The 282,326-nt window shown below is 54.1% G+C and overlaps 2 protein-coding genes across 13 annotated transcripts; one reads left to right on the plus strand and one right to left on the minus strand.

Moving 5' to 3' along the window:
• Window positions 1-7,830: 7,830 nt before the first annotated feature.
• SEPTIN9 (septin 9) lies at window positions 7,831-204,407 on the plus strand. 10 transcript variants are annotated; one of them, XM_082442691.1, is made up of 12 exons: window positions 7,831-7,924; window positions 55,611-55,667; window positions 123,883-124,524; window positions 190,427-190,618; window positions 193,123-193,251; window positions 193,632-193,713; window positions 193,987-194,124; window positions 196,060-196,177; window positions 197,169-197,264; window positions 197,561-197,657; window positions 201,459-201,510; window positions 202,600-204,407. In XM_082442691.1, exons 1-12 carry the CDS (start codon window positions 7,846-7,848, stop codon window positions 202,733-202,735), a joined length of 1,818 nt encoding a protein of 605 aa, XP_082298817.1. In that variant the 5' UTR covers window positions 7,831-7,845; the 3' UTR covers window positions 202,736-204,407. The 10 variants fall into 10 exon arrangements, with proteins under 10 accessions (XP_082298817.1, XP_082298821.1, XP_082298818.1 ...); XM_082442692.1 differs by lacking the exon at window positions 7,831-7,924 and adding an exon at window positions 39,781-39,890; XM_082442689.1 differs by lacking the exon at window positions 7,831-7,924 and adding an exon at window positions 54,425-54,551.
• LOC309650850 (uncharacterized protein) lies at window positions 93,081-98,903 on the minus strand (the record flags this gene model as incomplete). Of its 3 annotated transcripts, XM_082442728.1 has the most annotated exons (3): window positions 93,088-96,563; window positions 96,702-96,902; window positions 98,111-98,903. In XM_082442728.1, 2 exons carry the CDS (start codon window positions 98,901-98,903, stop codon window positions 96,733-96,735), a joined length of 963 nt encoding a protein of 320 aa, XP_082298854.1. In that variant the 3' UTR covers window positions 93,088-96,563; window positions 96,702-96,732. The 3 variants fall into 3 exon arrangements, 2 of the variants coding, with proteins under 2 accessions (XP_082298854.1, XP_082298853.1); XR_014257781.1 differs by lacking the exon at window positions 96,702-96,902 and having other exon boundaries at window positions 93,081-96,563; window positions 98,111-98,574; XM_082442727.1 differs by having other exon boundaries at window positions 93,088-96,902.
• Window positions 204,408-282,326: the final 77,919 nt, after the last annotated feature.

The following is a 282,326-nucleotide window of genomic DNA, read 5'->3' on the forward strand; positions in this document are numbered from 1 at the left end:
CGGCCACCCCTCCCCCAGTCTGAAGAGCGGCTCTTTTTGAGTTGACTCAGAAGTGGCACTGTTTTATCCCCAAAGAGTTGAATGCATCCTTAAGCGTTCACAGCACATCACTGCACAAATACTTACAGGGTTACTCCTGAGTACCCATCGCCCTATCCTCCGTGGAAGGGGGCTGTGAGGCAGGTAGACTTCGATCACGCAGTTTATCGTGACTCTACTTCAGTGCCCTGCACTCTTTTTAAAATGCTGCTGTCATTTCACCTGTTTTCAGCACTAACGATCCTTTTGGTTTCCCCTCTATTACTAGTGTCTTAATTCACTTTCTTTCCTAATTTCATTATTTACATATCAAATTCTGTAAATGTTTTGTAAACATATTACCTCACTCTTGGTAATACAATACTGATAGTCTTTAAAAGATTTTTTTATTGTTATCAATAATAAATGTGAACTGTTTAAAAAAAAGAGCGTCTTTTTCTTACTGTGAATCGGCAGTCTCCCTTGAAGAGTGTGATGTCCTTAGGAGACTCTAGAGATTGAAGGAAGGGGGGATGCTGGAGCCACAGGACTGGTGTTCCAGAAGCTCGGGAACAGTGGCTAGCTTGTGAGGGGCCGTTGTACATTGTCCTGCACACAGATCGCAGCTGTGGGCTGCCGATTCCTCAGGCGTGCGGAGCCCGGTACTTACAGCTCCCTCGCTCCCGGAAGAGAACAGGCTGTAGTTTTCCTTAAACTCCATGCGGTCAAGCAGGACTCAGCCACGATGCGATGTTTCTTTAGTAACAAAATGGGTCCTTCCATCCGGTGGCCGGGGTGGACCTTCAGAAACCTGGGCCGCCTTTGTCCCCGGCTCCTGCAGGGGCGGCGCAGATGCAGGAGCAGGGCCTCCCCCCTCAGGAGCCTTGAGGGCCCGTCCTTGGTGGCAGCGGCCACGGGGCGGGAGCGGGTGACGCCTGCATGTGCCCCCATGCCCGCGGCCCGGCCTGGGTTGTGACCCCGCCCCCCCCCCCCCCCCCCCCGGCAGTCGAGACAGGAGGCGGGCTTCAGTCCTCCCTCAGCAGCACCTGCAGGACGTGCAGCTGATGACTCCGCCAGCCTGTCCCCGAGGGAAGGGAAAGGCTTTTTCCACGAATTCCTTCGAGCTCTGCCATCTCCTGGGCCCACTTTACCAAGCCTTTGGTTTAGCGTCAGGTTCTCACAGTGGTGGCCAGAGCAACGTGAAAAGCAGGTGAGGCTGTGAGCACCTGTCCCCCGCTGCCCGTCTCTGACTGTCTCAGGGCCACAGTGAAACGGGGCATCCTGACAGCGGGCGTCCGGTTTTTGTACCGGGCCACCAAGCCGTAACATGTTTTGATCCGTAAGTGTGTCGTTCCCTTTAACGCCAGGTCTCATCAGACGTCGACGGAGCCTAACCACAGGCTGCGTTGCAGGCCTGAGTCGTGGCAGGGCTGTTCTCGGTCAGGTGTTGGTGTGAAGCAAACCAGTGAATCAGTTTTGTTTGAAAAGTTAGGGCTTTGGAAAGCAGGGGATTCTGGGAAGATTGTAGTGTCGTCCCCACATGAAAACAGAAAGACTGGATGTGGAACCTGAAACCTACGTACAACTGACTTGTACCCTAGAAAATGGTTAAATGGCAAAGCTTAGGATATATATTCTCCACAGTTAAAAAAGAAGAAACTATGGACATAATTTACAACAAAGCTAGGAGATAAGGTATCCTCATCAGCCCCAAATAGAGGCACAAACCAGCTATAGTCACAAGACTCATGTTAAACAATGGAGTGTCGGGGAATTCCCTGGCAGTCCAGTGGTTAGGACTCCATGCTTCCACTGCAGGGGGCACGGGTTCTACCCCTGGTCGGGGAACTAAGATCCCCCAAGCCATGAGGCGCAGCCAAAATAAATGAGGGGAGAGTGGGGACGGCATATGCAAGAAATTAACATGGTTATTCTGAGCGTCTTGGTATGTAATATATGTGTGTGTGTGTGGGTACACACACACATACACATACACAGACACACATAGGTCACATACTAAGAATAACCATGTTTATGTATATATATGTGGATACATATATAACATATGTTTGTGTGTGTGTGTGTGTGTGTGTCTGTGTGTGTATACAGGTATAGCCTGCTTTTCCAGAGTTCGTCTTACACCATTTTGCTTTTATGAAAGACCTACATTAATACCCATTTTCGGTAACAACTCCGAAGAGGATTTTTGCTTTCATGAAGAAAGGCAGAGAATGAAAATAGCATTCAGCGTTGGTTCTGCAGCAGCCCTTATAGAGGCAGCACATCCCGAGCGGTGAGAGTGGCACAGCCAACCTCCTTTCCGGGAACCACACTTAGCATCTCAACATCCAGCCGCCGCAGCTTTGAACTGTGTCTGTGAACATCTCTGCTTTATCTCGATTTATTCTGTGCATCTGTTATCAAGATGTGTCCTAAGGTAATTGCTTCTTCCCTTAATGCCATTTTGACTTATGAAGGGTTTCGTAGGACCACTCTACTTTCAGATAGTGGGGGAAACATATACACCTAAAACAATGACCAACCCATAAACATTGAGAATCCCTTGCACCCAGATTGTGGTCTTTAAATACCATTCCTGACTGAAGAAACAAGCCATTCTTGGAGAAATGGTTAATTCTAGGTCTGGGCCAGGATATGTATAAGAGGAGCCTGGGACATCTTGTCACATCAAAGAGAAAAGAAGTGATCAGAGACTACTAGGGTCATGTCACAAGGACTCAGGAGCTGACTTGAGGCTTTCACTGGTCAAGAATGGAACACTTTGGATTGCAATCAATTTCCAACCCAATGAATGTGTTAAAATCCATGAATTCATAATTCTGTTACTAAGTTATTTTCATATAAAATTGGTCACCTTCGGAGGATGATAGGGAACCAAATTTGAAAGCTGGTAAGTAAAGAGAAGCAAGGTTTATCCTGCCTTTCCTAAATTGACAGTAGGTGGAGAGAAGTACCCATGAGAGTATTCCAGCTAATAAATGTCAAAGGAATGATAGAATAACACCGTTTTGCAGCCCCAGTGAGTGAACAGCTACAGGTATTACGCATCCTCAGCTGCTAAGATCACAGAAAGGGAGACAACTGGATAGGCTGTGCCTCTGGAGACCTACAGTCCTGTCAGTTCTCCAGCCTGAGCTGATCCAGGCTCTGGATCCGGCTGCCGATTTGCAGGAAGCACAGAAGATAGGCAACAGTTGAACCGCACTGTGGAAAACAAAGGTCAAAAGGCATGGGTTCTTCAACAGATAAATTGTGAGGGAAAGAAAGGAACTGGTGAGGGGTGGGGGGGGTCCTATAAATTAAAGAGACCTACTAGATTTTTAATAATGGCCAAACTATTAACTAGAGATGCACGTAGCCAGTGTGGTGGTTCCTTCTGGGGTGCAGCCTAGGGAATGGGAGGCGTGGGGCAGTCTTATTCACTGAGTCGCAGATTCGACATGTGCTCTTCCATGTCTGTGTTTTATCTTACAATAGAAAGGTTTGTTGTTTTTTGTTTTATTTAGGGCTTTAGGTGGGTTAGTTTGCCTTCTAGGAAAGTAACGCAGGTTCTTTAATTGGGAGTTTCCTTCTTTTACCCAAATCACCAGGTGGGGACTGCCGGCACCTATGGCCCAGGCACTGTGGCCGGGGACGTACCCTGCAGTAGCTAGTGTTTGATCCTGCGTTTGTTGTGTCTGTGCCCAGGACAGCAAAGCAGAGTCACCCAGCTGGTGACAAGTGATAGCAAGGCTCCTGCAGTTCTCCAGGAGAAAATCTGAGGCCAGTCCCTTTAAAGCTCTGCCCCTTTCCATGTGCTGCCCATGACCCGTCCTTTCTCTTCCTTCAAATAGAAGCAACTAGACTATTTCCCACTCTGACCTTGCCTTTGGGTTTAAGAGCTCGGTCAGTCACCAGGACCCAGTTTGACAGCGACAGAGAGCCAGCTACGAGCCCTGGGATATTCAAATCACTGAGCCTCTGTGCACCAGCCCCAAACCACTCTGTGTCAAAGTGAGACACAAGCACAGAGGGTTTCTGGGCTATTTCTGGGAACCAAAGAGGGGCAAGTGCCTGGCTACAGACAGGAGGACCCTCTCAGCTCCACCTGTAGAGCCTTCCAGATTTCCATGGAATTGTCTGGCTACCAAGTCCTTCTCCTTCCCTTTTGCAAGGCTGATCTGCACTCTAGATCTGAGTCCCTGGGGCTACAGCCAGAGAGTGAAACCCAACCTCAGTCCCCAGGTGGAGCCCCTTTCCAGCCGGCTGCAGGTGGTCACGGCTCCATCCAGGGAACTGCCTCCGCGGGCGCCACCTCGTGGCCACATGGGAGATGCGCATCCCAGTCACCGAGCTGGGGCGATGAGCGTGTCTTTGCTCCTTTCAGCTCCGCCCCTGGAGTCCAAGCCATGGGAGCAAAGTCTCCATCCTGCATGTCTACCGAAATCTTACCTCGGGAGGGGTGTGATGGTTAATTTTGTGTGGCAATTTGGTTGGGCCATGGGCCAGATATTTGGTCAAACTAAGGTTCTGAGTGTGTCTGTGAGGGTGTTTTTTTTTTCTTTTTTTTTTTTTAATTTATTTATTTTTGGCTGTACTGGGTCTTCGTTGCGCGTGGGCTCTCTCTAGTTGCGGCGAGCGGGGGCTACTCTTTGTTGTGGTGCGCGGGCTTCTCATTGTGGTGGCTTCTTTTGTTGTAGAGCATGGGCTCTACGTGTGCAGGCTTCAGTGGTTGTGGCTTGTGGGCTCAGTAGTTGTGGCACGTGGGCTCAGTAGTTGTGGCTTGCGGGCTCTAGAGCACAGGCTCAGTAGTTGTGGCGCATGGGCTTAGTTGCTCCGCGGCATGTGGGATATTCCCAGACCAGGGCTCGAACCCGTGTTGCCTGCATCGGCAGGCGGATTCTCAACCACTGTGCCACCAGGGAAGTCCCTGTGCGGGTGTTTTTCAATGAGAGTAACATTTACTAAGTAGACTGAGTAAAGCAGATTGCCCTCCCTAATGTGGGTGGGCCTCATGCAGTCAGTTGAAGGCTTGAATAGAACAAAAACGTTGACCCTCCCCCAAGTAAGAGAGGCTTCCTCCTGCCCAATGGCCATGATATGGGATACTGGCTTTTCTCTCCTTTGGACTGGAGCACCGGCTCTTCCTGGGTCTCAGGCCTGCCGGCCTCCAGACGGGAGTTATGCCATCAGCTCTCCTGGGTCTCCAGCTTGCCCACTGCAGGTCTTGGGACTTGTCATCCTCCATTGTCACGTGAGCCAATTCCTTATAATAAGCCTCTTTCTGTATATATGCATCCTATTGGTTCTGTTTCTCTGTGGAACCTTGACCGATTACAGGAAGTCTGCTCCAAAGTCCTGGCATTGCAAAGCCTTTGACATTTACCAAAAACTGGTTAATCTGGAATCATCTCTCGTTGGGGTGTGTGTGTGTGTGTGTGTGTGTGTGTGTGTGTGTGTGTGTGTTTTGGTTTGGGTTTTTTCCATCAATAGGCTTATCCTTCTTTATTTTATGTAGAATAAAATTCCAGGCTGGGGACTTCCCTAGTGGTCCAGTGGTTAATAATCACCCTTCCAATGCAGGGGATGTGGGTTTGATCCCCGGTTGGGGAACTAAGATCCCACATGCTGCAGGGCAGCTAAGCTGGCGCGCCACAACTAGAGAGAAGCCCACGCGCCACAACGAAGAGCCCACACGCCGCAGTGAAGATTCTGCATGCTGCAACTAAGACCCAATGTAGCCAAAATAGATAAAATAAATTAAAAAAAAAAGAAAGCAGCCATTAAATTTTCTAAAAAAAAAAAAAAGAAAAAAAGAAAAAAAAATTCCAGTCTTTCAGAGCTGGGCAGAGAGCTTAGCCTGATGTGGTTCCAGCTCTTCCAGCTTGAGAAGCTGCAGCCCAGAGGGGTGAGGGGGTGTTCCCCGAGCAGGTGGCCGTGAGTCCAGCAGGGTAGCCGCCTCAGCCCCGATTCTCATCCGCCCACCGTGAAGGCTGAGCCGGGAGAGCTCCCGCGTCCCTTCCATCTCGCTGTCGTTGCCGCTGATCATAAAGTGGGAAGAAGCAGGTTATCTCCTCGGGTCGTTGTCAAGACACAACAAGCAAGCGATACCGGAGCATGTCACACACTTGGAAGCGCTCTGCGAACGCGGGGAGTGCGGTACAGCCGGGGCGCACCAAGGACTTGGGGGCACAGCCAGGTCCAGGTCCGAGGAGACACCAGGGCCCGCCCGTCCCCGCCGTGCCTGCGCGGGAGGGTCCTCTGGGAGAAGAACGAGCTCGGCATCAACGGAAGGCAAGCCACCACAGGGGAGATCAGAAAGGGCAAACAGTAAGACAGCGTCGTGGTGCCCTTTCTTCCCTCTTCAGGGGAGGAAATGAGACAACCACAGGGGATGATTAAATGCCCCTCTGCTCAGGTGCCCGTGAGAACCGGAGGACAGATGGCTTGCTGCTGGAGCCAGGGGCTGGGGGGGGGGGGGGGGTAGGTGGCTGCCCGGGACAGCTGCTCCCAGGCCTTCCGGCACCTTCTCTCTGCCCTCACGCTGGCCTCCTCTCGGCCTCACTCATCGCGCGCCGTGTGGGGCGCTCAGCACAAGGCGTCGGGGCGGGGCGGGCGGAGACGAGGCCCCCACGCTCAAGGGGCGGGGGTTCACCCCGCCCATGGCTCTGGCCCTGCCGGGGCCTAGGACAGTGCCTGCCACGGGGCAGACATCCCGAAATATCTGTGCAGTGAGAGTGGAGTTCCCATCGTTCCGGCCTCGCAGTCAGGGCGTTGTTCTGACCCCACGGGCCGGGCACGTTCGCCTTCCTCTGTTCGACAAGGTGGCGGAGGACGTTTCTGTCTGGAGGCAGAAAGATGCACGTAATCCAGTCTGCACTCATTATACACTCAGCCCTGGGACACAGTCGGCCCTCCGTGGCCACGGGTTTCGCATCCTCAGATTCAACTGACCGTGGCTGCTTGGAGCGAATCTGCGGATGCGAAATCCGCAGCCGCGGGCGGAATTCTGGGTGAGGGATTCACGCAGCCGTGGGGTCTGGGCGCCACGGGGGCGCCTGGAGCCACTCCCCCCAGAAACCAAGGGACGGCTGTGCTCATGTTTCCTTCTGATTTTAAGAGAAGTTAAGACACATTCGGGGGCCCCTGGAAGAATCCTGGGCCCTGGGTGCCGGCCTCCCGGGCCTGGTGAGGAAGGCGGCGCAGGCCCAGTGGCAGGGCAGCCCAGAGGGCGAGGGGAGGCACCTGCCGCGTTTCCAGAAGTCCTGTCTGGAGCCACCCGCTGACAGGTAAACCCTGAGCCCTGCCGGGCGGCCCTGTCCCTGCAACGCTTCCCGGAGGGGATGTCGCCCCCCTCGCGGCCCCAGGCATTGGCATGCGTGTGCATGCGTGTGCATGCATGTGTGCGTGTGTGTGTATGTGCGCACGCTGGGTCTGTGTTGACCCTGCGGGGGTCTCTGGAGGATCCGTGCCCTATAGACCATGTAGGAGAAGCCTGGAGGAGGGGAAGGGTCCCTGGTGGTCAGTGGGTGGGTGTATGTGGAGGGTGGCGCTCAGCTTCCTGGGACCTGATTACCTGTTTCAGAACCGCTCTCTGCCGACCCACAGACAAGCAAGTAGGAGACCCTTTGTGTCTGGAAGCGAAATAGGGCAAATCGGAGTTCTGCACGGGAAAGAGAGCGAGGACAGGTGTGAGTCCGTGGACAGGCACCTGCTGCTATTTTCTCCCTCACCTGCACTTTGATTTTGGCACCGTAGGACTTGGCTGTTAGGGACGGGGACCTGGTACCGAGGAGATGAGCTGCCTCTGGACAAGCTCAAACAGTGATGGCCCCGTGCCCAGGATGGACTGGATCCCTGAGTCACCGCGTGGAGTGGCTGCTGCCTGCCTCTCACTGGACTTGGCGTGAGTGGGGGGTAAATTCATACTGCACTACGCCTCTGTGACGTCAGGGTTTATCTGTCACCACTGCAGAAAGGAGCTTGTCCTGGCAAATACAGGGATGAGGTCAGAGTCGGGGGGGAGGGGAGGCTAGGTCCCCAAAGGCTATATGGGTCCTGCGAGGCCACCAGCTTTTTGGCTTAAGCTCTGAATGAGGTGGGAGCAGTTGTCTTTTCTGTCCTTTGGCCTTGACTCTTTTGTTTTGTTTTGTTTATTTTTGAACAGAAAATTTTAATCTTTATGAGGTCAACTCTATTATCTTTTCCGTAGTAGCTTCTGGGTTTTACATCTTGCTTAGAAAGGAGTTCTCCATGCTGAATTCTCGTACATTCTTGGGGAGTTCCCTGGTGGCCTAGTGATTAGGATTCCGGGCTTTCACTGCAGTGGCCTGGGTTCAACCCCTGGTGGAGTAACTGAGATCCCACAAGCTGTGTGGCACGGCAGAAAAAAAAAAAAAAAAACTCCTACATTCTTAAGGTGCTTTCATGGCTTTATTTTTTCACATTTAAATCTCTGATGCATCAGATATTGGTTTCTATGTAGTGACTTTTGATTCATCTTCAGTGACTCTCTAGATTCAGCCGCTGCAGGGCCAGACTCATTTCCAGCTTCTTGAGACCCTCGTGAGAAATCCTTTAGGGACTGGTGCCGAGTGGGGGGGTAGGAAGGGTGGGGAGAAAGAGGCGGACAGTAGCAGGTCCCCAGGGAGGGCCAGGGCCAGCTGGGCAGCTGCTTGTGGACAGTTTATTTTTTTTAAATTAGTTAATTAATTAATTTATTTATTTTTGGCTGCGTTGGGTCTTCGCTGCTGTGCACGGGCTTTCTCTAGTTGCGGCGAGTGGGGGCTATTCTTCCTTGCGGTGCGCGGGCTTCTCATTGCAGTGGCTTCTCTTGTTGCAGAGCACAGGGGCTAGGTGCACAGGCTTCAGTAGTTGTGGCTCGCGGGCTGTAGAGCCCAGGCTCAATAGTTGTGGCACACGGGCTTCGTTGCTCCGCGGCATGTGGGATCTTCCCGGACCAGTGCTCGAACCCATGTCCCCTGCATTGCAGGCGGATTCTTAACCACTGCACCATCAGGGAAGTCCCGACAGACAGTTTTAAGAGTTGAAAAATCGCAGTGCTAACGCCAGTCGGCTCAGGTGTTGACCGTGGACACTTTCCACACCCAGCGGCCACAGTCGTGAGCGCCCTCACGTGGACACAAAGCTGGCAGCATCCCCACGTCAGCTCTGAGTCCCAGAAACATGCGGTCAGATAACCAACCGGCTGTTGTCTGAGGACAAGTGATTTCTTTTATTGCCTCATTTTATGTATTTATTTATTTATTTAAATCAAGTGGTCTTTTAAAAAATATATTTATTTATTTATTTTGGCTGCGTCGGGTCTTAGTTGTGGCATGTGGGATCTAGGTCCCCGACCAGGGATTGAACCCCGGGCCCCCTGCATTGGGAGCATGGAGTCTTACCCACTGGACCACCGGGGAGGTCCCTTGCCTCATTTTAAAACACCTCAGTATGCTTCCCAGGACGCTGTTTGGCTTGGAAAAATTACAAGAGAAAGCTGAAGAGAAAATGCAAACTAGAGACAAGTGGGGAAGGCTTTGCCCCAAAACCTTGGCTCTATTCTGCTGTGGGTCACTTGTTAGGGGTCAGTTTTGGGCTTCTGGAGCAGGTGGCTGTTTCCTGGGCAGGGTCTGATTCCCAGTACAGATCTGAAAGAGGCACATGGGTTTTTATTAACCACCATCAAGAATATTGGTTCCACTGTCTCTGGAAATAGGCAGGGAACATCTATCAGGTTAAAGGGGTGCCTACCTGTCTCTGAAGCTATTAGGAAATGAACAAACGAAGGCAGGATGGAGGAGAGAGGGCAGGCCCAGGCCTCGGTCACCCTGTACTCTGCGGAGCCCCGAATGTGACATTTTGACCCCGAGTTCCCAGGGTTCACTGTCATGAGCTCCAGGCTCGGCTGCCAGCTCCTCACATCTTCTGTGCTGTTGCCAGAGCTGGAGGGAATCCCATTGGAATGTCACCAGATTCCCTGGAAAGCCTCAAGGACGGGGCGGGGGAGAACTGGGCAGTGAGCCTTCTCCGCCTCCCCGGTCGAGTCCTGCCCGGCCAGGGCTGGCTACGACCTTGGTCCTGTCCTGTCATCCTGACAAATGGCATCAACTTCGGCCCCACTGACGTCCTGGGCGGGATCGTTCTTTGCGGTGGGGGCTGTCTGTGCACTGCAGGGTTTGGCAGCATCCGGGCCTCTAGCCTCCAGGTGCCAGTAGCACCCCCCGTTGTGACAGCCAATGATGTCTCCATACATGGTGCACTGGCCCCCTGTGGGGGTGAAACCATCCCCAGTTGCTGTTCTTTTTTTTTTTTAAATGGACTGACAACTGTTAACACTGCTGTTTTGTTTTGGTTTTTTTTTAAGTTTTATATTTTATTTTATTTTTTTTTTTATTTATTTTTGGCTGTGTTGGGTCTTCGTTTCTGTGCGAGGGCTTTCTCTAGTTGTGGCAAGCGGGGGCCACTCTTCATCGCGGTGCGCAGGCCTCTCACTGTTGCGGCCTCTCCCATTGTGGAGCACAGGCTCCAGACGCACAGGCTCAGTAGGTGTGGCTCACAGGCCCAGTTGCTCCGCGGCATGTGGGATCTTCCCGGTCCAGGGCTCGAACCCGTGTCCCCTGCATTGGCAGGCAGACTCTCAACCACTGTGCCACCAGGGAAGCCCCCCCAGTTGCTGTTCTAATCCAACACTCTCATGACTGGGAGGAAGAAACTGAGGTCCAGAGAGGTTAAGACGTTTGCCCAAAGTAACACAGCGAGTCCGTGGAGGCGGAGCTGGAGCTTGGCTTCTGGTCCTGGGCCCCCAGATTGGTGCTCTGCCCATTGCACGTGCAGCAGCCGGTGTGAGGAGCGTGGTTTTAATGAAGGGTGCAACTCGGACTCCTCCAAGGTCCATTTCTCCCACGGCAGCCACTGAGATTGCAGACGCTTGGGACGGGCAGAAATTAGTCTCCTTGGCTGGACCAAGAGCCGAGGGAGTTTGAATTCCAGGCCCCAACGTGGACTCTCCCCTGCCTGATCCTGCACGGAGAACACAGCCTTGCAGATCCGGGCCGGGACATCTGGACCACACAGTATCGCGCTCACCTCCGGACAATGCCCGGGTTTGTTCCAGCTGTTGTGCCTCACGGACCGTCTTCATCCTCATCGTCATCGGTAACTACTCACCGCAGACTCCAAGGTCCAGACGTGACTGCAGGCTCCTCAGTAAACACCTTCCCAGTCGATCAGATCAGATTTGAAGATGTGCTCTGGGAAAAGGGTGTAGAAAGGAGCCCCCAGAAAGAATCCTTTAGTAAAGCCAGATTCCCCTTGTGGTTACTTCCTGATTTTCTGTTTAATAAATGAAACTAGACACGGAGGGGAATTTCCTTAAATCACGAATACAGTTATTTGGGGGCAGCGATAGAAGTGTGTGCATGCGATGTGGGGGTTCAGACGTACCCTAAGGCTGAGTCTGTCTGTCCTAGAACAGGGTGCGTGAATCCAGTCACGCATTGGACGTTGTCACCCAGACAGGGTCAGCGGCTCTGGCGCATGACGTGCACATCGGAGGGAAGTTGCCCCAGATGAGCAGAATGTCACTCCTGTTTTCAGCCTGTTCTCCCGACTCCCTTGGGACGGTCTCGGTCAGAGCCAGATGGGGGTTTCTTATCTTCATCCAGGCACGTCCCACAGCCCTGGGGTCTGCGTGTGTCCTGTCTCACGCCTGCAGGCTGGACGTCTGCAGACCGAGACACGGGAGCCCAGGTGTCAGGGAGCCGGCGAGGGCTCGGGGACTGCAGGCCTCAGCTCTGCCACAGGCTACCTGTCCGGCATTGGGGAAGCTATGGGACCTCTTTTAATCTCAAGAGGATTATTCTCCGGGTGGAATGAGCTCACGTGCATGGTGTGCTTAGCCTCGAGCCTGGCACATACACAGCAAGTCTTTTATAAATGTTTGCCACTGGAGGAAGCCCATGATGACGACGATTCAAGGTGACCTGAGGACCTTGCAGTCACACTCAGGGTTCGGTTCCTTCCTCAGATGTGATCAGAGCTAGTCTGAAACTTGCAGGGTCTCGGCTGCACCAAGGCCCCCAGAGCCATTCCGGGCTCCAGCTCAGCCCAGCCGGGTGTTGTCACAGGCTGTCTGCTCCGCTGTTCCTTCCCTCCAGCTTTCACAGCCAGAGGAGGCCTGCTTGGTCTCAGAGGGAAGACAGAAGTAGGGGAGCAGAACACAGGGTGAGGCCCTCCACCAGGCTCTGTACCCCAGCGAGGGCCGCCGGCTGCTTCTGCGGCTGTGGTCCTGGGAACACGGCCACACAGCCCCTTGGGGTCCAGCAGCCGAGGTTCCTCCAGGCAAAGGACTCAGACCAACTTGAGGGTCCCCTGAAACTTGAGAGACAAGCTAATGAACATAACATGGTAGAAGTCTGCATTCTCCAACACCTATGGCTGGATTACATTAGTTCTTAAATGTCAGCAAACCTGACCCCATAGGGCAGCACTCCTTCCTGGAGACCTTCCCCTTGATTTGGGGTGTCACATTATGCCTTGGGCCTTTCCAAAGGGCCAACTGCAGACTTGCCCACTCCCCAGACGGCTGAGCCTTCGGAAGAATCCCCGGTAGACGCATGGCCCCCGAGCTGAGCCAGGGCTGCTAGCGCATGTGCCCACGACACTCCCGTCCTCAGGTCTGGCTCCTGGGATGGCTGCCGTGGGGACAGCTCGCTGTGCCTCCATCTGTGGCCGAGGACGGCTGTGCACACTCCAGGGCAGTGACCTGGGGGCACCCACGGACCAGCCGGGCCGCTGCATTTGCCGCAGGGACCAGTGACCTTTCTCAGAGACCGCAGTTTCTCAATACTTCTCCTGGCGAGGCTCTGACACCCCCAGCCCCCTGGAAACGAATTGAGAAGGTAAATAGCACCTCTTCCATGAAAGTGGCTCAGGGAGAGCCTGCAGCACACGTCACCAGACAATCCTGCCAGCCTCACACAGGCAGCTCCTGTCCGGAAACAAAGCAAATCCTCCCAATGGGACGATGAAACTGGAGGTGAGTCAGGGGTGACCAGAATCCCCCAGGCAGGGCGCAGACTGGCCTGCGGGGACCTGTGGCTCAAGGAACACCTTGAACTGGCCAGAAGCCTCAGCAGGTGCTGTGATTGGTCGTGAGCGGAGGTCTCAGGTGGAGGCTGTAGTCTGAGCGCCGGGGCCTCCCCACCCACGTACTCCTCTATTGCTCCTTCCCTAAGTGTCCCCAGGCTGCCATGCTCTCCAGTTTCTAAGATTGTTGTTCAACACTCAACTCCCTCACCTACTAATGATGTGGTTTGTGACAAGTCATACAATTCCTCCGTCCCCACTCTGGCCGTGGGGTGTGTGAGCCATGGACCGGGTGCTGAGCCCTGGAGAAGGTGCCCCTGGGGTCCCCAGGGCTTTTGTCCCCTGGCACCCGTCCCCACCTCCCAGGCACCCACGTGGAATTTCCAACACGGCCCCTCCCTGTACGTCAGGGCCATCGACTGCCCTTTATTGTTGCCACTATAATTGTGCGCTATACAACGCCCACGTCCCCCGTGTGATCTGTACTTGATCTTTATTGGAAGTTTAAAAAAAACTATTGTGAGAAATTTCAAACATATGGAAAAGTACAGAGAGTAGCATTCCAAATGCCTATGCATCCATCCTCTAGATTTAGCAGTTGCTAACATTTTGCCATATTTGCTTCATCTGGTTTTTCCAAAATTATTTTAAAGTAAGTTGCCATCTTCGTGACATTTCCGCCCTTAGTATTTGAGTACACGTATCTTCGAAAAAGGACATTTTCGGGAATTCCCTGGCGATCCAGTAGTTAGGACTTGGTGCTTTCACTGCCGGGGCCTGGGTTCAGTCCCTGGTCGGGCAACTAAGATCCCACAAGTCGTGCAACGTGGCCAAAAAAAAAAAAAAAGGACATTTCCTACTTTAACAATGCCATTATTGGACTTCGCTGGTGGTCCAGTGGTTAAGACTCCGCACTTCCACTGCAAGGGGCGCGGGTTCGATCCCTGGTCGGGGAACTAAGATCCTGCACGCCACATGGCGCGGCCAAAAAACAAAACCAAGCAAAACAAAAATGCCATTATCACAGCTAACAAAATTAACAATAATTCCTTAATGTCACTGAGTGCCTGGTCCATGTTCAAATCTGTCCACTTATCTCCCAAATGTCTCTCAGAGCTGACTTGTTCAATCAAGATCTGATCAAGGATGGTGCCTTGCACTGGGTTGTTAAGTCTCATATGTCACTTGTGACCTAGAACCAGACCCGCCTCCCCTTTTGTTTTTATGACACTGACTGTGGAAGAGACTGGGCCGGGTGATTTGCAGAGTGTCCGACCTTCAGGATTTGTCTGTTTCCTCTTGCTGTTACTCGCTTTGTCGCCCCACATTGCCTATGACATGGGTGTCAGATCTGAACGAGGTGTGAACAGAAGGTTAGACGTTTGGCGGGAACGTCTTGTAGGTGATGCGTCACATCAGGACGCATGTCGTGGCCAGTGGTGACACCCCTCTCGGGGATTCTAAGGTTGGTCCCTGGGCTTGGGGGTGAGAGCTGGCCCTCTCCATTCTTAAAGCCACGGCTCCCCTCTTGGGGGCCATCGGGTAACCCATGGGGGACACTGTGGCACAGGGTGAACATGTAGTTCCCTGCCAGTCTGTCACCAGCACCTGCTGATGACCCTGCTTGAATCAGTCGTTTCATTCAGAGTTACAAAATGGGGATTTTCTAGTTGATCACTCCTTCTACGTTTATTGCTTGACGTTCTTCTGAAAGAAGAATTTGCCGCATCAACTGGGCCATTCTGTTGTCATTAAATACAGTTCCTACTTGAGTGGCAGTGTTGACACTTGATTTGTTCTCTTTATATCCTGTTTTCAAATTAAGGAGCAAGTGTAATCATTTCCAAGAAAGGCAAGGAAGGTTTTATTTGTTTGTTTTGTCTTTGCTTTTTCCTTGTTGATTATAATGGACTCATGGATTTTTATATATCCAGTGTGTTTCAGTCATTATTCTTTCTGATGCTCAAATGGTCACAGCTTTGGCCAGGGGTACCCTCTTTGAGCTGGTGTCTGTGTCCTTTTGACATGACCCTATTAGTCTTGGAAAGCTTCCTTGCTTTCTGGCACAAGATGTCCCATGATCACTTTGTACATTCTCTGCCCCTAGACCTGGAATCAGCCATTTCTCCAAGGAGCCCTGGTTCCTTTGAGGAGAGGCTGGTTTTAGAGACCAAAACCTGAGCATGGGCGGTGCTCGTGGTCTGCAAAGCATGGACACACAATTCTCACTGATTCCTGGTGGTTGTACGTCCTTCTTGAGCCTGGAGTCTGGCTGCATCACACACAGTATCGCTTTTCCAGACCCGAGACACTGGGCCTGGGGAGCTGGCTGGACTCCAAGCCCCTCGGCCCAGGCCTGGGGGTAGAATGCTGGCCCAGAGCAGGTGCACTGCCCTAGGCAAGGAGACCCAGTCATAGGAAGAGTAGCAGCTGTGTGGGTAAAGTGGCGATGCTGGTCACCGTGTGGCTAAGTGACACAGGACGGGTTCTGTCTGGCTCTGCGATCTTTCCTTCCCACCTGTAACCTGAGCTTCCCAAGGCCTCACCAGGCCAGAGTACCAGCAAAAACCCCCAAACATCAGAACCTCTGCCTGCCATAAGCCCGTGTCTCCCAGGTGATTCATTCACACCTGTTTACAGCAGGTGTGCAGGTGCGTTCTGTCCAGCTCCACTTCTTAACGTCCGCAAGTGAAGGAAGGGGGCGCACACCTTCATGGCTGTGTCTCACCAGACCGGAATGCACTGCCCCGCTTACCCCTAGCTGTGTCAGGGCTGCTCTGTGTGCCGTATGGAAATGGGAGACCTCCTACCCACCAACACCAGGGGGCACTTCTCACCTGTGGCGGGAGTAGAACCATTTGTGCCCAAGTCTCACTGATTCCTGGTGAAATCAGCTCATTCACCTTTGCCTCCAGTGCCAGGCTCTGTGGCCGTCAGACCCGGAGCCTGAAGTGTCCTCTCTGCATCCTCACCCTGCCTCCTTGATTGTCCCTCCTGAGAGATCCTGTTCCTGACCCCAAATCTATCCGAGGTAACGGCTTCAACAGCCCCTCCCCTACACTCATCAAGCTGGGGTCTGAACCCGCAGAGCCCCCCACTGCATGATGACTGTTCCCCCTGAGTTTTCTCAGTGGAAGGATCTCCCTCAGGGTATTTGCAGCCTTGGTTCCAAACCTCAGGCTAACCTGTTCATGATCTCCTGTAAGCTTGGTTCCTAAGGATCCACTTCAAACTTTTGTGACCCACTTTGGGTATGAACACTGGGGAATCTGAGCCGATCAGAACAGTGAGAGTGGATGGTGGGCTGGGCAGGGAACTCAGCCAGGAGGGGGCAGTGACAGGACCCAGGGCAGGGTACTGGGGGTGGGGCAGCTGTAATCAACACTGTGTGGGGGGAGAGGGAGGAGTCTGGGGGAAAGGAGAGTGGAAAGTTCAGAGCTTTAGGAAGGAACTGTGGTGGGGGGACTCGAGGCCTGAGGGGAGTCTGTGCAAGGGATGGGCAGTTAAACTCTGCAAAGTTCAGGGTAACGAGGGGAGCAGAGGCTCTGAGACAGCACATCACGGCGAGAGAAAGGCCGCCCATCCCAGGCCATGATTTTCTAGCTGCGAGGCCTTGGGAGAATGAATTTCTCAGAAGCTCATGCCTCTTTTTTAATTTATGTTAAAATTTTTTTAATATTTATTTATTTTGGCTGTGCTGGGTCTGAGTTGCGGCCTGCGTGATCTTTGTTGCGGCGTGCGTGGTCTTCGTTGCAGCAGGCATGCGGGATCTAGTTCCCCAACCAGGGATCGAACCCAGGCCCCCTGCATTGGGAGCGCAGAGTCTTACCCACCGACCACCAGGGGAGTCCCAGAAGCTCATGCCTCTTATCTACCAGAATGGAGAGAACAATGTCCACTGGCCAGCACTGAGGTGGAAGATTACACTTGCCGACGCCTGGTCTCTTGTACGAACTTGGTTTGTGTGCAGCTCACCACACCAGCCCTGCTCATCAGCTCAGCCTCTTTGCAGACCCTCTCCCCTGCCTCCCTTCCCCCCCAGAGCAAGTCAGGCTGGTCTCTGCCCCAGGGCCTTTGCACCTGCCGTCTCTCCCCCAGGTCTTGGCCTGATGGCCCCATCTCTGACCACCTGATTTAAGTGGCACCTCCTGCTCAGGTACTCCAGCAGTCTCCTCTGAAGTGACCCGCGGACTCGGGCCCCATGAGAGCAGGGGCCCCGTGTGCCGTGTTCAGTGCTGTAGCCCCGGAGTCTCACAGGTGGGGGTGGTTGAATGGAGGATGAAGATGGATCGTCAAGGTCCTTACTACAGGAGAGGGCTGCAGGGCAGGGAGCTGGCGTCTCCAGGCCCTCCCAGGGTCTCGGGGCCGCAGACTGCGTGGTCGAGAGCATCGGGCTTGGGCTGGCGGGGTCAGACTTCTAGCCCTGCCTCCTAGTCACTGGCTGTGGGCCCTGGTGTGAGTTTCTCAGCCTCTCTGAGACCCGACCTTCTCACCTGCCTGACGAAGACCTAGGAGTAGAGGGAGAATCCCTCTGAAGGTGAAACCAAAGCCAGCTGAAGGCACCTCAGCCCGGATGGGGGGCGCGTGCAAAGGTCAAGGAACGCCAGACCGTTTGTTCCACCTGTGAGATCTCGAAGGCTCTTCTCCACTCCAAATTCCACGGTCCCGGGATAATTAGAAACGAAGCACTTGAAAATGGGCCTGGATTTTCAGCTCCCTCGTATCCGTAGGGAGGGACGACAAAGGATGCTCTCCCCACTTTGCAGATGAAGACAGGCCCGACCCCGCCTCTGTTCGGCTCTTGGTCTGGTCCGCGGGGAGGGAGCCCCGGGCCTCGGTCCGACGGGCAACAGCGCCACCTGCTGGAGTGCGGCTGGCGGGCACTGGGCCATCTCTCAGCCTCTGGTGAGGGTGCCGGGGGCTTACCTGGCCCTTCCCACCGGCAGACGGTCCCGGAAGGAAGGACCAAGGCCAGGAGACTGCGCGACACGGGGAAGCGTCTGACACCCAGAGCTGGGCCTTGGGACCTTCAGTGGACACTCCAAAGGTCAGCGGGACTGGGCCTCCCTCCTCCCTCGCAGGGCTGGTCCTCACTGAGCCTCACTGCACCAGGAGGGTGACACTGCACTCCTCCCCCCTAACGCCCCCTTCCCCTGTTGCTTCTCCATCTTAAAGACAGGGAAACTGAGGCCCAAAGAAGTCACAGCCTGTGGGTGGGCAGAGGGCCTGGGATTCCGACCGAGGCTAGTTGGCTCCACAGTCACCTGTGGCTCTCTGCCAGGAATGTTCTCTCCTCAGCCTAACCTGAGGAACTTTACCTCCAGGAGTGGCCTCTTCCAGGAAGCCTTCCCTGATCCCTCCACGTTAGGGCGGGTACTCCTGCTCTGTGCTCGCCTAGCAGCCTGTTCCCCATCCTAGCTCTCGCCAGGTTGGACCATCGTTGTTCATCTGTCCCATGTTCACCTTATCCCAGTCTGTGAGCTCCTGAAGGTGTCACCATGTCTGTTTTGTTCACCTGCCTGCTGTAATGAACCAAACCTTTAATTGCATAATTTTAAGTTAATTACAAGGGGGTGGAGAACAGTGGAGGAGGAGCAAGGTCAGAGGACGCACCAGAAGCCCATCTCCTGCTGGGTTTGGCTGGGGGTACCTCTGGGGTTTGCCTCCAAGGAAGATGCTGAGCTGGGCTCTGAGCAGTGCAGAGGCAGGACCTGTGTCTGCCGAGCTCACAGATGGGCACCAGGACCCTGGTGCCCCAGTGAGGTCCAGGGGCAGCCCCGTAGCTGGTCATATCTCAGATTCGGCAGGAGCACCTTATTGGTGCTCCTTGCAGGGTGCTGACTTGCCACCCAGATTCCCATCCTCCTCTGCCCTCCCCACCCCCTTTCTTTTTTTTTTTAAATAAATTTATTTTGGCTGCGTTGGGTCCTTGTTGCTGCGCGCGGGCTTCTCTAGTTGCGGCGAGCGGGGGCTACTCTTTATTGCGGTGCGCGGGCTTCTCATTGCGGTGGCTTCTCGTCGCAGAGCACGAGCTCTAGGCACGTGGGCTTCAGTAGTTGTGGCACGTGGGCTCAGTAGTTGTGGCGCACGGGCTTAGTTGCTCCACAGCGTGTGGGATCTTCCCAGACCAGGGCTCGAACCCGTGTCCCCTGCATTGGCAGGCGGGTTCTTAACCACTGTGCCACCAGGGAAGCCCCCCACCCCCTTTCTAACAGGCAGCACCTCTGGCTCCCATGCTGCTTCCAGGCCTGGTCTTCCCCCTCCCCCTGCCCCACTGAGGCCAGGGCTCCCACCTGACTCAGCCCCCACTGCCACACCCGCAGGGCTTCGGGCCCTGGTTCACTGTGTTCCTTTCACCCAGATCCTGCCATCTTGATAAGCAGCTTCAGTATCTGTGACATCTTAGCCGACACCTTCAGCTGAGTGACAGCCGCCTCCTCCACTCAGTGACTGCTGAGGGCATTCTTCCAAGATGCCCCAGCACCCCCGTGTGCTCACACCTTTGCCCGGTGATTCGGTCAAATGCCAGTCTAGACGCTGCAGTGAGGGGATTTTGCAGGTGTCATTAAGGTCCCAAGACAGTTCACCTTAAGGTAGGGAGATTATCAGGTTGGGCTAATCACATGCATCCTTTAAATCCGGGTCTCCACAGCAAAGGAAATAACCAACAGCATGACAGAGCAACCTGTGGGAGGGGAGAAAATATCTGCAAACCACGGTTGCCTTGGGATCAAGCCCAAACTCCTCACCGGTCTTGGAAGGCCCTTTTGCTCTGGGCCTGGCCCTGCCTGCCACTGTCTGCCTGCCCTGGCCAAGCTGACTGGACCTCAGTGGGCCATGTTCGCCTTTGCCGGGCACTCCTGAGTGTCCAGCTCCCTGATCCCAGAGCTCCCTCTCCCCATTTTAGGGGTCTACCTCATCTGCCAGACTCAGCTCAGGATCACCTCCTCTGAGAAGCCTTCTTTGGTTCCCCCAGCCTGGATCTGGCACTGTCTCTGCTCTCTTGGACCTCTGCACCACCCTTGATAGAAGCCCCTGACCACACTGCATGTGAAATCTTTATTTCCTTGCCTTGCTTTCATTTGAGTTGTAAGCCCCTTGGGTATTTTTTCTTTCTTTTTTTTTTGGCTGTGCTGCATGGCTTGTGGGATCTTAGTTCCCTGACCAGGGATTGAACCCATGCCCTGGGCAGTGAAAGTGTGGAGTCCTAACCACTGGACCGCCAGGGAATTGCCCCTTGGGTACTGGTAAGCCCCACTGTCACCCCAGCACCAAGCACAGGACTCATCTCCATAAACACATGATTTGAGACTTCCTTCATTTTCATGTAAGCATCCAGGGTTATAAATTTCCCATTCAGCACTGCTTTAGCTACATCCCACATGTTTTGGTATGTGGCATCTTTATTTTTGCTCAGTTTTATGTATTTTAAATTTCCTTGTAGATTTCCTCTTTGACCCATAGATTATGTAGAAGTGTGTTGTTTAATTTCCAAGTGTTTAGAGTTTTTCCCATTGTCTTTCTGTTACTGATTTCTAGTTTGATACTATTAGGGTCAGAGAACATACTGTGTATGATTTTAATTTTTAAAAATTTGTTGAGGGCTTCCCTGGTGGCGCAGTGGTTGAGAATCAGCCTGCCAATGCAGGGGACACGGGTTCGAGCCCTGGTCTGGGAAGATCCCACATGCCGCGGAGCAACTAAGCCCGTGAGCCACAACTACTGAGCCTGCGCGTCTGGAGCCTGTGCTCCGCAACAAGAGAGGCCGCGATAGTGAGAGGCCCGCGCACTGCAATGAAGAGTGGCCCCCACTTGCCCCAACTAGAGAAAGCCCTCGTACAGAAACGAAGACCCAACACAGCCATAAATAAATAAATAAATTAATTAATTAATTAAAAAAAATTTGTTGAGGTTTATTTTATGGTCCAGGATATGGTCTATCTTGATGAGTGTTTTCTGGGCACTTGGGAAAAAAAATGCCGGCATAGGGAGAGGGGGAGACACTGATGGCAAAGGGAAACCCCACCACAAAAAGCACCGGCCTGGGAAGTGCTGTCTGTCCCAGTGAGTGGGGAGGCCCTCCTTCCACCTGAGCAGAACCAGCAGAAACCAGTGGGAGCACCAGAAGCACCGGATAAACCGGACCGACCCAAACAGCACTGCCAAGGCGGCTCTGAAAGTGAGACTGTCATTGGAATCATGGCCACAAAAGTACTGAAATAAAAGAACTGTCAACTGGGAATTTTAAATCTGGTGAAACTATCCTTCAGGAATGAATGGCCTCCTCTGATAAAGGAAAACTAAAAGAATTTTTGCTAGCTGACAGATCTAAAGAATGGCTAAAGGAAGTTCTTAAAACAGAAAGGAAATAATAAAAGAAGGAATCTTTTCTTTTAATACATTTATTTATTTTATTTATTTATTTTTGGCTGTGCTGGGTCTTCGTTTCTGCACGCGGGCTTTCTCTAGTTGCAGCAAGCGGGGGCTACTCTTTATTGCGGTGCGTGGGCTTCTCATTGCGGTGGCTGCTCTCGTTGCGGAGCACGGGCTCTAGGTGCACGGGCTTCAGAAGTTGTGGCACGCGGGCTCCAGTAGTTGTGGCACGCGGGCTCAGTAGTTGTGCCTCACAGACTCTAGAGCGCAGGCTCAGTAGTTGTGGCGCATGGGCTTAGTTGCTCTGCGGCATGTGGGATCTTCCCGGACTAGGGCTCGAACCCGTGTCCCCTGCACTGGCAGGCGGATTCTTCACCACTGTGTCACCAGGGAAGCCCCAAGAAGGAATCTTAAAGCATCAGAAAGGTATAAAGAACAATGGAAAGAGCAGAAATGTGGGTACATACGATAGACTCTCCTCCCCACAAGGGTTCTAAATCAAATGTGATGATTGAAACAGAAATTATAACACCATCTGACACCTGGCCACTTAATGTCAGGGACTCCCAGTCGGTCCTCTTGCTGGTTCTGCCTGGAGGAGCTTGTGTTTTGTGAGACTCTGGGTCAGTCCAGCAGAGCAGTGAGCCTGCTTGGGCTGCCTCCTGTTTCGCGGTCAGAGCTTGGGAAATGCACACCTGGGTCACCTGCTTCTGTTGGGTTGCGGGGGGCGGGGATCATAGGTGCCCTGCCGTTCACTGTCCCGACCCAGCCTTGGGGTCCCTGACCAGCTCGCCTTCTCCTTCCACTCGTCAGAACCCCCTTTGGTTGCCTCCTGCGTCATCCCAGGGTTTATAGTTGTGCTTAGCAGCGAGGAGCAGGAAGAGACCAGTCTGCACCGTGCTATCCAGGCTGGACGTCCCTAATTATTTGTCTGAGTGATGGAGCATCTGTTGGAAGCACAGTGGTGAACACAGGACCTTGTCCCAGGCAAGACCTTCCTCTGTGAAAAGTGGACGAACTGCTTCCTGCTGGACCCATGAGACACAGGCCGGACTCGCAGGCTAGCCAGCTTCTCCCACCGTCCCACCCCCGGAGGGGCACCACTCTGGAGCGATGGGCGAGGATCCCAGGCTACGGGATGTGTCCTGAAGGACCCGCTACTCATCTGCCCTCCACTGAAAAGCACTGGCCGGGGGGAAACAGCCAACTGCTCCCCAGCTGAGGGACGGAGAGAAGCAGGGAGAGGTACACCTGCAAAACCACCTCTGCCCCAGATGATGGTCACCCTTTCGAGTGGAGGGTTTGTGAGGATGGGTGTGCAGCCTTTTGGAGTGGGAAACAGAAAAGCTGGGGGGGCGAGCCCCACGGATCCCTCTGAGCCCAGGAACCTCTTAAGACCAAATCTCCTTTCTCTGCTCCTTTCCTACTGCCCCAGTGCCTGAGCCTGGGGCAGTAGGAGGTGGGGGTGGGAGCTGCACAAACCTCTAGAAAGTTCTGTGGGGCTAATGAAACTCAGAGCTCCGTCACGGGCCTTTGTTCCAGAGGGAATAGCTGCTGCCTTTCAGAGCCCGCCAGCTTCCCAGCTCCTTATGGCCTGGAGTCTTGGCCACTGAGTCAGTGTGTAAACACCCCCGCTGGGGTGGGGGCCGGAGGGGAGGCTGCGGAGGCAGGTGACTTTGGGGGGAGAAAGGGAGACTCCAGAGGCCACCCCTTTTTCGTTCTTTTCCATTTCCTTCCAGAAACATAGACAGTCCCTTTCTGCATGCAACTCCGTGCTGGGAGAGAGGCAGGGTGTGGGGAGTGGGCACACAGATGAATCAGACCCAGCCCCGCTCTCCGTGCCAGTTCGCAAACCCTTGATCCACAGCCCAGCCCTGGAAGAGCACCGCAGGCTCAGGAATGCAATAAAGTGAGAATGCTTCCCAGTCCTGCCCTAGGTGGTCGCAGTTCAGAGCGCTGGAAGGTTCCAGATGCCAGCGTTCGGACAGGGCCAATCTCTCGGTTGGCACCTGGCCGGGCGAGGGGTCCCCTCCATCACTGAGGGGGAGCTGAGGCCCGGCCCAGCCCCCAGTCACTGCCCCCAGGCCTGTCCTGTGCTCCCTCCCCCTTTCTCCTGCTGGGGCCTGTCTTCCGGGCCCCCCCGCCCCCGGTCCTTACTGTGTTCCCCTCACCTCCCTTTGCCGGGGCCCGTCTGTGGCTCCTGGAAGGTGTGACCCGGGTTGCCCTCAGCAGAGGCCCTGCCCCACCCCGGCTCTGCCCCGCTCTCCTTCCCCCAGCCTGTATTTATGCCCCTCTTGGGCCACCTCCTCCGACAGACGCCCACCGATCCTTGGAAGCCTGTAATTTCTGAGGGCTGAGTCACCGCCGCCTGCCCAGAGCCGGGTAAGCGTGCTGCCTAGCATGGGCGCTGCAGTGAGCTGCCGGGTCCTGGGGCTGCGGTGAGGAGCCCAGAGGCCTGTCCCCAGGAGGCCTTGCCTGTGAATAAGTCTTTCAATGCTACGAGTCCAGGCTGAGAATAGCCACTCCTTTATTCTCTCACCCGGCCCGGTCAGGCAGCGATGGGCTCCCCGCATCCAGCGGGCTTTCCCCGATGCCCCCGGGGTCTGGATGAAGCCCGGAAGCAGAGAAGAATGGACAAAGCCTGCACGTTTCAGATGGGGTGCTGGCCACGCCGTGTGGGACTCGCCAAGAGACTGCAGAGCGGTCAGCAGAGGGCCAGACAGGACAGCACAGTGGTTACGAGCACAGTGCCAGGAGGTGTGCTGCCTGCGATTGCGTTAAGGCTGCGCTGCTGAGCAAATGTGTGACCTTGAGTGGGTGACTTAACCTCTCTGTGCTTCTGTTTCCTCGTCTGAAATGGGACTGTGATGAGGCTTCAGTGAGTTCGTGCTCGTAAAGCACAGAGACGGGGCGTGCCCGAGCCAAGGCCACAGGAGCACAGAGGATGCTAGAATCTGACAGTGGGCTTAGCCGGAGGCAAGGTTTTAGGAACAGAGGTGAGGAGTGCGGAGGAGGAGGCGTGCTCCCCCCACCCAAGCCAAGAGAGGGAGTCCTGAGGGAACCACTCGCAGAGGTCAGATCCTCAGCCGGCCGTTTACTGAGCTTCAGAGTTGCGCCCCGGGATGTGAGAAGTGGGGCGTTCCTGGGAGGCTTGGCCGGTGTGAGTGGGGCTCCTGTGTGCAGACAGGCAGAGCTGGCTCTGCGTGCATCTGGAGCATTCTGAAGGCTGCCTGGGTGGCCACGCTCTACATTTCTACTATTCTCCTCGTGGCACCGCGGGGTGGGCCAGGTGGGGAGTCTTTGGAGGGCTGGCTGCCCGAGTGCGTTGAGCCACCAGCCAGGGGCTGCGGTGGGGCCTGGAGTGGTCCCTGCGGGCATCTCCACGTCAGAGCCTCTGCTTGGACACCCCCCGGCCCAGGACTTGACGGGCAAGAGAACTGCGCCGGCACCAGCTGAGTGAGCCTCGGCTTCGCCCCCCTTTCCTTCTCCCTCTTGCCCCACCAGAGTGAGGGGAGAGGAGGTGTGGAGGGGGTGGAGGGGGGCCAGTAGGTGAAGGGCAGTCCAGCCTCGGGCCCTGCGGCTTTTTTGTTTTTTAATTTATTTTATTATTATTTTATTTTATTTTATTTATTTATTGTTTCTGGCTGCGTTGGGTCTTTGTTGCTGCTTCGTTGCTTTTCTCTAGTTGCAGCGAGCGGGGGCTACTCTTCATTGTGGTGTGCGGGCTTCTCATTGCGGTGGCCTCTCTTGTTGCGGAGCACGGGCTCTAGGCACGCGGGCTTCAGTAGTTGTGGCTCGCGGGCTCAGCAGTTGTGGCTCGAGGGCACTAGAGCGCAGGCTCAGTAGTTTTGACTCATGGGCCCAGTTGCTCTGCGGCGTGTGGGATCTTCCCAGACCAGGGCTCGAACCCGTGTCCCCTGCATTGGCAGGCAGATTCTCAACCACTGCACCACCAGGGAAGCCCAATATAATTTTATATATTTTTTAACATGTATAAATATCCATAAGGAATACCTAGAATTGTGTGTCAATCTTGCTGTTCGTATCATTCTGCATTATTGATATATTTGGACTTTGTTGTTTAATTTTATGTTTCCTATTTACCATGACGCTTTGCCTCCCCTTCCTATCTTCCGTTGGATTGATAAGGGTTTCAACATTCTCTTTTTCTTCTCTGTTTGGAAGTTGCAGGAAGCACCCTTTTGGTAGGAATTAATTAATTATTTAATTAATTATTTTTGGCCATGCTGCGCAGCTTGTGGGATCTTAGTTCCCTGACCAGGGACTGAACCCACACCCTTGGCAGTAAGAGCGTGGAGTCCTAACCACTGCACCGCCAGGGAATTCCTGCTCGGTATTTAAATATAGATATTTAACTATAAATTTTTATAACAAAGTGGAAGGTTATTCAGTATTTCTTTCCTTCTTTGCAAGCTTGAACTTGCCATTGAACATAATCCTTCATAGTCTTTGTTACTGTTTTTAGAATTTCAGTCCCACTGTTTATAACACATGAAATTAGTTATTATTTTCACAATCAACGTGTACTAAATCAAACGGTATGTTTCTGTGTTCACCCTTGTTTCTTGCAGTCTTCTCTTTCCTCCTGGGTTGACTTTTCTTCTTGCTAAAGTTCACCCTTTGGTAAATCTTTCAGGGGTGGTTTGCGGTAGGGGAACTCTTTCTTAGACTTTGCAAGTCTGAAAATGTCTGTTCTGTACTCTCACTCTTGAATGATAGTTTAGCTGGCTATAGAATTCTAGGATGACGATTGTGTTCCTTTAGCCCTTGGAAATATTTCTCCAGACTACAAGAAATCTGCTGAATTTTATTCATTCCTTTGTGGATAATCTGTCTTTTTGTCTCTGTTACCTTTTTGGATTTTCTCTTTATCCTTGGATGTGGTACAGTTTCACTATTCAGTATCTGAGTGTGAATTGATGTTTATTTATCATGTGCTGCATTTTGTGTTCAAAAGATTTTGGCTGTTATCTTTTAGAATATTATTTTTGCATCATTCCTTCTATTCTCATCTTCTGAAGTCCCTGTTAGACATATTCGGAAGCTTCTTGATCCACCCTTGTGTTTCTTACCTGTAACTTCTTATTTTGTCTGTTTCACTTATTTATTTCTGAGCCGCATTCTCAGTAATATCTGCCAACTAATTCTCTCTTCAGTGTGTCCAACCAAGTGTATTCTGTTGAGTTTTTAATTTCAATAATCACACCTTTTACCTCTGGGATTTCTAGTTGATTCTTTTTCAAGACCACCTATTTTTGTTTCATTTAAGCCAGTTTGGGTTTCATAATTAAAAAATTTTATTTGATAATCCTACATATTTTTATTTGAAAATCATTTTCAGATTCCTCTGTTATTTCCATTTCTTATGGAATGATTTCATATCTCCATGGTTGATTTTTCTTGATAATCTTTATTAGCATTAACTATGCCCATGTTTGGGGCGTCAGGTTTGTAGGCTCATCTTGAGTAGATGTTTCTTTCTCTTCAATCCTCCCCCATTCCACCACCTTCCCCCATTTTCCAGTGGCCTCCACTTGGCCTCCTGGTGGTCCCAGTCCAGAACAGTGAAGTCATTTCCTGTTGGCTCAGAGAACCCATCTCCTGGGGGGATGTTGGGCATATTGGGGACCCAGTTGCTGAGTCCCTGGGTGTCATGGCTTGGAAGCTATGCTTGCTTCCTCCTGCTTCTCCAGGTACACAGCTGAGAGCCCTGCTCCAGCCCTTGTGCCAAGTGTGGCTCCAGTCCCTGCTTCATTTAGTGTCTGTTACATGGAGATGGGTGTCTTAGTTTTTATTGTGGTTATGTCTTTTAAGTTTCTCTTTTTATAGTTTATGTGTCTTTCTCTGTCTCTTATGTCTATATGGGATGACTTGAAAAATGAACTTTAAGTGCCATCTATTTTTTTTTTTGAGCTTTAAATGTTTCCTTTTATTGTAAGCCCATTAAAAATGGAAAACCAGTGTAAATTTTTAGTTTCCTGGAATGTAATAGGTTTGAATGTCAATTTTAAAAAGTAAAACCTCATTAAACTGACCCAAATGTGAGCTCAGCTGAACATTTTTGTTCCATAGTGGTGGGCTCTGCCAGCTGCATGCAGGCAACAAATAATAAATTACTATTCCCACTTAAAAGTTGGAGGTAATAACATTTCCTAGCAAGATAAATCATGTCAGTTTCTCTCTATTTGAAGCCTCTTTGCTAATTGAACTTAGTTGTTAGTTTTTAATAAACGATTTTATTGAATTATAGCATTGACACTAGAAAAGTGCACAGATTATAAGTGTACGACGTGAAGAACACAGCACGTGGATACACCTGTGCAGCCTCTACCCGATCCTGAGCAACCCTGTGGCCTGGGTCATGGTCTCCATCCCAAGGTCAAGAAAGCAAAAGATCAGAGAGGTCAAGGGCTTTTTCCAAGGTTCCCAGCTAGGAGGGCACAGCCAGGCCTCATGGCTTGGGGGTGGGGGCTAGGGGGAGCAGGGGGGAAGGGCTGGAAAGGTGGGAAGTGGCAGCTGGGAGCAGAGAAATGTAACTTCTGACAGGACCTGGGGAGGGGCGAACCCACCGGACTCTGGTGTAGAGACAATCATTTTACTGCCCCTAGCTTTGGGATTTCACAGTCCAGTTTTGTTTGTTTTTTTAACTGGAGATTTTAAGATGGAGTGGCTATGTCTTCATTTTGCCAAAAAGATAAATTTTAAAAGACACACACTACTTCCTATTACCATTATTTTATTTTTAAAAATTTATTTATTTATTGGCCGCACCATGCGGGCGTGTGGGATCTTAGCTCCTGGACCAGGGATCGAACCCGGGCCCCCTGCAATGTAAGCAGAGTCTTAACCACTGGACCGCCAGGGAAGTCCCACCATTGTTTTATTTTTTTTAAGGACTTTTTCTCATGTAGGACATTTATACATGTAGGAAGGGAAAATTTCAGAATAAAGACCAGTCCTTTGAACATCTTCAGCTTTACTTGAAAAAAAAAAGCAAAAACCAAAAAAGCCAGAAACAGAACCCCAGAACCTTACCTCTTTGCATTGTGCTCGCTTGTCTCATTTTGCCTCTGACAGGTCAGGACTTGTCACAGGCTGGCTTCAGTCCCCAGCCTGGTGTTTGGGAACCCTGAATGTGGGGATGATCAAAGCTCCCTTGCAAGGCTACTAGTCTAGGTCTGGGAGCTGAGGCCACATGGTTTCCAGCTTCAGCAAGGAAAATTACAGGATGATCGGTTAAATTCTAATCTCAGATAAACAATCATTTTTTAGCATCAGTATATCCCAAGTACTACATGGGACATACTTATACTACAAAAATTATTTGTTGCTTATCTGAAGCTCAGAGCTAACTGGACATCCTGTATTTTATCTGGCAACTTCATGAGGGACACTGAGAGCACAAGAGGACTGTGGGTTTGCCAAGGAGAGCCAGAAGGCGCTGCGGGGATGGTCATGTCCCCCCACCACCACCGACTCCCCTCCGTGACCCTCGGCCACGCTCAGCTGCAGCCTCTGAGGGCTGCCAGCTCTTTCCCAACACTCTCACTGGCCCTGTCTGGCAGGCCCTATATTTATTTATGTTTTTAATGAAAGTAAATGAAGATTCACTTACTCTGGGGAACTGTACCGCGATTGCTCTCATGACAAGTGGAGACACCTGGCCTTCCTCTCGGGTCCTGCGTGGGGCCCGTTCCCACCGGCTGCCCTTCACCCCATCATCAAATGTGTATCAAGCGCCTCTGCACACCTGGCTCACCGTCCACGTGGGGACGCAGGGGCGTCACCCAACCCCAGGACAGTCCAGGACAGGCATCTTTATCCCCACGGAGCAGATGAGGAAACTGAGGTACAGAGGTTTGGGGTCGTGCACGAAGGCATAGTGCTGAGAGCCAGCGGTGCTGGGATCTCAGCCCAGACCTCTGGCTTCCTGCCACCAGGCCCGTGGGCTCAGCCCAGGGAGCATTGTAAAAGCTCTGTCCCAGAGATTCTGATCGAATGGGCCTGGGGCGGGGCCTGAGTGGGTGGCTGTAAAAGCTCCCTGGGAGATTCCAATGGAGGGAGATAACTCTAGCTTCTCCCTGCTACAGAGATAAGGTCAGAGGAAACCTCCCCGTGGGAGGGGAAGCCCCACAGAGGAGGAGGAGAAAGAAGAGGAGGAGGAGGAGGAACTCCATCCTGTTCCAAAGACCAGATTAGAGTCCTTGGAAAGGGTGTTCCCAGGGGAAGGGACAGCAGGAGCAAAGGCACGGGAGGTGGGGGTGGGTGGGAATGTGCTTGCCATTGAGTGAACAGGATGGGCAGTGTTGAAGACAAGACCCAAGATGGGGGGTTGCCTGCGCTCTCCTCTAGAGGCTTCTTGGAGATTCCCAGCTTCCCCTTGAGCCAAAGGCGCTGGTGAAATGTCAGTCCCTCCCCTTCCTCATTCCTGGGATGCAGTTTTCCCATCAGAAAGCTCATCCTGACTCCTTCTCCTGTGGGATAGTAGAGGGATAGAGTAGGAGTAGGCAAGGCCAGCAAGAGGGGACAAGGGCCAAGGTTCAGAAGAGTCTTCTAAGGTGTGTGTCTAGCCCTGGCTGAGATGTGCCCTCCCTGCCCCCATCTGACCAAGTGTGGTGTACAAGCATCCTTTCCCAAAGGACGTCCCATGGAACGGTAAGGGGCCCTGTGATGAGAGTCCTGGAGTCCAATGAGCTTGGGAAATGCTGCATGCTGCAACCCTGAGATGGAGACTCGCAGCATCTATGAGCATATTAAAGGCTCTGAGAAGTCCTGCAACGAAGAGCAGCCCAGCAGGATTGTTTAATGATAAGTGTTGCCACTTTGTAACCTCAGAGCTCTCTTTTCTGTGAACATTATGGTTTATGCCGACCCCCACCGCCGCTGCCCCCGACACCCCCCCACCCCGCCCCTGGAGGCAGGCAGTAGCTACATGAGGATAGTTAGTGGTTGTGCCCGGGGGTGCCACTGAAGGCTTCCCTGAAGAAGTGTGGGCAATGGGGGCGTCATCAGGGTCTGCGCTGCCCAGGCTGATCTTCCAGAAGAGCCGCCCCTTCCTCAGGCTGCTGGTGAGGGAGGGCAGCGTCTCCTCTGAGGAAGCACTTTGTGTGAATCCAGGATGGATCTCTCCCTGGAAGAGGCTCAGTCACTGTTTGAGGCCTGATCTGGGAGACCAAGGGAGTCTGAGTCCCAGGATTTGGGGGTCAGCCCTGGCTTTCATGGTCTGTGGGACTCAGCCAATGACAGGCCCAAACACCTGCTTCATGGGGACGGAAATCCTACTGTGTGTGCACTGGGTAACCTCAGACTGCATGTCATAGATTCTCTATAATGAGGACTTACATGGGAACTGCCCATCTGAAATGAGTGGTTAAAGGTGCTTTGAACATTGGCAGGCCAAATGGCCCAAATCTAGAAGAAAAAGAACCTGCTTTAGGTCCTAATAACAATATGTTTAGTTGTAAAAGATTTCAAGATAAAACAAAGAGGCTTTTACAATATACCAACATTGACCTCAAAAAAATGTGTCCATGGATAAAAATAATATTATCCATTGATATGTTCCTGTCCATATGTGTATACATAGCATGTATATCTATTTTTTTTTAGATTATGAAAGTAATATATGTTCATTATGGAAAACACAGAAAAGTACAATAAAGGGAACAAGACACCCACAATCCCATGACTGACGGGCAGTGCTGTTGGCGCTCAATGTATTGCTTTCCTTTATTTTTATGTTTTTCTTTGATTATTATAAAATTATGTTTTATGTTTCTGTTTTCTACACAAGTAAAATCTTTATGTGCATATAGCCCTTGTAGCCTTCATTTAAAAAAATAATTTATTGGACTTATCTGGTGGCACAGTGGTTAAGAATCCGCCTGCCAATGCAGGGGACACGGGTTCCAGCCCTGGTCCGGGAAGATCCCACATGCCGCGGAGCAACTAAGCCCGTGCACCACAACTACCGAAGCTCGTGTGCCTAGAGCCCGCGAGCTACAACTGCTGAGCCCACGTGCTACAACTACTGAAGCCCGTGCGCCTAGAGCCCATGCTCCGCAACAAGAGAAGCCACTGCAATGAGAAACCTGAGCACCACAATGAAGGGTAGCCCCCGCTCGCCGCAACTAGAGAAAGCCCGCGCGCAGCAACAAAGACCCAACACAGCCAAAAAAAGTAAATAAAAGAAAATTAAAAAAATTTTGTTTTAAATTATATGTTTTATGTTTCTATTTTCTACACAAGTAAAATCTTTATGTGCATATAGCCCTTATAGCCTTCATTTAAAAAAATAATTTCTTGAACTTCCCTGGTGGTCGAGTGGTTAAGACTCCACGCTCCCAACGCAGGGGGCCTGGGTTCGATCCCTGGTCGGGAAACTAGATCCCGCGTGCGTGCCGCAACGAAGATCCTGAGTGCCACAATTAAGACCCGGCGCAGCCTAAATAAATAAATAAATATTTTTTTAAAAAATTCTTGAGGTGAAATTCACATAACACAAAATAACCATTTTAAAGTGAGCAATTCAGTGGCATTTAGAGCATTTACAATGATGTGCGACCACCATCCCCCGTGAGTTCCAAAACATTTCCTGAAGTCCTCAGAGTTGTGTCTGCTCTTCTGCCAACTAAGAGAACTGTTATTATTTAAATCTCAACCTGTCCTTGAGCACTAGCTTGTTTTAAACCTCCCGGTATTGTCAGTAAGACTGCTGCCAGCACCTTTGGGTCTGCCTTTTGTTGGCGAGCTGGTTCCATTAGGCAGGGTCTGGGCATTCGTGTCCCCTCCCGCACTTCAGTTCCCACCTCTCCCCAGCTGAGACCCCACCTCTGGCGCCAAACCACACACCCTGACGCCTTAGATGCTTTGGAGTCTCCTCAGCACCACGTACCCAGAACCCAGCCGGTCTTCTGTCATTCTTTCCTCTCTCTGCCGAGGGTACCACCTGCCATCCTGCTGTTCCCATCAGAATCCTGAGCCACCCCGTCACCTCCCTCTCTCTTGGCCTCCCATACAGCCCGTCCCCAGGTCCCGGTGATTTTCTCTTCAGAATTCCTCTTGGATACTCTGGAATTTCCCTCTTCACATCTGTCCATCTCCCCATCATGGTCCAAGCCACCATCTCTTCGTGCTGGGAACACTGCTTTAAGGCACCCAGCTGGACTCTCATCCCCTCCTGTCGCTCCCCTGTTTGTCTATTTTTATTTATTTATTTGTTTGTTTACTTATTTATTTATTTTTTCAATTTTTTGGCCGCACCACGCGGCACCTGGGATCTTAGTTCCCCGACCAGGGATCGAACTCCTGTCCCTTGCAGTGGAAGCATGGAGTCGTAACCACTGGACCGCCAGGGAAGTCCTCCCCCCTGTTCATCTAGAGCCTCATTTTCAAAATGCCAATCCGGTCATGTCAGCCCCACTCTTCCCCTCTCAGAACCTTTCCATGACTTCCCTTTTCTTGTAGGATCTTTATCTTAAAGATAAATCCAAGACCTTGCCGTGCCTACCAGGCCTGGTTCCTCCACCATCTCTCCAGCCTCTCAGGGCCCCAGCCTCCTGGGTCCTCTTCCGGTTCCTTGTATGGACTATATTTCCTCCCACCACAGGGCCTTTGCTGTTCTCTGCCTGCAATCTCTTTCCCCTTGTTTTTCCTGGTTAATCTCTGTTCATCTTCCTGGCCTCAGCCCAATCTGCCCTTCTCCAGGGAAGCCCTCCCTGACCCCAGACCAGCTGCGAACCTTTTAGTGTATACCCTCATTGTGCCTTCTTATGTGGTTATTTGGTTAATGTTTGTTTCCCCTACTAAAGTATAAGCTTTAGAGGGCAGGGACCATAATGAGTAATCAAGAAATATATATTGAATCAACCAACGAGAAAGCAGTATAATTACTGGAACAAAGCACATGGGCACTTTTTAAAAGCCATTTAAATTTTATTGCCAAGTGCTTTCTGGAAAGGTGGGAGCAGCGTACATTCCCACATTGCATAGGAGAACGTCAGTGCAGCCACACCTTTACCGTAAATTGTACACATGCAGCAAGGCCTCAGTCATCTGACAAGTTCAAGCTTGGGGACTACCAGAAGTCAGAGAACAGTCAGCAGCAGAGATGCTAAGCCAAGCAGGGGAGAGAGCAGCTGAGCTGAGCTTAAGAAGCAAAGGTGGCCACACCCCCAGCGTGAGCCGGCCCCTCTTGGGTCAGGAGACAAAAGCAATGCCCCCAGTTGGCCTGCGAAAGCCAAGTCTGACCATTCAGGTCTGGAAACCTGAGGGATCAGCTGGGGAAAGGACTAGAAAGAAGTGGACAGAAGAGAAAGAAGAAAAAGTGAACAGAAGCAGCAGAGTTCAGAAACGGAGGCAGATGGCAGAGGCCATGGCTGGGGCAGGAAGCCTCAGTCCTGCTGACAATGCTCAAGGTGCAGTAAGGGCACGCATGAAGGCTCTCTACTCTCATTTCTGGCGTCTGGGCTGGGACGACTCAAAGTCCAGGACTGCCCACCAGGGCGGCCGCTGTGGCCTCCCCATGGCAGGTTGCTTCTGAGATGGTCCCAGTGAACTCTGCCTCCTGGTACTCTGGGCTGCCACTTCCATGGTCAGATCATGAGACTGTAATGTCCATTTTGCCAGCAGACCATCTTTCTTACTGGCTTTGATGGACAAGTTGCTACGTTGGGAGTCTCGCATGGCAAGGAACTGAGTTCTAGTTGGCTAAAAAGTGAGGCTTTCCAACTAAGAGCGTTTAGGGAGCTGAGTCTGCCAACAACCATGTGAGCTTGGACGTGGCTCCTTCCCCAGCTGAGCCTTCAGATGAGACCCAGCCTCCGCCAGTACCTCGGCTGTAGCCTGTGAGATACTCTGAAGCTGATAACCCAGCTAAGTTGTACCCGGATTCCTGACCACAGAAACTGTGCGACGATAAATGTGTGTCATTTTAAGCCACTGGGTTTGTGCTGACTTGTTATGTGGCAATAGACAACTAATACACCGCAGTGCTCTGGCTTCCTTGCAATACGGAGGTCTCTGGGTGATCAGACCCTTACTGAGTGGCTCAGGGCTCCAAGTTCAAGGGTTACAATCAAACAGAAATCCCTTCGGGATTCAAAGGGAGGGAACACAGAGAAGCATACCAAGCTCATATGTGGAGGAGCAGGAGGGGCGGGAGATATTGTTGTGACTGTTCAGGGAAAACAGTCTGACACAACCCGCCCTCGGCCACAACAACTCACATCTCTCCCACGTGCAGAATACGCTCACTCGACTCCAAGACCCCGAAAGTCTAACCCACCATGGTGTGCATGCTCAGACTCGAGGTGCAGGATCTAGTCCTGTAAATCAGTGCAGATGGGTGCTGGGTGAGGGGGGCGTTCTTCAAGGCCTTCACCCCGGGGGTTGTTCTCCCTGCCTTGGCTCTGCCTCTGAGTCATACTTCCTTTTTCATAAGAAAACTGAGTTTGCAACTAAACGGCTTTCCCAGCCTGCTTCCTTCCTCTAATAGTTTGAGTCCAAAATCCTCTTTTTCATTTTGTCCTGCCTTCATCCCACTGAGTCAAAGAACCTAATTAATTCCTCTCAAAACCTGGGGGATGCCTATGTGTTAATTTAAAATCCATTCTATGAGATTAAAAACCTTACCCACAAACCTTTTTCTTTTTTTTAAATAGACTTTTTTAAGAGCAGTTTTAGGACTTCCCTGGCGGTCCAGTGTTTAGGACTCGGTGCCTTCACTGTGGGGCCCCAGGTTCGATCCCTGGTTGGGGAACTAAAATCCCACATGCCTCGTGGTACAGCCAAATTAAAAAAAACAAAAAACAAAAAACAGTTTTAGGTTTATGGAGAGTCAGAGAGTTCCCATACGCACCGCCCCCTTGTCGTTTCCCCTCTTATGAACATGTTGCATTAGTGTGGTATATTTGTTACAATTGATGAGCCAATATTGATATTTGATTACTAACTAAAGTCTGTAGTTTACATCAGGGTTCACTCTTGGTGTTGTACATCCTGTGGGTTTGGGCAAATGTTTCATGTCATGTATCCACCATTACAGTGTCATACAGAGTAGTTTCACTGCCCTAAATATCCCTGTGCTCCACCTCTTCATTCCCCCACCTCCCCCCACCCCTTGGCAACCACTGATTACTGTCTATAGTTTTGCCTCTTCCAGAATGTCATATAGCTGGAATCATACAGTCTATAGCCTTTTCAGATTGGCTTTTTCCGCTCAGCACCACAAAACTTTTTGAGTTAAGCCCTCTCTACCCTCACATGAGGATGCAGTGGGTGGATCCCCTTGAGAGTTTAGAATTTTCTGCAAGGTATGCTCTGAAGATCCTCAGAAAGCCTTTGTGAAAGCATTTATGAGGCATCTCGACATTTTTCTCTGAAGTCTTAACAAAGGATCTTCTAGTCCCATTTGGACTTCTTTGTTCTGAAGCCCTTGACTTTGAGACTCCTTTGCTGGCTGAAAAGACTGTCCTGGTCCTTTGCATTCCCTCCTAATTCCACTTGGAATTGGATATTTTGCTTTTAGCTCATCCCTTTCCTTTTTAATTTTATTACAGTGCCTTCAACATTCTGCCTGGAAACCCTCTTAGCTAGATCATCAGGTTTGCTGCATACACTTGGTGTCTATTTTCTGTGCTACTGCAGGCAACAGTTGTGCTAAACTTTCTGCCACCAAATTACGAAGGTTTCCTTTCTTCCCACGTCCAATAGCTTTCTCTTTGCTTCTCTTCAAGCTCTGGCCAACTTCCTCCAAGACAATCAGGCTTCTGCCCACCTCGCACTCTCATAGCCAGTGCCACATGTTTTAGGTCTGAGCGACAGCAGCACAGCAAGGCACTTAATATACATCACTTTCCTAATCATTACATCCGCCTTGCATACTATGTAAGGGATTGTAATCCCCGTTTATAGGAGTGGAAATAGAGACAAACTATATGACTTGTCACAAATCACACAGTAGGTGAGGGAGCTGAATGTTGAAAAACAATTTAAAAATTGGATAGCATGGTAGCCTCGGGACACTTAGTGAAGGAGCAACGTAGTAGTATGTGAATCTGTAATGGTTAAACGTGTCATTTAAGATGATCTTGGGACTTCCCTGGTGGTCCAGTGGCTAAGACACCGTGCTCCCAATGCCAGGGGCCCGGGTTCGATCACTGGTTGGGGAACTAGATCCTACATGCATGCTGCAACTAAAGATCCCATATGCCACAACTAAGACCCAGTGCAGCCTAAATAAATAAATAAAATAAATTTTTTTTAAAAAATTTATTTTATTTATTTTTGGCTGCATTGGGTCTTTGTTGCTGCGCATAGGCTTTCTCTAGTTGTGGCGAGCCGGGGCTACTCTTTGTTGCTGTGCGTGGGCTTCTCATTGCGGTGGCTTGTCTTTGTTGCAGAGCATGGGCTCTAGGCGCACGGGCTTCAGTAGTTGTAGCACGCGGGCTCAGTAGTTGTGGCACATGGGCTTAGTTGCTCTATGGCATGTGGGAACTTCCTGTACCAGGGCTTGAACCCGTGTCCCCTGCATTGGCAGGTGGATTCTTAACCACTGCGCCACTAGGGAAGTCCAATAAAATAAATATATTTTTTTAAATGTGTAAAAAAAAAAAAAAGATGATCTTGAGCCACGAGAAAAAGGGTCACTAACATTTGGTATACTATACTTATTGAGGCAAGTGATTACATCATACAGTTTACAGAGTTGTCCATAAAATTAAAATTTCGTGCTTAAACAATTTACCTTCATGCATCCTGAAAAGACACTCATTCCCCCTCCTTCCCTCCCTCTCTCTTGTCTTTCCTTCAGATTTTTAGCGGTTTTTTATGTGCAATATCACTACAACACAGGTGTCTTGATTCCTGGGTGCCCAGGTACTTGTGAATTATGACTCACAGGCAGAAATGCTAGCATTGAGAGGCCAACCAAACACAGAGGACACCCAAGGGTTCTCCATGACTCCAGGATCCATCTACTCAGAGGATGGAAGTGTACCAGAGCACTTTTGACTTGAGCTAAGCGAAACAACCAACCCCTAACGTGCCCATTAGACAGATTCCTTTTTTAAAATTAATTAATTAGTTATTTTTTTGAATTTTATTTAATTTTTTTATACAGCAAGTTCTTATTAGTTATCTATTTCATACATATTAGTGTATATATGTCAATCCCAATCTCCCAATTCATCCTCCCACCCCCCCATCCCCCCAACTGCTCCCCCTGGCCACTTTCCCGCCTTGGTGTCCATGCGTTTGTTCTCTACATCTGAGTCTCTATTTCTGCCCTGCAAACCGGTTCATCCCGTTAGACAGATTCTTGACAGGTAGTTGGGCCTTGGGAAGCTCAGGCATCAGTACGGGGGTGCTATCACCATGCCTACTAGCCAGAATGAGGACAGAGCTCAGCCTTCTGGCTTGGCCAGAGCAAAATTTGCAGGAGCTGGTACAAGCAGCACTTGGGGGTGTGTGTGTGAGTGTCAATATCCCAGAATCCAAGGACAGCTGTTCACCGTTCATCTCTGCTCCCCAGGCCTGTGGCTATTCCCCTCCCTTCGCCTCCTCCCCAGGTCCCCAGATAAGGAGTTGGAGGTTGGCCCAGGTGGAGTCCAGTGTCCACTCTGGTCCAATCAGCTCTAGCCAGGGGTTAGAGGAGGTCACGTGGCTGGGCTGCTCCCTCTGCAGGTCTGTGGCTGGACAGATTTCTTTTTTTAAAGGAGATAATTTTATTTATTTATTTATTTATATTTATTTTCGCTACTCCAGGTCAGTTGCCGCTCGTGGATCTTTGCTGCAGCACGCAGGCTCTTAGTTGCGTCATTCGGACCCTTAGTTGAGGCATGCGGACTTCTTAGTTGTGGCATGCATGTGGGATCTAGTTCCCCGACCAGGGATCCAACCTGGGCCCCCTGCATTGGGAGTGCGGAGTCTTACCCATTGGACCACCAGGGAAGTCCTGGACAGATTTCTTACAAAGGGGAACAGGAGAGACAGACAATCTGACGGAACCACATGTGCCTCGGTTCTTATTTATACAGGTTTTCTACACTCTGGCAGGAAATGAAAATGCTGCTTAGACCCCCAAGGAAAGTAAAGGAGAAAGAAAAGGGAAGAGGGTGCTTTGGTGACGTTAAGTCTACTTTCGGTCTCCTGTACACTCTTTGGATTGTCGGGCAGAAGGCAGCGTCGTGCCCTTGCCGACAGTTTGCGGCGCTCCCCGACCCCGTTTTTCATCTGGGGGCCTCGCTGCCCGAGCGTATCTCTCTCCGCAGGTTCTGGGATACTATGCGCCTCTGGCTCGGCCACACCCTTCCCTCTGCCAGGAACAGCTCTCCTCCCCATCATCTTGGCTTCCTGGCAAATTCCTGCTCATTCTTTAAAACCTTGTTTTGAATCACCTCAGTAAAACTCTGACAACACTCTCTAGACAAAATTCATCACTTTTTCCTCTGTACATTAAAAAAAGTCGTTTTATTATGGAAAATTTCTTTAGGGTACAAAGGCAGAGAGAATTCTTCTGTACAATTTTTGCTCAGGAACACACACTCTCCTCACTGCTTATATTACCCGGGCTGTAAAGACGCGTGTCCTTGTATCTGCTCTCCTAGGTCGAGGCCCTGTGCGCGCACAGTACCCGGTGCAGGGGAGGTGCTCAATATTTCTCAGATGGAACAGAAATTATCATCTGGTCCAACGCACCCATTTTACAGATGAGGTTACCCGAGGCCCCAGTTCAAGGAGTCAATGCAGTCTGCCCTCTTGATTACCAGAAAAGTAGCGGGACAGATATGGTACCTCGCCTGCCCTGCCCTGCCCTGGTCCACTAAGCCGGCGTCCGGTCCGACCCCCGGGGCTGTGCCGGCGCGCTACCGCCCGGCCCGGCGGCCGCTCCCTCCGCCCTCCTCCCGCTGCCACCTGGCGCGGCCCCGCCCCGCCCGGACTCCGGACTAGAAAGTGGCGGCGACGCCCCGGAAGGAACCATTCGCGCCAGGGGGGTGTGGCGGCTGAGGACGGCTGTCGCCTTGGCGACCCCCACCCTGGGACTGCTTGCGTCGCGGCTGCAGTGCAGGGGCCGCGGGGACGGGCCCGGGCCGAACTGGGGTCGAGCGCAGGGCCGGGCTCAGGGCTGCTGCCTCTCCAGGCCGGGCGTCGGGAGGCGCGGCCCGCGGGGCTCCGCCAGGTATGGGGCTGCGCGGGGCGGGGCTCAGCGCTCACCTCCGCGCGGCGGGGCGGGGCCGGGGCCGGGCAGGGCCGCCCGTCCTCCCCGCCCCCATCCCTCCCACTCCCGGCCCGGGATTAGCGACCTGGGAGCCCGCGGCCCGCGGACTCGCCGCCTCACTTTCCTGGGAGCGGCAGCCACAGCGGCACCATGAGGAAGTCGTACTCAGGTGGGCGCCGCGCCCGGATTGGGGAGGGGTGTGTCCCGGGGCGAGCCCGTCTCACCTGAGCGGAGGCGGTCGCGGGTGGCCGAATGGGTCCTCGAGGCGGGGACACCGCGGGGCTCCGGGCTCCCGGTTCAGATTTTGATGTGTGGGGCGTTCGCGCCGGCCAGTTGACGCAGCTCCACCCCGCATCGGGATCGCGGGGTCCTGGAGGCATTGAGCCCCTCGACGGACTTGGCTTTCCCCTTTGCTCCAAGTCGCCTCCCCAAGGCCGCGAGGCCCGCGCTGGTCCGAGACCACAGGTGCCTGGGGGAGTCCGGGTGCTCGAGACCTCCGACCCCTGCACGGTTGGGCCCCGATTCTGACCTTGGCCGAGGGTCTCCTGCCCCTGTACGTCGGCCACTACTCGCTCAGGTGTCTGGAGGGGCCACTGTGGGAGCCGCTGCCCTGGGCTGGCCGACCCTCCTGCTCGCCCTCCTCCCCCCTTGCACCTTCTCTGGAATCGCTGACTTCACAGGCGCCGCGGGTGCAGGCGTTTTGTGGTCCACCTCCCCCGACCCCCCCCACAACCTCCGCGGGGCGTTTGTGTGCGTGGGTGGGGGCTGGGTGGAGGATTTCCTTGGGGTCAGCCTCCAGGACTGGTGGTCCAGGTCACAGCATCCTTTCTTCCCGTGAATTCCTGTTATTCCTCTACCCAGTGGAGCACGGGAACTTCGCCAAATGGGACCATCTAGCTGCACCCCAGCTTGGCAACTCGGATTCACCTTTTAGGTATCAAGATGCCGTCAGGTGTGCTGGCATCCTAGGTCCACTAGCAGGCCTGACCTCACATAGGTGGAGGGGGCCTGACCAGTTCTTATCATGTGCACAGGATCCTTTATAACCATTTCCCCCTTGGGTACTCTGAAGTTCCATTCTATGGATGGGTAAACTGAGGCCATGAGCCTTGAAGGGCAGGTTAAGTGTAATCAAGATCTCTGTTCTTTTTTTTTTTTTTTAAATTATTTTATTTATTTATTTTTGGCTGCCTTGGGTTTTCGTTGCTGCGCTGGGGCTTTCTCTAGTTGTGGCCAGCGGGGGCTCCTCTTCGCTGCACTGCGCAGGCTTCTCACTGCCATGGCCTGTCCTGTTGCGGAGCACGGGCTCTAGGCGTGTGGGCCTCAGTAGTTGTGGTTCGTGGGCTCTAGAGCGGAGGTTCAGTAGTTGTGGCGCACGGGCTTAGTTGCTCCGCGGCATGTGGGATCTTCCTGGACCAGGGCTCGAACCTGTGTCCCCTGCACTGGCAGGCACATTCTTAACCACTGCACCACCAGGGAAGCCCTCTGTTCTTTTTTATTTCCCTTTTTTTCTTGGTGATATTTTCCCCAAAGGATCCAGGCAGGATCCTTTGTCTTCCTCAGTTGTCAAATTATAAACAGCATCTCTTCTTCTGCTAACCCTGAAAAATTTCTCCTCATGTTCCTCCCCTTAATCTATTCGGACATGAAGTTTTCTGCCAAGGACTCATGAATTAATTTTTCTTCATAAGAGGACAGAGTCATGGTACTTAGTTGGAGCTGAAGAGGTCATTTGGGCCATTTTGGGGGTCATTTTTTGACCCTTCCTTTGGGTCATTTTTTCCAGTCTCTTCCTGCTTTCCACATTCAGAAAGGAAAACAAGTAAAGAATAACTCGTCTCAAAGAGGGTTACTCAGAACTTCCCCTAAAATGGCTTTCCGGGCCAGTGGCATAGAATTTCAACTTTCACCCCCTGTTGCAAACAGCATGGCCCTCAGACAGCCTGCTCACAGCTCGGTCTCAGGAGCGTGGGAGCGTTGATGTAATGGTGGGGGAGGAGGGGGCTTCCAGGTGGCGTGCGCTGGGGTTTGGCGCGCAGCCTCCCTCCCCAACATGCTCCAAATACTTGAGATGGCCCTTTCCCTGGGTTCTGCAGCCCAGTGTGGCCCAGGGACCCCAGCTGGCTCTTGCCCTTGGCTCTTGAACTTTGCCTCCTGCTGGTCAGTCTGGACAGTGGGGGCCACCAGGGCCCCCCCCTCAGCTGGCCTTTCCCTGGGGGGACTTTGAGACCCTCCTACACAGATGCCAGAGGGCCTCTGGGGCAGGCTCGATGTCTGTTCTCCTCCACACCTGCCCCCTCCTGCCCTGGCAAATTAAAAAACAAAAAAAGAAGACGAAGGTTTTTGCAGTAGTTAGAAGTAGAGTTCATGGGTGGGTAGGAATCAGCTCTTGTAAAGGCAGCCTCCGTGGCTCCAGTGTTTACCTGAAGGGGCAGGGCCCTGGAGGATGGGCCTGGAAGGGCTTGGACCTCTTCCAGCTTGTTCTCCTCCTGGCGATGGTCCAAGGCGAGCTGGGTCACTCTGTTGCAGTTGTGTGGGGTCGGGCTGGAGGGGGCCAGCCCAGGGGCGGGGTGGCTGCTTGGACCCATTCTGAGGGGCTCTGGTTCTCTTAGTGCCGCCCCCGCCCGGTTCCCAGGAGAGGCATTTTGCAGAAGTCAGACTGACCCCTATGTAACATCAATGCCATGAAATTAAGGAAAGCAGCAAACTGTGAAAAATTCCCAGTGTCAAAAATTCAAGGACAGCCAACGAGGAGGGCTTTTATTTTTCACCTGGGTTGAGTGGGATGATTGCTTCTGGACCTGTTTATGGGCTCCAAAATAAATCAAATATGTTCTCGGTAGAGCTGGCTTGAACACTCACGAGTCTCTGAAAAGTGGGGAATTTTCAAAACGTTTGAGGGGATCCCGAGTGCCTTAGATATACATTCACTGGACACACATTATGTGTTAGGCCTGTGCAGCCGGGGCCTCCACGGTACAAAGATGATGGAAAGACGTGGTCCTTGCTTGCAGGGAAGCTGCATTCTCATTGGGGAGGCAGGATGCAGGTGGGACCCCGGCTGCTTAACACCCCCCAACCCCCTCCCGAGCAGTACAGGCTCCAAATGCCCAGGCGGGAGGTTTCCGGGAGAGGCAAGATTGAACTGGGCCTTGAGGAGTGAGCAGCTCTGAGAAGGTGGAGAATAAAAAGGGCCCTTCTAAGTGGGGAACAAAGCGAATGCCCAGTGGGGCTGCAGGATGCCAGGCGGGTGTGTGGGGGCAGGCTCTGTCTGGTAGCTCCAGTTCTGCTCCACACCCTTCCTGGATCTACCTCACCTGATGCTCCAACGGGGCAGAGCTGCAAGCGGTGTGGCCCAGTGGTTCATAGCACGGGCTCCTGGAATTAAATCGTAGGCTGGCACCTCCTCGATGTGGGGCAAGGTACTTGATCTCAGGTGTCTCCTTGGCCTCATTTGTTAAACAGGGACGATGCCAACTGGTTGTCAAGATGAAATGAATTGCTGCATAAAAGGCTTGAAAATGCCTGCTCCGTCCATAACTTCCTGCCCTTGTCTTCATTACCCTTATCAATGGCAGGAAGGACGAAGGACGAGGAGACGGTGTGTTACCGCCTTTGCCAGGATGCCTGGGGGCTGCCGGCACCCTCCCTGGGCCTCTGCTGGTTTGGAGGCCAGGAGGGCGGCCCAGGCTTCTCCCCCAGCCCCTTGCTGTCAGAGCGGGCTGCTCTCTGAACCCCTCCGGCGTCCTGAATTTGGGGCTTCTGGTTGCATACCAGCTCACGTGGAGCCTGCCTTTCAGTGGCCCTGGCTCCCCTGGGAATTCTCAGTGGCGCAGACGCTTATAGCCGAGGCCCGTGAGCCACAGAAATGGGGAGTAAAATCAGACCAGTGTGCACTTGGGAATTATTCGGAGATGCTTGGTGGCTTTCAGGAGATCCCCGAAGAGGTACCTGGCCTACCAAAGGTTAAAAAGCCCTTGCACTAGCGACTCAGAGGCCTGGGCAAGGCGGTAGGCTGCACCCAGAGGAGGCGGGTTAGAGAGATTAGCCAGCGAGAGGCCTTCCCCACGCCCGGCGCTCCGGGAGCTGAGTTCTGGGAAGGAGAGGAGAGCACGTCCCCAGAGCGCTAGCCCCGGGTGAGGGCGAGGAGGGGAGTGCGCGAAGGCCGGTTCCTTCCCCTTCTCGCCCTGCGCCCCCGCCCCCTCCTGCTGCCCCGCCTCCCTCTCCTCACGCCCCAGCCTGCTTGCTCTGGCTCCTGCAGGGACCTGGGCGGAGAGGAAGAGCCAACTGTGGCAGTCAGTCCATGGCCCCCTTGGACTTGTGCCCAGGATCGTGGACCCCTGTGGACCTCGAGATCCCCCACTTCTGGGGGAGCTGGGGGAGCTGGGGGAGCTGGCAGAGCCTGAATCCTTCCCGGCCTGTTGCAGAGGAGGGAGGCCAGCTCCTGTCTGCCCGCCCTTCTGGCTCACCCCAGACCACAGTCACCTGCCCATCAGCCTATCCCCAGCCTGCCCAGAGGGGTTCCGAGAACTGAGTGCCATGCACCTGGCAACGTGCCTGAGTTTGAGACAGCCCACCTTCCTCCTGGAGCCCCCTGGGTGACCAGTTCAAGCCAGGACAGGTGCAGAAGGGACACCGGCTCGCTGCTCAGGAGCAGGGGTCTGGAGTTTATGTCCAGGTGGAAGGGCGGGCTGGCCACGTGCCTGGAGCTCCCGTGTGGGTGTCAGCAGCAGAGGACATCTCCCCAGGGACCCCAACAGCAGGAAAAAGGCACTTCCCATCCTCCACCCAGCTGTTTGGGCTGCGCTCCTCTGGGACTCATCCCACATGGATGGGACGTGGGAGGGGGACCTCGTTTCCGCACGCACTGCTGTTTGTCTGTGAGCAGCGTTGCATGGGCTCTGGAGTTTGCTTAAGATGTACTTGATAAGAAGGGTTCAGCAAACAGCAGTGCAGGGCCTGGCCCTGGGACGACAAGTGAGTGCCAGTTCCTGGGCGGATCCAGCTGGTGGCCTTGCGGGGAGGGGGGCTGGAGAGAGATACCCCAGGCCTGGGGGGTGTGAGCGGTTGGGTGGGGAGGGAGGTGACATGCTGAGCTCCTACACCCTTGTTGAAGCTATTACTTTGGGACACCCCGGCCGTCGGCGTTGCTGGGGGATTTATGGGGGACCAGTGGGTGCTAATGGCCGGGTGAAGCCCCCAGCGGACCTGCGTGGGCGTGGAGCACACAAGATCACAGCCCCCACTGTGCTCCAGGAGAGACCTTGGCCAGAGAGTCCCAGTGGCAGCTGCCAGAGGTTGCCTGGTCCAGAAGCACTAACCAAAGGGAACCTGTCCTGGTGGGCACAGGGCCCTGGGGTCGGGGCTACTGCGGTCAGGCCTGGGACCATGGCGCACTGAGCTTCGATGGGAGAACTGAAGCGTCCCCGAGGCCGGTGGGCTGGCCGTCCCTGCCCCTTCCCTGTTGGGCAGCTGTAACTGGGCCCAGAAGCTGCAGCAGCCAGGTTGAGCTGGGGGGTGCCTGTCTCCCCAAGGTCCCTGGCCTGTTTTGAGTCTCCCTGTAGGTTCAGTCATTCATTCCAGAAGTGTCTGCCGGGTGCCACTGAGTGCCGGCTCCGTGCCTCCTTCCTGCATGCTGGTGGCTCTCAGCACTGCTCTGGAAGGGTGGCCTGGCCTCGGGTCTCCTGGGCTGAGTGTGGCACTCTGCTCCCAGCCCAGTTTCTCTCTGTCTTATCTCCCTGTGCCCGCCCTGGGCCCGGGCCCCTTTGCAGCCCACGTGAAGGGGGGCATTGAGCCGCTGCCCACAGTGGGCGAGGCGGCTCCAGGCGTCCTGCTGTCAGCGGCCTCTTGGAAGCCTTGCAACAACTGAGCTTTGTTCCAGGCCTAATCTGACCTGGTTCTGCGAAGCGTGACTGCTGGCAGCCTGCAGGCCTCCGGGACGGGGAAAGGGGCAACGGCGGGGAGAGTAAGATGATCCCACGTCTCAGGGCGGCCCTTGGCCCAGGCTGCCTCTGGCAGGAATGAGAGTCACGGTCATCCTCTGAACGATGCTAGCTTTGTGATGGGGAGAGGAACCCTGAATGGTCGCTCCGGCCTGCATGTGTGGACCCCAGCTTCCCAGGGGCCCCTCGAAGTGCTGGGTGGGGCAAGAAGGGCCAGATCACTCTCCCTGGGGAGTAGCACCCTCCCTGGCCCAGGGTTTCAGAGGCGGGGCTGAGGGAGGAGTCTCCCTTTCCCGGTGAGGGATGGGGGGTCGTTGCCCTCTTTCTGGCTCCTGGGGAGGGCTTGCGCCTCCCCAGACTCTTAAAGGGCATGCAGTGAAGCCTTGGCTGTGGCTGGGTCCCCCGGGTGCCCCAAGGCTGTACCTGGAAACCGGGGGCTGGCCACGTCCACCCTAGATCTCCCTGAGAGCCGTGCCTGGGCCCCTTGTCCCAGCCGGGCCAGGCGTGTCGGGGCAGCAGTGGAGACTGCCCGGGCTGGGGATCACTCCCAGCGAGCATGGTTACCAGGAAGACCTGGGAAGGGGCAAGCTGGCAGGCCGCCTCGGGCTTGTCCTGCAGATCAATCTGATCTGATCTGCATCCTGGGGCTTTCACAGCCCTCCCCTGGACTGTGCCTTCTGTTTCCACCAGGATCGGGGCCCAGTGGGAGAATAATGGTTCTGTAACCCAAGCCACTTGGAAGCGGGTTAAATCCAGCCCCTGTCATCTTCCAGCCTAAGGACTAGGCTAATCAACCCGGAGGGATGTGGAAGGTGGTTTGCAAAACTCACTAATGAGCACGTGACTTTGACTCCAGCTACAGGGTCCAACGTGTGTGTTGAAGGACAGGTGGTGGGTTTTTGTGCAGAGGTGACCCGGTGTAGACACCGTGGGGACACCAGGTGGTGGAATAACAGCCGAGTACACACAGTGGCGACGGCATGGGACTGGAGGGGAGGAGGTGGTGGGTTTCTCGTCAATGTTAGGTTCCTGAGGTGTGGTCAACAGACCCTCAGCAACGGGGAGTGGGTCATCCTGGTGGCCGCGCCTTCCTGGTAGCTGGGGATTGACACTCTAGCCGCCAAGCCTGTGCTTTATTTTTTAAAGGAAAGCTTTCTCAGATATGCTGTGTCTCTCTTCTTTGTCTTTTGCCTTTATTTATTTGGTTGTTCACTTTGTTCATTACTTGTTACCAAACAGTGTGAGCAGGAAATTAAAAGGACAAATTATCCAATCCCATCGGTTACAACATTGCTTTCTGTGTTCCCTTTAGTACTTGTTTCCACACGCACAGGACGGCATCGTTTGATTTAACTATCAAAGGTATATGTTTTTTTTTTCACAGAGTTGCGTATTCTCTGTACAAATCGTTTTTAACTCTGCACTTTTCACTTGAAATCAGATCTCACGCATGGATTCCCTGATCACAGTTTGAACGGCTCTTCAGAGAGGATGGTCCCAAATTTATTTAGCCATCCTCTCACCAGAGCTCTTAAACGTTCTGCTGACGTTGGCGCTCTTCCTTGGTGATGTGCACCCATGACCCTGAACGGAGTGTTCCTGCTGTGCTGAGCGGCAGATGTTACAGTAGCCGTGCTTAGAGCTGTGAGACATGAGCTGGCTGGATACTGGAAATTTTTGCTGGCAATTAATTTAATAAAATATTGCCCGTGATGATTCCCTTTTCCAGCATTCCTGGGGTTGCTCCAAAAACCAAATAAGTGTTCTTAACACAGCATTTTATTAAGAGGTTTAAAATGAACAGAAAATGCCATTTGCCCTGATTATCAGCCTGCTTAGAGCCACTGAGAAGTCCCAGGGTTTACTTGTCCTTTAAAAGATCTGCCCGTTGCCCACGGTCTGTGATTCCTCTCTCTGACTGGCGCGTAATGCCAGGAGCTCCCCCCTACCGCCCTGCCTCTCCTTCTCTCCCTCTCTTCTTTGGCCCCTACGGGATGTTCATGCACCCTAGGAGGTGTCTCTTTGCTTCCTTGGGCCAGCCTGAATGTCCTAGTCCTGGCGATGGGCCACCTGCCCCCAGGTGACCAGCCACCTCTCTCCTGGAGATCATTCGTTCTGCTGCCGGGTTACCTGGGCAGTGGTTTCTTCTGGAATCTCCAGGCGCCCCAGGCCAGTCAACAGTGCTGCCTGAATGGCCGACCCTCCGTGGCCGCTCTTTTGTTTCTCTCACCTCCCATCTTCCCTCCCAGGGCCTCCGCCCCTCAGTCCCTAATTGCACCTCTCTCTATGTATTAATATATCCTTGCATTATAATCTCACGACCGTCGACAGGTTGAGTGAAACACGTGTACCTCTTTGGTGACTTGGTGCCCATTAAACAGAAGGGCTTGAAGACTGATGCAGCCTTTCCCGTATTCTGGGGCGTGCCCTTGCGGCTCCGTTTGCTGTTGTCAGCTATTTCTGATCGCTAACCATCCTGCACCGTATCCACGATTTCCCCCTTGGTCCATTGGCCCTACTTTGTCAGGCTGCTCATCTTTCTCACCTGTGCAATTTGTTCATGGCGTGTGAACCGGGGTCTAACCAGGAAACAGAAACCACTCCAGGATTTAGAACAGAAGGACTCAAGTGTACAGATGATAGAAAAGCCAAATCAAGCATAAGGAGGCAGCCGGGGTTGGGTGGGGTTTATACACCTTTGAAGGTATGAATGGGGTTGTTTGTTAAGAGTGAGAAAAGAAGTAACAACAAATTATAAAATTTAAACAACGGGCAAATTTCATAAGCATCCCCAAATCCAGAAAAATAACAATTTTTGTTTAAATTATTTAATTATTTATTTATTCATTTTTGGCAATGTTGGGTCTTCGTTTCCGTGCAAGGGCTTTCTCTAGTTGCAGCAAGCGGGGGCCACTCTTCATCGCGGTGCGCGGGCCTCTCACTATCGCGGCCTCTCCTGTTGCGGAGCACAGGCTCCAGACGCACAGGCTCAGTAGTTGTGGCTCACGAGCTCAGTTGCTCCGCGGCATGTGGGATCTTCCCAGACCAGGGCTCGAACCCGTGTCCCCTGCATTGGCAGGCAGATTCTCAACCACTGCGCCACCAGGGAAGCCCCAATAACGATGTTTTTATCAATCAACTACTTGTCCTATCTCCAAAGTAATTTTTTTCCCTACATTTTTTTGGCTGCATATTGTTTGATCACTTCTTTATATGATGACTATGTAATATCATTTTCTGTTGAGTGAATAGAAAGTTAATTCATCTTCCTGGTTAATCAGAATTTAATTTTTACTTTTGGTAGTTGGGATGCATGAAAAAGGGTGGCTTAACTCAAGAGTTTGTGGTACTGCTGCTGTTTTTCACCCTACAAACACAAGAATTCTGATAAATTCCATTTTATGTGATTCCCATCCAGAAAGAAATAGACAAGTATGGGGCATTTGTAACTGTATGTGATGCATTATTGCATTTCTTTCTGACCAGAGATACTTTCTCTTTTGAGTCGACATTGAAGAGAATTGAATTCTCTGCTTACAACTTTATATCTGGTGATTGGAACAATTTCCCATAGACTAGCTTCTGGCTCCATACGTTTCAAATCTTGCTCTCCCCCACTGCCCACGTTTTTCCGGCACCAGGTACTGCAGGACACGTTCATATCTTATCCCTTCAGATTCTGCACAGTAGACAGATTCGGGAAAGTACACGGAAGGAGTACTCCTGGCCTTGCACATTGGGGCGACGAGTAGTCACTTAACTATGCATGGAAATAGCTGTGAACTATGTAAATAAAACCCAACTAAATTCAAGCTTAATATCTTTCCAATTCAACTTTTCCTTAGCAGGAGCCCCCAAATGCCAACAATCCCTCCACTGGTACCTTACACAGGAGAAAGGGTGATGGGCAGGAACTCAGAGAAGAAAGGGACAGCAATCTTAACTGATTGGGGTTAAACTATCTTCTGTTTTGCAAGTTTCACAAAAACGCTATGGCCCTTCTCAGTGCCTTGAAAGGGATGCACATGAGCCAAGGGCCCTGGTGCTTGAGGTTCCTTAGCTTCCTGGGGACAACCAGAGATGAGCCTGGGGGAGCCACTACCGCACCCCACCACCCGCAATCAGAGGATCAGAGAGAGGAAGGCGTGTTATCAGAATCCAGGGACCAGGGTCACCTGACGGGAGGCTGGACAAAGGCCAGCCTGGTGGGAGCTGCAGCTGCAGAATAGACAGAAACTGCTGCTGGAGAAACCTTCCAAGGCAGAAAGCGGGGGAGAGATCTACCCTGGTTCTCCCTGGCTCCCACCTTCCAGTCTCCTCCTATAGGTTGAATCCAGCCAAAAGGCTACAGACGTGGGGACCTGGAGACCTCAGCCTGCAGAGGCCAGCTCTTCTGCCACTAAAGAGAGCCTGGGAAGGGCGAGGGATGCGGGGTACACTTATGCTTAAAATTGTTCATTGTTTATCTGAAATTCAGATTTATCTGAGTGTTGTGTACTTTAGACGGCAATGTCTTTTATGCGAGTTGGACCCAGAGTCCAGACGCCCAACTGGTGAACCTTCAAGGGAAGGGCTCTGTGGGTCCTTGGTCAGCACTGATGTCGTGTGATGGACTTGGCCGTCTGGTGATGCTGCAGCCTGCCGGGCAGAGCCCTCCACATGCAGGAGCTGCTGGCACTTCCCCGGCCTGAGAGGGGGATACCAGTGCTGGCTCCCCCCGGCCTCAGGAGAAGGGGGAAGACTGTGGTCCTGGGGGCAGCCAGAGAGGCAGGAGGCTCCTGGCCGAGGTCCCTTCTGGAGGGACTCTCATGATTTTTAAGAAAAAATTGAGAATTGATTCCATTCTGTAGATAAGCTCCTGTCATTATTGAAAATGGGTATTTGTGCACGAGTTTGCACAGCGCCCCTTCCTGCAAAGCTCCCTTTTGAGAAAATGGTGGCTTTCTGGCTGGGAAGGGCTGTCCAGCACCACTCATTGCTGGCACAAGAGCAGAAGGGTGTGTGTCTGCGTGTGTGTGTGTGTGCACGAGTGTGTTCATGGGGCCAAGTCACCCTCCGCTGGAGACCGCCTGCTTCCTGTTCTGCCCCCGTCCTTGGGCTAAGATGTCTGGGCTGTGTGAGACCCCAGGAGGGTTGGGGACGGCCACCCTGATTATGGGTGGGGACGGTGGCTCTGCGACTCCGGTAGGAGAGGATGCTGGGGCGTGGGTTCCCCATCATTAACGTAATAATAATAATACACTACCTCCGGAGTCTAGTTAGATTCTCAGTGCCCGTTTAACCTTGTATCTTACGATACCAGGATCTATCATAAAAATTTGGCTGAAAGGAAAAAACAAAAGGTCTTCCCAGTAACTGTATCCTTCTCTCTCTTATCCAGGCTCCCCAAATTATATGCACAGGGGAACACCCATGAGCTGGGCATCCAGGCTCCTAGACGCGGGGCCAGCACAGGTCTGCCAGGCTCCTGTGCCTGGTGGGGCCGCACCTGGCCCATCTGTGGCGAAGGGGCAGGGAGGGCACGGGGCTGTTTACCTGGAGGGGGGGCCCCGCCGTCAGGCTGCAGTGGTGACTCCCCACCCCGAGTGCTGGTTCTACCAGGAAATGCTCCGCAGGGCATCCCAGGTCTCCTCCCCCTGCCCAGCATCCTCCCCTTTCTCTCCAGGACCAAGGAGCCCCATCTCTGTGTCTGGCCATCTTCTTTCCTATTTGAAATGCTGCCTTTTCATTCTCTGTGGGACACCAACCAGCAGTGAGTCCCCACTCCCTTCTCCTGTCTTTTGCTTCATCTCATCTGAAGTGTGTTTTAATCTCGTGGCCTCCACGTGGGAAACCTGACTGGTGTTTGTCACTGGCCTGTAGTTCATGAACATTTGTGAAATGGCCTTTGCCCTGGCCTAGGTGAGCCCAGACACCAGTTGGGGAGTTTCTGGTGTGGCCAGGTGTGGGAGGGCACCGGGATTCTGAGTCCCCCCAAATCCTGACTGTTTTCTCTGGATCGCGGAAACTGCCCCCCCCTCGCCCCCCGTCTTCCTCTGATGTGCAGTCCATCCTGGAGGCTGGGAGGGTTTTCAGCTCCCCTTAGTTGGGAGGGAGTCAAATAGGACTCCTGGTAACCTTTCTTGGGGTAGCAGTGTCCTGGCTACAACATGCAAGGTGCCTTGGTTATAACTTACATTTTGTCTAATGCATTAGCACAGGGCAGCCAAGCTTTGTTAATTTCCGATTGTAGATCCCTGGGTACAGGCTGGTGTATGTGGCTGGCGTATGATAATAATAATAATAATTTATATTAGTATATAATATATAATATGCTAATAATGATAATATCTACTGAGTGTTCATTTTGTGCCAGGCACTGTGCTGAGTGCCTACCATGTGTGACCTCGTTTAGTCTTAGTCACCTGTGAGTAATCCCCATCTCTGTCCCCATTCTGCAGATGGGGAAGCTGAGGCTTGGAAAGGGGAGGTTGTTTCCTGGGGCCTGCAGTGAGCGCCTGGCAAGGTCTGGATTCGAACTCTGTTCATCTGACTGCAGGCTTTCCTGCCTCCTTGGCCTCTGAGAACTCAAATAATTTGGTCTGGGATGTCGCCAGAGAGCTAAACTTCAAATCATCTCCTCTCTTTCCGAGTATGTTTTATTTAAAAATCACATAAAAATAACTCAGTTCTCAACTGGAAGGACTGAGCCTTTAGATGTCTTGGAGGCTTTTCTGGCCACCTCTTCGCTGGTCTCGGACACAGGCCTCAGTAGTTAGGTCCAAGGAACTGAATTGCAGCTGCTCTTGTTCTGGGGTTTCTCCCAGGGCTGCGGTGGAGGCGGCCCTGGGCGGGACGCTGGTTGGAGCGCGGGAACCCCGGGCGGCTGCTTCCCATTCTTTATTAAGGGAGCAGGCTTGGCGTCTTCTCTGTGCCAGGGGCTGCCTGGCACCAGCTGCACGTTTTGGGAAATCTGAAAAATAAACAGTGTAAATAAAACATAACTCCACCGGAGAAATCTGAAACAGATGCTGTTTTCCTCATTACCATGTCTCCACCCTGACCATGGGTTTGGTTCTTGGGGATCAGATGCCTGGGGTTGGGGTTTAACCTGAACAGACCCTCTTCATTTTTATCTTTGTCCAGAAGCCAGAGGCGGGGGCGAGGGTGGGCGCCCAGCTGGCCTGGGGGGACGCGCGGCCGGAAGTGACTAGATCCCCAGGAATGTGTGGCCGATCCTTCTCCATTCCTTGCCACGCTGTTTCCATACTGGGGATTCACTGGATTTACGGGCTCAGCTGTCGCTCATTGGTGCCACTTTCAGCCCAGACAGCTGACCTCTAAGTAGCTCATCGTGTGCATGTGTGGCGTCGGGGGACAGATGTTGGGAGTTCTCGTGTATCATTGTATGCAGTGCAGACCCCAGTTAGGCGTCTGGAGGGAGGTCACAGCCATGGTGGAAGTGAGGCTGGAGCTGGGGCCGGGGATACCCACACTCACTCCTCTGCCCTCTCAGCAGCCCTGGGACCCGTGCCTGTCCCCACCTCCCTCTCCTCCCCAGCCCTGGGCAGCCCCACCAGAGCCACTCTGGACCTGCCCTCTCCTGGGCTTAAGGGGCGGTCAGTTCTGGGAGCTGGATGCTGGGCCCTCCTGCCCCGCGCAGGTCTGAGGCTGTGGTCCATCCAGCCTGTCTGTCTGGCAGGACCAGCCTGGAATCACCATCCTGATTGGACTTTTGAGGAAGGATGGAGCGATCATCACTCAGCAGGGGGGCAGACTTCTCATCAGTGTCAAGGGGGCGCTGGGGAAGGATGCTCGCATCTCTGCCCTGTGAGGCCGCTGATAGTCAGGGTTCGTCAGAGCAACAGAGCCAGTAGGGGAGAGAGAGGGAGAGAGTCATCATGAGGAATTGGCTCATGAAATTATGGAGGCTGAGGAATCCACCGTCTACTGTCTGCAAGCTGAACACCTAGGGAAGCCACTGGTGGATTCAGTCCAAGTCTGAGGACTGAGAACCAGGGGAGCTGGTGCTCAGTCCTGGGGCAGAAGATGGGTGCCCCAGCTCACGTGGTCAGGCAGACAATTCTCCCTTCCTCTGCCTTTTGTACTGTTCAGGCCCTCCAGGGATTAGAAGATGCCCACCCACATTGGGGAGGTGACCTGCTTTACCCAGCCCACCAATCAAACGTTCATCTGATCCAGAAACACCCTCACAGACAGGGCCAGATGTAGTGTTTAGCCAAATATCTGGGCACCCCATGATCCAGTTAAACTGACACGTACAGTCAACCATCACGGTCCCCGTCGTGGCTGGGGTGGGGCTGGGGGCTTTGTAGGAGACTCGACAACTTCAGGGCTTCTGAACCTCTCTTCCCTCATCTGTGAAATGGGGGTGGTAACACCTGCTTCGTGGGATGGTCATGTTGAGTGAGGGGGAGAATGGATGTCAAGCCCGTGGTTGTCATGGAGCCTTGGCATTGGAAGTGGCTGTGAGAGCCCCGTGTCCACCTGGCCCTCCTTCAAGGGTCAGCTTGCCACCCCCCTTCCTGGCCCCCTGTCTCCTCGAAGCCTCGCCAGTCACCCCAGGCCCTGGTGTTCACCCCCCCATCAGAACCGCATGTCACGTGCATCTCTTGCAGCGTTATTTACACGGTGGGTGAGTTCAGCTAAAACTGGGGCCGTCTTGGCGTCCTCCCCAGCCCAGAAAGAGGCCAGGGCTTAGCGGCAGGTATCTGTCAATACCAGGCCCTGAAGGACAGACCTCTCCCATCTTGTCAGCTCTTGAGTCATCCTGCAGATGTGGAGAGTGCGTGTGCCCCGGGGGAGCTGGACCGGAAGACCAGGTCTGCAGGCCGCCCTGCTCAGGGCTCTGGAACCTTTTGAAACAAAGCTGACTGCATTCACTCCTGGTTGGTCATAGTTTAAGGGTGGGTTTGTGGAGTGAATGAAGGAGTGAATAATCTCTCTGGAGGACTGCAGGGGAGGAGCCAGCCCATCTGACCCCAGCATTCTGGGTGCATGTTGGATGGCAGAGGCTGCAGGCGGGTGCAACCTGGGCCCCTCCGGCTCTGCAGGCTCTTCTCCACTGTGTCTCACTGTCCGTGGGGAAGGCCTCCGCTGGGCCAACGTGGGTGTCCCTGCCGTCCTCTGTAGGACGGCCTGGTCATCCAGGCAGCAGACCCTAGAGCACCGTGACCTGGCAGTGATAGGACGGCCGCCTGCCACTCCCTCTTAGAAAACTCTTGAAGTCTGGCCGGCTTAGCACCTCAGCAAATCTGCACGAGTTGGGACTTGCCTGCCCTGAGCCTCCCCAAGGATTGAATGCTGGGCCGAGGGGTGCGTGTGGAGAGGCACGAGGCCGCGTTAATCTGGGGCTCTGTTCTTACTCCATCCTGGGGGGCGGGGGAGAGAACAGCTTGTCCTCCATGCTCCCCAATCCAGCCCGGCTTCCTCCATGTTACAGACCCTGGGACAGGGAAACCCCAATTCCCAACAAGGTAGATGCAGGTTATACCGGGGCTGGCCCGTGCCTGACCTGTGCCGGCACCTCTCCATCGCGCAGACAGTCCCGGCAGCCCAGCACGCAGGAGCCAAGCCCAGGTTTTGGAGTTTGAGGGACTTGTCTTTATCCTGGGCTCAACTCCTCATAGCTGTGTGGCTTCAGACAAGTGACTCAACCCCACTGAGACTTGGCTGTCTTATCTGCAAAATGGAGTACTGAGGGTTAGGTGGGAGAACGTGTATAAAGGCTTTGACGCAGTGCCTGGCGCGCATCCGGACGGCGGCAGCTGTTAGCTGCAGGTGGCTGCCGGGGCCAGGCGTTACCTGGGAGGACTGGGGCCTCTGCCCCCACAGGGGACGGGTTTCTGGTTCTGGAGCCCCTGGCAGGAGCGGAGGTGAGAATACACCCAGTGTTAACCTTCCCCCAGTGGCCTTGGGTGACCTTTGCCCTCTGCCCCTGTCTTTAGGAGTCGCGCGGACCTCCAGCGGCCGTCTCCGGAAGCTTGGCGACCCGACTGGCCCGGGTAAGTGGCTAGGTCAGCCTTGGCCCCCTTGGTTTGTCTGGGGCAGGAGTTACTGCTCACATGCTCCGAAGAGACTCTCCCAACCGCGGCCTGGCCTGGGTGGGCAGGGGGTGGAGGGGGTGTGGAGCTCCGCCTCTCAACCTTGGTGCTTCGGGGGCGGGGTCTGTGCGGCTTCTCCCCACCGGCAGGCTCCAGCCTCCCAGACCCCCGGCGTGGCCAGCATGGGAGCCTGCCTTGTGTCTTTGTTGTCACGTCCAGCGGCCAGGCCCAGGGGCTGTGCCTGATCCGTGGTCTCTTGTCAGAGGACATTGGGGCCCAGAGGTGAAGGGACTCGCCTCCCCTAGGAGGTGGGAGAAGTGTGTTGAGGACCTGCTGGGTGTCAGACCCCAGGCTGGACCGGCAGAGGGACATAACGGCGACGTAGCAGCTGTTCTACAGGAGGGGATGTGCCCACCTGGAGCCCACGCCCCACCTTCTAGACCAACCCTGTCCAGTAGAACTTTCTGTGTCAGTGGAAGTGTTCCCTGTCTGCATCGTCCCGTACGTTAGCCACTGTCCACACGTGACTACTGAGCTCCTGAAGTATACATTGTCTGTGTTATTTATTCATTCATTTGCATAGAATCGTTTAACTAATTTATTTTTTATTAATTCCCACTTAATATCTACTTGTGGCTAGTGGTTATGAAATTAGACAATCTGAGCCCATGCTGGCTCTCTGGGACCCCAGAATTCTGAACCCGAATGCCCCTGGGGCCCAGCCCGACCTCTCTCCAAGTCTGTCCTCCAGAGGCAACCCCCGCCAGTGGGCTGGGCACCCTCAGGCCCGTGTGGTGGCCGATGGCGGCTCTTTGCTGGGAGTGGCGGGGTGGGGGGCACGTGAGGTGACATGTGATGTGGAGGCTGGACGTCCACATGAGTGTGTAGGAGGCCCTTGCGGTACAGGACGGGCCGGGTGTGGGAAGGGAAGGGTGACGCCGGCTGGAGGCCTTGGGGTGGTGAGTGATTCACGTCCGTGGTTAAGCGAGAGCTCCGCCCCCTGCAGACACGTTGGGCTGCTGACCACTGGGCTTCCCGGCTGCTGCTCTGTTCCTGGAAGCCTTTCTTGGAGCCCCTGGCCTCTGCCGCTGTCTGCCTCTCCGTGTCCCTCCCTTTCAGCCGCTGGGCTGCGTCCCCGGGCCCCTCGGCGTGATGGGCTGGGGGAGACGCCTGCGCTCCAGGAATGAGGTCTCAGGAGGCCGGGCGCCCGGGGCTGCAAGAACGCAGCCTCCCTCTGGCCATTACTTCCCTGTGCTCGGAGAGGCCAGTTCTGTGCCATCAGCACTTGGCAGCCATGACCACGGCTCTGCTTGGAAGACTAAGGCATAATTTGCCCAAGCGCAAAGCCGTGATCTGGGTTTCGCATGGGACCGCCTGCTGACACACGAAACCCACTCTCTGGGGGCCTCTGCGGGCTCCGGCCCAGACACCCCTCCTCATCTTCCTGCCTCCCTTTTCCAACCCCTGCCTCCCTGCGGCCAAGACCTTGGTCCAGGCAGGCTTCTTTCCTGGACCCCAAGTCCCTCTGACCTCACAGAATGCCCCCATTCGGAGCCGCCATCCCCCTCCCCTCCTCCCAGCCTGACCTCTGTCCCGTCCTCTGCCTGAGCTCCTGTGTCTGGACCCCGCACCCCATCTCCTCCCCAGAAGGCCAAGGGCCCTCGTCGTGGTGTTTCCTCCTTTATTTCAGGTTTTCACGAGGCTGGGTTTGGGACTGGGCCAGAGATGGCCGTTTCTGCCATGAGCCACAGTCTGTCAGCTCAGACTACACGCACGGTCACCCTTTGACCAGCTCACTCACTTACTGGCCTTTTTTTTTTTTTTCCCCCAAAAATAGAATTGTTAGACATATAAAAAAATGTGAAGAATATAATAAGATACCTGTACACCCACCATCCCGCTTAAGAAATAAGGTGTTACAGGTGCAGCCCAAGAGCTTGGGTGACCCTGTTCCGGCCGAGGTGAGCAGCCATCTGAATTTAGAACTGCTCGCTGCCGGGTGTGTCTGTGCCGCGTGCTGTGTGTCTGCAGACGACACGCCGTCTGCTCCTGACCCTGGCAGCATCGCATCACGTGTCCGAGGGGAGTCAGCTGCTGCCCTTTGCTTTTTCACGAGACGGGACGACTGAGATGTATCCACGCAGCTCCGTGTAGCTTAGTTCATTTGCTCTGACCGCGGGCAGGCGGGGGTTCCTCTGTGTAGGGGGGCAGAGTTTTCGCCCCCTCGGCCTGTTGCTGGAGGCCTATGGAAGCTTTCCTGTCTTACAGACACTGCTGGACCCACTGTCATGGGTCCCGGGCCTGTGTGTGTTCCCCTGGGCAGATTGCCTGGGCTCTGGGACGCTTGCCCTGGGCCCTCCCAAGTGGCCTTCCTCTTTGCTCTCTCACCCTCACCCCCTTTCTGTGCTATGAGCAGCCACCCTGGGCGCTGCTGGCCGACCTTTGCCCTGGTTCCCACGGCACCCATGGCATTTCCCCTGCATCTGCTTCCTCACCTCCTTGCTGCCCTGCCCAGCCCAGCCCGTCTGTCCCCTGGCTGGGATCCCTGGGGCCTTCTCCTTCTGCCCTGACATCTGGTGTGTGGCTGGGTCCCGCTTTACGTCCTTCAAGTACCTCTGGGGGTGGTGGCCTGAGCTCCAGTGCCACCCTCATCCCTTGAGTGATGGGTTCAACAGTGCCGAACCGCACCCCTGCCACCAATTCATATTTGCTCAGAACCTCAGAAAGTGACTTTATTTGGACATAGGGCTTTTACAGGTTAGTTAAAGGCCTGGAGATGAGGTCATACTGGGTTAGGGTGGCCCTAAATCCAATGACTGGGGTCTTTATAAGAAGAGAGACACTGAGGAGGCCACGTGAGGACAGAGGCAGAGACTGGAGTTTTGCAGCCACATGCCACGGGATGCCTGGGGCCACCAGAAGCCAGAGAGGCAAGGAGGGATTTTCCCCAGAGCCTCTGGAGGGACCACGGCCCTGCTGACACCTTGATTTTGGACTTCTGCCTCTAGAACTGTGAGAAAATAGATTTCTTGTTATTTTAAGCCCCTCTGTTTGTGGTGATTTGTTACAGTAGCCGCAGGAAGCTAGGGCCCCTTCCCTCTGTGATCGACACCCCACCCACGCAAGGAGCTCCCTGGTACGCTGCTGTCTGGGCTGTGTCCCTACCCTTACGGGGGGTGCCCAACGTGAGGCCCTGGCGGGTGTCCCCGTGTCCCCCTTCCCCACCCCCGCCTTCGGTCCCGGCTCACACACCCCTTCCTTAGGGAGGGGCCCTGCTCCAGGCCCGGCTAGGGCCCCACCCCAGTGTCCTGTCACTCAGCTGTCCCTATTGTCATCCCCGTGGACAATAGGCGCTGAAGGAGGGGTAGGGCCCCTCCAGCTCGTTGCCCACCCTTTCTCCAGGGCAGCACAGAAGAGCCGCTCGCTCTGTCACTGAGGGAGGGAAGGGAGTGTCCTTTGTGGAGGAGCTGGTCCGCCAGAAGGAAGAGGAAGAGGAAGAGGCTGCCAGAGTTTTGGCCGCTGTGCACCTGACACCTGGGCCCCCGCAGGCATCCCCAGCTGTTACTCCTCCCCACCCCCCGACACCCCCCCCCCTCCACTTCTCTCATGTTTCAGCCTCGCCATCCACCCAGGCACTCAAGTGACAAGTCTCAGTATCATCCTTGACCTCTGCCCCACCCCAGCGCCCCCGGGTCAACAGGTGGCCAAGGTCTTGTCGACTCACCATCCCCCCAGATGGCCCTTGGACGGGCCACCTGTGATCTTGGCCGTGTCTCGGTCAGGCCTCTGTGTCTCCCCTCACCGCCACCCTTTCTCCCCACCAGAGGCTCCTCCTCCGTGTCCAGTGGGTGTTTGGGGGGCTTTACTCAGTCCCGCCGGTGTGCCTGGCCCTGGGTGATAGGCTTCACCCACGGGATTCTTTAAAACAGCCCTGGTTGTGGTCCTCTGACTAAAAGAACCCTTGCTTCCCTTCTCCTCATAGGATAAGCGGTAAACCCAGCATGAGGCTTCCCTCCCCTGTCTAGCCTCTCACCCCTGCTCTCCCCTCCCTGCCCGGAGGGGTCACAGCTCTGGAAGCCATTCTCTTTCCAGGGTAATTTGACCCAGCCTGTCAATCCCGTTAGCAGGTGGGTGGCGGGGATTCCTCTATCCTCCCCACCCCGTAGGGCTGGGTGCTCTTATGGCACATGGCAGGCAGCCAGTAAATATTGTCGAATTGAACTTGATAGGAGCAGCTGGGGGGGATTGGCCAAAAAACAAGTTTAAAATAAAAATATCAGTCTTCTTTTGCCTTGGTTGAGAAGTAGATTTTCTCTTTGTTTGCCTTCTGGGGAAGGAATTTATGGAGAACTCCATGTCTCCAGGGAGGACGAGGAGGAGAGGCAGACGGGTCCAACAGGGCAGCCAGTAGGCACAGTGGCTATTTACATTTAAGTTATTTATTTAACACACATTTAAAAACTCAGTTTCTCCGTAGCACTGGCCCCACTGTAGGCTCTCAGCAGCCTCACATGGCTGCCATATTGAACGCGGCAGATACACGGCATTTACATCAATGCAGAAAGTTCTGTTGGGCAGGACTGGTCTGGATTAGTCTACACACTGGAACTTCAGGTTCATTGTTCATCCAGAGAGCCTTTATTGGGTGCCACTGAGCAGACAGAATGTTGGGATCCCAGTGGGAAGTGAAAGACACCAGCTCTTCGGGGAGTTTTCGTGTATTCTGGAGAGTTTAAACACAGGGGCCTTGGGGCAGACTCTATCAAGGACCCTGGTCTCCACGCCCCTGGATCCTCCTTGCTCTGTACAGGCAGCTGGGGGCCTTTAGGAATAAAGCGCCAGCTCCCAGCTCCGGCAGGGCTGCAGCCAAGGATTGATGGCTGAGCGTGAGGGCCGTTAGCGGTGGAATTTGGCCCTGTCTGGGCTGCCTCTCTCCATTGTCTAGATTTCCTTCCACACTGACCTGGAAGAACTCCCAAAGCAACAGGCCGGCCCGGGCTGTTTGCACCAGTAAACCCTGCAGCAGTCCCCAGGGCAGAGAGTAGCTGGATCGTATTTATTTAGGAACAGCCGAAACTTGAGGCGCAATAAAAAGTGGAGAGAAGATTCCGGAGAGGAATGCAGCAGGCCCCGGGCCCGGAATTCGTCTTGCTCTGGAAGGCTGCTGGCGGCCAGACTGGGGCCGGCCCTGGAGGGTCTCGGCCGGCTGCCCGCTTTGCTGGCAGGTACAGTAGCAGTGACTGCAGGAGGGTCAGTGGGAGGGGGTCTGGGGGATGGAGCTTCTTTATTTTTAACTCAGGGAAGCAAACTCTGTGGTTGAATCTGGGGATGAGCAGGAAATGAACGGAAAAGTCTTTTTTTTAAAAGTGAGCGGTTGGCATTCCCTATAGCTTGGAGCTAATTATGGAGGATTTGCAAGTACCTGAATGAGGGGAGGGGGAGGGGGAGAGGTGGCGGAGAATCTGAGCCCAAAGCCTCAGAAACTGTTTTCAGCTGAATCCCTCTTCCCCCCGCCTCCTCACAGGCCCCTCCCCAGAATGTATCCCAGGAACAAGGCTGTGCCCCTCTTGTCAACCCCTTCCTGAGGCCTCTGCTGCCTGTGTCAGATTCACCTGGAGCGCTTGTCCCCTTTCCGCATGGCTGGGCCAGCCCAGGCCTCCTGGCTTGTGATGGGAGTTCAGGGGTCACTAGGATTGCCTCTTTTGTGTCCCCTCCCAGCCAGGTGCTGGGGCGTGCATACACACTTCGTGGAAGGGGGCATAGCAGTGTCTTTAAAGATAAAGCAGGCCTCCCTCTTCCTCCTTACCCTGCACTGGGCCCCTCGCTGGTGATGGTGACGTCAGAAAGAACGTGGCTGGGAATATGCAGATCACAGGTACAGGTCTGTGGGGGTCAAGGGTAGAGATACTGCCTTTAGAACTGTCTGGAAGGGGCTGCTGGGCAACGGTCCCCATCCCAGGACGTGGGCAGGCTCCGGTGGCTGGGAGCTGGGGCTTGCTGGCTGGCACAAGCAGAGTTCCCCAGAACTGTGGCCCCGGGGGCGGGTCCTGCCTCCCCAGGGCATAAGGCATTGGTCAATTTGGGGATGTGCTGAGTTCAAAAGCCAGCCCCCTCACTGGGGCTGCTCACTGGTTTACTATGCTAATATGCTTGGTGAAATCAAAGACCAGGACAAAGTTTTTCATAACCACAGAGCCCTGTCGTGTTCTGCTAGAAGGAGAAGCCATGTGGGGAGCCCTGACCTGGCCAGTTGCCCCCCAGAGTGGCCGGTGCTGAGGCCAGGACTCAGTGAGCAGCGGGGGTCGGCCGCCCCCTTCTCCCACTGCCTGGCCTCACCCCACCTCTGCGCCTGGCCTCTTCTCGGCTCATGACTAACACGGCCCCGTCGGAGCCAATCGGTGCTGCCAGGTTTTCGGTTTCAAATTATCCCCCGCTTGGGCCAGAATGCTTGGAGTTTTAGGCATGGCTGGGGAATGGACACTGAGCCAGACTATGCCAGGGAAAAACCGAGGGTCAAGCTGTGCTCAGCAGCTGCACCAGCCGCAGCGACAAAATCCACGGCGTGCGCAGCCGGCACCTGAAGCAGGTGGTCAGGGTGGCTGGGGCCACGGCTGGGCTCCTCGTCCTGGTCCAGCCGTCCCCCCCGCTGGCCCGGTCTGCCGCCTCGTGGGGCCTTCCTGGGCCTGCTCACCGCAGCGGGAATTGGTGTCGAAGAGTGCCCTGTGGCATTAAAGGGGTTTCTTTTTTCATACGTCTTCTGTAGTTTCTAAATCTAATACAATGAACATATAGTACGTTTATAATCAGAGAAAAACAATAAGGAATATTTTTTTCAAAATCAGAAAAGAGATTAAACAAATCAAAAAACCTCCAAGATTCCCATTGTTCTAACTTAATTGTTGGTGGTTGGCTTAATGTAATGTGTTAGAATGAAATATAATCACCAGAAAACATCGTACAGGGAGCCCTGGCTCTTAAGTCTGTCTGTGATGTCTGTTTGAGTGTTCTGTGGCTGATGTAACAAATTACCACAAACTTGGGGGCTTAAATCAACAGAAATTTATTCTCTCACAGTTCTGGAGGCCGGAAGTCTGAAATCCAAGTCTCGGCAGGGCCGGGCTCCTGGGGAGCTCTAGGGGAGAAGCTGTTCCCTGCCTGCTCCAGCTTCTGCGGGCTGCCAGGCTTCCTGGGCTTGTGGCCGCATCACTCCACTCTTCAAGGCCAGCCTCTTCACATCTCTCTCCGCTCTGTCTGTACATCCCCTTCTCTCTCTGTCTCTCTCTGTGTCAGATCTCCCTCTGCCCCCCTCTATGTGAGTACACGTGATGGCATTTAGGACCCTCCCAACCCCCTGATTCAGGATAATCTCCCGTCTCAAGATCCTTCACTTAATCACACCTGCAACGACTTTTTATCCAAATAAGGTCCCGTTTACAGGATACAGGGATTAGGGTGTGAGATCTTTGGGGCCATTGTTCAGCCTACCACAGTGCCCACCTTCCTTCACTGTGCAGGCGGCCACCTTTGGAGCTGTCCTCCGGACTCTGCTGGGGGTGGGGTGTTGCTATTTGGTGTCTCGCAGAAGGTGTCACCCCCCAACCCCCAAGAAGATGCCCTTGCTAACTAGGAGACTGCATTTGGGGTCCTGCCCTGGGCAGGAGGGGACGGGGACTTTGTGACATCCAGCAGAGAAGTGTGCATGGCTCTCTTGTGTTGACATGTGGCTCATGTGGCCCTGTAGGGCAGGACTGTAAACTCAGAGGTCACCTGGAGGAGGGGCTGGCAGATAATGAAAATGAGTGACGGGGCCGTGGGGACCACAGCAATCCAGAAAACGCGGTTTCATCTGAAGAGGGTAGCACTCTTCAAGGCAGCCCCTTGGGCCAGGCAGGAAGACTCATTCCCTGTGGCTATATGCCCTCCCTTTTCCGAGAGAAGAGGAAAATCTGGAGTTCTCGGTGAAATTGCTCGTTTTCAACATGGGCACGAATACACATTTTCTTTAGACAGGGTCAGTTAGGCATACAAAACCTGCTTCTGTGTCTTGGGCAGAGGGCTGCCAGTCTGAACCCTTGCGGTGAACGAAGCTTAAAGGGCAGAGGGGGTGCCCCCCGGCCCTCGCTCTGACCACGTGCTGTCCCCCTCCACCCCCGAGTTGCCAGCTGAGCAGTCCCGGGACCCCAGGTGAATAGCAGGGAGCAGTGCTGGGCCCCCAGCCCGGCCAGGCCCCGTGTCTCCTCCCAGAGAGGCGCTGAGTCTGGGGAAATCGGTGGTGAGAAGCTGCGCTCCCTCCCAGGGGACAGCTGGAGACGCACTGACTCATGAGTGAGTGGTAGGACTCTTCCAGGAAGTCTCCATCCCGCGCTCCCCTCTCAGCCGGGGTGGGACGGCCAGCTGCCTCTGTCTCCGCAGGCAGACGGGACACCCGGGCGTCTGCAGGGGTGACTTCTCCGGGCTCATCCCAGGCAGGTGTTCCTGAACCTTCCCTCGGCCCCTGCCTGGGGCGCGACTGCCCCTCCTTCCGGCCGGGTCAGGGTGGGAGTGAAGGGCCGGCAGAGGTGGAGGGTAGGGAAGGCGGTCAGGCAGGAACCAGGATTTTCAAACGCTCCAACCAAAGGAAATCGCAGCATCGCGGGCCGGGGGAAATGAAAGACTCTGGAAGTCTCCAGGAATTTGATTCTGTGAGCTGGTTTCCAAGAGGCTAAGTTAAGCTTCTCCAAGTGGATATTAAAAAGGAGCAGCGAGACGAGCCCGGGCGGAGGGGCTGGAGGGGGTGGAGAGAAGGCACCGGAAGCCGCCGCACGCCGCACCTCTGGAGCCACCGCACAAAGCCCCGCCGGCCGGTCCTCGGCCCGGAGGACCCTGGGGACCGCAGGAGCCTTTCAAGGCCCACGTCCGGCCCTTGCTCCCGCCTCTTCTTTTATTTCTCTCCTTCGCTGCCTTTCCCCTCCCGATTCCAAGAGACAATGCTACTTCAGTTTGGAGCACAAACATATGATCAGCACATGGAAATGTGGTAATTTGGATGCATTCGTGATTGCAACAGATTGAAGAAATTAGACCAGACAAAGAGTGTTTTTGGAGGAGGAGGAGAGGAGGCAGAAAGAGGGAGGGCGACGGGGTGAGAAAGGGGAGGACGCCTCTGGAAAGGGGGACGCCGGGACTCCCGCCTGCTGCTAAATATATCCGTAGTGATGGAGAGAGACCGGATCACAGGTAGGCAAGCGGCCCTCCTCCCCCGGCTGCCCCTTCCCCTTAACTCACAGCTTTCTTTATGCTTCGGGAAATAAGCACCCGAGGGTCACTTTGACTCATTTTCGTGGACATATTTCTTTTCCTCTTGACTGTTCTGAGGTCCTGGGACGTAATGTTCCAAAAGTGAAGCTTTGCTAAATTGGGCTTTTATTTAAACTTGGCTCTCCGTCCCCTCACTATTTCTCTTTCATTTCCCAATGTGCCACTTTTGCATCTTAAGACGGCCCTGAATGCTGAGACTGTGGGCGCCGAAGTCTGGGTAAGGGTGGGGGTCCTGCTTCTGGCGCTGGGGTCCGGGGTGGTGGCACCGGGATGCCGACTGTGGTTTGTTTGTCCACTGTGTGGTTTGTTTGTTTGCTGCCAGCCAAAGTCCGTCTTCAAGGCCGCCTTGGTCTCCTCCCTGAAATAGCATTTCGGTGCCTTCCCGGGAGTTGATTACAGGGCCGGGAACTCCCGGTGCCCAGACAAGATGTGCAAATGCGTGTGTGTGTGTGCGCGCGTGCGCGTATGCACACGTACAGCGGAGAGAGCTTATTCTATTCTGCCGGAAGCTTGGGGGAGTTGACCAAGGTGACTCCCACTTGGAGGTGCTGGTGTCATTCGGGTCCTGTACTCACCTGGGCACCGTGGACAGAGAGGGGGTAGCGATGATCAGCCACGGTTGGATGGGATGATTTAGGACAGAAAGATCGGAGCTGTGGGCTCCGCTCAGATTCTGGGCCAGAATCACTGATCAGAACATCAGAATGTCACGTTGGGGCAAGGAGTGAGGGCAGATGGCTGGTCCTTGGGCTGGAGGGACCTTCCAGGTCTCTGGATCGGTCCCTGCACCCTGTGTGGGATCCAGGCCAAGTGGGTCACTTTGGAGCGGGCTCAGACCCATCGGAGCAAGAACCAAGCAGTGGAGAGAAAAGAGGCCGCCCTTCCTAAGTCACCCCGGTTAGAAGCCCCTCTTTCTCGGGCTTGGCGTCCTGTGTCAGCATCTGACATCATCACGAATAATTCCCATTCATTACGGGGCCTGCTGCTTACGGCACACGCCTCAAGCCAGGTGCTGGGGTACACTGTGCAGGCCTGAGACGTCCTGGGGCATCAGCCTCTGGGCTTCAGGTGCTCCAAGATGACCCCTGGGTCAAAGTGAGGATAAGAATGTCGCTCCCCGAGTGCCACTGGCTTGGTCTGTTGTTTGCCGCTGTGTGCGTTGCAGGGGGGGCTCCCCAAGAGGCCAGAGGGAAGGAAGGCGCATGTCAGTGGCTCCTCTGAAGATAGCCCCTTGCCTGCTGCTCCAGGGCAGATCAGATCCCAATGTGATGTCAGGGCTGATGGGGCAGCCACGGGCAGGGGAGCAGCTGGCGGGGTGCGTGTGTGCGCGTGCACATCTGTGCTGCAGGGCACACAAGTGGGCACCGCGACTGACCACAGGAGGTGGGGCAGCCACGGAGACCGGCGGAAGGCACGGCTGGTGGAACCGCATCTCACATGTGTTTGAGCTCAGTGACGCGGGCCAGCTGGGGTGCACGGGGCGCGAGCCAGGGCGCCCTGCTCTCTGGCTGGCAAGGGCTGCAGGCTGTGGGACCAGGGAGGATGGTTACTCCATTGGCCTGGTTGCCAGGGGCCTCCAGTCCAGCCCTCATTTAACAGATGACCAAGCCAAGGCCCAGCTGGGTGACCACCAGGGGACCAGAGAGCCAGGGCACAGAGGCTGGGAGGGGGTCCTTGGGGAATCAGAAGCGGTGGCAGCGTCTTGGAACCTCCTGGGCTAAGCAAACTTGAGGAGCTTTTCATGAGCTGAACGAACAGTCCGCTTTGTGCCTTTATAACAGTGTTGAGCACCACGCCCTCCGCCGTGGACAGCACAACGAGGGGTGAAGTAGGGACCTTCTCCCAGGATGTGCCTGAGGAAAAATGGGTGCTTTCTGTGAAATCCTCATTTGGATGCACTTTCATTAAAAAATACTTACTTTTTTCAAAGCTCGGTTAGAAACTGGTTCCAGAAGAGAGATGTCCCCAAGCTGTCTCCCCATGTTTCTCAAACCTGGTTAGACCTTGACCTTGGTCTTTACTTGTAACTCAGAGCTGAAGCAGTCCCTGGGGAAGCGAATTCCACCCCATCCCAGCTGGGACCTCGAGCAAGTCTCGCTCTGCAGCCCTGGGCTCAGTTTCCAACCTGTAAAGGGAGGGAGTTAGATCAGCACAGCCCCGAGGCCGCGTCCCCACAGCCAGTGGGCTTCTGAGCCTGTTCTGGGGACCCCCGCCGGCTGCGGGCCTGCTTCTCAAGGGCACTGCCCCTTTGTGACACCGTAAGACAGTTGTGGCTGCCTCAGTCCGCACCGGGCGGAGGTGGGGCTGGGGGCCAGGATGCCGAGCGTGTGTGGACGGGGGCCTGTCTGGCCAGACGCCCCACCCGCCAGTTTCCAGAAGTGGCTGTCACAGCCACTGGGCTGGCATTCAAGGCGTGTCTGGCTGACTCTTGGCCGCTGCCCAGCAGCTGTCCAGGAGGGGCTGGTGAGGAGGGGGCTTGGGGCAGGTGAGGGCGGCCTCAGGAGACCTCAGATCTCCCTCCTCCGTCTCTCGCGAGCACCTGGCTCCCACCTGGTTTGGGACGTGGGCCCTGGGTCCTCTTCTGCAGTCAGGCAGCCTCCAGCCCTCTCGAGGCTGCGGCCTTGCCCTGGGAAGATGCCGGAGGGCTCGTCAGCAGGGCGGGGATGAGTCACGGAGCAGTGACTGGCCGCTGAGACACAGGCCGCTCCTTCCAGCCAAGGGTCGGCCTTTTTTCCTTGTTCTGGACTGGCTTTGTGGCTTTTACAAATCAAGCAGTTTTATCTTGTTCCAAGTGCTTGTGTTTCAGCGGGGAGACTCTCCAGGAAGGGAACTTTCCACTGGGGGGCCGTGACTTAGCTCAGCTGGGCCTCGGGGAGGGTGGGAAGGGCCACGCGGTGAGTTGTCTGCAGAGAATGTGGACGTTTCTCCGCTCGGTCGGGAAGGTTGGTGCTGCACCCGGGAGGAGAGAGCTGGCACTCTCCTCGGGGGGGGGGGGGGTCCTGTGTCACGGTCATGGGGCGGGCAGGGAGCTGGACAGGCCCCACCGTGGGAGGCGTGCCTCTGTCCTCACTCTGCTCTACCGTCTTGTCTCTGGGTCCCCGGGCATGTCATACTCTTGGCCTGGACGGACGCTGCGGTCATCAGCTTCCTGGACCCTCTTTGCCAGAGCTTCACTCTCCTCGTCTCTAAGATGAGAAGCTTGGCCCGAGGCCCTCCTGGCCCTCTTCCTCTTCCACCTCTGACTGACGAGGGCCTTGGTTTCCCGGGGCTGCTGTAACCAAGTACCACCGCTTGGGGAGCTTACAACGGCAGCAGTTGGTCCTCTCCCAGCTCTGGAGGCCAGAAGTCCAAATTCAAGGTGTCCGAGGCTTGGTTCCTTCAGGAGGCCCTGAGGGAGCATGCTTTCCAGGCCTCTCTCCTGGCTTCTGGCGGCAGCCGGCACTCCTTGGCATCCTTGGCTGGTGGAGGCCTCTCTCCAGTCTCTGCCTCTGTTGTCACACAGCCTTCTGTGTCTCAAATCTCCCTCTGCTTCTCTCTTATAAGGACACTTGTTCCTGGATTTAGGGCCCACTCGGATAATCCAGGACGACCAAAATTCTAGAACCTTATCCTAATGACATCTGCAAGACCCTTTTTCCAAATAGGTCCACATCCACAGATTCCAGGTGAACATGAATTTGTGGGGGGGGGGGGGCACCATTCAACCCACTCCAGTCCCCATGCATCCTGGATGCACAGGATGATTCCATGTCCCAAGATCACTTGCCGTCCCCCACTCTGGCCGCTAGCCTTTGCCATTGGGTCCCCTACCCCTGGTGAGCTGTGGGAAGCTCAGCCCCATGAGAACTGCAGGAGCCTGCCCATCCCCCTTCCAGGCACCTTCTTGCTGGAGTTGCCTTGTGTTCCCCGCTGGTGGGGGTGAGGCCTGGGGCAGGCCCTGGGGACAGAGTGGACCTAGGATGGAGGGCTTTGGTACCTGGGTCAGCCTGCCCGATAAGGGCACCTTCGCCTGGTGCCTTGTAATTTTTTTTCTTTGAGCTCCAAATTGGTCTGTCCAAAACTTTTCCTGATTAGAGGATTTATTTCTATGTAAAGTCCTACTAAGGAATGGCATGACAATCACATTGTTATGCATTAAAGAACCGCCTTCAGTAACATCATAGTGTGAGATTGGGACAGTCCTGAGCCGCTCGTGAGTGGTCAGTGCAGCCGTTCTGTCCTACAAGGACCTGGGGTGCCTGGGGCTCTGGACTCTTTTTTTAAAAATTGTGGTAAAATGTACACAACATAAAATGTACCTTTTTTAAAAAAAATTTTATTGGAGTATAGTTGATTTACAATGTTGTATTAGTTTCAGGTGTACAGCAAAGTGATTTGGTTATACATATACACATATCCACTCTTTTTTAGATTCTTTTCCCATATAGTCCATTACAGAGTACTGAGTAGAGTTCCCTGTGCTATACAGTAGGTCCTTATTAGTTATCTATTTTATGTATAGTAGTGTGTATATGTCAATCCCAATCTCCTAATTTATCCTTTCCCCCGTTTGCCCCCTGGTAACCATAAGTTTGTTTTCTACATCTGTGACTCTATTTCTGTTTTGTAAATAAGTTCATTTGCCCTACTTTTTTAGATTCCACATATAAGCGATATCATATGATATAAAATGTACCTTTTCTATAATTTTTAGGTGTACAGTTCAGTGGCATTAAGTGCGTTCACATAGTTGTGCAACCATCCATCCATCTCCGGAACTTTTTCATCTTCCCAAAGTGAAACTCCATTAAACACTACCTCCTCTTTCCCGCCTCTGACCCGACCCTGGCAAACACCCTTCTGCTCTCTGTCTCTATGAATTTGACTATTCCAGTTTCCTCATATATGCGGAATCATGCAAATTTGTCTTTTTTGTGACTGGCTTATTTCACTTAATGACTTCATGGTTCCTCCATGTTGTGTCAGAGTCTCCTCCTGTTTAAGGCAGAATAATATTCCATTATATGATAGACCACATTTTGTTTATCCATTGATCTATGGGTAGACATTTTGGTTGTTTCCACCTTTTGGCTATTATGAAAATTGCTGCCCTAAACATGTATGTATAGGTATTTGCTTGAATTCTTGCTTTCAAATATTTTGGGTATATACCCAGAAGCAGAATTGCTGGACCATATGGTAGTTCTATGTTTAATTTTGGGGGGAACCACCGTACTGCTTGTCACTGCAACTATACCATTTTACATTCCCACCAGCAGTGGCCATGGGTTCTAATTTCTCCACATCGTTCTCAACACATGTTATTTTCTGTTATTTTTTTTAATATATATATAACAGCCGTTCTAATAAGTGTGAGGTGGTATCTCATTGCAGTTTTGATTTGCGTTTCCCTAATGATTAGTGATGTTGAGTATTTCCCATGTGCCTGTTGGCATCTATATGTCTTCTTTGGAGAAACGTCTATTCAAGTCCTTTGTCAATTTTTAAATTGGGTTTTTGCGTGTGTGTGTGATTGACTTGTAGAAGTTTTTAAAACATATTCTGGATATTAATTCCTCATCAGACATATGATTTCTAAGTATTTTCTCCTATTCTGTGTGTTTCCTTTTCATTCTGTTGAGAGTCTCCTTTGATGCACAAAAGTTTTGCACTTTGATGAAGCTCAATTTATCTATTTTTTCTTTTAGTGCCTGTGCTTTTAGTATCACACCCAACGTCACAAAGCTTTTCCCCTATGTTTCTTTCTAAGACTTTTACAGTTTTAGCTCTTGCATTTAGGCCTTTGATCCATTTTGAGTTAACTTTTGTACATGGTGTGAGATTAGGCTCCAAGTTCTCGTCCTGGGCTCTTGATTTTTTTTTTTTTTTTCACACCCAGGCTGGCTTCACTGGGTGGGGTGGCAGGAAGTGGGGAAATCCTGGGTTGGGCTGGCCTTGACCATCCCCTCAGGTTGGCCAGGGAGCCTCAGCTCCGGCCCTGGGCATGGCTGGACATGTGCTCTGCCCGGGGCAGCCCAGGCCTGTGTCCTTCTGGACTGACGAGGAGGCCAGCCTGGGGTCTCCTGGCATCCACTCTCAGGTGGGCCTCCTATTCTCAGTGGTTTCACTGCCTGACCTGCGTGTGAGACTGGCTGTCTGTGTGTCAGTGTCTGTTGGTCTGTCCCCATGCTCCATCTCAGGAAGCCTCCTCCAGCCCCATTCTCCCTCTTTGCTTCTGCGATCCCAGACTCTGTTTGCCTCCTGCTTGGAGCTGGTCATCCCCATTGTCTCCCTTCCCATCCGGGCACAAACCTCTGTCCGGAAGCTACCACCTAAACTGCCTTGCCCAAAGTCCCCTGGACCACCGTCCAGCCTTCACTGCCCTCATGTCAATTCTGCTCCCCTTGGGCTGGGCGCGGGGTGGGAGTGGGACCCAACGGAGAAACTGGGGAAATTTCCTCTTAACCAGAGGCCCATGTTTGGAGACTGTTTTGGGCCCCAGGCCTCGTATGAACTCAGGACAGATAGCAACGCAGATTTCAGCTCCTGGAGACCCCTCTCTGCCTGCGGGCTTGGGACCTGCCTTAGATCTTCTGATCTTCCCTCCCTCTTTTTTTTTTCTTTTCTTTCTTTTTTCTTTTTAAGGTATGTACGTATGTATGTATTTATTTATTTTTGGCTGCGTTGGGTCTTCGTTGCAGCGAGTGCGGGCTACTCTTTGTTGCGGTGCGCGGGCTTCTCATTGCGGTGGCTTCTCTTGTTGAGGAGCACGGGCTCTAGGTGCGCGGGCTTCAGTAGTTGCTGTGCGTGGGCTCAGTAGTTGTGGCGTGCAGGCTTAGTTGCTCCACGGCGTGTGGGATCTTCCTGGACCAGGGATCGAACCCGTGTGCCCTGCATTGGCAGGGGGATTCTTAACTACTGCGCCACCAGGGAAGTCCCTTTTTTTTTTTTTTCTTTTTAGCAAATGAGGAAACTCTGACTTGAGCAAAGCTGAATAAACGAAACAACACACCCCTTGGAAATTAGCAAAGAGGCACCAGCTCTGAAACTTTTCTATGAAAAGTTGAAAATGCTTTTGGGCTGGGCCTGTCTGCTGGAGCAGGTGGGTGTGAAGAGCCGCCCAGCTCTCCGTGGCAGGAGCCCACACGCCCAGAGCCCGTTCCTCTGCATGGTCCCGATTCTCCCTCCCACCAGCAAGTGTGAACAATCAGTGACCTATATCTCTGTCCTCCGCTTTGAGTTCACCTCAGGTCATGATGTCTCCGGGTGGCTGTTCGCAGGACCACTAGACACCTGTTGTCCCAATTATTTGGCAAATATTTATTGAGGTCATACTACGTGCAGCCATGTCCTAGGTTCTTGACCTACAGTGAGGAGGAGCCAGTCCCTGCTCCTTTGGGGCTGGCAGTCTGAACTAGAGGTCAGACAGCTAACCAATAAACACATCAGTTGATGACTTTAGATGAAGAAGCAAAGAACAGGTGATGTGATGTGATTGTTAGTAGGTGTGTGTGTGTGTGGGTGTGTATTAATGGACACCTTCCTTGAGGGGGTGACATTGAGCTGAAACTTACGTGGCCAGAAGGACCTGACAGGTCAAGATCCAGAGGAAGGACATTCAGGCAAAGGGAACAGCAAGTGCAAAGGCCCTGAGGTTAGAACATCACGGAGGTGCAAGTGGCTGGACTGCATCGTTGGAGAAGAGGGGCAAGTCTGAGACCAGCAAGATGGGCGGGGCCAGGTCATGCCAGGCCTCAGAGGCCCTGGTGAGGGTTCGTTTCTTTCCTCGGTGTGATGGGTGGAGAAAGTGGCAGGACCTGAGTGCCCCGTGGCTGCTGAGACTCGCCTGTAGCAGGCAGGGAGGAGAAGCAGGGGGGCCTGGAGGGGTGGCCATCACCGTCACTCTATGCAGTTGGAGAGGGAGGACCTCTGATTGCTGGGTGGACCCTGGTGGTTGAAGAGGCCGCTGGACACCCTGACGTGTTGGCCAGCCTTGCCCAGCCCTGCCCAGTCCTGCCCAGTCCTGCCCAGTCCTGCCCCATGGGCTGCTATCTTTAGGAGGGAGTGCTTGCAGCCTCTGAGCGCAGAGGCTGTGGTTTGGTGCATGCTTGGCCGAGGGTGGGGTGGCCTGAGTCCTGGGAAGGTGACCCGAGGAGCGGACGGCCTCAGGGGAAGCATGACTCTGGGCCTCCTCGCTTTGTATCTCCTGGGTCCTGACTCTCTGGCAGGGATATCACACACGCCTGCTCATGCCCCCACGTGGGGTGGTGGCCAGTGTGTCTGAGGACCCCGTCCCATCCCACCGGCCCCTCTGAGCCTCAGGTTTCTCCCCAGCTCTGGGCCCCTGACTCTGGGGGAGGCATGGAAGTACGGAATGTTTTCCAGGGCATCCCACTGGCCCTCAGAGCTGGGGTGAGTCAGAGCCTCTTCCCATAACGGAGCGGTAGCCGAGCCCCGGGGATTCTGGCCTGGTGCCCGGTTCCTGGGGCAGAAGGAGCGAGGTGGCCAGGCAGGCAGGGCTGGGGGCTGAGCCTGTGTGACCTTGGGCTGCGGCTCCTCCCCGCCCGCTCTGTCCCAGCCCCAGGTCCCACTGGGGCTCCCTTTGTGCCTCCTCCACTCGCTGGCCTCTGCATCCCTTCTCTCCCCTCTGGGGCCAACCCTCTCCTCTGGCCCAGACTGGCCCTCCCGGCTGCTCTCCCTACCTCCTGCCTCTTCGCCTTCAGACTCTCCGCTGCTCCCAGGGGTCCACTGTGTCCCCTCCGTGTCCCTGGCCACCCAGGGAGGCAGGTGCAGGGAAGTCCGGGACGCACGCGCTCTTTGAGTGCCCGTGTGTGCCAAGTACCTTCCTCTCCCGCTCCGGCCGCTCCCTCGAGCCTGCGGCCCCTCCGCACAGAGCCTGGCCCTGCCCCGCATCCAGAGCTGGTGCAGCAGGAAGGAGCTGCCCTGGGAGCCCGGGCACCTGGCCTGCTCTGCTGGCTGCAGCCTCCAGGGCTCGGGTGTCAGAGAAGAGGTGGTTCTGGGGAGGTGTGACTGTGACGTGGCTCATGGGTCAGGGGACCGACCCTCCCCTCCCGCTGGAGTGGCCTGAGATGCTCTCCTCCAGCCCCTGTTTCCAGGGCACCTTGAAGTTGGCTCTTGGGCAACCTGTCCCGGATTCTCCCTCTGGCCTTTCCTGGCACTGTTTCTGCTCACCTGGAGAAGGCTGGGTGGGACTTGGGGACAAAGGAGATTCAGGAGCTTCTCTGACAGGGCACCCCACCCCACAGAGGGGACGTTTTGGTCAAAGCCCCAAGAGACCTGCTTGCTACTCAGAGAGCAAGATGCTCAACCACCTGCGGGGCATCTGGTGGGGGCAGTACAGGTGTGACTGTCAGCACAGGGGCTCAGTGCACGGCCCGAGGTCTCCCTTTCCGTGGCTCTGCTCAGGCCCGTGTCCTTCTCTGGCCCTGTTGCCCCTGATGTCCACAGTGGGCAGCCCTCAGTCTGGACTTTGTCCCCCACCATCCGCCCAGCTCAGCTCTGGCCGGCTTGTCCCTCCCCCGGGGCCCAGGTTTCTTCTCCAGGCGGCGTATTTCATCCCAGGATGTAGGGCCCTCAGCCATGCCCACCCTGGGAGATGTCGGTATATTGTTACCTGATAATAACTAAAGAACTATAGCTTTAGAATGACTGTTTTCCATGTTTTTCCAAGTTCAAGGGTCTTTAGAGTGTCCTAATCCTGATGTCGCCGTGTCCGAGGGAGAGGGAAGGGGCTGGAGGTGATTGCGGGCTGGGGGCTTGTTCACCACCTGGAGAGGGTGGTCTTGGGCTGTGCCTCTGTGACGTGTGTTTGGGGGGGGGCATATCTCCAGGAATGCCCCGTAGCCCTCGCCACCCCCCAGCTTGTAGAGAGCAGCTGGGAGTGGAAGGGGAGCACGCATCCCTCTGAGGAGGTGTGGACGGAGGGGCCCGGGTTCTGGAGACGTGCATCTTCCATGCATCTCACCCGCAGATTTACTGCAGCTGGGGCCTGGCTGAGCCTTGGAAGGGAGCGAGGGGACCGCGGTGAAGCCGAACCCCAAAAGGGGCAGGAATTCAGGTGCAGGAAGCCTTTCTTCCAGGAGGTGGCGGTGCAGGCCCTCAAGAGCCCAGCGCCTGCTGGGTTTTCATTTTCGTTGAATTTGTGGGAAGAGGCTGCCCAGGTGTTATTTCCACTCACTGCGTCTGCTCCAGCGACGGAAGTGGCAGGTGGGGAGCACGGGAAATAGGTGAGGACGGCACCTCCCCTGGCACCGGGGCTGGAGCACTGCAGACCTCGCCCGGGGTGGTCCTAAACTGGGCCAAGCCAGGGAGGTTTGAGAGCTCAGGGCTTCGGGGAGGGGGTCTCCGGCCACCTCTTCTTTCTTCTCTGTTTCTGGTTGATATATCTCAGTCTCTTTTAAAATTTCCCAACTTTTTACTATGAAAACTTTCAAACACACAGGAAAGATCACGGTGTGAACACTCCCACGCCCACCACCTTGATTCTGCGGTGCACATTCTGCTGTCTGCTTCCTCACACGCCCCTCCCTCTAGCCACCAACACTCCGTGTGGTTGTTTCGGATGCGTTTCAAAATCAGTTGCTGGCATCAGTCCACATTACCCCGTAAACACTTAAGCTCGCCTCTCCCTAACCAGAGGCCAGTATTTGTTTATGGTTCCTTTTCTTTCTTTGAGGTAAGATGTATGTAACCCTGAAACGCACAGATCTTAAGGGTACCGCTCTCTGTATCCCGGCTCCTATCAGAGTGTAGCACATCACCATCACCCCCGCATGCCCTTTCCCGGTCGGTGTCTGCCTCCACTGCCCCGGGAGCAACCAAATTTCTGATTTTTTTTCTACTATAAACGAATTTTGCCAGTTTGATTATGTATATGTTTTTCAGATGTACCCATTGTTGCCACAGGCAACAGTAGTTGTTCCATGATTGCTGTATAGTGTTCATTGCATGAACTTTCTCTGGGTTTTTTTTTTTAGCCCTTCTGTTCATGGGCCCCTGGCTGTTTCCATTTTGGGGGTCTCATGAATAAAGATTCTTGTACAAGGTTTTGTGGACATATGCTTCCATTTCTCTTGTGTAGATACCAAGGAGTAGAATTGTTGAGCCAGAGGATAGGTATCTGTTTAGATTTGTCAGAAACTGCTAGCTCTTTTCTCCAAGTGACTGTATCATTTTACACTCCCACCAGCAACGTCTGAGCGTTCTGGTTGCTCTGCCTCCCCACCAACGTTCGGTGCTGTCTCTTTCATAATGTAGTCACTCTGGTGGGTGTGTGGCCATCTCATTCTGGCTTCAATTTGCATTTGTCTGATGACTCATGCTGTTGAACACATTTTCATGTTCTTATTGGCTTTTTGTATATTTTCCTTTGTGAAATGTCTTTTCAAATCTGTTGCCCATTTTATTTTATTTTATTTTTTTAAAATCCCTTGCAGCTCTGACAATCTTATTCCTTTTTTTAAAATTAACTAATTAATTAATTTATGGCTGAGTTGGGTCTTCGTTGCTGCATGCGGGCTTTCTCTAGTTGCAGTGAGCGGGGGCTACTCTTCGTTGTGGTGCGTGGGCTTCTCATTGCGGTGGCTTCTCTTGTTGCGGAGCACGGGCTCTAGGCACGCGGGCTTCAGTAGTTGTGGCGCACGGGCTTAGTTGCTCCGCGGCATGTGGGATCTTCCCGGACCAGGGCTTGAACCCGTGTCCCCTGCATTGGCAGGTGGATTCTTAACCACTGCACCACCAGGGAAACCCTGTTGCCCATTTTAAAATTGGGTTGTTTGACTTGTTCTTATTCTTTCTGGATACTGGTCTTTTGTTAGATACATGAATTGCAAATATTTTTTCCCAGTCTGTGGCTTGCCTACTCTTTTCTTAATGATATAGCTTTTGGTGAGCAAAAGTTTGTAATTTTAATTTTGACTAAGTTTAATTTAACGAAGTTCTGTCTCTGTGGTTACCACTTTTTGTGTTCTTTGTAAGAAAGCTTCGCTTACCCCCAAGTGGCGAAGATATTTTCAATGATTTCTTCTAGAAGTTTTACAGTTAGAGCTTTTATGTTGGGTTTAGGAACCACCTTGAATTAATTTTTCTGTATGGTATGATGTAGGTCCATTTTGTTGTTGTTTTATCTGTATGGACATCCAGTCGTTCTAGAACCATTTATTGAAAAGACATTCTTACCCCATTAAATTGCCTTGGCACCGTTGTTGAAAATCAATTAATTTTGTATATGTGGTTCTATTTCAGGACTCTTGTGTTTTATTAGTATTTTGTCTATTCTTTTGCCAGTACCACACTAACTTGATTAATGTGGCTTTATAATAAGCTTTGAAATAAGATCTCCTAATATATCCAAAACATTGCTTTGGGTATTCTTGGTCCTTTGAATTTCCTTATAAATTTTAGAAGTAGAGTATCAACTTCTACAGAAATGCTATGTGAATTTTGATTGAGATTACATTGAATCTATAGGTCAATTTAGGGAGAATTGGCATTTTAATAACATTGAGTCTTCTAGTCTTATAAACATGGTATGTCTCCATTTTTTAAGTTTTTTTTTTTGTATTTCTCTAATCTCTACAGAATTATGTTGTTCTGTAGTTTTCAATGAAAAGATCTTCATGTCAATAGTTAAATTTATTTCTAACTGTTTTTGGTGCTATTGTAAATTGAACATATATTTTAAATTTCATTTTCAATTGTTTGCTGCTAGTATATAAAAATTATATAAAAATACAGTGGATTTTTGTGTATAAATCTTATATCCCATGACCTTGTCCAATTCATTTATTAGTCTAGCACTTGTTTTGTAGATGTTTTATGATTTACTAAGTAAACAACCATGTTGTCTGAAAATAGGCAGTTTTACTTCTTTCTTTCTGATCTTGATGCCTTTATTTTTCATGCCTTATTTCACTAGCTAGAACTGCCAGTACAATGTTGAATAGAAGTGGTACATGGACATCCTTGCCTTGTGCCAGAAAGTATCATGTTAAATATAGGTTTTCCATATATGCCTTTTGTCAAACTGAGGAGATTCCCTTCTATCCCTAATTTTCCAGAGTTTTTAATAAGAATGGGTGTTGACTTTTGTAAATACTTTTTCTGTATCTGTTGAAATGATCACTTTTTTCTTTATTCTATTAATAAGATGAATTACGATTGACTTTTTTTTTTTTTTGGCCGCGCCGCACAGCATGAGGGATCCTAGTTCCCCAAGCAGTGATCGAACCCGTGCCCCCTGCAGTGGAAGCACAGGGTCTTAACCCCTGGACCGCCAGGGAAGTCCCACAATGATTGACTTTTGAATATTACACCAGGAAATAAGTCCAGGAAACTCAATTTATCTATTGAGCTTCCTTTTTATATATTGCTGGATTTGATTTGCCTAGTTTTTTGTTAAGGATTTTTTTTGTGTGTCTATAGATTCATGAGGGATATTTGTGTGGTATTTTCTGTTAGTTTGTTTTGATATTGTCTTGGTCAGGGTTATTTTGGCCTCAAGGTGATCAAAGTGCTCCTTCCTACCTATTTTCTGTAAAAGTTTGCATAAGATTAGTGTTATTTCCTTCCTTGAATGTTTGATAGAAGTCACCAAGGAAGCCATCTTTCCCTAGAGTTTTCTTCTTGGAAAGTTTTTTTTTAAGTTACAAAATTAATTTAAAAATGTGTATTAGGGAATTCCCTGGCGGTCCAGTGTTTAGGACTCGGTGTTTTCACTGCCGAGGGCCCAGGTTCAATCCCTGGTAGGCGAGCTAAGATCCCGCAAGCTGCACAGCACAGCCAAAAAAAAAATGTATTAAATATATTCAATAAATATTTAATTAAATATAATTTAAATATACATTTATTTAATATATAGAGAGAGCCATTCAAGTTTTTTACTTCCTCTTGTATCAATTTTGGTAAGTTGTATTTTGAAGGAATTTGTCTGTTTCATGTAAGTTGTTGAATTTATCCATATAAAGTTGTTCATAATATTTATTATCATTTTAATATCTATAGGATCTTAGGGATAACCCTTCATTCCTAATATTGGTAATTTATATTCTTCATTTCTTTTCCTCTCTCTCTTATCAGTCTTGCTATGAGTTTGTTGATCTGTTGATCTTTTTAAAGAACCAACTTTTGGCTTTATTTTGCTTCTATTTTCCATTTCCTTGATTTCTGCTCTTATCTTCATTACTTCCTTCCTTCTACTTACTTGGTGTATCAGTCGGGGCCCAGGCAGGAAACAGAAACCACACCAGTAATTTGAAGAGCAAAGTGGAGTATAAAGAATTATTAACTGGTAAAAGGTGTTTAACTACTGCAAGGGTGAAAGAGGACTCTGAGGAACATAGAAAGAGCAAAGACGAGAAATAACTACTTTAGAAGAAATCGTAGGGGAAAGCTTTGGAACGTTGCATTTGGCAGTGACTTCTTTTTTTCTTTCTTCTTTTTCTTTCTTTCTTTCTTTATTATTTATTTTTGGCTGCGTTGGGTCTTCGTTGCTGCACACGGGCTTTCTCTAGTTGCGGCGAGCAGGGGCTACTCTTCGTTGCGGTGCGCGGGCTTCTCATTGCGGTGGCTTCTCTTGTTGTGGAGCGTGGGTTATAGGCACGTAGGCTTCAGTAGTTGCGGCACGCAGGCTCAGTAGTTGTGGCGCACGGGCTTAGCTGCTCCGCGGCATGTGGGATCTTCCCGAACCAGGGCTCGAACCCGTGTCCCCCTGCACTGGCAGGCGGATTCTTAACCACTGCGCCACGAGGGAAGTCCCTGGCAGTGATTTCTTGTATACGACACTGAAAAGCACAAGTAACAAAATAAAAAATAGGTAAATTGAGCTTCATCAAAATTTAAAACTTCTGTGACTCCAAGATGGCTATCAACAGAATGCAAAGGCAACCCACAGAATGGGAGAAAATATTTGCAAATCATATATCTGATAAGGAATTCATATCCAGAATATATTAAAAACTTCTACAACTCAATTACAAAAAGCCAAACAACCCAATTAAAAAAGTGGCAAAGAGCCTCAACAGACATTTCTCCAAAGAAGACATATACAGATGCAACAGGCACATGGGAAGATGCTCAACATCACTAATCATTGGGGAAACGCAAATCAAAACTGCAATGAGATACCACCTCACACTCATTAGAATGGCTGTTATATAAAAACAAAAACAAAAACAAAAACAAAAAGAAACCCAGAAAGTAACACATGTTGTGGAGAATGTGGCGAAATTGGAAACCCTGGGCGCCGCTGGTGGGAATGTCAAATGGTGCAGCCTCTATGGAAAACAGTTTGGTGGTTCCTCAGAAAATTAAACGTAGAATTACCACATGATCCAGCGGTTCCCCTTCTAGTTATATACCCAAAAGAACGGAAAGCAGGATCCGGAGCAGATGCATGTGACAGTGGTCACCAGGGGCTGGGGGAACGGGAGGGGCAGTTCGTGTTTAATGGGGACAGAGCTTCAGTTGGGAAGATGACAAAGTCCTGGAGACGGATGGTGGTGATGGCTGCACAACGATGTGAATGTATTAATGCCACTGAAATGTACACCTGAAAATTGTTAAAATGGTACCTTTTATGTTATGGATATTTTACCGCACACACAAAAGAAGCAGCTACTCCCTCCGGGGCTGAGGGAAGGTACATGAGAAGAAATGAGGAACTCGGGGTGTCATCCCCCCCTTGCTTCACCTTGGGCTCGGGACTTGTTGGAGAGTCTGTGGCTGCCACAGACACCTGTGGCCTGCTGGTGGCAAAAAAAGTTCTTGCCGGAGGGTGTGGATGGAGTTGGTCTCTAGCAGCAGCTTACTGGGTGGCTGAGAAACTTCTGGAGGGGATGCGCAGGTTGGAGCTGGCGCACAGGACGTGTACTGGGACCAGGTGTCCCAGTGTTGGGCAGGTGCGGGGGCACTGGGGGGGATAGAGCTGGTCCACGGGAAGGGCCCTGCTGGCTGCTAACTCCATGGCAGTTGTGCCAGAGGCCGAACGAGGCCCAGGACCAGGAAGAGAAGCCCCTTCCTCCGCTCGGCAGAGAAAGCCTCCCTCTCTGCTCCCCTAGCGCTGTGCGCGTGCGCGTGGTGCAGAGGAAATGGTTCACAGCCAAGTGCAAGGGTGGCGGTCAGAGCAGGCGGCCCAGGGATTGAAGGAGCCCGGAGGAGGAAACAGGGTGGGGTGGGAACAGGAGACGCAGCAGAAACTGGAGAAACGCCTTTCACACCTAGAAGGACCGATGGAGGTTGCCGGGATGCTCAAGACAGATCTTCAAATTCCTGACATCCGGTCTTGTTTCCCAAGCCCCGAGATCCTTCGAGGCGAAAGGAAAGGAAGGCCTTCCCTCTGTGGGGGTGGGGGGGTGTGCGTGTGTGTGTGTGCGTGCACGTGTATGTGCCCATTTTCCGTTTTTCCATCTTCCTGACACCAGAAAGAATTTCCGTGAGCTTCTCCACCCTTTCCCAGGCTGCACGTGGAGGGGAACACACACATACACACACACACACACACACACACACACACACACACGTATGCACACACGTGCACTCTCACACACACACACACACATACAGGGAGCGCTTCTGCGCGTTGTACCTAGGCCTGACAGGAAACTGGACTCTGGGAAACTTCAGCCCCACCTTTGGCACAAAATCATGTTTTTTGTTGCTGTTCATTCAAAGGAACAGAAAGTAGGGTGGGTGGGGACAGTTTATGTTCAGAAGAGGAGATTTTGCCAGAAGTGTCCGGTGCAGTTGAGGGCTTGTCCTGGCGTTGCGTGCCCCAGCTCTGGGGGGGCTCAGGAGACCCACCTGTGCCCCAGGGAGTCTCTCAAGGTCGGGAGGGTCCACACTCCAGGTCGGCCCTTGTCCTGGGGTCCTGGGCCAAGATCACCTGGCCCAGAGCCCCCCAAGCTGGCTGATGAAGCCACCCGGGAAACCTGCTAAAATGCAGGTTCTGGGCCTGCCCCGGGGCCCCAGGATGAGATGGGGTGCGGGAAGGGCACTGGGCTGCCCAGAGTGAGCCGGATGAGGGGCACCAGGATGGCGGGAGACCCCCGGCGGCAGGTGCTCGGTGAGCGGCTGGGCTGCCTTTACTGGGGGTGTGGGAAAATCCACGGATACTTGCTGACCGGAACTCGGGGTGAATGGCCGCTTGATCTTGCCAGTGAGACAGGATGACAGCTGAAGACTTTGGCTGCAGGGGTTGAGGGGCGCGGGACACGGTGCCAACTGAGCCACCCTTGCTCAGGCCCTAGATCGGTACTGTGGCTGCCATAACAAATGACCACAATCCAGGGACTCAAAAAACCGAAATCAGGGTTGATTCCTTCTGGAGTCTGAGGGAGAATCCTTTCCATGCCTCTTCCTAGCTCCTGGTGGTTGCTGGTTCTCCTTGACCCGGGGCCACATCACTATAGTCTCTGCCTCTGTCACCACATGGCCTTCTCCCCTGTGTGTCTCTGGGTCCAAATCACCCGCTCCTTTCTCTCATAAAGAGACCAGGTACTGGATTTAGGGCCCCACCCTAACTCGGGGTGCCCTTATCTTGATCACATCTGCAAAGATCTGATTTCCAAATAAGGTCATGTTTACAGGTTCCGGGCAGTAGGGTTCCAACATATCTTTTGGGGAGCACAGTTCAACCTACAGCAGGGCCTGACTACAGAGGGGCCTCTCCAGGGCTCAGTCCTGAAGGAGGATGTGGATGGACAAGTGAGGGCCCCAGGAGAGGGGCCTGCGCGGCGACAGGGCTTGAGACGGGTCAGAGAAGGGGACTGGAAGGGGGCTGGTGGTTGCTTGGAGAGGAGACACAGAAAAGAGGAGAGCTACAGTCACTGTCTCCAAATAGTTGGAGAGTTGTCACGTAGAAGAAAGAGAGGGCTTATTTTGAGTTCCTCCAAAATACAAAACCATAACCAGATACTTAGAAGGTAACAGAAAGTGGAGTTTGACTCATTACCTAAAGAGGAGTTTTTCTTGCAAGTTTCACTTTCTGACAGACGAGCGAGCCCTTTTGCAAAGTTGTGAGTTCCCCATGCCTAGAAGTATTGAAACAGGGACTGAATGGAGATCGTTCAGGATTGCTGTAGAAGGGACCTCAGGTTCTTGCCAATGCCAGGCGTCTGTTATTTTATGAGAACTTGAGTTTCAAAGTGTAATATTACTGAGACTATGTCTGTGACAAGGGCCCTCCACCATCAGGCTCCACGCACTCTGCTTTGTCTTTAGGGCAGGGGACCAAGCTGGGCATGAGCCTACCACCCTTTCTCCCCTGCTCTTTCTCTTTGGCTTCCTGTGCCGACCAAAAGCTCGCTTCGCCTGGTTCCTATGGAAATGGAGCCTCAGCCCTGTGGCCCGCTCGCCTGGCCCCGACATCGTAATTCAGAGCTACGTCAGACGGGTTCTGGGTAAGCACGTGAAGAGAGTCACGCGTACGTATGAACACACATGCACCCATGCACTTGGAGGCTTGAGGCAACTCTACTCATAGAGGCAAATCCCTCTAGGTAGAGACCCTCCTGTTCAAGGGTCCCTAGAACAGGGCTCAGCATCCACGGCTTCTCCTGGTTCAAATGGGAGGATTCAAGAACACCAGCTATCCACGTTTACGATATGCCGAGCTCTGTTCTAAGCACGTAATAACACGTGTCTTCTGTTATTTTTTTTTGGCTGCGCCTCGCAGCATGCGGGATCTTAGTTCCCCGACCAGGGATCGAACCCGCGGCCCCTGCAGTGGAAGCGCGAGTCCTAACCACTGGACTGCCAGGGAGATCCCACATGTGTCTTATTTTTACTTATTCAGCAAACCTAGAGCAGTGGTTTTTGTACCAGGCCCTGTTCTAAGCATATTATAAATATTAATACGTTTTCGTTTCATGACAACTCTTGGAAGTAGGTAGTGTTAGCCCCATCTTATAGATGAGGAAACACAGGCATAGCGGGGTACAGGGCCTTACCCAGGTTCTGTAGCTCCCTTACCCACACCCGTCCCCCATTCATATACACTCATACACACTCACACACTCGCTCAGGGGTTGCTGTTTCTCCTCTGATGTGAAGCAGGTCTCCTGCCAGCCAGGGCCCTGTGTGGGTCTCCCTTTGGCCCTGTCCTGCTTCGGGCACTGAGGGGATATTCTGGCAGCCTGGTCCCACTGGTCTGGCCCAGCTCCCAGGAACTGGATTTCTCCAAATGCCCCTGCGGAGCCTGGAGCCTCCCTTCCAGCTGGAGGAAGGGCTGAATGACCCCCTCCTCCCTGGAGGTCACTGGTCAGGTTCAAACCCACTCCCGCAAGCCCCTCCTGCCCCCTGGAGCCCCGGCCAGTGGGCTTGCTTATGGGTCCAGGCAGCTGTCAGAGAAGGAAATGGCACTTGAGGCGATAATTTCTCCTCTGGGGGAAGCTTTGGGAGAAGCAGCTGAGGGGCCTGGCCTGCCTCCTGCTGCGATTTCCCTGTGCCTTAGGACGGCCATGGGTAGATCATCCCTGGAGTATTTCCCACCAGGAGCAGAGCACAGCACGAGGCCTGGCGTCTGCTTGTCACGCTCTTGTCTGCAAGGAATGGATCTAGTCCTGTGACCCAGGCCAGTGCTGGGTGTCTGCAGACATCACATTTCTGACACCAGCTGCGGCAGGCACGGGGACTGTTTTACGAGGAAACAGAGGCTCAGAGACGTTGAGTAACTTGCCCGGACTCCACCAGCTAATAGTTTAGCCGATCCAGGAGTCCTCTTTAGGTCTGTGTGACACCAAAAGCCCAGTTCTTCCTGTTACAATTAGGCCCAGGAAAGGATCGAGATGTTTCTCACGAGCTGGGTTCCCCGGACGCTCTGGGCTGCTGGGTTCTTCGTAGTTGCTCAGTAAAAGTGCTAAACGAATGGGTTTGTGCTCCCCCGTTGACCTGCGTGACTGACTGCTGATGGCTTTGGCCCAAATGCCTGTCTCCATCCTCCGGTTCGGCATGTCCCTTTGGGGTGTGTGACCTTGAAAACAGTGACCCTCTCCTTTCCACCTTGGACAGCGTCTCCGAGTGGCGTCAGGAGAGCAGCTGGGGATTACCAGCGCCCTGATGCCGGCAGGCTCTGGGCCAGATTCCCAGGCACGGACGTGGGGGTGATCGTCAGCCGCACGTGTACGAAGAGCTTGTGCAAACGCTCCCCATCCCCCGACCTCCCCCAGCCCCGTGGGGGGGGGGTGGCTGCCTGGATTCTGTTCTGGAACACTAGCCAGTGGGGGGTCTTGCCTTGTGTCCTGACTGCTGTGCCTGTTCATTTGTGTCACACAGCTGTGTGCAAAGAGCCTGAAGGTGGCTCGTGGGTCACGTGCCCACCCCATGTTCCTTCTACCTGGTAGGTGGAGACCCGCGTCCCACGCACGATGGCTGCCGCGTCTGAAAGGCCTTCACAGTGAGGGATGTGATGGGATCCATGCAAAATCCGTGGAGCCTTTAGAAGCACTCCAGGCTGCTTCCTCCCATGTCGAGGTTCTGAGTTACCATCCTCAGAAGAAAACCAGCCTCTGAATCTTCCAGCGATGCAGGGTGGGGGTCCTCGCTGCAGGGTGGAGGTCGTTCCCAGACCTAGGGGTACTGCCATGAACAAGGCCCCCCATCCTGGGGGACTGGAGTGCCGGCTGCCCGCTGTAGATCGTCCGGGGGAGGCCGTGCTGCCTCCAGGCCCGGTTATCCCTCTAGAGCACAGACGCTGTGGGCACCCACCACACCCCCTCCCCCCGCAGCTTCTCCCGAGCATTGCGGGGACCGTGCACCTGGCCTGGCCTCCCGTCCGCTCTCCCTGGCCTTTAGGACCTCCTGCAGGGGCTCAAAGCCATGGCCCCTGCTGCCCTGGAGCCTTTTTAGGTCCACACGGATGGATGTGGGAGTCGGACAGGTGGAGCCCACGTCCCAGAGGCTCTACTGGTACCTGGCAGCCTCGGCAGGCCCCCATCCTCCCCGCACCTCCGCTCCTGTGCAGAAACAGGGTACTGGGGAGCCTACCTCCTGGGGGTTCGTGAGGGTTAAAGGAGTTAATAATGTAATTAAAGGAGATAATGAATGTAGGAGAGGGCCGGCTTTCAGAAAAGGTCCGCCTCCTGTTTTTCCTCTTGTTCTTATTCCCCCTCCATCTTTTTCTCCCCCTCCAGTCTCACTTTCAAAATTTCTCACGGATGACCTAGTCCTTATACTCATCCAGGACAACTTCTTACACAGCAAGGGCGCTGCAGGAGGAGTAGGGACCCTGGGTTCTAATCCTGGCTCTGTCAGTAACAGCTGTGTGACCCTCAGCAAACCGTTCTGCCTCTCTAGGTCCAGTTTTCACACCCATAAAAAACAAAGGGGGTTAAACTGGATGTTATAGATAATAAGAGCTACACTTACCAAGCTTTTGTTTTATGTCAGACACTTTCCACTTATGATCACTAATCCTTTCAATCTAGGTATTGTTGTTCTTAACATAGTCACTGGGAGCTCGGAGAGGTGAAGTAACTTGCCCTCTATCTCATGGCCTGGGGAATGGCCGCCCTGAGTCTGCACCCACCGTCTGGCCGGAGCCCAGGCTCAGCACCTCCTGATGTCCTGGGCACGTGCTTTGTTCCTGACGTGACTGGTTCCTTTGTTCCTTTGCTGCTCTGGTCTGTCCAGCACGCATCTGACTGTGTAGGTGACTTTCAAGATCTATCCCAACATATAACTCCCTGGAGCAGTCCCAGCCTACTCTGGGCACGTATTTATTGGGTGTCCTCTCTGCTTATGTTAGTTAGTGTACGTCCTCAGATCTTTATGTTCCAGTTTCAAATACCAAAACAAGCAAACAAAACAAACCTTGGGTGAACTAGACTGTTCATTTTGCTTTAACTACACTGATCGTATTAGACTCTGCTAGGGGCTCAGTGCATAATGCTAAGAGCCTTGCCCTGCCCTCTCCTGCCCAGATTGCCGGGATGATGGGCACATACTGTATCAGTCAGGATGCCGTCTGGCTGCATAACAAAGACTAACACAACAGAGGCTTTAAGCAGGAGAGAAGTTCATTTCTCTTCCACTTCCTAATCCAAGTGTAAGCAGTCATGGTGGCCCAGAGCAGCAGGGACACAGTTTGTTCCTCCTTTGCTGCTCTGCCATCCTCAACATGCAGCCTCCACCTCATGAAATAAGATGGTTGCTTCAGCTCCTGCAATCACATCTGCACTCCAGTCAGGGGGAGAGGAAGGGGCAGGAGTACCTTAAAAGTTAAACCTTTCAACTCCCCTCCCAATGGCCAGAACCTCGTTACATGACCACTCCTAGCAGCAGGGGTGGCTGGGAAATGTATTCTTTATCTGGGCAGCCATGTGCCAACTGAAACTTTTGTTACCGTAGAAGAAAGGGAGGTCAGATACTGGGAGAGCAATTAGAGTCTGTGCCACACACACCAATAACTCCCTTTGTATGTACAGAGTGGTAGTAAATTCTGCGGTAGGGATTACTCAGGAAAAAGGTGAGACTGGGAAAGAGTTTGCCAAGGAGGTGACCTTTGCACTGAACTTTAGAGGCAAGAGAAATGTCTTAGGTCAGGAATGGCAAATGGCAAATACGTGCACCAATCTCCCATCCTGAGGCTGGGGCAGACATCATCAGTCAATTATCATCGCATTCTTTCTCCCTGAGCACTGAGGCAGCCTCAGAAACCTCCCTCACATCGTGATGGTGGGCCATTGATTGGGTTGGCCTGCTTGTTGAACCCTATTTGCTGTTGCTGTTCTGCCTAGCAAAGGGCTTCCTAGACTTCTCACCCTCCCAAGAAGAAAGAATAAGCTGTAGTGATCTGAGAGTTTCAGCTAGTGGTGTGCACATCTCTTGCCAACTCTGTTCAGGGAGGTCATATTGGTAGCCTGAACTCAGCCATGGTGGGAGTATTGACATCACAGCAATTGGCAAACGTTGTAAATCACTCTTTCCCTTGTCCACCAGAGCAGGTTGTTAAACATTTATGAGCACGCCACTGTTTCAGCCTGGTCTTTCAACCTTTCTTAACAAGAATCTTGCTGAAAGTTTGAGTACTGATTTCTGTTTTTATAGAGGGTTCCTACTGAACCCTCCTTGGAAGATCTTGCTTTGTCTTGGGGTCACCATTCTGAACGTCAGTTCCTGCTGAGAACTAAAGGTGTCGCGACGAATGGGGGAGATTTGGGAGACCTGTAGGATTAACAACGGTTGTTGCTGTGTTGTGTTCTGGACGACTGACGCTTTGGTGGCAGATGGGATGAGAGGGTGGCGCTAGGAAAGTGACATGGTTCTGCAGAAAGGGGACATATGTTCTGAGATTTTAGGTCACCAGTTGGACAATGCTGGACTTTTTCCTGGATAAATGTTCTAGATTATTCATAATCAAGTGGTCAAACCTCTCAGCTGCTGGGTTGCACACCCTGCTGGCCCAGAAGACCACATGCACCATATGTAAGCTGTGTCAGTTTCCTTTTCTCCAGTGGTAGGGGGATGGGCCCACGGCCTGTCCAGATGTGCAGACATTTGGTGATTCACTGGCCTAGAATGTCCTCGTTCACCTCCTTGGAAGTGATGCCCCGGGTACCAAAGTCTCCACTTGGATCTGTGAGCAGGTCTGTTCTCCATTTGTGTGGTGGCTTCAGCTAACCAGGCAGATTCCCTGCCCTGCCCTGCCCTTTGGGCCGTGCAGCTCCAGATGTGTGCTCACTTGGGCAGAGCCAGGTCTGTGGCCACGTGGATGGAAGGAGCCACGGAGACCCAGACTCCATGGTCCCTGTGACCAGACGAGGCCCCATCCGGAATGTCCCCAGCCTGTTCCCGAAGGTGAGAAGTTTCTCTCTGCTGAAGAACAGCTGTGCTGAGAAGGTGGCCCATCTGGCTGGCAGGACCGCTGGGGCGTGGGAGGGGTGATGCTCGCGGCTTCCTGCCTCCTTGGGCTGCGGGCTCCCCGTCTCACTTCCTGCCTGGCAGTGTCCCTCCCTGGTGCTGATTCTCTGCTCCGGGAAGCCCACCTCCTGATCCCCCTGCCTGGCTTCCCCCTCCAGCGAATGGTCTGGGTTAGAGGCTGACCTGGCCACTGGGAAAACCCATGGTAGGGCCCAGAAGGGAGTCCCCCCACCCAGGGGTTCCAGGGAAGCTCCCTAGAAGCTCCAGGGAGGCACCTGCGAAGGATTGAGAATGAGCCAGGTCAAGGAGGGCGGGAAGGGCCTGCCAGGCAGAGGGAACAGAGTCGGACAGTCGCAGAGCTATGACGCCTGGCTTGTCCAGGAACCGGGAGCAACTGGGCATGAGCAGAGGGCGAGGAGAAGCATGGGGAGAGGAGGCAGGGGTGGCTGGCAGGAGATGGAGGCCTGGTTGTCAGCCCTGCTGGGCTCCCACTGTATCCGGAGGGTCACCGGTCACATCTGCATTTTAGAAAGGCTTCAGCTTGGGGGGAGCCAAGACCCCGGGCAGCGAGGCCAGCTTGGGGCCTCCCTCCCCAGAGCCTAGGGCTGAGTGGGTGAGAGAATCTGAGTGTTTAGATTAAGAAAAGCCAGCAAACAAACCCCCAGACCTGCTTCTCAGAGGTGAGAAGGGTGGTAATTGGCCCTCAGCAGCCTCGGCACTCTTGTTTCTGATCTCTGTGGCCAGTTTCCATGTGCGTTAACCCTCTCAGCTCCCTGCCTGCAGGAGTCTGCCGGAAGACGGCCTGTCCCCAGATGGGTAGGGGCATGGCTGCCAGGGTCCCCAGGCACCAGGGAGACACAGAGGGACCTACCCCTGGCTTCGGGGGCCCGGGGTATAGACAGTCCCCGGGAAGCTGTGTGAACCCCGGACCACTGGCCTCCGGCTGGACAGCCTTTGTCCTCTGTGCTGGTCTCTCCCCTCACACAGCCCGGCCAGAACTGGCAAACCCCTGGCAAGGGCCCTGCCGGACCGAGTCATCTAGGCGAGTGACTCATGCTGGGGGGGAGAGGGGAAGAGCGGAGGCGGGTGAGTTAATAGCAAACCCATTACGTCCCCGAGGTCACTTCACATGAGGGACAAACGGTCCATTGAGGTTGGTTTGGCTGCTGGCTGGCTCTAGCAGCACTTGGGGTAGGAGAGTTCATTATCCAGGAAAGCAATACCAGATTGTCGGGAGGGGGCCCCGCCAGCACGCCCCGCTCTTCCTCCCTCCCTCCCACGCGGAGCTGGCTGTTCCCAAGGCTGCCAGCCAGGACCCGGAGCCTGCATCTCAGGTACCCTCTCCCGTGGGGGTCACGGCGGGCCAACGGGCGCATCCAGGGGCACAAAACATCCTCTCGAATTCACGGTGGACTGGGAACGGGGTGGAAAAACATCCGGCCCACAGGGAACCCACACACACATTTTGGCTATGAAGAGGGCGGACACTCCTAATTCCAGGCCCCCAGAAAGATCTCGCAGTAAAACTATAGTCCATGCCCCTACATCTCCTTTTCACTTTTGTATTCTGGAAAAAAGTAAAGTGGATATCTCTTCCATGGGCAAGAGCTATGGTCAGGCAGACTTTAATTCATTCCTTCCCTCCCCCCACCCCATCTCTTTTAAATAGCCCGAACTGGCTAAAGATAGAGTGAGCAGCATTGACAGGTACTGAGCTCCCCGTCACTGGAGGTGTGCAAGGGTAGGTGGATGAGCATTTAGGGGGCAGGCATTGCAGGGGATTCCAGCAGGGTTTGTGGTTGCAAGATAAGCCTTGAAGACACTTCTGAGAGGGTGCAGAAGAGGAGGGGAGGGAGCCTGCTTCCTTGCCCTTTCCATGCTGACTGGCCACCGCTCCTGGCAATGGGCTGGGGCATTGTCAGAGCATGTGGCCGCAGTCCAAGGGGCCAGGTCGGCTGGCAGCTCCCTGGGGACAACATCGCCTTGGTCACTGCGGTGCTTTAAGCGTGGCCACAGAGGCCCTGTTGTCCCCTCTTCTCTGCTCAGGTCCTGCTCAGATCCCATTGTTCCCGCTGACGTGGAACTAGGGCAGGCTGGTGACTCAGCCTCGTCCCCACACTGCAGCAGTGGCGAGCTGCTTTCAGCTTTCGAGCCCTCGGAGCAGGGTGCCTGCTTGAGAAAAGTGGCAAGGAGGCCAGGACAGTGATGGCCCCTGGGGACCTGGGAATGTCCTGTCCCCCCGGGAAGGTGGCCTGGCCAAGTCTCCTGGCAGCCTTGGGGGTGACGAGTCCGCAGGCTGCTTTGAGGCTGGGTCGGTACCAGGCCGGCCACTCCCCTGAGGCCCCTTGTGTGACTTTGCAGAGCCATCGGAAGGGCCTGAGGGAATTTCCCATCAGCTGGGGGGTGTGGGAGGCTGAGTGTCCCCCACCCCATCTCTGTACCTACAGCCTCTACTGGTAGCTAGGAAGTTGGGGACTTTAATCCATTCCAAAGCCCTGTCTTGGGGGCTTGGAGTGGGAACGGAGGGTTGTGGGACTGTGTAAAGAGGGAATCATCAGGAATAAAACATGAGTCATCAAAAGAAGAGACTTCCTCCTCCCCCATCGTATCTGGGTGATAACTCACCAAGCCAGTGTCCCAGACAGCCGAATTTGCCAATCAAAAGCCCATTGGCCGCAGGAATAAACAAATGAGTCTCCAAAGCCACAGCCAGAGTTCAGCTGGTGAGTGGTCATCTTGCAGGGTCCTAATTTCCGCCCTGTCCTTCTGCCTTCTGTGTTAGGAGCCGCTTCCCCCTGCCCTGGCTCCCAGGGTCCCGTAGGGTTTAATATCACGGCAGTAAAATTTGCAGCGAATCTGAAAGATGGGAGGGGTGGGTAGCGCTGCCCTCCTGGTCATGCTGTCATAGTCAGGACGCAGGGGAACTGCAGCTGATTCAGGCCTGAGCGTCTGTCAGCTGGAGTCGAGGGCCTGGCTCGCTGGGGGTGGGGGAGCCTGTTTGCTTGGGGCCCGAAGGCCAGGAGCTTCCTTTGGTGGCTTGAAAGCATGACTTAGAAGAGAAAGATTTTGTTTAAAAAGTCCCCTGCCTCCGAGATAAGGGCCAGGCCGCTGTGGTCAGAGTTTGCTGTAAATGTTCCGAGCAAAGCAGGCTGGAGTGAGAACTGGGAAGTTCGGGGAACAGATTGATCACGTGCTAAGAGAACGGCATTCCCCTTTGAAGTGAAACCTTCTGGTCGCGTTTAAGCAGCCCGGCAGATGGTGTAAGGGTGTTTTGTAGCCTACACACCGGTTAAGTGTCAGCTGTCCCCACACACGGGCTTCACGGGAAGATTCAAACTCAGGCTGCCTGAGAGACTCAGTGGTCTGAAGCACGATTACTGCTGATTTTGATAAAGGGACACGGGTCCCGGAGGCCTGGTCCGGTGCAGGGAGTCCAGGGGAGTCCCAGAGGGCCCTCTGCCCCTTTGGGCTGGTTCCCTGTCAGGAGTCCCTGCGACCCTGCCATCCCACAAAGGGAACTGAACTCTGTCATTCCACAGGATCTAACAGGGTCTCAGGGGAGTCTCGGGGAGTCTCCGTTGCAGGTCTGGAGGCAAGGAAGCAGCTGGCTCAAGGGGTCTCCTGGGGGGCCCTGGGGTGTCGCTCTGATATTTAAACGGAAATGACAGGCAGGGAGCCATCAGGGGCAAGACCTGGGGGAGGCCGTCCAGGCAGAGAGGACAGCTATGCAGGTGTCCGGCAGCAGGAGGCAGACCGGAGGAGAGGGAGGAGGCCGGGGGCGCCGAGTGAATAGGTGAGGCTGCAGCGGCGGGTAGAGGCCAGGCACCTGGCACCTCGGCGACCTCGGTAAGGAGGAGTCTGCACTCGACTCTTAAGCTGTGGGAGGTGACGTAGTCTGATCTCACTTTTAAAGCCTCGCCGTGAGTTCTAGGGTGAAGGGAAGTGAGAGCAGAACAGTAGATGTATATGGTATGAATTAAATTACTTACAAGTAATTATATTAAGAACAATGATAATAAATACACAAAGCTCACCCCTTCTGAAGTGTCTTACTACATTTAACCATCATCTTTGTTCTTTTTTTCTTTTTGAGTTAATTTATTTTTTATTTATTGGAGTAACATTGCTATACAATGTTCTGTTAGGTTCTGCTGTACAATGAAGTGAATCAGCTATATGTATACTTACATCCCCTCCCTCTTGGACCTCCTTCCCCCCCACCCATATCCCACCCATCTAGGTCGTCACAGAGTACCGAGCTGAGCTCCCAGTGCTATACAGCAGGTTCCCACTAGCTATCTGTTTTATACATGGTAGTGTATTTATGTCAAACCTAATCTGCCAATTCGTCCCACCTTCCCCTTCCCCCTCTGTGTCCACATGTCTGTTCTCTACATCTGTGTCTCTATTCCTGCCCTACAAATAGGTTCATCTGTACCATTTTTCTAGATTCCACATATATGCGTTAATATATGATATTTATTTTTCTCTTGCTGGCTTACTTCACTCTGTATGACAGACTCTAGGTCCATCCACATCTCTACAAATGACCCAATTTTGTTCCTTTTTATGGCTGAGTAATATTCCATTGTATATACGTACCACATCTTAACTCCAAATGGATTAAAGACCTAAATGTAAGACCGGACACTATAAAACCCTTAGAGGAAAACATAGGAAAAACACTCTTTGACATAAACCACAGCAAGATCTTTTTTCACCCACCTCCAAGAGTAATGAAAATAAAAACAAAAATAAACAAATGGAACCTAATTAAACTTAAAAGCTTTTGCACAGCAAAGGAAACCATAAACAAGACGAAAAGACAACCCTCAGAACGGGAGAAAATATTTGCAAATGAAGCAACAGACAAAGGATTAATCTCCAAAACATACAAACGGCTCATGGAGCTCAATATCAAAAAAAAACCAAACAACCCAATTAAAAAACGGGCAGAAGACCTAAATGGACATTTCACCAAAGAAGACATACAGATGGCCAAGAGGCACTTGAAAAGATGTTCAACATCACTAATTATAAGAGAAATGCAAATCAAAACTACAATGAGGTATCGCCTCACACTGGTCAGAATGGCCATCATCAAAAAATCTACAAACAATAAATGCTGGAGAGGGTGTGGAGAAAAGGGAACCCTCTTGCACTGTTGGTGGGAATGTAAATTGATACAGCCACTATGGAGAACAGTATGGAGGTTCCTTAAAAAACTAAAAATAGAACTACCATATAACCCAGCAATCCCACCACTGGGCATCTACCCTGAGAAAACCATAATTCAAAAGGACACATGTGCCCCAATGTTGATTGCAGCACTATTTACAATAGCCAGGACAGGGAAACAACCTAAATGTCCAACAATAGATGAATGGATGATCTTTGTTCTTGAGTTCTTCACTTCTGCTGTATCTCTATGGTAGAAACACTGTATAACGGCAGCTCCTGCAATCTCTTCCCAGCCCCAGTTTCTTTTCTTTTTTTTTTTTTAATTAATTTTCATTGGAGTATAGTTGATTTACATTGTGTTAGTCTCAGGTGTACAGCAAAGTGATTTGGTTATACATATACATATATCCACTCTTTTTAAGATTCTTTTCCCATACAGGTCATTACAGAGTATTGAGTAGAGTTCCCTGTGCTATACAGTAGGTCCTTAATAGTTATCTATTTTATATATAGTAGTGTGTATATGTCAATCCCAATCTCCCAATTTATCCCTCTCCACCCTTTCCCCCCAGTAACCATAAGTTTGTTTTCTACATCTGTAATTCTATTTCTGTTTTGTAAATACGTTCATTTGTACCATTTTTTAGATTCCACATATAAATGATATCCAGCCCCAGTTTCAATGGTGTCTCATTGGTAGCCCCAAATTGGCCAAGATGGGAGTACTTACACTACAGAAATAGGCAAATGCTACATATCAGGTAGAGTTGTTTTTGCTGGTTGTTAAACCTTAGGCAGCATACCTCTGGCAGAGGGGGTGGGCTGGAGAGGGGGAACTTGAGGAGGGCAGAAGTAGACTGATTCACGGATATTTCTGAGGCAGACACTTCCTGATGGCTTGGATGTGGTGGGGAGGGAAAGGGAGAACTCGAGGGTGATGCCTTGATATTTGGCTTGAGCGGCTAGGTAGATGGTGGTGCCATTTACCGAGATGGTGGGCTGAAGGGGCTTGGGGGCTGTGGAAGGCTCAGCAGCTGCTGGACCCGAGGCTCTGTGGCTCAGGAAGGCCCTGCTGGGCGCCAGGTGCACGTAGAGCTGAGACCATATGGCCCCTGCCCCAGAGCAGCCAGATGGTCCACTGCATGGGGTGTCCGGTCCAAAGGCCCGGTTTCGCTGGGCAAAGAGCCACCATCCTCCCCCTGCTCCCCATGCCACCCCCCTGGAGCGTGGGGTCAGGGATACTGACGGGTGAGCCAAATGGCTGTTTCCGCCCATCCATTTCCTCCCGTTCTTCCCATGCTTTGCAAGGGTCACTCCACCTGGGCTGGACCTGTGGGGTTTCCCTTCAGGCCTGCTCTTTCCATCTCCAGAAAGGCTTCATATTTACACCTTTCTCACCCAGCCCTGGCCTCCAGCTTTTCTTATGAAAACTTGCTGTCTTGAGTGCCCCCGAGCCCCCTCAGGACTGCCACCTGCTGGCCAGCGTTCACTGCTGACTGCAGGTTTTGTGGCTTATGAGACATCTTTGGGAGAGGCAGCTTTGGCCTAGAGGGATGATTCAGATGGGAATTTAAGGTCTGTAGGAGCGTCCTGGGGCTGCCGTAACAAAGAACCACAAACTGGGGGGCTTAACATGACAAAAAATTATTCTCTTACAGTTGGAGACCAGAAGCCTGAAATCAAGGTGTCAGCAGGGCAAGCTGTCTCCGAAGGCTCCGGGGAAGAGTCTTTGCTTGCTGCTTCCAGCTTCTGGGGTCCCAAGTGTTACTTGATTTGTGGCTGCATCACTCCCACCCCTGCCTCTGACTTCACGAGGCCCTTTTCTCTGCGCCTCTGTGTCTTCTCCTTTTTGGTCTCTATAAGGACACTGGTCATTGGATTCAGGGCTCACTGTAATCCAGGGTGATCTTGTCTCAAGATCCTTAGCTTCATTCGTCTGCAAAGATCCTTATACCAAGTCAGGTCTCATTCTGAGGTTCGGAATGGACATATCTTTTGGGGGGCCCACCATTCACCCCACTACATGTCTCATGGCGGACCTGTGAGGTAGGTGGCCCCTCTGATGTCCCCCTGATCACACCTTCCCCTTGGGCCAGGCCTACAAACGGTCTTGCCTTCCCCCCATGGCCTTGGGAGAGCGCACCATCACAGAATTTGGACGCATTGCAGTTCTTTTTCTCTCGCCAAATTTAAGCTCATTTTCTTCCCTCTGCTGCTGCTGCTGCTGCTTTTATCTGCCCAGCGCCCCTACCAGGATTGTCCAGACCCCGGCCCTGACTGCGCATGCCCTGGGACAGGGGGTCAGGGCACCCTCCCCATCCTACAGGGATCAGGCCTTATTAAAGTCCTGGAGCCCCAATTTGGACACAGTCATCAGAAGTGATCAAAGGATGGGGGATGATTAAAGGGTCGGGGACAGATGATTTAAGCTGAGAAAGAGAAGGCCGAGGAGCAACTGGATTGTCTTTGAGTTTGGAGGAGGTAATTATTACTTGAAGAGTGGTGCCCAGCTGTTTCCCATCTCCTCTGAGGACAGAAAAAAAAGGGGAAATAAATGATGTACAATTAGAGCGGTTGGTTAGATACAAGGGTGAACTTCCTGGCTGGGAGTGTGGCCAAGTGCCGGGGTCGGTTTCCTGAGGGAACATGGGGGACTCTCCTTACCTGGAGGTGTCTAGGCCTGGCAACGGCAGCCTCAGTGGTTAAGTGAAGGGGGGCCAGAGGCAGGCAGGGGGATGGACTGGATGGGGTCTGGAGCACAGTCGCGCCAACATTCTGGCCTCGGAGGTCCGCTCCCTCCTGCCATTGTCCTTTGGGTTCCCATAGGGGAGCATTTTGGTGAGGCGTGCGCCCTGGCTGGGCTCCCTGAGGAGATAAGCTTAAGTGTGTTTGGCTCCACTGTGAATGGAAGTGAATAAGGCACAATAAGCTGAACCTATGCGAATCTGGGAGAACTCCAAGCCAGCTCCCTGGGAGAACAATCGCATGGGTGTGTCTACACTCACCAGGTGCTTCTGATAAAAACACTGGAGAATAATGCTGTGGCCCAGGCTGGATGCTGCCCTGTCTCTGAGACCCAGCATCTTCCCAGAGGGTTATGGCATTAGGCTGTTTCTTAGGGGCAGTGGACCACCAAACCCCCAAATACGGGCTGGGCAGGTGGCCAGAAGATTGGACTATCGGGTGGGCCCAGGTGCTGGTTTTCAGACAAGAAATGCCCCGGGCTGGTGTGGATGCCACCAGGGGTGCTATTAATGACAGTGGCGACTCCATTTCTGAAACCCCAGCTCCCAGGCAGAGGGTGTGTGCACATCTGAAATGTCTGTGGTTTTGCAGTTCCTTGTCCACAAACTCACTTGGTTGAAAATAGTTCAAAATATCCAAAGCATGGGGGAGGGAGAGACTGCTTTTCTTAAAAAGGAAGGACTCGATTTCATCAACTTAAAAAAGCTCATGCCTAGCGCATTGCATTCTCCGCAAGAGGCCCTGAATAACCGGGATGGCGGTCAGGCCTCAGCATCCCCTGCGCATTTGGGATCTTTCAGAACTGGGGGCGTGGGGGCTGGGAGGGGAGTGGCACTGACCAGTCTGAGACCCAGGACGAGCTCTCGGGCACTCGCATGCCACCCGGAGGGAACCGTATTGCCGAATTGCCCACCGGTTCAGAGAGCGTCTTTCCCTGCTATTCTCACACGGGCCCCCGACTTGGGGCAGAGGCCCTGGGTCTAAGGAAATGAGGGGAGGATAGGCAGGAGTGCCTAACTGGCTGGGGGGATTGGAAGAGACCCCCCCCCCCACATTGTTGGTGCCAGACCTGGAGGGCCCTTCCTGGCTGCTCTTCAAGTTCCAGCCCATCCTTTTGTCCCCAGGCCCTGGGACCTGCCTGCCTTGTAGGTAATAGGGCTTAATCAATGTTTGTCCAATGTACGAAGGGTAGAAATTAACTGCCCAGGAGGGCAAGGCCAGGCCTGAGGTGTGGGCCAGATGGGGCCGAGCCTCACCGGCAGGCCCCTTGCTCCCCGTCCCCTCCCCCAACTCCTCCCTTCAGATACTTTGAAATATCTGCTCCTTACCAGGGAGAACACGGGGTCTACGCTCTGCCTTCAGGAAGCCCCTTGTTGTGCAGCGTTGGAGTGGCACGTGTCCCTGGCGGTTCTGACAAGGGTGTTCCGTCCCTGCCCCGCGTCCCCGGTGGGCCAGCGCCTTTTCTGACACCGCCCCCGAGGGTGCAGCAGCGACCTCGGGGGCGGTGGGCTGAGGGTAGGGAGCAGCTGGAGAGGTGCCCCGAGAGGGTGGGATTTGGCGCCCCCCTCCCCGCCCCGGGTCACGTGACTGGCGCTCGCCCCTCGGCTCTTGGCCAACAGGCTGGGCTCCTGCCGGCCGCCAGTCCGAGCGCTTAACCCTTGGAGGCGCTGCGCGCGGCAAGGCGGCGGCGAACTTTGTTTGGCTGCGTAAATAAAACCTCCCGCAGAAGGAACCCTGCGCCCCAGGGAAGGGGAGGAATCTCTTCCCCCCTCGGCGCCGCCCCCGCGCCGCCGCCCGACCTCCACATCCGCCCACATCTGGCCGCAGCGGGGCGTCGGGGGGGGAGGGCGCCGGGGCCGCGTCCGTCGCCGTCCCCTGGGCGCGGGCCAGGCGGGGAGAAGGGGGGCTCTCGGGTCGGGTGCCCGGGACTCGGCGTGTCCCCGCGGCGGCCGCTCGGGTCCCAGCCCCCCAGGCCCAACCTTGACAGGCGGGCGGAGCAGCCAGTGCGAGGAGTGGAGGCCGGGCCGCGGGTGCGGGAACCTGATCCGCCCGGGAGGCGGGGGCGGGGCGGGGCGGCGGCGCGGGGAGCAAGGAGCGCCGGCGCCCGCCCGCCTCCCCCATTCATTCAGCCGAGCCCGGGGGCCGAGGGGCTCCGGCGGCCAGCTCTGCACGGCGGGAGCGCGGGCGGGGCCCCCCAGCCAGCGCGCAGGGCCCGTGCCGGCCGGGGCGCTTCCTCGCCGCCGCCCTCCACGCGTCGCGCCGCCCGCGAGCCACCATGTCCGACCCCGCGGTCAACGCGCAGCTGGACGGGATCATTTCGGACTTCGAAGGTGGGTGCCCGCCGGCCACCGCGGCGCGGGCGTACTCGGGGGCTCCTCGGGGCGGACCTCAGGCGAGACGGGGGCGCGGACGGGGAGGCAGGACCCCGATGGGGCGCCCTCCCGCCGCGCCCCCCGCCCCGCGCCCGCGTCGCCTCCGTGGAGCACCCCGTTAGGGGGACGCGGGGACCGCGCGCCCTCGCTGGCCCCTGCGCTCGCCCTGCGCGCTGCCGCCGGGTTTCCTTCCTTTTATTGTTGTTTGTGTTTGCCGAGCGACGACAGTCTCCTCGAGGGCTCGCGGGGCTTCCTCAAACGGCCCTGGCGCGCGGTTTCGCTCTCAGCTGTCGCTCAGTCCGCTCCCTCCCGCGCTGCCCGTCGGCCTCGGGGCCCTGGCCCTGCGGCGGGTTGGGGGAGTTCGCTACCCGCCCCCGCGTCCCGCCCGCAGGACAGCCCCCTCCCCCACACCAGTTTCGGAGCCGGGGCTGAGCCGAATCCGGGCTGGGCAGGGACCCGAGTGGACACGGCCCAGGCCGCGGCGAGTCTAGAGGGGGGCGTCCCATCGGCCCCCATCCGGGCCTGGGGACCTCCTCCTCCTCCTCCCGGAGTCCGGCTGTGGGGGGAGGAGGGGCCTGCTTGCCGCTTAGGAGCGCGTTTTGGTCCCCTCCCCCCTCCGGGGTTTACAAAGTGTTGAGAGACTTGGGGGGCTTCTCCCGCCGGATGCGGTAGGGCATCCCGGTCCTGGGCTCGTGTGTGTGGCTTTCGTGCGTCCTCGTGACTGCCTGTGGCTCTGCGTCCTGCGTCTTGGGGAGTAAATAAAGCGGTCGGAAGGGAAGCTCACACAATAGTCTCCAGCACTTAGGGGCCGGATTTCTGAGGGGCGGGTCTGCCTCTGCTGGGATCTGGAGCCCCCGCCCCTCGGAGGGGCTCCCAGGCAGCCTTGGGCAGAGCCCTCTGGTGGACCTGGCCTTGGGAAGGCTGGGCTGAAAGGAGTTAACAGACGTCCAGGTGCCAGGCCTTGCGGGGAGGTCCCCCGCCCCCAAGGGCAGAATCAGGACTGGGATCTGGGGGTCCAGAGCCCAGCCGTGCACGTGGCCCACCTGAGGTCAGCCCCATCTGCGGGGGGCACTTCTCCAGGACCAGAGCCTGGCTGGGCCCCAAGCAGAGCCCCAGAGGCTGTGATTCTGGGCTGGGCCTGGAGTGGCTTAGCAGGGGGTGGAGAGACAGGAGGGGGTGGGGTCCAGTGGCCGGCTTGCCCTGTGCGAGGGATGGGTCTGCTGGGGGCTGGCTCTGTGGTTGGAGCAGTTTTCCGACTCTGACACTGAGCACTGAACGCGGGGAGTGTGGGTCTGCAGAGCTGCGATGGCTTGTACCCCAACGTCGGGACCTCTTGGGGCGCATGCTCATACCCAGCACCCTCCCCGAGTCTCCTTCCTTCTGTTTCGCCTTCCGCCTGCCCCCAGCAGCCCTCCCGCAGCTCCTCAGGGGCCTTTCATCTCCTGAGTGTCCGAGCGGGAGAACTGGCCAATCTGGAGACTGCTGCCGCCTTCAGGTTCCGCGCTGTGTGTACTTTTCTCCTGCGGCCTGTGGGAGTTAGGTTGGCTTGCGGTCCCTGACCTGGAAGCAGAGCTTTCTGGTGTTTCTGGGGATGCAATGGGAGCCCTGAGGCAGGATGAGGGGGAGGAGGTTTGGGGGTTGTGTGGTCTGTCACAGTTCGTGCCACGTAGGTTGTTAGTGCCTCTCCCTCCCGGCCCCGCGTGCGACTCCATCCTCACCCTGAAGTGCCCCATCTGGAGACGCTGGTGGCCTCTGAGGCTGCTTCCCAGGCGGCTTCTCGAGGCTGTCATTTAGTTGGAGACAATGGCCTCATTGAGACCGTCCTGGTGCAGCAGTTGGCAGCCCTGTGCCTTCAGGGGGAGATTTCTCACTCTTAGGGAGCGCGGCCTCGGACCCCCTGGTTCCCTGTGTGTCAGCCTCTCCATTGTGTGCCCTGGAGAGCCGTTGTGCTCTGAAGACAGGAGAGTTAGAGCCCCCCAAGTGCACCTGGGCATGAGTGTGTGTGTGTGTGTGTGTGTGTGTGTGTGTGTGTGTCTGTGTGTGTGTGGGCTCCGCATGGCCAGCTTGGGGACCAGAAAGCCGGCCTCCCTAAGAGCCCCAGGAACTTGGAGTTATTGGGTTTTGGGGCTGATAGCCTCGGACAGATAGACGTGGGAAGGAGCGAGCAGGGAAGGAGGAGAGTGTCTGACCCAGAGCAGCAGTGGGTGATACAGGCTGGCAGAGCCAGGGCAGAGGAAGGTCGTGTGGAGGAGACACAATCTGACTGCAGTGGGAGGAGGAGCGCATTCAGGCAGCGACAGAAGCGGAGGAGGCCGGAATGAGCTGGTCCATTAGGACTGGGGCATAAAGAGGGGCCGGCTTGCCACGGTCGGACGGCGAGACCACGGAGGCCCGGGTGTGCCCACCCGCCGGGAGCCCAGACCGTCCTGGGGAGGCAGCCGGAGTGGCCGAGATCGGAGCCGGAGAAGTGCTGGTCTGTTTCTCTGGGGCCAGTGGGGGGCCTCGGCCTGGGCTGCCCACTCGGTGTCTCAGTTTCCGCAGGTAGGGTCAAGGTCCCGGTAGTTTCTGAGACTGGCGGACCTGGCCCCGTCTCAAAGCACACGTCAATGGCCGAAGGATGGAGGCCCCAGGGGTCACCACCAAAGCCAGGCGAGTTCCGAGCCACGGCGTTGCTGGGGCTGACTGTAAGTCTGAGCAGACTGGAATCCTGCAGCAGGGGGTCGACGGGCTCTGACGGGGTGTTTCCTGGAGGTTTGGGGCGATGGCAGTACCCAGGCCAGAGCCGCATGCCCTGCAGGGCAGACAGATAGCTGCCCCAGGTGGATATGTGTGTGGGGGGGGTATGGAGCGGGCACCCACAGTTAAATTCTGCTGATGCCCCACATCCCGGGCACATCCGCCCCCGTCCCTGAGGAATGCTCTTCTCTTTTCATCCTATTATTCCTGCCCGTCCCCTTCCCTCCCCTGGAGGATTGAGGGCGAGATCCTGAAGCTCCGTCACCGTCACCGAGGTGGCACGGGGATTCAGCCCGTCTGCTACTTTGGACGCGTCTGTGGACTCAGGTCTCCCGGGGGACTGAGAGGGTGGCAGTGTCCTCCATGGATGCAAACGTCCCACACTGGTCTTTGCCCTCGCTCTGAGGAGGATCTCAGGGCTCCGTGGAGACCCCCATGTAGGGGCAAGAAGAGTATTTTGTGTTTTGCTGATGCGATTTTTTTTTAGAGAGTCTCATTTTCCACTTTCCCCTGTTTGAAGATGGGCCTCAGGTGCTTTCCGTGCCCGTCACTCCCTGGGTGATGCGGTGGCCCGAGCGGTGACGTAGTCCCCTATCTGGCTCCCAGGCACAGAGCAATCGAACGGCGTGTTCTCTAGTGAACGCAGGCCAAATCTGCTATCGCAAACGCTATTACAACTCTGGTCTTTGTGTAACAAAAGCCCTTCCAAGTGCCAGCTGTTGGCCTACTTTCCCTAGCAGTGTTTGCTGTAACCAGATTTGCACGCGGAGAAAGAATCCTAAAAGTCCTTGATGTTGGTTGAAACACTGTCTGGCCCAGGACCCAGGAGCTCCGGACCCAGAGCCTTGTTCTCCCGCCTAGAGGACGTGTCTACCCTTCTGAACCCTCTGCCATCTCCTCGAGGACCCTGCCAGCCAGGTCCTGGAGCCCAAGTAGGCTCTAGGCCCCAGAGCATGAGAACGGGCAGAGGGCAGGGAGAGGGTCTCCAGGGGAGACGAGACCATGCAGATGCACCTGCTCGTCTGGGAGCCCAGACACCTCCTGGACAAGGGCTCCCTCGATGGCTGGATTCAGGTGCCCGTTTCCTCCCAGGAGGACAAGGCCTAGCTTTGTGACAGGTGCAGATCTGCCCCTAATTAATGCCAGTTGGCCTCTTGAGGGATGAGTCCTGCTTTTCAGCAAGACTCAAGGCCTCTTGTGGATACAGCCTCCCGCAGTTCTCATCTGGTGGCGGGAGACAGGATCTCTGGTGGCGTGAGGTTACTTGGTGGACCGGAGGAGCCGGCCTTGCCGGCATTCTGCTGGACTGTTAGAGGGATGAGTCCTGCTTTTCAGCTACGAGGGGACGGCTCTCTGACGGGTCCGACCACCACCGGCTTCGTTGGCCTGCTGCTCTTGTGTCCAGGGCCCGGGACTAGGCTCACCCACCGTGCTGATTGTGAGGCAGAGGGCGGACACACACGTGCCAGGTGGCAGAAGCGTCCCCGTCATCGGCTGGGCTGAGGGTCAGACGTGGGCCAGGGAGGTGGGTCGAGCAGGGAGGGACACCCCGTGCTGTGGGGCGTCGATCTGGAAAGGCATTCTGGAGGACATGGATCTCTAGGAAGGTTTTTTCTTCTTTGGTTGTGCCGCGTGGCTTGCAGAATCTTAGTTCCCGACCAGGGTTCGATCCTGGGCCCTCGGCAGTAGAAGCGCGGAGTCTCAACTGCTGGACCGCCAGGGAAGTCCATGTAGGAAGGTCTGAAAGAGACAAGTGGGCAGAGTTTGCATCCAGAGGGAGAGGGCCTTTGGGAGAAGTGATGGGTAGGGCAGCTGGGAGCCCCGCGCGGTGTAATGCTTAGGAGGGCAGGCTCACTCTGCCATTGCACAGCTGGGTGGTGGAGGGTGTCTTGGCCCCTGAGCCTCAGTTTCCCCTTCTGTTGAATGGGGTCATAAACACCGCTGTCCGCGGGTCGTCTTGGGGAGATAGCCGACAGCCTGAGCCTGGTGCCTGCTCGCGGGAGCGTGGCGGGAGCTGTTGGAGCTTGAGGTGGGGGGTCAGGTATTTGCAAGGAACGGGTGGGCGTGGACGCCTAAATGCGGGAATCTGCGTGACAGAAGGGAGGGGTTCAGAGGCCACCGGCAAGGGTCTCCCCGAGTGGTGACGGGGCGGTGAGTGAGACTGTGTAGCATGGTCAGCACAGCAGATTGGGAGCCTGCCTGGGGGTCCCCCTGAGTCCAGCAGATACTTGGGCTGCTGGCCAGCGTGGGAGCCCTGGCCCCGGCCCGGTGGACATCCCATCACGCTTTTTCACTCAGAGCTTGGAGGCTTGGGTCAGGTGGGCTGCAGGGTTCCTTCACTGGGGAGGTCATTCCAGTCTCCTCTGCATCCCCCCACCCCAGAGCGCCCCAGATGGGTGGACCAAGGGCCCGTCCTACAGACAGCGACACAGGCGTACGCTGGACGACCTGACTTTGAAGACAGTGGGGTCTGGCTGCCTGCCCGTGGCTCTGCTGGCTGCCAGCCTTCCTGAAAGGGGGTCGTAACTGGGAGCTGGTGTCGGGGACGGGGCGGGCTGACTGGGGCATCCTCTTCGACCAGCAGCCCTTTGCGACTCCTGATTGTGTTGCAGATCAGGAGCTAGGAGGATGGTCCCATCTGGGGCCAGTAGGGAGAGCCAGGGCTCAGAGGCCAGAGCTTTGTGCCTCGAGCTCGCCCCGGGGGCTGGTTAGGTCTGCACCCCTGCGCCCGCTGAGGCTGAGGGCTGGGGGGAGGGTGCCTGGGCACGGGCTGGGGCCTCTGTGCCTGGAGGAACGAGCCCACCAGAGTGTGAGCCCCCAGGCTCAGCGGCAGCCACGGCCAGCACTGTGCCCAGCACATGGTGGGTACTTGCTCAGGCCACGTTTCTGGGCGAGGCTGGCCTGCTGGTGGAAGCAGTGGCCTGGCAGCCCATTCGTGAAGGGACGTTGCCAAGGAAGTACTAACGTGCAGGTGGCATGCTTGCCCTGCAGGGGCCGGGGACTTGGCAGCTTGGTGACTGTGGTCTCGGCATGCCCCTCAGGGGTGCTGCAGCCCTCATCTTGGCGCTGGCTGAGCAGAATGGGGCCTCCCCTTCTCTTTTTCCTTGAATGTTCAGAGTTAGGGGGTGTTGTCACATTCCGAGATCAAGCCCCCTACCACGGTTCAGCTCAGCCATCACAATTATTGCACACCCCCGTCCCCCATTTCCCAGCTGAATGCCCCTCACTCGTTGTGCTGGGGGTGGGCTGGCTGCTATCAGAAGAGTCTCCCTGGGGTACAGACAGGACCACGGGGCCAGCAGCAAGGACCTGGGGGCCAGGCTCAAGGGATCCATGGTGGCCCCCAAAGCCAGGAGTCCCACCTTCCTGCCAGGCCAGGCCAGGTGCTCCCGATGGGCAGGAACGTGGGTGCATGCTGTAGACCCTCAAAGACCTGGCGGTGTGTGTAGAAGGGTGGGCTGGGGTAGGGGTAAGGGGTACCGGGCTACCAGATTTATCAGAGATGAAGGCCTCAGGGGATGTCAGTTTTTTGGTTCATCCCAGAAACCCAGCCAGGAAACCAGTTCCTTTGCTTTCTCTTGACAAAGCCACTGAGGAAAAATGGTCAAACAGTGGCTATCTTTCCAAAGTTCTCTCGGTTTTTCCCAAATTTGGAGGCTGAGTTGTTATGAGACCAAACAGACTGGAACTCTCTGGCACATGGTCCCAGAGGCTGAGGATTTGTCATCTCTCCGGCCAAACAGACCCAGCGCTTGGCCCCTAGACACCCCTGGCGCCTGGGGCATTTCTGGGCTCCGGCTGTTTAATTTGGTCTGGACAGAGCCCGGAGGCTCCGTTCAGCCTGGACCAGGAGATGGTCTAGAAACTTCAAGTTTGTTGTCATTTTTTAAAGTGCTGCCAATGCCCAGAAATTTAGGCGAAGGGACAAGAGGATGGTGACCTTAGAATATACACAGCGAGCCCCCCGCCCCATAGGACAGAGCAGGGGCTGCAGGGGAGGCGGGGGAGCCCCTGGGAATAAGGCTCCAACCTACCTCTGTCATTTTTGTGTTTGGTGTTCTTCTCTGTTGACGCTCTGTCTCATATTCCTGAGTCTCTGACAGCCCCTCCCGGGATGCTGAGCCCCCGTATTCTCCAGCCTTCTCTGCCCGCCAGGGTCTCTGGGCCGGCTGGGGAAGCCCATGTCTGCCCCAAGTTGCAAAATCCAGAGAATCAAGGGACCTGGCCTTGAACACGTTAGTGTGCCCTCCCCACACACGGCTTAGAGCTTCCTGTGTCCCTGTCCCCAAGAGCGGGAGTCTCTGCCTTCAAACACTGGGAGGGCCGGGTGGCATGGGGGAGGGGAGGCAGGCGAGGTGACCCCCCCCCCCCACCTCCTGTCCATTCCACTTGTCCTCTGGCTACAGCCTCCAAGGGACCATCTGATTGGGGGTTCGATGGGTGTTCCCTGGGTACAGATGGGGGGCAAGTGTACCTCCAGGGCCTCAGGAGGGTCTTGCGGGGGATGGGCTGGGGTAGGGAGTCGGGTTTGCCTTGCCGCCTGGGCCTTTTATAAGACTGAGTTGGGAGTTCCTGGGTCTGGTTTTTCCCTCTCTCAAACAAGGAGAGATTGGAACTCTGAGCTTTTTGCCGCCAGTGACCAGTCTTCTTTGATAGTTCTGTCTGGCTTTCTACCCCTCAAACCCACAGCCTTCCCCTGCCCTTCGAGGAGTGCTGGCTGATGGTGGCTCTTCTGGCTGCTGGGTTTTTGACTGTCCCCTGGGGCAAGGCCTGGGGGGTCCCGGACACCTCCTTGTGGGAGGTGCTGTGGCTGAGGGTCCCCCTGGGAATGGGGAAGGAAGCCACTGGAACACAGATGGCCCCCTCTCTGTGGGAGGCTAACTGATGGAACTTTTTGGCAGGAAGAGGGTGTGGTGTCCTAGGCAGAGTGGGCCTAGGTTCGGGCTGCCTCGCCGTGCCCCCTCCCCCGTCTCCTGTGAGATGGAGATGTTTCTGGTTCTGCCCATCAGTGGCCAGCAGTCTCTGGCTCTGCAGACTCTCCTAGGCAGGATCTCAGCCTGGACCCTGCTGGCCCCTCCCTGGGTGCAGGAAGCCGACCCTGGGCAGGGCTATCTCTCTGGCCCTCCTTTCCACGTGGGTGGGCAGTTTCCCTGTGAGGGGTAGGCCAGGCCTCTGCCCTGAGCCCCTGGAGACTGATATTATCTACAGTAAAAGCATACCAGTTTTCCTGGCTCCATCCCAGGCCCAGAGGGGTGGCCTTCTCTGCTGTCCCCTGCCTCCTGTCCCCCATCACAAGTCAGGGGAGGAGTGCTCTGTAGACTAGCTGGGTTTGGGTTTTTTCTTTCAGTTCAAAATGAAGTAAGTGCTGGAATCCCTCTGTCTCTGATGGGCCAGGAGGAGGATGGCCAGGGTGGGAGAGACAGTCAGCTCATTCGTTTGTTTATTCAACAGCTGTTTGTGGGCGCCAGCTAAGTGCTAGCTCTGTTCTGCGTTCTGGGGGTCCAGGCATGAGCCCAGGAGAGGGGTAGGTTCAGGAAGGCTTCCTGGAGGAAGGGACACCCAAGCAGAGTCCTGGCTAGGAGCTTACTAGGTAGGGTCTCCAGACAGATGGTGCTGGCTGGCTCCCGTTGCAATTTCTGCCAACTTGTAGTTTGTTTGGAAGACACTGTTATGCCCACACCTGGCACAGGTGCCCTTGGCACCGAGGTGGAAGGTGGTGGGAGGGGCCTGTGCTTTCAAGCATAGGTCGGGGCATGAAGAGGCTCCAGGCTCCATCTTTCCTCCTGGTCAGAGAGCTGGGAGGGACTTGGGTGGTGCATAGTCCAGGTGGGAGAGGGGCACGTGATGTATTCCTGTAGAGAGGGTGGAGTGGGTCTGGAGTGGCGAACTTTACTCCCTAAGCCTCCGTCAGAAGACCTCAGAAAGGGCTGCTTTGCTTTTCTGCTAAACTACAGAAGAAACCCTGGGGCCCCTTGGGGGTGACATGGGGAAGGCCCCATTCATACCTTCGCAGGTGCAGTGCAGAGGAGAGGGGAGAGGTGGGGTTGTGTCCCCTCCCTCCCTGGTTGCTGTGCCCACCGCCGCTCCTGGCCCTGGAGGAGGAGTTTGAGGGCAGCTGGGGGAGGGGTGGGGACACTGGTGAGTGCAGAAATCTTGCCCCTGGCCTGGCTGCAGCTCCAGTGAGGCTGGGCTTGGGTGGGGCCGGGGAGAGTGGCACTCAAATATTTACATCTCTCCTAATATTTACATGATGGTGCCAGGCTCCTGCGAACAGCTGCCCTGGAGCCAGCTGGTGGGCTCCGGCCTCCCTCCTGAATTTTTTATCTCTGACCCAAGTCCCAGCCCTTCCAGCTGTTCCCCCTTCTCTCACAGGTACTTCCTTTGACTGTGCTGGTTCTTGCTCTTCGTAACCGTCTCCTTATTGAGCACCTACTACATGCCAGGCCCCGGGCTGGGCACTTTGTATCAAGGGCTCTTGGTCCTCCCGGAGCTCAGCAAGGTGGACAGGTCATGCAGGTCATGGCTGGCCCGAGGCCACGCTGGAAGGCAGACCCCAGTGCACCTGCCCCCCCGGCCCTTGCCTGTGCCACCTCACAGGGCTCACCCTGCCTGGCTGGGATGGAAATCTCAGTCTACCTGGCAGTGGTGGGTGGCGACAGCTGTTTGTCCAGAGCCTGGGGTCTGGCAGGGGTTCCCTCTGCTCCCATCCCTGCCTCGTTGCTTTCCAGCTCCGTGACCACGTTTGTGACATGGGAATCACAGGGCCCATCTTGCAGGTGTGTGTCTGGGGCTCAGCACAGTACAGGTGCAGTGCTGGTGTGTAGCAGGCGCTATACGATTTTCGAGTCTGGCTTTTAGGGGGCGGGGTGGGGTTTGGAGGCGGTGCGGTGCGATGGTTCAGCACGCTGGCTCAGTTCGGCTTCACCCGTGCCCACGCTGTGATGTTGGGCTGGTCATTAGGCTCTCTGTGCCTCGGTTTCCCATCTGTAAAATGCGGATGAGAGAGAAATCTCTCCGTCTCCTGGAGATCACGTGAAGTGAATGAGCTAATGTCACAAAAGCCCTTAGGGTGGTGTCCGGTATGTGGTGAGCGCTCAGTGAACATTGACTGTTACAGATTCAAGGCAACAAACACTTTTTAGAGACTCATAGGACGTTCCAGGCAGGGCCCAAGGCCCTAGTGGAAAGTGGAACTGTCTTCGTCTGTAACAAAAAGACCACAGACTGGGGGGCTGACACAGCACACGTTGACTTCTCTCAGTTCTGGAGGCTGGACATCCGAGGTCAAGACTCCGGCAGATTCATTTCATAGATGGCATCTTCTCACCGTGTCTGCACAGGTCGGAAGGGGAGAGAGAACTCTCAGGGGTCTCTTTTATAAGAGCGCTGATCCCATGACGAGGGCTCCACCCTCATGACCTAATCACCCCAAAGGCCCCCACCTCCTAATGTCATCACCTTGAGGGGTAGCGTTCAACTTGTGAATTTGCGGGGAGCACATTGAGTGTGTAGCAGGGGCCAACATGGACGAGGCTGGCTCCTGCCCTCAGGAGGGTGACAGCCTCTTGGGAGGAATGTGATGGCCATTCTAGGGAGGAGGGGGAGGCTGGCTGGAGTCTGGCTGGGGTACTGGATGCTAGCGCTGGGCCTCTCTCCTGCCTGTTTCCTGGAGCAGGTGAGTTAGCGTGGAGGCCCTGGGTGGCTTTGACCTTCTCTAAGGTGCACACACCGTGGGCCTTGGGCAGATTTGGGGGCCTTGTGACTGACATGCCCGCTCGTCACACGGGCCTTTGCCCCGGCAGAGCCCAGTGTACATCCTTTGGTTTGTGACCGACCCAGGGGCTGAATGGTGGCAGCTGAGGCTGGACAAAGACCTTGGGTGCCTTAGGGGAAGGTGGGGCGGCGAGCAGAGCTGCTGGCCAGGGATGCTTAGGGTTTCCTTCTTGTAGGATTCTCAGGAGGGGGATGGAGAGAAGGCTTGTGAGCCCACGGAGGGCAGAGGTCCTCACCCACCTGCCCCCCAGACATACCCTGGGGTGCCAGGCCCACCCAGCCCTCCTGACAGAACCTCCAGGAGGCGGGGACAGTCTATTTTTTAACAAGCTCCAGAAATGATTCTGATCATCAGTTGGAGCTGAGAATGATCTGGAACCAGAACTTTAGAACCACAAAGGAATCTGGATAACGAGTGCAAGAATATATAGAGATGTGGGCTGTGGGATGCTGCAGGAGAAAAGCCTGGAGCCGTGTCTCCATGAGCCTGCTTTAAAAATATTCATATATACACACAGTGAAAAGATTGGAAGGACATTTGCCAAAATATTGATAGTGGTTATCTGGGTCATGGGTTTATATACATTTTTCCCTTCGTTTCTCCGTGTTTTGCAGATTTCCTGCATTGCACATACATTTTCTGTATTGCTTTTAGAGTCAGGAAAAAAACAATAGATATTATTTTTTAAAGTTCATTGTCAAAAAGAAAAACAACTCACCCAACCCAATCTCCCACCCCAGTTTGAGAGACTCAAAGTGACTAGTCCCCTGGCTGATGGTGGCCGAGCCAGGACCCCCGGGTCCCGCTGGCTCTTTCCAGCTCTGGGTTGGGGTGCTGGGTGGAGTGAAGCTTTTGCCCAAGCGCGCAGGCTGTGGGACCACCTCTGCAGGCACCGCCGGCAGCTGCATGTTTGGCTGCAGAGGAATGTGGCCAGAGCCTTGGTCCTCGACCTCAGCCCAGATGGGAGGTGGGCTGGCCGGGCCCCTCCAGCTCTGCTGAGTGTTTGGAATTGCCGGGCCTGTGTCGCAGGAGCGATGAGAGAAACTTGGAGCTGGTGGCAGACCCAAAAATGGCCCTCATGGGGTCATTCGGTGTCGCAGCTGGAAGAGACCAGGATGCTGAGGCCAGAGGGGTCAGCTGCCTGGCCCGGGTGGGGCGTAGACGGTACTCGTGACAACTCTGTGCATCGTCCGGCAGCCCCCAGCTCTGGGCTGTCTGCAGAGCCCCCCGCGCACCGCCCCCCAGACCCTCCTACACCTAGCAGTTCTGCTGAGGACAACTTGGCTGAAATTCTCCATTTTTAGTTAAGAAAAGAATTACTCCCACCTGCAGCCCTGTTTCCTGCAGGCGCTTTCTCTCTGCTGCTCTGGACCTCCCCCACCCAGGGGCTTTCAGGCTGGGGGGTTGGTTGTGTCCCTGGTGATGTAGGGGACCCGGGCAGTTTCCTGCTGTGTGTATGAGGGGGGGCTTGGCCCTCTCTGCCCCACGGCCGCTGCAGCTGGTGGCTGGAAGGGCCTGGCTGTCCGGGGGCTTTGCAGGGTGGGAGGTGATGATTGGCAGCTTGGGCCCCGCGTGGCCAGCGGCCAGGTCAGAGGTTATGGGGCTGAGTTGGCGGCGCTGGGTGGTAGGGGCGGGAGTGGAGCGTTCTCTGGCACAGAGGGTTTGGCGTATACTGTATACAGCTCTCATCTTTTCCCGCTCCCTCAGGCCAGAAGCGGAACTGAGAGGTGGTCAGTTTTGGGGGTGTGGCTCTGCGGGGGGTGGGTAGTTTACCTGTCCCCTGCAGCTGCGCAGGCTGGTGGTGGAAGGCTCCCACACTGCCTGCCCCAGAGGCCCTTCCTCTCTTGGGAAGAAAGTGTGGGGGGACCGGAGGCCGCCTTACAGGCTCATATTTAAGGCTGGTCACCCTCCGAGAATGCTCGGGGCACAGTGCCCGCCCTGCCCAGAAGACAGGTCTGTTCTGTCCTTCGGGAGGTTCTTCCCTAAACCTGGGGGAGTGGGGCAGGTGAACACTCAGAGGCTCAAAGAACAAACGTAAAGAGAAAAGAATAAGTGGGTCGCTGCCTGGAAGCCGCGGCTGGGTGGCCCCTGGAAGGTGCAACAGAAGAACAGAACAGCTGCGTGGCCAGTTCAGGGAGGCGGGGGGCAGAGATGGGTGAGGGGCTGGGAGTCCGAAGGAGCATGTGAGTGTCCTTTGGCCACAGCAGAGACCACAGGCCGGGGGCTTAAAGCACAGTTCTGAGTCCAGAAAGTCCAAATTCAAGGTGTGGGTGGGGCTGGTTCCTCCTGCCCAGCCTCTCCCGCCAGCTCCTGCGGGGGCTGGCCAACCGTGGTGCCCTTGACTGGTGGACACATCCCCCCAGTCTCTGCTCCCTGTGCCTCCGTGTCTCTCTCTCTGCCTTTTTTTAAAAAATAAATTTATTTATTTACTTATTTTTGGCTGCGTTGGGTTTTCGTTGCTGCGCGCGGGCTTTCTCTAGTTGCAGTGAGTGCGGGCTACTCTTGTGTGCGGGCTTCCCATTGCGGTGGCTTCTCTTGTTGCGGAGCACGGGCTCTAGGCACGCAGGCTTCAGTAGTTGTGGTGTGTGGGCTCAGTAGTTGTGGCGCACGGGCTTAGTTGCTCCGCGACATGTGGGATCTTCCCGGACCAGGACTCAAACCCGTGTCCCCTGCATTGGCAGGCGGATTCTTAGCCACTGCGCCACCAGGGAAGCCCTGTCTCTGCTCTTATGAGGACACTCACTCTCAGATTTTGGCTCCATCCTAAATCCAGGGTAATCTAATCTCAAGGCTCTTAATTACATCTTTAAAGACCCTATTTCCAAATAAGGTCACGTGCACAGCTTCTGGGAGTTAGGGCACGGAACAATCTTTGGGGGGCCCCATTTGCCCCTCTGTATCAGCCCGCCTTGGGGGCAGCAGAGCGTCTGGGTGTGGGTCGGGAGACCAGGCTTGGACGGGCTTAACGGCGTGACTTTGACTGATGGTCTCCCCGCGGCTCGGCCTCCCCGTCTGTATCCCCAGAGCGTGAGGGTGCCCCGTCTCCGATCCTCTGCCTGGTGGTGCAGCCGGGCCTAGAGGCCTTGCCCGGCTTGCTTTAGGTCTCCAGGGGGTCTCCCCAACTTCCAGGTGGCTGTGTTGAGTTGGCCAGGATCTGGCTGTTCCTGGTGAGAGCCTGGCAGGGCCTTGAGAGGAGCCCTGGAGGGGGCCTCACTCAGGTCCCACCAGGGCTCTTTGGAACAGCTGGGCAGCCCCTGGGAGCCCCTTCCAGAATCTCCTCAAGGTCCAGCTGTGGCCTGTCTCACACAACAAACCCACTTCCTCCTGTCAGTTTTCTGGACTCTTCCTTCTCTGCCAGCCCCCTCTAGCCCTGTGTCCTTGAGGGTAGAGACCAAGCCCTCCTGAACCCTCGAGTCGGCCTTGGTGCCTGCAGGGCCTTGTGGTCACGGACACTCCGTCCTCTGGCCCAGCGGAGCTTGGCTGGTCTGGGGTCATGCGCTGTGAGCCGCTCCATTCCTCGGGAGGCCTGGGGAGCAGCTGGGCTCCTGGGTGCCGCTGTGACCGGGGCCTGAACTCTGCTCCCTCGGGTCACCGTCCCCTGTAATTAGGCCAGAGCTCATATGGGCCCGGGCAGCACCCGCCTGCGCCCGCCCTCAGGCCACAGCACGGAGAGCTGCAACTGTCCCTCTGGCGTGATTAATGGAGGGCTCCAGCTGGGCCCAGCAGCCCCTGGTATTAGGCTTTTTTTTTTTTTTTTTTATGCATTTTTAAGTGTTTCTACCATTTCCTGCAGTAGTCAGCAGGGTGGTTCCTCTTCCCAGTGGATAGGGAACAGCCGCCACCCGCTACGCTGAGAACAGAGAAGGGAACAAACAGCAGCTCCACCAGGATGGACTGTCACGCTGACCACCAGCCTGGCAGCCCAGCCCGGTGCCGTGGAGCTGAGACCGCCCGGTGCACCCGGGGGCTCTGGGGTCCTGCTCCGCGCCCAGCCCAGTAGTGTGGGAAAGAGCCAGCAGGGGCGCGGACGGCTGTGAGCGGGCCAGCTTGTTCGCAGAGTCTTTTCGGGGATGGGATGATCCTTGCTCTGTGGTCGGGGGGTGGGGCTGGGGGAGCATCCAAGGAACAGCCCTCAGCGGGACCCTCTTGTTGCGGGAGGGGCTGCGCTCCAACCTGGAGCCAGCAGCTCAGTTCTCCGTCAGTCCGGACAGGACCCCCCCGGGACCCCCTCAGGGCGTCCGGGGCAGCCCGAGAGGGGCGTTGTGGGTTAAAGGGCCCTGTAACCTTTGAGCCCTCGGAGCTGCAGCCTGTGGCTTTGGTTTCGAAGTCAGTCCCCTCCCAGGGCCTCCCTCCTGCCCTCCTTGGCTGCCATTTATCAGGGGACCTTTGACCCTCGGAGGCCAGAAAGGTCCTCTGTCCCCTCCTCTCCCCCCAGGCTGGGCCGCACCTAGGCCCTCCTCCTCGGCCTTTCAGGAAGCCTGGTCACCACCACCCCCAGCGTCCCCACCCTGGGTCAGGAAATTCTTCCCCTATCTGGCCCGCATCTCCTCACGTGCGGCTTCAGCCCCGTTCCGTCTGTCCTCTTAGTGGAGAGAGCCCACAGCTGGCCTAAGAGGGGGGAGGACAGATGGGTCTACATGTGCTCATGTTCCCATAACTTTAATTTCATCAAGGAAAGAAGGAAGTCCAGTGTCTCAGGGTGACTGTTAAAGTCTGCCCAGAATGACCCCGGTGTCGCCAGAACCAGGGGGACTGGGAGATGGCCGGAGCGAGAAGAGGCCCCAGGTTGAGAAGTGGCTTCCTCGGAGCGTTTGTTTTGGTTTGTCTCTGTGTTGAGAGATTTCCTGAAGCAGAAGTTGCTATGTGGCTGTCTCATGATGCTTGCCAGGGTCTCCACTGTCAGGCTGCTCCCCAACCCTGAGAGCCGTCACCCCAAGACCCTTCTGTGACGGCAGGGAGGGGAACACCGGTAATGAACCCGCCTTAGGTAGGCCGACCAGATAATTCGTTGCCCCGATGGAGACCCTGTTGGGAATGAACAGGGTGCCCTGATGGACGACAGTGGAACAACGGGTGTGAGCTGGGACGTCCCAGGTGGGCTGGACACAAGGGCCCTGCCCCAGGAAGACGGGGGGGAGGCTCGCAGGCCAGGGGGCAGCCAGCGGCAGGAAGGGGCTGCTGGCCCAGGCGTTGGCAGCTGTGAAGGTCTGGGGTGACCTGATGGCTGACTCAGGCTGAGAGGAGAGAGGTCCTTCCTGCCAGCCAGCCCGATTCCAGGGCACCCATGTGCCCCTCCCAGAGCTGGTGAGTCACCGCGGAAAGTGGCTTCGGCATCAACAGAGGCTGAGGAGGCTGAACAGAAAGGCCACGGCAGCCGAAAAATCTGTTCTCTTGATGCGTGAATTTCCTGCGGCTGCAAAGTGCCACAGACCGGGGAACTTCAAACATAGCAATGTGGTCTCTCCCAGGTCTAGAGGCCAGAAGTCGGATGTCAGGTGTGGGCAGCGTTGGTTCCTTCTGGAGACTCCGAGTGAGAGCCTCTACCAGGCCCTTCTCCCAGTTTCCAGTGACGGCCGAGAATCCTCGGCGTCCCTTGGCTTGTGTATGCGTCCCTGCATCTTCACACGGCCTTCTCCTCTGTGTCTTCCTTTCTGTCTCTTACAAGGACACCTGTCATGGAGTTAGGGCCCACCCTGATCGAGGATGATCTCACTTCGAGATCCTTGCCTTAATTACATCTGCAAAGACCCTTTTCCCACATCACTTTCACAGGTTCCGGGAGTTAGGACTCAGACCATTTTGGGGGCCACTGTTGGACCGATGTCCTCTGCAGACAGCATGAGATTTGGAAGCCCTTGTGAAGGAATCGGACAGGACCCATTCTGGGTGGATTACACTATGTAGCTGGGCTGGGGAGGGCTGGTTCTGCCCGTGTCCTTGCTAGCCAGGGCGCTAGGGAGCTTTTTCCAGGGAGAAATTAACGTAATGAATTTGGGGATTAAGAGAAGGTCTGGAATCCGAGGGCTGGCTGTTGACCACAGCTGCCACTGCGCTCCCTGCCCGTTGTGAGGGGTCTTGTTCGTGTCTCGAGTTGAGGGGGCCAGGGATCACCTTTGTACTCTTTTTGTGCCTGAAAATGTCATGGGCGGGAAGGGCTGCGTGGAGGGTCTCCCTGTGGTGAGTGGCAGCCTGGGAAGGGAGGAGGGGGCCTGTTGCTTTCTCTTGGCCCAACTTGGGAACCCAACTGGCAGGCACAGCAGACCTCCTTCCCACGTCGCTGGTCCAGGGTGGGCCATGGGCCAGGCCTCCTGGGGGGGGGGGGCTGTGAGGAGCAGGAAGTCTCCCTGGAGTGCCCGTGTCCTAAGAGCCAAAGTAAAAGACAATCCTCAAGATAAATTGCGGGGTGGAGGGGTTGACCTCACATCTTTCACCTGGGCGTTAAGACCCCCTGGTGAACCTCCAGTTCTCAGGGACACCGGGCCCGCCCCACGTGGCCCCTCAGGGCTGAGTGAAGGTGGCTTAGCTTGGTCCTGTTGTCCAGAGGGCACAGGCCGTCCCTGTGGGACTGTGCAGGGTGCTGAGATGCGGGCCTGCATCTGCTCAGGGCCGGGAGCAGGGGCTGTGTGCCGCCTTCAGCCACGTGTGCAGCTAAGCCCAGGGCGGCCAGTGCCCTTGGCCAGCACGCCGGGACCCGGAGCCGGAGCGGGAAGCAGGATGGGGCTGGCACTGGATGGGGTTCTTAGGCTGCCGCTGGCCCTGCAGCCCAGCCAGGCCTGCCCAGGGAGGGCAGGGGAGAGGCCCGAGGGGAGGGTTTTGAGCTGTGAGTGCCAGTGCTGGGCCTTGTCTCTTCCTTTGTTTGGACTTTGGCTGGTGTCTTGTGTTTCGCAGCGGGAAACCCAGGGCCACCCGCTGACAGCGCTGTTTACCGATGTCCCTATCCAGGCTCTGCTCAGCCGCTGTGTCTATTTTAAGCCCTTCCTTTTGGACTGTTTTACTTCCTGAGGGCACCCCCCTCCCACTTTCCCCATCTGCATCCTCTTGCCTGCCCTGAGCCTGCCGCCCCCCACCTGCTCTCACCTGCCCTCTTAGCCCTGCCCCTCCTCCACTGGCCGCCCGAGGCAGTTCCTGAGACGAGGATTCAGGTGGGAGGTGATCCCAGGTGGTCCCCAGGCATGGGAGTGAGCACCACTGGGGGTGCTGGGGGACCCTGCACCAAGCCCCCCAGAGTGTTTACCCTCCAGTTACTGCCTAAAGGCTGTGTGCCAGGGAAGCACTGTTAACCCCTTCCTGCCTTCCGGGCCTGGGCACCAGGGGGGCGCCGGGGGAGGCCCTCGGGCACAGGGGAAGATACTGGCCGTGGGTGTGATGGACACGGGTAAGGCACGTGCAGCCTCGGCCACCAGCGGGGTGACCACACATGCACGTGTGCACACCCACCCCCCGGGGTGCACACACAGATGGCAATTATACCAGCAACAGTCGTGATTGCTGCCCGGGCACCACTGTGTCAGCGCCTCAGCATGACACATGGGGAAGCGGATGCCCGGAGGTGACTGTGCTTGTGCCGCCCCCTGTTTGAGCCCCTGCATTAGGCCCTGAAAGCAGGGGCCCAGTGTGCGCCCAGGCCGCAAGGCCCCCACGTCCGGCCAGCTCTCTGCTCGTCCGAGGCACGCAGGGCCTTTGTCCTGCCCTGCCCTCTGCCTGGGATCGTCCCCCTGGCCCTGCCCTGCCCGGTTTTCCCCAGTGAATTTGTTCTTTTGCCGGGACCAAATCTTGCTTTTGTGGCCTTGGGTCCCTTTCCTTCGGAGGATTGTTATTTCAGGGACCGGCCCGTTGGCCCACCGATTCCTGTTCCATCTTCCCTGCTGCCCTGGAGGGAGCCTGTCCGCCCAGCTGCAGCCCCAGCTCCCTGTCCTCACGGGAGAGCAGGAACTGGGGGGGTGCATCCAGCCCACCCCAGGGGTCGCACACGCTCCGGACTCACTCTGTGGGTCTGATGGCCCTCGCGCTTAGCTTCAGGGTTGAGTTTTCCTGTGACCTTTCCCTGCAGCCTCAGGCCAGGGAGCAAGGAGGTGCCCTTCGCCTGGCACCCTGTGTTCCCTGGGTGTCTCACCCTGGCTCCCAGGTGGCTATTGTCTCTCAGGACAGAACCTGCTTTGCTGCTGCCTGGAGGAGACTCACTTTCACCAGGGCCGTGCTCCTGGAGCCTGAGCCCAGAATCAGACCCCCTGAGCTGGGCAGTGGCCACGTTGCTCCTCCCACTGGAGCTGACCATGGCTTTGTTTTGACCTTGTTCTCTAACATTTCTTTGCATGACATTTGTCCCAGGCTGGAGCAGGGCTTTGTGGCTCACGCCGTCTCCCCTCCCCAGACTGAGGCCCGCGGTGTGCTCCAGGAAGTGTTCCTGGAGCGGGGAGAGGTTTGCGGGCAGGCAGCGTGCCTGCGGTCAGAGCGGGGGCCCTCACAATGGCCTCTTGTGTGCGGCACATTCCTCCTTAAACAGGCCCAGATCCAGGCTGCTCCTGCCTCGACCCCCATGCGCGCGACGACGGGAGGTTTGCATCTGGCCGGGCGGCCCGGCCTCTGCAGCAGCCGAGACTGTAGGTGATGGACCGGGAGAGGCTGGGCTGGAGGTGCAGTTATCCACACCCTCCCCCTCTTCTTAGCAAGGTTTGTTTTTTAAGAGCAGTGTTGATGGTTTTATCCCCTGAAAATATGAAGTGACCCACATTAGCATAGGCACTCTGGGAAAAGGCAGGAAAGCGTAATGAATTAAACGGCCACCTTAATTCCATCCAGAGACGGCTGTTTTCCTCGAATGTGCGTGCACCCTGCACATGTGTGTGTGAGATGAAGTCAGGCCCCGTGCATACATCTTGGATCCTGCTATTTTTACTTAGTATTCTCAGCATTTCTCATATTCAGAACTGTGATTTTGATGACTTTGCAGGACTCTGGCATATGGGTTCAGAAGAATCTACGTAAACTCGAATTGTTTCCAGCATTTGCTGTTTTAATGCTGATGCAAACATCCCGTACATAAATCTTTCTGTACGTCTGATGATTTCCTGGGGGTAAATTCCCAGCAGTGGGCCAAAGGGCACGACAGTCTTCTGGCTCACGTGCTCGTGGGGAAGGGCTGATTGGGGCCGAGGAGGGCTTTGGGGAGCAAGCAGCGTTCAAGCCCGGCTTTGGGGGTTCTTGACTTCACGAGAGGGAGAACGGGAGCATTCTTATTTGGGAAATGGTGTGAGGATGGGTGGGCCCCCTGTGCCCTGTGGGAGATGTCAGTCCTTTTCCCTCCCAGTGGCAGTTCGGGGACCCTCCCAGTACAGCCTGGTCCCATGTTTGTTTGGTGCCCCGCAGCCATGCAGTTTGTCCTGTCCGCTTCGGGCGGGGTTGGGGGGGGGGTGTCTCTTGCCTGCCCTCTGAGGGCATTTAGCATCCTGCAGACAAAAGAGGAAGCAGCACAGCGCCACTCCCCACTGCCCTGGTCCAGTGAAAGGCCACTTTTCTGCCCGTCGGTCCCCCATCAGATGCGGTCACGTGGGGGCCTCCAGTCGGCACTCTTGCTGGCTTCCTCGGCCGCACTTGGACCCCCTGGGCTGCCTCTCCGCAGGGAGTGGGGGAGAAGAGTAAAGTGCAAAAGCATCCACTGCCATGGTGGGTTATAGCCATTCTCCACGGAGGGAGTGGAAGGAGTGTCCAGGGTGAGTTTGACCCTGGGAAGGGAGGGGTCGCTGTGCGTGTTGGGGCAGGACCCGGAGCGTGTGTTTAGGACTTCCGCTGGGGGACGGGATGCTGGAGGACCCTGTCCTGCCAGCTTCGTGACAAGCCATCTCCTAATTCTTCCCAGCTGGGTGCTAATTGTGTCATGACATTCTCTGTGTAGAGGCGGCTGCTCCTAGGGCATCCCTCGCGCAGCCTGCCTTAAAAAATGATCTTTGGTTTCATCACCAGATATTCTGGTGTAAATCTAGAGCAATGTTGTTCTCGTGACGACTTCTCCCACCGTCCGGGGTTTTGTGTGATTCCTGGAAAAGGAGGCAGCTTTTCCTCCTCTGGGTGTCTGATACAGCAGTTCTGGAGCTCGGCCACGCTTCCATTGGTCCATCCGTTGGACGTTTCTACTTCTTCTTCTTCTTCTTCTTTTTTTTTTTTTTTTTCACGTTTTGGCCACACCTCGCGGCTTGTGGAATCTTAGTTCCCTGACCAGGGATTGAACCCGGGCCCACAGCAGTGAAAGCGCCGAGTCCTAACCACTGGGCCGCCACGGGAAGTCCTTGGACGTTTCTTGAGAGGGGCTGGGTGCAGAGTGGACGTGACAGCACCAGCGGGAAGGGCCCCAGACAACCTTGTAGCCCAGAGGTTTCATTCCTCTAACGGTCCCTGTGTTAATAACCTCCTGTGGCTGATGTAGCAAATAACCACAAACAATGTGGCTTAAACAACAGAAATTTACTCCCATGGTTCTGGAGGCCAGAAGTCCAAAAGCAAGGTGTCGGCAGCGCCAGCTTTCTCCAAAGCTTCTAGGAAAGAATCCTTCCTGGCCTCTTCCAGCTTCTGATGGCTCCAGGCGTCTTTGGCTTGCGGCTCCATCACTCCAGTCTCTGCCTCTGTTGTCACATGACCTTCTTCTCTGTGTCTCTCAGATCTCCCTCTTCTTTCTCTTATAAGGACACTTACCGGACTTAGAGCTCGCCCTAAATCCAGGATAATTTCATCTTGAATCCTTACCTTGATGACATCTGCAGAGACTTTTTCTAAGTAAGGTCACATTCACAGGTTCTGGGGGTTAGGACTTGGATGTTGCTTTTGGGTTGGGGCGGGACACTGTTCAACTCCCTACAGAACCTTAGAGGAAAGTGAAACATCTCAGGCCTGGTGCCTCCCTGCTCTGGGCCCACAGTTACAAACCTGTGATCCGGTCTGGCCTTTATGTTGTGCTTAGAAGAAGCACCCGAGGCCCAGGAAGGGCTGGAGGGCTGGCTTGCGGTGTAACAGAGGAGAGGACTCCTGCTCTCTTCCCAGGGAGCCCCCCTCCCCCAAAGCCAGTCCCAGCAGACTGGGATAATCAGGATGACACGGGAGGGAGTGGCGTGAACTGCATGGGGCCACCACTGCAGGCTTTGGGAGGAGGCAAGAGTGAGCCTGGCTTTAGCGGGGTGGGGGGGGGGGAACGACTTGAAATCCTTGGGTGGGGGCAGTGCTTGTTTGTGGGGACGGCGTAAGCCGTCAGGAACCCCCATCAGCCCTGGATGTTTGCTGAGCAGTGACCGTCCTGATGGTGGGAACAGCCCTTGTCCTCTCAGAGAGAACTAGACTAATGGGGGTGTTGGTGCTGGCCAGTGAATGCCTGGGTAGATAATATAGCCGAGTGCTAAGCACGCAGATAGTATGGGCCCAGGGAGTGGCATGTGCCAGGAAGAAACCCAGAGCAGCCAAAGAGAGGAGAGGGTGGCGGATGGGGCCGGGTGTGTGCGTTCTGTGTAGATTTGTGTTCCGGGGAGCAGTGATCTGTGTGCCGGCCAGTCTGGTTCAAAGTCATTGCCGAATCGGGCCTCCCGACTCGGGGAGGCCTTTGCTTTGGTGTAGGGTCTGAATTCATGAGTTGCAGTTGGAGGTGCATTCAAATGGGCTCCCCAAGGAGGGGGCTCTCCAAACAGGGGGCTCTCCAAACAGGGGCACAGACCTTGTCGGGACTCCCAGGAAAAGTTCGTTTTATTCCCGTGGGGCAAACCTGGGAAAGAGCCCTCACCCACCTAGTTCCTGTTCTCCCAACTTGGCCCCAAGGAGCTAACGCCAAGTACTCCTGGACATGCACGTGCCTAGGTGGGTGGGGTGTGGACCCCTCCTCCAGGGAGCTCACAGACAGACAGGAGCCACCATCGGGGACAGTTTGGACAGTGCTCTCGGGGTGGGGGTAGACCAGATGTCTCGGGAGGCCCTGGGAACCATGAGAGGACAGAGTTCCGGGCACTCAGCCCTGGACTTTCTGGCCAGTTTAGCAGGCACTTGACCTCTCCCTGGGCACTTGAGGCTTCTTTGGATGGGCAGTTTGTACCCTGCGTATCTTGCTGGACAGCCCCCAGTGAGAGGCAGAGCTGCGCCAGGTGGGGTCCTTGCACAGGCACACCCCTGCCGCACTTGGCCATGTGCCTTATCAACCTGAGGTCACGGCAGGGCCCACTGGCCGAGTTCAGCCCTTGGATGTGATTTCCTTTGACCGCACAGTGTTTTTAAAGGGGCTGTTTTGCTTTGTTTGTGCCAGCATTTAAAAATCAGGAGATAACATATAAAAAAAATCCAGATTTTCAGATTCTCTTGAATCAGGAGCTCTGGCCACATTGCACACACATGCCTGCTTGGCCGCAATGAAGCTGAACAGCAGGTGTGTCCCTGAGTCAGTGTGTGATGACGCGCCCGCTCCCAAAATCTGCACAGCTGCCTCCCTCGGAGGACATTTCCCATCCCTGCAGGGCCTCTGGGACCGTCGAGCTTTGTGACTCAGGATTTTGTGCCCTCTGTCCACCGAGAAGGAGGTGTGCCCAGGGCTTAGACAGGGTCCCCCAGGGGTGTCACGTTTGGGGAACTGGTAGTTCCGGCAGCCAGGTATCAGGGTCTGGGGTCTCCCTTGCTTCCCCCTACATCCAGTGCTTCAGAGCACACATGCCCCTGGCCACCCACCCACTCAGCCACCCACTACACCCTGGTCTTCTGAAGGAGGTAATGTCCACGGGGAAGAGACGAGGGCTGTGTTGGAATTTGGAGGAAGGAAGACTGGAGGGAGGGGCTGCTCAGAATGGCCCTGAGGGCTGGTGTTGGGGGCTGGAGACCAGCTGCGGGCTGGGGGAGGAAATTGAGGGGGGGTCCCTGTAATCCTGGGCTCCTGGGGCTGTGAGGTGAGGTGGGGAGGGGGGTGGGAGAGACACTGTGGGTCGCTGAGGGCCCGCTGTGGGCCCGGCTGGGGAGGAACTGGTGCATGTTCCTGCCCCGCGGGCCCCTTTCCACTCTGGTCTTTATAACCGGGAGCAGCTGGTTCTCGTTTGCAGCACGCTGCAGGGACTGTGGGGGTAGTGGCTTCTCAGGCACTGTCCCCACCGCCTGGGAGGGAGCAGATCCTGGCGGAGATGGTGGGTGGCCGGGGGGGAAATGCTGGGCTGTGGGGTGGGAGTTGGGTGGTCAGTGTCCTGCGTGGGCCCAAGTCCGGCTGGGGCAAGTGGTGTAGGATGGAGGCAGAAGCAGCCGGTGTGAGGACTAAGAAAGGCAGCGGTGTGAACTTCGCCCAGGATCTCCATTATTCCACCAGAAAGGAGTAAGAACCCTGGACCTTGGAGTTAGACACATCTTCCGGCTCTGCTACTCACTCCACGCCACTGGGCACTTTGCTTAAGCACTTGGGCCTCGGTTTTCCCATCTGTATAAGGGGCTTATAGCATCGTTTACACCATGGGGTTAGGGTGGGGAGTAAATGTGCTTATGCACAGTAAGCCTTGCCCGTGTTAAAAGTTCCAGCGTTGGCTGTCCATGCTGTTATTGATTTGGTGGTGACATTCCCATCGAGATTCTTTTTTTTTTTAAATGAATTTTTGTATTTACTTATTTATTTTTATTTATTTGGCTGCGCCGGGTCTTAGTTGCGGCACGCGGGATCTTTTTAGCTGCGGCATGCATGCGAAATCTGGTTCCCTGACCAGGGATCGAACCCGGGCCCCCTGCATTGGGAGCGCAGAGTCTTAATCACTGGACCACCAGGGAAGTCCCCCCATCGAGATTCTGATTGGTTATGGTTGTGGTTGTTATTACTGGGGACACCTTCCCACCGCTGCTGCTGCTGGTGGTGTTTGCTGATGGTGTCTGTGTTGGGTGGAGGTGAGGAGGGAAAGAAATCAAAGGCCCCTCCCTTGAGCCAGAGCATCCTTATAGAAAATGTAGCTGGCGGAACCATGGCCACGGCAGGACAGAGAAGACAGAGGGCGTCCTCCAAGCTTCCGCCTTTTCTCTCTCTCCCAGAACACGTGGCTGCTGGTGCCTCAGTCCCCTCGTAGAGTGGGGCTGTCCTCTCTTCTTCCTGAGAGGTGAAGGGCGCAAGAGTCTTCCCGGGGGCCCCTTGCTGTAGCATCCCCGCCAGCTGCCTTCTGACGTTCACTGTTAGCGGGATGTTCCCAGGGGTTCCCGAGCCGCCTACTTACCACATTCTCCTCGCTTTCTCTTTCAGCCTTGAAAAGATCTTTTGAGGTCGAGGAGGTCGAGACGCCCAACTCCACCCCAACCCGGAGGGTCCAGACTCCCCTGCTCCGGGCCTCTGTGGCCAGCTCCACGCAGAAGTTCCAGGACCTGGGTGTGAAGAACTCAGAGCCCGCGGCCCGCCATGTAGACTCCCTCAGCCAGCGATCCCCCAAGGCTGCCCTGCGGAGGGTCGAGCTCTCGGGGCCCAAGGCAGAGCCTGTGTCTCGGCGCACCGAGATCTCCATCGACATCTCGTCCAAGCAGGTAGAGAACACCGGCACCGCCGGGCCGTCCCGGTTTGGGCTCAAGCGGGCTGAGGCACTGGGCCACAAGACGCCAGAGCCCACCCCTCGGAGGACGGAGATCACCATAGTCAAGCCCCAGGAGTCAGCCCACCGGAGGATGGAGACCCCCACCTCCAAGATCCCTGAGGTGCCCGCCATCCCCACCGCCGACGCAGCCCCCAAGAGGGTCGAGATCCAGGTGCCCAAGCCAGCCGAGGGGCCCGCCTCCCCCATCCCACCCCAGACCCTGGAGAATTCGGAACCCACCCCGATGTCTCAGCTGCAGAGCAGGCTGGAGCCCAAGCCCCAGCTGCCCGTGGCCGAGGCCCCACCCAAGAGCCAGGAGGGTGAGTAGCAGGTGCTGGTCATCCGTGCTGCAGTGATTTGGGGGGCGGGGAGCTGGCTTTGCCCTGGAGTCTTGGAGGAAGAAGCTGAATATTGAGGAGTGGGGGCGCGTATACTTCCGAAGGCTGAGGGGAGGGCACTGGCAGCTCTTTCTGTCCACGGGGGATGGACCGAGATGCAGCAAGTTGGATTTGAGTTAGACTTGGCAAAGAATCTCTGGGTTGTGGAGGGCCCCTGTTAATTGGTCCACAGGGCCGTGGTGTAACCTCTGCTGTGAGCCCAGGACTTGGGGGCAGGAACCGGGGCAGGCTCGTGTCGGGGCTGGATGGGTTTGAGACCCTAGGACAGGCTGTCACATTCTTGGTGGCTGGTGGTCACTGGGCCACGGGGAGGCAGGCTCCTGCTCGGGAAGGCGTTGTGACTGCCCTGCTGGTACCTGCGGGGCAGCGGGTGAGGAGGGGTTTTCTGCATAGGAGGGTCTTCCTCTTCTTCCTTCCCAGGTAGGGAGGGTCGTGGCCAGATGCAAAGGGAGCACGAGAACGCCTCACCTCTGCATGCTGAGGTTTTCAGGGCTGCCTGGAGGGGGTCCCAGGCCAGGGAGCCCCATGATTCCTGCTCACAGCTCCGTTGGGGGGTGTTCTGCTTGGCTACCATCCTCGGAGGGTCCAAACCCGGACTTGTGCTCACGGGGAGCTCCCAGGGGAGGTGGTGCCGATCCCGTGGGACACCGTTACTGCCCCCCCCCCCAGGGAGGGTCTTGGGCCCATGGGCTGTGTTAAGGTGCCGGCTGGGTTGTAAGCCCAGTGAAAGCTGGGTCCAGTTCTGATCCCGGGACTCGGGGCTCAGTAAATGTTCAGTAAGTGTCCTTTGGGTTGAACAGGCAGAACATTCTGGGATTTTGATATACCTTTTAAAAATTATTTTTAATGGTGGTAAAATACACATAACAACACTGACTGGTGTAGCCATTTTTAAGTGTACAACGCATGGGCGTTAAATACGTTATGCTGTTGTGCAACTGTCACCGTGACCCATCTCCACAACTTTTTCATCTTCCCCACCTGGAACTCTGTCCCCATAACGTACTAACTCCCCATCCCCCTCCCCCCCCACCCCCTGGCACCCACCATCCTACTTTTTGTCTCTACAAATTTAACTACTCTGGGTACCTCATGTAGGTGGAATCCTAAATATTTGTCCTTTTGTGTCTGGTTTGTTTCTCTTTGCACATCTTCAAGGTTCATCCATGTTGTAGCAGGTGTCAGAATTTCCTTCCTTTTTAAGGCTCAATAATATTCCATTATGTGCAGACCACACTTTGCTTATCCATCCATTGTTGATGGGTACCTGGGGTCCTCCTACTGCTTGGTTCTTGTGAATAAAGCTGCTGTGAACATGGGTGTGCAAGTATCTCGAGTCCTTGCTTTGAGTTCTTTCAGGTTTTCCTTTTTGAATGAGAATTTTCCTGTGGCCAGTGGACTTGGGGGCTTGTGATGGGGTGGGGTAGGGGCGTTGGTGGAGCAGCTGCATTCTGCCCAAATGCACATTTGACCGAGCAGGTCGGGTGGGCCGAGGGGCTGACTGAATTTCCTCTGACGTTGGGCCACACTGTGGGCAGCAGGAACCAAGAGGTCCCTTCCAGCCCTGGTGTGTGAATCTGCATCTCCCCAGATGTGACCCTGCAGAGCCACGCCACCCCCCAGGTGCGCTGGTGCCGATGTCAGGATGCATGGCTGGTGTTTGGGGAGCGGCCAGGAGGCTGTTTCCTACGATCTTCTGCTGGTCCAGGGCCTTTGCTGCCGGATACAGCCCCGTCACAGGGGGGAGGTGTTGGCGCTCAGCTGAGTCAAACAGGATGTGGCTGGGGAGACGGTTGTCACCGTCCAGATCTTGATGACAGTTGGCACTGCGTGCCCGAGGAGGTGGTCCTGCTCTGGGGGACAGGCAGGGGGTGTCTGCTCAGGGTGGCACCGGCCTGGCTCGTCAGGGCGGGCACGTCTAAGAACGTCTTCCTCCAGCGGCAGCCGCTGGTCAGGCCGGACCGTGGGGACCGGTCAGGCCAGCTCTGCCTCGGGAGCGGGACGTGAACAGCGGCCGTGGAACCAAGTGGGCGGGGCTGTGGGAGAGCCCCCGGGAGCCCGGGCCTCATCAGCTGAGTTTTGGAGAGGGTGGGATTGAACCAGGGAAAGACGGGCAGAGAAGAGCATTCCCAGCTGAGGCCGCAGTCCAGAGGTGTTGGGGAGCCTGGTTCTGGGCCTGTGCGGTTTTTCCAGGGAAAAGCATTTCAGTGTCTGAGCTGGGCGCCAGCACCCTGGACCCGCAGCCCCTCTCTGTGCAGATGGAAGTCCAGCTCTTCGTGGAGAGGTCCATGGGCTGGGGTGGGGTGGGGGCTGCCTTCCCACCCCTGGAGCACGAACTGGGGGTCGGCGTATGTGCCAGTCATGGGTGTACACATGTGTGAACTCACAAGTGTGCTGAGCCCGCCCCTCCATGTCCTATTGGCTGGATGGGGAGGGGGCTGTCTGAGACCAGGGCTCACAGGTTGAGAACCTTGAGGTGCATTTGAACCAGGCGGGGGCGTTGGACAGATACTGCAAAGAGGAAGGATGCTCGGGTTTGGAGGAGGTGGGGGCTTGGATGACTCTGGGAGGATTCTCCTCATTTAAAACAGAAGTCACTGTGGGGTGAGCCTGGAAGTAACGCGGGGTGAGAAGTGGGCTGGGGGCGGAGGAAGCAAGGCCCTCTGTGGGCTGGGAAATTTGGCCTTCACCTGCTCGCTTGGATGTCCAGTCCTGAGGTCCCGGGCAAGTCCAGGTGGAGGGTAGGGTCTTCCCGAGGGAGGGGTGTTCCCTGCATCTATTGCAGTGGCTTCTGCAGAGCCCCGGGTCTTAGCTCCCCGCCAGCCCCTGTTCTGAGGCTCCATCTGCCTCTCCCTCCCTCCCCCTCCTCTGGTCTCGGCCTATCCAGCCCCTCCAGGCACAGATCCGGTTGTCCCTCGGCCTCATTTCCTGTCCATCTTTCCTGCAGACCTGGCACTCCCATCCCCTTCCGCGCTTCCATGGCGGGGCTGGGTTGGGAGCTCCCAGGAGCCCCCCAGCCTGCAGGGCCTGCTCTGACTGCCCTCCATGGGCTCACTATCCCTTACCCCTGAGGGCCAGCTGGCGCTGCGGGGGCAAAGGATCAGGGAGGTAGGGAGCTCTGTGCCCTCTGATCAGACTCAGCCTTTTGCCTCTACCTCCAGGAAGCCTTCCAGACTGTGACTGTGGGCGCAGGACAGGGTCTCCTGGGACCTCAGCTAAGTTGTTCCTAGGTTGACCTCCCTAAAGCACAGCACTGATGAGATATGTGCCCACTCTGAGCCTTCACTGCTCACTCGCCCGGGCCCCCGCCCCCCACAGTGGACTCACCCTCTTGTCCAGCTCATGCCTCCCTGCTCCCCAGCTCCTCCTGCTCTGGTCCTTTCATGGTCTCCCACTGGCCACCTTTCCTCACAACGGTTCTGCACTGATCTCCTGATCCCCAGCCCTGCTCCTCTTCACATCACTGCTTTTCAAACTCCTACGCATCCTTCAAAGTCCTGCTCAAACGGCACCTCTCCCACTGACTGGAAATAGCCTCACTTCCTCTGATTCCCGTGCCTTTTTGCATCTTTCTCATGTATAGTATCATGTGTTTGTCTTGGAATGTAAATTATTTGTGTATGAACCTTCTTTCCTCTGCTAGATGGTTTTTTCTTTAATGCAAAAACAGTTTTTCACAGTACTGTCTCTTTAAAATTTGGAAAATATAGACATTAGAAAGAAACTATAATTCACCTGTAAGCCAGCGATACCCACTCTTAACGTTTGCTGTGTCTTCTTCAGAATTCCCTCCATGCCCTTAACTGGATTCTAGGTTACTTGAGGCTGGGGCTGTTGTCTTTTTTTTTTTTTTTGAAAGACTCTCATGAGATACCGAGTGACTTGGACATAACAGGTGCTCAATAAAACAATGTTGGAGGAGTGACATGGGGATGGCTTTGTGGTGGCTCTTGTAGGCAGATGCAGGGGCTGCAGGGACCCCATGGGACTCTCCAAGGATCAAGCAGATACATTTTTGGTCAACCAGGAACCCACAGGTCTTATCCGCTCCCTCTGGCATGCTGGGTTCTTGGTTTCCGAGGCTGCTGGCCCCTGTCCCTGGGCCTGGCACCCTCCATCCCTGCTCCTCTCTCAGGCTCCGGGTGGGAACAGCCTTGCTTCCCCTCCCAGGTCCCCCGCCCCCACCTGGGTGGCTCTGGGTGGGGCTGGGCTGCAGGGCCCAGAGCCGTGTCTGTGTGGCAGGCTCCCCGCTCTCCCTCCCCCGGGAGCCACCCCCCAGGTTCCACCGGCCAAGTTTCCCCGAGGCTGCCTTATAAGGCGGGCGCTGGCCGCTCACTCGTGGGTCTGGTTCTTTGCCGTCTCTGGATGCTCATTGGAGGCCATGGGGGAGGCAGCGTGGTGAGTGGGGTGTCCCCGGACTGGCGCCCAGCTGAGTTCTTGGGTTCTGAGCCATCACTTCGCGTCCCCCCCCACCTGCCCCCCACTCCCCAGCCTCAGTTTCTTGATCTGTCAAACGGACCCCCTACCACTACTGTTGCCTCGGGCCAGCAAGCCCGAGGCAACAGTAGTGGTAGGGGGTCTGAGCTCTCCAGGTACAGCTGCACCTACCCGGCCCCCAATAACCAAGACAGGTATCCAGTCCACGGTGGTGCCAGGAGTCCCTGGTGATGTGGGCGTGACATTGGGGGTGGGGCAGACGCAGCGAGTGTCTTCCTCCGGTTTCCTACGACTAAAAACATCTAGAAATATCCTTGGTCGTGGGTAGAGCCTTGAGGAAGGTGGACGTCAGGCCCCCTACGCCTCTGGTGGTGAGCGTGGCTTTTTGGCAAACAAGGTGAGCCTGCCGCCTTCCGGGTGTACCTGGGTGCCTGCTGCACCAGGCCTGTGTTAGGGGCTGGGGCAGAACGGGGAAGATCTCACTTCCACGGGGAATCGTGGGAGGCCACAAGCACAGGGACGTGGGGACGGAGGGGGCTGGGCAGAGAAGGCTTTGGGGAACGTGAGATCTGAGCTGAGTCTGAAGGGTGGGAAGGCGTCAGCCAGTGAAGTGGGGGGACCGTGACGTGCCCCAGAAGTGTGTGTGGGGATCAGAGAACGTGAAGGCGGGGAGAAGGGGACTGCCATCTGCTTAGGGAGGAAGGGCCAGCTCTGCAAAGGCTCCCTAGACACCCCCCGTGTTCGCAGGACGCCTCACTAACCAGGGTCCACTCTGGGCCTGTCCCTGGACTGTTAACTCCCCACTCCCGGGGTCTGCACCTTGTCTGCCCTTCATCCCAGCACCTGGCATAGGGCAGGAGCTTCATAAATGTTGAGGGTCTCGTTTGTGTCTGGCAAAGCAGAGCAGTGAACTTGAATCTCTCTGTGCCTTGGGCCCTTAGCCTGGAGAGTTTTCTTCTGTGTGGGGCTGTGTGTTTCTATTCTGGTGGGAAAAAGGCTGTACCTTTTTCAGGTAACAAATAACATATTCCTGCAGGAATGTTCCCGCCTGGCTGTCTTGCCCGACAGACCCCTCTGCTCTGGGCTCCTCCCCGTTCCTGTCGTGGCCCCAGAGGGCATCCAGGGACCCTCTCACCTTTGGGGATTGGGTCCCTCTCTCTTTCTGCCTTTTAAGAACAGACGCTCTCCTCTGAGTTGACCCTGAGGCCTGTGCACACCTCGGTCTGAAGGAAGGAAGTCCCCATGCATGGGGGGACAGGAGGATGTGGCGGAGGGGTGGCCAGGCCCAGGTGTGTCTCCTTCAAGGTGGGGCAGAGTAGGGGGCAGGGAGGGCCCGGGAGAAAGCACCCACCTCCCCCGCTGGCCCTCCAGCTGTCTGCCAAGCCCAGCCCAGTGGTGAGGAGGGAGGAATGCGGGCCCATCCAGGGAATGCAGCCGAGCAGCTGCGGAATGCCTTACATAGAGCTGGGCACAGCTGCGGGAGCGGGCCGGGCAGGGAGGCTGGCGCTGCCTCCCTGCAGCTTGGGGGCTGCAGCCCTGACCAGGGATGGAGCCTGGGCCCCAGACACGTGGTGCTGGGTGAGGCCTCCTGGGTGCCTGACCTGGGAAGCCGAGCAGCTGCCAGGAGAGGGGCTGTGTCTGCAGCCGCAGCCTCTCTGCCCAGGACAGCTGCTGGGAGCCAGGGTCGGCACAATGGGGCTGCTGTCCGGGGGACACGCCTGCGCGGACAGCCACACTCTGTGGACAGAGGGCACATTCAACACCGGAGGAGTGGCTCGGACCCCCGCCTGGCGCCCCGAAGTGTGGGCGGCCCTGCCCAGACCCTGGGTTCCAGCAGGCAGCCTGAAGGATGAGGCCACGTGGTTCCCACTGGCCTGACGTGGCTAAATGTGGACCTGGGGCCGCATGTCTGAGAGCTGTGGGTGGTGAGGAGGGGACCCTTCTTGGGTTCAGGCATGACTTCCTTTCCACGTTTTATCCACTTTGGCTTTCCCTGACCTGGGCCTTTCTGTGGGTGTTACAGACGCCCCCCTGGAATCCCAGGGGCTCCCGGAGTTACCGGTTGTAGTTAATGAGCAAAGGCAGCTCGTGTCCAGAACTGAGCGTCCAGTTCTCTGAGCAGGGAGGCCTCCCGTCCCCCTTCCCATGCTGTCACTGGGCACACCGCTGTGGAACCCCAGGGCTCTAGGGAACTTGGTTTGGAAATCCCTGGTCTGTCCAATGCAGATCAGAGAGACCAGCGCTGGTCCCAGCAAGGAATTGGGAAGTGGAAGTGGCCTTGAAGGTCACCTCTTCCATCTCCCTCCTAAAATATAACACACAGAGGGTACAACTTAGAAGCACAGAATGTTCCAGCAGGAAGCCACTCGGGAGGCCTTGCCCACTTGTTCGTGGGGGAAATGGCCCTCAGACTGCCCTGGCCTGATGACCTATGCTCTCTGAGTCCTTTTTCTCATCATCGCAATGGGCCTCGTTCCTCCTGCACAGCGTTGTTAGAACGAAAGTGCTAACGTGTGAGGACCGCCAGTGCAGGCCCAGCACCCGGGAGGTTTTGTTAAACAAGCTCATAAATGAAAACCAAATGCAGCCTTATTTAACGAACGGGCGCAGCTTGGCCATTGCACGGCACCTCTCCCTCCCCGAGCTTGTAGCCCATGCTCTGGTCTGTATCCCTGGCTCCCTCGGCCCCGTCTGCCCTGTTGCCTTTTTCTCTTCTAATTCTCAAAAGCAGTGCGTGACCATTGGTAGAAGAGAAAAAGTCAAGGTCACGTGAAATGTGAAAAGGAAATCTGTCTCTCCTGATCTCCCACCCTTTCCCCGGGATAGCCCATGTGGATGGTGGGGCGCGCTGTGTGTCCTTCTGGATTTTGCGTGTGTGTGTTTTCCCCATTTAATGACACTGTGGATGTAGATTGGGCACATTCCTCCTAACAGCTGCGTCCTCGGCCCTGACATGGTCCTGCCATTCTTTTTTTTTTTTTAAAGCAAACATCTTTTTTAGGTATATACTTTGTTTTTTTTTTTTTAATTTTATTTATTTATGGCTGTGTTGGGTCTTAGTTTCTGTGCGAGGGCTTTCTCTAGTTGGGCGAGCGGGGGCCACTCTTCATCGCGGTGCGCGGGCCTCTCACCGTCGCGGCCTCTCTTGTTGCGGAGCACAGGCTCCAGACGCGCAGGCTCAGTAGTTGTGGCTCACGGGCCTAGTTGCTCCGCGGCATGTGGGATCTTCCCGGACCAGGGCTCGAACCCGTGTCCCCTGCATTGGCAGGCAGATTCTCAACCACTGCGCCACCAGGGAAGCCCGGTCCTGCCATTCTTGCCTGGCTTCCTCTGTGATAAATGAGGCTTCCAGGAACATCCTCACGCTTATATATGTGCACATGTTGGATAAACCTTTAGGAGTGGAATTTCTGCACCAAAGGATGTGTGCATTTAAGATTTTGGTCCATGTTGCCAAATTGGCTTCTAAAGCAGCTACATCAGTTTCTGGTCGTGACAGAGAGAGGTGCTGTGTGCCTTGCCCTGGGCGGAGAGGTAGAAAGCTATCTGATGGGTGTTTTATTTTGTGCATCTCTTATTAAGTTGGGGTGGGTGGGTGGGGATCTTTTCCTCTGTTTACAGGCCAAAGGCCCTAGGTTCCCTGCTCATTCCTTTCCTAGGTTCCTTTTTTTCCCAGTTGGGTCGTTAATCATTTTCTTGTTGATTTTTTTGTTTGTTTAAGAGTCCTTGGTGCACCTTTGTTGTAGCTGTTACAAGTGCCTTTTCCCAGTTGTTAACTTTTCATTTTGTGTGTCTAGTGTGTTCTTCTAAACAGAGATGTTTAACCCTTAGGTTGTCAAGTTTATTCTTTTTCTTTTCTCTTGTGGAGGTTTATGTCCTGCTTAGAGGCCTGCTGCATTCCAAAATCATAGAAAAAAAATTCACTCAGGTTTTCTTCTGGTACTTTTATGGTTTCATTTTTATGTACTGAAATCATTAATCCATTGGAATTTATTTGGGTTTAAACAGCGAGGTAGAGACGCACAATTCTTGCATGGATATACACGCGTGAGCTTGGTCTACAGCGTGTCGGGCATGTGTGCGCCTGCTATTTTTATCAATTTTGGTGTCAGTGTCGTGCTGGCTTAGCAAAAATAATTTGGATGCGTCTCTTTACCCCCCTCTGTGTTCTGGAACATTTTAAGCGGCTACACGATCATCTCTGTGTTAAAACGTTTGAAGAATTCACTAGTGAAACCATCTGAGCCGGATACTTTTGTGGGCGCCTCATCCTTTAAAAAGTTTTTTCCATAGGTTTGTTTGAGTTTGGGGTTTGTTTCCTCCTATTTTATACGTTTCTTTCCTAGAAAATCATCCTGTAAGCTATTTAAAATCCCTCAGATCATTCAGAGGTAGTGGTGTGTAGAGGGGGTGGTGAGGGGCCAGCCCCCCATGATTGCCACCATCAGTCTGTGCACCTGGGCTGCTGCCCTGGGCCTGGCACTGTCCTCAGAGGAGAATACGCGTCGGTGGCCAGGACACAGCCCATGTCCTGGGGACGCTCCCTCCGAGACATGCGTGCAGTGCAGTGTGACAAGTATTCTGAGAGGGACGAGTCCAGAGGGCCTTGGCACCTCGAGGAGGGAGCCCCCCAAACACTGCCAGCAGAGACCTCTTGGAGGTGGGGGGCGGGGGGTAGGGCCCTTGGTCTTGAAGGGGGCAGAGTGGTCCAGGCAGGTGAAGGGCCATTGGCTTTCTGGAATCCTGAGTTTGATGTTGCCCGGAGAGTGGCTTTCAAACTTATTTTGGACTGCAGCTTCCAGTAAGAAGAACGTTTTACACCACAAACCAGGACACACGTATGTGTAGATGTGTGTGTGTGGTGTGTATACAAATGAAACTGTTTCCACGGAGTACTTCTTACCTTTATTGTGTGCCTGCTACACCTTCATACTTGCTGTGTGTACTTCTTTGGATGGGGGAGCTTTTCTTATTTTCTAAAAACAGCTCTATTGAGATACAATTCACATAATACCATTCAGTTCTTCCATTTAAAGTGTACAATCCAATGGTTTTTAGTTATTTACAGGGTTGTGAAACTGTCGCCACATCCAATTTTAGACCGTTTTCATCACCTCAAAAAGAATCTCGGGCTTCCCTGGTGGCGCAGTGGTTGAGAATCTGCCTGCCAATGCAGGGGACACGGGTTCGAGCCCTGGTCTGGGAAGATCCCACATGCCGTGGAGCAACTAGGCCCGTGAGCCACAATTACTGAGCCTGCGCGTCTGGAGCCTGTGCTCCGCAACGAGAGAGGCCGCGATAGTGAGAGGCCCGCGCACCGCGATGAAGAGTGGCCCCCGCTCGCCCAACTAGAGAAAGCCCTCGCACAGAAACGAAGACCCAACACAGCCATAAATAAATAAATAAAATAAATAAACCCCAAAAAAGTTAAAACAAACAAACAAACAAACAAACAAAAAAACTCTACCCTTTTAAAAAAAAAAAAAAAAAAAAAAGAATCTCTGTCCCCATTAGCTGTCACCTCCTGTCCCCCACCCCCGTTTCTCCCAGCCCTAAACAATGACCGTAGATTTGCCTGTTGTGAACCTTTCTTAGAAATGGGATCATACAGTGTGTGGTCTTTTGTGACTGGCTTCCTTCCCTTTGCATCGTGTTGCAAGGTTCCTGCGTGTTGTAGCCTGGGTCAGGGCTGCATCCCTTCTTCTAGCTGAGTAATATTCCATTTATGCACTGAGCGCATCATGTTTATCCGTTCATCAGCTGAGGGACATTTGGGTTGTTTCTACCTTTTGCCTAGTACGAATGTATTCTTTTTAAATGTAAAAAAAATAATGCTGGTTATGACCCACTGACTAGCCTTCAGGACCCATTAAAGCGTCAGGACCCACAGTTTGGGACATGCTGGCCTAGGAGGTGGGCTGAAGGCGGGCCGAGCCAGAGGTGAGCTGGATGCTGTGTTATGGGGCCGATCTACCAGAGGTGTTTCACTAGGGCCTGATCAGATTTCCTAGAGATTATTGTGCCGGGAGTGTTTGTTTATTCAGGAAGGGTTGAGCGTTGACATGTACCAGGCACTGTTCGCAGCGCTGAGGAATTCATCGGTGCTGAACATACAGAGAAAAATCCTGTCCTCCTGGGGCTTATGTGCTGATGGGAAGAGGCAGAGGGTAAACAAAGCAAACAGTAAAACATAAAGCCCATTAGCCGTGGTGAGGGCCAAAGAGGAAAGTGAAGCAGGCGAGGCGGCTCAGGAATTATCGCTGGCACCAGGAGGTTGTGACTCTAACCAGGGTGGTCCTGGGTTCAAGGTCGAGCTTGGGTGTGGACCCCTGGAGGTTGGTGGGTGAAAACAAGAAGAACACGCCCGAGATTAGGGCAAGTGGGGCACTCCTCTGGGGCACAAAATTTAGCGGGGGGCGGGGGGGGGAGCGCCAGAATACTCAGGAATCAAGAGAAATAGTATTTTTATGCAATGCTTTTAAAAGTAAAAACTGTGCCCCACAAAATCCTTCATGAACAAATATCCACATTTTCAAGAACGATGGGCCAGGCACGTGCACAACCCTGCTGCGCTCTCCTCGCCCGAATCCCGCCCTGTTGGATTGTGCTCATTAAGGATTTTTTGCAAAAGTTTGATTTTCAAAAACTATTGCATTGAAATATTATGTATCTTGATTCCTGAGTTTTCTGGCGGTCCCTTTAAAATTGGCACCCCCTGGTCTGGGCCCCAAGAGGGTTGAGGTTTGAGGGGCTGAGGACTTTGAACTTGCAGAGTGCAGCACCTGCCAGGGATGGCAGTGGGGAGGGTGGGGCAGGGTGGGGAGTGCCTGAGGGCAGGAAGGCGCTGGTGGCAGCGTTCCTCCTCTAGAAAGCTCGGTGGGGTGGGGATGGGGGCAGCAGTACAACCACCCTTCCAGCCTGTGATTTTGCTGTTGGACGTCTGGCATCTGTGTCGAGGCATCGCCCCCCTAAATGGAGTGTGACGGGGAGAGGAGGGTCCCTTGCGCACCCAGAGATCCAGTGGGAGCAAGAGGAGTGATAAAGGGGGCCCAGAGCTCGGGCCTGGGCTGGGCCTTCTGCTGACGGTGGGAAGGCAGCCCTGCCCACTCGGACCTGCTGACCCGGCTTCTACTGCCCGGCTGGCCTCCAAGGCCCCGAGGATGCAGCAGGGCCTCCTTTCCTGTCTATCCCAGTGAGGTCTCCAGATGCTCTGCCCAAAGCGCCCTCCTTCTGGGGGCTCCCTGAGCTGGCCGAACAGCATATTCGGTTCCAGGCGGCCTCAGCTCGGCCGGGCCCTGGCGGGAGCACAGCCCTGACCATCGTCTGAGACCCGTGCATCCTGTTTCCCGTGCAGGGCCGTGGGACCGGCTGCGGGGGGCGTGTCTGGTCTGAGATGAGGCCCTTGTGGCCCGGGAGGAGCTGGAACTTTAACGGTGGCGGCCACAGCTTGGAGGTGGGGAGGGCTGGCTGGCATGTCCCAGGGAGCGGCCCGCCCCTCCCTTCTTCTGAGCCCCCCAGTCGCCCGGTCCCTGGGCCGCGAAGGCCAGCCTGACAGCCCGTTCTCCTAAGTCGCTGTCTCCAGGCCCACTTCCTCTCATCTGTCGTCACCCAGACTTCACGCCTTGCCTTACCACTGACAGGGCAGAAACAGGAGATCTTGGGGGACCCCCGAGGGGTGCGAGGAGGCTGCTGTGGGAACAGAGGGGCTCTGTCCCTCCCCGGGGCGGGTCACCCTTGCAGACGCCGCCTCCTGCTCTGGCAGAACTTGCTGTGTCCACTCCCTCCTCGGCACGGGGATGGGGAGCCCAGCTGGGGGGTAGGTAACACCCATGGTCACCATTGTCACTGGTGACCCCAGGGCATGCCTGAGTCATGATGTGACCCCTGCCCGTTCCCCTGGCAGTCGGGTCCACTTCCTTGCACAGTCCAGTGGCCCAGCCCAGGAGGGGGGGCTCTATTTTCACCCCTGGGATGATGCCATCCCTCCTTAGTGCGGGTCTGAGGCAGGCCTTCCTGAGGTCTGTGGCTCCCTGCCTGTTTACCTGCTGACTAATGCCTATCTGGTGCCTGATGGGAAGAGCTGGCCTGGTGAGGCGTCCAGGGCTCAGGTTACAGAGGGTTGGGGCACCTCCTGAAACAAGGCCCTGCAGTGTCGGCCTCCACCGCCTGCCTGGGTTTCAGGCACCTCTGTCCCCAGCCCCCACCAGGTGAGTTCGGCCTGGGAGCCCCAGGACGTGGCGGGGGGGCTGTGGTTTTCCGGTGGGGGGCGGGGCTGGGGAGGCTGGGATGGAAGAGGCCGAGCGGGGAGGCGCAGCCCCACTTCTTCCTGTGGCAGCCGGGGGGCCTGGCCACTCCTGTGTCTCTCAGGTGGGTGACAGGCGGCTGGGCAGAGGCTGTAGGGCAGCTGTATAGACCAGCTGGTGCAGGAACGGGGGCGGACCTTGAATCCCAATCCCAGCTTTTCGGGAGGGGGTGTGGTTTATTTAGTGGCTCTGTCAATAGGCTTTCTGTTCAGGCGAGAGAGCCTAGGTCAGTGAGTTGGAAGCTGAATTTCTTGATATTTAATTTAGCAGCAAGTTTGCCTCCCCACACCCCCCCGCCCCAAGCCCTTGCTTATTATACGTGCTTGTTCGGGGCAGGTAGTTGCGCTGTGCCCTCCGTGGGTGGCGTGGGTCCCCCGGCCTTGGTGCCTGCCCCCGTGATGCCTGGGCAGCCCCACCTGGGCCTTCAAGCCAGTGAGACTTCTGGCTCCAGTGGTGGGTGGCTCTGTTTGGACCCAGAAGGTCCGGGACCGTTCCGCCTCAGTATCCAGATGAGGCCTGGGGGGGCTAGGGGAGTGTTCTGAGCCGCCTTCCTGTTGCGTGGTTGGTGCGGCCTTGGCGGGGGGCCCTCGCCGTTGGCTGTTCCTTCCTTCTGCATGCTTCGCTCCTCCCCTGGCTTTCCCCTTCCCTGGCCCCTGCGCGGGCCAGCTGGCACAAGCACTTTCCGGATGGAACTTTGGAAGACTTTCCAGGTCCATCCAGGTCCAGATCCCTGTGGCAACAATGAGGGAAATCCTTATCTCAGCTGGAGAAGGAGGCCGAGTGGTTGATAATAACCACCAGCCTAACAACTCCAGCAGGATAAGGCTAGCTTCCAGGCGCTCTCATTACCCCATTTTCCAGATTAGGAAATCAAGGCACAGGGAGCTTCAGCCACTTGCCTAAGGTCCCCCCAGTTGTTAATAGTCTGAATTTGAACCCTGGGGGATGGAGCTCTCTGCCGGCGCTGGCCACTCAGGGCTGGGGACCAGGGCTAAGGCAGGAAGCTGGATCCCTGCCCCGAAGCTTGGGCTGGGGTGTGGAGCAGCCTAGGCTGGCACCCTCCTCTGGCCTCTCTCTTTCAAAAGGTGCCATGAGATGATGAAATGAAAGAAAAGAAAACTCCAGTTAGAAAGGAGGGACTCTGGTACTCCCCTTCTTCCTCCAGCCCTTCAGCTGCCCTGGACTTTGGAGTAAGATGCTGTTTGTCCGGGGTGAGTGGGAACAGATTGGAAGTCCCGTTTCTCGCCCGATCACAGCTGCAGGGAGCCTGCTGTGGCTGCTGCCACCACCCCAGCCCAGCGCGGCCCAGCCCAGCCTGTCTCATCCTCTCTCCTCTTTCTCCTCCCCATCCCGTTCCTCCTCACAAGACCAGCTTGAGTGTTGCTGAAGAACCGGCCAGAGATGTGCTGGCTGGGCTGGGGGCGGAGCAGAGGGGCGGTGTGCCTTCTTGGTTGGGAGGGGCTGAATTAAGACCCCTGGTTGTAGTCTCCTGGTCGGCACTGGAAGAGGGGGAGACCGTCGTCCCTCCCTCGCCCTGGAGCAGGTCCCTGCGGGTCCCAGAGAGGCTGTCCTTACGTACAGCGTGGCTTCTGCAGGCTCGCCCGGGCTGTTGATCTTTCTGGGGCTTGGAGTGGTTCCCCTGATTGGGCTGAGCAAGGCGCTGAGATGGGCGGAGGAGGGATCCCGTGAGTGCGGGCGTCTCTCCCTGGGGGCTTCCTCTAACTAACCTCACTAGGGCACAGGTCTTACTCCCAGGGATTGGCTCAGCTCTTGATTGCCATTACTTTGGACAGCCCAGGCCCTGCCCATGCTTGCTGGACACCATGGCGGCGGGGTTTGGGGGGGGGGGGCGGGCGGGGCGGTGGTGTGCCCTCAGGGCATCAGAGAGAAGGAGAGGCAGGTGGAGAAGCAGTTGGAAACACAGCATCTTCACTCTCGTCAACGCTCCGTCGGGGCCGGGCAGGGCGGCCAGGACAGTAGCGGCCACCGCCCGGCTTTCTGGGAGGTCAGCCCATCAGCACGGCCCAGGGGATGAGGAGGGGAGCTTCTGTCCCCAGTTCCCTTCATTTCTGGCCTGGGCCTCGGGAGCAGGTCCCCAGAGTTCTGCCTGGGGGCCCGAGGTGGGAGCAGCTGAGTGAGAGTAAGGGCCTGGAGGGGCCAGGGCACCCTGGCAAACTATCTCCCCCCACCCTCGCCTACCCCTGCAGCCCTTCCTTCCCCAGGATTGCTTGGGGTTGGTCCCAGGGAACGAGGCTGCTGGCCACGTGGACATGGGGAAGGTGATACCCACGGGGTGAGACCCCACAGCAGAGGGCACTCTTATTACCCGTTGGGTCCGAGCTCTACCCTCCAGTCCTGTATTTCCAAAGCACGGCGGGCACCTCTGAATCCGAATGCAGCTTCCTGGGCCCAAACCCAGCCTTTTGGGGACCAGGGTCTGTGGGGGAGGCGTGGGGACAGCTCTGCAGAGAAAGTTACTAACATGGCCCTAACCCCTCCCCCACGCCTTCTAAGGCTTTTCCCTCCTCCCTCTGGGACCCTGGTCAGGGCTCGGCTCCAGGGTGGGCACCGGGAAGACCTGTGGGCACTGAGGTCACATCTGCCTCCTGGCTACGCCGTGGGTAGAAGATGAGAAGCTTCCGTCGCCCTGAAAGTTCTGTGTACTGATTGCTCAGGGACCTAGCCCTAACCCTAAGCGCTACCCCAGCCCCGAAAATGGCCGACTTGACGCAGCGCTTGTGACCATGTGTGTGCAGTCTGCCCAGGAGGCTTTAGAGATGTGGCCCCAGGCCAGGCCCTAATGGGGGGGGGCCTCGTGACCCCCACTGTTCCCCACCCCACCCCCCGCCGGCCCCAGTCCTTGGCTCTGCAGTGAGGAGCTCTCCCACCACCACACCCCCGCAGTGTAACTGCCACCCGGTCACGCTGCAGAGAAACTTTTCCAGGGAGCCAGCTGTCACATTTGGCCTCGATTCTTTGTTTTTGAACAGGAATGAAAGGAGAGAGTGAGTAAGAAAGCGTGTTGGGGGTAAGTGAGTAGGGGAAGGTCAGAGAGAGGAGAGGAAAGATCTGGAAAGTCCAACCATGTGCTTGCGAAGCCGGTGCCAGCTCTGAGATTATCTGAAGGTGGCGTCCTGCCCTGGGCCCTGCCTGCAACCAGGAGGGAATGTTCTGCCGGGGAATTGCCTGACGAGCTGGAAGCGAGACCTGGGAGCCTGCCCTTGGCTTGAGTTCTGCTGCTTTGAGAGCTGCACAGATTTGTTTCCATTTTAGGGACACCGCGGGGAGGCTGTCATTCCCTTCCTAGCCTTTATTAATTTTTCATTAATCACAGTGACCGCTTACTGCGTACTTACACGCTCCAGTGCTGGGCTGGAAGCATGGAAGCAGCTTTATGTGCTTCCTGGGATGTTTCTGCGCAACAACCTTAGAAACAGTTACTGTTACGGTGTGTAAAGAAGGTACCGGGGCACAGAGAGGCTGAGTAACTTGCCCCTGGCCACACAGCTGGAAGTGGCTGATCCAGCTTTGACTCTGAACACAGGGCCGTTTGACTCCAGAGCCGCGGCTGGTTTTTTGGTTTGTAACTAGGTGCGTGGTCTCTGTGCCCCTGGGGCAGCCAGCTCGGCTGAGGCTCCTTCTGTGCACAGGCGGCCCCCCCCATGGCTAAAATGGGGCCAGGAGAGGCGGGGGCTGCAGCCAGAGTCGCACCCCGGGCGGGCAGCCACCCTGGGGACACAGCCACATCCCCCCTCCTGGATCTCTGGAGCCTGCAGGTGTGGGTCAAGGGCTCCCGGCTGCAGGCAGAAGAGGGCCCCACCACAGCAGACCCTGGGAGTCCAGCCTGCGAAACCCTGAGGCTTCTGGAGGCCTCTGGCCCGGCTTCCTGTGCAGCTGGGTCCTCCTGCACGCTCAGTCCCCAGGCAACACGACCTCCCACAGCCGGGTCCATCTTCCCAGGCCCGGGTCACATGGTGCAGGTCAGCCTGCTCTGGGGGAGGGCAGGGCGCCAGGAACAGCAGGGGGGCAGGATTGGGGGGGCGGTGGTCACACTTCCCGGGAATGGAGGGAGAGCTCACTCGGGGCAGAGCGTCCACTTTGCACACTGCACTTCCATATGCGGTCAAGCAACCTCCCCAGCCCTGCGCACGATCCTCCAGTTACACACAGGTCCACCCCCCCTACCCCGTCCTTCCCCCACCCCCCAACCCATCCAGCAGACATTGGCACCATGCTCAGGGTCTATGCATGGAGCACAGCCCTCTGTGTAGCTTGGAGCCGGAAAGTGTAGCGGTAGCCCAGCTCTGCCCGCCCCTGGTCCTGTGGTCTGGACAGACCCAGGCCTCCTGCCTGTGTGTCCTCATCTAGGAGGAGGTGTGACGTGAGGGGAGGCGGTCCCTCTGAGAAGTTAGGGTCTCTGTTCACCCAGGTGGGCGTGGCACAGAACAGTGAATGGGGATGAGCAAGGGTTCTGGGGGTGGGGGGCAGGGGAAGGGGGCGGCTCCAGAGTCGCCTCCTCAGGCCCACCCCTCCCTGAGCTGCACTGGGCGCCTCCCAGCCTTCTCAGCCCAGCACAGCCCAGCTCAGCCATTTCCTCCTGAGTCCACACCCCAGGCCGCCTGCTTGGGATACAGCACCCTATCCGCCCACCAGGTTGCCTGGGCCTCAGAAGTTTGGGAATCATCCACCAGGCACAGCCATCTCCAAAACAGACCCAGATCTGCACCCCCTTGTCTGCCTGCTCCAGCCCTGGGCCTGGGAGATGGTCCGCCCCGAACTGCCCCCTGCGGTCTGCTCCCCACAGTGGCCCCCAAGGCCCCTACGCCTTCCCCAGGAGCGTCCACGCCTGTAATGTGTGTGAAGGATGCCCCCTGGAGGTGTGCGTGGGCTGGACATGGTGAGCCTGACAGTCCCAGTGATTTCCTGGATGGAGAATCGGTTCAGATCATTCCCATCCCCGTGGGTGCCTCCTATACTTGGGACACCTACTCCCTGCTCATGGGTTTGCAGCCCCCTGGCCTGGCTGCTCCTGGGGACACAAGACGTTTGTCCCCAGCAAGCCTGTTCCTTCCTGGGACATCATTCCCCACATCTTTTCCTGGCTGCCTCATTTGGGTCCCTGCTTATACACTTGTCTGCCTGCTTATGTGGGATCCCAAGACTCTTACCACTGATTTGTTCACATGGAGTGTGAGCTCCAGGAGGTCTGGGGAAGCTGGCAATGTCCCCAGGGCCTGGCATGTCGGCGGTGCCCAGTTCATGCCTGTTGGGCACCTACTGAGTGCTAGAGGAGCACCGAAGGGCGGGCTCTGTCCAGCTGGAACAATCAGGGAAGACTTCCTGGAAGAAGTGGCGTCTGGGGGGCCTTGGAAAGTGGGAGGTTTGGTGCCAAATTAGGACAGAGGGCAAAGGGGCATCGTCATAACTCAGCAGGCAGCCTTGAGCAGCGACGGCTGGCACAAGTAAGAGGCAGAGAGAGAAGTACCTGCGAGTCGGAGTCCCCAGGGAGGCTGAGCTCCCGGCTGAGCAAAGGCTGGAGGTGGGAACGACACCCGTGGGTGCAACTCAGTGTGGAGTGGGCCTGTCTGCTCAGGCCACTGGAGCCCTATCAGATGAGGGGCGGCCCTAAAACCACCAACCAACTAAGGTGCCTCAGGAAGGATGAGGGGGGTGTTTCTGGGGGACTAATCCAGCGCGGGTGGACAATGGAACAGAAGGGAAGGGACGGGAGCGGGCCCCGAAGCCTGCCCAGCCTGAGGTTCTGGGAGGCTGAGTGAGGGTAGAACCATGGGAACCGAGAGGGCAGGGTGAGTTCCGGAAGCCCCCAGAGGAAGAAGTGTCTGGGGCCGGGCGTCCTACTCCTTATGGGGGATACACCGCCTCACCTCCCCCGGCCGGCCCGGCTCTAGCTCTTGGTGAAGCTGGGTGAATGCGTTTGAAGTGCAGGGCTGGCTCCGGTCCCTGGGTCCTGGCTGCCTGAAACACTGTGTTGAGAAGGATTCTGAGGCCAGGAGGAGAACCTTCTGCTCTGGTTCGGCAACGTCTGCCTTGGGTGAGGGAGAGACCACGGGCGACCCTGAGTGATCCCATTTGCAGAATATGAGGAGACCAGGCGGGCGAGGGGTGGGGAGAGGGGGCCCTGGACAGCACCCAGGGCCTTGTCACCCCAGGCCCTACCTCGGTTGCTGTTTGGAGCTCTGCTTGACATTTCAGAGTCCCGATCAGCTCGGCTTGGTTTAATCAGCATCCCACCCCAGGCTCGTCTGCCTTTTTGGTTTGATCCATTTATCCTAGTCTCTGTCGTCCCTACCCCACACCTGCCATGTGTCCAGCCTTTCCAGGGTGCCAGCCACTGGGCTCATTGCTCTCCATGCATCTCCTGTAGCCCTCATAGCATCTCAGGAGGCACAGAGAGGCTGAGTTGCTGGCCCATAGTCACACAGCAGGCACCAGGATTCAAGTGGGACCTCTGACCTCAGGGCCTTTGCAGGGCCCCAGGGGGATACTAGTGAGGAAGTGTGAGGTATGAGAACTGGCCCCACCTCTGAGCACCAGCAGGATGGCCCAGCGGGCCCAACTGATACAGTGACTGCAGTAGGCTGGTCCACTGACAAACAGGAGTGTGGGCTCTGAGCTCCGTGCACCCCCTTGCAAACCAGGTGACCTGGGGTGCCTTCCAGAACCTTTTAGCTTCCTTATCTAGGGAAAGGGGAACTAACCGTCTCTACCCCGCAAGGCGTCTCTACCCCGCAAGGAGGGTGGGGGCAGCATATGCGGGGTTCAAGGAAAGCTGTGCGCCCTTAATGACCTTTTGAAGCAGTCTGATGTTGCTGTGTCCTCATTTTCAAGATGCAGCCCTGAGAGGTTAGTGCACTGACCCCGGTCACACAGCAAGAGCCTGGGCTGCAGACAGTAGTGCTGGAAGGGAGAATGCTAGAAGCATGGGGGCGGGGGTGGGATGTCAGTGGAGGGAGGGAGTGCTTCCCAGCCGGCCGGGGTTCAGCAGTTCACGAATATTTAATAAGCGCTTACTTTGGCCGGAGGCTGGTGGGCTCAAGGAAGTCAGAAGGAGGGAGGCTGGAGCCGGGCCTGAGTTCAAATTCTGGTTCTGCCACTGACTCTTCCAGGCTGGTTGTTTAACTACTCCGAATTCATCTCATCGTTTGTAGATGGGGGACACATGTGGGGATTTAATGGGATAATGTAAGAGATGGCCGTGGCGCAGCTCTGGGCATACAGTCAGTGTATGATAGATGCTAAGTGCTGCTACTGTTGACAGCATCGGCCACGTTTCATGGGCGCGTCCCGGCAGGCCTCTCGCCCCATGTGCCTGCTTCCCGAGGCTGAGCGTGTGGGTTGGTGGCTGTTAGCTACGTCCACCCGCGGCCTGGCCGGGCCAGTGGGCACATGTGGAAGGCTCGCTGTCTCTGCCGCTGCCGCCAGCACTCACGGGCCCTGCCTGGGCTGCCCACTGGTTCCTGCAGCCGCCTGGCGGGGCGCTGGGCTGGCACCGGCGCGAGCTGTGTGTGGAAGTTGCCGGACGCCTGGGCTGCCGTGGCTCCGTTGGTGGAGGAGCTGCGGGATGATTGCATCGTCGGGGTGGTGGCAGAGAATCCGAGGGGACCTCAGAAAAGGCCATGGCACGTTGATGTGGATGGGCTGCTCTGGGCTTCGGGCACCCAGGTGATGTCTGTCCTCTCGGAGGGGCCAGGAAGGCTGGAAGCTGCGTTTCAGTTTTCTGTGATCAGAAAAGGGTGGCCTCTTAGGGGATATGTTTGGGGACAGCCTCCTTCCTGGAGGAGGAAGGGTTTGGGGAAATAAAAGGCTGGAGACTGGGGCTGGCGAGGGATGGAGCCGGCGAGGGAGGCGTCGGCAGGGTTTGGTTGGCATTCTAAACAGTGAGGGCGGAAGCCACGCAGAGATCCTGAGAGCTGATGGGACGCAGGTCCAGAGAGGGGAGGGGCGTGCAGTGGCCACACGGCGGACAGATTTGGGGCAGGCTTCTGGTACCCACTCTGTGCTGCCGTTTCGGGGTTCGCCTCCAGGGTTGTGGGCGGTCTTGGTGTGCTGGCTGCTCGTGGAGCCAGGGCCACTCACCTGTGAGCTGGGCTTCGTCCCGTGACACGAGTACCGTTCGTTCCCCCGTTGTTCAAGAGGAGTGAGGCTGCGACATCACGGGGCCCACCCAGGGCTGTCTCTGTGCCTGACTGTCCCCGCACAGGGCGAATGGAGGGTCTGAGTGTGCTGGCTGCGGCCTGCCTTCCTCCCCACTGAGGCTCGTAGCTTGTACGTGCCTTGCAGGAGCCTGGCCCATCAGGGTGGTCCAGGCCAGCCTGGAGCCGTGAGGGTCACTAGGACAGTGGACGAGAGCTCTCCTTGCCTGCTTCCTCTCCTGCTGCAGAGCTGTGACCACCCCTGTCCCATCCTCCGACCACTTACAGTTGTCAAATCCTTTCCCGGCACAGCCCGGGAACTGGCTTGAGCGTGGGCGCTTCTGGGCTCTGTCGACGCCCCACATCCTTTTCCGCGGCAACAGCAGACCCTGGGAGCCTGCTCTCGAGGGCTTGGCCGTGGGGTGCACTGCCCAGGCAGAGCCGGGCCTTCTTACCTGGGAAGTCGGTGTTCAATCCCAGGCAGCCTCATTTTGTGGCGAGAGAAGGAGGAACAGTGACTTTTTTGGAGACAAGAGCTGGTCCAGGTAAGAAGCTGCCCTCCCAGGGCCCCCAGCTCCACTCCCTGCCCCGGTGGTGCCACTGTCCCCAGCTGTGGTCTCACAGGGCACTGCACCTCCAGCTTCCTCTCTGAGCCTCGGCTGGTCAGTAGGGGGCAGTGGAGGCCTCAAGTCCTCCTAGAGGGCTGGGCACAGTGGAGTTTTTACAGATCTGTCCCTGGAAAGTCTCTCGCATCACACCCACAGTGTCTTCCCTCCCTGCTAACATTTTTCCCGGGGTTGTCATGCCGGGTGGAGTGGGGGGGGCCCCACCAGGCTGTGGACAAAGCAGAGCTGTGTTGACACAAACTCCGGTTGAACCCATATCCTCCCTGCAACCCAGCGGAAGTAACCTCATGGCAGGGCCGGCAGAGCCAGGACGCAGCTCTGCACATGGAGGAGGGTCCTGGCCCCTCAGAGCCACCCGGGGAAGTGCCTGGCTGACAGATCCTTGGAACGTTCCATCCACTTGTCTAGGTGATACAGTGGGCAGGTGTTTGGACTTCTGAGAAGCTAAGAAGCATCCATCTTCCTGGTTGAAAAACAATTTTATTGCGATTTAAAAAATTATGCCTCCTTACGACAAAAATAATTTACTTCGAAAGCCATAAATAAGACGATCAGTTTTAATTGCATTCTGCAGAAATAAGCACTGTTCACGTTTTGGGGTTTTCTTCCAGTCTTTTCCCTACACATATACTTAATACAAATGATTTTTTTTTTTTAAAGAACAGAAGTGGGATCTGACACTTCTCCCTGCCACTGACAAGACCGCCCCTCACTGGGAGGTTTTCCTCTCTCTTGGCCCAAGCCTTGCCTCATAAAGGGATGGGGATAAATTGCCCTAGGAGGGTATGGGCAGTTGAAGAACCATCTCGTGGCTGATGGGACTTGGAAACAGGCCGGGGAGTTTTGGCAGAGGGTGGACCCCAGCCCAGGGTGGTGGGCAGGGAGGGGATGCTTGGATGCTGTCACTTTTTATTCCAGGGGGTTATCTGTGAGGCGGTGTGAGTGAGAGTGTGGCCAGTGTCTGGGCCATGACCTTTCCTGGGCAGCATGACCTTGGCCAACATACTTTGTTTCCCTCTGTAAAATGGGCTAATAGAGACGCCCGCTCAAGAGACGGTGTGAGAAACAAGCTTGCTCATACACGCAAAGGGCTTAGGGCGGGCCTGGCATCACCACCGCCATTGTGGTAAATGGTACTTTCACTGTGTTCTGTCTGCATCCCTGTTGCTCTCCTCCATGGTCAGGCTCTCATTCATCTGTTCATTCATTCATTCACCTGCTGAGCCCTCCTCTGTGCCAGGCCTGGAGCTGAGGATGATGCCCTACTCCCTGACCCCGGGGTTTCTGGATGGGAATGTGGTGATCTTGGAGACTGGCCCACCAGGCTGCCCCACTGCCCCCTCCTCAGGGGGGACACTGGAAAGCTAGCAGGGAAGGGGGCCAGCTCTGGAGGGAGCCAGCTCTATCCCTTCTCGCTGTGTGACCTGGGGCAAGTTGCTTAGCTCCTCTGTGCCCGTTTCCGAATCTGTTAAAGGAGGAGAGCCATAGGGAGGCTCGAATGGGGCTGCCCTGAGGACCTAAGGGGGCTGCGTGTGGGGCTCTGGGAACAGGACCTGCACTTAGTGAGCACTCACTCAGTGTTAGCTTTGGTCGTAGTTTCTGTTCTGAGAATATTCTTGGATCTCCGGACACTGACAACTGTGGATGGAATGCTGTTTCTGGAAGCCATCAAGGGGGGCACTCAGCGGCTGCAGGAACAGTTACTGACTTGGGAGCCATGGCCCAGAGCACAGTCACTTTTCTCGAGAGGGAGGCTGGCTCCCCTGGAGTCCCTCCTCCCAGAAACTTCTGTCCTCCTCCGCTTGAGCAGGGGGCAGTGGGGGCAGGTGACGGTGTGTCTGGACGGCCCTTTGCAGGAGTCTGGTCGTCTCCTGCTCTGATGGCCAGGGCCTTTCCTCCCTCGCTGCTCTGGCCTGCTGTGCTCTCAGCTGCTACAACAGGAGACTTTCGCTTCGAGTAATAGAAAAACCCTAACTCAGAATGGCCTGAGCTCCAAGGAGAATTTGCTGCTGCACAAAATGAGAAGTCCGGAGCCTGGGCAGCCCAAGAATGCTATGGAGGACCCTGCGTTCGGCCATCCTCAGGTGTGGCTTTTTTCCCGGCTGGTCCCCACGGTCACAGACGCTGCAACATTTGCCAACACGGCTGCATTCAGAGGAAGTCGAGCCCCCTTCCTGTGGGCCTCGTCCGCAAGCTGGGAAACCTTCCCCCCAAGCCCCCGGGCGCCCTCCCTTAGACCCCGGCCATAGGCTGAGCCCCAACCTGATGGCTCCTGCCCCGAAGCACACGGTGTTTCCGGGCAGCTCAGGGAGGAGAGTGAACCCCTGAACCAAATTAGGGTCGGCCAGGCAGGGCGGGGCCGGAGGAGGGAGGGACCGCGTGTGCTCTGTGGCCACTGTCCCTCGGCAGAGGGAGCAAGGCGGGACAAGGCCCTTTGACTGGCTGGGGTCCGAGTAGAGACGGTGCCATCAGGACCGGGCCTTCCTGACCAGGCCTGTACAGCTACCACAAGCGGGTGAGCCAGGCCCCATCTGCCACCCCAGGCTGAAACGGGGGCCGGCCAGCCACGCCGGAAGCAGCAGCTGCGGCTCATGGCACCGACCGGCTGGCGTTCTGGGGTGAGAGGGTTGGCTCGGGCTGGAGCCTGACCTCTGAGCGGACTCCAGCTGTCCCAGCGACAGGCTGTAGCTAAGGAAACGCTGGGACAGATCGGCAGACGAAGGGGGCGGCTGCCCTTCTGCACCCCCTTCCCCGCGGGGTGGGTGGGAGGGCACCCCGCTCTTTCCCGGCCCCCAGCCTGCCCTCCCTGGGCCCTTCGTGTGCCTGTCGGCTTCCTTCCCTGCCCCCTTCCTGCTCCCTGCACGAGCGTATGGTACCAATTAGGGCCTTCCGCCCCCTGCTCCGTGGACGGCCAGAGCCAAGCTTGTGTGCTGCCTCCCCGACCAGCGGGGTGGGGCTTCCCCAGAGCACAGCCCTCATCTTCTGGGTTTAAAAACCAGACTGTGCGTGTGCACGCGCATGCGTGTGTGGGGCAGGAGAAATACTAAGCTGCAGCCCATCTGCGTGTGTGTTTCTCACTTTTCCCACTTGTTTAAGGGCCTTTGGCTTGGTGTTTGCAGGCCGAGCTGCCTTTGCTCGCTGGGAGAGGCAGGCCCCTTCCCCCTTGATCCGGGCTGTTCCTCTTTGGCCTGCTTCCTATAGGAGCTTCCCTAGAACAGGGCCACGCAGCGTGGTGGCAGGACCAGCTCGGGCTCTGGGCTCCAGCCCGTTAGCCGTGTGCCCGGGGCTCCCCTGCACTTCCCCTGCCTGGGCCATATTCATCCTGTCCTCCCGGCAGGGCTGCTGGGAGCATCGCTGGAGGGAGGGGCAGAAGGGGACAGGGAACATTCAACATAGAGGGAGCGGTGTGGCGGGCAGGGGTGGCAGGGCCCCATCGGCCTGCGGGGAGACCCTGCTCGGCCGCGGGCAGCTCCGTGCCGCCCTGGCTTACTCTGGCAGCCTCACGTCCTCAAGTCCAAGGCATCCCTGTGTCTCCCCCCGCAACCTCCCATCACACACACACATGAAGTAAAGACTCGTTGGGAGGAGGGAGTGTAAGGCGTGGGTTTGATGAGGACGAGGAGGGATGGTTTGATCTGGACTTGGCGGGCTTGGGACCTCTGTGACGGCTAATTAAGGAAGGTGGTGGGTCACTGGGGACCACGGCTGGGCTCCAGCTGTGGCTGCCGTCAGCAGAGGGCCTAGAGGACAGGAGGGCAGCAGAGGACCAGCGGTGCTCCGCCTCCGTTCTCCAGGGCTTCGGGTTGCCAAGGCCGGACAGGATCCCTGATGACCAGGACAGCAGCGGTCAGTAACCAGGGCTGCCTGTGGAACCTGCAGGGTCGCAGGGCTCTTTACCGGGAGTAAGTACAGTACCTCACTTAATCCTCTTATCGGCCCTGTGAAGTCCATTCTGTCATTATTCCCATTTCACAGATGAGGAACCCAGGGCACAGACAGGTTAAACAACACGCCCAAGGCCACACAGCTGGTGGGTGTGGCAGAGGAGGGTTGGAATTAAGCAAGCCTGACTCCAGAGCCCCTAAACCTCCTCAGACCTCTGGTTTCACTCCCTCTTGTCTCTGAGGCTCAGAGAGGGCTGGTGACATGGCCAGGGTCACACAGCGGGTTAGTGGCAGAGGTGGAGTCACGTCTCCCAGGCCCTGGTGCTGCAGCCTTTCTTGAGCCGGTGCCTCTTTGGAGGCAGAATGGCCCGCCCATCCTTGGGGTGGGGCCAGAGGTGCCAGCAGCGGCTGGTCTGCACAGCCCAGTCTCCCACACGTCGTTCCAGAAAGACATTAATACCAGATCGATGTGGGCCCGCTGGGGGGAGACGGACGCCTTCGCGCTAACGAACTGTTACAGTTCTGCGGGTGCCTTTGCGTCTCACAGCTCTTCACCTCTTGCATTTGTTGTGTGCGTGTCTGAGAGCAGCACACGTTTGCAAGCAGCTCCATGGGTGTCTGAGCCCTGCCTTTGTGTAATCGGTGAGGCGCCAACCTCTTGGGGCTTCCTTTCTTCCACCTGCAAAATCCGCGCCCTGTCTACCTCGTGCAGGGCAAGAGCAGAAAAATCCTTTCCCAACAGAGCGTGTGTCCTCTTAGCCTTGACCGTGTGCGCTTTCATGCCTGGGGCGTCGGGGAAGGGCGGCGGCCTCTGCTGTCCACGCTTGGCTCCTCAGCTCGGTGGCCGTGGAGTCCACCGGGCCCCGCTGCCTTCCTGCCCTGCCGGCCTCTATGGGGAGGATGCCCGCAGGAAGTGAAAGAGTTAACAGTGGATCCCTCTCCAGCTTTCCCAGGAAAAGGGCAGGAACTGGGAGGCCTCCTCTTCAGAGGAAGGGGTGGGCGGGGGACGCGAGGAGAGCTAGCTCTTCTGCTCAGGCACCTCCAGCCACCCTGCATATTCAATTCCACCGACTTCTGCAGGCCAGCTGTTCAGAGCGAACCCAGAAGGCGGAGGGAGGGTTTCCAATAAGCAAAGAGGACGGAATGAATGTGGGATTCATTACTGGAATTTGGCAACGCAGAGAGCCTCACTTTCTCCCCTGAGATAGGATGGGGGCAGGGTCCTGCAGGAGTCGGAGGCCCTGGGTGGGAGCCAGGGGGTTGGGGGGGTGAGGCCAGAGTCCCTTCCCTTCCCCCACAATTGAGCTCCGGGGCCCCTGCTTCCCTTTGCTGCGGCTCGCCCTTCCCCTGAGAACCGCAGGCTGGAATCACGTGCCTGCTTTCCTCCACTTCCCTCCTGCCCCTGCGGAAGAAATGGCTTGGCCCCTTTGGCCCCTGCCACCTACGGCCTCCTGTTTGGCAGAACTGGCCTTTCTCCATGGAGGCTGGGGCGGGTGTGGGCAAAAGCCACTTCCCGGCAGCCAGGCCAGGTCCTGGGAGCAACTGAAGGCAGCTGATGCCCCTGCAGGGAGGGCTGACTGTCCTGGTGTTGGGAGGATGCCAGGGGAAAGGCCAGGGGGCCACTACGTGGGGGGGTGGGGGTTGCCACTGGGTTCTGGAAGCTTTGTCTTCCAGACCAAAGCTGGAGGGGCTGGTGAGCTGGTCTCTGTCCTCTGTGGGTGCAGGAGGCAATGCGTCCAGGTACGATTCATGGGATCCCCTGGCCCCGATCCCACAGTTTATGGAGGAGGAAATGAGAGGCCCAGAGAGGCAGAGTGAATTCCCCAAGGCCACACAGCCCAGCACCCCTCTCTCTCTCTCTCTCTCTCTCTCTCTCTCTCTCTCTCTCTCTCTCTGTGCCTCCCTGTGTGGCAGCTACTGTGATGCTGTGACGTGGGGCCCCTCGGCCTGTCCAGCGTGGATGCCTGATGCAGCAGTGGTTGGAAAGTAAGACCCCTGGGAGAGAAGTGAGGCCTGTGGTTTGGGCTGTCAGGAACCAGTGGCCTGGTTCCCAGGAGCAGAGCACTGACCCCTCGCCCACGTCCCGCACCCCACACCCCCGGGACCTCTCTGCCACAAAGCGGGAGTGACCTGGGCTCGGGGATCCCAAATTCATCTCGCTGGACACGAGGCTGCCTTACTGTGACCAGTTCTCTCCGGTGGTGGAAGGGGGCTCTCTGTGCTCGAGAGGGTCCCACGGTGAGGTGGGAGGAGCTTGGCATCCAGGGAGCCAGCGAGGGAGGCAGACTGCACTAGCTTCCAGTGGTTCTGGTGAGGGAGGAGACCGCGGACAAGCAGGCTGCCGCCATCGCTGTGGCCGTGGCCTGTCACCCTTCTGGGGCGGCCAAACACCACGCTGGGAGAGCCCAGCTGAACCCCAACATTGTCCTGGAAGAATCATTGGTCACGAGCTGAGGATGGAATTTCTGGGGAGGACCTTCAGCAGCCCCCGGCCCCTCTTAGGTACATTATCCCATTTTACAGATGTGCGTAACTGGGTCCCTCAGCTACTAAGTGGTGGGGCCAGGATTTGAACACAAGCAGGCAGCCTGCTGGGCCTGCCATCCTCCCCTTCATCTCCTTTAAGGACCTGGGTTAGTGGGGTCGGCAGAATGATGATTCCTAAAGATGCCCGTGTCCTAATCCCCAGAACGTGTGACAATGTCTGGTCACAAGGCAAAGGGGAATCAGGGCTGCTGATCAGCTGGCCTTAAAATAGGGAGATTATCCAGGATAATCTAGAAAGATTATCCTGGCTAATCCACACAGACCCAGTGTAATCACAAGGGTCCTTAGAAGTGGAGGGAGGAGGGAAGCGAGTCAGCATCAGTGATGGGGTGTGGGAGAGATTCCACTGGCCACGCCGGCTGTGAAGATGCTGGGAGGGCCAGGAGCTAAGGAATGCAGCGGCCTTTAGGAGCTGGAACAGGCAGGGAAACGGATTCTTCCCTGGAGCCTCCAGAGGGAACCAGCCTTTGGTTTTAACTCGGTGAACCTGTGTTGGACTTCTGACTCCCAGAGCTGTAAGATGAGGAACCTGTGTTGTTCTGAGTCACCACGCTGTGGTGATTTGTTGCAGCAGCAGCATGAAGCAGATACAGTTAGGAAGTGGTGATCCTCTTCTGGAAGAATTCAGGAGGAATTCCCTCTGTATCCTGAGCCCTGGAAGATTCTGGGTTCCCCTAGACGCTTCCAGCCCTGGAGTCCACAGGATGCTCCCTCAGGCAGGGCAGGAAAGAAGCCAGTTGTGAAACTGTTTCCCTTTTATACAGATGAAGGCAAGGGTGTGGGCTTGTGCACCTGCCTCCTTTTTGTGACTTTTTTCCCCCCTAGACTTAGAACTCTTTAGCTGCAAGAGACTCCAGGGTTCATCTGCTTGATTTGCAAGTGAGGAAACTGAGGCCCAGAGAAGTGAGCCTGCATGGCCAGGGCGTGCCTGGTGGTGGTGGAAGGTTTGCGGGTGTGGACTGCCAGGGAGAAAAGCGGATTGGCCTTGGGGGGTGGTGCGGGGAGCTGGAGGAACAGCTGCTGCAGCATCTTGCAGGTGCCCCTGCCTTGGCAGCCCTGGGAGCCCCGGGGACCAGAGGATGCCCAGGCTTGGAGGCCGTGGCCTGAGATAAGAGATGGGAAAGTGCCAGGTGTCCTGCCTGGGGTGGAGGCTTCCTCTGCAGGTGCCGCCCGATTGCAAGCCCTGCCTTTCCCCATCAGCACCCGTGGCCAGCACCTTACAAGAGTTAGGCTCTTGTCTCTGGCCATGAAATAGTCATTTTCCGAGCTGCGTAGGGCCCAGGTGAGCAAATCTCTGCCCCCTGACCGCTGTGATCATCCTATCCTGGGGTCTGGAAAAACAGCCCAGATGACACGTAGTGATAGTTTTCCAGCCTCATCACTTGCCCCTCCGCAGCTCACACCTCCCCTGGCTTCCTGAAAGACTTCCCTGAGGCTCCCCTGAGGCTTTGCTGCCAGACCTTTGCCTGCAGGTCCCTCAGCCTGGAAGGTCTGCTTTCCCGCAGGGGTGGGGCCTCTCTTCAGATTCTCTAAGAACAGCCTTAGTGCAGTGTTCGCAGGCGCCGCTGGCCCTTGCTAATTGTTGCCAGATTCCTTCGCTTTGTGTCTTCTCCCTGAGGCCAGGATCTGAGTGGGCAGGGCCTCTGTCTGTGAGGCTCAGCCCCATCCCCATACCTGACGAGATGCCTGCACGCACTACACATGTGCATGGGATGAAGGAATGAACAGTTAGGTTGTGAAATCATCCAGTTCCCATTTCTAACTGGTACATCATGATAAAATATGTGTGGCATTTCACATTTTGAATATACTTTTGTGGGTGTGTGAAAGATCGAAGTGGTTTTATTGCGCGATTCGTGAATCAGGCAGTATCCCCTTTAGCAACTAGACGGGAGCTCCCTTGAATATACTTAAAAAAATATTTTTTTATTTTGAAATAATCTTAGGCTCACCAGAAACTGCAAAAGTAATAGGAGAGAGTTCCTGTGTACCCTTTTCAGCTTCTCTCCTAATGACATATCACAGTACATATCAAAACCAGGAAGCAGACGGTGGTACAAGAATGTTAACTCAGCTACACACTTTACTCAGTTTTCACCGGTTTTACAGGCGCCCCCCTTTTTGGGGTGTATGGTTCTTTGAAATTCTATCACGTACATAGGTTCATGCAATCACCGCCACAATCAGGAGACAGAAATGTTCCATCACCAGTGGAGGTTTTGCCTGGTTTTGAACTTTATCTAAATGTTACCATACAGTATACTTTTATTTTTGGCTTCTTTCACTGAATCTTACGTTTGCAGGATTTGTTCCTTTTTTTTTTTTTTTTTTTTTTAATGTACTTTTAAAAGAGAAATTTCCCAGAAGAGCTTTTGGATCCACCATTAAGCTTTTGAAAACACAGTTACATGAAACTCATCGGTAATCCAAACTCTTCATGTCCATCAGTAGTCTCTGCTGATTCTTCTCTGCGCTTCCGCCGGAGAGCTGGCAGACACTGCGTTCCCGCAGGCTGTCTTCCCTGCTCCCACGCCCGTGGAGGTACCAAGAAGAGGCAGGGAAGCATCTTTGTGGAACGTCTGCTTGGGTGCCAGGCTCAGCGCCAGTCTGTACCATCTGTACCGGGCTTAGATGGCTCAGTGCCATCTCCTTCCTTTTCATCTTCCTTGAATTCTGGTGAGGGAAGAACCCCTTCCCCTTTTCGACAGATGTGAAAATCACTCCCAAGAGATAAAGAAATTTACCCAAAGTCACTCAGCTGATAGGTGGTGGAGTCAGATTTGAACACCCATCCTTCTGACCTCAAAGCCTGGGTTTCCTGGATAAAATGGGAACTTGGGTGGCTTGGACTGCAGGCCCTGGAGCTCTCATAAATGGGACTGCTGGCCCCTGGGCAGGGAGGGTCTGGCACAAGGGGATGCCCAGGTTTGTGAAGCCAGCTGGGAAGGGTCAGTGTCCCCTGTCTGAGTAAACAGCCGGAGGTCATGTGCCCGCTGTTTCACAGCCTTGAATTTCCTGAGCTGCCAGTTCTGGGAGGAGAAAAAGGAGAGGAAAGATCTGGGCTGGGCTGGTTTGGGCCCAGTTCCCAATTAAACAAGCTGCTTAGTTTCCCATGAGTGGCGGTTTTACCTGCCCCAGGGTCTTTGCTGAAGGGAAGAGGGGTTTCAGGCACCCCAGTTAAAAGTGGGTCTGGGGCTCACAAAGCCTCATATCAGATGCCCTAAGCAGCCGCAAAAGCCCTCAGCCCTCACGCCTGACACCCAGGCCTCCGCCCCGAGGTAAAAACAAGGCTTCTTGGGCTGGGGCATTTTCTGCCAGGTCGTGAAAACGGGCCTGGAGTCGCCAGCTCCCCTTGGTTAGAAGTTTCATGTGGTTTTCAAAGCACTTTGACATGGTTAGTGCAAACCACCCTCCCCAAAACCCCACAAGGGAGGGCAGGAAGTTGGAGCCACCTCCTTACGTCAGCCAAATAGCAGGTGGGTTCATTGCCCTCGGTCTCAGTTGGGTAAATGGAGGCTCAGGGAGGTGACGCCTCGTCTCCGGGGCCACCTGGCCAGTTAGCCATGGGTAAGCTCAGGGCTTTGATTCCCCAGTACCTGCGAAGATTGCTTGCATTTAAAAAACACAGGCACTGTCTCAGTGAACACCTGGGTGCCTCTGTCTAGCCTGAGAAGCAAACATTTAACAGTAGTCCTGTTTCCTTCTCACTAGACACGCCCTGCATCCGTATTTATCTATTTATCGTTCCCATGTTTACTTTAGAACTTTTGCTACACGCCTCTGTTTCTCTCAGTAATGTATGCTATTGTTTTACACGTTGCAAAACGACATAACCAGGAGTTTGTTCTGTAAGTAGCCTTCTGAAGCTTATTCTGTTTGTGAGTTGAGGTCATCTGTACCAGTGCCTGTAGTTCTGGCCTGTGCATTTTCTCTGCCAGATGGTAGTCAGTGGGCAGATACACTATAGATTTCTATGCTCCCCTTGATGGACATTTGGGTTGTTTTCATATTTTTTTGCCTTTATAAACCATGCTGCTCCGACCATTCTTGTGTCCCCTGGTAATTTAGGAATTTGGACTTAAAAATCTTATTCCAAGACCTGTGGCTGCCCCAGGTAAGCTACCCTCCCCCTCTTTGGGACTCATGTTCTCCACTCCCACCCCTCGCTAACCTGTGTCCAGAGAGGCTGGATTGGTCCGATGTCTGGCCTAGAGCAAGAGCAGAGAGCTGATGGGCTTTTAAGTCTAAACCAGGGTTTCCCAAACTGTGTTCTCTTCAGGCTCATTAATACGCATTAGAGAGGCAAAGGGGGTTCCACAGTCCAATAAGTTTGGGAAATAGTTAAAGACTTTGAACTTTTAAAAAACTCACATTGTAGAATTTAATTCAAAAATATATTGAAATGTATTTGTAAATATCCAAAACAAGGACTGTAGAGGGTAGAAATTGCCAAATCTGTTTGACTGCGGAAACCTTTTGGGATGGGAGCATCCTGCAGAGCAGGCTGTCCTGCTTTAACAAACTTTGAGAAACAGGGGTCTAAAGTGCTGGCTGTGGGTGGGGAAGGTGCCAGTCTGCAGTGAAGAGGGTTTTTTTGGGTAAATGTTGGGGAAGGAAAACTTTTCCTCTACCCTCTTAGGTTCAGTCTTTGGGGGTGTGCAAATTAAACTGACAAGAGCCACGTTAGCAAGAGAAACGACAGACTTAAGCGTGTACATAAGGGAGTTCACAGAAAACTGTGACTCAAAGGGGCGTTAGAATTTGGGGCTTATATACATACCTTCTTAGTAGGGGAAGGGGAGGGGGAGGAGAGCACTTACTGGAAAACAAAGGACTCTGGAAAGATAAATGGGCCCTTAGGAGGAGAGATGGGATACAGGATAGTTTTGTGAGAGTATCTGGTAGGTGTGGTATGCAGACTTCTCTGCTGTGATAGAGTCAATCTTCCCTGGGTTGCTCAGGGGAGGGGATTGATGACAATTTCATTCTTCTGGAAGGCTCCGCTTTTAGGCAGGTAAGATTTAAGGAACTCGAATGCCTTCTCTCCCAAATCTTATGCCGCAGTAGTGTATCCTGGACCCCTTTCTGGGTATCCTCTTGTTCTCTTCCAAGTGCCAGGCAGTGTGGAGACCCTTAATAAAAAGGCCAAGCCTTGCGCACTGAATTGGCCGGGGCGACTCTGGCCCGCCCACCCCCCCCCCCCCGCCACTGCGGGAACTGTTGACCCTCCCACTCCCACCCCACTCACCCCCTGTGTGTCTCTTGGGCACACCCAGCTCTAAAATGTTGTCAAGATCTCACCAAATCTCAGGGGTATGTATGTGTCTGTCAGTCCTAACAGTAGTTGTCAACCTAGGCTACCCATTGGAGTCTCCTGAGAAATCTTTTTAAAATTACCAACCCCTAGATGAGTTAAATCAGAATCACTGGGGTGGGGCCCGGGCATCTGTATTTCCTAGAAGCTCCCCTTGGAATGGTAGTGTGCCACCAGGCTTGAGAACCTTTTTTCAGAGGCCAAGCAAATACCCTGCCCTTTCTGCTTGCTTATCCCCTACCCCCGGGTAGAACCTCAGTCCCCCCTGCTAAATACTGAACCATGTATTGTTTGACTCAAAAATTTACCATCTTAGCTGCTAAGGCTTTTGTTTCGGTCCTTATTTCTGTGAAGGGTAAGGAGGTCCAGAGTGTCACACGTAATGCCAGCCTGGAGCGCCCCCGCCTGGCGGTCCTCCCTCCTGACACCCTGGAGAAAGCCCTCGGGGTTGGACACCCCTGGTGCGATAGACGTCCTCGGTTTCTGTTTGAAATCAATGCAGGATCTGATTGTTTTGTTGCTGGGTATTCAGGATTCTGGAAGGAGGATGGTGTGGTGGGGTTGGAAATGTGCCGGGGGCTACTGCTCAGCTACAAAGTATCCATCACACCAGAGTAACAGAGTTGGCTGCCAAGGAGAGTTAAGATATCATCAAATAATTTCTGACACATTGTTGATTTAATGATAGCTTTTCAAGAGGAAAAAGAAATGTGTATTAAAGGTGCCTGCGAGGGGAAGATGCAGCCTGACAGTGGGGGTGGGAGAAGCACTTCTTAGAAAGGAGGAAATGGGGCCTTCCTGCTGCTGAGTTCCACAAACATTTATGGGGCCACTACCTAGGAACCCAGGAGGAGGTAAGTTAGCCAGGCAAGTGCTCCAGGTCAAGATGTGAGGCCGGAAACACGAACCGGGGCGGGGGTGGTCACATCTGATGGAGAAACATCCGGAGGGCTTCCTGGAAGTGGTGACTTCTAACAGGGGATTTTAGATGGGGTTTGGGAGACTACAGGGCCTGGATGAAGAGCATAGGGTCCTTAGAACACAGCATGTTTGGAGATGTGGCTGGCGGGAAGGTGGTCAGGGCCAGAGGCGGCGGCAGTCTGGGGGTCGTGGCTGAAGCTGGTGATGGAAGTAAGGCTGGCCTCTCCTTTCCTCGCATCTCAGAGGAGACCCCCATGTGCTGTCTAAACCCTTGCCTTGGGGGCTGAGAGAGGAAGGTCGCCCGGAGAAGTGCCCTTCTAGGAGGAGGGGTGCTTAATGCATGCCATGTGCTGCCTCTGAGGTTAGATGGGACGGAGGAACTGGAGGCTGGCCATAAGGATTGTTTCAAGAGGTCGGTTTTAATGGTGAAATGAGCAGAAGCCAGATAGCAAAGGTTAAGAAGTGAGTGGGTGGTGGGAAGGTGGAAGCCGCAGTGTAGACCAACTGTTAAGAGGCTGGATTGTTCAGAGAGGAAGAAAGCAAGCCTACAGTGGAGGAGGGAGCTGGGCCAAAGGAAGGGGGCTGGCCTTCTTTTTGAGATGAGGGGCAGCCTGAACGTTCTCCTAGTTCAAGTTGAGAAGGAACTGGAAAAAAGAAAGATGTCAACCCAGTGTGACAACTAGCCCCTGCAAGCATTGCTCTGCTGCAGAGAGAAGCTGTGCAGTAGGGCCCCTCTCTCCCCCGTGCATGCCGGGGCCTTCGCTCTGAGGCTTTGGGGGTTACCCCCAGGGACGGTGGGGGCTTGTGTGTGTGTGCCAGCACCTCTCTGAGGTCTGCCTGCCTCTAGGCACGGGGCTCCCCACCCCCCAACCCCTGGGGGCATGTGGCTGCGCATGCTCCCTGCCCACTTCAGCCCCCAGACCCACACTTCCAACCCACCCAGCCCTTCCCCTGTCCCCCTGTGGGGGGAGCCCAGCAAGCTGCCCACAGAGGAGAGGGAGGGATATTTTTCTTGGCAGTTGACAGGAAGCATCTGCTGCATCCCATGGGGGTCTGCCCGGGGTGGGTTGGAAGAGAGTTGGCAAGTGGGCTGAGCTTTGTGCTCACCACCGGGCTTTGGGCTTGGCAGGAGGAACGTTCGGGACCTGGGAACTGGGGTGGGGGGGCGGTATGTGTGTGCATGTGTGTGTGCGTGAGTGTGAGTGTGCGTGAGACAGGGAGGGAGGGAGGGAGGATGCAGTGTAACCACTTCCTCCCCTTCCGCTGCTGCTGCATGCTAGAGCAACCATCTCGGGCATCACGTGAGTGCCCCTGTCCTGCAGGGCGGGTGACTCCCACAGAGGCTGCTATGCTCTTCACCCAGTTGGCCCAGCTGGAGGTGGGAGCCCCGACTGTCCCTCTGTGGCTTCCAGAGTAGGACCCTGCTGCAGGACAGCTGATCAGTGCTGCCGCCCCTGGCAACCCTTCTGTTGGGGGTTCCCCAGGGGGGATGGTGGGCTCTGCTCATGGGCAGGTGGAAACGGCCCACAGCATCCTTGTCCAGGACACCATGGGACCCCCCTCTCCACTGCACATCACCTGGTGCCCAGCGAGGGGAGCTTCCTTAGTTTTGTGGGGGTGAGTCCAACTCCCTCCCCAAAAACCTGACTTACACCCCATCGGGTCTGGGAAGGGTCCCGCTCATGGATGCACGGCCTGGAGCAAGTTCCCTCCAGCTCTGAGTGTTTGTTTCTTCATCCTAACTTATACGGGTCGAGTTCCAGACTGCAGGGCTGTATGAGTTTCCTGTGGCTGCTATAACAAATTACCACACGCTCAGTGGCTTAAAACAATAGAATTTATTCTCTGGCAGTTCTGTAGGTCAGAAGTCTGAAATCAGGGTCACTGGGCTAAGTGGAGGTGTCAACAGGGCTGGTTCCATCTGGAGACTCCAGGGGAGAGTCTGTCCTCACTTCCTCCAGCTGCTGGTGGCTGCTGGCACTCCTTGGCTTGTGGCCGCATCACTCCACTCTCTGCCTCCATCATCACACGGTCATCTTCTCTGTATTCTTCAATTTTCCCTCTGTGTCCCTCTCATAAGGACCCTTGTGATTATGTTTGGGGCCCACCCAGATAATCGGGGTAATCTCTGCATCTCACAATCCTTCATCACCTCTGCAGCGTCCGTCCTGCCATGTAAGGTAACATTCACAGGTTCCAGGAAGAGGGGGCATGATTCAGCCTCCCCCAGGGCTCCTGATTTGTCTCAGGGCCCTTCTGGTTTCAAGGTCTAAAACAGGAGAAGAAACTGGCTCAAGTGAAAAAAGGACACGTTAAATTCTTTTCTCTTTAATCTACCATGAACATATTCACATTGTTGTGCAACCATCACCAGTACCGAGTTCCAGAACATTTTCATCACCTCAAAAGGAAACCCCATATCCATGAAGCAGTCACTCCCCAGCCACGCCTGCCCCCACCTTAGCAACCACTGCTTTCTGTTTCTATAAATTGGTTTTTTTTAAAATATTATTTATTTATTTATTTATTTTCGGCTGTGTTGGGTCTTCGTTTCTGTGCGTGGGCTTTCTCTAGTTGTGGCAAGTGGGGGCCACTCTTCATCGCGGTGCGCGGGCCTCCCACTATCGCGGCCTCTCTTGTTGCGGAGCACAGGCTCCAGACGCGCAGGCTCAGCAGTTGTGGCTCACGGGCCCAGTTGCTCCGTGGCATGTGGGATCTTCCCAGACCAGGGCTCGAACCTGTGTCCCCTGCATTGGCAGGCAGATTCTCAACCACTGCGCCACCAGGGAAGCCCTATAGATTGTTTTTTAATCACTGTAATTCTGTGTGACTTTGAAGTAAATAAAAAGAAGCATGTTGAGGTACTTAGGGGAGGCCGGTGCCTAGATGCCTGTGTACAGGACGAGCAGGAGTTGCTTGGGTGTCTGGAAGGGATCCTGGCTCCACGCTCCCGGGGAAGTTCCAACAGCCCAGCTCACTCTTGAGCCGCTGCTTTTGAGTCAGGGGCGCATCCTGGCCTGAGCACCTGTGAGCCAGGTAAGTGAGGGAACCCTGGAAAGGGGTGGGTTGGCAGTCGCAGGAACCGACATCTTTGGAACCGTCTGACGGATGCTTAGCACACATCTGGCAAAGTGATTTCTTAGGAGAAGCTCTGTTCTTTCTGATGGTCGAATCTGAGAGTAATGTCCCCATACGTTCCCAGCAAGGGGACACTGATGTAGGGATCAGTGGCCTCAACAGTATCTCACAGTAGATGCTGCTGTGTGTCCTGTACCACCCCCCACGTGGCTGCATGCACGGTGCTAAAAATGATGCAGACAGACCGCTCCCCGAGGATCTGGCGTCACCTCAGGATGAAATTGAGGGTATTGAGAGCTGTACTGTCCAGGACAGTAGCCACTGGCCACGTGTGGCTACTGACCACTTGAAATGTGACCAGTCCAAATCGAGAGGTGCTGTACATATAAAACGCACGCTAGGTTTTGGTACGGAAAGAAAAAAGAATGTAAATATCTCAAACGTTTTTATGTTGATTCCATGTTGGGTTGATGATATTTTAGCTCTTTAGGTTAAGTACAATGCTTTAAAATTAACGTCACCGGTTTCTTCTTACGTTTTTTTTACTGTGGCTACTAGAAACTTTAAAGTTATGTCTGTGGCTGGCCCGTCAGTGGACGGCCTTCCATTTCGGCCAGAGGATCAGACGGGCAGCCGCGCAGGCGTCAGGCTGCTCTCTCTAGATGCCGAGTGTGTGCTGAGCAGCAGTGGGTTCTGAGCGGTTCGGGGGGGGGCAGGTGTTCAGTGTTGGAAAAGCCCCTGGACTGGGGGCTTGTCAGGCGCAGGGATTCCCTCTCCTGTACTCTGGGGGCCGCCGTCAGTGACAAATGAGAGAAAGGTACAAGAGGAACTTGTCACGTGTACAAAGCACCCAGGCCGCCTCCTGGGCCAGAGATCTGGGGGTTGGGGGAGACGGCGGGCAGGGCGAGGGGTGGGCTTGGAGAGCAGCTGGTTGGCGCCCAGGAAGGGGTGGTGGGCCCTGGGAGTGGACTCTGGGGCCAGAAAGCTGGGGGACAGAGTGAGGCCAGAGGTGAGAAGGAGGCTCCAAGGGGAGCGCTGGGGGGCAAGGAGGCTGCCAGGGCAGGCGTGGAGCGGAGGCTCTGTGTTAATTAACCCTGTACACCTGGCCTGGCCTCCTTTGTGCTGGTTCCTGGAGCTGCTTTTTAGGGCCCAGTGATGAGGGCCCAGCCAAGTGGGCAGGGGTGTCAGGAGGGGCTGGGCCTTCCCCACTCTCTGCCTAGGATGTATTTTTTGAGTGGCTGCCCTTCCTGTTTCTGGACACACATCTCACTTTAATTCTTGCAGCTGGAGTTGATTACACCCATTTTACAGATGGGGAAGGTCCAGGCCAGCAGATGTTGAGTAGTGGGCCAAAACTAGTTCGAGTGAAGGGGCCTCTGTCTCGTTTTGACTCTGAGGCCCATGTCTCGGATCCACCACGGCCTCCCGCCCACTGCGGTGGCCACTGAGATGCGAAAGAGGGCTCCGGACATGCATTCCCTCCCGCGGACACTCCCCCAGCTCTGGCCAAGTGCCTGGAGACCCATGGCAGCAGCTCTCCATGGCCACTCCACATGGGGGTGTGGAAGGGTGTGGGACACAGCCCCCTGAAGCCTCTGTGGCAAACCCCAAGACCTCGGAGGCCGTTGGGGAGCAAGTTGGCTGTCGGGTGGGAGTGGCCGCTGTGGGGAGAGCTGGCTGCTGAGGGACGTGGTGGTGGACGTGGTCAGCCTGCCCATGTGGCTGGTGGGGCGGGTGCCCCGGGGCCTTGCCCACCCACCACGCGGGGGCATCGGGGAACGGGAAACCCTGGGTGTGGCCTGGCCCACGAGGGCCGGGCTGGAGGTCTTTATCCTGGAGGCAGGAGGATGGGCTGGCTGGTGTCACTGGCCTAAGACAGCCTTCCCAGGTGTCACTCAGGCTCTTGTGCCCTTGAACTAACCACTCCCTGCCCCAGGAAGACCCCCACACCGGCCCCCAGCAGCTCTCTCCTCCTGTGGGAGGCGGCCTGAGCGTAGTCAGCCCCGCCTGTGCCTGGGAGTGACTCACTCCCTCGGGGTCAGAGGTCATGACACAGGATGGATCTGGCCGATCCCAGCGTCCAGGCCCAGGCCCAACAGGGTCGCTCCCAAGCTCCCTCCTCTGGGGACCACCTAGCCCATCCCCTGAGGGGGTCTCGGCACTTCCCAGGGGCTTGCAGGGAGGGGAGAGAGGAGGAGACTCCATGACTCATTCCCAGGCCCTTAGGGGCTGGAGAAGCAGGAGCTGATCGGATCGGAATCGGAGTTTGGAGGCTCCAGGAAGAAGAAAGAGCTCTGGGTGAGCTGGCCACCACCTCTGCCTCCCCAGCCCCTGCCCGTTCCTCTCTTCTCCCTCCCGGGGTCATTGCCACCACCGCACACACAGCAGGGCTGGCTGTGCTCCCACCCGCAGCTGCCAGGAAGCCTGGACCTCCTGGGGAGGGCGGCCTGTCATCCGAGCTGCTAGGGGTCAGGACCAGGTGGGGGGTGCACCTGGCAAAGAGGGAGCGAGGGCGGGGCGGCGGGGAGAGAGGGTGCCTGTGGGCAGCGTCAGATTCTTGGCATCGCCCTGAACGGACGGGCTGGGAAAGGAGGGCAGCCTCGCTGGCTGTCCAGGTGAGCCTCTTTCCTTCTCTCTCTTTCCCCGACTTCTTCCCCGGGGACCATGTCACTCCTTTTGGGGGTGACTCAGGCTGGCTTGGGAACTGGGCTCCTTGGCATTTCCTAGGCACCCGGGGTGGGGGTGATTGCCGGGGGCGCCCCTTCTCTCCGCCTGCCCCCCCTCCCTCCGCAGCCCCTCGCCCTGCCCCCGCTGCAGGGAGGCCGTCGCGGTCCCTCCCTACCTCGCCCGCGCTCTGGGAGGCTCCTTGTTCCTCGGCCACAAAGCCTCTTTGATCCTCTGCTCGGCTCCGAGCCATGTGACCCGGTGGGCGGGCCGCGCTCTCAGGCGGCCAGCGCAGCCCGACTCAGCTGCTGGGTGAGTCCTCGCTCCCTTTGTTCCCTCCAGCCTCGCACCGCTTGCAGGGGCCCCTCAGGTGGTCCGGCTGCCCGGCAGCCCCCTCGAGGGCCGGGCGGGAGCGGCGCCTCCCCAGGGGCCCCCGGGTCCAGCCCCCCGGCCGGCGGGACAGACCCCGGGCCCCAGGAGCGGGACGGTGGGATCTCGGTCTTCACTCGGGGCCCAGATTTTCGGCCGCGGAACAGAAGAGAAGGGCTTTGTGTGCCACAGCCGTGTCTCTGTAAATATTTGGCCAGCTACCCGAGTGGTTAAGTCCTTCTCGGCCAGGAGTTTCTTGGAGCCCATTTCCCTTTTGCAAGGGGCTTCCCTGACTTCCAGGAGGGCTGGGAAGATCTGCGGATTGGCCACCGCTGCCTCTTAAAATCGTCCCGTCCAGATGGTCAGCCGTTAGGGGTAGGCGGCTCCGAGGACCTGCTGGAGATTAGTTTCAACAGACGCTAGAAATGCCGGAATCAGAGATCTTGCGGCCGGCATTGCAATCTGGGGAGTTTCTGCTGCAGCTTGTCTGGAATCCTGGGAGGTGTTTGGGATGTGCGCGATGTTCCTGGGAGCGGGCCGGGGGGTGGCGGAGGGGTGGCGGTGCGGGGGGCTGGAATGCGAGTGCTTTGCTGGAGGATGGAGCGAGGGCGTCCACCACGTCGTCACGCCGTGCTGAGGAGCAGGGGTGAGGAAGCGGCTTCTCGGGGACGTGCCTTCCAAGGGGCTTTCCGGCCCGGCCAAGAAGTTGGGAGAACCCCCAGACTCAAATCCCACAGCCAGCCCGGCACGTCACCCTAGGCGCCAAAGCTGGAGGGCCGAGGTGCTTCACAGGCAGTGCCATGTGCTCTGAAACTTCATCCCAAACGTCCCCTGGGTGTTGACTCAGCTTCCAGGCTGCTGCCCTTCATCCTTGTCTCCCTCCTTTTCTTCTGCCGTGAAATCTGCTGGCATTTTTGTCCGAGGTTTGGGGAAGCATCTCTGCTCACCAAAGAGACGTTTGAAATTCCTTTCCTTGAGAAAAATGTGCTGCCCAGCAGCGGTCCATACAGCGGGTTTCTGGCCCGTGGGGATAGCACCCTCATTGGGATTCAGTTTGGATCCCGCATGGAAAAACCTGTTGGGAAGGAGGGAGAAAAAGGCCCTGTGTCCTCATAATTGTGTGTGCTTCCCCCCCCACCCCCGCTTCATTCATTGTTGTTTTGCCTTGAAACTTAGGGCCTCCATGGGTGTTTACACAAATGTCATTTCTCTTTGGCAACCCCGGGGGCTCCTTTTCAGGAAATAGAAAGAAGAACAAGTTTGTTTAACCATCTGGGGGTGGGGAGCCAGCATTCACATGAGGCCTCTTTGGAAAGGGCGGATTCCCACCTCTCTCCCCTTGGGTCTCTTCTGGGTGAAGACATGGCTGGGGAAGGAGGCCGCTTCTGTGGCTGACCTCTCTTTACGCCCGTCTCGGGGGACCTGCGTGGTCGCTGACCCTCGCCCACCCCTCCCGGGCGTCCCTGCCGCCCCCGTCATTTCCTGGTTGTGGCACCTGCAGTACTATTGGGTGTACTGGTTTGTGTCTGCGTTTCCGCCAGACTCCGCTCCTCGCGGCCGGCGCTGCGTTCGGGATGCCGTCCAGTTCAGCTGGCGCGTGGGGAGGATCGGGGCCCCGGGCATTCTGAGATGGAGGAGACACAGCCCTGTTCTGATGGGAAGGGGGGGAGCCAAAAGGCAGAACACAGCCAGCGCTGTCATTGGGCCCCACCAACCCCAAGCCTTGTGGGGCCCGTGGGGTTACCCCCTGAGTGCCGGGCCCAGTGGCCCAGGCCTCCAGGACGGGGTTCACAAGGGCTTTCGCCCCCGAAGCCCTGAACACGTTAGGGTAACCAGGGTCCCTAGGCCGCCTTGCCTCCCCACCTCCTCCCTGATCCCCCGGGCCACCGTGCCCACGCCACTTCCTGTTGTGTCACCACCAGCCTGAGCTGCTCTGGTCAGATAGGGCAGCTTTGCAGGAAAGAGGTTTCCTAGGGGCTGAGATGCATTCGGCAGAAGGAGAGACCCCCACCAGCCTGGAGCAGTGCCAGCTTCCTACGGTGTCAAAGGTCTCTAGGCTGTTTTAGGAAGCCTGTCACCCCCTGCACGGTTCACTCTTGGGCTGGCTTTCCCATACCAATGGCTCTGGGCTCCCTCACTTTCCCATTGGCCAGGTAGGTGTGTAGGAAGGAGAACTTTATTTTCACGTGTGAGGGTGAGGACAGACTCTTGCTGGCCGCCCCACGTCCCTGGCCAGGGTCCTCTCAGTGGCCTTCTACCCCTGCTGTTCCCGCCCATCCCTCCCTTCAGCCCTCCTCTCCCCAACCGTGGTCTAGACCACTGATACCACTGGGCTTCAGAAAGATGCGGGGTTGGCTGTGGCCTGGTGCTGAGGTCCCGGTGGCCCAGCTCCCCACAGGAGGGGCGTCTCGAGGAAGATGACTCCAGCAGAAGTCATAGCCCTTGGCTGGGACTCTCTTCCCAGACTTCTGCCTTCCAGCACCGGGCTTTGATTTGTTCACTGAGTGCCAGCCTGGCTCATGGGACAGGTAGGGACCTGTTCTCAGAAGCTCAGTGGAGCCTTCTGACGCCTTCCCAGGAGCGCTCCTGAGGTGGCAGCCGGGCACAGCCAGCTCCGAGGGCGAGCTTGCTGGGTGAGCAGGCTGGGGGCCCAGCGACGGTGCAGGTCTAATCACAGCCAGGAGGGCGCCTTGCCCCACCTGGCGAGCCCTCCAGCCTGCCCACCTCCCAGCGGGCTCACCAGGAGCCCTGTTTGGGGCTGGCAGAGGTGGCGGGTGGAACATCTCGCCCTGGGCGTGGGTGGATGGGCGGGGTTCAAACCTGCCACTCTCTTCTCTTTTTATCTGTGTCCTGTGGAGAAGGGCTGAATCCCGAGAGGCCCACGGAGCTTTGATTCCAACTCTGCAGGGGCCTGGGTGGCCACTTGTCCTCATCTGGACTCACCGGTCCACCTTCAGAGCAGAGTTAATAATCAGCTCATGGGAGCAACTTCACCCCACCCACCCTTCTGGGGTGCGGGGCTGGGCCTCGGTTTGGAGGGAGGGGCGGCTCAGCGCAAAGGTCCTGAAAGATGAAGATGAACCCGTTTGCTCACTCCTCTCTTCCTGGCCGGTCCAGCTTAAATGCGATTTTTTTAACCCTTTAATCTGGGTTTGGTAGCCGGATCATAGCAGAAGCACCAAGTTTCTTGTCGCTCTCCTGAAGCTGGGGGTGGGGTGAAAGGTCAGCTCCTGAGCACCCAGGCCGCCCTCGGAAGCTCCAGGTTGGGGTTCAGTCACCGACGCTGACCCCCACAGGGAAGGAGGTCCACCAGCCGCTGGGGTGCCCCTCCCTCTGTTCCTTTGCGCCTGGTGTGGGGCACCCCCTTCTGGGGCCATGTCCCCCCAGAGGGAATGCCAGGCCCTGTCCTGCTCTGTGAGTGCCAGGCACCGAGTGCCCAGTGAGGCGGTCACTCCTGTGGCACTGGAAGAGCGTCCTTGCTGGTGTCCCTGGTGGAATGTGCCCGTACCTCCTCCAGCCTCCCAGATCCTTATCGCTTATCTTATCTCCCAGGCCTGTCACCGGGCTCTGACAGCAGATAAGGTTTTCCTTTCCTGGGAGCAGGAAAGTGAGTTTCCCTCCTTCGTGGAGGACATCCCACACCAGGTGGGGACGTCCGCGTCCTGTCTGTGTGTCTTTCCCTGGACTGTGCACTTGGGTTGTGTTTTCTTGGTCTTTGTGGCGGCCTGGACGCCCCAGGTGCTTGCTCAGTTGCTGTCGGAATGGATGCACGCACCGCGTGGTTGCAGCGTTTCATCTTTTGTCCAAATACTCTTGTGGTTTCTGTGAGACAAGCTCGAGAGAGCCTTATAAGAACAGACATTTGTTTTGCTCTCTTCATACAAGCTCTCCTTGGAGGCTTTTTTTTTTTTAAAGAAAAAGGACCAAAGAACAGCATTTCTTCCATGATTTGAATACATTCTCCTGGGGCAGGGGACTGGACCAGATGACCCCAGGCTTGCCCCCATGCTCTGGTGCTGGGGGAGCCGTAGGGGAGTGAGGACAGGATCCCAGTCTTTTGTTCCTCGTCTGCCGGGGACAGAGGAAGAGCTGCCCGTTGCTGGGGGTCAGTTGTGGGTCCCGGAGACAAACGGCCGCTGGACAGAGGCCCCGTTGAGTCAGAGGGAGAATCGTTGTTGACTGTAGCTTGGGGGTCGGTGGGGGCCAAGGGTGGGCAGGGGGTGCAGAGAGTGGAGGGGGTGTCGCAGCCCCCATGGGGGAGCAGGTGGGCGATGCACCACCTCTTGGCCTCACTCATCTGCCCCCGGCCCTGCGGTGACGGAGGGCACACAGCAGAGGCACTGCGGCCACTTTGCAAACCGCATGCTCTGCTGATGTCACTCTGGTCACCCCGGTGGCTTTGCAGTCAGCCTGCCAGGCCCCGAACCCCACAACCAGCTCTGTCCTCCGACCACGGTTTACTCTGGGCCAGGTGCCCAGGGCCCCCAGTCTTAATGTCGAGGAGTTTCATTGAAGCGACCTTTGTCACCAACTGCTGGAGCTGCCTCCCTCCCTCCCTCCCCACGTGACGGAGGTGGGGACCAAGGCCGAGGCGAACGGTAGGTTGGAACGTGTCCATGACAAAATGTCATCCTCCCAGACTTTTCCTTGTGGGAAAAAGAACACGTTTTACGAGGCTTTTGTTTGCCATTGGTTTAAGTGTAGTTGTTTAAAAAGTGGGAAAACAGAAGGATCTCCACTGTGTCACCTGCTGCCTGGGAGGTGCTGAGGGCAGGTGGGAAGGGGCCTTTCCGTCGTCTCTGGGCTCTGGCCGCTTGCCGTCCACCCCACCTCCACGGCCACCCTCTGGGGCTGGAGTGCTGGTGAGGAGCGCGGTCAGGGCAGAGGAGGGGACCCCGGGGGGTGTGGGGCTGCGTGTCCAGGTGGCAGCGGGGGGAGGGCCGATGGGGCAGCTTCTGCTCAAATCGCTCACCTCCAGCAGGGCCACCCCGGCACGGCACCCGCTCGGCAGATGCCCGCCTCCTGCTTGCCTGGCACAAAGTTCCTCAGCTGTCCTTTTCCATCTTCCCAAAGTCTTGCCTGTCTCCCCAGCCTCCTCCAGGGCTCCCTGTGGAACTGGATGGCCTGGTCCCGTCTCCCCGAGGCTCCTGGGACGCCCCTCCGCCCCCGTGCGCCAGCAGCCACCTCTGTCCCCATTCACTCATTCACTCCCTCGTGCGTTCATCCACCAGTGCTTTCGGGGGCATCTGCTCAACAATCCTGAGCGGAAGAGGTGCCACCGTGCTTGGGCGCCAGGCCCCCCGTGGGCCACGGAGGGAAGGACAGGAGACCTCTGTATGCACCTCAGTTTCTGCATTCAGCCTGCGGCCACTTCGTCGGGTTGTGGGGAGACATGTGAGCTGGGCATGGGGGGTTGGTCCTCCGGTTTTGTGGGGTGGGTGGAGGTGAGGCAAACCCCCCTCCGTGGGTGCCCCCTGAGCCGGCTCCCCGTGGGGCTCTCCGAGGACGGCTGGGGAGTAAAGAGCTGATTCACACCACGGGGCACCCGGAGACCCGAGTGCGAAAGTTATAATTAAAGTTGCTCTTGAGCAACCCAGAGGCCCGTCTCCCTCTGCGGCCCGTGCTAACCCTGTAAAAGTGGGACTGAACTGAATTCTCTCTAGTTGTGGCTTGTTTGGCATCCTTAGGGTTTGGGATGGGGAGGGAGAGGACTTGGACTTCTAGCAGATTTGGGGTGGGTCCTACCGAGAGGGCCCAAGAAATCCGGCAGCGGCCCCCCAGCAGCTCTGGCTCCCCCCATCATTTCCTCCGGGCCTGCGCTGAAGACGCTGACCAGACTCAGCCCCTGACCGGTCCGGCGGGGCTGCAGGTGGGTGCCGGGCCTGAGTCCTGCTGTGGCGGCCGCTGCACCCAGCTGGTTCAGGTATGTGGAAGGGGTCTGAGTGGGTGTCTTGGGAAGCAGAGGTTTTCCCCTCTTGTCCCTCCTGCCCAGGGATTCAGGATGAGCCAAGTTCAACCTTTCTGATTGCTGATGGGCTGTGTTTTTATTTCCGCTTCCCCCTCCTTTCAGGGTGAGGTTTACGGCTTCCTTCTATAAAAGGGCCCTGCTCCCGGGTCATTCTGTGACTTGACAGGTTCCAGCCCATGACACTGAGGGCCCTTTTTAAAAATTCACGTTGAGTCCTTATGAGCATTGGTGGTGCGAGAAGGAGGCTGGGCAGGTATAGAGGTCACCAAAGTCACCGGGCTGAGGAGCCACCCACCTCCCCTGGGCTGCAGAATTGTAAGGGGGTGCCTTGCAGGCCAGATGCTGGGTCAGTGCTGGGGGTTGGCCGTGGACCAGAGGACACAGTCCCTGCTCTGGTTCCCTGGGGAGCTCAGTCGCCAGCCTTCTTGTTGTTGATAATAGCTTTATTGAGAAATAATTCACTTTCCAGAAAATCCACTCTTTTAAAGTGTACAGTTCAGTGGTTTTTGTATATTCACAAAGTTAGGCAACCATCACCACTAATTCCAGAATATTTTTATCACCCCTCAAAGAGATCCATTAGCAGTAGCTTTCCATTCCCAACTCCCTGCTCCCAGCCCCTGGCAACCATGAATCTGCTTTCTGTCTCCATGAATTTGCCTATTCTAGGTATTTTATAGAAGTGGAATCATATAGCAGGTGGCCTTTTCTGTCTGGCTTCTTTCACGTAGTGTAATGTTTTCAAGGTTCATCCATATGTAGTAACACGTCCATGCTCCATTTCTGTTTATGACGGAATAGTATTCCATTTTATGGCTGCATCACATTCTGTTTATCCATTCATCAGTTGATGGGCCTTTGGGCTGTGTCCGCTTTGTAGCTCTTTTGAATCACGCTGCAGTGAGCATTGGTGTCCAGGTTTGGGTGTGGACGTGTGTGTTCGTTTCTCTTGGGGAATTGCAGGGTCACTTGGGAAAGCTTGGCTCACCAGCACTGAGTCGGGGGTGCCCTGTTGGTCCCTCGGGCCCCACCCCCAGTGGCTGTGAGCACCTCGCATATCATGTCTCGAATCTGTGTCTCTGTGCAATTTGCTGGGGGCTGTTTTGTTTTCACTGTGAGTCCAGGGCCAAGCTCCGTGGAACAGGGTGAATCGACGTGGAATCAATGCATGGGTGAGTTGGGGGCGGGGGGCAGGAGCAGAGGAGCCCGGTGGGTCTGCAGCTGGGGCCTGTCGCTGACTTCTAGTTTCCTTTGCCTGCATGGGGCCCAGAACAAGGCAGAAAGGGGAAATGGAAGGCTTGTGTGTCCTCTCCCAGGGAGACCGGGAGGCATGCAGCAGTGAGCTAGTCGCAGTGTGAGAGGAAGTGGGTGGATGGAAGGAGTGGGTGGGTTTGGCGTACCCTCCCCCAGGGGGACGTGCCCCTCTCTCCACCAGCCTTGGCCCCGAGGGGGGGTGGGGGGGGAGGCGTTTCCTTCCTGGGAGGGTGGAAATGTGGGGTGGGGGGCTGCCTCTGGGATCCAAGAAGGGGGTGAGGGTGTGAGGGTGGCCGCAGTCCTCCCAGATCTGCAGGAGCTACATGCTACAGCGTTTCTGGACTGTTCTGTGCATTACACGCAGAAAAGTTAAGCTGTAGAGAGAATGCATGTCAGTTGTCTTTTTAAACCACCGCACAAGTGCAGCCGGGAAAGGCCCACCCCTGCACGCGTCTGGGCGCCCGCTGTGTCCACTCTCAGCGTCGCAGCCCGGGAGCGCGCTGGGGAGGGCCCACTGGCGCGGTCTCGGGAAGGCGGCGGGGCGGCCAGGCTCCCTCCCTCCTCCTCTGGGCCCTCCCCGCCCGGCAGCTGGAGGGACCTCTGCTTCTCACCAGTTCTCAGGCAGAAATTACCATATGAATGTGGCTCCTTCCCGGAGCCGGCGGCTGGGGAGACCTGGGAGGGGACAGGCTCCCACCCTCGGGGGCCTCCCGGTTCTGTGCTGACCGTGGCACAGATCGATCTGGTGGAAGACGCCGGGCATTTTCGATCCACAGTAGGTCCCCTCTGGATGCGGAGGGTGCGGGGGGTGGGTTGGGGTCTGCCTGCGGGCAGGGCAGAGCCTGCTGGGTCCCAGCAAGTGTGGGAGGCCCCGGGGACAGGCGTGCTCCCTCCTTTAACTTTCGTCTCAACTTGTAAGAGAACGTGTTGTTACCATAGCTCTTGTTATTTTGGTCTGATGTCAAAAGGCTCAGCTAATTACAGCAGGAAATGTAGACTCTAAGGAAGGATGTGAGGACGAGGATCGGGAAGGATAAAGCAAATCTGAGCGCTCTGTAAACTGTAAAGTGCTGTGCACAGGCCAGCCCAAGGGTCAGCCCTCCTCTGATGGCCCAGCCCGGTCCCTACTTGTGTCTCGATGAATACCCTTTGGCAGTTGACCAAATCACTCTTAAGTTTGGGCTGGTGATATGTCACATTTAACTGCTGGACAGCAAATTAATGGACACCTAGTGACTGGAAGCCTGGCCACTCCACGTAGGGGACCCACGGCTCGCCACAGCACCGGCCAGGCAGGCCAGGCCAGCTGCAGCACGGGTGCAGCGTGCCTGAGGTTTCAGAGTTAGCACAGAGCCCAGGGTGGGTCCAGGTGTTCGGACCTGAGCCCCCTGCACACCAGCCCTGCCTGCCTCAAGCTTCTGGGAGAGACCCCACGTGCCTTGAAGCCCCAGTTAGGGGTGGGTGAGGAAGGCGGTAGGGATTAGGGACCGCCCAGTCTCCCCGCCCCAGTGGGCGCCCCCATCCCCCCACTGACTGTTTCCTGAGCGAAATGTCCTGCATGGGCAGGAGCTGTCCGAGGATGTCCATGCATCCTTCCGCCAAGGTGCTTTGTGGCTGCAGGAGGATGGAAACCGGAAATTGTTCACATCTCATTCACACGCTGCCACACACTGAAAGCCGAACGAGGGGGAAGCCCATGGGAAAGGATGCAGGCCAGCACTGCGGGAACCTCGCAGAGGGGCCAGGGCTGGAGAGGCGCCACCTGGATTGACCCGGGAGCAGTGGCCGGCCCCGCGATGCTCTGGGAAGAGAGGAGGGCAGGAGGAAAGGGCAGTGAGCTCACCTTCCATTCATTCATTCATTCATTCATTCATTCAACATCTTACTTACTGGGCGCTCGGATGTGTAAGGTTTTGTGAGCAGCAAAGGAGACAGACCCAGGCGTTCAGCAGAGGAAGACAAAATCTGCAATTACACGTTGTGCGCAGGGCCACTCTGGAAGAGAACCACGGGACCCAACGGCAGTCCCCCTGAGCAGTGCTGAGGGAGAACCTCTCTGAGGAACCTTGTTTGAGCCGCAGAAAGGAGCCAGGGAGACGGTGCACATATCAAAACTGGAGAGGTGGACATGTGCTTGTATTTTATTAACAAATGCTTAGAGCATTTACAGTGCCAGGCACTATTCTCTGTGCTTTGTAAATATCTCGTTTGGTCCTCATCGTACTCTTACGAGGCAAGTATTGTTATCCCATTTCACACATAAGAAAATTGAGGCACAGAGAGGTTAAGTTACTTGCTCAGGGTCACACAGGGAGTCTGGGATGGAACAGGATCTGAGCCCCAGGATTCTGGGGCCCCGGGATCTCGTGTTTTCCCAGGTGCAGGGAGAACTAGTTAGGGTTTCGAGCCAGGGGAATGATGCGATTAATTTGTTTTAAACAGGCCTTCCTGGTGCTTTGAGAAGGATGGACTGCGGGGGAGGGCAGTTGATGGCGATGGTTTGGATTGTGGGAGCCGTGGAGGGAGGGAGGCAGGGCGACTGCCTGCAGACGTGTTGGGTTCGGATTGATAGGACTTTGGGGTGGGTGATTGGATCTGGGGAGATGGAAGGGGGCGGGGACCAAGGCTGGCCCCTGGATTTCTAGCTGTCATAAATGGATGCATGGAGATGCCATTACTCACAGGGGCAGGGGGTGCAGTGGGGAGGGTAGGCTCGAGGTCCGGAGTTCAGTCTGGGGCATGTTCAGTGGGAGACATCTAGACTTCACTAGGGCAGGGGCCACAGATACCCAGTTCTGGGCAGGGGGCCTGCCATAGCGGGACATCTCTGCTGAGTTATCAGTGCCGGTCAGGTTGGCACTGGTGTATGAATCTGGACAGAGTTTGGCATTCGATGCCCAGAGGATGGGCGAAATCACTGGGGAGGGTGTCCAGCTGGGACCAGACCTGGTTCTATAGGTGGAGGAGGAGCCAGCGAGCCGGCTGAGAACCAGTAGCCAGAGACAGCGGAGAATCAGCAGAGGAAAAGCTGGGCCGGCAGGGGCTGCATCCCTGCGAGCTGGGGTGAGGGGTGACCCCTGTGCGTTTGCAATTCAGAGGATGGGCGGCTCCATCTGGTCAGAGCCCCACGTCCAGAGGTACACCCAAGCTTCATGCACAGTGGGGGCATGCAGGGGCCCCAGGAGGCTGGGCCCTTCCGGCTTCGCTCTGGTGTCCGACCCGCATGGGGCTCAGGGCTGTCTGTGCACCCTGCCCGCAGCCAGCTTCTCCCCCGGGCAGTGTTTCAAGGGTGATGAACGTGTCTCCCGAGGGGTGGCCAGGCAGCTGTCCACACACACTGCTTTTTTGTGGAGTGAGCCTGGGGTAGGCGGATGTGTGTGTCTCTGAGGCTGCTTGGATAGGCGGGCCATCCATCCGCATTCTCACCTCAGAAAGCGCTTGACGTCGTGGCTTAGGGTGTGTCCTAAGATTTCACCGGCACATCCGCTCCCCTGAGTGGCCCCCTTGGGAGAACAGGGGCTCAGGGTTGTGTGAGGCGGGGAGCAGTGGGGTCTTTCCGATAGGCAGGGCTCTGAGCAGCCCTGCAGGCAGGTGGGCACAGTCTAGGTGGGCCGTCTGCAGAGCGCATACGGAGGGAGCCACGTAAGGGGCCTTGCAGGTGCCCAGGCCATGAGCACACTGCTTCCTGACCTGCTGCCCGGAGTTGGCAGGGCGGGGTGGGGGGGGGGGAGGAGGGAACATGACTCCAGCTTCCCCAGCTCACATCAGCCCGGAGCTGGGGCGGCCATTGGATGGCTGACATCGTTCTAAATGGTCCAGAGCTGCTGACCCTTCATTTCTTCCCCCCCAACCTTCCCAGACCCTCCAGCCAGTGGTACGAAGTGTCCTGCCTCCTTAAGGGGTCATTGGTCAGGCTTCCACTCCTGCCCCGGGAATTCCCCCCTCCCCGCTTGTCCCCCTCCCTGGCCCTGCCTTCAGCCTCTGCCTCTCTGCCTCTCTGAAGGGACCAGGGCAGGGGGAGACCTTAGGCGGCATCCCGGAGCCTGAGTGGACGGATCTGCACAAGAGAAGGGCATTGCTTGATACCTTTGAGGGGAAAAGCTCTTTTCCTGCTTAGCTCCTGGCAGCGGGACGCCCTGTTGCACCCCAGAGACCCCTGTCTAGTTCGTGTTATTTTAAATGATCTCATCCGTTGCAGGAGGTGGAGCCCCCAGCGCCCCCAGCCTCCCCAGCCGTGGAGCTCTGGTGTGCATCTACTGACAGTCCTGCTGATAGCAGAGGGGGCTGGGGGCGGGACGCTCTGCCCCTCCCCCGCTTAGGGGGACATCCCTGATAAGAGGAAATTCCACCCTGTGACAAATGGCTACTTTCCACCCATCAGAGGGGGAAGATCTTTTCTTTCTCTCTTTAACTTGGCAAGCATTTGCCAAGAATTAACGGAGGAATCTCTCTGTGGCCGGCTGCTTTGGACGCGGTGGGCGGGCTGGCCAGAGCCGGATTCTGGGTTTGCCTTGGGGCAGGGGCCCATCATGCTGGAAGGTTCCCTGGGGTGGGAGGCGGCTCGGGGGCACATTCCCTGATCCTGCGAGGTGAGTGGGCGGTGGAACAGGAAATGAAAGATAAATCCCTTGACACAGGAAGTCTGAGGGCTCTTCCCTGGCCTTCACCGCAACATCAATTCTGCAGAGGCCGCTTTTTAGGAAGTGAATGGGACGGAGTGCAGGTTGGAGCCTGCTCTGACCAAAGATTGATGTCTCAATAGGCCGCTGAGCCCGGGTGAGGAGCTCGGCTGGAAGAGGAGGCGGGAGGCGGGCTGGAAATGAGAGAACAGAAGGGGCCTCTTCCAGAAGGGGGGGCGGGCTCAGAGTTGGACGCTGTCCAAATCTGGCTCTAACGACCGACGCCAATTGAAACCGTGTTGGCAGAAATGAAGAGCTTCTTGAGATTCTTTCCTAGACAAAAGAGAAGAAGTTTGCTTCAAAGGGTTTGGCGAGAGAAAAGGGCAGCCAGTAAGAGTGGAGAACAATCCCCTCCAGGACTTTGGGGCGCCCTGGGCCCCTGAATGAATAGAGTCGGGTGAGGATGGCGCTGTTCCTGTCGTGACCTCTCCCAGGTCCCGCAAAGGGCGCAGGGTCGTGGGAACTCTTTCCACCCAATCTCTCCTCATACAGAAACCGTAAAACTGCAGTTTCATTTTGGGTCTCCTCTTGGGAAAGAGCAGGGGCTCCAACGGGGAGAGATGCAGCCCTTGCATTTGCCAACCCTGTCTTTCTCTGGAGAGGCCTTCACCTTTGTGCTGGATTTCTAAGCTGGGTTTCAGGCCAGAGGGCAAAGTCTCAGATTTCTGGCCTCACGCTTACTGATGAGGCGGGGAGACGCTTCCTGCCCTGTACAAAGTGTGAAGTGTAATTCGATTTGGAATTAGTTATCAAATTAGATGAGCCATGTGCACTTTAAAAATTCATGCCTTGATCCCTGCCTGCACAAATTTGCAAAATTTGGTCGTTTATATTCAGTGTTTCCATCTTTAGAAGGGAACAGGAAGTTCCCCTGTGACATTTATGGGGAGTTTGTAGTGGCTTGGCTAGGTTAACGGGGACACAAGGAAAAGCGGAATCCAGTAAATGGGAAAAGATTCTGTTTCAAAGCCCTGCAGAGAATGGCACCCGTTACATCCCTGCCCGGCCCCTCCCCCCGACCCCCCGCAGCTTCGTCCTCGGGCTCAGGGATGGAGACCAGCTGTTCATAGCCTCTTTTCCCGCCTTTGATCATTTTTTAAATTTTTTATTATTTATTATTATTACTTAAAAAATTTTTTTTTTGGCTGTGCCACGTGGCTTGTGGGATCTTAGTTCCTTGACCAGGGATCAAACTCATGCCCCCTGCAGTGGAAGCTCAGAGTCCTAACCACTGGACTGCCACGGGATTCCCTGATTTTTTTTTTTTAATAAATTTATTTATTTATTTACTTATTTATTTTTGGCTGCATTGGGTCTTCATTGCTGCGTGCAGGCTTCCTCTAGTTGCGGTGAGCGGGGGCTACTCTTCGTTGCAGTGTGCGGGCTTCTCATTGTGGTGGCTTCTCTTGTCGCGTAGCCCGGGCTCTAGGCACATGGGCTGCAGTGATTGTGGCTCGCGGGCTCTGGAGTACAGGCTCAGTAGTTGTGGCGCACGGGCTTAGTTGCTCCGTGGCATGTGGGATCTTCCCGAACCAGGGCTCGAACCTGTGTCTCCTGTATTGGCAGGTGGGTTCTTAACCACTGCGCCACCAAGGAAGTCCCTCCCTGATCATTTTTTTAAACTCTTTCTCACCCTTCTCTCACCATGGAACCCAGAACATCTTTGCATGTTGAGAAGTTCAATTCAGAGATAATGTGATTAAATTCTAAGTTCTCATTAGACCAAATTAGTTTCATCAAGAAAACTAGGGGTTCTTTGATGAACCCCCCCAGATTGTCCAAAGTTATTTGCATGTGTATTTTTTTTTTAGGGAGAGTGTCCTTACCTTTCAACAGCTTCTAAAAGAGGTTTGTGATATATACACAAAAATCCTGAATTGCTGTGCCAGACTGGGTTCCTTGCATGTAAGGGACTACTGTGAATCTGCCTGGAAGTTTTAGGCTAATAAACATTTGAATAAATGAACTTCATGTTCCTATGTGCCACCACTGTTTTCATTCAGACTGATTTTAAGCCTATAGTGTCTTCTTTTTATTTGTTACTAAGTAATAGGTACTCAATAAATATTTGTTGAATTAATCATCATTGTGGTCCTGGTCCACCAGGACCCCAGGATCTTTTTCAACCATTATCGTTTATAGCCATTTTTAAAAATTGAAGTACTGTTGATGTACAATATTACATAAATTACAGGTGTACAATATAGTGATTCAGTTTTTAAAGGTTCTACTCCATTTATAGTCATAAAATATTGGCTATATTCCCTGTGTTGTACAATATATCCTTGTAGCTTATTTTATATGTAAGAGTTTGTACCTCTTAATCCCCTACCCCTATCTTGTCCCTCCCCCTTCCTTCTCCCCACTGGTAACCACTAGTTTCTTCTCTATATCTGTATCTGCTTCTTTTTTGTTATATTCACTAGTTTGTTGTATATTTAGATTCCATGTTTAAGTGATATCATACATTATTTGTCTTTCTCTGTCTGACTTATTTCACTTAACATAATACCCTCCAAGTCCATCCATGTTGTTGCAAATGGCAAAATTTCGTTCTTTTTTGTGACTGAGTAGTATTCCATGGTGTGTGTGTGTGTGTGTGTGTGTGTGTGTGTGTGTGTGTGTACACACATACATATGCACCACATCTTCTTTACCCATTCACTTGTTAATGGACACTTAGGTTGCTTCCATATCTTGGCAGTTGTAAATAATGCTGCTATGAACATTGGGGTGCATGTATCTTTTCAAATTAGTGTTTTTGATTTTTTCAGATATATACCCAGGAGTGGAATTGCTGGGTCATATGATAGTTCTATTTTTAGTTTTTCAAGAAACCTCCACACTGTTTTCCACAGTGGCTGCACCAGTTTACATTCCCATGAACAGTGTATGAGGGTTCCCTTTTCTCCACATCCTCGCCAGCATTCGTTATTTGTGTTCCTTTTGATGATAGCTATTCTGACAGGTGTGAGGTGGTATCTCATTGTGGTTTTGATTTGCATTTCCCTGATGATTAGTGATGTTGAGCATCTTTTCCTCTGCCTGTTGGCCATCTGCATTTCCTCTTTGGAAAAATGTCTATTCAGTTCTTCTGCCCATTTTTTAATCAGGTTTTTTCTTTTTAATGTTGAATTGTATGAGCTGTTTGTATATGTTGGATATTAATCCCTTATATGTCATTATCATTTGCAAATATTTTCTCCCATTCAGTATATTATCTTTTCATTTTTTTGATGGTTTCCTTTGCTGTGCAAAAGCTTTTAAGTTTAATTAGGTCTCATTTGTTTACTTTTGCTTTATTTCCTTTACTTTAGGAGACAAATCCAAAAAAACATTGCTACCATTTATGTCAAAGAATGTTTGGCCTATGTTTTCCTCTAGGAGTTTTATGGTTTCCGGTCTTTTAGGCCCTTAATCCATTTTGAGTCATTTTTGTATATGGTGTGAGAGAATACTCTAATTTCATTATTTTACATGTAGCTGTCCAGTTTTCCCAGCACCACTTATTGAAGAGACTCTATACCCCATTGTATATTCTTGCCTCCCTTGTTGTAGATTAATTGACCATAAGTGTGTGGGTTTATTTCTGGGCTCTCTATTCTGTTCCATTGATCTATGTGTCTGTTTTTATGTCAGTATGGTACTGCTTTGATGACTGTAGCTTTGTAGTATAGTCTGAAGTCAGGGAGTGTGATTCCTCCAGCTCTGTTCTTCTTTCTCAAGATTGTTCTTATTGTTCTTATAGCCATATCTTTGACATCTTCTCCAGGGCAGTTTCTTCTCCAAGGTCCACCCGCCTCTGTACATGTGTCTGGTTTCCGGTCCCATCGCTGTCCTGTTCTCTTTCGTTCACCCGCATTTCCTGAGCTGGTTAATAAACAGTGTCTCTGTCAACTTAGTCACTTGTATGAGAAGTGGGGAGTCGTCTTTGAGGCCCCTGTGGGTTTTGTCAGTTCTAGTTGGGGCCTCGTGGAGGTAGGTGGAGGTTTAGGATGAGGATGGACATTTTGACATCTGCTTGGCATCGATCCACCTGGAACCTCTGGCTGGGGCACCAGGTGTGTGGGCCTCTGATGTGCCAGGGTTTGCCTTCATCAGCACCGGTGTCTTGGGGGAGCTGTAGGTAATCCTGAGAGGGCCCTGGAATCCTGGACCCTGTGCTGAGCCTGGCGGCTGGCGTTGAAGAGCTTGGCCTGCCAGGCTTGGCCTGCCGGCTCCTTTTCTCAGGAGTTCATGGAGACTAAGATGCTAATGCACTCAACAGGCCTTTCCAGATGGCTGGGTGGGATTCCCTCCCGGCAGCTCCTGGGGAGAGCACCCAAAAGAGGGAGGGGCTGGAGCCCTGAGGCCTCAGAGCGCTACCCCAGCATCTGGCACTTTCTGGGTCTTTGCTGTAGGAAACCTATACTTCTTTTAGCCTTTTCTTGGCCTGTGGAGTCACCCTGCCTGCCATTCACTAGCTCTGTGACCATAATAAGTGACAAAAGCACTGTAGGCCTCAGTTTCCTCATCTGTGAAATGGGGAAACTAACAATACCTGACGTGTAGGGTTGTTGTGATGTTCCCTAAGTTGGTGCGCGGAAGGCGTTTAGAATAGCGCCTGGTGCAGAGCAAGCCCAGCAAACGCTGGCTGTTGTGATTTGCGTCATTCCTTTGTTTGTTTGTTCATTCGTTCGGCAAACATTTAGTCTTGGACTTGCCACGTGCCAGACCCTGCTCCAAATGTGGCAGCACAGGAGTGAGCATAATGGCTGAGGTTTGTGGCTTCGTGAATCTTACGTGGGGGGGACACGTGGTAAAAGTAAACCACACACATCACTGTTTGTTTATCATTGTGGAGACTGTATAAAGTGGAGCGCAGGCCCAGCAAGAGAGCAGTGAGGCCGGCTAATCTGGGTGCCAGGCCGGGCCCTGCAGGCCTGTGCAGCACCCAGGGAGGTGGGAGGGAAGGAAGGGGCAGCTCTGGTCACTCTGTCCCCCTGGCACTTCCTCCATTGGGGACATGCCCGTCTTTAAGAAACCTCTTTGCAGGGGGCAAGGAGCATCTGCTGTCTGGTCCTGGCCATGGGCTCAGGTGCTCTGGTGGGGGCTGCGGCTGTCCCCTCTGCCTGCAGTGCCGCCTTCCCCGTGGTCCCAGAGGGTGGACTCCAGGGCCGCTGGGGATGGGGGCCCCTCTGCTGTGTGCATAGTTGCCAGATGAAGCCAGGAGACTGCCTGACTGCGAGAAGCACCTGGGCGAGGGTGGGATGGGGGAAGGAGGGCTTCACTGAGGGCGGGGTACTGGCTGGAGACACAGTTTCCTGCAGGAAGAGTACGTGGTGGTCGGCTCCCTAGGACCCCCAACATCAGACCTCTGAGTGGGTCCACCTGGATCTGCCTGGTGACACTGGCTCCTGTTGGGTGGCCTCGTGGGTGTCTGTAGACAGGTTGGCTTTGCCTTCTGCTTGGTCACTGTGGGCGGTGACTGAGCAAGGCCTGTGCGGGTGTTGGCACCGCTGTGCCTGGGGAGGATCGGGTGAGATCAGGAGCACTGAGTTGGCTTTACCCTGAGAGCTTTGTCCTGGGCTGTGTCCCTGCCTGTGACACGGGTGCCATGTGGCTGCCCCCTCTGGCTGGGAGCAGCATCAGGCAGCGGCCCAGGGGCCCTTGCTCCCATAGAGCCACCTCTGCATTTGGCAGATGGGGCTGATGCTCGGGGAGGATGGAACCTGCGGGGACGTTTCTGGGCCGCAGGACAAACAGGGAGGGGGCGGGCGGAGAAGGGTGACCCCAGGGTGTTGCAGGCCTGCCATGCCGAGCCCCCTCCCACGGCCGCCTTGGGGCTGCGATGAAGTGTGAACCCCCCTGGGAGGCGTCCCACCTGGGAGCAGGCTTCTCTCTGGGCGGTACCTCCCAGCCAGATGTGTGTCCCACCGCCCTGGTCCCGGCGAGCCGCAGACAGCGATCCCAGCCCTGGGGGCGGGGGGGAGAGTTTCTCACTTGGAGCAGAAGTCCGAAGCTGGCGCTAGTGACTTACAGCCCCCGTGAAGGCGTGTGGAAGAGGATGGGACTCCTGCCTCCCCGATTTAGAAGCACCGACCCCCTCCCCCATCAACTCCTAGAACAGGTGGCCCAGCAGGCCCCTGGGGGGAAGGAGAGGGCAGCCCCATCACCGGCGGGACCAGCTGCCACCAGCCTGTGGGGACAAGGGCTCCCCACCAGGGACGCAGGCCTGGGCTCAGAATGGCGGCCTGCGGAGAGAAAGTGCCAAGGTTTCCTCTGGCTGGTCTGGACATCCTTGCAGGGAGATGACGGGCTGCTTCCACGGCCAGACAGCACGGGGGGTGCGCAACAACCTCAGGCCTGAGTGGGGGCGTCTGGGCCTCAGCTGTCCTCCAGTTGTGCAGCTGGCTGGTGGGCACTCATGGGCACAGCGGGTTCTTTTCAATCCGTCTCTACCAGCAGCGTCTTCATTTCTGTCGTAACATAACAGCTCATTGAGATATAATCCCCATCCCATACAATTCACCCATTGAGCGTGTGCGGTGTGCGTCAGTGGCGCTTCTTCACAATGTGGAAACGCCATCCTCGTTACCTAGCTCCAGAGCGTGTTCATCACCCGAAAGGAAATCCCATAGGCATGATGGCGCAGCCCCTGGCAGCCACGCATCTGCTCTCTATCTCTATGGATTTGCCTCTTCTGGACATTTCATTGAAATGGACTCATACCGTATGTGGCCTTTCACATCTGGCTTCTTTCATTGTGTGTAATGTTTTCAAGGTTCATCTGTTGTAGCCTGTCAGGACATCAGTGCTTTTTTTTTTTAATTGAGTATGGTTAATTTACAATGTTGTGTTCGTTTCTGGTGTACAGCAAAGAGATTCAGTTTTTACATAAATATATTCTTTAGCATATATATATGTTCTTTTTCAGATTCTTTTCCATTTTAGTTTATTACAGGGTATCGAATATAGTTCCCTGTGCTCTACTGTACGACCTTGTTGTTTATCTATTTTATTTATAGCAGTTTGTATCTGCTAATCCCAAACTTCTAATTTATCCCTGCTTCCCTCCCCCACACTTTCCCCTTTGGTAACCATAAATTTGTTTTCTATGTCTGTGGGTCTGTTTCTTTTTTGTAAATAAGTTAGGTCATTGTATCATTTTTTTAGATTCCATGTAAAAGTGATATCATGATATTTGTCTTTGTCTGACTTACTTCACTTAGTGTGATAATCTCTAGGTCCATCCACGTTGCTGCAGATGGCATTATTTCATTCTTTTCTTATGGCTGAGTAGTATTCCATTGTATACGTATGCCACGTATCCTTTATTCATTCATCTAAGACATCAGTGCTTTTTTTTTTTAACGTCTTTATTGGAGTATAATTGCTTTACATTGTTGTGTTAGTTTCTGCTGTATAACAAAGTGAATCAGCTATACGTATAACTTATATCCCCATATCCCCTCCTTCTTGCGTCTCCCTCCCATCCTCCCTATCCCACCCCTCTAGGTGATCACAAAGCAGTGAGCTGAACTCCCTGTGCTATGCGGCTGCTTCCCACTAGCTATCTGTTTTACATTTGGTAGTGTATATGTCAGTGCCACTCTCTCACTTCGTCCCAGTTTACCCTTCCCCCTCCTCGTGTCCTTAAGTCCATTTGCGTCTTTATTCCTGTCCTGCCCCTAGGTTCTTCAGAACCTTTTTTTTTTTTTTTTTAGATTCCATATATATGTGTTAGCATACAGTATTTGTTTTTCTCTTTCTGACTTACTTCACTCTGTATGACAGATTCTAGGTCCATCCACTTCACTACAAATAACTCAATTTCATTTCTTTTTATAATAAATGAGTAATATTCCATTGTATATATGTACCACATCTTCTTTCTCCATTCATCTGTCAATGGACACTTAGGTTGCTTCCATGTCCTGGCTATTGTAAATAGTGCTGCAATGAACATTGTGGTACATGACTCTTTTTGAGTTATGGTTTTCTCAGGGTATATGCCCAGTAAGTGGGATTGCTGGGTCATATGGTAGTTCTGTTTTTAGTTTTTTATGGAACCTCCATACTGTTCTCCATAGTGGCTCTATCAATTTACATTCCCACCAACAGTGTAGGAGAGTTCCCTTTTCTCCACACCCTCTCCAGCATTTATTTGTAATAATAATGCAGATGGCCACTCTGACCAGTGTGAGGGGACACCTCATCGCAGTTTTGATTTGCGTTTCTCTAATTACATCAGTGCTTTTTATGGCTTATATTCCATTGTGTGGATTTACCACATTGTGTTTATCCTTTCATCCGTGGGTGGACCTTTTAGGTATTTCTCGAATAGCTACTTTGTGCCACTCCCTGGGCTAGGATTGGGGGTACCGCTGAGCGAGCCTTGGCCTCGGGTTTGAGGAGCTTGTGGGGTAGGAGCTTGGGGGGGAGTGCAGGGCAGGCTGGAGGGACCCGCAAAGGACCACGTGGAGCCAGGACGAGAACCTGAGGCCCCTGGTTCCTGGCCTCGAAGCCTTCAGGGGGGCGCTGCACCTCACTTTGACTACAGGATGACCGTGTCACCTATTGTCCAAACGGCAGCCTTTCTGAGCACCACCTGGGTTCTGTTAATAATTAGGCTGGATACCAGAAAAATTGAAAGCAGGGACTGAAACAGACACATGTCCACCCATGTTCATAGCAGTATCATGCATCATAGTCAAAAGGTGGAAACCACTTAAGCATCCACGGACAGATGAATGGATAAACAAGTACTATTCAGACGTAAAAAGGAACGAAATTGTGACACAGGCTGCAACAGGGAGGAACCTCGGGGACATTATGCTCAGTGAAAGAAGCCCGACACGAAAGGACAAATACAGCATGACTCCACTTATATGAGGTTCCTAGTGGAGCCTGATTCACAGAGACAGAACGTAGAACAGAGGCTACGGGGGGAGGGGGGAGTTAGTGTTTGATGGGCTCAGAGCTTCTGTACAGGTTGATGAAGGCGTTGGAGGTGGGTAGTGGTGGCGGTTACATGCCATCCTGAATGTATTGAATGACGCGAACTCAAACACTTAACATGGTCAAAATGGTCAAGGTTGTATGTTGTGTCTGTTACTGCAGTAAAGAAAGTGATTAGGAAGTGGAGGGAGGGCGTAAACTGGTGTGTTAAGGTCACCCCCCCCGCCCCCGACCCTAGGTGGTCACTTGGGCTTTTCTTCCCCAGAGGAGGGTGGTGCTGTGGTGGGCAGGGATGTTGTCCTGGGCCTGGGAGCCTGGGGAGAGAGCGGCTGACCCAGAGTGGCCGACCCGGTGGAGCAGGGGGTGAGGCTGCCCCAGGGGTCACCACCCCCACCGCAAACCTACATTCCCTCCTCAGAGTGTGGCTCTGGGAAGGAGGGGATATGGTGGTCCACACACCGCCCCCACCCCCCGCCCCGCCATCCCCTTTCCCAAGGGGTTCCCAAGTAGGAGCAGTGAAAAGTAGCAGCAGCTCATGCTGTGTGACCTTGGATAAGTTACTTAACTTCTCTGAGCCTGAGTTTTCCACATTTAAAGACCAGGGCTCCCTCTTGCTCTACTTGCCTGAAGCGAGAGTCACCTTGGACATAAATGTGAAACCTCTTATTTTTCTGTTAAGAACTTCCCTTTCCTATTAATAGCATTTGATGAAGTTTGGGTGTGAAACAAAAACAGGTAACAGGGCCATGGGGAAGAGGGTGAGGCCTCAGCCGCAGGCAGGTCACTGGAGGAGGTGGATTGGACACAGGTCTGGGGGGCGGGTCAGGAGGTTGCGTCTGGCCTTCGTGGAGGGTCTGCGGGCAGCCTGGGGCAGCACAGCCCTCCTCCCTGTCCCCCCCACCCCACGCTGAGGGGAGACTCCTAAGACCCCATTCGTTCAGGAGTATTGGTTGAGTGTCCCCTCCTTGTAGGTCTCTGGAGGCTCAGTGGGGTCCATACCTGTCACTGCCATACTCACTGGAGCTCACGGTCTGTGGGGGGACATGGATATTAATCAAATATCGCAGGAGTGAATGTGAAGTTACAGGGCTGATTAAATTCAGTGAAGGTCTCAGGTTGGCCAGACCGCTTCCAATGCATTTCAGAAAAAAATCACTCTGGGGACCTCAGTTTCCTCATTTGTACAAGGAGTAGGTTGGACAAGAATTCTGTGCTGTCCAGTATAGTTGCCATATGCCATGTGTCATTCTTTATTTGAAGTTAATTAAAATTAAATAAAATAAAAAATTCTGATCCTCCGTTGGACCAGGTGCATTTCAAGCACGCCAGTCACATGTGAAAGCAGTTGGTGATTCTGCAAAAAATTAAACATACGATTACCATTTGACCCAGCAATCCCACTTCTGGGTTTACACCCGAAAGGTTTGAAAGCAGGGTCTCGAGGAGATATTTGTACACCCATGTTCCCAGCAGCACTATTCAGAGGAGCTGAAACATAGAAGCAACCCAAGTATCCATCAAGGAATGAATGGGAAAGCAAACTGTGGTCCATCCGTACAGTGGAATATTACTCAGCCTTCAAAAGGAAGGAAATCCTGACACGTGCTACAACATGGATGAACCTTGAGGGCATTAAGCTCAGTGAAACAAGCCAGTCACAGAAAGACAAATACTGTATGACTCCACTTATATGGGCTACCCAGAGTAGTTAAATTCATAGAGACGGAAAGTAGAATGGGGACAGGGGAGTTCGTGCTTAATGAGGACAGTTTCAGTTTTGCAAGATGAGTTGGGAGCTTGGGTGCACAACATGAATGGACTTAACACTCCTGATCTGCACACTTAAAATTGGTTAAGATGGTACATTTTGTGTTATGTATATTTTATCACAATTTTTGAAAAGTCACACGTGGCTGCCACACTGGATGGTTATGGTGCTGGAGTCGCCGGTCTCCGCCGTCCCATCCAGCCGGCTGGAGCCCCCCGGGGCCTGCAAGGGGTCGCGGACAGCGTCTCTGGGCGAGCTGGACTGCCAGGGCCTCTACTCTCGCCTGCGGGGTCCTGAAGGCAGACCCCAAAGCCTCCTGGCTGGGTGGGCATAGAGGGAGGGTCCTGTGTCTGCGGGCCATCTGGGTGGGCACAATTGGGGTTGCCTACCAGGGGGCCTCCCAGAGGAGGAGGGACCTTGCAGGAATGTACCGTCACCTGTGCAAAAGGCCAGGCCTTTCCCTCAGCGGGAGGGATGGTGCTTGTCATGTTTTTATGATTATTTCTCAAGCAGGGCCCTGGTGGGCAGGATGTTTGCTTTGGTTTGAGTTTCTGCAGTGGATGTTGGTGCCTGTGGAGGGGCCGGCTGGAATCTCTCTCGCTCTGCTGCTCCCAGGGCCTGTAGAGGGAAGTGAGGGGGTTCAGGGGACGCCCCCACCCCCCCGTGCTGCTCGGGAGGGGGTGAGGGATGGAGGGAGATGTAGGGGTGGGGTGGGGGGCTGGCCCAGTCCCGGGCAGAATGGCTCCCAGACCCGCAGACAGATGGAAGCAATTTTCGGTCACGTGGGGCAGGGCTGAACTGCCGTCCTGAAAGACAAGGCCCCATGTCTGTCTCCAGGAAACAGCCCCAAAGCCACACGTTCAGGCCAGATGCAGCTCTGGTCTTTGTTTATTTAAAGATGCCGGAGCCCGGGGGCAGAGTGTTTCTGAAGAGGGAACAGAGGCACAGGCCTTCCGGGCCATGCAGGGAGGAGGCCCGCGAATAGCTGTCGAACGGGGGTCCTTGCCTCCTGGGCCCTTCGCCTTTCCCCGGCCTAGGGCGGTAGTGGGGATGGACCTGGAACCGAAGCCTCAAGCATCAGCCTGTTGTTAGGAGAGATGCGTGGGCCCCCTGGCAACCCCTGGCGCTTTTATATGCGTTATGTTACTTGCTCAGCACCCCCGTTCTGTGAAGCAGGAATGGCTGTGCTTGGTCAAGGGCAGAGGAGATGGGGAAGTTGCTGGCTGACTTGAGGATGAACCAGCGACATCCCAATTTCTCGGATTTGTAAGCAAACGGTGCCCGTCATCTTTCCTGTCTTACTGGCCTGGGCCTGGGCGTGGGAGGAGAGGGTGCTGGCCCCCATCTCGGCTCCCTCTGACGCTCCTGAAGACACATGTGGCTGCAGAGGTGCGAGCTTGGGGACGGGGTAGAGTCCGGTTTTTTCCCCAGGAAGTGGAAAGGCAGTTTATCTGAAAGCTCAGCAGTGACCTTCCTGACCTGGCGACCTGTGTCCTGCTGCTTCCTGGGGCAGGGTTGGAGGGGGTGGGCAGGAGGGCATGTTTGGGAAGGCTGCTTGCCCACCATGGCGGTGGGGCACGCCCCCTAGAGCATGGGGCACCTGGAGCCGATGCCCACGGAACCAACAGTCTCTCCCCAAGGGCTGGCGGGAGGGGCTCGCGGGGTGGGGGAGGCATCTGGACTCGCTGTGTGGTCGCTTCCCATGAGCTCAGGGTGCCCCAGGAGGAGAGACGGTGATCCTTCCTGGGAGGTAGGATGAAGCCGAAAATCCTTCTTAGTGGGAAGAGCTTGGACCCAAGGGGGCAGGGAAGGGGAGCTGGGGGGCCAGTCGGGGAGGGTGTAGCCTGGGCATGTGCCACGTCGGGGGCTCAGTGGGACGCGGCCAAAGTGCTCCAGCCGGACCCTGGTGGGGAACCTGCACCGTCCTGAGCGCCCTGACCAGCCCTGCTGGCCGGGTGCACCTCAGGTCCCCACTGGGGGCCTTCTGGGTGGCATCCCCCCACCCCCAGACCTCCAACCTGGGCATGTGGATTCTTGAGGGCAGCCCGGGAAGAAAGGAGGAAGGCTCTAACCTATAGACCGCAGAAGCTTGAGATATTTCGAGCATCTCAGCCCCGGCTGCCTGTCCGCAGACATGAAAGCAAAACCTCCTCCTGGCCTGTGGGGGTGAGGCCCACAGGTGCTGGGCGGCCAGAGAGAAGACTGCCACCTGGATCCAGTTCAAGGGGGGGAGGCGGGGGCAGTGCCCCAGGTGCTGCCCAGGGCCCTCTCCTTCCTGCCATCTCCCAGGAACGCTGGGCCCGGAGGAGCTAGCTCTGCATCCAGGCCCTCCTGCCTCGAAAGAACGCCCCTCGTCCCAGCACTCCTGCCGCCCCAGGGCTATTGGCTGGTACCTGGGACTGAGCCAGTGCCGGCCCCCTCCATCCTTCCTTCAGAGGGCTGTCCTCTCCTTTGTCCTGGCTCATGGGTTCACCCAAACCCTGGCTGTTTCACCCCCAGGGCCCCTTCGGCCGTCAGGCTGCAGCAGGTGTTGGGGCCAAAGGTGAAGGAGATGGGGGGGCCCACCTGGGTGCCCCGGGCAGGGCAGGAGGGTGGGGGGCAAAGAGCGCTCCCCGCCGTGCTCAGGCTAGTTCTCCTGGGTGCAGCTCAGGTGAGATAGAGGAGGGTTCAGGGGTCAGCCCTGCCCTGGAGCCTAGGGGAGGGCCCCAGCCTAGGCAGGGCTGGTGGCTTGAGAACTGGAGTGAGGCTCTGTGGGCCACGCTGAGTGGCTGCAGGACAACGTGGGCCTCCGGCTGCAGCTCCAGGGCATTTCTCAGGGCTCTCCCGGGCAGCTGAGCCTCAGTTTCCCCGCCTGAGGATGTGGGGGCTTAGCAGACGCCTGCATGTGACCCCCTAACGCGCCCGCTCCTCGTCCCGCAGCCACCGAGGCAGCTCCCGGCAGCGCTGGCGACATGGCCGACACCCCCAGAGACGCCGGGCTCAAGCAGCCGCCCGCGCAGAGGAATGAGAAGGCCCCCGTGGACTTCGGCTACGTGGGGATCGACTCCATCCTGGAGCAGATGCGCAGGAAGGCCATGAAGCAGGGCTTCGAGTTCAACATCATGGTGGTCGGTGAGTCCCCGGTCCCCAGCACTGCTCAGAGCCACACGGGAAGCCTGTCCCCGGGCCAGCCACACAGGCTCTGGGGCATCTTCTCTTGTAAAACGGGGGCGACGGACCTGGCCTGCAGGACAGATTGCGAGTGGCGTCGTGTGTGTGTACGCGTGCCCGCCGGGAGCGTCTCGGCCTCCATCAGCTCCTCAGCAGGGCCTCTGCCCATTACATTAAGAACCCCGGAGACAGCTCGGCCCCGGGCCGGGCAGGGGCTCAGGAGACGACGGCTCTCTGACCAGCGGCCTCCGCCTTCTGCTTTTACCTTCTGCTGAGGCATCCCCATCGCTGTGGCTCAAGCCCTGGGTGGGCTGACCCCCGCACCCAGCAGGCCTGGCTGGAGGCTCCCCTGTGGCCTCTGCAGAGCTGGATGGATGGTCACGGGGAGGGGGTGGTCATTGATCAGCCCAGCCCAGACAGGGTTGGGGGGCTAGGCTGGGGGAACAGTGGGCAGCCCTTGTTCCCGAAGACTCTCAGGTCCTGTTCGGTCCTCACAGTAACCCTGTGAAGGGAGCGCCCATTTTACAGGCAGACATGAGGCCCAGAGAGAGCATGATGAGGTCATTCAGCTCACAATCCGGGCTCCACGCCTCCACCCTCCTTCCCACAGCAGTGCCCCCGCAGAAGATGCAGCCAGGGTGGAAGGGCGCCTGTGGGGGGGTCCGCAGACAGGGGGAGAATCCCAGCCTTGCTCCTGCTAAGCTGCCTGATGCTTGCCCAGACTTCCCTGGGGTTTCTATCAGCCTCAGTTTCCTCATCTATAAAATGGGATAGTCCTGGGGCAAATGGGAGAACGTGTTCGGCCCCTGGCGTGGTCATGGGCACTCAAGAAGATTTCAGAAGCAATTATGAGGATGGTGGTAATAAAAATAATAATAATTACAGGATAAACTTTAAAATATCCTGGTTGGCATCTCCCAGGTGTCAGGGGCCATGGCTGGAATATTTGATGTAGCCCCTGGCCTGAGCTTGGTGGGGACACGAAACCATTGGGCAGAAGGGGAGATGGATGAGGAGGAGGGCCAGTCCTCGGGCTGGTAAACAGTTCAGGCCAGGGATTCCCGATGCCACCCTCTGGGGGATCCACACTTTTCCTTGAAAGGTTATCAAAGTTGGAAAATCAGTGTAATTTAATTTTTAAAAATAACGTGGGTTACCATGGCCTAAGGCCAGCTCAGTGCAGAGGCAAAGCGATGGGGCTCCAAGTCTGGAGTGTGTGAGCCTGTGTGCATGCGGGTGCGGGTGCGTGCATGTGTGTGCACGTGTGTGTGCATGTGTGTGCACGTGTGCGTGCATGGTGCTGAGGTGTGCCTGGTGCATAGTAGGCATCTTATAAGCGTCAGTGGTCATTGCCGCTATTAACCCTGGAGGTGGAAGGTCCTGGCTGGGGCCCTGGAGCTGGGCTGCTGCTTCTAATCCTCAGTCTGGACTCGGCCTCAGTTTTTCTCATCTGTCTGATGGGCTAATGACGGCACCTGGTTGTGAGGGTTAAACTGCCGCTCTTAGGACAGTGCCTGGCGCACGGCGAGGGCTGCGTGGGCGGGATGTGGGTCAGCAGCCGCGAGGCGGACCCTAGATTCAGGGTGACTTAGAGCAGGAGGGGCCTTCAGTCACGACTGAGTCCAGGTCCCCTCCCTGTTGTGCCCTCTGCCCTCGTCCCTCTTGCTGTAGGAGGGGACTGTGGGTGACATGAGGTTTGGGCTCACAGCCAGGCCAGAATCTCTTCTGGGGCCACACCAGGGGGCGGCTGATGCCCCGGGGGCTCACTGGCCCCTCAGCTGCCAGGTCTGTTGATGTGGGCACTGGTCAGCGCTGTCCCTGCTCTTGGCAGTGAGGCACAGCTGCCCACGATCCGGGGGCCCGGTCAGGCCTCCTGTACCAGGAAGAACTGCAGCAGTGGCCTTTTTTGGAGCCTGGTGGTCACTTGGCTGCAGGCTGTGTGTACTGAGTGTGCCGACTCTTCAACCGAGATGATCCTGGGAGGCGGGGAGCCCGGCCAGGGCTTTGGACTGGAGCCCCACAGTGTGGGCAGCCTGGCCCTGGGGGATGCAGACCCTCCAGCCTGAGGTCCCAGGGTGGGGGGCTCTGTAGGGCTTTTCCTTCAAACCCCACGTCGATGCCAGTATGCCCAACAGCTAAGAGTGGAGCTGCACTGGAGGGGCCAGGCCCCCACTTTGCCTCCCCAACAGTGTTCTGCATCTCAGCTCCTCCCGGGCACCCCAGGGCCTCGCGTGGGGCAGTTTGACCATCCCTGTGGTCAGAAGGCGAGGGGTCCGTGTCCTGCTCTGCCACAACGCACTGTGAGAGCTCGGCCACCACCCGGGCACCCTCCTGCCTCCTGACCTCCCCCTGACCCACCCCCAACCAAGGTGTGCTGGGGGGCAATGCCCAGGCATCACTGCATCGCAGGCCCGTGACCTGCCCTCTCTGGAGCGCCACGCCAACCAGCCCCGTTCTCTCCCCAGGGCAGAGCGGCTTGGGAAAGTCCACCTTGATCAACACCCTCTTCAAATCCAAGATCAGCCGGAAGTCAGTGCAGCCCACCTCGGAGGAACGCATCCCTAAGACCATTGAGATCAAGTCCATCACACACGGTGAGTGCCGGGCGGGGGCTGGGGGGAGGGATGCCAAGTCAGGTACCTCAGGTCCCCTGAGCTGGTGACTCTCGGCAACACCTCTGGGCACGTTGAGACTCAGGGTGAAGGGTGAGGGGTCAGGGCTGCTCTTCGGGACCCCTGCAGGCCCTGGTCAGAGACCCCTGGAGATAGCTGAGTTTTCCACCAAAAATCATGGGCAGGGGGTGCCCAGGATAAGGGTCATCAGCTCTGCTGGACTTCCCTGCCGCAGGCTGGCATCACCCTGGGGGCGCCCCAAGTGGGCTTCTTTGGGGCAGGGTGGTCAGGGAGCCTGGCTGGGGTGTCTGTACGGGTCCTGGGTCTCCCCCTGAGCTCGATGGGGCTGGGATTCTGTGCAGATATCGAGGAGAAGGGTGTCCGCATGAAGCTGACGGTCATCGACACGCCAGGGTTCGGGGACCACATCAACAATGAGAACTGGTGAGGGGCTCCGGGGGCCACTTCCCCGGGTGGAAGAGCCCTAACGGGGCTGCTGGGAATCTTGCCCCTCCCCCCGACCCCTGAGGTCAAAGGTCAGCATGGGAGGCTAGTGCGGGTCTCTGTTCTGCTCAGAATGTCAGACGCCTCCACACGTGTACGGGCGTTGGGCTGGGACTTGGGGAATTACGGACCTGCGGGTGGGGACGGGGGCCTGCCCCCCAGCTCGGGTGGTGGGGGTCCCGCGTGCAGGCTGACTGGGGCCTCTCCATGCAGCTGGCAGCCCATCATGAAGTTCATCAATGACCAGTACGAGAAGTACCTGCAGGAGGAGGTGAACATCAACCGGAAGAAGCGCATCCCAGACACGCGCGTCCACTGCTGCCTGTACTTCATCCCCGCCACCGGCCACGCGTAGGTGCACACAGCCGAGGCCTGGGGCTGGTCTGCCCTGAGTGCAGAAGGGCTGGGCGGGCCGTGGTCAGCAGCCTGTGTGCCCCAGTCTCCCTCTGCCCCCAGACCACGTCCCACCCACTTGTGGACCCTGCAGCTTGCCTGGGAGGCTGGAGGACCAGGCGGGCCCAGGATGGTTCGGGGCCTGGACCTGCCTTCTCAGGCCGGCCATTCTGGTAGGCCTGGCAGGCGTGTTAAGACTCCGGCTGTGTGTCCTTAGCACCTACCCGCTCTTCCAGGGTGGCTGTCAGTCCCTAAGGGGGGTGATGACGATGTGATAACAGTCCCCGGCGGGGACCACCAGGAGGGTTTAAAGCACAGAGAACGGGCTTGGGCCCTGGCAGGGCTGGATAAGGGCTGTCGGTCGAGGCCGCCTTGGTGAGAGCTGTTTTCTCCTGCGGGTTCTGTCTGCAGCTAGAGGTGCACACACAGGTCAGCGAGGCTGGCCTGCGGTGGGTGCCCTGGAGCAAGGGTGGGGGGGGGGTCTCCTTGCCTCCTTTGAGCAGGGGTGGTCTCCCCTGTGAGGGCAGCTGGGCTCTTGATGGCCTCATAGACCCTTTGTCCTTGGCTCCCTGTGGCTCTGTCTGCGCCGGATACCTTGGTGCCTTTCTGCCCGCTGGTGGACACCCTCGGGCTTGTCCTGAGTCAGGATGTGGGGAGGAGGTGGACCCAGCACCCAGAGGACAGCAGGAGCAGTGGGGTGGGGAGGCAGCGTGGGTGGACGGAGAGGGAGAGCTGGGGCCCGGTGTCCTGCTGGTCACCACGGCCTGAGCCTCTGGCTCTTTCTGGCTGTTCTACCCTCGGTTCTACTCGGAGCAGGAAGCCCAGGGGTTGGGGGCCTCAGCCCCGCAGGCACGTCCAGGAAGGAGCCCGGCAGGAGGTGGCAGGCCTCGGCTGGGGCCTCTGTGGGAAACCAGGCCGAGTCCCCGAGCTGCCCGCAGCGAGGGTCAGCTCAGGGGCGAGGAGGCCCGGCACCAGAGCAGGGACCGTGGCCGAGCCTCTCCCTCTCGGGGACAGCGGGCTCAGCCGTGGGCCCCACGGCAGCTGGTCCAGCTGGTCTAGGCTTTGCTCCACTGAGGCCGACGCTGGGAAGCAGAGCCGGCCGGCGAGCTGAGGGTGGGCACCGCTGCTTCCGCAGGGACCCAGCTGGGCGCTGTGCCGTCCCCTCCCTCGGGTCCCGGGCCCGTGGGGCTGGGGTGGCCCCTCGCCCTCCTCGTTCGGACTTCCTCCTGGAACCCGCCTCAGCCCCGCGCCATGTCTGCGACTGACTGAGCCTTGACGGGGGAGGAGAGCAGACGCAGCTCTGCTCCTGGTGGGAACGTGGTGCCCGCCATTCGGGGGTCCTGCGGCCCTGCCCACACACCTGCTGAGCAGAGGTTTCGAGTCGGTGGGGGGCAGGGAGGGGCTGGCGGGTAATAAGCCTCTCTCCACGTCAGATCTCAGGCGCGCTGGAGCCTGCGGGCGGGGGGCTGGGACCGCCCCAGAGAGCAGGAGGCGGGGCCGAGTGAGCTCCCACCCCTCCTTCCTCTCCCCCGTAGGAGGACCCACGGCACGATGGCCACCTGAGCCGGGGGCAGGGGCAGCACTTCTCCGAGCGGACACACTGGGGGCTTTGCGAGCTCGTGTACGAGCAGGCCTGCCCCTCCGCCCCCTGCTGCCCGGGCTCAGTGTGTCCCAGGAGCCCTTTTCCTTCTTCTGTCCCTCGCTCCTGCCTTGGCTGGAGCCCTCAGCCCACAGCCTTGACCTTGTTGGCGTGCACCCACCTGGGAGCCCCTGCAGGCACCCCAGGGGCCTCCCTCAGCTCCATCCAGGCTGGAGTAGGCCCCCCTCCCTCGTTCCTGCCCCCAGTTCCCACGTCCCTCCAGCCACACCCTCACCCATGCCCTTCCGCTCCAGCCTCAGGCCCCTGGACATCGAGTTCATGAAGCGCCTGAGCAAAGTGGTCAACATCGTCCCGGTCATCGCCAAGGCTGACACGCTGACCCTGGAGGAGAGGGTCTACTTCAAACAGCGGGTAGGGCTCCATCTCCGCCCAGCTCCCTGGCCCCCTGCCCCTCTGTGGGAGCGAGGCGGGTGAGGGGCCGTCAGACAAAGCATGCCACGTTTTTATTAGATGGAAGAGATGGTCCGAAAGGGACAGTCTCCACCAGGGGACAGCTGGCCGCTTTCTTCTCTGCCACTGTCCCGCTTTGGGCTGCTGTCCGAGCAGGAGGTTGAGCCCTGGGCCGCTTCTTCCTAACAGGGCCGCACGTCAGAACCACCTGGGGAACTTGAAAAACCCAGGTGCCTGGGCCCCCGCAGAGCCTCCACCTCAGTGGGCGTGAGCAAGGAGGCCCCTCAGTGTAATCCCCAAAGCTCCGCCTCCCCCCCCCTCAAAACCGCCCCGCGGGCCTCCGCTCACAGCCCAGGTGCCAGGGATTTTCCCAGCATGCTCAGGGGAGGACGGTGCCCTGGTAATGGGTGCGTCTGGAGGAAAAAAACGAAAAAGCTCCCAAAGCTGCACACAGGCATTTGCGCTCAGGGCAGAAATGGCAGCTGTTCACCGGGATGTTATCACTGAACATCACCCATATGGGTAACTGTCGCTGCAGAGGGTGGTGACGGTTTAACACAAGCAGGTGCACCTGTGCAGGATGGTGAGCTGCAGGGAGAGGCTTTCCAGGTAGAGCTCAGGGAGGGGAGGCCTCGGCAAGCCTGAGTGATTTTCTTGGGGGTGTGATGAGCTGGAGGACAAGGACAGGGAGATACCCGGGACAGAGACCCGGGTCCCTTGGGCGGCTGCGGCCTCCTCTCCTGGCAGGCAGGTCTGCAGCTGCCCCTCCTCCACTCGGGAGGCACAAGAACTGGAGAGTAGCAGGGTCACCAGCCCCCCAGAGCCCACCCCTGATCCCGAGCCTGGGGCCACTCACTTCGTGGAGGCTGTGGCATGAGCAGATGCCCCAAAGCTGGGTTTGTCCTGCTTGCTGCGTGGACGGTGCCCGCATCTCTCCCCTCTGGACCCCCAGATCACCGCAGACCTGCTGTCCAACGGCATCGACGTGTACCCCCAGAAGGAGTTTGACGAGGACTCAGAGGACCGGCTGGTGAACGAGAAATTCCGAGTAAGTGACCGACCAGGATGCCGTTCCCAGAGGCCTCTCACTTCCTGCTGGAGGACATGGGTGGGGGTCTTCCCGCCCCCTCCAGGGCGTCTGGGGAAACAGGTGGGAAGGCCTTGAGCCATGAGGACGTGATGTTCTGGGCTAGGAGGAGTCAGTGCGAGTGTCCACATGCAACCTTCTCAGGCCAAGGGTCTTAGTGCTGGGGTCCTGGACTCCGGGCAGCTCCACCCAGGGGCCCAGGGAGTGGACTGGCCTTTGCACGCTCGCGTGACCAATGCTGCCTGCCCCTCCCCCAGGAAATGATCCCGTTCGCCGTGGTGGGCAGTGACCATGAGTACCAAGTGAACGGGAAGAGGATCCTTGGAAGGAAAACCAAATGGGGCACCATTGAAGGTAAGCGCCGAGCTGATGTCTGGGGCCTCCAGACAGGTCAGAATAAAAGCTGCTTCTGCTGACTGGGAGCTGCGTTCATCTAGTGCATTGCCCACCTAGCCATGGCGAGGGGTCCCATGGTTCCCGCTCAGCTGGGGGGAAATGAGGGGGCAAGTGGCTCGTCTGGGACCCACAGCCGTTAGCTGACGGAGCTGTGCCTCCACTCCCATCTCCCATGGGCGGGGAAATATCCAGGGAGGAAGGAGGTATGACGGGCACTGTCAAGTTCTATGTCCTGGTGCTGGGGTTTCACAGGCGTGCTGTGTGACCCTGGACAAATCACCCCGCCTCTCTGGGCCTAGGAAAGGGCTGGGCTATAGCTCTGTCCAGCTGAGAACCAGATGCCCTCCCCACTTCCCACCCCCAGAAGTTCCTGGGACCCCCATCTTAGTGTTCTGGGGCTGCTCTGACAAACCAGCACAGTCTGGGTGGCTTAAAACAGAAGTTCATCCTCAGAGTTCTGGAGGCCCTGAGGGAGAATCTGTTCCCTGCCGCCCTCCTGGTAGCTGCCCGCTGTCCTTGGCATCCCTTGGCTTGTAGACATGTCACTGCAATCTCTGCTCTGTCTTCACACAGCCTTCCTCTGTGTGCCTGTGTCTGTCTTTCCCTCTTCTTATAAGAACACTTGTCACTGGCCTTAGGGCCCACCCTAAATCCAGGATGACCCCCTCTTGAGATCCTTACTTTAATTATACCTTCAAAGACTTTTTCCAAATAGGGTCCCATTCACAAATGCCCAGGGTTGGGAGTTGGACGTTGTTTGGGGGACACAATCCAACCCACTACGGTGGCCATGACCCTGGGTGGGGTGGACCTGGGCATTTCTTTACCTCCCCCCGCCGACTCTGTTCTGTTGTCCCTCTTTAGAACAGAGTAGAATAGGCCACTTTGCTCCTTGTTCACTTGGCTGAAAGGCCCAGCGTAGAGAAGGAAGCAGAAAATCCAGCAGTTGCTTTCAGCTCCAGCTGCTGCCACCCCAACCCATGCCCAGCTCACGACCTTGGGCATGTCCCTTCATCCCCCAGGGCCCCTGTTTTCACCATCCATAAAGTGGGTACCATGTGCCAAGAGTTTAATAAAATGAGAGAATGTCTCAGAGACCATTGGAGCTTTTGGGGAAGCAGACACTTTTAAGTAACTGATATAATGGAGCATTCCCAGGCTGGCTCATTTTACCTGGATTAATTGTTAAGTTCCTTTACCTCCCTGACCCACCTGGGCAGCCTCGATTAGGCTTCACCCTGGGCTCATCCCGCCTTGGCTCCACCTCTTCCATTTCCTCTCTTCCTGAAATCTTGCTGTTTAGGAACCTTTTTGTGAAGGTATGTTTTGGAGGGTGGAGAAGTTCGGGATAAGAAAGGGCCAAATGGTGGTGGCGGGGTGGGGGGGGACTTCCCTGGTGGTCCAGTAGTTCTCTGCGCTTCCACTGCAGGGTGCTCAGGTTTGATCCCTGGTCGGGGAACCAAGATCCTGCACGCAGCCCAAAAAAATTAAAAAGAAAAAAAAAAGGGCGGGCCAGTGGGGACCTGGGAGGGGCAGGGAAGGGCAGCCTGGCAGCTGACAGGCCTCTGCTGCCCCCTGGTGGCCAACTAGGGCCCTGCAGGCAGCCGGTAAAGGAAATTGTCAGGAAATGAGCGAGACTGGTTTTCTGTGTCCCCCTCTCCTGCTCTGGCCCGGATACCACGCGTTGAATGACCTGTGCGTTGCTGTGGTGCCACCAGCTCACGTTAAGGGTGGTGATGAGAAACAGCCCCATGGAACCTGTAAAGACAGTGGTGGGGTGGTGGTTCTCACATCCCAGCAGCCTTCATGAGGCCCTGGAGGGAATTTCTGCCCTATCTTATTATTATTATTTTTTTAATATTTAATTAATTAATTTATTTATGTATTTTTAATTTTTGGCTGTGTTGGGTCTTCGTCTCTGTGCGAGGGCTTTCTCTAGTTGTGGCAAGCGGGGACCACTCTTCATCGCGGTGCGCGGGCCTCTCACTATCGCGGCCTCTCTTGTTGCGGAGCACAGGCTCCAGACGCGCAGGCTCAGTAGTTGTGGCTCACGGGCCTAGTTGCTCCACGGCATGTGGGATCTTCCCAGACCAGGGCTCGAACACGTGTCCCCTGCATTGGCAGGCAGATTCTCAACCACTGCGCCACCAGGGAAGCCCCCTCTGCCCTATCTTAGAATAGTTGAACTTCCCCAGGACCCGGTGGACTTTTTTTTTTTTTTTCTTTTTAATCTCTGGGATCTTGTGAATTGGGAGCTGACCAGAGAGCTGGCCACTCTGTGCTGGCCCTCAGCCAGAGTTATTAAGTGCTTCTCCTCATCCCCACCCCCACCAGTCCTAGTTCTTTGTTCTTCCTCTGACTTGGTGTATGTATACCAGCGTCCTGAGGTACTTTACTCATCCTTAGAAGCCTTCTGAAATGTTTTAAGAGGTAGGCTGGTGTCATAAAGCACACAATTAACTCATTTAATTCTCTCATGTCCCTGAGAGGTGGTGGCATTATTATCTCCATTTTACAGATGAGGAAACTGAGGGTCAGAGAGGCCAGAATAACTTACCTAAGCCAGGAAGCGGCAGAAACGCACTCACTCCAGGTTCAGAGCTCTGTTCTTCCCACCAGCTCTCACTGCTTCTCCAAGTTAGATTAAAAGGCTGCGTGAGAGTCAGCCGGCAGAAGGTTCTAGGGTGGGCACAGCCCTGTAGAGGTGGGGGGTGTGGGAGAAAGGAGGGCAGGGGTGTGGAGGGCAGAGCCCAGGCAAGAGGCAAGTGAAATCCAATCAGGAGCACTGGAGGCCCTGCGTGCCGGCTCATCAACCCTTTAAGCTTCAGAAAGACCCTGCTGCTCTGGGATGGGGAAGCCTGGACCAGGGAGCCAGGCCTCACGGACTGTGGAACCCGGGCAGACCTCTTTCGCTCTCTGAGCCCCATCTCCCTACAACCACAGAAGAGGAACTTTAGTCGCTATCCCGTAGGGTGTGTGAAGGTCGGATTAAGTCACCCGGGCTGGACGCCTCCACAGAATAGCAGAAAATAGCCTCTCCTTCTGCCTTCTCCGCCCACCTCCCTCAGTTCAGGTGATGCCACTCACCACCCTTTAAAAGGTGTGCTAGTACCTGCTGACCACACAGCAGGCAGAGTGTTCCCACGTAGTTCTGGAGTGTGGCAGTAACTGCCACCAGCTTCAGTCCCAAGGCATTACCTGCCTGCTCCAGGGTGCCCGTGGGGACCTGGGGACCCCCCCCCCGCCCTCTTCCCGCGTCCCCAGAGCTGTCCGCTGCTCTGCGGCTTGTCAGTCTGGGAGGCTCTTGTGTGTCCTCGTGTGCACCTCCCCAGGCAGCGTACGGCTCAGTTATGCTGGTTCTTGAGCTCAGTGTAAACACTCAACCCCGGTGCCTGGTCTTTGTTTACGGGTGTCCTTGTGTGTGTCCTGAGCACGTGGGGGAGAAGTCCCAGGCCTGATTCCTGCCTCATTCCGTTCCCAGCCCCCCTCTCGTCTTCAGGTCTCCCCTGGGGCATCCCCCGGTCCCCCTGGCATAGCAGCCGCCCCACCGCCACTGCCTTCTTAGCCTAGCGCTCTCCCCCGCGGCCGTCTTGGCCGGGTGACGGTGCCATCTCCCTGCTAGAGCAGAACCCTCCAGAGGGCAGGAGCCAAGGTGCCCACTGCTCGCCTGTGCGCGGTGTACCCCTTCTCCGCTTGCCTGCCCAGCACTGGGGGAAAGGGGCTTTGCCTGACGTTAAAGCCCCTTCTGTCTCTCCGCAGTCGAGAACACCACGCATTGTGAGTTTGCTTACCTGCGGGACCTCCTCATCAGGTGAGAGCCGGTGCTGACAGCACCGGAGGGGCCTCCGTCAGGGCCGAGGGAGGGGTGGGACTGGGCGGAGGTCTTGAGCAGCAGTCGGCACGCCCCACCTATTTGCCTGCCTTCCCGGGAGGGACCTCGGAGGCCCATTTTTTCTAAAACACCTTCTTGGAAATGAAGCAAGAAGTGAAAATCCTTTCTACTTCTACTTGAAAAGGGTTGAGTCTGCATCACCGCAGCCTGAGCCCATTAGATTCAGGGCCCCCGGAGGTCTTGTACGCTGGACGTGTGTTGGGGGTCCCCAGCTCCCATCCCAGTGTCCTCTGACCTGGGAGGCCCCTCTTCAGTTTCCTTGAGCCCAGGCAAGGAGTAGCCCATCCTCCACCCATTCGCGAGGGTGCCAGGTGGGTGGGTCTGGGCCTGGGCAGGTGAACAGAGAAGGTAGGGGCTCCCACCAGGGTACCAGGGGCTCCCAACTTCTCAGCCAGCAGGATGGATGCTAGGGGCAATGTCAATAGGAGGGACGGGACCATCTCTCGTGGCCTCCAGGTTGGGGGGCTCTGGCTTCCAGGAGCAGCCCTGCCATGCTGGAAAGCCTGGCTGAGGAAGGACGGCCACCTTGGGCCCTTTCCAAATCTCTCCTGCTGAGCTGCAGAGAAGGGAAGGTTGAACACAGGACTAGCGGGGTGCCAGCGCCCCCAACCCCGGCCGCCTGCCGCAAGCCGCTGCCCCTTACCTGCCAGCACACCTGGCTGCCGGCCTGGCTCTTCTAAACTGGAGCAAGGACACTCCAGCCCTGCGCACTGCCCGGGGGCCTCTGCACTCAGCCACTGTCCCTGGACTGGCCACTGGGTTGACACAGAGAAAGGGGGACATGTTAGAACACATGGCCCCGAGAGCAGCTGGGGTTGCCCTGGAGACCCCACACACACACCCCTGTCCAGGCTTGGTCTATCTTGGTGGGGCTAAAGCGCCCCACTGGGGGACCCCCGGGGAGCCAAGCAGTGGGGATTGTGGGTGTGGAGGGCAGGCCGAGTGAGCGGGCCAGCCTCCTGCCCTCGCCCATGGCCCTCCTTGAGACGCCCCCCCGGCCCCTCCCAGGACACACATGCAGAACATAAAGGACATCACCAGCACCATCCACTTCGAAGCCTATCGCGTGAAGCGTCTGCACGAGGGCAGCAGCGCGGTGGCCAACGGCGTCGAGGAGAAGGCGCCAGAAGCCCAGGAGATGTAGACACCGCCTGTCCCGGGACCCCGCCCCGAGTCTTTTCCGTCTCCCCCCACCCTCCCCCCACCCACCTGCCCTGTTTTATTTTATATAATTTTCTCCATGTGTCCTCCATCTCCGCCCCTTTACACCTGCCAAGTAACAAGATGACGAGTGCCCTCTGAGTATGTTTGTTATTAGCCCGCTGACTATGGGGACCCGGGCTGGGGGGGTCCTAGGAGTGGAGGCCGGCTCTCTGGCCGTCCCTGAGGTCCAGGAGGGGCGGGAGGACCACTGACTCAGTCCTGACCCTGCCCCGGGGCCAGAGGAGTGGCCTCCAGCTCTTGGTGCCCCTCGGACACAGCCTCTGCGGCGTGGCAGGGTGGTGCCCGTGGGAGGATGGAGCCATCCTCGTGGACCTGGAGCCCCTGCCTGCCCCTGCCTCCCCACATGGCCCTGGCCGTAACTCAGAGCACCCCACCCCGCCCCTAGGGGAGAGCAGTTCATTCCACGAGACCCAAGTTGCCAATTGCTTAGATGCGGCGAGGCCATTGGCTGCTGCCCGCCCACATGCCTGCAAGCCTGTCCTGGAGCAGGAAGTGCCTTTATCTCAGCCGTCCTCGCGAGCCAGCAGCTCTGCCCCGCTGTCCCCTTGGACGAGAAATTGGGACAAGTTGGAGAGAGGGAGGTGTGCCTTCATCTCCCCTCGTGTCCCACCACCCTCCCCCCCCCGGGATCTGATTGCGGATTCACAGGGAGGGAAAAGATGCACCCCAGCTGCCTGGTTTTTGGGAAGGTCCAAGTGAGTGAATCTGGAGCAGGAGCTAAGGGAGGAAGTGCTGGCAGGTGCCCGAAGGAGGGGGGTGCCATGTGGACCATGGCTGGGGACGCTCAGAGTAGCCCTTGTGGCCTTGGTGGCTGCCCTGCCCCACCCCGTGTGACTGGGGAAGCCTGTGTCTGTCTGTCTGTTTAGACATCCAACAGGCCCAAGATGCTCTGGTTAAGTGAATGCCCAGTTGGGCACCCCAGATGCACACTCGGCCCTCGCAGCCCAGGCCGTGCTGATGCCACCACCAGGGAGGTGGGAGGCCAGGGAAGCCTGACTTTGTGTTGCCCTAAGTTTGCCTGGGCCTCTGTTCACACCCCCCCGCACCCTGGAGCCCATCATAACGACCCCCAGAGAAGGATTGGCCAGGGGTCAGGTGTGCACGGCCCACTGCTGGGCTGCAGAGCGGGCTTCACGTCTGCATGGCTCAGGCCTGTGAGATTAGACACGGGGAGATGCACGGCCGTCCGCAGACCCCTGGCTTGGTGAGAAATGTGGTGGGAGGGGTGGGTGCAGACTGACCTGGCATGTGCGCACGTGCGTGTGTCATCGCTTTGCGTGTTTGTTCCCTCCCCACCCAAGAGAGGAAGGATCCCTTAGCGGAACAGTTTACTTGCCGACTTGCCATTTTTGCCAAAACCAAGATGTTGAAGGACGCGTCTGTCTCCAGCGTCGGGGTCCCAGCCTCCGTCCCGGGATGCCTTCGCTTTCCTTCTCTGTAGCCAGATTTTGAAACATTGTTAGTTTCCCTGGGATCTGTTCCACAGTGGCCTTTCGCTATGTGCCTCTTGAGAAATTCGTCTCTTTTTGTATAAATAACAAAGTGTTGAAAATGTATTTCCTGAAATAAATGTTCCAAATGCAAACCCGGAAGGCTCTGGAGTGGGGAATTTTTTCTCTTTTCTGACCCCGGAAGTGCAGATGAGAGTGAAGATAGCATGAAAGTGATCACTGGGGAACTGTTTAATCTCCTTTGCGGGGGGGAAGAAAGGTTTCAGGGACTTAGAAGCACTGATTTAAGGGGATGATTGAAAAGAGAACAGAGAATCTTAATTTATTCATTACAAGGAGGCTTTGCAGGGTTTCCACAGGGTAGTGCTGTGAGCTGCTTCTATTACTGTATCCCTGGAAATGTTTTTCTTCTTAGAATTGAAATCTGTTGCAGTGAGCTCTATGAGCTGGTCGATATTTGACAATAATTTCATACCAATTTATTCCAAGAGAACTTGGCCCCCAAAAGACTAGAATATAAGAGGCTGCCATGCGAGGTTTTCTCTGTGTCCCAAGAGCCGGGGAGTGAGGCCGGGGGTCCGGGTCCAGATTCTTAGCCGTGCGCAGGCCTCACCAGCCCCTTTCTCCCTCGTGGCGGGGTGGCCTGGGGCTGCCGTCACAAATCACCACAAACTGGGGGGCTTAAAGCAACAGAAACGGATTCTCTCGTAGTCTGGAGGCCAGACATCCAAGGTCGTGATGTGGGCAGGGCCGGGCTCCCTCTGAAGGTCCAGGGAGGAGCCTTCCTGCCTCTTCCAGCTTCAGTGGCTGCATCACTCCAATCTCTGCCTCCGTCTTCACGGGACCTCTGTGTCTCTTTCTGTCTCTCATTGGATCTCGGGCCCACCCTAATCCAGGGTGACCTCATCTCGGTCCTTATCTTAACATCTACAAAGACGCTGTCTCCAAATAAGGCCGCATTCTGAGGTTCCAAGTGGACATGAATTTGGGGAGTCAGGGGTCACTGTTCAACCCACGATACCCCCCATGCCTGCCCCCACCCCGTCTCAGGCTTCAGAACAAGGCAGGCAGCCGAGGTGGGGAGCAGGAAAGCCCTGAATTGGGACTCTGGTGACTTGGGCTCGAGGCTCTGCCACCAGCAAGTCGGGTGGCCTCAGGATTGTCTCAGCCCCTCAGGGCCTCCCGGGCCCTTTTGTCAGGCAGGTTGGCTCATTCTGGAGAAGGCAAGTGGATTTCATCTCCAAATGAGCCGATGGGCAGTGGCCACACGGAGCCTCTACTTCCAGGATCCGAGGCATGTCATCGATGCCCACGTCTGCTGTGGGCTCAGGAGGGGAGGGGAGGGTTGGCCCACGTGCGGGGCTGCGACCCTGCTGGCCAGCATCTGAAGGCGCTCCTGGCTCTGCCGACCTTGCCCAATCCCTCGATTCCTCGTCTGTAGCTCTTGGCAGTTCCTGCACCTGAAGCCCCCATTCCTCCTCCAGATTAAACCATCCCCGTTGCGCCCCTGCCGGCCATGCCTGTCCAGCAGCTTCTCTCTCTGGCCCTGACCCTCTGGGGCTGACACCGTCTCCGAGCCCCGGTCTCAGCTCAGAAATCCTGCTCCGCCTCCTACGGGCCCAATTACCATGTCCAGCCGGCTCCCTGACCCTTACACTGCTGTCACCTCGATAGCCAGCCTGACTCCGGGACCAAGAAGGGCCCGGGCCATCATCTCCGCCCAGCTCATCTGCACCTCCCATCCAAGGGCAGCCCAGGAAGGCCCAGTGATGAGTCCCTCCTCCTACCCAACCAATCAAAGCCCCTGCTGTAGATCCAGGTGACTGAATGTCCCAGTTTGCCTGGGAATGAGGGGTTTCCAAGGACACAGTACTTCCCGTGCTAAAACCAGGGGGATCCTGGGAAGACTAAACGAGTTTGTCCCTGCATAGACCCCACACCATCTTCTCCTGCCCCTTGGAGCCCCGGCCTCAGGCTCCCCGGCCCAAGGGGCTCCTAAAGGACCTCAAGATCCAGGCTGGGCTGTTGCCAAGAAGTCCCAGGGGGATGAGCAGGAGGCCCCCAAGGATGGGCCACAACCTCCTGCTGGCCTGAGCACCTGCTTGGGGTGGGGGGGGGGTTGGGATGTCCCAATGGGGCTGCAAGGCCCAGGTGTCCTGTGTCACCTCCTCCCCTGCTCTGGGCTGCAGGGTTTGGACAAGCCAGAAAATCAACAGGTAGCCTTTGGGCTTGCCCAGACCTACTTCGCCTCGTGTGCATCCGGCGAGGACCCAAGGCGGGTAGGCTCCACGTGGGGAGGAAGCCAGATGGAAATCAGCCAACTCAGGGCTCTCCTTCTGGATCTGTGTTTATGGGTGTGCCCCTCCCATTTGTAAACACCACTTTCTGACTACAAAATTAGCACGTACACCATAGGCCATCCGGAAAATGCCAGACAAGAAGGCCCCAAGGGCCCGATGGTTATGTATTGTCCGTGGTGGTAAGTGCTGGATGGAGAACTTCGGGGCTGCAGGGTCATATAATGGGGGGACCCAACCCATTCTGGGGAGGCATCAGGAAGGTCCTCCTTTGTGCAAAGGTCTGAGACATGAGGGAGCTCAGAGTTGGAGGAACCAGGAGGCCAGAGAGGCTGGAAGGTGGGGAGAGGTCGGGGGCCAGGCCGCGATGGGGGCCGATTCTCTCCCAGGGCAAGCACTGCAGGGCGAGCGCCCGCCTGCACCAGGCTCTCCTCCCCACGCCCCTGGAGGTGGGAATCATCCTCTCACAGGTCCGGCCAGCCAGAGCCAGAGCGGGGTCTGTGTGAGCCCCCGTGGGCTCGCCTCCGAGCCTCTGCCCTGCGCTCCCAGGACTGGCTCCGGGGCCACGCCTGCTACAGGCCGTCCTCCACGCTCGGGGGCCTGGCCAGCCCTTGAGGGTCCTGCGGGCAGCCCCGTCCAGCTGCGCTTCCCCGGCAAGCAGGGGGTTCCGCTGGGCCTTGGAGAAATCACAGCTGCAGGAATGCCAAGACCCCGGCGGAGGAAACATCTTCCTTCCAGTTCAGAGAGGACGACTGTAAATAATGAGGATAAAAAGGGAGTGTAAATAATTAAAGCTGCCCAGAGTGAGTGGGTCTTGAACCGTCTGCATGATTTAAAAACTAATTACTTGGAGAGTCTGCACTGCCAGGGAGCTGCTGCCCGTCGCCCACAACGCCTCCTCCTCCTCTTCATCCACCACCTCCCCTTTACTCCCCTTTCCCCCTCCCGCTCCCCACTCTTGGGTACCAGGGGCACAGGCATCACGCAGTCCCGGTGCATGGATAACAGCCATGGCCTCTCCATCTTCCTGATTAGTAACGTCATCAGAGCCCGTTCCATGGAAAAATATTAAGTCTCCTGAAGGAAACAGCCATGTGGAGTGACCACGTGGGAGGGATGCCAAGGACCCCATCCAGGAGGAGCTGAGTCTAGGGCCAGGACACTCAGGAAACCCCAGGGGCGACCTCGCCGGCCCAGCCAGTGTGGGTACCACTTAGAATCAGCCTCTGCCTCCCATCAGGGGCCCCATGGGGGGTGGGGTTTGGGGCTGCGCACCAGGTGGCATCCTTCTCAGCCTCGTCCTGGCTGGGCATCTTCAGAATTTCTTACCCTCAGAACATCCTTGGCTAGAATGGTAGGTGCCAGGGGCTGGGGCAGCGGGCAAGGGGGAGTGTTTAATGGGGACAGAACTTCAGTTTGGGAAGAGAAAAAGTTCAGGAGGAGGATGGTGGTGATGGTTGCACAACAGCACAAATGTGCTTAACGCCACTGAGCTGTACAGTTTTACGTGGCTGAAATGGTAGATTTTATGTTACGTGTATTTTACCACAATTTGCAAAATGAGTGTTAAAACAAAATGTCTGTGTCTCAGCCCCACTGGGCCTGGAGCAGGCCCGTCTCACGGCGGCGGATGTGGCTCCAGGTGTACTCCTTGGGTGATGGGGATGCAGGGAGGGGGCCCCCGCACCTCGGCAGGATGTGGTGTGAGAGCGGAGGGGGCCTTTCTCGGAGTAAGAAGCAGCCCAAATCCATGAGGGCCTTGGGAGAGGCTGCTGAGAGCAGGGCTGGCAAAGCCACGGGGTCCCTGGAAGGCACACAGAGATTGAGGGAGTGGGAGGGGTGACTGGGTGGGGTGGGGTGTGTGTGTTGGGGGGTGAATGGGCACCTCCCAGCCGAGTTCCTAGGGCTGCCAGATTCAGTGAATAGAAATGCAGGACGCCCAGTTAAATCTGAATCTCAGATAAGTCACAAATTTTTTTTTTGTTTGTTTTTTAGTATATGTATGTCCCAAATATTGCAGGGGATTTACACTACACTATTATTCATTATGTATACAAAGTTCAACTTTAACTGGGTGTCCTATGTCTTGTGTGGCAACCCAAGTTTTGGGTGTGACTTCTGGAAAAGAGCTCTGATAAGAGGGGTGAGGAGGTCTGGGCTCTGACATGACAAAGGGGGATGCTCTGTCAGGGGGACATCCTGGGGAACGCTGAGCTGGCTGATTGGGCCTCTTGTGACTATAAAGTCACATATGTGCAGGAAAGGCAGTGTGTATTGGGTGCGGGTTAAGGTGTGTATGGGCAGTCTCTCTTGTCCTGAGCTGTATCTAATGCTGGGTTTTAAAATAAAATGTAGGGCTTCCCTGGTGGTGTGGTGGTTAAGAATCTGCCTGCCAATGCAGGAGACACGGGTTCGATCCCTGGTCCGGGAAGATCCCACATGCCGCGGAGCAACTAAGCCCGTGCACCACAACTACTGAGCCTGCGCTCTAGAGCCCGCGTGCCACAACTACTGAAGCCCACGCGCCTAGAGCCCGTGCTCTGCAACAAGAGAAGCCACCATAATGAGAAGCCTGCGCACCGCAACGAAGAGTAGCCCCTGCTCGCCGCAACTAGAGAAGAGCCCACGCATGGCAACAAAGACCCAATGCAGCCAAAAATAAAATAAATAAAAATAAAATAAATTTTTTAAAAAATTAAAAATAAAGTAAAATGTAACCCACAAATCTGGTTATAACACACAAGAGAACTGGAAAACAGTACGGAGGTTCCTTAAAAAACTAAAAATAGAGCTACCATATGATCCAGCAATCCCACTCCTGGACATATATAATACGTATCTGGAAAAGACTAACGCTCTAATTTGAAAAGATACATGCACACCAATGTTCATAGCAGCACTATTTACAAAAGCCAAGACCTGGAAGCAACCAAAGTGTCCATCAACAGATGAATTGATAAAGAGGATGTAGTATATATATACAATGGAATATTACTCAGCCATAAAAATGAATGAAATAATGCCATTTGCAGTGACATGGATAGGCCTAGAGATTATCACACTAAGTGAAGTAAGTCAGATAAAGAAAGACAAATATCTTATGATATCACTTATATGTGGAATCTAAAAAATAGTACAAATGAACTTATTTACAAAACAGAAACAGACTCACAGACAAAGAAAAACTGGTTACCAAAGGGGAAATGTGGAGGGGAGGGATAAACTGGGAGTATGGGATTAACAGATGCACACTACTATATATAAAATAGATAAACAACAATGTCCTACTGTACAGCACAGTGAACTATATTCACTATCCTGTAATAACCTATAATGGAAAAGAACTGAAAAAAAAGAATATAGATATACACATATATGTGTGTATGACCGAATCACTTTGCTATACACCTGAAACTAATACAATATTATAAATCAACTATACTTCAATTAAAAAAAAAAAAAAACCAAGAGAACCGAGCTGCCTGGTGGAAGGAGGGGACAAGGGCCCAGCCCCCCACCTGCCTGCCCCCCGCCCCAGCCCACTCGCCCCGAAGGCTCTAGGGGAGGATCCTTCCTTGCTTCTTCCAGCTTCTGGTGGCTCCTGGCATCATGTGGCTTGTGGCAGCGCCGCTTCAGTCTCTGCATCTGTCCACGCTGTGTGTCTCTCCTCTTCTCATAAGAACACCTGTCATTGGATTTAGGGCCCCCGAATCCAGTACGACCTCCTCTTGACTTAACTAAGTACATCTGCAATGACTCTATTTCCAAATAAGGTCACATTCTGAGATTCCGATAGACATGAATTTTGGGGGACACTGGCCGACTACACTCATCATCGGCCCCAAGACTCCTGCACTAGAGCAGAAGCCTCATGAGGGCAGAAGCCTGTTGGACCTGTGGAAATGTCCTAGGATTTCATTTAAAGGTGCCTAGAAGGCCACTTCCTTAGGGGTTAGGATGGTTTAGAGGGGGCCGACGTGTAGGTGCTAGTCTTGAGAAGCAGGCAAGGACCCAGTGTGGGGCTGGCCTCCACTTGGCAGCCCTTCAGGAGAAGCTGTGACCTGAACCTCTCCCCCACCCTCCCACATGTGACCTGCTTCCTTGCATGCCATTTATTTTTTTTGGCCACACCAGGTGGCATGTGGGATCTTGGTTCCCTGACCAGGTATCGAACACATGCCCCCTGCTGTGGAAACACGGAATCCTAACCACAGGACTGCCAGGGACTTCCCTGCATGTCATTTTTTGTTTACTCCATATATCATGTGTAAAAAAACAGTAGTATGTAAAATAGATATATTTTCCCTGGAAAAAGAACCTGCCCCTTCCTCCATCAGGTCCTGACCGTGAGGAGCTGTCAATCTAATATGCAGGTGAGCTGCGTCTGGGCTTTGACGAAGCTTTAGGTTCACCTCCCCACTCACTATAAATGTTTTGAAGGTGGGATCAGGTCTTTCCCTTTAGTGCTTGGAGACAGCATGAAAAGCATAATGTGTGTCTATATGAACGATGTAGGCGGGACACACCTGTATGTAGCTGGTGTGTCCGGAGCCGCCGAGGATATGAACATGGTGTGTGGAGGGGGGGCGTGCTATTCAACAGGAGACCGCTGGTGTGCAGAGATGGGTGGTAATTCTCAGGGGAGGAGAGAACTTATCCTTGAAACTTTAGATGTTACAGGTGGGAATGGTGAAAATAATGATGGAGACCGGCCTGAATTCAGTGCCTTCAAAGACCCTGGAAAAATTCTCAGGATTTCCAAATCAATTGGCCACAGGCCACTGCTGCTTCCACATACAGGAAGTCCCCTACATACGAACCTTCAAGTTGCGAACTTTCAAAGATGCGAACGTGCCTTCACATGTCCAATCACGTAAGTTAGTTTACGTGTCTGGCGCACATTGTCACTTGTGGGCATTCTCTACAAGTGGTTGTGCTTTTGTGTACTTTACTGTACAGTGCTGTATAGAGTACCGTAGTACAGTATCTTTATGTCAAGCCCAAGATGTTGGAGCAAGCGTAAAAGCAGTGGTGATGTAGCTGGGACTACTGTACTTTTCAAGGTACAATACTGTACTGTGAGATTAAAAATGTTTTCTTTATTTTTTGTGTTTGTTTTTTATGTATGATTTGTGTGAAAAGTATTACAAACCTATTACAGTACGGTACTATATAGCCGATTGTGTTAGTTGGGTTAACTAGTCTAACTTTGTTGGACTTATGAACAAATTGAACTTCTAAACGTGCTCTCGGAATGGAACTTGTTCGTACGCAGGGGACTTACTGTAGTCAAAAAAGGCCAACATCCCAGTTCTGTCTGCAAACCCCAGCGCAGGCTGCATCGTCCCCCGCAGAAATTTGCTATTACAGAACAGAAACTTCCCTGGTCCTGGCTCATCTCTATATTCCAGCGTCGCCCATAATGGGGGCTCCCAAAGCCCCACTCAGCTCCCTGCCAGACTTCCCACCGAGCTTTTTGGCTTTTGTCAGCTCGAGACAGCCCTTGAAAACTGTGGAAGCTGAGGGGGTGTGTGTCTAATAAAGTTGGAACTCTGTAATTTAGCAATTACTGTAACCCACACTTGTAATTTAGGGGGTTTCTTGTAATTCTTCTTTGTACTCGCTCTTCTAAAAAATATGCTGCTTTAATAGTTTTCTCTTTAATGCGCCGAACCAAGGCTGGCATTTGCCATCTCCACCCCCAGTCAGCTGCAGAGCACACAGAAGTGCAGATCGGGGTCTGTGCTGCTTTTCGAGGATTACAAAGGTTAATTGAATGTTCAGCAGCTCCCAAAGGAAACCCCACTTGCTCTTTGCCACCGTGCGTCCCTCCGAAGCTCTGAATTCAGCTAGTTTGATCATTGGTGTGGATGGAAGCCCGCTGAAAGGTGTAATCTACCCATCTCCCCAGGTTCTATTATTCAGCCAGTCCCTTTACTACTCCCTGACGCACGAGTGCCCCACTTTTGTTCCTCTCTCTCTCTCTCTCTTTTTTTTTTTTGGCTGCGGGATCTTAGTTCCCCAACCAGGGATTGAACCTGCACCCTCGGCAGTGAAAGTGCAGAGTCCTAACCACTGGACCTCTAGGGAATTCCTGCTCCTCTCTCTGCATTCATGTGATTAGCTGTTTGTTTATTTAAACAAAAATTTTTTTTAGATTTATTTATTTATTTTTGGCTGCATTGGGTCTTTGTTGCTGCGCGCTGGCTTTCTTTAGTTGTGGCGAGCGGGGGCCACTCCTCGTCGCGGTGCTTCTCATTGCGGTGGCCTCTACTGCCACGGAGCACGGGCTCTAGGTGCACGGGCTCCAGTAGTTACTGCACTCGGGCTCAGTAGTTGTGGCTCACAGGCTCTAGAGCGCAGCCTCAGTAGTTGTGGCGCACGGGCTTAGTTGCTCTGTGGCAGGTGGGATCTTCCCGGACCAGGGATTGAACCCGTGTCCCCTGCATGGGCAGGCAGATTCTTAACCACTGTGCCACCAGGGAAACCCAGCTGTTTATCTTAGAAATATTTTTTGGGGGGGAAACTCCATGTGCCAGGCAGTACGATCCCTATGGGGAACCTAAGTCATAAAAGATGGGACTTTGTTGTCTGGTGGGGAAGACAGATGACTGTATCATGACTACAGTTGCAGATGGAGTTGGCATAGAGGGCTGAGGAGCCCAGGGCATGGCACCCAAATCAGGTGGAGCTGTGCTGTGCAAAGCAGTGACATGGGGATGCGGGAGCTGGGTTGTGAAGGATGGAAAGGGGGTGAAGAGATGAAGCAGGGGAGGCGGGAACACTCAGTTGAGGGGAAGGGGAGCCTTAGGACCTGAAGGCGTGAAGCAGCACAAGTTGATCAAAGGTGAGTTAGGAATTCCATGGAGCTGGAGGGGCGGCTGGAAACTGGCAGGTGTGGGCGGGGGGTAGAACGTAGGCAGGGATCGTATTGTGAAGAGCCTTGAGGGCTCATAACAGATACGGAAGGAACCTTTGTTGCGCGCTGTGTACTTCTTGTGATTCTACTGCGATCAGCTCAGAGAACGTTTAAAAAAATAGTCAAACCGGTCTCAATGACTAGGGCTGCCCTTTCCCTGGAAGTGGGCATAAGGGAATGTCAGGGAGCTCATCAGGGGAGGTCCACAGATGGGTGAGAGACATCTTGCTTCGAACCAGATTGCAAAACTTTTGCCACCTTTATTGCCACACCTAATGTCACCTTCAAAAGCATTCTTGACCACATATATCTGCACAGGTGTTCAAATGTTTCAGCAGCATAGGTTCCAGATGGCGGAATAACTGAGCCAAAGGGCATGCATTTATAATTTTGATATATATTGCCAAGTTATTCTCCAAAAGGGTGGACCTATATATATGCCAAAGATGGATAGGACAGATCATCTTCCTATATTCTTACCGCGCTGGATGATCTCGTTTAAAGAGTAATTTGCCAAAAAAAAAAAAAAAAAAAAGAAGAAGAATTTGCCAAACTGGGCTTAAACTTGTATTTTGACATTGAGATTTATTCTGTGGGAGTGCAATATAACTAGCCCTTGGGTCTTGGATGACTGGGCACCTCTGAATAGACTGAGAATTCATGAAGCCTATCAGAGCAGCTGCCATGGGTTGTTCACATTGGTTATAGCCGCCATTGAAACTCCTTATGGAGTTATTTTATTTTTGGTACGTTTGATCTGCCCGTTCCTGAGATGTGTGTTGAAGTTTCCCACTGTGATTACGATTTTGTCAATTTTGAAAATTTCTAATTATATTTGCTTTACCCAGTCCGTGCTATGTCATTCAGAAAGTGAGAAGGCATGTCACCAAATGGGAGAAAATATCTGCAAAACATACGTCTGACAAAAGGCTTGAACCCAGGATATATAAAGAATTACTAAAATTCAATTAAAAAGCAATCCATTCAAAAATGGGCAAAACAACCAAAGCAAATATTACACAAAAGAAGATACAGGATATAGATACTGGTCAGTCGGCACATCAACACCTGGGCAACATCATTTGCCATCAGGGAAATGTAAGTGAAAACCACAATGAGATACTGATTCACATCCAATAAAATTAAGGCTCTGATAATGGTAAGTATTGGCAAAGATGTGGGAAGAGCAGAACTCTCCTAATTTCCTGAAAGTTCCTTAATGGAGTTAAACATACACCTACTCTGTAAATCAGCAGTTCCGTTTCTGGGTAGTTATTGGTTGTTTCTATGATCTCAAATCTGCTGTTGAGCCCATCTTGTGAATTTTTCATTTCAGTTATTTTACCTTTAATCTCTAGAATGATCATTCCTATTTCTCTACTGAAACTATTTTTTGAGTGGTCATCACATTTTCGTTACTTCTTTGAACATAGTTTCCTTTAGTTCTTTTTTTCCCTCCCATATTCAGGTTAAAAATAGTGGTAAAAGATACATAACATACAATTTGTCATTTTAACAGTTTCTCTATCCTTTAGTTCTTTGAACAGATTTCTAAGAGCTGCTTGGAAACTAATCGCAACATCAGGGCACAGAGCCACTGCTGCGTTTCCCTGGATGTAGCTCATTCTTCCCTGTTTGTTTGCATGTCTCATAATTTTTTATCAAAAGTGGACATTTAAAATAATATAGTGCAGTAACTCTGGATTCTCTTTCTTTTTCTTTTTTCTTTTTTTGTTTTTGGCCACGCCACGAGGCTTGTAGGCTCTTAGTTCCCCAACCAGGGATTGAACCTGGGCCCAGGGCAGCGAAATCAGAGTCCTAACCGCTGGATCTCTTTATTTTTCTGAGTTTTGTTTTTGTTTTTTGACTCACCTGTAGGATCTGTTCCCCCATGGTGTGTGGTGCTCATATCTGTTCTCACATTTTTGACTTTTCAGCCTGCCTTTCTCAGAGTCACCCCTGAGTCTGCATTGCTTAGTGGGCAGCCAGTGATTTTGACAGTTCGTGCTCGGACACCCGGAGCCCTAAGCCTCTTCCCTCTGGAGTGGACTCAAAGCCCAGCCTCCCTTGGCTCGTCCTTTATGACGGCCTCCCTCTGGCCTCCCTCAGGTGTCCTGCATGCACATGGTTCCCCATTCAGCCAGGTATTTTGGAAAACTGATTTCAGGGCTCCCAGAGCTCGCTGCTTTCCAGGTCCTCCCTGGTAAATTTCTGACTGGTTTGCCGCTTGTCTCAGCTCAGAATGCATTACAAAACTGTGGTTTTTCCCCTTGTCCCGAATCAATCCCCACCCCCGATACAACTGTACTGCTGATCTCACGCAGGGAGGGTGGGGTCAGCCCCAGGTAAGAAGACCACAGCCCTTGCTATTCTTACCTGAAGCTCTAGCAGTTTTCCAAGAACAAGAGCTTCTCAGCTTATTGTTTGCCTTTACTTGACTCCCAGTGCCCCCAAAAGGTTGATTTTTTGACAATTTTGTCCAGTTTACTACTTAAAGCCCAGAACCCCACCCTAGCCCAGAAGTACCTCCCACAGATTCAGGTTTAAACACCATAGGACTAGACAATCTCAACAGATACAGAAAAGGTACATGGTACAATTCAATGGCCACTTTTGAATCATTATAATGAAGTCTTAATCTAATAATAATGGTGGTCTACCCAAAACTGACTGCAAGTGTTGTACTTACTGATGAAATGTTAAAAGTTGTGACTTTAACGTCAGAAACCACTCTGGGTGTTTCAAGTCAAAAGGGATTGAATATGGGAAAGTAGGGGCTTATAAGATTAATGGAAGGTGGAAACAGTGGGAATGAGGGGGCATCACTAATTTCAAGCTCGTGCACTGCAGCTGTGATCCAGAGGTCCTGGCATCACCACTGCTTCACACGTATGGAGCTGGAGACCAGGCAGTGAAAGGTGGGCTCGGGAGCCCAGAAACTCACTCGTGAATCTCCACCACCACAGAAAAGAGTTAGGACTTCTCTGCTCAAATATTACACAAGTGCCTCTGTTGGCAGCCCCTAAATCACCCTAATCTGGTGTTCTACAAAAGCCAGGCAGTCTGGGAGATGTGGCTTTTAGCATTCTATCTCCCCTGATACAAAGTGGTAGGAATGGGTGCTGAATGAGAATATCCAGTACAAACGGGCAGGAAAATTCTCCTTTGGTCTTTGGAGAGAATAATAGGATCTGCTTTACCTCCAGATCTGTCTTGAATTTCCCTGGGTCCCCAGCCCAGGTGATGTAAGGGAAACGGCTTGTGAACACACACGCAATGTCTGACATTTTATGGATGGTGTTTCAGAACATTTAAGCCTTGGTTCAGTCTGGCAGAAAGAATCCCTCTTAGTCCGTTTGGGCTGCTTTAATAAAAATACCATAGACTAGGTGGCTTATGAACAAGACACTTAACTCCTCACGGTTCTGGAGGCTGGGCATCCAAGAACAAGATGCTGGCGGATTTGGTGCCTAGTGAGAGCCTGCTTACTGTTTATAGAAGGCACCTTCTCTCTGTGTCCTCACAGGGCAGAAGGGGCAAGTGTGCCCTCTGGGGTCCTTTTTATAAGAACACTGATTCCATCTGTGAAGGCTCTACCCTCATGACCTGGTGCTCTCTCAAGGCCCCACCTTCTAATACCATCACCTTGGGCGCTGGAATTTAACAAATGAATTTGGGGAGAACACAGACATTCCATCTATAGAGAATCCCTAATATCAAATAAAGCAGAGACCTTGTACCTAAGCATGATGTTAGACTCTAGCATCTGACCAATGTTCATATCAAGGAGAGGGAAAGCCGAGGGGGCTTCCTGGCAGAGGAGGAGGGTGGATTACAGGGGACCTTTGTGCTCTGCTCCTCCCTCTTCCTTCCCTGCCCCCACCTGGTGACTTAGTAGTTTCCACCTGCAGCCGCAGGCCTGTCCCTGCAGTGACGGTTGTGACAGCGTTAACGCAAGAGTCCCTTCAAGCGGGGAGCCTCTCCAGCTGTGTCAAAGCAGTACTTGCTGCAGGCGCTCCCCTCCCCTGAACTCAAGTCTTGCTGCCCCCTTGCTTCCCTCACCTTCCAGGTGGACCTAATTCAGACGGACCTAACCCCACTGCCTACACCCACAGCTCATGCCTTTGCGGGGGGGTGTCTCTGGACCTGACCTCTGGCTCCCTTCTCTGCACCTGCCGTGTCTCTCCCCGTCTGGCCCAGATCCTGCTGGTGGGGCCCCCGCCCCGTGGGTCTGCTCAGCTCCCTGAGGAAATCTCCTGAAGGTGGGGGTGCTCAAGTTGGAAGTACTGGGAGGGGTGCCAGTATCCAAGAGCCACCTGGGAAGTGGCCGCTGACAGCTGAGCAGTTTAAAGCCCAGGCTGCGGCGTCCTCCTCCTGATTTTCAAGTTCAGTCTTACATTTCTCCTCAGAAGTGTCTTTTGTGCGGGGTGGGGGTGGGGGGCAGGTTTCTGTGGCAGCGGCCCCGACCCCAGGGACTCAGAGTTGGAGAGGGAGGTTTAAGAGGCCCCTGCAAAATATTTTGGAGAACAATCTGCCTCTAGCCAGATTTTTCTAAATGGCTCTAAAAAAAAGCAGTGAAGACCCTACTTGCTTGAGCCTTGCAGGGTTCAGGGCTGGGAGCAGCCGGTTTAGGGCATATGAAGTGGATTTCGACCCCATGCTGGCAGTGAGAGGAGATGACAGCCTGTGCCAGGGTCCTCCCTCCCCTCCCCCCTCCTCCACGCGGATGCCACCCCCAGTGCCCCCGCTTTCCTCCTCTGTAACGGAGCCAGAAGCTTTCAACCCTGTGGAGCCGCATCTGCTGCCGGCAACGGGCCTCCACGTTCTTGAGGGAGAAACAATAAGTACGTTTCTACAGCATCCCTTCCTCCCCGGGGTCTGCAGGGCATTCCTATCCCTCCACCCCCCTCCCCTCTCCCACGTGGATTTTCATGTCATTAATTAATATCACATTCATCAGAGCTTAATTCGTGTTCTTGTAATATCCAAGGATTAAAAAAAAAAATCCTACCAAGAGAGCAGTAACAGGCTCTGGCTTTCTATCTGGGATCGAGGTTAATGGGCCCCTGTGATAATATTTCTCACATCCCGAAGCCTCCCCATCTCAGGGCGCGGAAACGTTTACCACCGTGAGTGCCTTCCATGCTCAGAAGCACCACAGCCTCCCCCTGGAGCCGTGGCCACCCTGGGGCCCCTCCTGGGGATGCAGTCAGCAGCGGCAGCCGGGGGCCCCGGGGTGCTGCAATGCCGGGTGTGGCAGGGGCGTTTCTGGTAGAGCTGATCTGAGGCTGGGGCGGCCCTGCAGCTTGCTCCTCCCCTCCCCGTGCCAGGTATTTTTAAACCACTGTTTACATTCCACTGCAGCCTGAGGGCTCCTCTGCGCCAGTCACTCTGTTGGATAACGGGAAAAGGAGAGGTGGCATCTTCAGGGTTTAGATTTTGCTTTATAATTAATCGCGGGCAAATGAACTTAGAAGACCAGCATGGTGAGGGCTGGGCTGTTGAGGGCGATTGGACGGCGAGTCCCGTCTGTGTGCCCAGGGGCAGCATCTGGGCACCGGAGCATCAACGCTCTTGCTGCCTGCTTTGCTCAGAGCCTGAGTCGTGCTGGTGAGTGTGTGCACAGTCTGGGGGGGACCCGAGGGGCCAGTCAAGGGCTCTTGCTTCAACCAAGCCTCTTCCCGACGTCCTCCAAGGAGAAGACCCTCTGTCCTGTGCGTGGTCCCTGGGGCTCTCGTCCCCACTTTAGAACAAAGCACGGCTACCTTGGGAACAAAAACTGGGAGGGCGGCACTCTGGGTGGCAGTGGCCAGGCAGCGTGCCCCATGGTCACCCAAGAGGCAGGTGCACCAGGCTGTGGGAAAGCACCCTGGGGGTAGGGAAGGCAATGCCAGAGCTCTGCCTTTGTTTGCCCCTCTGCTCCTCTCTGGGGTTCAGTGTGGCCAGAGAGGATCTCCTCTTCTTTCCCCACTTCCCACCCTGCAAGCCCTTCCCTCTTCCCTCCCCTCTGCTTTTTAACTTCTTCTTTTCTGCAAAGCTTTTTGTGTCAGCGCCCTGGCCTCCAAGTTGCCTGTCCTGGGTACTCAGGGCGCCCCTCTTTCCTCCACCCGCTGTACACGCAGCCACACTTGGTGCCCGTGAGCTGTTATTTCTTCCCTCCCTCTGCCCCTTCATCTCACCGTCCTCTTTCCCACGAACTTCCCAGGGGGTGGGGCCCCCAAAGGAGAGAGGGGATGGGGGGCAGAGGGACCATTGTTGGGAAGGAAGGCCCGCCCACCTGCCCTGCAGTAGCAGCTGCCAGGACGCAGAGCACCTGGACGCCCCTCCGGCTGCCCGTGCGAGGGCCAGGGCCAGTGTGGCCGGCTGAGGAAGCTTCTGAAAAGCCAGTTCATACAATAGCAGAGAGCATTCAGGAGTGGGCAGGGGGCACGCACGCACGCAGGGGCTGGAGCATGCGTCTCTGTCCTGGTGCAGAGTCTGAAATAGCCAAGGTGGCAGCGATGATACTAAATAGAATAAATTCGGTGACAATGATACAGAAAACAGGGCCACGGGCCGCGCACACAGGTGGGGGCCACTGTGGACCGGGGCTTCAGAGGTGCTGCGACCGTGCAGTCCCCTGGGAAGCGGGTCCCTCCTCTTCTCTCTGCAGCTTGGAAGTGCTGGGCCGGCTAGAAAGCGAGGGTCCTCACTCCTCCAGCCACGCCACTCTGGATGCCCCGCTTTTGGCCATGCTTTGTTCTAAAGTGGAGGTGTGGGCCCCAGGGACCACGCCCTTCATGGTGACTATTCCGCGGGCCTTTGGAGGGCCAGGAGGACAGTGCTGTGGGGGCCGCCTGCCTGACATCATTAGGGGGCTGTCTGTCTGTCTGTCTGTCCACTGCTGGCGCGGGGTGGCTGGGGGTGAGGGTGACAGATGAGGAAGATGTTTTCAGGAGAGCTGGTGATTTGACCTGACACACGTCACACAGGCACTGGTCTCCTGCCTGCATCCCCGCGGGGAAGAGCCGCCAATTCTCCCGGAGCAGGAGAACGGCCCCCAGGAGCAGGGATGGCTGCTAATGAGGCTGCAGAGGGGCCCACGGGGGCGAGGCTGGCCTGGGGGTGCCGCCTCCTGCGCCCTGCGGCCGGGCTGCCCTCTTCCCCTGCCCTCCCGGCCACCTCATGGGGCGTCTAAGGTTGACTCTGGAAACCAGCTGCTTGCCTCTCTTATCAGGACAGTCCTCCAAGTCTGGGATTTTCTGGAATGTTCTTTCTTCCTTTGAGGCATTAATTTTATTTATTATTATTTTAAAATCACCCTCTGGCATATTTCTCCTTAAAGATAAATAAAGCCAGTGGTCAAAACCAGGAGAGCTCTCGGAACTGTGCCCCACACCATTCCCAGGAAACCCTTCCTTCCCTGGGCAACGCATGTTTGCAGAAGGACTCTGTTACCGGCTGGGCCATGTTCCCCCCAAATTCATATATTCATGTTGTAACCCCCAGGACCTCAGGTGTGAGTGTATTTGGAGAGGGGGTCTTTAAAAAGGTAATTGGGTTAAATGAGGTCCTTAGGGTGGGCCCTAAGGCAATAGGACTGCTGTCCTGATAACAAGGGGAGATTAGGACACACACGCCCACACTCAGAGGGAGGGTCACGGAAAAGGAGGAGACGGCAGTCAGCAAGCCAAGGAGACAGGCCTCAGAGGAACTGACCCTGAGGGCACCGTGATCTTGGTCCAGCCTCCAGACTGTGAGACAATACATTTCTGTTGTTTGAGCTGCCCTGTCTTGGTGCTTTGTCATGGTAGCTGGGCCAACATGTGCAGAATCTGTTGAAAAAAAATGAATCCAAAATGTATCTCTGAAGACACATTCCAGGTCCCTAAAAACCTCTGCTCTGATCGGAGGGGAAGCGCTTCACGAATGTGTGGCCGGGAGACACCAAGATGCTCTTAGGAACAGTTTCCACGCCCCACGCCCCTGACCAACAAGCTCCCCCTTAACGACGGCTCCTTAAAAATGTGGCCTTTTAAAAAGTTATCAACCCAGGGACTTCCCTGGCGGCGGTCCAGTGGTTAAGACTCCGCACTTCCACTGCAGGGGGCACGGGTTCAATCCCTGGTTGGGGAACTAAGATCCCGCAGGCCACACGGAGCAGCCAAAAATTAATTAGTTAATTAATCTAAGAATACAAAAATGGTATCAACCCAACAGATCAACCTTTCAATATACGTTTAAAAAACAATTCTGAATCAACCCACCTGTCAGAGGGGTTGGTTTCGCTCACGTGTTTCCATTTGGTTGCATAAATAATCAGCTTTTAAACCTGCTGCCTGCTGTAATTATGTATTTACCTTTATGATAATGTCACATCACTCTCAGTTTTAGCTACTAATGGGAATGAAGTTATTCCAGTGAAAGACAGAGGAATGAATTTGTTAGAGGACTGACCTGCTTCCTGCCCACCCCTATCCCGTCACGCAGTGTTTTGTTTTCCCAAACCCTGGGGAGCGGTTGAGAATGTTAATGCCCTTCCTCAAGCAGCTTTTTGTATCTGTGACCCACTTCCTGATGGGGCCTCCAGTGTGGGGACCAGAGGATGTGGCCCTGCCATCCATGCGGTCACTGGAGAGGGAAGGGGGCCTGTGAGACACAGCCAAGCATGGCTGCTCTGGGGGCCTGGGGCAGCCGGCCCTGAGTCCTATCTCCAAGCCTTTCAGAATCACATGATCTCAACTGGTCCTCACAACCTCCCTCCTTTTCTCATGGAGGATTCCATGATGGTGCCACATCCAGAGGTACCCTTGCCTTCGTTCAAATTTCTAAACCACTCGGGATCTTGTGCCCTTACCTCTTATCCTAGACTCCAGAGCACCTGAGGGTTGGGGAAGCGGATTCCACTATCTCCGCAGCCCTGGCCGTTCAGCACATCTGCCCTCCACCCATGCTTACTGTAGGAAACGAAAGAGGTCATATCATGCCCATTTTACAGATGGGGAGAGAGAGGCAGAGAAGTTCAGTAACGTGGCCCTGGTCAGGCGTTTGTGATTTTTATATCTCACATATAATCTGGTGCTTTTCCAAAAAATTCCACGTTGGAAATTTTGAGACATGAAGCCATTTGACCATGGGGTCATCTATCTAGGGAGGCACTAGTGCTGTAGATGTCAAGAAACTTTGCTTTAAGAAAATGTTCAGTCCTCATCTACTTACCAAGTAGGTCAGAGATGGCTGCTTTCATTAAGAAAGCATATCTGTAAGATATCTTGGAAGGATGAATTCCTTAATGTACTTTAGATGGCTGAGGTCACACACAGCCCACTGGAGGGAATGCCCTCCTACTTGGCAGCCTGCTAGCTGAGCTGGTGTGTGTGTCGGGGGGAGCACAGGTGAGGTGCTGTTAGTTCTTATTACCTGGCCTTTCACAGGCAGACTGATTGTGGTATGAACCAGGAATGCTAAAGTCAAAGGAAATGGGGGAAATTTTTTTCTCTAACAGCAAAAGCAGGCAGGAAAAAAACCTCCAAAGTTTTACTTCTTAACTAGTCGTTTTTAGGTAAAGGAGAAAAACATTCAAGTTGGAATCTAAATTCCAGCCAGTCTGGGGCCTGGGGGAATCTCACTGAAGGCTTCCTGAGTGGGTTTGGAAAGTCTAACGAGATGAACGTGTCTAAGTGTCTGGCCTAGTCCCAAGGAGGGCAGGAGAGGTGACCAGGCAGCAGGCTAGGCTGGGAGTGGCCTGCCCAGCACCCACAGGTGGGCTCAGCTGACAGCATCTCGAAGGCCGGGGAGCAAGTCCTTCTCTGACCATCACACCAGCCAGGTGTCTCTGAGGACCTCTGGGGCTTTCACAAATATTCCCAAAGTCAAACTCATCACAATGAAACCCAGGTCACTCAACAGCATTAGTCATTAGGGAAGTCCAAATCAAAATGAAAATTTGATGTCACTTCACACTGACTAGGATGACTTATTATTTACAAAACAGAAAATGACAAGTGTGGGAAGGGATGTGGAGAAACTGGAACCCTCATGCATTGCTGGTAGGAAGGTAAAATGGTACAGCTGCCGTGGAAAACAGTTTGGTGGTTTCTCAAAAAGTTAAATATAGAATTACCATATGATCCAGCAATTCCACCCCTAGGTATATACCCCAAAGAATTGAAAGCAGGGACTTGAATAGACATTTGTGCACCCATGTTCATAGCAGTGTTATTCACAGTAGCCAAAAGGTAGAAACAACCCAAGTGTCTATTGACAGATGAATGGATCAACAAAATGTGGTCTATAGATACAATGGAATACTATTCAAATATAAAAAGGAATGAAATTTTGGCATATTTACAATGTGGATGGACCTTGAAAACATTATGCTAAGTGAAATAAGCCAGACACAGAAGGACAAATATTGCGTGATTTCACTTATACGAAGGAACTGAGTCGCTAAAATCGTAGAGACAGAAAGTAGAATAGAGGTTCCCAGGGGCTGGGGTGGGGCAAGGGGAGGTAGTGTTTACTTTTTTTTTTTTTTTTTAATTTTAAATTTATTTATTTATTTATTTATTTTTGGCTGTGTTGGGTCTTCGTTTCTGTGCGAGGGCTTTCTCCAGTTGTGGCAAGCGGGGGCCACTCCTCATCGCGGTGTGCGGGCCTCTCACCATCGCGGCCTCTTTTGCTGCGGAGCACAGGCTCCAGACGCGCAGGCTCAGTAATTGTGGCTCACGGGCCCAGCCGCTCCGCGGCATGTGGGATCTTCCCGGACCAGGGCTCGAACCCGTGTCCCCTGCATTGGCAGGCAGACTCTCAACCACTGCGCCACCAGGGAAGCCCAGAGGTAGTGTTTAACAGGGACAGAGTTTCAGTTGGGATAACGAGAAAATTTTAGGTAGTGGTGATGGTGACACAACGTCGTGAATGTATTTAATGCTAATGAATTGCACTTTTTTTTTGGGCCGTATCTCACAGCTTGCGGGATCTTAGTTCCCCTACCAGGGATCGGACCCGTGCCCCCTGCAGTAGAAGCTCGGAGTCCTAACCACTGGACTGCCAGGGAAGTCCCTGAATTGCACTCTTATGAGTGGTTAACATGATAAATATTATGTCATGTATATTTTACCACAACTTTTTAAAAAAGGAAAAAAAAAACCCTAGGTCAGTTATCTAGTGAGATCTCTGGGAGGGGTGGCTAGATGGGTGGATGGGAGAGAGTGAGGTCAGGGGCCTGGAGACCCTTTGTGCTTGGGTACGGGGTTTGCTATACCTCCCTGCTGTCGGTCAGGGTCTGGACAAGAGCCAGCCCCTGGCAGCGGAGTCTGGCAGCTCTGCCCCTAAGAACCTGTAGTCTTCAGAAGGAAATGAACTTGATGTTTCAGAAGCCCAGGAGTCCCTGACACCCTGCTGCCCACTCAGCACCCCCTATCTGTTCCCAGGTGCCTGGTAGGTCAGAGTTCATTGTTCCTCACGGCCAAAAGCCGGTTTACTCAGGGTTCAAAGTGGATCATTTAAACTTGCCCTGGGGCGTGCATGGTAGAAGCAGCTCTGAGATCCTTTCAGAGAGACGGGCTTCCTGTAGAAGCTCATCATCAGAACCAGCAGAAGTGCTTCAACATGCAGATTCCGGGGCCGCATGCCGGCCTGCTAAACAGGAACGGCAAGGTAGGGCCCCGGTTGCTGCTCCTAAACGCATCTCTGCTGACTGGTGCACAGCTGTGGTTAACAGGGAGGCCTGAGGGAGAGCTGGAGGGCGAACTGGATGGGGTGAGGGTGCCGATACCAAACCTTGCCCGGGATTCCCCCAGGAAACTTGTGGCCTGGCTCTCTCCGAAGGAGGGCTAGGGAAATCTGACCTGCCTGAGGATGCCGGGGTTGCCATAGCTGCCCCACCTGACAATGGCTAGTCTGAAAAGGCAGGGAGTTTGTGGGCAAAGATTATTCTTATCTCTGAATGCAAAACTTATTCTCTGAACACAAAACTCCTTGGGCTGAAAGTCGGAGCCTGGAGAACCATGGGCGCTGGCACCACTCACCATCCCCAGCCGCTCCCCTTCCAGGCTCTGAGCGAGGCAGCCAAGAACAGAGCACCAGAGGGCTGTGGCCTCCGCGGTGCCCTGGTCTCCGGGAAGCAAGGAGAATGCGGCTCACATCCCCCCGGAGCAGGGGGTGCTGAGCTGGGCGAGTGGCATGTGCCATTTGGGGAGCGTGGTCTGGGGGTAGGGGCAGCGGCCCCTTGAACACCCACCCTTGGTTTCCAGCCTAGCTTGAGGTGGGGGGTCTGATTGAGGGGTCCTTTCTGCTGTGTCTTTACATTAACCACTTGAGGAGAAAATGTAATTTGTAATAAATCTGTGTTACAGTGGAAGTTCCACTGCTCCAATGGCTATAAAAATTAATTCCTGATCCTAAACATTATTATATGGCTTTAAAAATGAATTGACCTGTGGTTGGGTTCCTGGTTTGGGCCATTATTAGTAATTAGTGTAATCAAACAGCATCTCTGTTATGTCCCCCACTCCCACATCCAGCCCTTTGCTGGCCTCACCCCCGTGTCTTGTTGTGAACTGGATTCTGTGACGTAATCAGACCTGGAAATGGGATGTGATGGGTCGAAGCTGCCTGATGACTTGGATGACTAAGAAAGATGTTTTCTTTCTACTCCCAAATGGTCAGTTTTGCTCACTGCTTTTTTTTTTGTCTTTCAAAGTACTGTGTATGCTTGGGGATATCATGACAATTTTCCTCTTGGAGTAAGCTGCTGAGTGGCTAAGGACTCGACGTCTGTTTAAGGAGGAGGGCTCCTTATTCTGGGGTCTGAGCGGGGAGTCTGAGGGTCTGGGGACCACCTCCAATTGTCTGGCAAATGCTGTGTCCACGCACATGGATAAGCATTTATGTTCCCCTGAGGAAGTAAGTCAGTCGTCTTCAGCAGAAGTTCAAAGGGAATCCACGTCCCAAAGAATAGCAGCTGACGTTCATTGAGAAGCAATAGAGACCTGTGGTCCCTGACCTGGAATTAGGATCTGCAGAAAGAATTCGGGAAGTCCAGGAGCTTGGGTGAGGCAAATTTACATCTTTAGTTTCAGGAAACTTCTGAAATCGAGCATTTCCTTCAATTGTAAATGGAATCAACACAGCACCGCGGTGTTCACAGCTATTGCTCCACTATATTAAAATTGTTGCAGATATCTCAAAATATTCTTACGCTCGTCATTACTAAGAAATTGTGGTGGATTTAAACCAGCAGCTATGCTTTATTTAATGCATTACTAAAGAAGAACATATATTATAGTATCTTGCTTTTTAAAAAATATTTTAAGAACTGGTATTCAGTATCATTGGTTACCATTGCAGTTCTGTGTATTTAATTTTATACATTTAAATGGGTCCATAGGCTTCGCCAGATGTCAAAGGGGTCCATGGCAGAGCCACAGTGAAGAACCACTGGTGTGCACTAAAGCAAGTATGCCCATCTGAGGGTGTATCGTGTCTGGGTTTGAACTCTACTCTCCCACTGCGTAGCTGCTTGATATGGGCTCTGACCTCTCATTGCTCACCTTGAAATTGGAATGACAGCACCACACAAGGTGGCTGGGGTGATTCAAGGAACTAGTACTGGCATCAGGCACTACATCACTCTCTTTACATGGGTTATCTTAGTTCATCCTCCTGCAACCCTATACATTTTGTCCTAGAATTATTCCCATTTTACAGATGGGGAAATTGAGGTCTATCTTAAGTAAGTGCCCAAGGTCATATAGCTAGGAAGTGGTAGAACTGGGATTAAAGCCCAGCCCTTTGGACAACTGGTCCCGTGTGCCACACCGTACAGCCTTCCAAGAAAGCCAAGCACTCTGGGTCAGTGGACATTATCATCTGGGCCACACAGAGTCTGGAGAAGGCCAGGCTAGAGTTTCTAGGCTCCTGGAGCCCTTATTTGACCTTGAGCTCTAATTCGGTGCCCACAAACAAGTGCTGTTGTGTGAACCTGAGGTCCAGACCTGCCCCTGATGCCCGGCCTCATCTCCATCCACTGCACTGTGTTCTCTGCCCTCTCCCTGTCCTGGTTTCTCAGTAGTTCTCAGCCAAGCCATGGGATTTGAAGCCTTGCTGCTTTCTCCAAGGACTTGCCTGTCAAGGGGAATTAGTTTGAGAGGAAAGGGAAATAAGGACTCGATGTGAATTTAAGGTAAAAATCTCCTGGATCTGAAGACAGTGGGTGTGACAGCCAGCGTGGGCCTCAGGGACCCCGAGGGAGATGCTCACACAGGTGCTTCACTGTCGCGCTGCTGTGCTGACCCCGACCAGGGAAGCACCTGCTGGGACCAATTAGAATCCTTCCTTCTGGACTGCGTTCATTTGCATAAACCAGAAGGCCTCCTATTCTTCGCTAAATGAAAAAGGTTCTTTTTCTTTCCCTAGCTGTCAGCTCACACATGGCTTCCCTGGGAAGCTTCTGCTGGCTCCTCAGACCAGGTTCCCCTCGTTTGGCTGCATTCATCGCCCCCCCCACCCCACCCCTCAACAACACCTCAACTCACTCTTAATAGTTCATGTTTACTCCCAGACTCCAGCACCAAGGACAGGGACTTTGCATCGTGTTGTCACCATTATACAGCCAACACCTAGTGCATAGTAGGCATTATTTGCTCAAAGAACACATGGATTTCATTACATGACACCCGTCTGCCCCTTTGTGAGCCAGACGCTCTGCAAGAGCCACTCTTGGGCCATTCAACAGAAGGCCTGTTGGTACTTTCTTTAGCTCTTACCATGGTTTAGGCTCTCTGCTAGTTTCTGGGCCCGCCCCTTAAGGAGCTTACAGCTGAGCTGGGGAGATAAGATGTAAGTCCTTGGAAAGATTATTTTTAATTTGGAAAGTTGAACGTTTGAAGCCAGCATCCCATGAGACTGTGGGGTTAGGCTAGAGGTAGACCATGCTTATCCAATTTGGAATCACTGAAGAGTTCCAGAAAGGGCTTAATTCTCCATCCATTAAAAAAAATATATATTCTGCAGAGATTCTGAGATGCCGAGGTTAGGCTTGGGAGAAAAGCAAATGTCGAAGTGTCAAATGATGTGTTGGAGGGAGCGAGTGGGAACTTTGGAGATAACGCCAGAGGGGTTGGGGCTGTCTTGGGGTCTGGCTACGCATCTGGTAGAGCACGGCTTGTGATAAGCTGTGTGTACATCCTGGCTCCCGACTCTGAGCTGATGGTGCATCCGGCTGCTGGAATTCGTGGTATAAAGGGCACACAGTTGACATGTTCTCAGGTGCTGCCTTTGTCCCCAGAGCGTAGCAGAAGATGATGGCACATCTAACGAGGAGCGGACCGCCCCTAAACTGGAGGAGCATGAAGACACCGCCCCCACGGTGAGGAGAACGCAGGTTGCCGGTGTGGGAACTTGAAGACGCCAGCTGAGGCTTGTGTCCCAAGCAAGCGTCTGAAGGAGCTGGGGCAATTGCGTGGAGTGGCCATGGGGTGGCAGTGTGGAGCTAAATCCCTGATTGTGTTCAGGAGATAACACTGCTGTCTTGAGTTAGATGCTCCCTCCTGAAGTCAGGCAGGCTGGGAGCTGGGGCAGAAGCCGGGAAGGTTCTCCCTTAATTTAATCGACCTGGGCACTGAGCTGAGACCGTGACTGCCATCCTCTCAGGCTGGGTAGCCGCCCTTGTACAGAGGCTCCCGGGCGCTTATTCTGGGCTGGGAACACGCTGATAAAAAGTTAATTTCTATTTGCTGTTGCTTGGTAATTGGATGAACATGAAAGCAATTAAATATTAAAACATACAAACAAATAACTAAGTCACTGTAATTAGCCAAAGTTTGATCACTGTCATATTTATTTAAGAAGAGGTGATATGTCTCAGCAGGTGACATTTTAAATACCCTGGGCCTCTCTGGTGTTGTCTTTGGAGAATGCTGAATAATGTACTGAGAATTTAATTAAACCCTGTTATAAATCAGCTATGATGACAGGGAAATGACAGCCACATGTTGAAATGAGAATTAGTCCACAGCAAGGGATATTAATTAACTCCTTTTCTGAAGGCCTTTGGCACAGAGTGGCGTTAAAAAAAAAAAAAGTGGCAGCCAGCGCTTTGACACGGGGAGGGACTGCGCCTGTTATTTCTATAATCATCATTATTATTTATGGCTGGAATTTCTTCAATGGCCAAAGTGCAGCTAATAACCACCATGCCATACAACGAGATTAAACAATTCTTTCCCCGGGAGCTAGGAGATACAGGTAGAAAATAGCAGCGTAAAAGGCTGCCGGGGAATGAGAGAGAGTCCCTTTGGAAAACACGAGCGTGTGTATTATTCTCTTCCAGATTTGGACTCAGGGAGAATATACAGAGAGGTATTAGACATGGATGCATGGACCGCAGAGCTGGGAGACACCATGGAAACCAACTAGCCTAACCCCGCTCCCCTCACAGAAGAGGTTCAGGGAGATGTGAGGATTTGCCCTAGGTCACGGGCTTACTGGGGCTGAGTCAGGGTGCGCTGTGACCCTGAGCCCAGGTCAGTGGAGTTTCTGTGAACTCCTCCCCTGGGTTTTTTTTTTTGATAATTTAATTAATTTATTTATTTATGGCTGTGTTGGGTCTTCATTGCTGCACGCGGGCTTTCTCTAGCTGCAGTGAGCGGGGGCCACTCTTCCTTGCGGTGTGCGGGCTTCTCATGGGGGTGGCTTCTCTTGTGCAGCACGGGCTCTAGGTGCGCGGGCTTCGGTAGTTGTGGCGCACGGTCTTAGTTGCTCTGTGACATGTGGGATCTTCCTGGACCAGGGCTTGAACCCGTGTCCCCTGCATTGGCAGGCGGATTCTTAACCACTGTGCCACCAAGGAAGTACCTCCCCTGGGTTTTGAAAGGCAAACTGCACAGGATGTGGATGTGGTGGGAATGGAAAGATGCTTCTGAGAAGGACGGGGCAGCAGAGAGGCTGTGTTTGTTCCTGATGTTGAGGCTACTTGTGCAAATTGGAGCAGGTGTCTCCACACCCATGAGGACGGTGTGAGGTCTCTCCCACTCGGACTCTGTTGGCCTTGGCCCCGGAAAGGAGGTTGGGTTTGAGGAGTTGGTTCAGTCATTGTTTGCCCAACTGTGAATACAAACACTCAGCAAACAGGAGGTGTCTTGTGCAGTCCCTCTGTGGGAAAGGAGACCTCATCAATCAGAGAAGAATTGGGGCCTTCCCTGGCAGTCCAGTGGTTAAGACTCTGTGCTTCCATTGCAGGGGGCATGGGTTTGATCCCTAGTCGGGGAACTAAGATCCCACATGCCCTGTCATGTGACCAAAAAAAAAAAAAAAATCAGAGAAGAAATGGACCCTCCACTGAGGGCCGGGACCAGTGAAACCACCTGTGCCTCCCAAGACCTTACAAGAGCCACGTTAGTTACTCCTTTGGTGAATGCGAACGGGGTCAGGGAACGTGCACTTTCCTTCCACCAGGAATTACAGTCACGCCAACGTGTATCTAGAGGTGTGCATGCTACGTCTGTGAGAGTCCTGGGCACTTGCTCCAGGAGCCATTAGCCAAAGCAGCCACACCTGGACCGCAGACTGTCACCCTATTGGCTCCCTGGGTTGGTGATGGACAACTGTATCAGTCAATTAAGAACTCAAAAGGCTGGGATGTCAGTTGCAGTAGAGATGGTCGTAGGTGGTCCTGACCTCACGTAGAGGTAGAGGCTTCCTGAATGGCTAGAGCAGCGGTCCCCAATGTTTTTGGCACCAGAGACTGGTTTCGTGGAAGACAAGTTTTTCCGCGGACGGGGGAGGGGATGGCTCAGGCGGTAATACGAGCGATGGGGAGCGATGGGGAGGGGCAGATGAAGCTTCCCTCGCTCCCCAGCTGCTCACCTCTTGCTGTGCGGCCTGGTTCCTAACAGGCCATGGACCGGTACCGGTTGGGGACCCCTGTTCTAGAGCATCTCCTGAGCGTCCCACAGAGATGAGAATCTGGCCTTGAGGAAATTATCAGGACGCAGTCTTTACAACGTTCCCCAGGGTCGGAAGGGGTTGGTTCAGACAAAAACCTGGTGTTTCAGAGAGGCAGCTGCACTGACTCCAGCGTTTCAGGTGTGTGTGTGCCTAAGTGTGTCCCCAGACGGTGGAACCCCCACGGATGCCCAGAGGAAGAGCGGCTGACGGCAGATGGGGAAGTTATCCTGAGAGATTTCTTGGCGGAGTCTGAGAAGCATTTGTGTTCAGAGGAGAACCACAAATGTCCCGTCGGTTTAGTTTGGATGATGTTATCTGGAAGGTCAGGGACTTAACAGAAGCTGAGCTTAATCCCCGGGGCCCTGCAGTCCTTGTGTCAGAGTCACTGACACAGAGGCCCAGGGTCTTGGCTTGTGGTGGGGAGCCCATCTCGTCTGGGCCAGCCAGAGCCTACAACACAAGGCAGTAGCGTTTTTGCCGCTTCCACGTGAAGTCTGACCGGCAGTCAGAATTAAAGGTTCAGGTTACTATTTTCACCCTAAGCCGTAGTTCCCATCCCGGCTGTTCCAGAACTCGGCTGCTATGTGGCCTTGGGTGACATCTTCCTGAGCCTGGGAAGGCTGGCAGGAGGGGAGCACAGGAGGAACCAGAAGGGTGAGAGAGTCCCGCTCTGTGTTCCTAACCCCAGTGACCTGCAGAGCTCTGTCATGGGGTGCCAATAGTTATGGCAGAAAAAGGGATTCTGGGGTCACACGAGTGTAGCCATAAATCTGCCCAATGCCATACACTATAAGCCTTTCTTAGAAATTCCCCAAGCTCATTAGCATAAGAAAGGCTCTGAACAGTCCTGCAATTGTGTTAACTTGGATTAGTAGAGTGAGTCACATTTAAATGATCACCGAAACAGCCCCACCCACTTTTGTTGTTGTTCGTAGTACACTGTGATAGGCGGAATAAAGGCCTTCTGAACGTGTCCACATCCTAATCCCCAGAACCTGTGAATATGTCACCTCACATGGCCAAAGGGACTTTGCAGATGTGGTTAAGGACCTTGAGATGGGAGGTCAGTTGGATTTTCCTGCCCCCTAATCAAATCATGAGTCCTTAAAAGCAGAGACTTTTTCCTGTCTGTGGTCAGAGGCAGATGTGGTGACAGAAGAGTCAGAGACATGCAACGTTGCCAGCTTTGAAGAAGGAGGAAGGGGCCAGGAGGCAAGGAATGCTCTAGAAGCTGGAAAAGGCAAGGAAATGGACCCTCCCCAGAGCCTTCAGAAGGGGCACAGCCCTGCCGACACCTTGATTTTAGTTCAGTGAGACCCACGTCAGAATTAGAACCTAAGGAATTTGTAAGATAATAAACTCATGTTATTTTAAACCTCTTAAGTTTGTGGTGATTTTTTTACGGCAACAATAGAAAGTGAATACATGTACCTACCACACGCTATTACACGCTGACATCATTCTGAGAATGATGCCTGGCTGGTAATCCAGTCAAGCAAGTACAAATGATTGACTTCTCATCACCTGGGTACTGGACACTGTGGACCAAACCAAGCTGCGCAAGACACCCTCCCTGCCCCTGAAGGGTTTGCATTTCACTTGGGAAGTCAGGACACACATGTACAGAAGGGAAATTCTGTTTTGTTTCTAGGGCATTCTGACTCAATTACAGAATACAGGGAGCTAGGCAGCGAGCAGACCACACCCACCAGGGTGAAGGGGGTGGTTTCCTGGAGGAAACGTCAATTCCAAGTTCCTGGGGTGGGGCTCCTGTCTGTCCACTTGGCATTCTGTCTGTTGGCTCCTGGAGCCTCACCTGTACCCAGGGTTTCTGTGAGCCAGGCAACCCCCCTGAGTGTTAGAGACACCCTCACCAGGCGAATGTGCATCCACTTAATAAAAGCAAGATGCTGTGTTTGGAGACTATGGGCCCTCAGCGCGGACAGAGATCTGGGTCTCCCTCCTGCCTGTTCCCCCAGCGCCTGCACCCTGGCCGGGCACCTGGGCCATAGGGAAGTCTGCTCCTCTACGTGGAAGGAAGGAGGTCTCTTTCAGGGCTCTGGGCTTTGCAGACCTTTCCTTAAACAAACAGGAGAGCTTATTTGTCTTCGGTCAAGCTACGCGGAGGTCAAAGGGCTGGTGACCCCTTTTAGCTGGAGTGACAGGGTCACGAGGTTATTTGCTCCTGGGCCGGGATGATCACCAGTGGGGAGAACTGGCTTGTGGTAGATAGACCTCAACTCCGCCCGCTTCGCTCATGAAATCCCTGTGGAGGAGACAGCCCGGGGCTGCTGAGGGACACACTTCTCAGCCACGGTCTCTCTTGTTTAAGTGTCCCCTTCCCCTCTGCTTGGTCCCTCCACACCTGCCCCCCCCACCTGTTCACCTAGGCTTTCACCAATCCTGGGCCCTCGGTGAGTCTCTCTTGGCCCGATGGACGACCTTCAGGATGTTGGCAGGTGAAGATGCCCCCTCCTGCCCTGCTTGCCCCGTCTCAGTGGATGGCACAAACCGTCACCACCAGGAGCGGCACGAAAGATGCTGCTCCGGGACATCAGCCTGCGGCCCCGCCATCCGTCTCCAAGTGCAGAGCCCACCTGCCTTCCACATTTGCACGTGTGAGAAAGAAGAAAGCCTGTGAGGCTGTAGAGACCACACAGTACAACTGCAGGGTAAACCGTTTTGAAAATAACTTGAGTATCGCTAAGATTAATTATTTGACTCAGCATTAGCACCCTGACCTGATCACATGCCATATTTATTGATAATAAATTGCTTATATTCCTGTTACAAATTTATATTTTAATGTGGTCAATCTGACCTACTGTATTCTTTTTTTTTATCTGGCAGGGTTATTGGGGGTCTAATTTGCATACAGTAAAATTTACCCTTGTTAGTAGACAGCCCTGTGAGCTTTTTTCTTTTTTAATTAATTTATTTATTTTTGGCTGTGTTGGGTCTTTGTTGCTGCGCATGGGCTTTCTCTAGCTGCGGTGAGCGGGGGCCACTCTTCACCGTGGTGCGCGGGCCTCCCATTGCGGTGGCTTCTCTAATCCGCGGAGCACGGCTCTAGGCGCACGGGCTTCAGTAGTTTTGGCATTGGGGCTCAGCAGCTGTGGCTCGTGGGCTTAGTCGCTCTGCGGCATGTGGGATCCTCCCAGACCAGGGCTTGAACCCGTGTCCCCTGCATTGGCCGGCGGACTCCTAACCACTGCGCCACCAGGGAAGCCCAGTCCTGTGAGCTTTGATGAATGTGTACAGTGTTGGAACCAGCACCACAATTAAGATGTGTAACCATTAATTCCCTTAGCCCAGAACATTCCCTCATGTTCCTTTGTAGTCAAGAGCTGCCCTCCCCTTGGTCTCTGGAACAAATAATCTGTTATCTTTCTCTATAATTTTGCCTTTTCCAGAATGTCCTATGAATGGAATTAGACAGTATGTAGCCTTTTGAGTCTGGCTTCCCTCACTTAAAAATACGTTTGAAAATCAGTCATCTGTGTTGTGGGCATTTATGGGTTGTTCCTTTTTATTGCTGAGTAGTATTCCATTGTGTGGATGTACTGCTGTTTCTTACATCTGTTATCAGTTGAAGGATATTTGGGATGTTTCCAATTTTGGATGTTGATGAATAAAGCTGCATTAAACACTCACAGACAGGTTTTTGTGGGAATACACATTTCCAGTATGGGTTGCGTAATAAGTATATGCTTAACTTTATAAGAAATTTCCGCACTGTCTTCCAGCGTGGCTGTACCATTTTGCATCCCCACAAGCAGTGTGAGAGTTCCACATCCTCACCAACACTTTGCTATTGTCAGATTTTAAAAAAATTCCAGGCTTTCTAATATCTGTGTTGTGATATCACATTGTGGTCTTAATTTACACTTCCTTAATAATTAATAATGTTGAACATCTTTTCGTGTGTTTATTTGCCATCTGTGTATCTACTTTAGTGCAGTGTCTTTTCAAATTTTTTGCCTTTTTTTTTCGAATTGGGTGGGTTCTTTGTCTTTCTATTATTAAGTTTTGAGAGTTCTTTAAATATCCTAGATATGAGTCCTTGAGCAGATACCTGTTTTGCGAATATTTGCTCCCAGTCTGAGGTTTGTCTTTTTTGTTTTCTTAACAATGTCTCTCAAAGAGTGGAAGATTTTAGTTATGAAGAAGTCCAGTTCATCCCTTTTTTTCCTTAACGAATTGTGCGTTTTGTTTTATATCTAAGAAATCTTCCCCTAATCCGAGATTTTCTCCTATGTTTTCTTCTAGAAGTTTTGGCTTGTGTTCCATTATGAGTTAGTTTTTATATATGGTGTAAGGTATGAGTTGAGATACATCTTTTTTGCACACGGATGTCCAGTTGTTACAGCACCATTTCTTGAAAAGACTGTCCTTTCTCCACCGGAATGCCCTTGTACCTTTGTGGACAATAAATAAACCATAACTCGTTTGTTTGGAAAACTTTGGCTTAACGCTGAATGTGATTTGAAGGTCTACTTTTATTTTTTTCTTTTTTGGCCGCGCCATGCAGGTTGTGGGATCTTAGTTCCCCGACCAGGGACTGAACCCAGGCCCCTGCAGTTAAAACACCGAGTCCTAACCACTGGACCACCAGGGAATCCCCTGAAGGTCTACTTATAAATTGTTTATTTGAACACTTATTCATGGTGATCATAGGTGAAAATGACACCTCACAAAGATGTGTAGATCCAACCAGAAGACTCGAGTTGGTGGCTGAAGCTAATAAACCAAGACAGTTGTTTTTCAATCCCATCTGACAATTGTGTAAAGTTTTTTAAAATTGAAATTTGGTGGTTTAATTTCTATCTTTCCTTATGTCAATCAGTTGTTCTTGCAATCTTGGAAAGCATTATACATTTCATATGTTTAATAAGTGAGTTCAAAACCCACAAAACTCTTCATATGAAATATTTTTGAAAACGTGTTAGGAAATTGCTTCCAGGTCATATATGCAAGCATGAAAAATCATATATGCAAGTATGAAAAATCTTTTAAACAGATGATGCATTGCTTTCGTAATAATGATGCCAGCCTGACTCTATTGAGGACTTTCTACCTTTCCTCAGAACACTCAAGACCATGCAAGAAATGCAGCACATGGATAAGGCGAGGTGCTGATACCCTAGCTCTAATCAGTAACAGTGATATCTACGTTCTTTATAAGTGTGACCTGTTCCACACCTGTAGTGTTTAAATTTTCTATTCAACACATGGCCTTTTTTTAAAAAAAATTTATTTACTTATTTTGGCTATGCTGGGTCTTAGTTGCAGCTCACGGGATCTTTTTAGTTGCAGCATGTGGCTTCTTAGTTGTGGCATGCATGCAGGATCTAGTTCCCCGACCAGGGATCGAACCCGGGTCCCCTGCATTGGGAGCTCGGAGTCTTACTCACTGGACCACCAGGGAAGTCCCCATATGGCCTTTTTATTTTTCTAACCTGTTAAATGTTGATGGCAGGCTGAGTCTCCGCATTTGGAGATTGGGGGTCTGATGGCCTCAATAGCATCTCCCAGGTTCCCTGCTCTTCCTTCCTTGGGAGACTGTGTGTTCCTGAGGCTCTTGCTTCTTTGAATCCTGCTCTGCTCCTCCTTGCGGTCCCCTAGAGCCTCTATTGAACACGAGCGAGCCTGTCTCTGACCACTGAGCGAAATGCATCAGGCAGTACTAACTACAGAGGCCCTTTCTCTCACCCAGCAAGCACTGGAGAGCTATCAGTCCCGCAGGGGCAGCTCTGGGCACTCCGGCCTGGTGGCCCCTGTGGCCAGCTTCACTGAGAGCCACACCCCCTGCAGCTGGGTGTCTGGGAAGCGGAGACGGAGCTCCTCAGCAAGCCTAACTGTGAGCACTGGAGTGATGCGTCTGCACATACGCTCCTGGGTTTCCTATAGGTCACATCCTGAATTGAGGGTTTGCAAACTTTTGCAGCATCTTCTCACAGCCCTTGGGTGGGAGCCAGTAGATTTCACAACACCAAGTGCAAACTTGCTTTTCTCTGGATCCTTTTCTCCCCTGGACAGCACCTCAGTTCTTGGAAAGGTGCCCTGGGGATCTCACTGTACTTTGGCTCTCCTGAGCTCTGCGAACCCCCGTGAACTTGTCAGGGTCCAGCAAGCGCTTGAGTGTGGACTTTTACGAGCTCTGCAGGCTTAACGGCTCAGGTACTCTGGAGCGGCGCGGTGTGGCCAGAGGACACAGAAATGAAGCAGGGAATGGTTCTCCACTTCTGGAACCATCGGGAGGCTGGGATTTGCTTTGGAGGGGGCAGCCTTTGGCCTCTCCTTGCCAGGGGATGAGAGTTCTTCCTAAGGAGGCCTGTCTGCTCCAGCCTGTCTAGATGCCTCCTGCTGTTCTTGAACACAGAGAACGGATCTGGGAGCTGCCCAGCTTTTGAGGAGCAGGCTGAGTTGGGGCCATCTGCTGGCCACTTTCCCCAAGGGGGTCTGTGTGTTCTGCAACCAGGACCCTCTGATGCACGAAAACCATGGCAGCTATCATGGGTGTGTGCATGCAAGTGGGTTTTCATCTCTAAGTTCTGCCTTCAGTAGGTCCCAGGTGGCTGCTGGCACCTCCTCGGGGCTCCATGCTTCCTTGATCATATCCAGTAAGGAAGAGCGAGGCTCTTGTTCTAACATTCCAAGTAAAGGTTCTGAGTTTGCATTAATTAGGCTGCATTGGTTAATGAACCCATATTTGGACCACTTACTGTGGCAAAGGGATGGGAAACACACTCGTTGGCTTAGCCTACATCATGTGCTTTATCCCTGGACCCAGGAATGGAGTTGAGTTCCTGGGACCCACATAGACCCCTGACTTGAGAGGTGGAGGCTGTTGGGGAGAGGGGATATAAGTGCCAAGGAGGCAACCAATAGGTGTCTGTCTTACTAAGGTTAGGGAGACCAAAGGTTGCTAGTCAGGTGATCGCAGGAGTCGGGGAAGGGTCACCTCAGGAGAGTGGACATTGGTGAGTTTGTGATGTGCGAGGGGGGTGGTACCCTGGCCCTGGGCTGCTGGCACATCATCCGTTCAATACCGGCATAAAGATGGCCTTGGTCCAGTGACCTTGTGCAGGTGGGATGAGGGAGAGCACATAGATGGAAGCCAGGCTTGTCTCAAGGGAGCTCATCCAAGGTGCCCCAAGGGGAGACGAGACTTCCTTTTCCTGGGCCGCTCAGATCCACGGTTCTGTCCACTGGCAGCGTGGCTTCTAGCAGTCCCACCTCTCCATGCTGAGAGGGTGTCTTTTAGTCAAAGCAGTACTTGTGCATAGGAACAAATCCCAGTGCAGAGGAGCCCGTGGTGAGAGCACAGGCCCCTGCCGCTCCCCACCTCGAAGATTTACTTCTTCAACATTTCCCTCCATGACTCCAAACTGGATGCTGAGCTTCGCACATCCGAAGCATGGCTGTGGATGACGAGTTTCTGTCCACCTCCCACCCAATTCTCTCCACATTCCTTTACCATGTTTGACAGTTACCATCTCATTCTCCTATGGTCTGTCTTTGCAATGAAAATATTCTACCTGCTGACATTTCTCTGCTGCTTATTTCATCAGCATCATGTCGTGATACTGGGATGGATAATGCAGACGTCCGCTGGGCATGAGATCAGACTCTCTGACTTCAAATCCCAGGGCCTCGGTGTTCTCCATGTGAAATGCAACTATCGATCCAACCTACTTCTGAGGTTGTTTGGAGGCTTCAGTGGGCACATTGTCTCAGTGTATTCGGGCTGCTATAACAGAATACCATGGACCATGGAAATTTATTACTCATACTTCTGGAGACTGGAAAGTCCAAGACAAAGGTGCAGGCAGATTCAGTGTCTGGTGAGGGCCTGCTTCCTGTTTCGTAGCCGTCTTCTTACTGTGTCCTCTGATGGTGGAAAGGACAAGGCAAGTTTTGGGGGTCTCTTTTATAAGGGCACTAATCCCATTCATGAGGGCTCCACCCTCATGACCTACTCACCTCCAGAAGGCCTCACATCCTGATACCACCACATTGGGGGTTACAATTCAATCTACGAATTTTGAGGGGGGACACAAATATTCATTCTATAACACATGTCAAGGGCTTAGCTGGGGGAGGGGGCGTGATTTGAGCACCAGAGGAGCAAGGCAAGCAGGATTGAAGAGAGAGAAGGGGAGGGAGAGAGAGAGAGAGAGAAAGAGAGAGAGAACCCCTGGGAGCCAGGAGCCCGTGCATACTTACCCTGTCCTCCCATGTACCTGATGCAGCCACTGTTAAAAATAGAATTGTACTTTGCAGAGAGAGCCTCAAGTGACACCCACCAAATGCCCATTAACTCATCAAAGTGGTGATTCCAAATTGATTACTTCAAGTATAAGACATAATAACATGTTCATCATGGAAAATAATTAGCGGGGGAGTGGGGCCCAGGATGGCCTGCTGCCTGCCTGCCTGGTTCCCCAACCCTGTGGCCGAGGGGTGGGGAGAGGGTGGGTAGAGCGCACTGCTGGCTTTCACTGGGGGGATTGGTTGGTGGCTGAGGATTAATCCTTGTCCTGTGACCCAGCCCTCCTTCAGCCCCACTGGCCCAGCCAGGCCCTCTCCCCGGGGCGGTTTAGTGCTCCCTGGCCCCTGTCCCCTCTCCAGCTCCGCTGTAGACCAGCCCCTCCGTGTTCTGCTGCACCAAGTGGGCAGTAATTGGCTGGGCTCCAGCTGGGAGCCGGGGCTACCAAGAAATGCATTTCTCACTCGCTGAGCGTGGGCAACAGCCTGTGCACCTTCACAACGTTTCCTTGGAAACCAAATTGCTCTGGCAGCATTCCACAGCGACACACGCGCACGCGCGCACACACGCACACACACGCATGCACACACACTCCCCACTGGAAAATCAAGTGCCACAGAGAGCTGTCACTGACCAACCCCCGCCCACCCCCCGCTCCGTGCTCACCCTACTGCCCCCTGTGCATCCCCGCCCCAGGCTCAGACCCCACAAAGGGATGGTCAGAAATGCCCACCCCCTAGGGAAGGGAGATGAACAGGGCTGGCATCTGCTGGGGTAGCAGATTGAGGAGGAGGATTATGGGCTCTTGGATGGGAAAATGGCTCCTGCTGGTGTGGAGATGAAACAGGTCAGACTCTGGAAGAACCCCCGCTCCTCTGGGGGCTTTGGTCCAGAGCTGCATCCTCTGGTGGGGGGGCAGGCAGTGAGACCTGCACAAGAGGGGTCTCTGCAGCCATCCTGACCCCCCCATCGCTCACCCCCCTCCCTCAGCCCCTCACTGCATTGCATGCCTCAGGCAGAAAGCATCCGTAGCAGGAAATGTTTGGGAAGAGGCTCCTCCCCATGATGGTGTGATAACTGCAGGGAACGTGGGTGTGTATAGTAGATGCTGCGGCCAGGCCCGGGGGGCTCATTCCCCCGCTCAAGCTCTCAGCTGAGTCTTTCCCCTGGACTTGCCTTCAGCTGGAGAGTGGCCTCTGCAAAGGCCCGGGCCTACCTGGGGCAGCCTGTATCCCAGTCCTGGCCAGCGCAGGGGCACAAAGGCCAGGCCACCTTGACTCAGCTGAGCAACTCTGGGGGGCCGCCCAGCTCAAGCTCCTAGGACGGAGGGCCGGCTGAGGCTTCACTAGGGCTGCTGGGAAGCTCTGAGGTCCCAGACCCAGCACATAAAACTCCATCTCCCGGCCAGCTTCCCGGACCCTGACCGTGACCCTGACCGCGGCCGCGTGTAGGTGTGTGATTTCTGAGCACCTTCTTTCCTTCCATCCCCCCTTCTAAAATCTGTTGGATTTGTGCCAGGCACTGTCAGCCAGACAGGCACAGTTTCTGCCCTCGTGGAGCATCTATGCCGACTGGTGAAGACAGAAAAGAAACACACAGTAAGAAATATCCCACCCCAATGCTCATGGCAGCATTATTTACAATTGCCAAGATATGGAAGCAACCTAAGGGTCCATCGACAGATGAATGGATAAAGAAGATGTGAGATATATATATATATATATATATATATATATATATATATATATACACACAATGGAATATTACTGTCATAAAAAAGGATGAAATAATGCCATTTGCAGCAACATGGATGAACTTGGAAGGTATTATGCTGAGTGAGATGAGTCAGACTGAGAAAGATAAATACTGTATGATATCACTTATATCTAAATCTAAAAATACAACAGACTAGTGAATATAACCCAAAAAAATGAGACTCACAGATCCAGAGAACAAACTAGTTGTTACCAGTGGAGAAAGGGAAGGAGGAGGGGCAAGATAGGGGCCGGGGATTAAGAGGTACAAACTATTATGTAGAAAATAAACAAACTACAAGGATATATTGTACAGCACAGGGAATATAGCCAATATTTTATAATAACTATAAATGGAGTATAATCTTTAAAAATTGTGAAGCACTATGTTGTACACCTGAAACTTACATAATATTGTAAATCAACTATACCTCAATAAAAAATAAATTAAAAAAAGAAAAATATCTGGTAGAGAAATGTGTTCTGTGCAGTTAAAATAGGGTGATGGGCTAGAAAGTGGCAGGGGTGGGGCTACTTTATATAGGGTAGTCAGGGAGGGCCTCTCTGAGGAGGTGACATTTAAACTGAAATTTGAGTAACCAGAAGCCAACCCTGTGAAGAACTTTCCAGGTAGAGGGAACAGCAAATGCAAAACAGCAAATGCAAGGTAGGGACAAGCTTGGCACATTCAGGGGACAAAAAGAAGTCTCTGGGGTGCAGCAGGTGGGGGAGGGGAGAGAAGCAGGAGAGGAAATGGGCGGGGTTGGGGCCAGGTCTCTGAGGTTTTGTCCTCCAGCAGAAGGAGTTTGGGTTTCCTTCCAAGTGTCCTCCTGGGCAGGCACTGCAGGACAGGGCTAAGTGACGTTATTGAATTTGTGTTATTTAATTTTTTATTGTGGTAAAATACACATAATATAAAATTTACTATTTTAACCATTTAAAAGTGTATAGTTCAGTGGCATTAAGTACATTTACATTGTTATGCGACCATCACCCCCATCCATCTCCAGGACTTTGCATCTCCCAAATGGAAACTCTCTCCCCATTAAACACTGACTCCCCCTCCCCCTCCCCCTCCTCCCCCAGCCCTGGTAAGCTCTGTTCTACTTTCTGTCTCTGTGAATTTGATTATTCTGGGTACCTCATATAAGTGAATCATACAGTATTTGCCCTTTTGTCACTGACTTATTTCACTTAGCTTAAGGTCTTCAAGGTTCATCCATGTTATAGCAAATGTCAGAATTTTCTGTTCACTGAGGGTCTCCAGCCTGCAGAACAGCATGAGGCACATAGTAGGTCCTCAGTAAACCAACAGGAAACTAATGGGAACAAGGAGATGTGATCCTCCCACCCCCTCTCTCAGACCCCTCAGTTTTTGCCCATTTTAAGAATTGAATTATAGTTGATTGTACAATGTTGTGTTAGTTTCAGGTATACAGCAAAGTGATTCAGCTATATATATATATATATATATATATATATATATATATATATATATATATATATATATTCTTTTTTCAGATTCTTTCCCATTATAGGTTAGTATAAGATACTGACTATAGATCCCTGTGCTATACAATAAACTCTTGTTTATCTATTTTATAGGTAGTGGTGTGTATCTGTTAATCCCATACTCCTAATTTATCCCTCCTCCCACCTTTCTCCTTTGGTAACCATAAATTTGTTTTCTATGTCTGTGAGTCTGCTTCTGTTTTGTAAATAAGTACATTTGTATCATTTTTTAGGTTCCACATATAATAATATCATAGTATTTGTCTTTTTCTGACAGACTTCACTTAGTATGATAATCTCTAGGTCCATTCAAGTTGTTGCAAATGGAATTATTTCATTCTTTTCTATGATTGAGTAATATTCCATTGTATATATATATACACCACATCTTCTTTATCCATTCCTCTGTTGATGGACACAGGTTGATTCCATGTCTTGGCTATTGTAAATAGTGCTGCCATGAACACTGGGGTGCATGTATCTTTTCAAATTACAGTTTTCATCTTTTCTGGATATATGCCCAGGAGTGGGATTGCTGGATCATATGGTAGCTCTGTTTTTAGTTTTTTAAAGAACCTCCATACTGTTCTCCATAGTGGCTGCACCAATTTACATTCTCACCAACAGTGTAGGAGGGTTCCCTTTTCTCCACACCCTCTCCAGTATTTATTACTTGTAGATTTTTGGTGATGTCCATTCTGACCGGTGTGAGGTGATACCTCATTGTAATTTTGATTTGCATTTCTCTGATCATTAGCGATATTAAGCATCTTTTCATGTGCTTGTAGGCCATCTGTAGGTCTTTTTTGGAGAAATGTCTATTTAGGTTTCTGCCCTTTTTGCCCATTTCTTAATGCCATGGAAACACAGTCTATATCAGTGTGGAAATGGGAGTGAAATTGGATGGGGGAGGACTGTATCTCTTGACTTCCACTTACGGAAAATAGAATTGCTCCTGGACCACTGTCTCTAGCGGGAGTGCCTGGACCAGCCCTGCATGAGTCCTATTGGGCTTCCGGAGCCTTCTGTGGGTGCCGTGGGTTCCGCGGCTGTAGAGAATCCTGGCTGGCGGAGATAACACTTGGTAAGCAGGGAGAGCGGGCCGTCCCCTCTGCCCTCTTTTAGATATCCAGCGTTCTTTATAGCTTTGCTCAGGTAGATCATTCATTGCCATAAATTTTCTTATCTCCAGTGCTTTTCCAATTATGGATAACAACAGAAAAGCAGTCATTGGTTTCTAAAAGGTCATCAAGATATAGAGCCCACTGGGGAAGGGAATGACTTATGCAGCTGGCTGTATAAATCTGGAGAAGTTTTATGCACAAGTCAGACAAGAAATGTAAGTGAGATTCATAAAACATATAAAGATTTATGGTGTCTTGGCTGATGAAAATCGCCTCCCCTTTTGCTGTTTGTGTGGGAATTATTTGTTCCTTCCAAGTGTTTTACACATGGCATACGAGCCAACAAGTCCTCATGAAGCCCCCGTGAGTGGCTAGTGGCCTCCTAAGGGCACAGTGACAATTAGTCATGACATCTTTGAGCAGCAGGCTGGAGGGGATCTTAGAAGCCATTGCTCCTCTGAACGCCAAAGATGCTCAAATTCCTGCAGGCAGCTGTTGCACTTTTAGCGTCTGTGGGCAGAGAAGACAAATATGCACATGGATGCCCAACTAGCAGGTCATGTCATCACTCCCCTGAGATCTGGGGGGTGGGACACGTAGGCCTGGCTACCTGGCATTTCCCAAAGTGGCTTTGCGAGTCCTGGGCTTGGACTCAATGCAGATTCCCAGCCTCACCTCCTGAGAGTTGGATTTTTTTTTTTTTTCCATGCTGCGTGGCTTGCGGGATCTTAGTTCTCCGACCAGGGATGGAACCCGTGCCCCCTAAAGTGGAAGCATGGAGTCCTAACCACTGGACTGCCAGGGAATTCCCAAGAGTTGGATTTTATTAGTTGAGGTTGGTCTGGGAATCTGCATTTTTATTTAGCAAGTTGCCCAGGTGTTTCACATGCACCCTAAGGTTTGAGAAGGACTCGTATAGCGCCCTATCTTCCCTTTTGTGGACATGGGGGTGAAGGTCCAGGGAAGTAAAGTGGCACAGTTAGGACCTTCTGCCTTCCAGGGACTCAGAATATTATAGAGGAAAGAATTATCAGAACCTGCAAAGCTCTTCCATGAAAAAGATGCAGGCTGATTGCGAAACACCATTTCTCCAGGAAGACCCTCTGACCCAGCCCGAGAGTCTCTCCCTTGCCCTGCCAGATCAGCAGCTCTGCTCACCCTGAGCCTGGCACAGTGGGAAGCTCGCTAGCAACCTGTATGTGTGGTGGCGTGTTGCTAAGTCTCTAACAACTGGCTCTCGGAGGGGCCGGGGGGGAAGCCTTGACATTTGCCAGTTCCTCTGGTGTAAATACTCCCACCACAGCCAATTTCAAGCTTAGGAATAGGACTTCACTGATGGTGGAGTTGGGAAGAGATGTACAGATCCAGCTCTCATGATGGTCTGAGTCACCTCCAGCAACCACTGCATCTTTGTGTCCCAGGAAAAGAGTTGGATGCAGCCAGAAACGGATCAGGCCAGAAGAAGGAGGAGACCAGGCAGACAAAGGGTTATGTCCAGGAGGCTGCTTACCCTTATGCCCGGGGTACCTCCAGGGGACGGGTACCTCCAGGCCCAGGATCCAGGGGAACCTAGGAAGCCCACGTGGCACTGGGGCTTGGGGTTCAATGCTCCCCCAGGGCACAGGAGGGTGACAGCCCAGCCCCCTGACCTCAACCGCAGGGCTGCTGGTCACCAGGTCACGGGTGCGGGCGTCTTATGCTTCCGGCCCAAGAGGCAGGGAGAGGTCAGGGGTTTCCTTCCTGATCAGGCTGACACCCCCCGCGGGTGTGAGGCAGAGGTCAGAACCAAGTACTAGCCCCTCCGCCTTGCATTTGAGGTCACCCCTTCCACGAACTGGCTCCACCCTTGTTCCATCCGGTGCCCCCGCCCTTCTCCGCCCGCCCCACACCCTGGCGAGAAGCCAGGGCCCAGTGAGCCCCCCGGCAATGTAGCGGACGTGTGCCCATCTCCTGGGTCTTGCTTAGGCTGTGGCTTCCCCTCACAGTATCCTCCACACCCTGCCTTTTGGTCTGTGGAAGTCCTGGGCTTTCCCAACAGCCCTCTGCAAATACACTGTCCCGTGGGACCTTCCCGTCCCCCTCTGCCACGGAGAGCCCCTCCCTTCTTTGACCCCAAGACACTGTGTGCCTTTCCAACGGCATCGATGACATCTGCCCTGCATGGTCACGTGGCCTTTCCGGGGACAGCCAAGGCGGCTGTTTATTTGGCCAAAGCCTCTGGGACAGGCAGCTGGCCCATCCCTGTGGCCACCACAGCCCTCGCCCTGCAGCCTGGGACCTTGCTAAGGTTTAGTTTTACCCCCTAAGGACCCAAAACAGTTTGCCGCCACTAGCAGTGCCTGCTAAGGTCCTGGATGGCTGGTGGGACCAGGCACGTCCCCTTGAATCCTCATGGCCCCCCACGCCCTCACATGCGGCTACTCCAGGTAGCTTGTCCTGCTGACCAGCGTCCGAGATTCACGGCGATGACTGTTGGGGGCTGCAGTCCGAGGCTCAGGCCCGTGTCCACCTTTCTCCGGAGGCCTCTGGTCCACCTCCTTCCCAGCTCTCCTTTCCTGAGATGCTCCGCAGGGCAGGTTCAAAAGCCAGCTGCTGACGTCAGGCTAAGTGTGGGTTGTCAGAACAGGTTTTGGGACCAGCTGTGGCCACGTAGAGATGACCACGGCCCCCGTCACCAGCCAGAGCCTCTTCTCGAAGGCCAGGCCCGTCCCTCCCACCGCGGCTGCTGGACGGGACCCCGTGACCGGCAGTGCCTGTTGAAGCCACGTGGTCTGAGGTCACCTTGGAAGCGGTCGGTCCTTGGGCTGTGACCTCCTTCTTTCCTTCTTCCCTCCCTACTGCCTCTCCTCAATCCATCAGAAGGAAGAGTAGTTTCATAGTTAAAAACGCAGGCTCTGGAGCTCAAACCTCAGCTCACTCACTTGCGATCTCCGTGACCTGGACAAATTCTCAAAACTGTGCTCAGTGGCGCCATCCACGCGGTCAGTGTTGACAGTGGTATCCATCTGATCGGTTTCTGTCGGCCTTAAGTGAGACAACACAGACGAAGCACGCAGAGCCGTGCCTGGCACACGGCAAGTGCAAGGTGCATGTTATCCAAGAGTATTGTCCTTATAACGACCATGACCATCACTGTGGGGCAGCCCAGCTTCTGTGACGGCAGTTTCCCTCATTGCTTCTCTGCTCCACCTCTTTTTTTCTCTCGCTTTCTCATGTGTGCATCTTATTACTATTTGCTGAAATTCAATCAGGACACACAGGGACGTGCGTAACTGTGCCCGCACATAGTAGGCACCTTATAAATTACTGTTGCTTTCCTGGAGTCTCGACACAGCCTCCCCTTGGTACCTGGCACGGTGCTGGGCATGTAGTAGGTCCTCTGTGATGGAGCCGAGGGGTTAGTCTGGCCACCCTCTCTTCCTCCTGTGCCCCCTCCTCAGTCCCCGGACCCTCAGCCGTCATCAAAGCAGCAGCGCAAATGAGCTCTGTGTCCCACGAGGGAGTGTGGCAGGGAAACCTGTTCTCAGTTCTGGGGGTGAAGGGGCTCATTTTAGCAGAAACAGGGGACGTGACTGTGTCTTGGATTGCCTGCCTGTTTTAATAACGGGCCCAAGGGGACTTCCCTGGTGGTCCAGTGGTTACGACTCCGCCCTTCCACTGTAGGGGACGCGGGTTCGATCCCTGGTTGGGGAATTAAGATCCCACATGCTGCGTGGCGTGGAGTGGCCAAAAATAAAAATAAAAAAAAATAACAGGCCCAAGGTCAGGAGGCAGCTGGGTGGCCCATCCACTCAACTGAGCCCTTTCACCCCCGTCCGACACCCCAGCTCCTCACGGGGTTCACAGCTCCGGCCCCTGTCCGACACTGGGCTGGAGTGAAGTCTCTGACTGATGTGCCTTCATAGGATGCAGGATGGAGGGGACAAACTGTCCCCACCAGGCTCTTCCCTGGGGCAAAGCCCAGCCGCGAGTCTGTGTTGGCCAGCAGGCAAGACCCTGGGAGTCAGTGTGCAGGGGCATTTGTCACGTTGGAGAATGACAAAGAGGAGGCGGGTGTCTGACCTGGGATGACAAAAACACAGAGCAGTGAAGGCCCCCCCAGGGGGGAGGGGGCAGAGACCCAGTGTCATTTTTCAGCACAATTTTCCTCCATTTAATGTTCCCATAGATTATGGGGCCCGATCATCCGATGGCCTGTAGAGCTGTTTTATGGTGTCAGGGTGTAAGGTTTTAGGAGAGGGAAAAATTAATTGTGAACTTTCTGTTCTACAAAGACCCTCATCATCTGTAGAATACAAAGTTGATTTGGTTTTGCTTTTCTAAGAAATGTAATCAAGGTGAGAAAGATAAATAGGATTTACAAACCTCCTTCTGCATGTAAAAAAGATGAAAAGGAACTTCCTCTCTAGAAACTTCCTTTTGGCTTGGAAGAAACCAAGGATGTGTCTTCTCACGCTCATGAGTGGGAGGTTTAAGAGGTTCCTGGAACAGCAGAGAATTTGATGCTAAATATTTTTCAAAACCTTCAGGACTTCTGTTACAGTTCTCTGTCCTGGTTCTGTGATCAGGAAGGTCTGAGGAAAGAGGCAGAAAGTTCTCTCTCTCTGATGGACCCTGGTCTGGGCCACATGTGCCCCAGGGTCCAGTTTGTAGTTCTTGACCCTGTGAGTGAAAATCTTTATTGAAAAACCACACTTCTTTGCAAAGGAGGAAAAAAAGAAAAACCAATATCACATCCAAGTAGGGGCCGGTGAGCACATGAAAAGATGCACAACGTCATTAATCATCAGAGAAATGCACATCAAAACCATCCACCTCACACCCATTAGGATGGCTAAAGTCGAGACAGATAATAGCAAGTGTTGACCGGGATGTTGAGAAATTGGAACGCTTTCACATTGCTGGCAGGGATGGAAAATAGTTTGGTGGTTTCTCAAAAAGTTTAACACAGAATTACCATAGGACCCAGAAATTCCACTCCTAGATACATACCCAACAGAACAAAAGAAATGTATTCAAACAAATACATATATGTGTATGTTCATAGCAGCACTATTCACAAAAGCCAAAAAAGGTGGAAACCATCCAAGTGTCTGTCAACAGATGGATGGATAAACAAAAAGTGGTCCATCCACATAATGGAATGGTATCCAGCCATAAAAAAGGAATAAAGTTCTGATGCATGATAAAGCTCAAAAACATTATCCTAAGTCAAAGAAATCAGTGTGATTCCATTTATGTGAAATACCCAGAACAGGGAAATCCGCAGAGACAGAAAGCAGGTTGGTGGTTGCCAGCGACTTGGGGGAGGTGGGTGGGGAGAGGAAGTAACTGCTTAATGAGCAGGTGCAGTTCCTTTTGGGTGATACAAATGTTCTGGAACTACATAGAGGTAGTGGTTGCACACCACTGTGAATGTACCAAAAACCACTGAACTGCTTGTTCACTTTAAAACGGTTAACTTTACGTTACGTAAAATTCATCTCAATTAAAAATATACATATAAAAAATTGCAAGCAGGGCCCCAAGAAGTAGCCTCAAAGAGCCAGGCCGACTCAAGGGGAACTGCCGTGAATGGGTGAAGAGTCGGCTGTTTTCTCCTCCAGAATTTCTTGCTTCCTCCATCTCAGTAGTGGTGGTTTGGGGAGGGTGTCAGGTAATAGATAAACGCTCCCTTGGGAGAATCTTGGGACCCAGGCTGCACAGAGCCAAGAACCCAGGGGGGACACAAAGTGGCAAGCTCCCCAACCCTACTCATTTCCCCTGCAGCTAATCGTCCCCCACGACCCCATGCACATACAAGCGTCTGCCCAAACTGCCAGACCCTTCCGCCAACCCCGTCAGTGAGAACCAGTAAGGTGAGGGTGCTGGCAGCCGGTCAAGGAGAATGATTCCAGGAAGCTGGGCATATGGGACACATGCTTAGCCAGCCGGGGACTGCAGTGTCCCTGTCTCCTCCCATCTGTGGGCTCCAGGAGGGTGGTCCGCTTTACCTGGTTCCCTCCCTGGAGCTGGTACAGGGCTGGCCCACAGGCTGGCTCCGTAAATGGTGTCTTGATGGTGCTTGGGTCCCAGGCAGCCCCTAAGCTCTCCTGGAGGGATGGTGGATGTTTTCCCACCTGCTTATCGCCCCTGCCCTCGGAACATTCCTCAGAGCTCTCTTTCTGGCTTGGTCCCAGGATGGCCTGGAGTTCTGAGCCGGCTCCGCCTGAGGGTCCAGGGGGAACCGCAGGTCCTCAGTGGGGGCTGGGCGGGTCCAGGAGGCAGAGGTCACTGAACTGCTGGCACCTGCAGGCCCTGATCCACCCTGGATGTCTGACACCCTCCCCCACCGCCCCCCCCACCCCGGCTCCCATCATCACCCCCATCTCGGGACTACCGAGACTGTCCCCTATTACTGTCTTTTCAAGTGGCTCCTGGTACCCTGGGGACTCCCTCTTTCCTCCACTACATCCCTGCGTCGGGGGAGGGAGAGGCAGGTCCCCAACTCCCAGGCCTCAAAGAAGCCTCTCAGAACAGAAGTGGCTCTTGAGGGCCGTGCTAAGAGCCCACTCTCCCTGCATTAACCAGTGAAGAGAGAGACGCTACAATGGACGCTGCTACCCCGCAAGCTGGAAGACCCAGGTACGGATACGGAGGAAAATCGTATTTTATCTTCATCTGCTGCAGCCCCCGCCCCACCCCCTCTGCCCCTGGCATCGGAGCCTGAGTTATCCGTGGCAAGAGAGGATAATTAATTCAAAAAGGCCCACATCCCCGGGCCTTGGCCCTTTGACAGAGAGAGGAGGGGAAGCGAGGGAGAGGGGCTGAGCGTCTGCTGGAATAATCCCTGTCTCGGGGCTAGATCGTTCCAGTCCTAATGAGACCCCCAGGCATTATCCCTGCGTGTATTGTCTATCTCGGCCAGGAAAAGGGCGAGACCAACTTTATTTCTGAATTTGGACTGACTTAAAGAAGTGGCATCACATTTGAAGGGCACCCAATCAATCTGTTACTCTCGCTGCATGAAATTGTATTTGCTTGCCACTTCCTATCTCGCTGGGCGCAGCTGGGCTGTAAGTCATTGGTGATAACATTCTTTATTATGCCATCCTGTTTATGAACTGCGCCTGGAAAGAATGATAGAAATATGCAGCAATATGCAAAGGGATGGGGCGGTGGGGGGGAGAAGAAGGGGGGGCAAATGCTAGTTGCCAGGGCAACAGTGGGGCTATTTTGGGCATCGGATTTTGTGGATGATGAAAACCATTTTCCTGCGAAGGTTGGACTCTCCCTCCCCCCCTCCTGGAGGCCATAAATGCAGAACTGAATATTTAGGAAGGGGATGGCTTAATTTCTTAATTAAAAATTATTATGTTTATTTTTTCTACCTCCGTTAAAAATGGATGAAAAAATCTAAGGGTGTTGATAAGCATTCTTGAGTGGAAGGTGAGCTTTCGTCCTGGTAGAAAGAGATGTGTGAATAATTTACTAATCTTCACTGATCCCCTGCTGCCTTCCCCACCACACACACTCACCTCTTTTTACCTACAGCTGACTTAGCTCTGATAAACTCCCCAAGCAAAATCCCCAAGCCCTGGACCTCAGCAAAATCTCAAAACTTGCAGGTGTTTACGAGCAGCCTGAATTCCAATGAGTCTCAGGCAACCTGGCTGCCAAGGAGACGGCTGGGGCTGGGCAGATTCTCCATCTCTGGGCACACATGTCCCAGAGAAACAAAGGTTTGGGAGCACACCTTCCTCCTGCCCCCTCCGTCCAAGTCTGAGATTTCCTGGAGGACTGGGGTTTCTTCAGTGGTTCTGCAAGTGGGGTCCCCGACCAGCAGCAGTGACACACTGCCTGGGGACTTGTGACAAATGCAGATTTGGGAGTCCTCCCTCCAGACTTGCTGAATGGGAAACTGGAGGTGGGCTCGGTACCCTGTGTTTTAACGAGCCCCCTGGGAGATGCTGAGGCTGGTCCGGTGTGAGAAGAGCTGTGTTAAAGAAAGGCAGTGACCGGGTATTTCATATACCAGCACGCAGCACGTACGCACCACAGGGTTGTAGGTGCCCAATAAGTAGGGGCTGGGTGATTGGAGCTGGGGAAACGCTCTTGGAATCTGCCCTCTCCCCAGCGGGTGTGCAAAGCGACAAGGGTGGTGAGCAAACAGCAGGTGGATTTCCGGGGGTCACAGTCCAAGATCTGGGACTGGAGGGAGGTGGCTCACAGCAGCCTCTTTCTTTCTGATCTGGGCGGGTCTTTGGCTCATCCAGCTCTCCATGGCCAGGCCCCGCCCCCCTCGACCCTGCCCCCGGGGCAGGGGACTTACCTCCCAGGGGGACTCCGTGAACTGGGACACCCAGATACGTTCTCCCTGCCTGTTGAGCTCTGGTATCAGGTCTAAGACATGCTCCTGGACCTGGGGAGCATCTTGCAGGGCTGGCTGGGTTCTGGAAGATTCTATAGGTGTCAAAGTTGGTGGGATGGGGCTCTTATTCTGTAATTGAAATGGGTTTGTACCATTAAAGTACTTTTGTGCCCCTGGCTTTGTGGCAGAGCCATGTGTGTTCTCCCAAGTGGCCCCTTCTGCCCACTCCTGCTAGCAGAAAGAAGTCCCATGAAGATGTCCTTTGTGGGCTAATCTGCGGGAGGTTCTTTGTGACAAATTAGAGGAGAAGGTAGCTGGGCTCTTCTTGTGGGGATATAACTTATAAAAGCATCATTGCCCTAAGCCTGAAGAGAGAGGATTTAAGCTTTCTTTTTTTTTCTTTTTAAATTTTTATTGGGGTACAGTTGATTTACAATGTTAAGCTTTCTTTTTAAAATGATCTTTTAATTACATATTATCCAAGTAACATATACTCATGTGGAAAAATTGGAAAATGTAGAACAGTGAAAAAAAGTAAACAAATTATACTTTTTCTGTCTGGAGATGAGAGATAATGTTTTTCTGCTTTTTTTGTTCTATGCTTTCTTTTTCTCACTCTCTCCCTGTTTATTTTTACAAACTTGAGATCATATCGTATTCTGCTTTTTTTTTTTCAGCTAGCATCATAATGTGAGCATTTTTCCATTTCCTTAAATAGTCTTCAATGCTTTTTTTTTTTAGTGGCTGCATACTATTTTATAATGAGGATGTATCATAGTTAAGCTTTTTCTGCGAATAAATTATTTTCCACGTCTCTTTCAGGATGTGGAAGTGGCAGCTTGTGATTTTAATAGTAAAGGAAGCCAAAAGCGCAGAGAGGCAGAGGCGAGTCCCTTTGTCTCTGACGCCTGGCATTCGAGTCGGTGCTGAAGGAGGAGAAAGCAATCAGTCAGTGGGGTTTGAAGTGAGTTTCTGCGGTGACATTCAGGGTAAGAGATGAAATTACTTCCCCCGGGGCAAGTGGCAGCGTTTGGCATTTTGAAGGTTGGCAATGAGATAAATGTAGTAAAATCGAAGTTCACGCAAAGCTTCCTTTTAATGCACTGGAACGGGGCTGTCACAGGAGGGAAATGGGAGAGGTGCTGGTCTGGCAGGGCCCGCGCTCCGTGGCTCGTGGACCACCTACCCCCTCAGGGACAGAGAGGCCCTCGGCTGGGCTCTCTACAGGCCTCTCGTGGACCTGTTAGCAGGTCCTGTGGAGAGAGCAAAGATCTGCTCGGAGTTTCCTGTGGTCTCACATCTGTTCCGTATTTCCCCTCTGCTATTGCATTTTGGGTCCATACACCTGTGAATAAGAGTGGGAGAAATGAAATCCCTTTCATAAACAAAATAATGGGTGTCAGCCTGCAGAGTCAAATTTCCTGCCCGGTGACACTCCCTCGGCTCCCCAGTCACACCTCTAACTTTTCATGACCCTTCGCAGCTCTGCTTTGCAAGAGTTTGGACTTGGCATTGGTTTCCAAAGCCCTATCAGGCCGATTCCCCTTCTTTCCATCATGCCCGTCACAGCCACCTCTGCTAAAAGGGAACCCCCAAAGCCAGTTGCTGTGGATAAACAACACTCGGACCATGGGGACTCTTCTTTATAAGCAGTTATGTCAGCAGAATTTATTGCAGCCTAAGTGCAAATGCTCCCTTGATCCTCGGGGCAGGGGTTCTCAACGGTGGCAGTGTTGATCTTTGGGACCTGATGGTTCTGCATTGTGGGGATTGTTCTGGATACGATAGGATGTTGACAGCATCCCTGGTCCCCTCCCACTTTGTGCCACGGCACCCCCTCACCCACTGCCATGACAACCAAAAAGCTCTTCAGATATTGCCAGATGTTCCCTGGGGGCAAATCACCCCTGGTTCAGAACTACTGGTCTAGAACAGTGTTTCCCAAGATGTACTGTGTGAAACCCAAGTTCAGTGGGATACCAATAGGTATTTTCTGGAAAACAGGGTTCCAAGATGAGCTAACCCTGGGCAACCACCGATCTTTTTACTGTCTCCATAGAGAAAGAGCTGCCTTTTCCAGAATGAATCGTACAGAGTGTAGGCTTCTCATATTGGCTTCTTTCACTTAGTAATATGCATGTAAGTTTCTGCCATGTCTTTTCATGGCTTGATAGCTCATTTCTTTTTAGGGCCAAATAATATTCCAGTGTCTGGATGTACTACAGTTTAGCCATTCACCTATTGAAGGACATCTTGATGGCTTCCGAGTTTTGGCAATTATGAATAAGTTGTTACAAACATCTGTGGGCAGGTTTGTGTGTGGACATAAGTTTTCAGTTCCTTTGGGTAAGTACCAAAAAGCACAATTGCTAGATGGTGAGAGTATACTTTGTTTTGTAAGAAATTGCCCATCTTCCAAAGTGGTTGTACCATTTGGCATTTCCACCAGTAATGAATGAGAGTTCCTGTTGCTCTACATCTTCACCAGCATTTGATGTTGTCAGCGTTTTGGATTTGGCCACTCTAACAGGTGTATAGACCTCATTGTTATTTTTGCCTTCCTCTGATGAAATATATTCTGGAGCATCTTTTCATCTGTTTATTTGCCATCTGTATGTATATCTCCTTTGATGAGGTGTCTGTTAAGGTCTTTGGCCCCTTTTTAAATTGGATTGTTGTTTTCTTTAATCGTTGAATTTTAAGTGTTCTTTCTTTACTTTGGATTACAGTCCTTTCTCAGATGTGTCTTTGGCAAATATTTTTCTCCCAATCTGTAGATTGTCTTCTCATTCTCTTGACATTGTCTTTCACAGAGCAGACGTTTTCTAATAAATTTATTTATTTATTTATTTATTTATTTTTGGCTGAGTTGGGTCTTTGTTGCTGTGCGTGGGTTTTCTCTGGTTGCGGCGAGCGGGGGCTACTCTTCGTTGCAGTGCACGGGCCTCTCATTGCAGAGGCTTCTCTTGTTGTGGCGCACGGGCTCTAGGTGTGCGGGCTTCAGTAGTTGTGTCTCACGGGCTCTAGAGCGCAGGCTCAGAAGTTGTGGCACACGGGCTTAGTTGCTCTGCGGCATGTGGGGTCTTCCCGGACCAGGGCTTGAACCCGTGTCCCCTGCATTGGCAGGCGGATTCTTAACCACTGCGCCACCAGGGAAGCCCGAGCAGAAGTTTTAAATTGTAATGAAACCCAGCTTCTTTATTTCTTTCATGGATCATACCTTTGGTGTTATGATATAAACTTTTTTATTTTGAAATAATTTTAGATTTATAGAATGGTGTAAAGATAGTACAGAGAGTTTCTGTTGACCAGTGATTCTCCTCACGGGACATTTGGCAGGGTGAGGAGACATTCTTCATTGTCACATCTGGGGGGCGGGGATACTTCTGTCGTCTAGTGGGTAGAAGTCAGGTATGCTGCTCAACACCCTGCAGTGCACAGGGCAGCCCCCACGACAAAGAATGATCTAGTTCAAAACATGCCCTTCATCAGCATCCCTCCTGTTCACATATTACAGTAACCATGGCACATTCACTAAAACTAAGCAATTGACATGGGTGCAATACTATTATCAATTGGCTTCTTTCTTTTACCCTCTTAACAAATTTTTAAGTGTACTGTATATTATTGTTAACTATAAGCACAGTAGTTGTACAGCGGATGTCTAGAACTTTTTCATCTTGCACAACTGAAACGTTATGCGACTCTCCATTCCCCCTCTCCTCTCAGCCCCTGGCAACCACCATGCGACTTTCTGCTTCTATGAGCTTGATTACTCTAGGTTCCTCATATAAGTGGAATCACACAGTATTTGTTCTTCTGAAGCTGGCTTATTTCACTCCAACTAATGTCCTCAAGGTTCATCCATGTGGTAGCATGTATCATAATTCCCTTTCTTCTTAAGGCTGAACAAATAATATTTCTTGTATAAGTAGACCATATCTTCTTTATCCATTCATACATCGATGGACATTTAGGTTGCTTCCACATCTTGGCTATTGTGAACAATGCTGCAACGAACACAGGAGTGCAACTATCTCTTTGAGGTCCTGATTTCAATTCTTTCAGATTAATTTCCATACATAAGATTGCTGGTTGTTTAATTTCTAATTTTTTGAGGAACCGCCATACTGTTTTCCATGGTGGGGGCAGCAGTGCACAGGGGTTCCAATTTCCCCACATCCTCACGAACACTTGTTATCTTTTTTTTTTTTAAAGTGGCCATCCTGACAGGTGTGATGTGGTAGCTCATTGTGTTTTGATCTGCGTTTCCCTGATGATTGGTGATGTTGAGCACCTTTTCATGTCCCCGTTGGTTGCTTGTATGTCTTCATTGAAGAAATGTCTGTTCAGATCATTTGCCCACTTTTTAATTGGGCTATTTGTGGGTTTTTTGTTTTGTTTTGTTTCTTGCTATTGAATTGTAAGAGTTCCTTGTGTATTATGGATATTAATCAACCCCTTATCAGATCTGTGGTTTGCAAGTATCCTCTCCTATTCTTAGGTTGCTTTCTCTCTCTTGATTGTTTCCTTTGCTGTCAGTTGGCTTTTTAACACTTTTGTTTTATTTCTTTATGCCCCATATCCTTCTGCTGTCAGTTCAGCCACTGGTGGCCTGAAACAAAATGTAGGCATGTGAAGGAGGCTTCTTCTGGGGGGGTGCATCATTTTATCAAATAAAACCTCTGTCCCATGGATCACCTTTGCATCATGGGTTTGTTTGGTAAAGATCACCTTAGGTCAGGCTTTATGAAATCAGAACCCAGGTGTACTTTCCATGAAAACATTAACAAACCTGCATTTGGGAGGCGAGAGATCTGAGTGCCAAGACTTGGAGTGGCGGGACCTTCTCAGGGACACAAGTCCCTTCTCTTGAAGACAGGCCATCACCTAGAACTGGGGCCCACGGGGACTCTTTGCATCCGTCAGGATGTGGATGTGAAGGACCATCCCATAGTAATGACCAGCAAGCTCACCCCAATGGATATTTGCTGAGTGTCCCTCAAGCCCTGGGTTCAGAGGGGGTCATGGTGAGGGCAGGTACTCCCTGACCTTGGCTGACTGGGTCTCTGTGGTGCCCAGTGCAATAGAGTGCACTCTCAGGAAGCCCCCACCAGGCCAGGTTGAAGAGAGATTTGGGGAGAAACCAACAATGGCTTCCATTGTTTTCACTGGCTCTCCGTGGTCCCTGGTGCCACTGCAGATCCCAGAGAAGGAGAGCCCTGAGCCCTTGTCCCAGGGAGCTGATGCCAGGAGGGCCAGAGAGAAGAAAAGCTCATTCAACTGGACGGCATATACCCCCAGAGAAAAAGCGCTGTGGATCAGGGATCTCAATTAGGACATGCACATGGTCCCCCGGGGTTCTTGTTAAAGGCAGATACTGATCCAGCGGGGCAGGGTGGGCCCGAGAGTCTGCATTTCCAACACGCCCGGTGACCGGTGCTGCTGGTCCTGAGCCGCACGTTGAGAAACTGAAGGAGAGGGCACAGTGAGCCGAGTGATCTTGAGATGCTGCCCTGGGCCTTGAAGGATGAACAGGATGGAGGTTGTACTGTTTGCACTGGGACAACCTTGCAATTTCCGGGAAGCAGAGGTCTGCCTTGTGTGGACCCAGAATGTGAAAACCAGAGCAAGGTGGGGTGGGCCAGCTCCTCCTTGCTTGATTCATCAGGATTCACCTGGGACACTCAGGTGTCTGGCAGCAAAGCAGCGGGAAGTCGGGGGCTACTCGGGGACTTTGCGGTGCGGAGGAGGGTTTTCTCAGCCAGGCAGGGTCCTCACAGCTGGAGGGTGAGAATCCAGCTGTGTGCAGCCCAGACCTGTCCGCGTCATTGCCCTCGGCCAACCAGTGGGGCCACGTGCCATCCAAGGGCAAAGTTTATGCTTTCAGAAATTTCTTTCCAAGGAAGCGATTAGCCAAACAGACCTGTTGTCCTTTTGCAAGCAGCAAATTACCCAGGAGAATGTAATTACCCGTTTGCTTTGTTATTAGTGCGCAGCTAAGAAGATTGAAGCAATCGCCCCTTTCATGGTATTTCAAAGCTTACTCATATGATGCGTCCCTGATATTAAACACAATGAGACTTTTTTGAATTCAATTAAGCCTTTGCCTACTGTGACTCTTTATTCATTGCAAATTGTCTCAGTAAATAATCTTCATCAAAAGTCAGAACCAATCCCCATTAGTTGTTTAGATTAATTAATGGGTCCCCCCGGAGCCACCCAAATGAATTCAATTTGAACGTCAACAACTTGACGATGGAGTTTCCCAGGTTGGCATTAAGACAATATTAAACCTGCAATAAGTCACATTTAAAATGTTAATTCAGAGAAGCTCTCCATTTAGAGCATTTAATTAAATCCTTAAATAAACTGCACGGGCTCAGTACCAGATGGTTCTGCGTTTTCATTGCAGCACCGAGCAGGCTCGGTGAAGATAACCGGGATATATAGAGTAATAAAATCTAATCTCGTTTCTAGCGGGGAGATTCAGTGTATGTACACAACCCGGGCTCAAATTGTAAGTTAATTACATTAACCCTGGTGTACTCCGGGATCTGAGCAGCCAGAGATGAAATTAGTCTTTTTCCTATCATAAGATTCTTTTCAACTTCACTATATTAATTTTTAGCCAAATACTAACTCATAAGGAAAATTGAAGTTAATGTAACCAAAGATAAAGTAATGCAGCCTTAATATTCTGAAGGGATTATGGAGACCCGTGAAAATACACTCTGCAAATGTCATCAACTTGGAATGGATTTATGGAGGGCAGGAGAGAAGAGATGAAGATGCTAGGCAGCCTCTTGTGTCCACCCATTTCCCCCCTCCCAACCTGGGGTTAATAAAGGACCTAATCTAGAAAATCCAGTCCTTGGAATCAAACAGTCTCACGGGGGTAGTGGAGAGTGTCTGTTGGGGGAAGGGAAAAGTTGCTCCTTCATCTGAGATGCGGGCGTTGGGGCCCAGGGGTCCCCCGGCAGCAGGAGCACCTCTGCCTGCCCTGCGAGCTCCGTAAATCTCCATGGCTCAGCCTCTTAATCTCCCCGTCCCGAGATCATCAGTCCTCAGTGAGGAGGGACTAGGAAAATTGCTCTTCCTAGCTTCCTTTTCGGACCATTTGTCCCCCATTTGGCAGCCCAGAGACCCTCGGGATCACCGTGAGTTATCACAGCGATGTCTGGTCATGTGGTGACTGCAGATCTGGGGCAAACCTTCTGAAGGAGTTTCCCGCAAAAGTCTATCAATTCTCAAACAACTAAGAAAAGCCCTCCACTTCATCCACTTGGCCCTGGGAGCCTGGTGTTCTCGAGTAGCTATATCTCGAAGGACACTCTGCCCCCTACAGGAGTGGGGAAACAAGGAAACCCAAAACCTTTTAAATTTGTTGTCTCAAAGGCACAACTTTCTGCTCCTAGGGTTCCGAGAAACACAGCAGGAAATGTATTGAATTTCCAATGGCCTCGTCCTCATCCTAGACCATCTCTGGTCCCCGCCGATGGGCTGTCATAACCCTGCACCTGCCTTGCATTTGACCTTCTTTGATTTGAGCTACTGAACTTCCACTTAGCTCCCTTTTTCCTCCTGACCTTGACTGTTATCCTTATAGCGGAAGGATCTCATACCGAGACGACTAGTAGATTTCATCTGAACGCCCACTGTAATTGACAGCGGCTGTTCAGAGGGCTGTGTTGAGAAGGATGCTGAGTCTGAATGCAACCTCCAAGAGGCAAAGAAGGCTGCATACTATTAGCAACACCTGTCATGTACGTGGGTGTGTTTGTGTTTATATTATGAATAATTTCCAATGTTTTAGAATATCACTGAAAACACTTTAATGGCTATGTCATAATTTATCTTGGTTATATCCATTTGGGGGGTTATTTTTGCCTTTTTATCTTCGCTAGTCAGGACAAATGGCTCATCTTTGTATACGAGTCTTTGTCTCAATGCCTCACCCTTTATTCAGACTCCTTGAAGTGGAATTACTAGATCAAAGATAATAAAAAGAGAACAAATTGTTTGAAAGTTGAGCTCTTTATTATGACCAGCATAATAACTTAAACAGATATCCCTAATTATTCGAATGAAGAGATCACACTGGGAGAGCAAGATTTAAAGAAATAAGCAGGCAGCCTCATGTGTTCTTTCTAATAATCCTTATTTTCTGTCTATTCCTAGTCATCGAATTAGATTTTAGAGCTGGAAAGAAAACAGGAGGTCAAGTCCAGCCATCTCATTGGACAGAGGAAAATGAAGCCCAGAGAAGTTAAGTGACTTAACAAAGCCACACAGCCAGACTGTGGCAGCCTGAGTCCTACTTTGGTGTCCCGCCACCTCAGCTTGCTTTCAACCCTGCCTGTTGGTTCTGCTGCATACCTGCTCAGGGTCCAAAGCACCCGCTTTTCCTTGCACCTCCAGCTGTGGACACCTCACTGCCCTGCCTCCCCAAGTTGGGGCCGAGCCTAATACAATTGTCCCCACATTCCTCTTGCTCTGTCTCTCTGCCCAATTCTACATGGCAAAGTGGGAAGAAATAGATCCTGGTCACACTGTGTCTCCATGAAGGTAGTGTGTCCCTGCTGCACTTTTTAAGGTAAAAAAAAATAAAACAGGCTTGGCTTGTATTTGGCTTGGATTGGTTTTGCAGAGAGTGTCATCTTCACACTCCCCTCCACAGGGACCACCATGAAAGGAAATGGCAGGCACTTTGCAACAGCAACCTAAGTGTGACCGGAGCTGCAGTAACAAAGATGCCCTCTTCTGCCAGAAACAGTTTTCTGAGAAGTCAGGGTAGCAAAGGGGCTGAGCAAGAAGGGGTGCTGGCAATGCAGGTTCAAGTCTGGGGGGCTGAGCCTGTCCTGGGTGGGGAGGATGGGGGCAGCTGAGGGTGAGACACAGCATCCACATTAAACTCTAGTGTCCTGCATCGTGTGGGAGACTCTTCCTGGGGGAACTCAGCACAGGGACCGCTCTTGTTCCACCCAATCCAGGGCAGCCCTAGAAGCTGCTTGTGGCTGCAGGGCCTCTCATCCCAGCCCTGCACAGGTCTGTGCCGTGGGAGCTTAAGTACAGCAAGAGCTAAAGCTGCAGAATTGTCATCAGTAACGACCCGGGCAGTGGGACTTCCACAGTTAGCGTTGAAGAGCAACATCCACCCCCCCTCCCCAGGCAAGGAGTTGGCTATTCCATTTCAGGCCAAAGCGAACCCAGCACAGCTTGGACCCCAGAAGGGGACCAGCAAAAAGGGCCACCCCTGCTGTTTCAGGATGAACCCAAAAACCGTTCCTCTGACCCCACTGGGCTGAGGTTTCACCAGGCGCCTTGTGGGGGAGGCCTGGAGTAACAGTGGCGGCAACCTGTCTGTTGTTTGTAGTTTGGGGTGTACTGATTTTAGCCTGAAATGAACAGCTCCGCCTCCAGCTCTCCATGCTGTGGGAGCATTTATTTCGGAAGCAGCTGCCCTGGCTCTGTCTGTCTCTGATTAAAGATGACGATTATTACCCTGTCACCTTTTCTTCTCCAGGGAGACTCATTCCCTCCTTGAATATTCTCGCCCTCAGCAGCCTGTACCTGCGTCTGTCGCTGGAGGAGGTGCAGGAGGTCCTCCTCGGTCACATCAATGCCTCCGCCTGAAGCCCGGGCCGCGTCTGCGTGACAATCTCCTGCTCCCGCTGCCAGCCTGCGTGGGGCTGGGGATCTGGGCACCCCTGGCCTGCTGCAGGGCCGGCGGGGCTCGTGGTCCTCCTCTGTGCAGTCTCTGGGATGGTCCCTGTGACTTCAGCCCTGCTGCCTAACAAGCCAGCTGGAGCTAGATTAGCTGGCACGAAAGAGAGCAAAGGCATGGGTGTTTTTGTTTGTTTGTTTTGTTTTTAAAATATAGAAAAGGCATGAGACTCAAAACTTTTTTTCTCCTCCTCTTTCTCCAAAGAGAACACACAATAACAGTGTCCATCCTGTGGCTGGTGCAGGCCTGAGGTTGACAGATAATGAGGTTTCTTGGCTTGTGGTTCTCTCCTGCTGCCTCTCCCCAGGACATGTCCTCAGGTCCAGGTGGTGGGGGGAGGCAGGGTGGGAGGTCACATAAGCCCTCTGTCCCCTGACATTGTTCTGACTGCTTCTCCCTGAGCTGGGGGACACCTACAGCCGTCAGACCTGGCGTCCTGGTGACAGGTGGTAGAGACAGAGGTGAGCAGTTGGTGGAAACCATGAAATAAATGCTTCATAGTTTTTATGAATTTAGCCTAGATGTAGGCTACCCAGGGGAGCAGGGCCAGTGGTCTCCTCTGGACGAGAAACAGGAGTGGTGGGTGGCCCTGGAATGAGCCAGTCTTCAGGAGGCCCCGGATGGAGGCTTCCTGGCAGGGTTGTGTGCTGGGATAATTTTTGCTTTGGAGCAGAGTGGGCTGTGCTTCCCTCTCAGACTCCACCTGCTGGGAGCAAACCTTCCCAGAGTCGCAGAGTAGGTTCTACCTTCCCTGAGGCTCCGCCACGCCCCCTGCTCTGTTGTATCGTAGGCCAGGTGAGTCTCGGTCCTGGGCAATACCATGCGGTTCTCATTCTCCAGCAAAGAATGACCCCCTCGGTGATGGGACCACTGCTCTGTCAGGATGCACCATCAGGAGCTGTCTCTTCCCGTATCCTTGAGTCGGAGAGAGGCTGCTCTGTCCCCCAGGGCGGGCGCTGCAGTTAGGAGCCCCAAGCTGAAGCAGCCTCCAGGAGCTGCGCCAGTCAACAAGTGTTAATTGAGCGCCTCTGGGATCCCCTCCTGGTGACGGAGTAAACAGATGATCTGGCCGCCGTCCCCCAGGGCCTTGGGCACAGGCGAGTTTGGTGCCTGGAGTCGGAGTTCCAGGTCCGACCTGTCACCATGGCTGTCAGGAGGCCTCTCTGCACAGCTGTGGCCCCAGCGTTGTCAGGTCAGGCAAGCGAGTCTTGTCATCAGGGGCTTTAGGACTGGAAGGGGCTGCAGAGACGGTGCCATCCAGGGACAGGCTGGGCTGAGGCAGATCTTGGTTGCAGGAGAGAGTCACGCTGAGGGCAGATGTTACCAAAGACGTGCTTCTCCTTCTAGGAGAGCCGGGCACCGACCAGGTGGATGACAGGACAGAGCAGGGGCTGGAGCCAGGCTGGGCGCTGAGCTCACATTCTTTGTCCTTCCGGTGGCCTCTTGCTGCAGACACCTTTGCTGGTCCGGATGGTCGTGGGAGGATTCGCCCCGGGATGGTTTAAAGGGCTGTATCCCTGACATTGCTTTCCCTCTTGGACTGTATCTGCTGGGGGCAAACTTCCCTCCTTTCTCCCCCGCAGGGTGCACCCACACTTCCCACCAAGCAAGGCAGGATTCCCTTATTCAAGTGCGTGGGTCTCAGACAGCTTGGTGTGGACTGTTCCTGCGCGAGGTTGATGCCACTTGCCTGGTCCCCAGAGGCCAACTCTGTTGGGAATCTGGGACCTTATCCCCAAGTATGCAGTGGTGCCAGTTAGAGACCCAGATGTCGGGGTAGCCACCAGCAAGGAATAATAACAGCTCAAGGCAGATTGTACTTGATCTTGGCTTTTTAATCAGAATTGTGTTTCATTAAAATAAAAGAGATGCCGAATAAATAGTAATCACCTACAGCCACTTATTGATAGTGGGAAAAAGCTAAGATTTTAGGAATGTCCCTCTTAGGCTGAGAACAAGGCAGCACCAGCCTTGCTCTCTTATTAGCTATTTTCTCAGCTTAGCCCAGATCTGGAGAGTGAGAAAAATGGTCATGAGCTTTTGAATTAGACCAAGCCTGAGTTCTGACCCCAGCTCCATCCTGTTCTTATCAAGGGGATTTAGTGAAATGATGCCTATGGAGCTCCTGGCACACAGCAGGGGCTTGTTACTAATCAGGAGCCTTTGTTGCAAGGAACCAAAATACCAAACTCAAACAAGGAAAAGGAAAAAATCATTGACTCCTATCCTGAAACAGAAACTTTAAACAAATCTGATCTTATTAAAGTCTTTTTCTGGTTGTTTTTTAAAAAAAATCATTGACTCCAATAGCTTCAGGTACGGCTGGATCCTGGTGCTCCAACAATGTGGTCAGGAGCAGGCGCTGTCTGTCTCTCTCTGATCTCTGTGTCAGCTTCATTCCCAGGTGGGCTCTTTTCCCATGATGAAAGCTGGCAGCTCCAGACCTTCACCTTCCCACCTCTAAGACCATCATCTTTTCCAAAAGTCAGCTGTTCTTTCCCAACAGGTCTTTGGGGAGACTTTCACCAATCACAGAACCTGCATGACCTATGGGGCCACATGGGGCCAGGCAGGTAGCGAGGGAATAGCAGACCCTTTCTGGGCCCCAATCCTCTTGGCCCACCTGTGAGTTCAGGTGCAGCTGTGGCGGCAGGTCTCACCTGCCCCCTGCCCCGCCGTTCTGCCTCAGGGCATTTTCCCAAAGGAGTTAACATTCCCAGGGGCAACCATCTGCCAACGTTAGCTGAACGTTAGTTCCCATCTTGGCCTCCCTGTCTGTCTCAGGGTGAGCAGGTCACGTCCCATCTTCCTCTGGCCTCCATATTTCTAGGCCAGATCACTCTGACCTCTGCAGGCGGTGGCCGCCTCTCCTGTTTACAGGTTGGACAGAGGAGGTTTCCGTGGCCTTTCACTTCAGGGTCTTTTTCCAGGAATCATGAAAGGGAACACAGCTAGGAGCTCTAACCCCCAAACCTCGAGAATGAAGGGGAGCCCCAGGTGGACCTATCCCATGTTTGGGTGTGTTTTGTGGTCCCCTCTAGTTCACCAGGTGATCGGGTTACTAAAACTGCAGTTTGGGGAGCGCTCTGTGAGATGTGGGCGGGGTGGGAGTGAACCTGGGAGGAGATAGCTGCTAAAGCCCCTCCCACTCTCTCCCTTCTCAGGATGGGGGCTGACTCCTGCTTAGTCCCATTTGGGGAATGACTCCTTGAGATGAAATTGTTTCCCCCCTTTGCATAAGTTTCCTCTCACTGCTGTAACAAATTACCGTCAACTTGGAGGCTTAGAACAGCACAGACTTGTTCTTTCATAGTTCTGGAGGCCAGAGTCTGAAATCAAGGTATAGGCAGGACCACGCTCCCTCCAGAGGCTCAGAGGGAGGATCCTTCCAGCTTCCAGGCATCCTTGGCTTGTGACTGCATCACTCCATTCTCTGCCTCTGTGGTCACAGAGCCTCCTGTGTGTCGCTGTTTCAAATCTCCCTCTGCATCACTCTTATAAGGACATTTGCAGTGGCTTTCAGGGTTCACCCAGATCGTCTAGGGTAATTGCCTTATCTCAAGACCCTTAATCACATCCGCAGAGATCCTTTTTCTAAATAGGGTAACATCACCAGTTCTGGGAATTAGAACGTGAACGCATCTTGGGGGCAGGTGGGTATTTTTTGACCTACCACACCCTTCTAGAGCACACTTCCCAGAGTTGTTTATAACTTGGAGGCCAAATTTCCAGTCGATTTCTGTCTCCCATTTTCTTTGGGGATCTTGTTTTTCATCTTTCTGGAACTTTCAAATATAATTTTAACTGTAACCAAATGTAAGCCCCAGGCAGGGCGCATGGCACCCCCGCCCCGGTATGTAAATGAGTTGGGCTCATCTAGCTTTCGTGGAGCATCTACTCTGTGCCAGGCTCCCTCACTCCTCACAATGAACCCATTTTCTAGATACAGACACAGAGGCCCGGAGTGTAAGGAGGTCACCCAGCTGGTAAATGGCAGGGTGGGGACTGGGGTCTGGGTCCTCTACCTGGAAGTGCAGGCCCTTGTTCTGGATCTGCTGGGCCTGAGTTCCCTCGCTGCACTGGACCCGTGTAAAGCGTCCCTTGGTCTCCTTCAGTCCAGACTGGACTTTCTATCCAGCACTGGTCACTTCCCTTCCTCTGGACTTGCCAGCATCAGGCTGGGCTACGAGATCCCCGAGCAGCAGACATCTCCCTGTATAGGCACAGGCTCCCCTGTCCCGAAGTCCCTGCTGGCGTGGGGCTCCCTCAGCGGCAGATGGGTTCACAGCTCTTCCCCCGCCCCGCTCGCCGCCCCCGTGGACCCCCCCGTGTGAAGGGTCCTCTCAAAGCCGCCAGCCCACCCGCAACTCTGTCCCCGTTTTTACCACTCTAAGTGACAGCGCTCACCCTTCCCTTCCCCTCTCAAACCCCAAGCATCACCTTCTAGGGCTGCCCCTGCCCATCCAGGTCACGTCCCCTGCCAAGAACACGGAAGCATCAAATTCTCCATCCTCATCAAATATCATTAGCCAGGAGCAAGCTACACATGCATTTTCTTTTACTTCTGGTTCTGGCGACGTGCAGGGGCCTCGGGCCACCGTCGGGGAGGGCGGATTCCTGCTCTGAGGCTCTCCGCGCTTCTTTGCCCTTTCTTTCTGGCCACCTCATGATTCCCACGATGTGATGCTCCCGGAAGTCCCAGGGCCAGAAAACAAGACCGGCCTTGAGCTCCCGGGCAGGGGTGGGCGGCGGGTGGGGATGGAGAGGTAGCTGGGCTGCACGTGCTTGCTCTCCTCCCACCGGGCCCTGCACCGAGCCGCTGAGAGGTTTCTCTCATTCTTGTGATGTCCTTTTCCCAGATGTCCCCCATGACATACCTTTTCTCCAGGATCTTTTATGCCATTAACAAACCTATCAAACCGAGTGCCCTCAGATCATTTTAAATTCTCCTTCTGGTCCTCGTGCTGGAGATGAAGGGCCCTAAACTTGCTTTTCTGAAATGCGGCCTGGCCTGTTCCCCAGCCTGGACGATGCCAGCTTTCCGAGAGGTCTGAGGTCTGGCCCTGCTCTGAACTTCGTGCTGGAGAACGGGTGCCGGCACACACGCGCCCTGTGCCCTTAACCATGGCGGGCCAGCGGCAAATAAAGCAAAATCGGATCCTCCGCTCCGCCAGGCAGCCTTGGCCCTGGGTTTCGGAGCCTGCGTGCCAAATAAACTTTTTGTCCAGTTGTCACATGCTCCACGTGTAGATTCCGTGGTGGTTCCGAGGAGACCCAGGTGGAGGCCCCCAGGCTCTTGCAGACCGCCTCTATAAATAGCCAGCTTCAGGAATTAACTAGCACTATGGGCTGTTTTTACAGGTTTGCATCTTTGTTTTTCCAGCAATCCAGCTGAGCGCTCCCGGGCCACAGCCGGGGTAGGGACAACCCCACATCTGTCACAGGCAGAGAACACCAGGGGCAAGGGAAGCTCTTTCCCCGCCTTTTAGGAGGGAAAATCGGAGGCCAGGGCTGCTGTTGGCTCATGAGTCCTGGACTCTCTTTGGCGCTGTGGCCAGCACGTGACAGTGGTTATATGGGACAAGCCTTGGTCCCCAAGTCCACATGCATCTTCCCCTGGGCCTGTCCCTTGCCGATACATCTGGTAAGCATCACAGTGAGACAGAGAACACTGTGTAACAGGAACCAACTCTGGGCCATTCCAGGCGTCCCTTATGAGAAAACCCTTTCTACCAAGTCGGAATTCTGCTCTTAAGTAAACTGCGTGAATTTCTTCTAAGCAACTGGTTACCAGCCAGCTGTGGGATTTGGGCAAAATCACCGGGGTTCCTTTCCTCCACAGTGAAACAGGGATGCACCCAGGGGGTCTCCAGTCCTACGCGGATTCAATTCAATAGGCTTGCTTGAGCGCTGGTGCTCCGGGCACCAGCCAGCCGGGAGCCGGGACCAGGAGTGGGGTCCTCTAGGCCCTGCAGACGGAAGGTCAGGGGTGGCCAGGGCAGGGCTGTACCTCTCACAGGAGAAGGAAGTCTGCTCTCTTGTGAGCGAGCGCTGGCGCTGGCTGGCCCTGGAGAGGAAGACTTCGAGGGAAGTGAGATTGTGCTCCTGAGCGTGAGAACAGGAGACCCTCCCGGCCTGAGCAGAGGGTCAGGACAGCACAGTTTTGCATCCGAGACGAGTGCAAAGGTCAGGCAAGGACTTGGGGCCTGGAAGGTCAGACAAAGACCGGGGCCTGCACCTTGGAGCCCTGGGGCCATGACTTGATGGGAAAGACCGGCGCACCCCTGTGTACCATCCTGACTCTGAGCCTCTGGCCCTGAATCTCTCTCACTCTCTGCCTTGAACTAGTCCTGATCTCCCAGCTCCTGTTCCTTGGCTTCATTCATTCGTTCATTCATCCACTCATTCATTCATTCATTCTCCCACTCATTCATTCACCCATCCACTCAGGAAGTATCTACCCAGTGCTTCCCACTCCCTGTTCATCCTCGACCCGGACCTCAATGCCCACCCCCAAACCCAGTGATGACCCTGGCGTCCCTCCCCCAGCCGCGCTCACCTTTGCCCTCTTGATGCAGCCACTTCCATGGGGAGACCCCTTCCTGGTCTGGTCCAGTCCCACGGGAGCAGCTGAAGAGCAGAGCAGGCCCGGCAGACGGGAACGCAGGCTGCCGACAGGACAGTGACCTTCCCTATCCCTCCCTCTGGGACCAGAGGAATGAATGGTTTGGGGGTCACGTGGGTTCTGTAGCAGAACAGCAAGTGATATTAAAGGGGAAGAAGAAATCAATTCAGACACAGACAGCTAGAGGCTGAGATAAGCCAAATTTTTACTCTGAAGAAGGCCTCCTCCCTTGTTGGTGACCTGTCCCCAGTTCCCCAGGCGACGGCTCTGCAGGGCCTCAGCCAGCCTCTGGAAGAGGCTCCCTCTCACCTAGCTTGATGCTTGGCAGTGGTAGGCGATCTGTGACTGCTGTTGATTTAATGGTTGAATCCTGCAAAACAAGGACGGTACCCCAGACCACAATCTCTCACCTTGCACTGTAGCATCCTCTCAAAAGGAGCCCAGTGGACTCCAGTCCCTGTTAGGTTGCAGAACTATCTAGAAAGTGGCTAAATGTGTCCCCTTTGGGGGCTGAATGCCAGTTCTGCCATTTGCCAGCTGTGTGACCTTAGCCCCTCACCTGATTAATGGCAACAGAGGTGGCCACAGTGCAGGGCTGTGGATGAACTAAATGAGATAAAAGATGGAAACTGTCCAGCACAGGCCGGGCCTGTACAAGCATCCAGCAGGCGACATTTGCCAGCTTAGTAAATGGCTGTCATGGGAGTGGGGCTCTCAAGCACCTACAGACAAGAGGCGGAGGTCCTGGTGGAGCAGGGGCAGAGGATGCCAGCCCAGAGGATGCCCAGCAGGTCCCTAGGGTCACAGGCGTCCCACAGAGGCTGACAGAGAGCAGGAGTGCGTCAAGGCTCTGGGGGCGCCTGTACCCCTGGCCAGCTTGGAGGTGAGGTGTCACCCACTTTTCAGAGTGACACCCGTGAGGGCGGACCTCCTTGACATGTGGGCAGCCCTCACTTCTGGTCGCCTCTCCCGCCTTTGACTAATGGCTGACCTGACATCTTTCAGTGAGTGACCTTGTTGCAGCTGGTAATTCAAATATCTTCCAGTGTCAGAAATAATAAGCACCACCATGAGATGAACAAGCAGAGCTTAAGCTGAGCGCAGATTAATGGGGTTTTAATATTCCTAATTTAATCACTCCTTTCTGTCGCACTGTGGGCAACATGATGTAGCAGCTAATTATTTTTTTTAACCATGATGGGGATCTTTCCTAATCAATTTTATATTTAACATGAATGAAGGGAGGGCAGTGATTAATGAGAGAATAAATCTCACCAAACAGGCACACGCAAGCAATCAGTTAAAAATACGACGCGATGATATTTTTTTTCTTCTTCTCATGTAGTAAATTCTTCAGGGATGGGATGGGACACAACTTTGAGTCCATTTCATTGTGAAAAGGGGAAATACATCCAAGGTTTTAAAAATGTGTTGATTGGATGGGACTTCCCTGGTGGTCCATTGCTTAAGACTCCGAGCTTCCACTGCAGGGGATATGAGTTCAATCCCTGGTCAGGAACTAAGATCCCACCTGCCGTGTGGCGCAGCCAAAAAGAAAAAGAATGTGTTGGTTGGAAAGGAATACGCACGCCTGTGTTCATAATCTGAACCAATGCCTTCTGGTAAGTAGAGTGACATTTCATAACTGCTGTCTTTTGTAGGGAGCATCGTACAGAGTGGTGAAAGTCACGGACATTCACGTCGGGACAGCACTTATATTTGAGTGCCGGTGCTGCCCTTTACCATGGGACCGTGGGCCTCGGTTTTCTCATCTTTGAAATGGGTGTCATGGTGTCCCTGCCTTGGAGCATTGTGGGGACTCTGCAGGTGAAGGCACACAGCATGATGCCTGGTGTGTACGTGCCCTCAGTCTAACTTGAATTCTCATGACCCTGGAAGTTGTGTCCTCGGCTGAGGTCCCAGGAGCAGGTCCTGGGATGAGAAGCCACACACGAAGGGTTTGTTAGGAGGTGTTCCCGGAAACAGAGCTGTGGAGTGGGAAGTGAGACCAAGGGGAACGGGGCCACAGGAGGGCACGGGATCAGGCCAGGCCTGATCAATTTGGAGGTGATGGTCACAGCCAAGAGTGGTCCCGATCAGGGGCTCGGGAGCTGAGGATGTCTAGCTCACCCTGTCAGTCAGGGGCTGAGGGAGACAAGTTCCCAGTCCTCCTGCAATTCAGCCCCCGATAGCTGGAAGACAGCCCTCCCAGCGAGAGGCCAGGTACACGGAAACGGGGAAGGGACTCCCAGCGAAGTGGGCGGAGGGGGACAGCCACTGCCCAGGTGGTTGGGCCCATCGCTCCAGGTCACTCCGTGGGGCTTGAACAGGCACAGACCCCTGAGCAGGGGAGGAGATGGTTGGGTCAGATGGGAGCTTGCACCAGGTGAGGTCTGTGCCCTCGCAGCACCCTCACGAGGGGCAGACGCAGGACCCCACAGGCCGAAGGAGCCCAGCTGAGCATTTCTCCTAGCTAGCAGAGTGGGAGGTCTTTGCCAGTGTTGTCTTCATTCATTAATTCACTCATTCATTCACTCATTCATCCATTTAACCTTTACTCAGCAGACGCCTATGCTAACCAGTGACTGTTCTAGACACAAATGAGGCAGCACAGTGAATAAGGATCAAAAAACCCCTGCTCCCATGGAGCTGGGGAGTAACTCCATAAATACAGTACATCTCAGAAGGTGAGAGTCTCTGCGCAGACAAGTCAAGAAGAGAGAGAGCAGAGGGGGCCGGGGATGGCGGAAGGAATGCAGTGTTGAGGTGGGCGTCGAGGGGAGCTTACCGGGGAGGTTTGAACCGACACAGGATGGAGATGGGGAGTTGCTGCGGGATGTTTTGGAGAAGAAGTTCAAGGCAGTGGGAACGGCAAGCACAAAGGCTCAGAGGCAGGAAACTGCCTGGCCCGGGGAGATGCGGGAGGGGGTAAGGGCTTGGTGAATGGGCAGGTCTGGGTGAAGCCTTGGGTCCCCATTGGAGGGTGAATGATGTGGTCTGATGTAACTGGCCGTGAGGTCGGAGAAGAGCCTACAGGGCGGCAAGGAGACCCACAGGAGGCCTCTAAGAGCATCCAGGGGGGAGGTGGTGGAGGCCACACCGGGATGGGAAGGGCTGGATTCTGGGGGGAGGTGGGGGAGGGGAGAGGGAGCCAGCAGATAGGCTGTGGGGTGTGAGCTACAGAGAGCAGTCAAGGAGGAGGCCAAGCCTTCTGGCCGGAGCAAGTGGGGGGCTGGAGCGGCTGTTAATCCAGATGGGAAGACCTGGGTGGAGCGGGCTGGAGTGCCGGGGAGACCAGCGGCAGGGTAGGAGTGTGCGTGTGTTAAGTCTAAAACAGCCCTCGGGCATCCAAGTGAAAATGTTGAGGACAGAGTTGGATGGGGGGGAGTCTGGAGTGTGGGGGGAGAGAACGAGTGGCAGATATGCAACTTGGGAGTTGTTCCTGGTGGGTTCATTTTTGTGGAAAGCGGGGCTGCAACCTTGCGGTCACACCTGCCTCAGGCCCTGGGTCCTGTCCTTCGCAGCTGTGAAGCTGGAGCATGTCATGGAAACCCTCTGAGCTTATTTTCTCCAGAGGAGGGAAAGAAGTTGGAGTGGAATGAGGAAGGAATAGATGAAAAATAAATAAATCATGGCTGTCATCACCGGGGGCATTGGAGCACGTGGGAGACACACCCTCCGCAGGTAACAATAATGAACATTTGCACCGTGTTTAATCATTTTAAAAAAATAACGCTTTCATATACACTTAGCTTTCTAAACTCAATATTATTTCACCTTCTCTTCCCCAACATTCCAGATGGGAACTTAGCGACGCAGTTTGCCTGAGAACAGGCCCGTGAGTCGCTGAGCCTGGAGGGCACCCCAGCCTGCGCCCCTCCCTCTCGCCAGAACGTGGGACACTGTGGAGGGCAGCCTTGAACTCCTCATTTCCTTCTGCACTTGGAGCTGATGGCTCGTTTCCCATTGGACCTTAGAATTTTTATATAAACATTGTCTTGTGTTTAATTTCCTTTGTTTGGGGAGGTCAATTAAAGGTCTCAACATAATTCTGTTAAAACACTCTTGTCTCTTGAGTGAATCGTGGAGGCCAAGTCATAAAACTTTGCAAGGGGGAAATGGACATTTGCTTTGAAATCCCTTCCTTCGCCTCAGGGAAAACCAGAAGGAAGAAAGCTTTCTGCAGAGAAAGAGCCCCAGGATCCAGTGGGCTTGTCTGTTTCATTTCTTTGTTTGTGTCCTTTTTGCCCGAAGACAGTCCACATGAAAGCGGGGGCCTGTGTCCCCGCCCGTCCCCCTGGAAATGAGCTCTTTCCTTCTCAACCCCAGGTGCAAGGCAGTGGGTTAGCACGCGATTACCCCGGAGTCCTCTCCCTTTGCCAAGGCCTGGGGGGTGGGGGAGGGCTCTGGCGCCATGGGGACCAGTGCAATAGCTCTGCCTTCCTTCCCGCAGGCTTGGGGATCACAAAACTCAGAGGCGATTCGTCCCTCGGCATTTTTCTCCCTTGCTCTTGAAGCCATTTCTGTTTCAAGGAAATTGAACCCATGTGTGTTTGGATTAATTGCTTCATTCCTAAAAATGTTGTTTTGTAAGAGCAACTCGAGGTCCAGAAAGCTTTTAATTTACTCTCCACGTGGCCCTGGTTGAGGCATCTGAGCAGCCCTCTTGGGCCAGCGCTGTGCTTACAGCAGGATTGGGCTAACGAGTAATTAGCAGCCCAGGCGGTGTTCAATTCACCCCTCGATCAGGTGGGCTCACAAGTCCCACCCTGACATCCAGGAGGTGCCCTGGGTCCTGCTGGGTTTGGGGCTTTGGAGAACCTCCTGTGGTCTCACGTGTAATTGGAAGTTTCCTTTTCTCCAGGTCTGATTTCCAGAACTTGGCCGCTTCTCTGGCAGTTTATATTGCCCTGGAAGAGCTTCTTAACATAGGAGGTGCTGCTAAGGTGAGTCATGCCTTCTGCTCTAGAAATTATTCTGATGTTCAGGCCTTGAGACTGATGGGCTGGCCCTCTGTCGTGGGTTGAAGAGGAAGACCGTGGCTGCTTGAGTGGTCACATCCATCAGGGGCCCGGGGAGTGAATGCCTAGCCGAGGAGCCTTCCTTTAACATCCCTGGGCCTCGGTTTCCCCATCTGTTAAATGGGAATAACTCCTGAGCCCAGGGCTCTGAGAGCCAGTGCTCCAGCCCTCAGGCCAGCCTATGCCTGCACCCTCCCAGGGGTGCCTTGCTCAAGCCGATCCCTCCCTCCTGGGCTGTCCGCAGACCCTCCTTCTCTCTGACTTCCTCTTCCATCTGCAGCCCCACCTGGCCTCCGACACCTTCCCCGATGACTTCACTGGGCAGCCTTCCATCCCGAGCTACCACTGCAAACTGCAAAGATTAACACCAGAGTGTTTTTTATTGGCTTCCTGCACGCCCTTTTCTCTTTTCAGCACCCGTTCTCTCTCACACCCTCCCACACACACCCAAGAGCAGACCAGGACCTCAGCACCTTCTCATTAAATTCCCTTCATTGATAAACTGCTCGGGGGGAGACTAACGGCGGTGGGGGGGGGAAGGGGGGGCGTGATGGTGACACTGGTTTGCCCGCCCTCAGGTTCTGCATTCTGACCTAAGGAGGTAAAAGCGTACAATTCCTCCTAATGACTTGGCCCAAGTTCAAAGGCTTCTATGTCCATCTTTATCTGGATTTCCCCCTCAGTCCTAACCAGGAGTTTGCTTTTTAGCAAACAAGGAAGGATTTCTCAAAAGGGCCAATAGGCATAAAGCATGAGTATCTTCCCCTGCACCCCCTGCCCATCCCCCCTACTTCTGTGCAGCTTTATATTAAAGGCATCAGGAAGAGGTGATCTGGGGTGATACCTGTAGTGTGATGCTGACCCGCAATTAGCACCGACTTCACAGGTCAAGGGGTCAGTCCTACAAGACTGCCCCCCTAGGACACCAGCCACAAGTCTCAGGGGTCTCAGGCCGCCCAGCCTCCCAAATCTGAGATGTATTCCTTCAGGTTCAGAACTCGGGAAAGCACTACACGGGTGACTGCAATTTTATTACAAAGGATACAAATCTGAGCCAGCCACAAAAAGAGACACTCAGCCTGAGGTCTGGGAGAGTCCCAGACACAAAGCTTCTGTGTCCTCCAGGCACATGGTTGTGTGATCACCAACCAGGAAACTCACCCAATGTCCAGAGCTTCTACTGGGGCTTCATTACATAGGCAGGATTGATTGAACTCAATTTCCCTCTAATCACGTGGTTGGTCTTTCTGGCTTGGTCTGCCCTCACCAAGGGTCACCTCCATGGCATAAACTATCAGGCCCCCCCATGAATAACGAAGGCATGCCTATCACTCAGGGAATTCCAAGGATTTAAATGTCACCTCCCAGGAACAAAGGCCAGCCAATTCTTCATTATAGAGCAACACACCTGCATAAGTAGGTGATACACTCTTACCCCCCCTTGTCACTACCCGTCCTGACTCTTGTAAGGAGGTGTCCCTGACCCAGCTGGCAGCTGGCAGAAGCAGTGTCCCAAGCGCCATGCAGAGACAATAATGGAGATCTTGTAATGAGGCCACTTCAAAGGCCAAGTGTTGTGTTCTGAAAGAAGTTAGAGCTCAAGTTCACGTGGCCATGATGAAATTTCAAAAACATTTTTTTTCTAAAAACATGGTTCCCTGAGACCTTCCTGTCAAAGCTGTATGACATTCTGCTTCAGAATTAAAAGTCCCTAAAATAGACCTCCTGTACCTCAGCCCAATAGACTAATGAGTCTTGTTTCAAGCTGGACACCTCTCCGTGGTGGGATGGGTTTTCAGATCAGGGCAGCATCCACTGTGCGCCAGGAAGTGCGGACAACATGGGGGTTCAGAAGGAGGCAGACACGAGTCCCCACCAAGAAGGGCTGCAGCCTCCTCGTCATGTGGAGAGTGAGGCTAGGGACACGGACCCTGAATAAATAAGTTCAGTTTGGTCTGGTAAGAGTTGTGCACGCAGAGCCCTGGGAACACGGGGCATGGACCCCTGGCTCAGACAGGAGGCTAGCGTCGTCTTGGAGGGTCTAAAGGACAAGGGGGCTTGGATGGAGGAAAGTGAGCTGAGGGGACAGTAAAAGCAGAGAGGAAAGAAACAGCAAACATAGGACCTTTCAGAACACAGGAGCTTCGAGTCAGGGGCAGGCGTATCAGGAGACAAGTCAAGGGAAGCTTGGATTGTCCTGTAAGATGAGGTGGAGCCATAAATGGATAAATGGTTTAACACATTGTGGTAGACACACACAGTAGAATGTCCTTCAGCCTTAAAAAGGAATAAAATACTGACACGTGCTTCAACATGGGTGGACCTGAAAATATTATGCAAAATGAAAGAAGCCAGACACAAAAGGCCATATATTGTAAGATCCCCTTTACGTGAAATGTCCAGAATAGGCAAATCCATAGAAATAGTAAGCAAATGGGTGGTTGCCTGGGGCTTGGGGGAACGAAAAATGGAAAGAGCTGCTAACGGGTATAGGGTTTCCATTTGGGATGATGAAAACGTTTTGGAATTAGGTGGTGGTGAAGGTTGCACAACATTACTTAATGCCACTGAACTGTACGTAATGCCCCTGAATTGTACACATTAAAATGGTTAATCTTATGTTATATGCCTTTCTTCTCAATTTTAAAAAGAAGGTGGGGGACTTCCCTGGTGGCGCAGTGGTTAAGAATCTGCCTGCCAGTGAAGGGGACACAGGTTCGATCCCTGGTCCGGGAAGATCCCACATGCCGCGGAGCAACGAAGCCCGTGCACCACAGCTACTGAGCCTACGCTCTACAGCCCGTGAACCACAACTACTGAGCCCATGTGCCACAACTACTGAGCCCACGTACCACAGCTACTGAGCCCACGTACCACAACTACTGAAGCCCGTGTGCCTAGAGCCTGTGCTCCGCGACAAGAGAAGCCACTGCAATGAGAAGCCCATGCACCGCAATGAAGATTAGCCCTGCTCGCTGCAACTAGAGAAGGCCCGCGCACAGCAACGAAGACCCAACGCAGCCAAAAATAAATAAATAAATAAATTTATATTTTAAAAAAAGTGCGGTGAAGCCATGGAAGAATTTTCAGAAGAGGAGGGGTGGCCACAGTTGACTTTGAGAAAGCTCACTCAAGTGGCAGTGTGGATGACAAGTTCTGGGGGCAGGGGAGCGGTTGGGACATTAGATTGCTCACCCAAGAAACAGTGAGGCTGGCACCAGGAGAGGGTTGCAGGGAAAGGATGGTGTTAAGAATATTCAGGGGCTTCAATGGGTATATATTGGTGATTGATCAAGGAATACCTTTCTTCGGGCAGGCCGACTTCACTAGGATTACATTTTTTCCCAATGGGGTGTAAATTGAAATAGACCCAGTGAAAAGCTTTACCTGATGGACCTTACTGTCTGCTCCATGTCAAGCCTTTATCCTGTGTACCCCAAGGGTTCACGCCCCACCTGTAACAGGGCCACCTGCCCTGCTCTGCTCTGGCCTGGGGCTAGAGCAAGAGATATTCACACCCTTTCTGAGATGCTCACTGGTTTTAAAAAGTATGACCTTGAGAGCAGTTCTGGGAAAGGTTAGATCTTTAGCATCCAACATAGACACACATGTAACTTCTGAGTCTCCCTTACCTTGGCCTTCAGCATCAGAGCTGGAATCATTTCAGCACAGAGTCAAGCAGCTGTGGCACAATAATGATCCCTTTCTTCACCTTCCTCTGAAACGCCCTCTGTTGTATAGTCTGAAACCTTTGTCTAGCTCTGCCCAGTCTGAAACCTTAAGACTCTCCTGGAGAGTACTTTGTGCTAGTTCTGTGTGCCAGGAGTTTTGAAAATGGCATTGAGCCCCAAGCAAGAAAGTTCTGGCCTCATCTTAGTAGAATTGTTTTTAAAGTGGGGAGGGGCAGTATTTAATTATGCACAAGAGACCCTAACAAATTTGAATATCAAGTCTGATAAGAATGTGAACAGGGACTACAGAAAATCAGGTAATGTGTTTTGTTTTGTTTTTTAACATCTTTATTGGAGTATAATTGCTTTACAATGGTGTGTTAGTTTCTGCTTTATTGGTAATGTGTTTCTAAGTCAACTAACCCCTGATTTGCTCAGTTTTTGCTATGTCTTTGGCTCTCTTTTGGGTCTTGGAACACCCAAGAGGCACAGAGTCCTTGACTCTGAGATGGAAAGTTGTCCCACGTCATCCGGTCAAGCTCCAGGTGCAGGGGGCTGTTCTCTGCCCTCACACTCACACCTGCTCCAGAGATGGTCACCTGGCCCAGGCCTGGCCAATCAGAGAGCCCCATCCTCCTGATGTATTCGAGGTAGAGGCATCAGTCTAACATGGGTCGGTCCTGGGACCTCCGTGGAAACGAAGACGAAAGCCTTGGTCCCTCGCATGGGCTTGCTGGGTCGGTGGGATGGAAGCCTGGGGCCGCTGTTTCTACTACTACTCGGGTAGGGGCTGCCTGGAATGAGGCTGGCACAGAGGAAAGCAGAGGTGAGAGACAGATAACGGTTCTTGAAGACACGTTTTCCACATTTGGTCCAGCCGTGTGGAACATTTGGGACTTTCAGTTATGCAAGACAAAACATCCTGGTCCTTTTTTTTTTTTAACTTCAGCCAATTAAGCTGGTCTTTGGCCCTTCATCATCAAGCATCCCCTCCAGCACCTGCATCAGGTGGCGGCTGTCTTCTACTGAAACCGCGCAGGGACGGATGGCTGCTCACAGGTGGTCCGACCCATCATTGGATCCCTGCGCCTGGTGTCAGAGGCTTTCCCTGCCGCGGCCTCCTTCTGCATCCTAATTCTCTCTAGGGGACAGCACCAAACTTGGATCAAACCTCTTTGTCCTCTGAACTTTGGAAAAACTTGCCTCAAACTCCCTTCGGCATGTGGTGGGACCCCACCTCCCTCCGGAACTTCCTGGGGACATGGTGGAGGGAGGGGAGGGAGTAGCATCTGTTTCCCCCTCCATCCTGCCTTGGCTGGCTGGGCCCTGGGTACCGATCATCTCAGCATCCCGCGCATTGTCCCCATACAGTCCCGTGAGCCAGAAACACAGGGCGTTTCCTCCAAACATCATCACAGGAGTATCTGTGTGCCAGCGAGGAAGGAAGGCCGTCCACAACACAGCAGCACCTGGGCTCAACCCAGATTCAAGCCAGTTCCTAATCCTCCTACGGCCTCCCTCCGAACAGGCACCCCCTCCCACCCCAACTGCCCTCCACACACGGTGGCCCAGGCACCTGCGTCCCTCTTCCTATGCTGGAGCCCTGCCTCAGGTGGGATTTATTTTCCCACCAACAGGATTTACACCACCCTCCCTGGGAGGCGGGTCCAGCCACAGTCACGTTGGGTTTTCAATAACCGTTTGTTTTCTCTCTGCAGCCTTTGATATACTCGCAGCCTGTGGTAAAGTCCCACCTCGGCCGTCCCTCCTCCAGGTCCAGCTGACATCGCCTCTTCATCATCCCTCCTGCTTCCAGACCCTTCACCTTCCAGCTCCTCTCCCTGGAATGCGCTCTGGCTTGCTCCTGTCCTTAAACAAAGCTGACTTCCAGCTGCAATCTGCCCGGTGCACGGAGGTCCTAGGAGCTGGTTCCATGTGTTAGTGATACAACCCAGGCTGTGCTGGCTTCTCTTCCCATGTGTCCCCAGTGACCCCTGTGAAGGCTGCCACCTCTATACATTGTCAGCAACTTCTTTCTGCCAGGTCAGGCCTCCCCGGCTTGTAATGGTGCAATAAGAAATGTGAATGATCTCAGCGATGTTTGACCCACTGGTTCTGGGACTTCATCGTCATTCATTTTAAGCATCCCTCCCAGGTTTATACCATTTCCAAATTTGAAGAGCATACCTCTGCTTCTCTCCAAGGTGCTGTAGAAGTGCTGACTGGCTCCAGAACAGAGCAGAGCCCCGTGGCCCTCCACTACGGCTCTGCTTCCAGGCTGACTCGTTCAGTGCAGTGTTCAACAAGCTATGGATTTCCCTACGGTTCCATCATCTAGCCCTTGTATGACCACCTAATTTACACATGTTTATGCAAATCAGTGTATTGCCTGAGACATTCTTTGTATCCATCAATCTGATAACTCATTGAAAATGGAAATGAGATTCGTGGGGTGTGTTTTAGTTTCAGAGCGTTTCCAGCATTGTGTTGTGTCTCCTTCTGCGTTCATGAACGAACTCTATAATAGTCTTATCCTTTTCTAAAGATTTACATCACATTCACTGGCCTATTATTTCTAGAATTTTCTTTTTGAAAATCAGGTCAGGAGTGGTTCATGGCCAGTTTTCCGACCCCTCCCTTGCCCTCCATAATTTCTCGAAATTACCAGTAGCCGCTCTGAGATGATGGCTGCTGGCTGCTTAAACACGCTGGGATGTGGTTCATCGGGCTCTGGGGAAAGAACGCATTTCTAGCAGCTCAGGTTGCTGTGTTTCTCTCTTCACCTGGGTCTGTTGTAATCCCCTCTTTGCATTTAATTCGACAAGCAGTTCCCAGCTCCTGTAAGATGCCTGGCATTGGGCATTGTTAACCCTGCCAGTTTGAAGACCATTCTCTTTACTGGAACAGGCAGAAACAAGATGAGAATTGAGCTTTTCCACCTTCTCTCTCTTCTTGAGGGGAGACCTTGGGTGTCCTTGTTCACTTTGATCTGAAGGTTGCTTTAGAGCAGTGGGCCCCAACTTTTTGGCACCAGGGACCGGTTTTGTGGAAGACAGTTTTTCCACAGATGGGGGCGGTGGGGAGCAGCCGATGAAGCTTCGCTCACTTGCCCGCCGCTCACCTCCTGCTGTGTGGCCCCGGGGAGTGGGGGCTTGGGGACCCCTGCTTTAGAGGGTGTGTATTGTGTATTTGTGTGTTGTGTGTTAGTACTTTGAAAGTTCCAGGTTGTTCCCAGCTCTCTGGTGCTTGTCATCAAGTTCATACCCTCTTCTCTTCCCTCCAGCTCTTTGGGTTTATTTTTTAAAAAAACACTTTATTGAGGTATGATTGACATACAAAAAGCTGTACATTTTTAATGTATACAACTTGATGAGCTTGGAGATAAGTGTACACTGTGAAACCATCACCACAATCTATGCCATAAACCTATCCATCCTCTCCAAAAGTTTCCTCCCACCTTCTTTATTATTGTTATTATTATTATTATTAGAACACTTAAGATCTACCATCTCAGCAAATGTTTACGTCTACAACACAGTATCATTAACTCTACGCTGTACAGTAGATCTTAGGACTTACTCTCTTGCATGCCCAAATCTGTGTGCCCCATTTCCCTCTCCCCCAGCCCCTGACAACTACCCTTCTAATCTCTGCTTCTATGAGTTTGACTACTTTAGATTCCTCAAGAAGTGGTTTCATGCAGTATTTGTCTTTCTGTGTCTGGCTTATTTCACTTAGCATCATGTCCTCCGGATTCATACATGTTGCCACAAACGGCAGGATTGTCTGCTTTTTTAAGGCTAACTAATATTCCACTGTATGTACATAACCACATTTTCTTTATTCATTTGTCTGGGCTCATCTTTTACAGGTAGGCGCCTCATACAGCCCCATCTACTTCTGTAGCTATTGCTCCCATCTCTCCCCAAAGAAGTTTAACGGGTGCAAGGCCAGATATCATGTACAGAAATGTTCCATGAGTCATGCATCTTGGGAGAGCCTCAGACTGTGGGCCTCTGTCTCTCTTTAGAATCTGTTTTCCTTCAGCTGGGGGGACAGTGTGGTCCACACCAGTTCCTTTGCTTGCCATTTTGAAATGAAGTGGTTAGAGTCATTTTCTCAAGGTTTCTGTCACTTCTTCATTGCCAACTAGCCTTATTGCACAAGTCATGGGACAGTCCGTTAATCCCATTTATGAAACACTCTGCTAAGTTTGTGCATATGTGTATAAATAAATGCAAAGAAAAGTCTGGAAGGATTTACACAGAAGATGTTAATACAAGTGGCTTTGGTAAGGGGTGGGGTTGGGGTTCAGAAGACAAGGAGAGGGGGCCGTTCACTTTTACCGTATATTTTTTTAATTAAACTTTTAATTTTGAGATAATTGTAGGTTCACAGTTGTAAAACACAATGCAGAGAGATCCTGTGTACCCTGTAGCCAGGTTTCCCTAACGATAACACCCTTACAAAACTCTAGAACCATGTCACAGTTGATACGGTCAAGGTACAGAACATCTCCAGGGGGCTTCCCTGGTCGCGCAGTGGTTAAGAATCCGCCTGACAATGCAGCGGACATGGGTTCGAGCCCTGGGCCGGGAAGATCCCACATGCCGCGGAGCAACTAAGCCTGTGCGCCACAACTACTGAGCCCGTGTGCCACAACTACTGAAGCCCGCATGCCTAGGGCTCGTGCTCTGCAACAAGAGAAGCCACCGCAATGAGAAGCCCGCACACCACAACGAAGAGTAGCCCCCGCTCGCCACAACTAGAGAAAGCCCGCGCACAGCAACAAAGACCCAATGCAGCCAAAAATAAATGATAAATTAATTAATTAATTTAAAAAAAAGAACATCTCCA

This window comes from Balaenoptera physalus, assembly GCF_965194825.1.
Source record: "Balaenoptera physalus genome assembly, chromosome: 20".
Classification (NCBI taxonomy): domain Eukaryota; kingdom Metazoa; phylum Chordata; class Mammalia; order Artiodactyla; family Balaenopteridae; genus Balaenoptera; species Balaenoptera physalus.

Coding starts and splice junctions, on each gene's coding strand:
- SEPTIN9 (XM_082442689.1), top strand. CDS start 54,440: ATGTGGAGAGTGCGTGTGCCCCGGGGGAGCTGGACCGGAAGACCAGGT. Junction 124,525..190,426: donor CCCACCCAAGAGCCAGGAGG/GTGAGTAGCAGG, acceptor CTCGTCCCGCAG/CCACCGAGGCAGCTCCCGGC. Junction 197,265..197,560: donor TGGTGAACGAGAAATTCCGA/GTAAGTGACCGA, acceptor CCCCTCCCCCAG/GAAATGATCCCGTTCGCCGT.